We start from the raw sequence: 288,358 nt of genomic DNA on the forward strand, positions 1-288,358 counted from the left end.
CCCAGCCCTGTCCTGTGGAAACAGCCATACAAGCACGCAAGGGTGTTCTTGCAGTTTTATTTTTGATAGCAAAGTATTATAAAGATCCAAGTACCACCAACAGAGAAATATATAAACAAATTGTGGTACAGCCACAAAATGGAATAATAGTCATTACAAAAATGTACTGACTTGGAAACTGCCTACTAAAAATAGAGAAAGAAAAGTAAGTTACAGAATGGTCTTATAAGAAGAAAGGGGGAGCAAATAAATATCCTTTCTTCCTAAGGAAAAAAAAGAACCAAAAAACTCCTAAATTACACTTATGTGTATGTGTTTGTATAAACATAGAGAAAAGTCTGGAAGGATATGATTACCACTAGGGATAGGCTCGGAGGGAGAAGGAAACACTGTTTTCTTTATATTCTTCTGCATCGTTTGAATATATTTTAATAAGAATTTGTTGCTTTTTTTTCCATGTAACATTATTTTTTAATAAGATGGTACAAAGGTTAAAAAGAGCAAACTTTACTATTACTGTTGTTATTTGCAAAAAGAGCTCTCTGGCCGGAGGAATGCCAGAGCTCCACTTAGCAGGAACACTCTGGACACAGATGAACAAAATTGATTCCTTTTCCTGTGTGAGCTTAGCTGGGGAACGAGGCAACATGAATCCTGTGAGTGGAAAAACGGAGTCATCCTAGCCCGCCTGGCCTTTTACAGACGTGTGACCTGATGTTCTGCGAGGGACCTGACATTTCTCTAGACTGTATGGCAGTTCCAGACTGAAATACAACTTTCTGGCCCCCATTTCAGTGAACTTGGAACTTCCTCAAAATTCAAACCCCCTTTTCACAATTCATAATTTTCATGTGAGGAATAAAAATGTCTGTGTTTTGCTGCCTGATCCCACTTTAAATCTGAGGTCTTGTTTACGTCTTGAAACCCCAGCTCTTAAAAGGAAGGGACACTGGCAGAGAGAGAGTCCTAGGAAAGTAGCCAGGGTGGGGCGTGGAGTCTGGGGTCCTTGCTCTTCCATCAGGCTCACAGCACAAGGGCTGGATCAGGTGTGTGGAAGTTCTCTGTCTGTCCAGCACTTGAAGCTCTAAAAAGTGTCCCAGGTTTGCAAAGCTCTTCTGCAGCATCATCGCAACTGTCTCCTGCGATATGCACGGGGACCCAGTGGAGCGGTATCGACCGTAGTTTACAGATGAGAAAACTAAGACCTCGAGACACTAAAGTGATGAACCCCAAGCCATTCAGCAATTTGGTCGCAAAGTTTAGGACAGGGTCACATCTCCTTATTCTCCCATCTCCTTCAGCCAGAGTTTCATTTTTATCTCCTTTATATCTTCTATTTCCAAGGTAGATTTTGTTTGATTAAAAAAAGGTCTGCTGCTTCAGAAAGTTTGAAAGTCAATGATCCAGAATGATGCTTCCAAATTCCCAGCTGATACTAATGTTCAGCAGCCAGGAACGACAAATTGCAATTTCCAGGAATTCTTGAGAATTTCTGAAATCATAAATTATTATGCACTATTCATAACACTTATTTACATGCTTTTAAATAATGAGTGACCATAATAATAAACAGTGAATAATGTTCTGTGATAGAATGATGCTTAAAGTTTCAGAAGTTTTCAGTAAATAACATAGTTTTATAGTTTGTTATTATTATGAATCAATATATTATGCCAAGATTATTTCAATAACATGGAAAAATGATCTCAACCTAATACAAACATTGGATATAGAAAACGTTAAAAGGAAGGAAACATTAACCCCAAATAAATTCCAAACAAAATCACTTAAAATTGAAAGAGAATACCACAAATATTTGATATTTAAAAGTTATACTTTGATAAATGAACTTTAAAAAGACAAAGAATTAATTGCTCCAACTTTAAAAAGACAAGAATTAAAGATAATCTTGATCTTTGCTTTGTGACAGATATTCCAGACATAGAAAACTTTCATTTTGCATTGATGTTGGTTGAATTAAGAGTGCATCCCAAACATCTTCAAGTTGAGTGTTAGGGTGCATGTTGCTTCATAGAAGCTCATTTCCTTTTTTTATTATAATTTTTTTTTTTTGGGTCTGCTTGCCTCGGTCTTGATTTTGCCATTGAATTTAATATTGCCCTTGCTGGTGGCTACTGCCTGGACCTGATTGGAGACCCCTGTTTGGTAGTCCTTACTTTACTGAAAGTTGTGGAGATGGTGGGATGTGAAAATGAATAGTGAGCAAATAAATCCAGCTCTTGGGTTTAAAAAAAAAAAAAATTGCTCTTGCCAATTCAGATTTTAGAGCAGTTTCTGATTTCATGTTGGAGTGTTCTACAACAACAATCACATCTTTTTCTTTTGCATCTCTTCTGTTAAGTATTTACAAAGAACTGTAGCCTATGGTGAATACTCAAATATTTGGAAATGCCAACTACATTATTGGAAAGTTTTCATATAGTATTAATGTTCAGACCTGCTAGCAACGTTAATAGCACTACACAGAATCACTTGTTGAAATTGCCAATATAAGGACTTATTTTGCTTCCAAAGTTTGTTATTTTTTTCTGACACCACTCATAGGATTTGTATAAATATCCTATGTGTATGAACTTACTAATATTTATTTTAGTTGTAGAAATGACTTGCTGTTAGAAACAGACCAGGCCACAAGCACACACTTATAACCAGTGTGTGCTGGTAAACTGACTCCCTGGGGGCAGGGGGGGGGGGAAGTCATAATATGTAGCTTTTGTCAATTTCTGAGGGGAGATGTAAATATTCCCACTAGGGTCAATTTCAAGCTACTGACGTGATGTCACCGAGAGTCAGAAAGAGATGCTCGGAACTGGCTGCTCTCTCTCTCTCTCCTTTGTGAGCCAGCTCTACCACACCACAGGCAAGACCGATTAGATTGTGACCACATCTCTCCTTCCTGCTCCCATTCCATTCTGGAACTGTCGACCTTAATTTTCCAATACATGCTTTTGCGTTTTCTACTCTCGCTTTCGATTTGGTATTAGTGGATTCCTTTGAACTAGTGAGATCTCTATGTTGATCATTAAGTTTTAATTCTCACAGGGGAATAGTTTTCTCAGGTTTCTAGATTCCTCAACTTATTTTTATTAGGATTTGGGCTTTGGAAAAACATAACATTTCTGAGAAATGCTGGGAAGGAATTCCTGCAGAGAAACACTAATCCAGAAAATCTGAGTTAAAACATCCCATTTATTTGAATGATCATGATTCTACTGGCTATGTTTTCATTGGTCCCAATTTTGCCCACTGGTCATTGTCATTCATCTTATTTTAGGGCATTTTAGGTGTGGAATCCTATACAGTTTGGTGTTAAGTTTAGTGATTTTCCAGAGAGGCTGACCACCAGGATTGATTAGTAATCACTTGACCTCTATCTGATCTTGTACACGTGGCACAAGTTAGTTGTCAACATAGCTGGTTGTCTCCAACCTGTTTTCTTCTTCATTCTTTTTTTTTTTTTTTAAATATTTATTCATTAATTTGGCTGCGCTCGGTCTTTGTTGCGGCATGCAGGAGATCTTCGCTGTGGCTTGCAGGATCTTTGCTGCGGCATACGGGACCCTTTTTTAGTTGTGGCATGCGGACTCTTAGTTGAGTCATGTGGGATCTAGTTCCCTGACCAGGAATAGAATCTGGGCCGCCTGCGTTGGGAGCGTGGAGTCTTAGCCACTGGACCACCAGGGAAGTCCCCCCCCTTCATACTTATTCTTAGCACAAAAACAACACAGCCTCCCTTGGAGCTAGGAGTGGCCAACAAAGTGAGGTGCAACGTCTGGGAAATGTCCTTAAATAGGGAGGGCGTACTATTCTTTTCTTTTAATCACTCACAGCTAAAATGAATTAAACGGCAGACTAACCCATCTGTTCCTATGGAAAGCACAGACCACTAGGAAGAAACTTAGAAAGGTCAGTAACGGAGTATGATCGATGAAAGAACTCAGCATTATTCAGTGACTCGGGAGGCCTGGGGGAGGAGATTTGACCTAGACGTGCAAATGATATAATTTGTAATGTAGGAGACTGTAGCCCCCTGGGTGCCTCCTGCCTGTCTGCCAAGGTTGACGAGTAAGTAAAATTTTTTTTAATAGATCTTTACTGGAGTATAATTGCTTCACAATACTGTGTTATTTACTGTTGCACAACAAAGCGAATCAGCCGTAAGCATACACATGTCCCCTCCTTCTTGAGCCTCCCTCCCACCCTCCCTATCCCACCCCTCTAGGTCATCTCAAAGCACAGAGCTGATCTTCCTGTGCTACGCTGCTGCTTCCTACCAGCCAACTATTTACTGCTCTGAGTTGGTTAGCCTGGGGAAAGAAGTTTTCAGATTTCTAATCCTTCACGGGATCTTTTCAGGAATGTCTGTAATCTTAACTTTGTAGCAACCAGACTCCTGGAAGGCATAGAATGTACTTTATTGCTCCGCCAGCTGAGAGTATAAGTACTGGCTGAAGGAACAAGGGGATTCAGCCTAGGGAAGAGATCATGAGAGGTGAGCGCTGGGGATCTGAGAGCCACTTTCATACGTCAAAATAAAAAAGAATTTAGGCTTCTTCATGGAGACTCCCCAGGCCAAAATCAGGACCCATGCGTAGAGGCTGCCAATTTTACCCTTACTTAAAGAGAAACCTATCTAGCAGAGCTGGAAGGAGGTAGCGGAGGCGGGCACCTCTCCACTGCTGGGAGCACTTAAGCCGAGGACACTCTATTGTAGAAAGAATTTATCAATTAAGCACCAGTTCCCAATTACCAGGCTATACATTGGTACCTGTCCATAAAGATTTCCAGGTCTCATTTTCCTATTGAAGAAAGAAAAGACAATGTGGAACATTTTTTTTTTTTTAATAATCATGAATCTCAATGCTTTTTAAAAATATTTATTTATTTATTTATTTATTTATGGCTGTGTTAGGTCTTCGTTTCTGTGCGAGGGCTTTCTCTAGTTGCGGCAAGTGGGGGCCACTCTTCATCACGGTGCGCGGGCCTCTCACTATCGCGGCCTCTCCTGTTGCGGAGCACAGGCTCCAGACGCGCAGGCTCAGTAATTGTGGCTCACGGGCCCAGCTGCTCCGCGGCATGTGGGATCTTCCCAGACCAGGGCTCGAACCCGTGTCCCCTCCATTGGCAGGCAGATTCTCAACCACTGCGCCACCAGGGAAGCCCCCTGGAACATTTTTTATAAAGCTAAATATTTGATATTTGAAGTACATTTCCTTTGTTCTGAGATTATGTTCTATTTATTGTTAGATAGTAGGTGGTATTTGTTATTGTTGTTGTTTAACATCCTAACTCAACAAAATAAAATCTCGACAACTCCATGTAAGTCTCCATTAAAAATAAATTATATCTCTGTGAAATCTGGAAATCTGGTAAACCGCAAGGTGGATGAAACGACACCCAGGCTCTCTCGGACTTGACCTTTCAAGGAGCTGTAGTTTATGTTAGTGGCCACTAGATGCCACTCTTGTTTAGTTACAGCTGCTAGATAATTTCATGGGGCAACTAGAGATGCCAGAAATGGGATCCACTTGCTTTACAGTAAATTAAACTTTATTAACAAAGTATTCATTTTTTCCATATATAGCTACTTTTTAATAAACACTGATTTTTTTATTAGTGTTTGAAAACAAAATTAATTTTCAAAGTTCAATTCTTAAAATTGAAATGATTACTTTCTTAAATGCTTTCTTTGAATAAAAGTGTCCAATAGTCTCAGAAATTTAGTGTACCTACAATAAACTGTTTCCCTTGATCAAAAGCCTTCTGTGAGCATCTCAACTGGCTGATGACTTTATTCACGAGAGCAGGGTCTATGTCCTGTCCATTTTACAGAGCACACAGCATCTAGCACGATGTCATATTAATGTAATGATAATAATCTCCATTTGTCTGGTGGTTTACACTTTACGAAGCCCTTATAGTTTATTCCCTCTCAATGGCAGTTCAAGTTGCAGAGAAGGACCTTTTCTTTGTTCTTCTTTGTTATAAGCCAAAGTGAATCTAATGCACATTCTTCACAGTGAAAGCTTTCTTCCTCCCTCACTCATTCATTCATTCAACAAACATTTATTGAGCACTGTTATGTGTTAAGCACTATACTGTGCCCTGTGCTGGGCACCATGTGTTAGTAATAAACACAGCAGATGAAGCCCCTTCCCCCATGGAGTGGACATTCACATGGGGAGACAGTCAGTAAACAAATTAAGAGATTACTTGTCAGGTGGTAATGAGTGTTATGGGGAAGAATAAAGTAGTAGGGGGAGGGAAAGCAATGGCAGGGTGTCCATCTTAGGTAGATGAGAAGCTGTGCTTCATGCAGAGGCCTGAGTGATGTGACAGAGAGCGAAGTTTGGCAATCTGGACAAAGCACATTCCAGATTTTGTGGCAGAAAGGAGCTTGGGAGTTTGGTGTCAAGTAAGGAGCTTGGGAGGACGTCAGTGTGGCTGGAGGGAAGGGAAGGAGGGGCGAGTGGTGGGAGATGAGGCTGCAGAGGTGGACAGGACATGGATTGTGTGGGAATTGGGATTTATTTTCCCAGTGCGACAGGATGCCATGGGTGGGTTTTGAGCTGGGGAGGAACATGCTCTGAAACATGAAGAATGGGAAGCACGTGCACCTGCTGAGTAGGCTCAATTTGTATATATTTTGAAGGAGGCAGACAGGACTCCCTGATACACTGGATGGAGAGGGTGAGGGAAAGAAGAGTCAAGGAAGATCCATAGGTTTTCAGCCTGAGCAACCAGGTGGGTGGTGATGCCCCATTTACTTATATGGGAAAAATTGGGGAAGGAGCAAGTTGGAAGATGGGCATTGAGAAACTGAGAATTCTATTTTGGACTTATTAAATTTGAGGATTCTACTGTACATCCAAGTAGAGATGTTGAGCAGGCAGGTGTTATTCTAGTCTGGACTTTGGAGGATGGGTTGGGGCTGGCAAAGTTGCTCTGAGATCCATTCTTGTGGACCTCTGCTACCTGGGCAATTTGGGTACAATAGGAGCTATTTAACTTATTCTAATGGCACCTGGGAATTTAGCACGATCCAATATCTTCACTGAATTTCAACTGGAATATTTAGTAAGTTTTACACCTACTGAAGCTGTCAGACATAAGACCAATATGTTTCAAAACATACAAAGTGGGCTTCCCTGGTGGCACAGTGGTTAAGAATCCTCCTGCCAGTGCAGGGGACATGGGTTCGAGCTCTGGTCTGGGAAGATCCCACATGCCGCGGAGCAACTAAGCCTGTGCACCACAACTACTGAGACTGTGCTCTAGAGCCTGCGAGCCACAACTACTGAGCCTGCGTGCCACAACTGCTGAAGCCCATGCTCCGAAACAAGAGAAGCCACCGCAATGAGAAGCCCGTGCACTGCAACAAAGAGCAGCCCCCACTCGCCGCTACTAGAGAAAGCCCGCGTGCAGCAACGAAGACCCAACGCAGCCACAAAAAAAAAAAAAAAAAAGAAATACAAAGCATATTTTGAAAAGTTAAAGATTACACTTTTCTGTTAAATTTACTTAACTAATTTAGCAGTTACTTTGCTTCTGAATGACAGTTGTACCAACTGGAGAGGGCTTTCCTTTGAGCACCTCCTGCTGGTGAGAGCATCAGGGATCAGATGATACCTGTTGAACCAGCAATCCCCTTCTAGAACTCAGTCCTAAGGAAAGCATTAAAAAAAATGAATCAAGTCTTCTCAACAAAAATGTTCATCTCATCGTCATTTACAAGAGAAACACTGTAAACAAAGTGTCCACCAATAAGTGGCATACTCAGTAACTGTGGTGTAATAATGGAAATGGAAAATTATTCACACATCAAAAGATGTTAACAAAGGGTTTTTAGTAACATAGTAAGGCTGCTTATGATATAAAATTAGGTGAATCATAAGATATAAATGTGCACATACAATAATATTCTCAATCACATAAAAATGTGTATAAAAATGAACAATTAAAAAATTGTAATACATTAATTATACCACAATAAAACTACAAAAAAATTTTTAAAAATTAACAGAGGCAACTTATTTCAAACTTTTTAGAGCAGTTAACTCTAGGAGATCAAATTCCCTCTTATACTGCTTTGGTTTTGTCCAAACTTTCTACAATGGGCATGTGTTATTTTGTGCTCTGAAAAAAAAATCATCATTAGGATTGAAAATAATGAAAAAGAAATGGGAAAATGGAAGGAACTAGCTTTGGCCTGGGGATCAGGAGCTAAGGATTTGGGTCCAGAGTCCTGGCTCACCCTCTGAGCAGGGCAGACTCCCTTCTTTCTCTGAGCCTCAGGTTTCTCACCTGCAGAATGTGGATAGGAATCCAGCCTGTCTCTCTCTTGGAGTAGATGTGAAGATCTAGCAATGATGCCAGCAAAGGCGCTGATCCCAGAGGTAATTCAAAGTCTGGAATATGAGGTGTGCTCTCCAAAGCTCTAGGGACAATGTCCTGCCTTCCCACGAGTGCAGAGTTAGTGGGAGAAGGTAACTGAAGGGGGAGAAGGTTCACAAACACAGTGGCTCCTCTGGGTACCCTGTTCTGGGCCCCAAGGAAGAAGGTCTTCAGTGTCCACTGGATGTGAGCCTGATCCTAACTCATTCATGCCTTAGAGATTTGGTGGTTAAATGGGAGAGATCTCGGCAAGCATCTGATAATAATACTAATTTTATAGTTGTAGTTATTGAAAATTCCCAGTGTGTCAGGCACTGTGCTTGGTGCCTTTTACTAATTTTGTTCATCAGTTCTACCCAACAAATATTTACTGTGCACATTCTATGTGTCCTGTCTGTGCAGTTTGTGTTAACTCCATTTTTATGTGGCAGGATTTCCCCACTCCTTACCCCTTTATTAGGGCCCGTCACACACCGTCTCCCTTTTGGCATGAGTGAGACACACCACACCAAGGTGGGATAACAGGAGTTCACCTTTTTGTAGCACAAGTCGAAGCACAGAAAGAAACAGAGACTTTTGTGGCATAATAATACATACACGATATATTAAGGGTATATCAACTTATATGGTAGTCAAGAAACTTGCCTACATTTCCGTGGTTATTAAGTGATGGAGCTGGGAACGGAACCCAGGACTGTTTGTCTCTACAGCCTGTGCTCTTTATGACTGTGCTACTTCGCCTGTTTCTAGCCCATCCAGGGCGGAAGCTGTTCTCCCCGGCATCCTCTACTCAAGCTCTACCCTCTGGATACCTCCTGAGTCAGGGCATCCCATTGGAAGGTTTTTTTCCAGGATGAGCGGTAACTTCGATCCCCTCTTCCTGTCTCATGCCAGAGGAGCCTTCCCTGACCACTGCCACACTAGGCTAGGTTAGGCAGCCCATCCTGGGTTTCCAAAGTGTTCTGTACTCCTTCATGGTGAAACGGAGCAGGACCCTATGATACTCCCCCCACCCGCCCGCCATGTCCTCAGCCTGCCTTTTGTCTGTGGAAAAAATTTAGCCAAAGAATAAGTTTAATCAGAGAAGTGAGATAATGCAGAAACAGAGGAAAACAGTCAAAGGAGACCAAATAATAATAGTTTAGTCATTAAGCATAGTCAAGGACTTCTAGTTCCTCCTTAAGGGCTATAGATAATATTCTGAACCATATCCTGGGAGCTGTCTTATAGATACTGAAGCCCCCATCAGGAGGAAGAAGTTAACTATATGATGACCAGGCTGTAGCCATGACATAAGCTGCCACAATTCTAAGAATCGGCCTCAGAGAAATGGAAACAAACCGACAGTAGAACTGAAGATTAACTGTACCTAAAACAATCGAGATGACGCTGGTCAGATCACCGATGACCAACTTCAAGATGACTGTGAGAGCTGACTGTATTGTTTCTGCATGTAGCCCCCTCCCCTATCTATAAAAGCTCTTGCCCCCTGATTGTCAAGGGGGGAGTCGGCCTTTGGACAGGCGTCCGCCCTCCCCTCCGGTGGCCGGTCTCAAAAATAAAGCAACCTGTCCTTTCCTACCAACACTTGTCTCTCGAGAATTGGCTTTTGAGCAGCGAGCAGCCAGACCTGGGTTCGGTAACAATGGCACTCTCCGCACTTAGAACTCCTTCAACGTTCATTTTCTCCTCTTGGCTCTAGCTCCATGGAAGCAGGGTCTTCCTTGCTACATTCACTGCTGTGTTGCTTGTCACTCGGGCTGTTTGCCTGATGTGGAGGAGGTGGACCCTAGGCACGGCCAGGTCACTACATGAGGATGAGTTCCCTGGAGGGTTGGCATCCTGGAAGGCCCCAGTCAGAGGACCCATAGAGTCCTCAGCCCTAAGCCCGTGGTGCTTGCGTTGGATTAGAGACACATGTGGTGGGATGGGTACTTAGGGAACACTGCAAGAATTAGATTATTTCCATGGGCTTTGACATTTTAGAGGTAACCGAATATTGTCAGTTATCTTTCAGGGCAAGAGAAAATGAAAAACAGTGACTGCAAAAGCAGGAGATGTTTAATCTTGCGAGCAAACTTGCCATGTGGATCCTAGATAGTAATGGGATTTTCTTAGAATTGCTAAAGAATTGCTGCTTTATCATTTTATCTGTTTTCTGCTTTTGTTTTTTGTGGTAAAGCTCCTGGTATTTGGCCAAAGGGATTGGAATTACAGGTAATGACCCCTAGTATTCAAGATGACTATGGAAGAGCAGCTGGGTATGGGTGGTGGGTGCCCAGCACAGGGATTTCAGCCATATGGAACGGCTCTCACCTGACGTCTGTGGTCTGGTTCTTAGGGAAAGTGAGGACATAGGGCCTTACAGGAATTGTCATACTTACTGTCTGGGTAAAAGCCATCTCATGGCAAGGCTTGCTTTCTATGATAATTTTTATTTATTATTTGTATTTCTTTTTATTTTGTACATTCAAAGATAAAAGGAAATTTAAATTTGCTATCTGGGGAGACTAAGAGGATAGATTTTTTTTCCATCTTGAAAAGAACATGTGTTTATTCTTCAAGAATAAAAGTTAGTTTCTAATTCCCTTACTTATATTTTATTGCTATTTTCCGTTTTTATTTTTGCTATGCATTATGAAAGTCGCACTCTTTACTTACGAAACTAAATTGATATCATTTTTTACAGGGGTAAAGTATACACAACATAATATTTATGATTTTAAAGTGTACAGTTCAGTAGCGTTAAGTACCTTCACACTGTTGGGCAACCATCACCACCATCCATCTCCAGAACTGTTTGCCTCCTCCCAAACTGTAACTCTGTACCAGTTAAACGCTATCTTCCCATTCCTCCCATCCTCAGCGCACTGTTCTACTTTCTGTCTCTATGAATTTTAATACTCTAAGTACCTCACATAAGTGGAATCATACACTATTTGCCTTTTTTGACTGGCTTATTTCACTTAGAATGTCTTCAGGTGTCATCCATATTGTAGCATGTGTCAGAATATTCTTCCTTTTTAACAATAATATTCTGTTGAATGGATAATTTTTATTTTAAAAATTCGAGTATGGCAAACTTCAAACATACATAAAAGCACAAAGAATAGTATATTGTGCTCCTAGGTACCCATTATCCCAATGGAAGATTGTTTATTCCATTTATACTGCCACCCAGTCCACATCCTACCTTTGGAAGCTAATCCCAGAACTATCACTTAATCTGCAAACAGTCCAGGATGTATTTAAAAGATAAGAACTTTAATTAAAAATGTAACCACAATACCATTATCACAACACCCTGAAACACTGAACAATGATTCCCTAATATCATCAAATATCAAGTCATTATCCAAATTTCTATATAATTTAAAATGTTTTAGTTGATTATATTTTCTTATATTTGTAACTGGCCATTTCAAGCCTCTAAAGATCTGGTGGTAGTAGAAGGGGGTTAGTTCTAAATCAAGGTAAATGAGATTTGAACTAATCAGGCTCCAGGTAAACTTCATGTACAGGTACTTGAAAGAATCTTTTCCTGGCTTGTCTGTTCCAAAGGATGTTTGCTTTCTTCTAAAAGCTCCAAGAGTAGTGAAGCAATTGTGTCTTTGCAGTTGAGCACCCTCAAAGATTTAGCCTTTTAATTATTTGTGCTCTCTCATTTGGATTTGGCCTCTTATGCCCTTCCCTAGGGAAATTTAGTAGTTTCTAGTTTTGAGATAGGTAAGAGGATAGACTCTGGAATATACCTGGTGCGGTTAACTGCAACTTGAAATTGAAAAGGCTTATGAATGAAAAAGAAAAAGGAAATGAATGACGGATATTGGAGGATATTGTAAGACAGACTCAAGGATAAGGGTAAAATAAAGGGACTAGCAGATCAATTCCTGTTATAAATGGTTGGCAGTAGTATTCCCTGGGGGAAGGGACAACATAAAAGAGGAGACTCAAGGCAGGATTTTTAGCAACAATCCAAGGTACAACTTTCTTCTTCTTCTTCTTATTGTTTTATATTAAATTAGGGCTGCCAGATAAAACATAGGTTGCCGGTAAAGCTTCAATTTCAGATAAACAGTGAATAGTTTCTAAAGTATTATAAGTATGTCCCAAAGTGTCCTGGGTACTTTTGCCGTAAGCATTTTGCTGTAGATATCTTTGCCGCAGGCATTTTCACCACAATATTTTTGCTGCATCACTAATTGGCCGTAAGGCAATTCTGCCGTGAAAGAGAAAATAACGGGTTGACAGTTTTGCGTTTGACAGGTTGGTTAACTGGTTGAAATGTGTTAGCATTTCTTCCAGTTGGAGACATTATTGATGGCTTTATCGAGCTGACAGATGAGGATGGGATGATCTGCCCCCCAGAGTTGGCTTCCAATTTTGAAACACACTGGGGTGGAAGAGAAAGAGACCTCGGAGTGTCTTGAAGGCATACCGTTGAACCCACACTTCCCACAGAACTTTGGAACGTCTATCAATAGACATGTGACAATGTGCCAAGAACAAACAACTGTGTAGAAGCTTTCATTATGCAATACAAACCTCGGTCACAAACGTGCACTCTAGTTATTGGGAACTAACACCTCTCTTTTAAGTTTATTTTTATTTTTATTGAAGTACAGTTGATTTACAATGTTGTGTTAGTTTCTGGTGTACAGCAAAGTGATTCTGATATATATGTATATGTATATATATATATATATATTTTTTTTTCCATTATGGTTTATTACAGAATATTGAATATAGATCCCTGGGCTATACAGTAGAACCTTGTTATTTATCCATTCTGTATATAATAGTTTGCATCTGCTAACCCCAAACTTCCAATCCAACCCTCCCCGCAACCCATCCGCTTGGCAACCACAAGTCTGTTCTCTATCTGTGAGTCTGTTCCTGGGAACTGACACCTCTCTTTTTGGCCTGCTGCACCACTTGTGGGATCCTAGTTCCCTGACCAGGGATTGAACGCCCGGCCCTCGGCAGTGAGAGCATGCAGTCCTAACTGCTGGACCGCCGGGGAATTCCCGACAGCTCTCTTAACAAGGGAACAAATTTTAGCAAAAAAGAAAAAGTGTGATGCTGAACAAGGACAGGAATCAACAAAGCAAAAAAAAAAAAAAAAAAAGGGCGGGGGGAGGGCGTATAAAATACTATGAACGAGAGACTCAGAAGAGAAGTGCTTCGGTACAATGCACAAATAAAGTCAGTTATTTGTGCATTATTGCCATGAATCTATACACATTTTAAATGTATTCAAATGTTTTGTATTTTGCAATAAAGTCTGTTTAATTTTGTTATGCATTTCTCATGCTTCATTGTGTCCTTTTTAATGTTCGTTCCCCTTTTATTTTTCGTTCTTATCTTTTACGGCAAAATTGCCTTACGGCCAATTAGTGATGCGGGAAAACGCTTGCGGCAAAACGCTTGCGGCAAAGATGCCTCCGGCAAAGATGCTTCTGGCGAAAATACCTGACACGGTCCTGGGTACGTTGACATCTTTATACTAAAAAAAGTATTCGTTGCTTATTTGAAATTCAAATTGAATTGGCTATTCTGTATTTTTATTTGCTAAATCTGGTAACTTGGCCGTCAATGCGTAGGGACTCCACCTGTGAAACAGGGCTTTTGACCTTTAGGCCCCTTAGTTTTCTTAGAGGATGGTTGATGGTTGAATTTTCGTTTCTTTATTCAGTCTCCTTGTCCTGCATGTTCTACCTAACATCATAGCTTTTTATTAAAAAAAATTGACGTAGTTTACATTAGCACCAACAGAATATGAGTACTTATTTCTCTCTATCCTCATCAACATCTAAAGCTATTGTTAGTCTTTTAATTTCTGCTAATTTTCCGGACAAATGTTTGAGAATTGCTGGTTTAGAGCACTTCTTAAATGAGACGAACTTTTCTTTTGTGACGCCTAGTATCAAGGTTTTGGTTAAAAAGAATTTTAAATTTTATTCTATATTGTAAAGAATTTTACAATGGAATGTAATGACTTACAACAAGTTAGCTGTTTTTAAATTCCAACAGTGGATTTTCCAGCTGCTTCCAACAAAACTGATCTTTTCTGTGCATACTCAAGGCAACACTCAAGAATTTCAAATTAGCTTTAGCAAAATCAAATATTTATATTTAAAAAGAAAACATTTGAACTTAGAACTCGTTAAGATAAAAAAGTTAACAAGCTGAAGATGCCTTGTTATTTAATGCCACTAATGGCAACATCTAGGTCAGATAAGTTATAGTGATTTAAAACAGCATTCCCACTAGCTTTGTGTAACCATATTTGTAATTATTGCCATAAGTGATTTAAAAAGTCTCTTTAGTCTACATTTCCACAAAAAGCTCTTGAAAGAACAAATTCTGCTCAGTTGTTTTTCCCTTTGCTTAAAAAAAAAAAAAAAAAAGTGCCAGGAATCTCACCCCACCCTGCTGCTGGGTAAAAGTCAATCATTTATTATTCCTGGATCAAACACAAGCATTCATGTCTAGGAAAACATTTTGCAATGAATGGGATCTTGGTCTCTACTAAAAACAAAAAATGGCTAAAAAGAGACTTCAATTTATTTTCAAATTCTATGGCTAAATTCCTATAATTCCTAACTGGTGAAAATATTGGCAAGCTACTAGATTTTACTTAGGATCAGATTTACTTCTTTGGTGTCTGCCCAGAGGAGCTATTGAGAGCTACTTGTGGCTAGCTTTTAAGAGACCAAATGGACCTCGAATGGAATGAATATTGACACTAGTGTACAATGCACAAGGAGAAGCAGAAGAAAGAATTGAATACTTTTATTTTTTGAATAGCTAAGTATAACCAACTTTCACTTCAAAGTTTTAACATTTGGCAAACCAAAAAGGTTACTTCTCAAAATGACCAAACATAACTGAACCCTTTCTTTGCATTTTGATATTAAGCTGGGAGTTATATAGCTTATCAAAATTCTTATCTAATCAACTAATTCAGGCTCACCAAATACAATCACTGTCAATCCAGACATACTCAGTGGTCTTCCTTTCCTTAAGCCTAATCAGACCTAAAGCTAATTAATCCCCCCAAAATAATCAGTTCCCCTCAAAGTGATCAAATCCCTTCCCCCAAGCATTCCCAATCATCTAGTCAACCACTAGCCATGATCTAGCAATCATCCATTAAATAAATGTCATTGTGGCAGGGACTGATAATCTTTCAATATCCATTTTTCATTAACCCTTTCACTAATGGAAACCTCTAAATTTTAAGCATCCGGCTTCCTGGCTAGACACTATATTTCCCACCATCCTTTGCATCTGGGCATGTCCACGTGACTAAATCTGGCCAATGGGATTGAGTGGAAATGATGTTTTCAACTTCCAGGTCAAGTCCTTGAGAAAAAAACTGTCCACGCCTTCTCTGTCCCCCTTTCTTTCGGCTGGAATGTTTGAATTAAAGTGGTAAACCAGCTTTGATCAGTTGGATGAGGATAACAACATAGGGGAGAGTGGAGCAAAAAGAAAGAAGTGGGTCCCTGGATCACCTTGTAGAGCAGCATGACAGAAGTGCCAGTGAAGTCTCATGGTCATCCAGTCCAGATGCATGTAGGCCAAGGGCTGTTTCCTAACACCTACAGTCATGATGCGGTGTCCTTCTGTCCCACAGGTCAGATCTCAAGGTGTGGCCAACCACAGAGGGGTTTTGAAGGGCTCAGTACTTTCCAAGTCCTTGTCACTCAGATGCTGAAGCCTGTGATTAACCAGCAGAAAAAGAAGTTGGCCCCCAAGTACCCCTCTTGCAGTCTAGGAAGGTGAAGTCACCTAAGACTTCTGGTGAGAAGTCCTTGTGTTCCCTTAGAGGTGAGCATTGGTGAGAGACCAATGAGATACTTTAGAGTTATGGACTATTAAAACTAAATCTGGGTAGAGCAGAAGCCTTTAGCAAGACCTATGGGTCATACCTATAGACATTTAACATCTGTGGATGAGTCAAAATGTTATCAATTCTCAATATTTTCAAATGGATGGTGAACCAGCTTCAGACACCTCTTTGTGGTTCCTGCCGCCTCCTTGTATGCCCTTGAGTTTGGTGAAATTGGTTTAATTATATCATTAGGCCCAGCTGCCTCTTGAGACAGGATTTCCTGCCAGAACATTCAGTTGTGCACTTTGAGGACTGTTTACAAGAGTTGGTGAAGTTGAACAGTGAAGTGTTTCATTAGTGGGGGAATCAATTCCGCTCCAAAGTCATCTTTATGCTCTTATACTAGGAACATTATTAGAGAATCAGAGGGTACTCAGAGACATTTAGTTAGAGCACAGTATATGGAGAAGACAAACTTTGCATAGATTGTCTCCTTGGACAGAGATGAAGGTGAGGTTTATAAAAACAAAATCTGCAGATGATCTTTGTTTTTGGGTAAGTTCATTGGCTCCAAGGAAGGCAGTTTGTGCTTGAAAAGGGCTGACAGAGTTATGAGGAAAGACAATTCTTAGTTGTATGTGGGTTTTTCTGAGAAGCCTTATGATTTCAGCTGTAGTACGTTCGTCGTGTGTCCCTCTCTGTATCCTAGCAGCCGGTGTCCTTCCATTGGTACCTGCATGATTTTTCTCATTGGAATTTCCTTGGGGAATTAATAATATGGGAATTTCATGATGGTGCTTTTGGACCCAAGCTGAAACATAAACATATACATGTATGTCATGGCTGTTGATCCCTAGCTTACAGAAGGGGGCATGAAGCGAGCGTACTGCCTTTGTTATAGGACTGTGTGGATCATCTGGCTGTGTGTTTGATGTAGTACAACACGTGATGAGATCTTAGGCAGCCTAGATAATAGGATAGGGAATTGTGATAACTATTATCAATACATTTCATCTTCTCTGAGAAGCACAAAGTGAAGCTTTACTGTCATACTTGCTGGGAACATGTCCCAAAAGATGAAAGACATTTTAATTATCTGGATCCAGTCAAAGAACCTGATTCCACATCCAAACATATTACTTATTATTTTAGATGTACACGACAAACCAGTATCCATAATCCAAATCACAATTATGCTGCCCAGCTCCATCTCTGATGAACCTGAATGAGAATTAAAGGTGAAGAATGTGTTGATCACTTGATGAAGAAATTCGTAATGCCACATTAGCTAAACTTGATGTGTATTGCCCATAGTTCAAAGTCTTATGATAGCTATCTTCTCATGAGCTAGCATCGTCCTGGCAATTGTGCGACCGGCTGGGAAACAGATACGTATGGAGATAAAATTTCTAAGAAACTATTTTGTCAACTCTTTTATTTTTTTCCCAGTGTAGCTGAGTAAGTTTCTATAGACAAGGGGCTTTCTGGGAGTGAGTGGCAGCTCTTACATTAAAAACAATATAATGCAGAATTAGAATTATGGAGGATTTTGTGGTAGAAACTGTTTATTGTTCCACAATATCTGGTCATCTCTTCTTTCAGAATCAAAGAATCCCCAATTTTTAACTAGGTCACATGTTTGCACAGAATTAAGGCTGTATTTCTCAGCATCTCCTGCAATTAACTACAGCCACGTGACTAAGGCGAATGGATTGCAAATAGAATTGTAGCATGACAGCTTCTAGAAACCTATCTTATAGGACAGCTGGCATATGCCCTTTGCTCCCTGTATTATTCAGGATTCTCCAGAGAAACAGAACCAACAGGAGATATTTATTTGTTTATTATGAGGAATTGGCTCACAAATTATGGAGCCTGGGAAGTCCCACAATCTGCTGTTTGCAGATCCTGGAGACTCAGTCTGAGTCCAAAGCCCTGAGAACCAGGGGAGCTGATGGTGTAAATCCCAGTCTGAGGCAGGATGAGATGGGCTATCCCACTGAATTCCTCCTTCCTCCACCTTCTGTTCTATTTAGGCCCTCAACATATTGAATGATGCCCACCCTCATTGGGAAGGGCAGTAAACTTTATCAAGTTCACAAATTCAAGTGCCAATCTCATTGGGAAACACTCTCACAGACACATCTAGAAACTGTTTAATTTGAGCATTCCGTGGTCAGTCAAGTTGACACATAAAATTAACGAGCACCCTCCCCTTCTTCTTTGTCATTCTTTCCATCCTACCACTTGTAATGTGGCATGAGAGCTGGAGCTCTAGCTGCCTTCTTGGACTATGAGGATAAGGACTACACCATTGTAATAAGAAAGCAGTAAACTAGAAGGAGGTAGAGTCTTTGAGGAACAGAGATTCCACAATATCCCTGGATTACCTACCCTGCACAGAGAAATGAGCTGCTATCTTGTGTAAGCATTACTAATGTGAGGCTCTGCTATATTTGATTAAACCTAATCCTCACTGATACAAAGCCTTATCTTTATGTTTACTTGATTCTTCATGGGCCTTAGTCAATGGGTCTCTAGCCATTTCCCCTCAGTGGTAAGAGGCCAAACCTTGGTTCTTAGGATAACAAACTCAACATGTTAAGAATAGGGACAGGTCCAGTGAATCTTAAGGACTTAAATTTTCCAGCTGCTTCAGTTGGTTCTGAAGATAATAGCCACGAGCTCTATGAGGCAATGTGACTACATTTTTACTCTTCAGAGAGCATTGCTAATGCAAAAAGTATACCTATCCTTTGCCTAAGGATGTCAATTCATTCCTGAAAACCTTGCTGCTAAGGGAAAAAAGTCAATAGATGGAAAAAATTTTCTAATGATTTTAATACGAAAAATTAGGATATGTTTCATCGTGACCCAAGATACCCTAAACAGTATTCACAGATAGAAGAATATATTAATTGAACAATGAAAACAAGTTTATGTAATAAACAGCAGTTAGAAAGTAAATAAATAGAGTTTATATGTAAAATGTAATATAATGAAGTTTACAGTACTTTCCAAGGGAAGAAGAAGGACTTGATAGTGGGTGGGGCTGGGGGGAGAAGGGATTCTTTGGAAAATGGAGTCTTCTTTCTGCCCTATTTTCTTCAACAATATTTCAGCATTTTGGGGGTTCGTGGTAATCTTGCATTCAAACTGCACTGCACTATAAATAAAATCTGCACTATAAATAAAATCATATCACAGAAAATATTTAAAAATAAATACACGAATGCTTCAAAACATGTAAAAAATAGTGCATGTGCACAGCGCACTGAAGAGTCACAGGAGGTACTGCCTCTTCATTCGTCTCGCTTGGCAATACATTTGGGTTCATCCCTATGTGGCAAACATCTCCTGTTTGTTCCATATGATATTTTCCAGCTAGAAACTGCTGTGCTGAGTAATAAGTTGGTGAGTATGTCTTTGCCTGAAACCAAAAGTCAAAAATCTTGTAGTATATGACATTGGGTGAGAACATTGTTATTCTGAAAAAAATTTTTTTAAATTTAAATTATTTTAAATTTTTTAAAATTTAAATTATTCCACTTTTCAGACAGTGACTCCTTTAAAAAATTAAAGGAGTCACTGTCTGAAAAGTGGAATAACCTTCAAAGCCGTAATGGCAGCAAGTCATTACTGACTGGTCATTATGTGGGGTACGTGTATGGCTGGGGAGGAGGGGTCAGGAAGAGGCAGCAACTCAAATCTCTTTACAGGGGTCTTACACTTGGTAACAGTGAGCTAAGTCCTTATGAGGTGTGGTAAGAATGCCAAACGGCAGGCAAAACTGCCACATCTAGCCTTTTTGCCAGGGCCCTAGGCCTAAAATCGCTCCTGTGTTTTCTTTCAGCCAGACTTGAGGGATGCAGGGTGTGTGTTCCCTCGTCTGGGAGAATGAACGGGATAGTTCACCTGTACCTGTTTGCTCGCCTCCCCATTTTCCTGAAATCTCTTGAACGCCGGCTGGGTATATGCTCGCTCTTTTCCGGCTCTGAGCCCCACCGGAAACCTCGGTAAGTGCTGCTGGAGCCAAAAGGCATGGGCTTTGGAGTCAGACGAAGTTGGATTCAAATCCTGGCGTTTCCTTCTCTGAACACTTTTAAGTCTTTCTTATTCACCTCCTCCCTCTTTTCCCCCCAGACCTTCCTCTGACCTTGCATTCTCCTCAAGTTGCATCGTATCAAGTTTTTTCTTCTCTAACTTCACTGTGTTACACGTGTTCAATCTGCCATCTTATCAGAAAGACTTTTTGTGCTGGACTCGACTCTCCTGGAGTGCTCTTGGCATGTTTTTGTTCCTCTGGCGGTTCGCTCGCATCAGGAGACTTGTTTCTCTAGGTTCTGTTTACTCCTCTGTCTGGCTGCTGGGTGCTCTGCTGCTGGTGCTCTTTAGGCAGCCGCATCCTGGGAGTGGGCCAGGCACTGTAGTCTGCCCGTGTGCGTTAGGGTGTGAGACACTGGCCGCTTGTGAGTCCTTTAATAGGCCCCAAGCTGCCAAGATGAGTAAAACCTGCATAATTCTCTACTCTGGGCCAGAGAGACAGACCCCTGGGCTCTTCCAGCGACCCTGACATGGAAGCAACAGCCGTGCCCCTCTGTGGTCCAGAAATTGCCCAACCAGACTCTCTTAGATACCACAGCGTTTCCTCTTTCTTGCCCCAACACGTGATGCTTGTCTCCAGGATCTCGTACAGAGGAGTAAAATTCCTGCACTACTTCCATCTTTTAGGACTCTCACATAGCCTCGGCATTGCCCACGGCTCTGAATCTCAGCAGCTGCCTGTTCTAGGAAAGTAGAGTAGCTGGATTGGGGTTGGGTTGTGACACATCATGGATTCTACAGAACAAACTGCTGTTTTCCCAGAATCCTCAGAGGATTCTCTAGTAGAATCTTTTAAGATTTTATTTTTTTATATTTTAATCTTTGACTCCTCTGGAATTGATCTTGGTATTTGGGGAGGGGTCTTATGGAACTGAGACCCAGAATAATGAGCCCTGAGAATGTGGAAAGAAACAGGACATTGGAACCAACTGATGTAAGAAGCAACTGCTGCTGCTCAAAGGCATTGTGGGGCAACAAGGACGGGAATATGGAGCAAACCAGAAGGAGGAAGTCCCTTTTTCCTCCTCCAGCCTTCCACTCTCCCTCTAGCGCCCCCTGTGGGCAGCACCTATAGGGAGCCAGCTGGCAAAGCAGAAATGTGGTTTGGGATCCCAGCCCAGCAACATAAAACTGAATAGTATAGAAGGATAGCTTTGGAGCTGAGAGGCAATAGCTTAATAATTAGCACGTATTAAATGACCATATATATTTGGGTCTATTTCTAGACTCTATTCTGTTCCAATGATCTATTTATTTCTTCACTAGTACCAAACTTAAAAGAAAAATTACTGTACTTTTGCATACATTTTGATATCTAGTAGGACTAATTTCCCATTGTTGGTCTTTTTCCAAATATTTCTGGCTGTTCTGACATGTTTTTCTATATGTATTATATTATATATAATATATAATTTATTTCTGTGTGAATTAGAGTTAGCTTGTTAGTGACTGGGATTGCATTGAATTTCTGTATTAATTTCAGGAACTTGAGAAGTTAACACTAGCAAGATTTCTTATCTGAGTTATATTTTTCAATTTATTCAATATTCCTTTGAATTCTTTCAATAGAGTATTATGCATTTATTCATGTAAGTATTGTGGATTCTTAACTTTATTCTTAGGTATTCCCCCCTCCAATTCATTGCTAATATAGACGAATTCTTTTTCCCCCATAATATTTCCTCCTGGATACTGTTTGTATGAAAAACTTGATTTTTGCTTGTTAATTTCATAACCAACTTCTTGAATTCTCCTATTTTTTAAAAAAATTTATTTGTTTACATTAAAAAATTTTTTGGCTGCATTGGGTCTTCGTTGCTGCGCACGGGTTTTCTCTAGTTGCGACGAGCGGGGGCTACTCTTCGTTGCGGTGCATGGGCTTCTCATTACGGTGGCTTCTCTTGTTGCAGAGCACAGGCTCAAGGTGCACAGGCTTCACTAGTCGTGGCTCGTGGGCTGTAGAGCTCAGGCTCAGCAGTTGTGGCGCACCGACTTAGTTGCTCTGCGGCATGTGGGATCTTCCCGGACCAGGGCTCTAACCCGTGTCCCCTGCATTGGCAGACAGATTCTTAACCATTGCGCCACCAGGGAAGTCCCGAATTCTCCTATTTTAGAAAAATTGCTTTTCAATCAATTTTCCTGTTTCATCGAGGTATAAAATTATTAGTATATGTTATCAATAATAATAAAATTATTCCCCACTTTCTTCTATTTTCACTCTATATTTCTTTCTGTTCTCTAATTAAATGGTTGGTATTTCCAGAACAGTGTTAAATTGTAATGGGTTTGATCTACTGATTCATCATTAAGCATGTTGCAGACTTTTAAAATTAGAGACATTTTAATTTTGTTAAAGAACACACCTGTTCCGATTTTATTAGAAGTTTTATAAAACTCAGAATTTGATTTGTTAAACTTTAAAAAATGACTTTGGGGGAGCTATTGAAATGGTTATTTTTTCCTCCTTTGACCTGTGAATGTGATGAATTATCCCAGTAGGTATCCTTAAAATTTTCCACCTTTACATTTTAAAAGTAAATCCACTTGGACATTATTTTAATGTATTGCTGAATTCTATTATATATGTATAATACCTATAATATATGTATATACACAGACACATACATTTGTGAGATGGGTCTCTGGTTTTCTCAGTTGTACCTTCTTTGTCATGTTTTTCATGTTTCAGTATCATTGTTATGCTGGCTTGGTTAAAGGAATCTGGAAGATATCTTTCTCACTGTATGCTCTGAAATAATTTAAACAGTATTAAAACCTTTTATTTAATAGCATTCACCTGTGAAACTCCCTGGGTCTAGAACATCTTCAGGTGGTCAATCTTTGACAATTTCTCAATTTCTTCTTAGGTAGTTGGTGTTTTAAGATTGTCTAAATCTTAAATGGTTAATTGGGTCCTTTATTTTTTCTTAGAATATAATTTTTCCCCAGATTCTCACATTTATTTCTGAGAGTAGAGCAAAAATATGCTTTTACGATGTTTAATTTTCTTGGCTACAGTGGCATGCATCATAATTGAGTTGGGTGGTCCATCCGGATTGGGGACCCCTGGGGGGTGGAGATGAAGGGCAGGCTGAGCAAGTGGAACCCGCCTCCCTCCACTGTCTCCCACCTCCATTCTGCCCCCAACCCTGCCCTGCTTCCGCCAAAGCAGATCCACTTTATATTTGAAGTTTCAGCTGAAAGATTTCATTGGGGATTTGGTCAGTAAAATAGAAGCCTGAAAAAGCACAGATCCAGAACTGTAAAGTTGAAATAATACATTTGTTTGAATAAGTATAATAACATGATAGTATTCCTGTCCCCCCAAAGAATTTATCCATTCTAGTCATTTTCATTTGGGGGATTTTAGGAATGAGTTCCTATATTGTATGATGTCATGTCAATACTTTTTCAGAAAGACTGATGACCTAAGTCAGTGAAAAATTTCCTCAGTCTGGTTGTCTCTTCTTGTTCCTGTTAATGCATCTTGTTCTTTTTAAAAGCGTCGGCTAGAAGAAAGGTGACTGACATTGAAAGGCAAGAAATGTGAAGCTGGAGTAGGGTTAGACATTGTTCCTAGAGAAAACAATTTATGTGATTTCTAATTTAACAGTTACATCAGGATCATGTAGTTTGTAATATAAAAGGATACAGCTGCCATTAGAGGAAAGGAAAGTAGAGGACAGCCTACTAAGAAGGTAGACTTGTTCTCGGTGTTTCTCAACGTCAGTCTGATCTCAGTTACCCTGGGGAAATAGAGTTAGCTTAGTAGTGTTATTATTCCCAAGGTATTTTCAGAAATATCACATCCTTTCTATTGCTGGAATGAACGAGATGATGCTTTAGACACAGTTTGGTACCTCCAGTTGGGTAATGTTGGGTGATTTTGGCACAGGAGGAAGGGCTGGGGCTGTTTGGGCTGGAGGGGAATAGCCTCGGGACGAACTATCTTTATATGTCAGAGGGAAAGGGATTAGGTGCATTTCATATAGAGGCACAAAGCTGAATTAGGACGGGAAGGTAGAGGCTACAGGAGGATATATTTTCGTATAATTCAAGGAAGAATTTGCTAGTAGGGCTGAATGAAACAGCTAGAATCTGGAAGTATTGAATTCTTCGTCACTGGAGGTATCCAAGCAGATGCTGGGTGACTGGCATCAGGGATACTGGAGAGGAACTCCATGCATCATGTAGCTCTGGTTGAACAAGAAGACCTCTGAAGCCTCATCTAAGGATGATGTTGCACGGCTCCACAAGTGTCTGAAGTTTGCATAAATTGCCACTAGATGTCACTCTTGTATGTTTGCAATAGCAAGATATTTTTTTTAATAGGTTTATTTTTTATTTATTTATTTTTGGCTGCATTGGGTCTTCATTGCTGCTCTTCATTGCTGCATTGGGTCTTCAAAGCTGCAGGCTTTCTCTAGTTGCAGCGAGCTGGGGTTACTCTTTGTTGCAGCGTGCGGGCTTCTCATTGCCGTGGCTTCTCTTGTTGCAAGCATAGGCTCTAGGTGCACTGGCTTCAGTAGTTGTGGCACGCGGGCTCAGTAGTTGTGGCTCGCGGGCTCTGGAGCGCAGGCTCAGTAGTTGTGGAGCACAGGCTTAGCTGCTCCATGGCATGTGAGATCTTCCCGGACCAGGGCTTGAACCCGTGTCCCCTGCATTGGCAGGCAGATTCTTAACCACTGCGCCACCAGGGAAGTCCTTTTTTTTTTTTTTTTTTGCTGGTGCAAAGTAGAAATCAGGAACATGACTGATTAACATAAGACAGTGAAATTTTATTAACAAAATGTGCATCCCTGTCTTATACAATTCGTTTTTAATAAATATAAGAAAACTTAAATATCACTTGAAGCAAAAATTTCCAAGATCTACTATATTCTCAAAATTGGATTCCTTTTCTAAATTCTCTTTTAGTTTTCCAATATTCTCAGAATTTAATATAACTTGCCATAAAACCGCTTCTGTTCATCCACTGCCATCTCGAATGTCTCATCCATCTTTTGTGTCTATTGTTCTAGATAGGAACTATATCTTGCTCTCTTCCACATGGCACATTAGCACTCTGCGGCACTCATAATAATACTTCTAGCAATATCGTATATTTCTATGCTGCTTACTATTTACAGAGGACTTATTTATAGTGTCTCATCTAATCCACGTAAAAAAAATAAAGTGGTTAGGTTTTTAAAATATGAAGAAATAAGCTGAGAGATGTTAAGCAACCTGCCCAAGGTCATAAGTAAGAAAATACTTCCCAGTTTTATTGTGCTAAACTATGGAGGCTCAGGAAATGCTACAGACTTTATGTCTCTTGGACATTTGCAGTGTACATTAGTATATTAAAGTCTCTGAGAATTCCTGGCAACTTTAACCCCCCACCCCAAAGTCTTCAAACATATGTAGCCACTATCTGTTTCTTTCTTTATCTATCTACCTGTCATCTATTTTTTTTTTCAGAATGTGAGTTATTATGTAACAGACTACTAGCTTTTCTATTGGGAATTGCTGTAAGTGATGAATATCAAATTCAAACCCTATACTCCTTCTTCAATTTAATTTGATTGACTAGCAGTGTTTCAAATGTACAGTGCATCAAGAAAAATATAGCTTCAATTTTCTCATAGATAAAAAAGAAATTTATTTAATCAAAATAGGTTATTCTCACCCAAAGTCTTTCTATGTGGCAAATTTTGTCTCTTCTGAGCATTTCAGGCAAACTCAATCTAACATACAGAAGTCCAAGATGAAAATGTCCACTTCCTCCTTGTTCCTTTGACTCTCCCTGTGATTCCAACAGGGGTGGCAAAGCTGCTGTGAGAGCCATCTTACCTCTCTGAACTAACTCTGCAGTTTAGGCACAACACGGGCCATTAGGCTTGCTCTAATGGTCCCTGTCTCCTTGGTTTTAGCATGTTATCAGAATGTCTTCATCATTCAATTAGAGGATTTATTGTCTGGCATCTGTTGAATGTCAGACATGTGGCCAAAACTCAGGAAATACACTCTGGAAAGTTAAACATTCCCTGAAAATGGACTTAAGGGGAAGAGATCATTCCAGTTAAGTTGACTTGGCTTTAGAATGGCAGCTGTAATGATTGAAGTCCTTTCTTCCATGGGGGTGAGAACCACAGAAGGCTTCTCCTACAACACTGACTGAAGGATTTCTGACTCACCAGTTTCCTCACAGCGGCCTTCACATCCTTGTTCCCCAGGCTGTAGATGATGGGGTTGAGCATGGGGGTCACCACCCCATAGAAGAGAGGGATGAGCTTGTCTGAAAGATCCTCTTTGTCTACCCCCAGGGGGTGCTTAGACTTGGGCTTCCCATACATGAAAAATAAGGTCCCATAGAATATTATCACCACAGTGAGGTGGGCAGAGCAGGTGGAGAAGGCCTTTTTCCTCCTCTCAGCTGAGGGGATCCTCAGGATGGTAGCAATGATGAAGACATAAGAGGCAGAGATGAACAGAACTGGGACCCCCTGGAAGATCACATTGGTCACGCCTATGCTGATCACATTGATGGAGATGCCAGCACAGGCCAACTTCAGGACAGCCAGGATCTCACAGGTGAAGTGGTTGATGATGTTGTCCCCACAGAGGGGCAGCAGAATTGCCAAGGATGTGTGTACCAGAGAAGCAGCACCACCAATAGCCCGGGAGCCGGCAGCCATGGGCACATAGGCAGCCTTGCTCATGACCGCAGGGTATCTAAGGGGGTTGCAAGTGGCCATGTAGTGGTCAAACGCCATCATGCTCAGGAGCACACACTCTGTCCCTGCCATGGCAAAGGAGAGGAACATCTGCACGGCACAGGTGGAGAAAGAGATGGTTTCCTGGGGGGCCAGGAAGCCATCCAGGACCAGAGGGACTGAGGAGGCTGTGTAGCAGATGTCCAGCAAGGAGAGGTTCCTCAGGAAGAAGTACATGGGCTTGTGTAGGCGGGAGTCAAGGATGGTCACCAGGATGAGGACCCCGTTGCCCAGCAGGGTCACCAGGTACATGGGCAGGATGAGCACAAAGAATGTTTTCTCCAGCCTTGGGTGGGCTGAGAGGCCCAGGAGAATGAACCCCACTGGGGGGAGGTCTGATTAGCTTTTTCCATGTGATATCCCCTCTGTCCTCAGCAAATTACAAAAGTAGCACATTAGGCTTTCTTGAAAAGAGTCCCAGGCATCTGGTATGCGGTCACTTCTGCTGCGTAATAGGAGAGCATATGTGTGTTAGAGAAAAACAACTGAAAGAGACAGCAGGGTGTCCTCAGCTCTTACACGAGAGAAGGTCAGAGTTGGAGCAGAGCTTACAACGGGCCAGCATTGGGCGAGGGCCTCAAGTAGTCTAGGTGTGTGAGGGGTTTTTCCGGAGTTGCTACATCCTCTCATTGCCCGTAAAAGCAACTGAGACCTCGAGAAGGAAGTGACCTGTCCGAGTCTTCTAAGTTGGTGACAGAGACAGGACTTGACCCCAGCGGACCTGATCCCCAGTCAAGGAGAGATTTTCCTCCACATTATGACTAGCGGCTGGAAAATCCTATGAATGATTTCTCTTTAAAGTAAATGTGTAGACATTTCATTTAATCTGAGTTTTCTTAGATTCTCAGGGAGGAAAATCCCCAAGCTGATCCAATTCTTAGAACCAGTAAATTTTAAAGCCTCTTTAAATTTTGACTACAAAACTTGTATAAAATGTCAATCCACTTCCAGACAGAGACAAGCCCAGGTAAAGACTCAACCATACTGAGGATGACTTCTCCAGTCTGCCTACCATAAATGACACAGACTTGATGTTGTCAGCATTGGAATCTGCCTGTTTTAATACAGATTGATAGCAATATATGGGGAGCTTCCTATATGGGGAGGAACTTTATGAAGTCAACACAGGATTGATTGGAGTGATTGAACACACACTATGGGCTGACAACTGTGCAGCTTACTAACCAGTTAACTCAGTGATCAATAACCATATGAACTACACATACCAGATAGTAGGCTGTACAGCATTAACTTCTAACCTCATCTCCCTGGAATATTGGTGAACTTCTTAGCCAGAGGTAACTAAGAAATGTTTTTCCTTTGTCCTTTTATGCTATATTTTATCCTTGTGTAATATTCTGGCTTTCTGACCCCATCCTTGGGTTCCGTACAAGCAACTAGCTTATAGGGAGACCTATATGCCTTTGTGTAGAGGATTTCTAGTCTCTTAGCTGCAATTGCTCAGACTCTAAATTCAGAATCCTCATTGATAATATTTCTCTAGCTCCTTCTTAATTGCAATGGGTGTGTGTGTAGGAGTGGGGGCATGGTGGAAGATGAGTGGTAAATATTAAGGAGCATCTACTCTGTGCCACATTCTTTGAAACACCCCAAGAAGAAGATACTGTCATTCAAGGTTTATAGATGAAGTAACCAAAGCTCGGAGGAGTGGAAGATTTTCTCTCTGGGGTTGAATGACAGATTGGGGTTGAATGATTTTCTCTCTGGGGTTGGATTGCAGGCTCCAATTCTGAGTTCTTTCCACCAAATAGTTGCCTTGATGTCTTGGTGCACAGATTTTTGAAAGCTCCTGTCTCTCCAATACCAGCTCTATATATTCTCTGATCCATCTCTTTGTTCAGCATGCCTTTGCTTCACTCATGGTGGAAGAGTTTATGTCAGATGTGTTGTCAGGCAGTTCAGCTCCTGCCCTGAATTGAATCCAGTGTTTCTCAACCTCAGCACTATTGGCATTTGGGGCTGGATAATTCTTTGTTGTGAGGGGCTGTCCTGTGCATTGTAGGATGTTTAGCAGCAACATCCCTGGCCTCCACCCACCAGTTGCTAGTAGCACCTACTCCCTGAGTTGTAAAAGCTAAAAATGTCTCCAGACATTGCTAAATGTTTCTGGGAGGAGAGGAGTGTGCAGAGTTGCACCCAGCAGAGAGCCATTGACCTAACCCAGGAGACGGCTCCCCCATTATGCAATCACGGGTTTCATTGTATTTCCTGTGCAAGCCTATTACCCTCCCCCCAGTCCCTCAGCACATGAGGATGTTTCTGTTTTCTCGAGGCAGGTCCACTGTGTGTGCCCCGCCATGAACTTCTGCCCCAACTTATCTCACATTCCTCCCAGTGTCTCTCCCAGCTCTTCCAGGAAATGAAAAGTAAACATTATGGTCAGTGTCACAAACAAAATTTGATAGTGACAAGGACATGCTGTGCTGGCAGAAGCCAAGGAAAGTGGCTTCTGTTAGAGAAGCCGTCATGTCCACTCCCAGCAGACAAATCTGTGCACACAGAAAGTCCTGCCCATGAACAATACGGTGTGGGCGTGAGTGATACACAGGATTTGACCTCCGTGAGAGCTGCATCCATGGAAATCTTAGTGCCTGTCACGTGGGAGATGCTGAATAAAAGTTGGTTCGATCAGGATGAACTGAACAGCTAGGAAGACCTTGCACACCGAGACCGGAGCTGTGGGACCCGCCCCTGCCCATGACATGGGTCTGCTCTGTGGCTTGAGCGAGTCCCTTCTCCTCCTGAGGTCTCAGTTTCCCCACGTGCATCCTGAGAAGGCTGAATCAGGTGCTTCCCTGGGCATCCCAGCTCTGTTGTGGACTATCCCGTGCTGGGAGCAGTCTTTGATAAAGGTGGCTGCCCACTCCTTCGGGTGTGGTGTGTGTGCATGTGTGCGTATGCGTGTGTGTGTGTGTGTGTGTGTGCGCGCGCGCGGGTGCGTATGCGTGTGCGTATGCGTGTGTGTGTGTGTGTGTGTGTGTGTGTGTGTGTGTAGGGGAGATAAAGTAGGGCTGTGTCAGGCTTTGGAGGGGACTCAGGATGGAAGAAAACAAAGAGCTCTGACTCATACAGCCCAGTGAGAGGAGGGAGAGGAGGCCAGCCGGGAGAGCAGGGAGAGGAACGGAAGCTTTCACCTTTGTGGGGCTGTACGTGCAGGTGTGGCTCCTTGGCTTGTCCCGAGGACCTGGCCTGGCTAGTGGTTCCACCACTACCTGTCTCTGGAGCCAGCAGGTAGCTGAGGAGTGGAGGCAGCTCAGGGTAGTCAAAAAGCCCCTTACATGTTCATACAGCCTTTCTGAGGAGCTCTTTGCCTAGAAAAAGTAAAAACCTGCATACCCATCACCTTAGCAATTCCACCTCTGGGAAATAATTCTACAGAATCAATGAGAGTAGAGGGCCAGTGTCTCACAGTAAAGGCTTTTACATAGCAATACTAGCAAGTGAAAATAGGAAACAAAATAACTGTCCACCAAGAAATGCCTAAGTAAATTATGCCACTTCCTATAATGGAACATAAATTATATCTATATATTTAATATATAATTAAAGTTATATTTGTGATTTTTTACACCATAATATTATTCCACTATAATGGTAAATGAAAAGGGAGAATACAAAATTTTACACACTGTTATGATCTCAATTAGGTAAACGATATGTGTGGATTAAAGTTACCGGAAGGAAATTATAGCAAAATCAGTAAGGGAGGGATTCCTCTTTGTACCTCTTCAGTATTACCCCATTTTCTATTAATACAATGGGCACAAGTTACTTGGTATTCATTCAGAGGGAAAAAATCTTAGTAATTATGAAAGGAAAGTGAGAAAAACAGAAAGAACTAGCCATAGACTGGAAACCAGATGGACCAGGCTCGGGTCTGCTGACCCTCTGACCCTGAGGAAGACCATTCTTCTGAGAAATCTCTGCAGGAGGGGGATGACGGGAATCCCATCTGCCTCCCTCCCTGGGTTCCTGTGAGGAGGGAGCAGCAAGGGCAGGGCAGGGGCTTGGAAAGTGGTGAGCCCTGGAGAGCGTGGTGGACTGCCTAGCGCTTCCTCTCAGCTGCTCCTCCCTGCTCCAGCATCAGCTGCGGGAAGGTTTCTCAGAGCAGAGGCAGGGGAGGGGAAAGTACATCTTTGGGAAATGCTCTGCAGAAGGCATGGCCAACTACCTCTGTCCGCGTCACAGCCCAGCTCTCCCCGCCTGTGGCCTGCTTGTGACCGCCTCTCTGAGTCTCCTGATCCCAGACACAGTTCTCAACCCCTCACTGCACCCCAGGACCAGACCCTCGATGCCAGGGAAAGACCCAGACACTCCCCTGCCTGACTTCCTTTACCTCTGAGACCCTCTTTCTTCTTTTTCCCCCTGAATCCTTATGGGAACTTTAGGCTCTGGTGGTTGTTTCTCTCACGTCCTTCCTCCCAGCTGTGTTGGCTGAGCCCTGGGTATCTCAGTTACAGACTCTTCCTGTACAGGACCTGTCATCCTTGTCTGAGGCTGAGGAATCCCAAGGGTCCATTTTCCCCAGCAGTGAAGGGAGTCCTGAAGCTGCAGCCGTGGACTCCTACAGGGACCCTGCTAGTCCCAGAAGCAATTTAAACTTTGGAATGTCGATTGTGCACAGAGTGCTGGGGCTTAGCATACTTGGGGGCTCCACATCCCCGCCGTCCGTTGCAGTTAGAGGCAGTGACTGGGACATGGCCAACTGGAGATGGAGAGGTGGGCACAGCAGATGCTGCCTTCCTCCTGAGCCTTCCCCAGGGTCTCAGAGAAGCCAGTGCTCGCTTTAGGGGCCAAGCACCTTGTCCCCAAGGTGAAGGCCTAGACACCCAGAATGGGGAGGCAGACAGATATCTAACAGCAGCAGCTGCTGCAGAATTAACTACATTCATTGAGCTCCCCCATGTTCCCGTCACTGTGACAAACACTTTACACACATTATGTAAGTTCAGTAAAATCCAACAATGCATGTATGTTAAGTATCTACTTCCAGTCTTCCCTGGGAGGTTGTATTTATTATCCCCCTATTTTTTTATTTGAGGGAACAGACTTTAAAAAGTTAAGTGATTTACCAAAGACCACATCTTGTAAACAGCAGAGCTGGGATTTCAATCTCAATACATCTAATTCTCTTTGTCATTATTGATATCACCATCATCATCATCATCATAATCATCGTGATTATCATCACTGTTATTTAGTAGGTATTACTTGTACTTGGAACAAAATTTATAAGGTATAGAAGGTATAATAAAATTAAGCCTCTGTCTCCAGTCACCCAGTTCTTCTCCCTCGAGGCAAACAATATTAGCAATTTCTTGTATGCTTTTTCTCCAGTGGTGTTCTATGCATAGTTAAGTAAGAAAGGCAAGATAGTAAGACATTGTGTATTTGTGCTAAATTTGTCTCCACAATAAAGTTAGCACAGATACACACTATCTTACTGTCTTGCTTTTCCTCACTTAGCAATATACCTTGGAGATCTATACCTTGAATAAAACATATGTAGTACTGCTTCATTCTTTTAAATGTCTGCATATATTCCATTGTAAATATAGATAATCATTTAATTAACCAGTCTGATATTGAAGGACATTTAGATTTTTCAGTCCTTTCCAATCTTATGCTATTACAATCAGTGCTACAACAAACATCCTTGCATATTTATAATTTAGCACATGTGGTAAAAATATATGTTTTATGTACATTTGTAATTTTTATGGATATTGCCAAATTTACAAGGTCTTATCAGTATATGAGAATGTCTGTTTTCACATACTCTGTCAACATAATATGTTGGTCTTGAGACTTTTTGGTCTTTGCCAAACTGATAGTTGAGAAGTGACATCTCATTGCAGTATTTAAAACTTTTGGTATTTAAAATGATTAAAAATGTGAAATATAGCACATATATGTAAATGCATATGAAAGTATATAAAACATATATTTTTAATTTAAAGAATAATAAAGCAATTGCCACCTAATTTAAGGAGTAGAACATTGCCACATTGTCAGCACCTTGAAATCTTCCTGGGTATTCCTTCCCACTCCCAGCTCTCTCTCTCTCTCCTCCCAGAGATAATCACACTCCCTACTTTTGTTATAATCATTTCCTTGCTTTTCTTGAATTTTATCACCTATGGATGCATCTTTAAACAATGTAGTTTAGGTTTTCCGCTTTCTGAACTCTAAAAATCAAATCACTTGTAGGTGTTCTTTTTGACTTGTTTCTTCATTCAATATTATGTTTGCGAGATTCATTCATATTTATAAGTGTAGCTAAACTCATTAGTTTGTATTGCTATATTCCATTATATGACCGTAGCACAGCTTATTTATACGTTCTATTTTGATGGATAATTGGGTTGCTTCCCAACTGAATGCTGCTATAACTATTTTATACTTTTCTCCTGGTACACACATGTCTTCCCAATTGTCCTAGTTGTGTTTATAGCCCATCCTTTCTCCACCAGTCTGCAGTACCATCTCTGTCATATATCAAGTCTCCCAACATAAATGGATCTGCTTCTGGGATCTCTATTCTTTTCCATTGGTTCATCTATTCCTGTGTCAATGCTATACTGCCCTAATAAATATTGCTTTATTGTGTGTTTTGATTTCTTGTAGGGTAAACCCCTTTATTCCCCCCCTCCAGTACTTCTAATACGTCATGCCTGTTCTTGGTCTTTTGTTCTTTCATATAAATTATTGAACCAGCTTCTTAAACTCTGGGGATTAAAAATTTGGGATTACACTGAATATATAGAGATCAATTTTGGGAGAATTAACATCTCTATAATACTGAATTTTCCTACCCATGAATGAGAAGTATTTCTCTCTTTAATATCATTCAAAACATTTTATAATTTATAATTGTATGCATAAAAGTCTTGGAGCTGTTTTACTAGGTTTACCCCTGTATGGTGGTATTTATATCTTAATATATAAATATCTATATTTATATTTCTCAATATCTTTAAAAATATTTCATAATCTGCTGCTGGAATATAGAAATGCAATTGGGTTTTTTAAAACATTGATTTTGTCTAGGAATCTTGCTCAACTCTCTTTTAAATACTTATATCTCTAAATTATTTTAGATTTCCTATATAGTAGGTAATAATAATATCTGTGAATGATGACAGTTTCTTTTTCTTCCTTCAAAAATGTTAGATTTGTAGTCTTTTTTTCTTGGCCTGCCTCACTGGCTGGGGCTTCCAGTTCAGTGCTGAAAGTTTTTATCATGAATGAGTGTTGTTTTTTCAAAAGCTTCTTCTGTTTCACTTGATATAATCATGTGATTTTTTTCCTATTTAGCCTGTCAATATGGTAGATGCATTGACTGATCTTTGAATATTGAACCAGCCTTGTATTCCTGGGAGGAGGGGATTCTCCTTACTGCTGGGTGGGGAGTGGGAATTTCAGCTCCCTACTAGGGCTCTGCTGATTCCCTTCTGCCTGGCAGAGGCAGGAGTGCCTAGTACTACTCCCACGGCCTCCACTGACACTGTGGGAAGGGGTGGCCTCATTAGCACAGGCACAAGTCCTGACCCTCCTTTAGGCCCCCTCTGATACCACCCAAGTGGGAAGGAGAGGAGCTTCCCACGTGGTCTCCACTGACACTGTGGGTTGGCGTGGGGACTTGTTACTGCCCAGCAGATATAAACATCCCACCTCCCTATCCAGCCTCCTCTGATACCACATTGACAGGGTAGTGGTTGGGTTGCCTTGTCATAGCCTGGTTAGAATGGAAGTCTAGGCTGTCTGCTCAGCCTTTGCTGGTGGGGTGAGGGTGCTGTTTTTTTTTTTTTTTTCCTGAGCTGTCTGGCTGGAGTAGAGTGGTTATTGTCAAGACATTGAATTTTTAAAAATTAATTAATTTATTTATTTTTGGCTGTGTTAGGTCTTTGTTGCTGCGTGTGGGCTTTCTCTAGTTGTGGCGAGCGGCAAGTGGGGGCTACTCTTCGTTGCGGTGCACAGGTTCTAGGCATGAGGGCTTCAGTAGTTGTGGTGCATGGGCTCAGTAGTTATGGTGCATGGGCTTAGTTGCTCTGAGGCATGTGGGATCTTCCCGGACCAGGGCTCGAACCCATGTCCCCTGCATTGGCAGGCGGATTCTTAACCACTGAGCCACCAGGGAAGTCCCAGGACATTGAGTTTTATCAAACACTTTCTACATCTATTGAGATGATCATTTGGTTTTTCTTCTTTAATTTATTAATGTGGTAAATTTTTAATGTTCACCCTATCCGTGCTTTTTTGGGATGAATGCAACTTGCTCACAGTGTATTATCTTCTAAGTGTATTACTATATTTGTTTTATTGTAATTTAGCATTTTGGCATCAATGTTCAGGGAGAGTGCAGGCCTGAAAAGAGTTTATTCCTTCTGTTTTATTTGAAAAAGAGCCTGGAATTTGATCAAGACTAGTTTGCAGTTTTTTGTATCTCAATTGTGAATTATCTACCGTGTAATATAAATATAGGATTGCAGCTGGAGTATGCAGTGGTCAGCAAGAGAGGGTGACTTTGTAAAGATGCTTTTACTTTGGGCTTTGTAATTGTCAGGACTTTGTAAGTTTCTAGATAGAAAACTTACTCCAACCAGCATAATCCCAATACAAACTTTAATGCTCATACAACTGAGAAGTTTAAGGGTGGATTCAGTCTCAGGCACAGCTGGAATTAGGGACTCACCAATGTCATTAGGACTCTCTGTCCCTTCATCTGGTTCTTATCTCTACTTGTCTTTTCCTGGCTTCATTTTAAGCAGACTTTCTCACGTGCTAGGGAAGAGAGCTGTCAGCAGCCTAATCCACATTTTTCTATTTGAGTCTCCAGATAAGAACTGAGCCTTGGCCAACACCTTAGACTGCAGCCTTGCAGAGGACTTGCTTGAATTCCTAACTCACAGAAATGGCAGGATTATAAATGTGTATTGCCTGAAGCCACTAAGTGGTGATCTGCTATGCAGCATAGAAAGCTAATACAGGACCCCTTTCTTCTTGCTCCAGTTGAAATATGCTGGGGAATGGTTCTGATTAGTTTGACCTAGGTCACACGCTTTCCCTTAGACTGACTGCTGTGGCCAAGCGTTGGTGTAGTACAATTGGCAGCCCCACTAGAATCACATGATAAGAGTGAGAGGGCAGTTTCCTCCCCAAACAATAGATGCACAGTGAAGATGTAAGTGACCTCTGTGACGGCATCCTTAGGAACTCCAACAATACTGTGACTTACATGTGCTTCTAGCAGAGGTCGTAAATTGCAACCCATAGCCAAAAATGGCTGAGGAACAAATTTTGTTTGGTCCTCATAATACTTATACTGTTGAAGAATTATGGGAAGCACTCAACTCTGCAAACACCAGAGGTAAATGTGGCGCCTGCAGCAGAGGGAGCAGCTCTTTGCATTCCCTCCCCGCCCCCTTCCTGCATTCCTGCCTGGCAGCAGCTGGCTGGACCTGAGGAGGGAGAGGCAGTTAGCTCCTGCTTTCCCACCTGGTCCTTTCACCAGGACCTGGTCCTGGTCCTTTCCCACCTGGTTGTGTCCACAGGGGACACATTCCCTGTCCGGCATCTGAAATGCTCTGATTCCTTAAATGCTCTGATTCCTTAAATGCAGTTTGGGTGATTACATTCTAGACACGTTGTCTGTGATCATCTGTGATGTTTGATTAGGTCATATTTTGTGATAACCTTCATTAGATACTATACTCTCTTGAAGATTTTAGGGATCATCCTAAATTGAGAGAAACGGTCACCAGAAGTAATCAGGTAGAAATTAATTTGCACGTACGCAGAGCTCTGAAAGACTCCATTTGTCAGTGGTCTGGTTTAAACTCTGGTTATCTTCAAAACCAAGGGCTGGAGTAAAGACTGGTTTTCTTTGCTTCTGAGAACCTTTGATGAGTGAGCCTTTGTGTTTGCCTCCAAGCCCGGGGCTTGGACCTTTTCCCAACGAATAGGATGGACCTGCTGTAGGGATGGGAGAATGGATGGAGCATGGGTCATCCCAATCTGTTAGAAAGGGGGAAAAAGGCTTCGAATGAGGGCACTTGGAGGATACTCTAGACTGCCCTGAAGTTTACATTCAGGGCTTTTCCTCCCTCCAAAATGAAAACATCTTTTTAAAATATCTTCTGTTAATGCATGACCATTGTAAATATATGATGTACTCAAACTTCTTTATGTACTTTCCCTAGGTATTTTAAAGTTGTGACTGGTGTGAATTATATACAACCCCCCTACTGTACTTTCTTACTAGTTGTAGTAGTTTTGCACTTGATTAAACCTTTTTCCTCAGTAAACAACATCTGTTTACTTACTGAATAGTTTTCTTCTTTTCTATATTTTGTTCCTTATTTATTTTTCTGATCTGATTTAATTAGCTAGAATGATGCAGACATGGAGAGCAGAGGTCCTAATCCAGACATGCATTGTAGGCATGTCACTGGTATTCTGCCATCAAGTATGCTGTTTGCTGTTGTTCTGATACTTTCCATTCTTGCCAAGGATGGTTTCTTCTATTCAAGTCCACTACTTTAAAAAGTCAGAAATAGATGCTAGATTTTACCAAATGACTTCTCAACATTTGTGGATGGGATTACTTTTTCTTCTTTAATCTGTTAACAAAATGGTTGTAGTAATTGATCTCCTAATGTTCCTAATGTTAGAAACCTTGAAATTCCTAAAAAAAAGCCCACTGGGTAATGTGTATTATTTGTTTACTGTACAATGATTTAAATCTACTCAGGTTCAATAAATGAGTTTTTTCATTTGATGAACTTTCTTTGTTCTTTCATAATCCTCTGATTCTTTCAAAGAAAGAATTCTAATACTTGTCTACTGGTATTTACTCGTAAATTTTCAACAAGCATGTTAAGACTTTTGTTGCATTTCAGTATCAATGCAGTGGATTGTATTTATAAGAACCCCTTCCCACCATATCCTTTGTAAAATGAGGCCTTCAGTGGCCTTTGCTTCTCTTTCTCCATTTCCCAGCTTGATGAAGTCATCTAGAATTGTAACTGGAGCTCCATCATTGCTTTGTTGTCACTGTTAACCTCGACATGATTGCTAATAATTCCTTCATATATTCGTCTTTGCAAATTTGGTGTAAGAATTGACTAGACTTCATTGGTCTTATGCATTTCATCATTCTCCACTGTCTCTTCTATGGCATATCCATCACATCCTTTCATTTATTTATTTTTAACTGTTTGTTGGGAGAATGTTCTAAACAATTTTTTTTTCAGGAAGGGATTGCAAGGGTATGTGCTTTCTGTGTTTACACATGACAGCAAGTGTCTTTTTAACCCTCGTATCTGTGCAATGATGAGGGGTATGTAGAACTCGGGACTCACAGCCCATTTCCCTCAGAACTTAGTAAACCTTGTTCCACTGATGTCTACATTTAGGGCTGCAGAACAGCTGGCCAATGGCAATCAGATTCTCATTCCTTCTTAGGAAATATGCTTTTCTTCTGTGTAAAAGTCTATAGAACTATTTTGGTATATATAGGAATCAAAACTTATCCTTGAATAGTTATCCTAGGTAGGTGTGTCTTTTGCTACAATTCTTACCTGGTGATTGATGAACATTTTATGAACAAAATATCTAAAACTTCTATTCAGTGAAATGTGTTTTTTTCTCTTTAGTTATTATTTGTCTTTCGTCTGCTCTGTTTTCTCTTCATGATTTCCATGATGGATCCCCCTGGTCTATCTCCCATGCCTCTCATCTTTTCTCAAATAACTTAAATCTCTTTGTTTTTCTCTCTGAAGTCTAAGAGAGGAATTTAAGTTATTTTTAATTTTAAAGTTCATTTAAAAAAATTGTGCTATCTACTTTTAAATACTTTCTACTGAATTTTATTTGATCCAGTAAGTGGAATCTTTCCCCTAAGAAAAAGTTCTTATTTCCCAGTTATCTTTTGTCCTAGCTTCTTTTTTTATAGACTTCTCTTGTTTTATTGACTCACTACCCTCTTGAATTCTGCTGAGAAAACCACTGAGAATTTTCTTTAATGCTTTCACCATCTTCCTGCAATAACTCTTTTTCAGCAAAGGCTGATTGTTTCGATTGTTAGTTTCCTCTCTATTGGATTAAAAATTGATATCAACTGTCAGAGGTTTTCTATTCTGCTCATTCTTTAACTAGACTTCTAGATTAATTACTCTACGGAGCTGCCTTGGAATTCCTCACCAGTCATGTAGGTGATTCTTAGGTGTCTCCTCCTCCCTCTGAGCACCACCTCCTCTCCCTCTGACTACCGTGTGGCTTTGGGGTTTCTTAGGTAGGAAAGCAAGTGATGGTCACCCCTTGGCTGCACACTCGGTCAAGCCAGGTCAGGTGGTTAATAGAATTCATTTCATTCTCCTCCATACCTCTCAGTTTTGACATTACTCTGATGACCCTTGGAGGACAAAGATATCTAGGGAAAGAACCCAAGGATGAATAACATTTTCAAAAAAGGGAAAAGAAAATAGGCCTGAACCTTTGACCTTTGCGTCAGTTTCACCACACCTTACTCTCCTCTCTGCTCCAAAGATGTAAATGATTTTCTGGTGGGGGACTTGGTTAAGGACAAGAGAAAGAGGTTAATTTTGAAGACACAGGAAGATAATGATTCAAGAAACAGTTTTAAGAATTTAAATGACAATAAGGAGAAAGAGGCAATGAGAATAAGGATAAAAAAATTACTGTTATTTAATAATGGAGTAGGAAGAGTTGATAGGTGACATAAAAATAAGAACCCTTTCAAATATGTTCAAAGGGCGAGCCAAGGAGTAATTGAATTATGGTCCTACAGACTAGAGCTTTTCATGAGTTAAACAATATATCTTGAAGAGTTACTTTTCCTTGACATCAATTTGTTTAGTATGCATCACAGATATAGAGAACTGTAAGGCTTGATCAACAGGAATATACTTTTGGAGAATCGCCTATAGAATGAGGGGAAAATTCACATTAAATGCTTTCTGTTCACACAGAGCTCTTGGGTGTAATGAGATTCCGTGTAATTAGATTTACCTACGTAAACTTGCATGAAGTTAGCCCTTCATCTTATCCTCTGAGACCCTCAGGTGAGAGAAACCAGGGAACAGGAACCATCAGGACCCCTCCAGCATCACTGGGTGAAGCGTTTCCGAGTTACCAGGTTCCTCACAGCGGCCTTCACATCCTTGTTCCTCAGGCTGTAGATGATGGGGTTGAGCATGGGGGTCACCACTCCATAGAAGAGGGAGGTGAGCTTGTCTGCAAGGTCCTGTTTGTCTGCCCCCAGGGGGTCCTTGGATTTAGGCTTGCCATACATGAAGAGGATGGTCCTATAGAAGATAAGCACAACTGTGAGGTGGGCAGAGCAGGTGGAGAAGGTCTTTTTCCTCCCCTCAGCTGAGGGGATCCTCAGGATGGTAGCAATTATGAACACATAGGAGAAAAAGATGAACAGAACTGGGACCCCCAGGAAGATCACATTGGCCACCGCCATACTGATTATATTGATGGAGATGTCAGCACAGGCCAACTTCAGGATAGCCAGGATCTCACAGGTGAAGTGGTTGATGACATTGTCCCCGCAGAAAGGTAGTTGCATTGCTAGGGATGTCTGCATCATGACAGTGGTGCTTCCAGCTGCCCAGGAGCTGGCAGCCATGGGCACATAGGCAGCCTTGCTCATGACCTCAGGGTATCTCAGGGGGTTTCAGGTGGCCATATAGTGATCAAACGCCATCACGCCCAGAAGCACACGCTCCGTGGCCCCCATGGCAAAGGAGAGGAACATCTGCACAGCACAGGCTGAGAAGGGGATGGTTTTCCTGGGGGTCAGGAAGCTGTCAAGAATGAGGGGGACTGAGGAGGCTGTGTAGCAGATGTCCAGGAAGGAGAGGTTCCTCAGGAAGAAGTACATGGGCTTGTGTAGGTGGGAGTCAAGGATGGTCACCAGGATGAGGACCCCATTGCCCAGCAAGATCACCAGGTACATGGGCAGGATGAGCACAAAGAATGTTTTCTCCAGCCTTGGGTGGGCTGAGAGGCCCAGGAATATGAACCCCACCGGGAGGGGGAGGTCCAGTTAGACCTGTCCATGATGCCTCTGCTCTGTCACCTGTAGGAACTCAAAAAGCCAACTTCATGTTTCTCTGATGCCTAAAGTAGCCAGAAAATCAGTGAGGAAACTTGTCCTGCTGAGCAGCTAGACAACAGCTCTAGCAATCTGGGGGGTTCTTTGTGTTGTTCTAAGTAAAACAGAGAGAAATTGATCAAAATCTACTTTGTGATATTTGGCTGCCCATAGAGGTGTTTGACATGTCACCAGATTGGATTGAATTTTTCTAATCATAATCAAGATTGATATCACACATTTACTTCAAGTTATACCATGTGTGGCCAATTCATTTTAATCAATTTTGTGAGAAGTATTAACATTCCCTTTGTGTGATTTCCCCCGCTTTGGGGTATAAGACTGGTAGAAATAACTGATCTTCTTCATCCTCAACTCCTGACCATTCCTCTCCAAGCACTTTTCGATATTACCTTCCTCATCTTTCATAGTTCTCTCTCTTACAACCCCCAGGCCCCTGGGATATTCATTCCTTTATTCCTTCACTCACCTGCCAAATTCTGTGGAAGAATTTTCCCAAAGAGCTGGCCTTTGCCAACTACTCAATGCCTGGGAATCATTAAGTCCCTTTTCCTCTTTGGACATCTGGCTCCCTAATACTCACTCTGGAATGGATTATTTTTAAAGGTCTTCCATCCCAGGAACTAAGTGATCTCACAGATTTCTTGTTCTTGGACTTTCTGTCACACCACTAAGATGTCCTTTTCCTTCAAGTTCCCCACGTGCCACTTAATCACAAGGAATGAAGCCAGGAATGGGGCTGGGCCCTCAAAAGTTTACACATATATATATGTGTATATGTATATATATATATATATGTATATATATATATATACATATATATATATATACACATATATATATATGTATATATATTTTTTAAAGTGTTCTCTTACCTTTTTTGTAAATAGATCGATAAAATCACTTTTCTTCGGTCTGGGAATAGTCCAGAGGCCTAAAATAGCCAATCTGGTCTGAAAGTAGCAGCCAGAGGAGTTAGGCCTGAAATCGATGAAAGCTAAGTTTTCTTGTCTTTGTTCTGTGTTTCAGAAAAATCCACAAGGGACCATACATTGCATATATGAAGCCATTTAAATCCCACCCTGCTATTGGGAATACTCTAGTCCCTGAAGTGATTTAAAGTTTAGAAATTGAAGTGACAAAATTTAGGAACTTTATACATCTGAGATTATGTCCCCAAGATCCAATTATTCTGAAGTCCCTCCAGAAATACTTTCTTCCCCCTCCCTCCCTTTGTATCCATCCTGCTTAGCTACTGGAAGGTGTTAGAGAAGAAGGGTCATTCTGGTCCTGCCAGAATTAACATGAACCCCCAATCAATTAGAACTCTCAGCAGAGCCCACAATAGATCTGGGAGAATGTGAAACCCACTGCACAGGACAAATCCTTGTAGCACCCCTGGCATTTCAAATTCAGGATCTCAGGACTGGAAAGAAGCAAGTGACCTAGAAGTTTCCCTCTTGTCTGTGTCCCACTAAATAGATTCTGAGTGCCTACCATAAGCCAGGCTTTCACAGGGTATTGGGAGAGTCATAAATGAATCTGGTCCTGGCTCCTGCCATGAGAGTTTCACAGGTACCGCAGCTGTGGGCTGCTGTAAAAGGTCAGTTATAAAAAAGGTCAGGTGATCGCAGAAGTGATGTCCTTTTGCTTGAAGTCTTTCTTAAGTGCATGTGTTTTATCCTCTCCAGAGAATAAACTTTTTGTTGGGGTAGGTAAGGGACAGTCGACCAATGTCATGGAATGAGGGAGGGGGTATAGGAACTCTGTTTCTTATATGTTTTTTTGCCTAATCCTCCTTATTTTAGCAGCACCCCCCTTCATCCCTGGTCCCAGAGGGACCTGGTACAGCGAGTCCTCTGTGCTGTAGGTCTGGTTGTGTCTCAGCTCTCCTAGTTTCTGGCTTAGGATTTGACTCTATCAGATCTGCTGTGGAAATGGCCACTAGTCCATTCACTTTCCAGCCTTCAAAATGTTATCACTGTGATGTCTCCCTTCTTCTCCTTAACCTTGTTGATTTTGTCATTAAAAACAAAAATTAAACAAAAGAAAATCATATTACTGTAGTTTTTGTGGGTTTCAGGAAGGAGCAAAATCAGATGCATGTGTTCAGTCCTCCTTTATGCCTCAGTCCTGATCCCATACAGTTTCTAACACCCTCTATTATTTTCTTATTTATATTAGTCATTGTTTCTTGTCTGTTTCTCTCCTGATAGAATGTAAATAAGTTTCACAGAGACAGAGGTTTTGTTTTTTTTTTTCCTGCATTGTTCGCAGATGTATCCTATGTATAAAAACTGTACCTGGCTCACAGTAGGCACTCAATGAATAGTTGCTGAATGAATTAATAAATAAATTTGTGACCTACCCTTGTTTTCTCCTTTGCCCCATGTTAGCTCTTCTTTTTTATATTTTATTTTATCTCTATCCCATCTTTTTCATTTCTATTTTTTAATAAATTTATTTATTTTTATTTATTTATTATTTTTGGCTGTGTTGGGTCTTCATTGCTGCAGGCTTTCTCTAGTTGCGGCGAGCGGGGCTACTCTTCGTTGTGGTGCGCGGGCTTCTCTTGTTGCGGAGCACGGGCTCTAGAGCGCAGGCTTCAGTAGATGCGGCATGTGGGCTCAGTAGTTGTGGCTCGTGAGCTCTAGTGCAGAGGCTCAGTAGTTGTGGCACACGGGCTTAGTTGCTTCACAGCACGTGAGATCTTCCCGGAGCAGGGTTTGAACCCGTGTCCCCTGCGTTGGCAGGCAGATTCTTAACCACTGCGCCACCAGAGAAGCCCTTTAATTTCTGTTTTTATAAGCATTTTATAATGTACATAACATATTTGTACATAACATCTATACGTTTATAAATGAATAAACAAACATACAGTGTAAATTGTAAGAAAACATGACTTTAAAACCTAGGAGACCATTGACCCTAGGTACCTAGCTTCTGGCTGCGGCTACATCCTTTTAAATAGTCAGCAAACCTCTGTTAAACACTGGAAACCTCTATCTTGAACAGAGCAGCACTGCAGAATTCAGGGCTTTTGGCCTCATTCAGAGGAGATCTGCCAGCTTCCTTCTTGTCTGCACCAAATGCCTTTTTTTGCCAGACGCCACCCGTGGTGAACAGGGGCAGGTGACTGCCCTCACCAAGATTCTGGAAAGTCACCCCTGAGCTGTAAGATGCCTTAAGGGTCTGGTTTGGAGTCTTTCTTTCCTCCTTTGGGTTTCTCCCTGAACTCTTCCCCAGCCCGTCACCCCCCACCCCCAGGTACTCTACTCATGAGTTCGGGTCTCCTGTGGAAAGCTCAGGGGTAAATGGAAGAGAAGGGCCCACATCGTTGCCTCAGCTGTTATAACTGGCCCCAGTTACTGCCAGGAACATGGGGATCAGGATACATATCACAGGGACAACTTGACTCACTTCTGCTCTTTACAAGAGCTGTGCCCATGTTAGCTCTTGACATAACTTTAAGGCCTCTCCCTACTTTTCTATGAGGAGAAAGTACTATGAGGAGGTGGTACGTGGGGGAAGAAATCAATGAGGTTAAGTAAAAATTCTGTGGATCTTAATTTGAATTGTACATATGTATTTTCTTTGCACGGAAAAGGCCTGGAAACTATGACAAACTCAATAGCACCCATAGCACCCAGATTGTGGTTTTTAAATACCAAAAGGAAACAAAAGCTCCTTAGAGAAAATGGTTGTTTCCAGGTCTGGAGAGGAACTGTACATGTTGAGCCTGGAACATCTAGATAGAACCAGAAAGCAAAGAAGCCATCAAAGATACTAGGATCCTGTCAAAAGGTCTCAGGAGCCGTGAGTTCATCACTACACTGAAACAAAAACCTCTCAAGTATCTAGATGTAATCACCAATTTATAGGAAACACAGGGACAGATACTACAGGACTGTAATCAGCAAAATGCAGACTATGGTAACATGGTACTGTGATTTATAAGAAATACATATTTGTTCATTCAGATGACCAAAATATTTTTATCATGTATATTTGGTCTTCGTCCACAGTTCCTGGCTCACAGCTGCCAAACCTGTCACAGCTCTTAAAGTCCTTGGAATTTCCTGAGTGATAAGAGCAGTGGGAGCAACTTTCGTCATAGTATTTGGTCTTTTATCCTCAGTTCCTGAAAAACACTTTAGAGCCATAAGGTGAAGTGGGTGTCTTGTTATTCATAACAAGCCCATTTCAGCCACAACCAGGTTTATGTTAACTAGGTGAGTTTTAGAAAGCACCTAAGATTGGAGTCAGTTGCCAGGGGAACCAACCCTGAATAGAGAGTTGGAACTTTCAGTCTCACCCCCTGATTTCCAGGAAGGGGAGAAGGGCTGGAGGTCGAATTAATCACTGGTGGCCAGTGATTTAATCAATTATGCCTTTGTAACGCTGTCTCCATAAAAACCCTAAAGGACATGGTTTGGAGAGCTTCTGGGTTGGTGAACATGTGGAGACGTGGAGGAGTGGTGTGTTCTGGGAGGGCATGGAAGCTCCGCGCCCTTTACCCATCCCTTGCTCTGGGCACTCTCCATCTGTCTGTCCCTGAATTATATCCTCTTATAATAAACCAGTGATTTAGTAAGTAAAAGGTTTCTCTGAGGTCTGTGAACCTATCTAGTAAATTAATCAAACCCAGGTTGGGGGTCGTTGGAATCTCTAATCTACAGCTGGTCAGTCAGAAGCACAAGTGACAACCTGGACTTGTAACTAATGTCTGAGTAGGGGAGGGGTGAGGGGAGAGAGCAGTCTTGCAGGACTGAGCCCTTAACCTGTGGAATCTGATGCTATCTCCTGGTAGATAGTGTCAGAATTGAGTTAAATTGTAGGACACTCAGCTGGTGTCTGGGCATTGCTTGGTGGGATGTGGGGAATCCCCAGTCTACACCCACACATTGAAATTGGTACCAGAACTCTTAGGTAAACTCTACAGTTTCCCTAGTGGGAAACTATTCCTTCCCCAAAAATGTAACTTAAAAAGGAGGGGGAAATAAAAGACTAATTATAATATATAGTCTTATTTATATTCTAGTTCAAATAAACAAACTGAGATCAAGCATATATAAGACATTTGGGGAAATATAAATGCTGGATAATTGATGATATCGATGAATTACTTTTGAGTTTTCGGTATAATAATAGTGTTGTCGAATCTAAGTTCGTGTGCCTGACACACAGTGAGGCCAAACAAACTGAACTGTCGGAGTTTGGAGCAGAGAAAGGTATATTAGTTGAGGAGATGCCAACCTGGAAGATGGGAGACCTAGCTTGTCTCAACTCCATCTTGCTGGCTGGCCAGGGTTCAAGGTTGCAGACTACCTGGCACCATCTCATCACTCAGTGTGTCACTGGTGATTGTGATTGATCTATGTGTTCCTGCAAAGCAAACTAGTAAATCATGGTCTTGTGATCACTTCTTTCTAGGAGAGAGCAAAAACAGTGGTTGAGGCATTTTATTATTTACTTAGAGCCTTCATGATGGTTCAGAAGTTTCAGTTCTTGATTGACCCTCCTGGTGTCATCAATGTTAAGTCCGCTTGGGGCCAGCTGGTTGCAGCCACAGGACATTATCTCAACAGTTTGGGGTCATAAATCAAGGCATAAGGTTAAGCTAACAATCATGGAAAAGATTATGTTGGGCTTGCTTTTCCTTGTTTCTGCCTTCCCTCACGTCCCTAGTTAGTAACTGTTTGAATCTGCTCTTCGGAACTCAGGGAAGGTCTATGAGGCTAAGGCCTTTTAAAATTTATTTTTTTAATTTATTATTTGGCTGCGTTGGGTCTTCATTGCTGCCCGCGGGCTTTCTCTAGTTGTGACGAGCGAGGGCTGCTCTTTGTTGTGGTGCGTGGGCTTATCGCGGTGGCTTCTCTTGTTGCGGAGCATGGGCTCTAGGCGTGTGGGCTTCAGTAGTTGTGGCACGCGGGCTCAGTAGCTGTGGCTCGCGGGCTCTAGAGTGCAGGCTCAGTAGTTGTGGTGCACGGACTTAGTTGCTCTGTGGCGTGTGGGGTCTTCCCAGACCAGGGATCGAACCTGTGTCCCCTGCATTGGCAGGTGGATTCTTAACCACTGCGCCACTAGGGAAGTCCCTAAAGCCTTTTTATACAAACAGGAAACTGGGGACACGGAAAAACTTTTTTGTACCCAGGAGGGCCTTGCAGGGTCCTGCTTGGTTTCAGTGTAATTTATTTATATTTTACAAGAGTACTAATTTTTACAGATAAATACTGAAATATTAAAGGATGAAATGCTATGATCACCTAGGATTTGTTTCAAAATAATCCAGGAGAGGGAGAAATAATCCATGGGGGTATGGATGAACAAGATTGACCACGAACAGATCATTGTTAGTTAGCCATTTTATTATTCTCTTTATTTTTCTATAGGTTTAGATTTTCCCACAAAATGAAAGAAAAAAAGACTTCTCCAAGTCTTAGCTAATGTATTGCAGCCTCTATTTCTGTTTTCATGGTTCTGTTTGTGTCTTTGATTTGTCATCTCTCTCTGCAGATCAGCTTTCTCTTTCTTGCAAGGGACATGTCCACATCAGACCTGGATTTATGTGGTCAAGAGCCCTATGCCAACTAACAGGGGTCTCTATATCCAAATTCCAAATTCCTTGGAGAAAAAATATTATTAGCCCAGTTTTGGTCAAGAGTCCAGTCATCTGTGGCCAGAGGGGCATGACTGTCCTCTCATCAGGTGCTAAAGGAGGAGACATTTCACTGTCAACAGGGCTTTCTAGCTAGGATGCCACAGGCTCCAGATATGCCAAGCTCAGTGTCCCCAGGGGGTCACTAAGCAGAACATGTAGTGACCTAAGTCCCCAGGTGACTTGCCTTCAGCCATGAGTAGACTCATCCACTTAACCCAGGATGCATACAAATTCCATTATTTTCTGTGTTTCATAGCAAGAAAAAGATAGCAAAACACTGAACTAGAGAGGTAGGCAGGGTGTGGTGGTAGGAAGATGTCAGAGAAGTTATATACAGTATAAAACAAACTTCAAGGTTATAACCATGATAAAGAGAGGAGCTGGAATCTAACCAAGGTCTGGTTCCAGAGCTTCTGATGCTAACACAACTATTCTACATGATTTTTGCTAAGTATCACCAATGTCCAAGATTCTGAAAAGAGGGCACGTGTTACTTGAGCATTGGACTTTGCATGGTGTCACAGTTTGGTTTTGCCAGGAAGCAAACTCTGAGACAGAGATTGGAGTGCAAGAGGTTTATTAAGGAGTACTCTTGGGATCAGTACTGGTGGAAGGGAGGATAAGGACGGAGGATTGGGCAGAGGGGGAAGTTGGGCTGTGATGCAGTCTCAACAAAGGCCTCAGTCAACCCCATGGGGGACTCTGGTACTGGGATGGCCCTTCAGAGTTGTCCCTAGTCGGGGCAAGGCATTTATATCCCTTCGCCAATCAGTCATTGGGTATGGGCTGCCTTGGGGAAAGGAGCATGACCTTGGGTGAGTCAGCTCCCTTCAGCTAAGAGCCCCCTTATCTAATTCCCAAAGATGACTGACAGCTGAAGCCTGTCTGCCAGCCGCTCTTTCAGCAACTGGGGAACACCTCCTTTGGTCCTTTAGAAAGAGTTGGGTAGGAACTAGGCACAGTTCTCTAAGCCAAAACTAGTGAAATAAAGTATGTTGAAAAGGAACTTTGCTCTACAAGTACGTTTCATTTTTAAGTCAACTCTTGATTTATAAAGGTCAGAATTAATCCCAAGTTGATGTCCTCCTCCCTGTGGTGAGCTGAGAAGGGCGTAAGTGGGCTCTGTGCTCAATAGGGAAAGGCAAATCCACCCCCAGGGTGGGACAGATAATACTGGGGATGAAAGGGTGGGACAGGAACATGTCCTGCTCTTGCACAGCCCCAGAGACTGTTGAAGAAGCCACGTGGGCAGTGACCGTGCCTGAGTTTCTGCCAGGAATGGGCAGGAGAGCGCTGTGGGGACCAAGAGAGTGGCTGGACATGTCTCAGGCAGGAGGAACCCAGGGCACCCAAGCAAGGCAGGCTGAGAGCATTTGTTTTCACTAGAAAGTTTTGATTCTCAGGGAAAACGGGATATCCGACTGCCTTGAGAAAAAAGAGGCAGTTTCTCTCCCTTACGATATCTTTGCCCCCTTTTGTGTCACTGCTGACTGAGATCCTCACACATTTTACCTCTGGACCTCTTGTCAGGTACACGTGAACTGGCTCTGCCTTTCAATTTTATCACCCCAGTTCTCCACAGCACAGCCACCTTGCTCCATCTTCTGCGGTCACGTTTCACCGTCCTGACTCCAGCTTCCCTCAGATCACTGTGGTGCCCCTGCCCTGCTCTCCCCATAGATCCATCCTTTAACTCTCCAAACTACAGGACCAGACTGTGTACTTAAGACTTACCGAGGGGGCTTCCCTGGTGGCGCAGTGGTTAAGAATCTGCCTACCAATGCAAGGGACACAGGTTTGAGCCCTGGTCCGGGAAGATCCCACATGCCGCGGAGCAACTAAGCCCATGCGCCACAACTACTGAGCCTGCGCTCTAGAGCCTGTGCTCTGCAACAGGAGAAGCCACCGCAATGAGAAGCCCGTGCACCACAACAAAGAGTAGCCCCCACTCGCCGCAACTAGAGAAAGCCCGCACACAGCAACGAAGACCCAACACAGCCAATAAATAAATTAATTAATTAAGAAAAAAGAAAAAAAGACTTACCGAGGGCAGGAAAAGAAAGCTTAAAACCACATTCCAGGCTAAGACCCTCCACACACATGTTACAGGATCCACCTTACTTGCCCTCAGAGGAAATGCCCTACCTAGAATCTACACAATCCCAACTCCTCTGAGTCTCAGGGAAAGGAAGAAGACTGACTTCATTCTTATCTCCAGCCTCAGCCTTGCTTCCAAGAAAAATAAAAAGACGTGCCATTTCATCTACAAGGAAGACTATCTTTTATACTGCTGTGTCATGAAGTTTTGCCCCACACTGTCTCCACAGTGCCTCCTTTGAGAGCAGGATTTTGAATCTTTCTGCGGCACCAAGGCAAACTAAGCTGTTTTTCTCAAAGTGAAGGAGCAACCTGCTCACAAAGGTGAATTCAGACTTGCCCAATAGAGAAGCGGGAAAATCACTAATTGTTCTCTCAGCAGCATTCCACTTCCATCCCCTCACGTCACACTCCCATCAGGTTTTAGGTTTCATTGTTTTTAAAAATTAAGTCCAGTAACAGCTAAAATTTTCCATTATATGTGTAATTCAGTTTTCTGGTAATCACTCTACATGTATCTTCTTTGGGAGGCACATTCTTCTGAGATTCATGGGTGAAAGCAGCCAAGAGACACAGAACTCCAGGGGCATCTGTCCTCCAAACACCACCGGGTGAAGTGTTGCCGACTTACCAGGTTCCTCATGGTGGCCTTCACATCCTTGTTCCTCAGGCTGTAGATGATGGGGTTGAACATGGGGGTCACCACCCCATAGAAGAGGGAAGTGAGCTTGTCTGCAAGGTCCTGTTTGTCTGCCCCCAGTGGGTCCTTGGATTTGGGCTTCCCATACATGAAGAGGATGGTCCCATAGAAGATGACCACAACTGTGAGGTGGGCAGAGCAGGTGGAGAAGGCCTTTTTCTTCCCCTCAGCTGAGGGGATCCTCAGGATGGTGGTGAGGATGAAGATGTAGGAGACAAAATGAACAGAACTGGGACCCCAGGAAGATCACATTGGTCACCCCCATACTGATCACATCATTGGAGATGTCAGCACAGGCCAACTTCAGGATAGCCAGGATCTCACAGGTGAAGTGGTTGATGACATTGTCCCCACAGAAGGGCAGCCTCATTGCAAGGGATGTTTGAACCATGGAGGCAGCACTTCCAGCGGCCCAGGAGCTGGCAGCCATGGGCACATAGACAGCCTTGCTCATGACCACAGGGTACCTCAGGGGGTTGCAGATGGCCATATAGCGATCAAACGCCATCATGCCCAGAAGCACACGCTCTGTGGCCCCCATGGCAAAGGAGAGGAACATCTGCACAGCACAGGCTGAGAAGGGGATGGTTTTCCTGGGGGTCAGGAAGCTGTCAAGAATGAGGGGGACTGAGGAGGCTGTGTAGCAGATGTCCAGGAAGGAGAGGTTCCCCAGGAAAAAGTACATGGGCTTGTGTAGGCGGGAGTCCAGGGTGGTCACCAGGATGAGGACCCCGTTGCCCAGCAGGATCACCAGGTACATGAGCAGGATGAGCACAAAGAATGTTTTCTCCAGCTTTGGGTGGGCTGAGAGGCCCAGGAGAATGAACTCTGTCACAGAGGCTGTCTGGTTGGCACTTTCCATGGTCTGTCTCGTCTTTCAACTGAATAAAATATTCATTGATCCAAACTCAACATCCTTTGTCTCATGTAGGTCCAGGGCATCTGGTCTGGAGTTCCAGTCTGGCTGAGTGATTGAAAAACCGTTGGGAAAGTCCACAGTCTCTATTTGTTTCCAAGAAAAAGGAGAAATAAAATTAGAAATTACTTTGGGGTCATAGAATATCAAATTTACAATGTTTAAAGTGATGATTCTGATTATTTAATGCATTCGATCAGAGACAAGATACATAACATATTCATTTTAGTGGTTCTATGTCCTATATGGCAGTTCATCTCATTAAACTAGGCCAGAAAAGTGACTTTAAGTTTGCTCTGTGTTCTCCCACTTTGTGCTAGGTACTAGGGAAATCATTAGTTGTGAATACTCACTCTGTTTCTCCAGATCATTTTCACAGAAAACATACTCCTGTTGTTCCCAAGATCTCTTTTCTCATGAGCAATGCTAGCTCCAGGGCTTTCCATTCATCTGTCTGTCCAGCCACCTGTCTTGTCCGTTTGTCCATCCATCCATCCCTCCATCCCTCCATCCCTCCATCCCTCCATCCATCCATCCATCCATCCCTCCATCAATCTATTTGTCTGTGTCTGAATATCCATCCATCCATCCATCCCTCCATCAATCTATTTGTCTGTGTCTGAATATCCATCCATCCGTCCATCAAAACACTTGTTGATCACCCAGTATATGGGTGTGAGAATTCCTATGAGGAACAAGGGTGACCTGTGGCCCAGGCTTAAATGGGCACACAACCTGTCAGGGAGGGGAAGCAGAAGGATTCAGGAGAGGCCAGAACATCCAAAATGACATGCACTGTGTTGATAGAACAGGGGTCACGAAATGCTTCTTAAGTGATGTAGAATCTAGCTGGGCTTTTAAGGACAAAAGGACACTGGACATGGAGGGATACCTTGGGGAGGTCTCCAAGGTAATTTTGTGATCTGGAAATGCTGGCATGTTCCTAATAGTTTGAATCTGATGTTTTATGAAGATAGACAGAGGACTGTCTCCATAAATCCACAGTGGGTCACAGCTTCTGGAAATCTAGTTCTCTTAGATAACTAAAAGCAGTGCTTTTTTCTTTTTTTTTCAGTCTTGAATATATTTGACATAAAACATGTAAATTTAAGGTGTACAATGTGTTACTTTGATACATTTACATATTGTAATATGATTGCTATTGTGATATTTATTATATTACATAATTATGGTACAATATTGCTGTCTATATTCATTGAACTGTGGATTAGATCACTGGGTTATTTACTACTTGTCGCAAGTTTGTACCCTTAAACAACGTCTATTTTATGTTATGTTATTTTATTTTTTTGTTATCATTCCCTCCTGGTGAATGTCCGCACAGGAATCAGTGGACATTAATAGTCCTTGAACCTTTGGCTAAGCTTCTAGGTATGTTACACAGACTTATATCGTGATTATGCTTCCCCAAATAATCTAGTCCAACTCTGTCTGCCATTGTAGATCTTTTTCTACACCACAGTGATGCATGGCTTTTCAGTTTCAGCTTGATTTCCTCTAATGATGAAGAGCCCACTACATTCCCAAACAACCTACTCCATATTTGCAGAGCTCTAGAGTATTAGAAAATTCTTTTTCGTATTGAGCCCAGCAGGCAGTTTTCTAAGTTTTTCTTGTTCATATGATGGTGGTCAGCTTCCTTCAAGAATTGCATTGAATTTGTGCAAATACACCAGGTCTGTAACCACAGAGATTTGGGCCGCATTCTAACCTGCTGTGTAGACTTCAGTACTGCTTCCCTCTCTTAGACCCTCAGGTTACCCTATTCTATGTTGGGGTTGGAAGAGATCAATGATATTCAAACTCTTTAAGAAAGAAAACTCTTGTTTTCTTAAATTCAGACTCCCCCCACCCCCCCAAGGATAAAGCAGAGCTGCTGTTGCTGAAGTGGTCAAGGAGGGCTCAGAAAGTCTGGGCTGCTCAGCCCATGAGGCCCCCCAGAGGCCAGACCACAGGGATACGCAGCTCCCGGAGACTCTCTTTTCATTGTAGTCAATGTAAATGGCACCTCTGTAACATAACAACAGTACAACTCCAGCCATTTCCATGGCTACAATGTGAATGGTGCTCCCTGGAGTTGTACAAGAAGAGGCTCTGAAACTGTGGGATCATCTCATCCTGGGGGTATCTTTGAAGTTAGAGGAATCCATGAAATAAGACAAAGTTTCACAGGCTTCTTGCCATCTAGGTTTTTCTGAACAAGGGGTTTTGCATGGCCCTCAATCTTTGAAATTGTTTCATTTTCTCCCTTCTCAAGCGCCAACCCCTTTGAAAAATCAAGTCAGAAGCTGGAAATGTCCCTGGGCCAATAGAAGGTTGAGGATTACTCTTATAAGAACTCTCACTTACCTTTTTCAGGAACCTACTGAGAAAGGGTCCCTATGGCCTGGGAACAGTACATGGGCCAGAAATATCAACACTAGTTTGACAGGCCCAGGCTGAGTTGTCCGCCTCTGATTTGAAGAAGGGGTGAAAGCCAGTTCCTCCCACTCTTAGTTCTGTGTTTTAGGCAAAATCTCTAAAGGAACAACCAGTCCATGTAGAAGGCAATTTGAAATCAGTACTGCAGTTGGGACTATTGTGTTCCCTGAAGTGATTAAAGGTTTGGAAATGGAATCATACAAAGTCAGGAAGATTTTTATGCTTCTGGGACAATGTTCCCAAGATCCAATTATGCTGAAAGCACTCCAGGAAAACTTCCTTTTCTCCTTCCTTTGTTCCTGCTGTAACTTTCCACTCTTAGGCCACTGAAGGATATCAGGGGAAGCATTTCCATTTGCTGCTTGAACTTCTACGAACTTCAAAATGCTTAAACTTCTTGAAAATAGCAGTTGGGGAGATAAAAATTATTTAGGAACACTCTGTGTTCATAGCATTGTGGAACCAGCAGGGTTCCTGGCCACGTAGGCATCTCCTCCCCTCCACTGGGTGACCCAGGGTGTGTGTTCTCTCTCTCTCTCTTCCCCCTGCCTCCCTCACCCTCTCTCTCCCCCACCAGCCTGCCCTCCACTCTGAACAATCTCCGTGCTACAAACATGTCATGTGTGCTAGGCCTTGTGCCAGGTACCAAAGGGTAGGGGTGAGTGGGGGACACGATGGCAGAAGTGAGTCTTTGCCTTCAGAGAAATGTCCAGCAGAGTGGGAACATCCAGAGACTGAGGCAAGGCTGAGAATGTCACAAAGCTGTCCAGGGGGCTGGTCACGGGAGGAGTGGGCAGAACTAGCCCAGGGTGACAATAACAGGGATGGAGGAGAGAGTGACCCTGGGAGACGTTTAGGAGGAAGAAATGATAGAATTTAGAGATAGATCTGGGGTGGGACATGCAGGAGACAGGAAAATGAACAATGGCTAAATTCCCAGATCTTGTGAACGGGAAGGAAGACCTGGAGGAAGGTAGAAGGAGAGCCTGTCTGGGCTGGTGGAGGTAGGGTGGCTACAGGGTTGTCTCTGACATTTCTGTGTACAGTTTCTCTACATCTTTGTGCCCAGCTCCAGGCTGGTTACTAGAAATAGAGATATGACTGAGAGATAGTTTCTGTGATTGAGGGAGTTTATGGCCAGTTTGATTTGTTGTATTTGAGATAATGGTGAGGTATTAATATTAATATGGGTTGCCATTAATTTACAACTGTTTTCTTAATCTTATCTAATGCTCCCCAAGCCCCATGAAGGAGGTACGAGGGATACTTGGATGTGAGTGGGTGGAAGGACCCTCCTTCGCTGGGCTGTAGTGACTCGTATTCGGGATGTCTAGCATCTTTGACCTCTGCTCTCTAAATGCCAGGAGCCTCCCCCTCCTTCACGCTTGGGCTTCCTCAAGGGTTAGGGGATGTCTTGGGGTTCATGGGGGACGGTGGCACAGTCAGGCCTCATGGTTGAACAGGCATTGGACTGTCAGTCAGGATCTGAGTGGCTCCTGCTGGTCCCTCTGTGGCAGAACTCTCTGTCCCCCACCTCCAGGGGCGACTGCCCAGGGTCCACCATGTTAGAGACTCAGCCACCCTGGCCTTGCTCCTCCTCCTCCAGCTGGGGCTAATTACCCCCTACCCTTCTCCCTGTGACTCAGCTTCAGCTCCCACAGGCCAGGCCTCTCCTCACTACCCGCTTTCTTTGTGTTACTCTGGTTTCTCCTTCCTGTCCTTCCTTCCTTACACCAGCTGCTGACTCTGTCCTGGTGTTTTGAGTTCAAGCTCCTGAGAGACAGAACTAAGGGGTTTGGTTAGTCATCATCCAGTATCGGCCACCAGACAGCCCATATGCTGACTGCCCCTGGGACAGGGGTCCACTGGTCAGTCAGGTGAGTCCTGTGGCCAGGGCGCCTCGTGGTACAGAGCATGGAAACAATGGAAACTGAGGAGCAGTCTCCTCCTCAGGAGACTGTGATGCTTCCTGGAATGAAGCAGCGAATCGGGCAAATATTGTTTAGACAATCCAGCGTTCAGACATGAGAAATTATACACTTACTTCCCCCCTGAGTGCTTGCTGCATGAGTGGGCTCCCCTCCATGAAGGCGCAGTGCTTTGGCCCCTCTCCCTTCCACCTCTTCCCTTCTCTCTCTTCAGGGAAGTTCTGTCTCTCTGACCTTTATAGCACCTGATTCCAGCCCTGGTATTATCTCAAAATGGTGGTGGTTCTTTTCCACCTTTACAGAGAATGTGCTGTTACTCATGACTCCCAACAGCATCTCAAAGTGTTTTGAGCAGGGATCTGGTTACAGACCTTATGAACTTTGCGGGGTGTCACGTCCACATTTGTCCTTAGAAAGCCACAATCAACAGATGCCTCCCAGGAAATGAGGGGGTTGGTGGAGTTCAGACTACCCCTTTGGTCCAATTATCTATGGCAAACTCACATTTACACACATACACACAAACGCACTGTAGAAAGGAGATTTCTGACACACAAAGCTTTGTCTTGGCCGATTAAAACCCAGTATCCCCTTGGCTGGTCTGTCCAAGTCTTCCCTAGACAATGAGGAATAATGAGGAGAAGCATTTTCTGCAATACCTCAAATTTCAGTGCCCCGAGACCCTACACACTGAGTAAGAAGCCTAACCCTGGGCTACTCAGTGTGACAAACAGAGGGCAGTGTCGGCATCACCTGGGAACTTGTTAATGCAGATTCCTGGGCCTTTCCCAGGACCTACTAAATCAATCTCTGTGGGTGGGGCCCAGCAACCTGTGCATGCACCTATATGTGTGTGCGTGTGTGCCTATGTGTTTCTAGTCTGTGTTTTAACAATTCCTCTAGGTGATTCTGATGCATGCTACTGTCTGAGAAGCACTGGTCTACCTAGACTTTTCCTAGGATTGGGGTCCCAGTTATTCCTTTTAAGGAATCCAAGAGGAAGGAGGGTGTTTCTTATGCAGGATCAGAACAGCTGCCTGTAATTCCTCTGCTCTGGAGACAACTGCTTTTCCAGTCCTTGCTTGTCCCTAACTCCTGACTTCTGACCCTTGACTGTCCACACCCCTGCTGACCTCCTCTGGATCACTGGTCTCTGGGGCCTTACCCTCTCCTCTACCAGCAGCGAACCTCGTTCCTATCCTCAGAATCCACTTGCTCAGAGGGTTCTCACGACAGAGTGGGTGGGTCCCTCGTGGCCCAGAGGTCAAGGAAACCATGTAGATATTATGAATTGCATTTCAGGGGGCCCCCAACAATCTTGCATGGCAGTACAGTTAGACTTGTATCTACAGACAGCAGAGCAGTGCTAGCATCTCCAGGGTTCCAGCCACTCTCCCTAAGTGCTGGATAAGTTGATGAGTCTCCAGCTCAGACATCTCCCCCATCTCTAGCTGAAAGTTCCTCAAACACACTGTACTCCAAAATGAATTCATCTTCTCCCCAAAAACCAACAACTCGGTTGATATTCTCTACTCTGGTGGTGTCACCATCATCCACCCATCATTTCAGCTAGAAATATTGATTCTATCCTCTTTCCCGCCTGCTATATCCAACCAAAATCTACTATTGTATTTTGTACTTACCAAACCTTTCTTGAATCTCCCCATCTTCACCCCTCAATCACTCCCCAGTCAATGTTCTTATCTTTGTTTGCCTGAAGTGTTTCCCTGTCTCTTTAGACCTTGTCCTCCTGCCCCCAGTCTCGCCTCGACATTGTGCCCAGAAGGATCAACCTAAGATGCAAATTTCATCATGTCGGACATTTACTTAAAATTTCTAAGTGCCTTCTCATCCCTTACAGCAGAAAGTCCTAACTCCTTAGGATGTCCCAAAAGATCAGCTTGGGTCCAGCCCTGCCTTCCTCCCCATCAGCAGCCCCTTTGTGCTCCAGCAACACTGCACTGCTGGTCACTCCTCACTCCTGGGGCTCTTTCTCATTTCTGTGTCTTTGGTTATGCAGCCCCCTCTGCCTGGGATAATTACCCACTCCCCTTCATTGGGCAGATTGACATTCCTCCATTCCAGTGGTGTGCTGGTGAATATTTAACAACTGCCATCTCCAAGTCAAAAAAAAGCCCTGATCTGGAGCATTTGATGATTTCTGTGATATAAACACTCCCAGGATGGCCCATTTCAAGCTACCAACAAAGTCACTGAATCGGAGTTGGGAAGAGACGTGCACAATTGCGAGCCAGCGCCAGCACACCACGGACCTTGGGTCACCTCCTCCAGGAGGTCTGGCCCCTGCCTCCTCTGGGCTGCCACATCAGCGTGGGCATTCTCCCTGGCCTGCACTTCCTTCCTTGTTTGGTAGTTTTCTTTTCACATTCCTGTCTCTAGACCATGGTTCTCGGCACATTTCTGCCTTCTATGTAGTACACACTTAATAATCGTTTGCTGGATAAAGGAGGGTACCCATTTTCTGGACCCATCCCTGTTCTGGGTCACATTCTGTCCGTGACTACCGTAAGGTCTAGGAGCACGCATGCAGATGATAGGTCACTGAAAGGACAGTGACTTAGATGGATGCCAAGTGAGGATTCAGGAAGAACATGGCAGGTTACTTCAAGGGCCCTAATCCAACAAGTTGAAAATCCAGAGGAGAATATAAGATATTCACTCAGACCCCTAAAAACCACTGCATAAGCACATACTTGGGGTAATGAGGCTTAACAACAGCACAGGAGAAAAGACTTGGCGTCTGAGTGAGTCATGTTCTGACCAGCAGGCTGCTGGACTCTGTTAATGGGATTATGATGTTCAGAGAGAAGGAAGGGAGGGAGGGAAAGAAGGAGGGAGGGAGAAAGGAAGCAGGCAGTAAACTTCCTCCAGTACCTTCAACATAATTGGATCTTGGAGATGTAATCCCAGAAAGATACAAAGTTTCTAAACTGAGTCAACTCACTTTCCAAACTTTAAATGACTTCAGGGACTAAAATGGTCCCGAAGAACAGACTGGAATTTAAATGATCTTCTAAGGGTGATGGCCAGTCCTTTGGAGATTGCGCCCTGAACACAGGAGACAGGTGGAGGGCAGAGGACTGGCTGGACCCTTCACCTGTCACACATTCCGAACCCTCACCCTGATGTTTCCCAGCTGGTATTGCTATTTCTGATATGTGACCTCTTCCCAACTCTTAGGAAGCAGATCCTTCTTGCTCACCATGTCTCTGATAAAGGTAAGCACAGGATTTGATCACACCAAAAGTTTCGTTAGTGCGGCTGCATTTCAGCCGTCAGACTTGATTGTAATGGAATGGAGTTGAAAAGGGGAGGTGGGAAGCCCTTTCATTGATATGATGTTATTCTCACAGAGTCAAATAGACCCATCAAACTGCAAATGTCTCTGAGGTCCTCTGCCCTCACCCCACTTTGTGCCGACGGGAAAGGTCTTGCCTGGGACCCCGCAGTCCTAACCTTCTCACACAGTTGTCTCTTCTTGATTGAGACTGGTGTGTGGGGTGGTGCTGTTTCTTCTTTTGTAGTTGAGAATCCAAAGTCCAGCGATAATAATGAGCCACGATTCTGGATCTCGTGATGATGACATGGAGTGAATATCTTCTTCACAGGATCCAGGTTTTGGAGAGAGGTTGGAGAGCTGGCTGACGTAGAGTGAAACCCCAGCCTGGGACTGATCTACTACCCCAGAACACACATCCACCTAGCAGTGTGGCACGTGAGCCATCCTCAAGCTGGGGGCTGTTCTCAGTGCTGACCAACCTTTGTAGTCAGTTCCTGGCTGGTACATTTGCCCGTGTGAGAGATATATCTGTTTTAAGGCCCTGGGAGGAAAAGGGAGATGGACTCTTGTTTATCTTCATGCTGAAGCCAAGCTATTTCTAGACACTTGGAGGACTGTCTGTGGAAGAGGGATTAATGTTGCAAAGGAGCAGATTTTGGCTCAGTATCAAAGGGGAACTACTTCAAAGTGCAGTGAGCCTTGCCAGGAAGTACAGCACCCCACATCATTCAAGGAGCCAAATGCAGGCCAGAGGACTGTGAGGAACGCAGCGAGGGGCTTTCCACATTGGAAAGGGAGCAGATTGCGAAACAGATCCCAAGGCCTGTTGTCAGTAGCATCAGAGCGATCGTTTGGGTTGATAAGGATGAGGATGATATAATCACTTGTGTGTGTGACTATTTGCATGACTATTTCCACTACTAGATTTTGAGCTCTTTGAGGTTATGGGCTGTGACTGTCTTTGCTGTGATCCCAGCACCTAGAATTATGCCTTGCTTAGCACAGATGCTCAATAAATATGTCAACCTGAATTGAATTATTGTGGCACTGACTTGGTCACAACTACAATGCTGAGCACCGCCAGAGGAGTGTCTCAGAGCTCCCCAGGCAGGAAGTGCCCCCATATAATTGAGGCAGGGGCTGGATGACTGAGAGCACTTGAAGAGATGGAGATCTGGGAAGTTCATGAATATTTTCGATACGGAGCAAATAAAACCAAATGCCCAACATCCTCAGTGTCACCTACAGTTTTTCACTGGTCCAGAATAAATCCTAGTTTGGGGAGCTCTTAGAAGTCTGAGGAGAGATTCAAGCTTCCCAGAAAGAAGGCCTGACTGAGCAGGACTCAGGGCTCTGTGAACCGTCTTAGGAAGAAGTCAGTGCCTCTGGTGAGGCAGATGGAGAATGAAGAAAAGAGGGACATTCAGTCAAACTCTCCTTCAACTTGGCCACAGTGCACAAGAGGCTCACTTGTACCCCAAATGTACAAAAGGATCAACTGGAGGTTAAGACCTTGGCACTGTGTCTGGGTTAATTCTCTCAACAGGCAACACCAGGGCAGAGGAACTACAGGCTCCCACCTCCCCCTAAGAGAAGAGGCTGATTTTCTTTTTTTTCCTGTTGGTTTTCATTTATGTTGTCTTGTCTCCTGTGTGCCTTATTCTTTTTCAATGTGTGCTGGATGTTGTATTTGTAAAATTACTTGTAGACATGATTTAGAGACGGGGTGGTACTGCCTTCCTTCAAGGTAGATTTATGTTTGCTTCTGTTAGGTATTTGGGAGCATCAAAAATTTGGGACCACCTCAATCCAATTTCAGGGCTTGATTTGAAGCTGAGCTACAGCACCTGTAAATGCCTGTTTCTTTCTGATTCACTCATTCCTATGGTGCTGCCCTTTGGGTTCCCTACCAAAGGGAGGCGGTTTAGTTAGGAGCCCTTCACAGTGGGCCTTGCACTTCAAAACCTGTTCCCACCTCCAGGAGGCTATGCGTAGTGCCTCTTGGCCTCTCAGTGGCCACCTCCAGAAGCTGCAAATGCCCTAGTTGAAACATAGCCTCAAATGCTAGATTTACTTCTCTGAATTCCTTTTTTCCCCCAGAGTTATGACCCTATGATTCTTTGTTGTCTTACTTACCTCACCAGTGCTTTACACAGATGTTTTAAATCATTTGCCCAGTTTTCTGTGCTCTAGAGCCTGCGAGCCACAACTACTGAGCCCATGTGCCACAACTACTGAAGCCCGCGCACCTAGAGCCCATGCTTCGCAACAAGAGAAGCCACTGCAATGAGAAGCCCACTCACCGCCACAAAGAGTAACCCCCACTCGCTGCAACCAGAGGAAGCCTGTGTGCAGCAACGAAGACCCAAGGCAGCCAAAAATAAATAAAAATAAATTAATTTATTTATTAAAAAAAATCATTTGCCCAGTTTTTAAAATTGTCACCTGCAGATGAGTTAATCCAAATTAACTCTTCATTCTTACTGAAAACAAGTTAAATACTGATCTCTACTATATTTTTTCTAGAACCCCTTAGACATGACAGAATTGTCAGAGCTATTCTCCAGTTGCTCAGCAGGGTGAAGATTTTTGCCCTGCTTCCCAGGTACTTTTGGAGTCAGAGAGTGCTGAGATTGACCTCAGAGACTTCCTTCAGGTGACAGATCAGAGGCACCATGGACAGGTCCAATCAGACCTCCCCCCTGGTGGGGTTCGTTCTCCTGGGCCTCTCAGCCCACCCAAGGCTGGAGAAAACATTCTTTGTGTTCATCCTGTCCATGTACCTGGTGACACTGCTGGGCAACGGGGTCCTCATCCTGGTGACCACCCTTGACTCCCGCCTACACAAGCCCATGTACTTCTTCCTGAGGAACCTCTCCTTCCTGGACATCTGCTACACAGCCTCCTCCGTCCCCCTCATCCTTGACAGCTTCCTGACCCCCAGGAAAACCGTCTCTTACTCAGCATGTTTTGGGCAAATGTTTCTCTCCTTTGCCATGGGAGCCACAGAGTGTGTGCTTCTGGGCATGATGGCGTTTGATCGCCATGTGGCCATCTGCAACCCCCTGAGGTACCCCATGGTCATGAGCAAGGCTGCCTACGTGCCCATGGCTGCTGGCTCCTGGGCAGCTGGTATCACCAACTCTGTAGTTCAGACATCCCAGGCTGTAAGGCTGCCCTTCTGTGGGGACAATGTCATCAACCACTTCACCTGTGAGATCCTGGCTATCCTGAAGTTGACCTGTGCTGACATCTCCATCAATATAATCAGTATGGTGGTGGCCAATGTGATCTTCCTGGGCATCCCAGTTCTGTTCATCTTTTTCTCCTATGTGTTCATCATTGCTACCATCCTGAGGATCCCCTCAGCAGAGGGGAGGGAAAAGGCCTTCTCCACCTGCTCTGCCCATCTCACAGTTGTGCTTTTCTCCTATGGGACCATCCTCTTCATGTATGGGAAGCCCAAATCCAAGGACTCCCTGGGGGCAGACAAACAGGACCTTGCAGACAAGCTCACCTCCCTCTTCTATGGCGTGGTGACCCCCATGCTCAACCCCATCATCTACAACCTGAGGAACAAGGATGTGAAGGCCTCTGTGAGGGACCTGGTTCATGAGAAACGCCTAACTGAGTGACTGTCACAGATTCTCAGACTGCCAGAGTGCAAGGACTCCAAACTCCTCATTATCCTCGTGGGGGAATGGTAACCCAGGGAGGTCCTTAGGTTGTCGGTGGTAAGAGCCTTTTCATTTCTGGTGCTGCTGATTAGTTTGTTGGCTTCACCCAGAACGATACTGTATCATATCATAGCTTATTTTGCTGCCTAAAGCTGAAATCCTCTGATACCAGAATTTGATGAATACCCATAAAAAAGTTATAAATATAGTCAAAAGAGACAAACAGAAATTTTGGTGGTACTGAGACTTTGGAGTATTTTGTTTTTCTCTGTGTAGAACTGTTACCAAAAGTGGGGTCCAGCTACTTGCTGCTCAAAAGCCAATAAAGAGGCAAAGTTAGTGGAAAGGAAAGATTGCTTTATTTTGGAGGCCGGCAACTGGGGTTGGGGGTGGGTGGCAGACTCCTGTTCGAAGGCCGATTCCCCCTCCACTGACAATCAGTGGGCAAGAGCTTTTATAGGCAGAGGGAAGGGCTACATGCTGAAACAGCACAGTCAGCTCTGACAGTAGTCTTGAAATTGGTCATGCGGTGGTCTGATCAGTGTCATCTTGATTGTTTTAAGTGCAGTTAGTCTTCAGTTCCAGGGTCAGTTTGTTGCCATTTCTTTTGAGGCCAGTTCAGGGAATTGTGGCAGCTTATGTCATGGCTACAGTCTGGTCATCATGTAGTTAACTTCTTCCACCTGGTGGAGGTTTTAGTATCTACAAGACAGCTCCCAGGACATGGCTCAGAATATTATCTATAGCTCTTGAGGAGGAACTAGAGGCCCTTGACTTTAGTGACTAAACTACTATTTTGTCCTTTGCTTCTGCATTTTTTCATTTCTCTGATTAAATTTATTTTTTGACTAAAGATTTTTTTAATAGACAAAAGGCAGGTGGAGGACATGGGGGAAGGACCATAGGGTCCTGCTCCGTTTCAGAACTGTTGCTTCCCCTATTCTGCTTTGGTCTCATCCCAGAGACCTTGGCTTCATCTGATAAATTGGAAAATGACAACTGCCTCAATGTACAATAGTGCTTATTAGCACCATGGCAGGCATTCCTCTCGTATGTTAGCACTAGACATAGTGAGGCTTATCTTGAGCTGCCGCTTTGTTTTGATCTGATGGACACTAAGAATATTGGCATGTACCATGTTCTCCTCTTTGTTGTCACTGCAGGGAAGTCAGAGGCAAGTGTGCCACTCCGCCGCAGCAGAAGTAGAGTGCCGCAGGACAGGGGGCCTACAGCTCCTACACTAGTGTCCAAGCAACCCACATGGCTCATGGATGCCAGTTACACCCAGCACACGCTCCATGAGTATGCCCACACTGAGATGAAACCCCAGAAAGACTGTGGGAAAGCAAATGCAGAAATGTTCTCAACCCTACAGCTAATGAGAGCAGCAGTGATGGTCACCCCTTACCTTCTGTGGCACAGGCAAGATGGGCTGTGAGGCCAGTGCTGCTCCCAGAGCTCTATGTCCATGATTTTCTCCCAAGCTCAAGGAACATATTGAAATAGAAGTGGGATTTACTGTATTATAGTGACGATTTTTAATCCACTTTACATTTTTAAAAGTCAGCGATTGCCAAATTTTGGTCCTTTGACTTTTGTGAGTATGTAACACGTTGTTTCCTCTTTCTTTCCTCCCTCTTCCCTCCTGTCCCTTAAACCAGATCCAGATCCTTGTCTCAGATATGTTTTTGTAGGTGGAAGTACAGTGGAACCATATGGGGGATGGTCCAGAGAACTAAAACAGAATGCCAGAGCTGGCATTCATCGGTTCCCTTCACTTTCTTAAAAGCCTAAGCCCATTAAAGAAACTCATTTAGATGTCCTGAAGCGGAAGGGAAAGATCATCTGTGAGATGAAGGAGGAGAGATTCCTAGAGGCGGGGAGGTGTGGAGGTGTGGAGGTTGGCAGATCCTACTCTGGGTGGGACTCATCCCTACACTAAGGCAGTGTCCTGGGGTCTCGGAGAGAGTGGCTGCTTAATGCTCGCATGGAGGACAGCCAACGCCAAGCTTTTCGAAGATGTCGGTCTCCCCTCACCAGTGCCTGCCTTACTGCCTTAGTGGGGGGTGGCCTCTGGATTTTTCCAGGGTGGTGGGTTCTTTGATCTCCCCTCAGAAGCCCTTTCTAACATTCACACTCCCTGAACCTTCTCATTTCTTCCTCCACACGCTGCCAAGGCGGTGCCAGCCTCCTCACCTCATTTAATGTGGACCACTGTCACATCCCAGCTTCATGAACCCATTGTCCTGCACGTTAGGACAGCTCCGGCATTCTTGCTGAGTCTTCAGTCCTGAGTCAAGGAGAGCTTGTCCACATCAAGACGCTGTCCCCATGTAGCCAGTGTGCCCACACCCTGCTCTCCACTCCAGCACCCTCCAGGTCCACTCCCACACAGATTCCCCAGGTCCTAGCATCCTTTTGCGGAGTCGCTGTTTCCTCTCAGAGCAGGAACTGTACTGAGGGGAGTCCAGGCTTTATCTTGAGAAGAGTATCTGCCTCAGATGAGATCCCTGCACGATCTCCAGGCAAGCAGAGGCTGCTCTGTGGCAGCACCAGGGAGGGGACTCAGGGGCTGATTCTGTGGGTCTGGAGGGTTCAGAGGAATCTGAGGGCTCTAGATTCTCAGGAGCATCCACCCAGATACCCTGATCCCAGGATGCAGGGTCCCACTCTTTCCCTGTCAAGGCCCCAACTTTAGCATTGGAAACCTGGCAAGGCTGCACAGTCTCCTTTGTAGCTCTGCCATTTTTACAGTCAAGTCCTGGCCCTGCCTTGTAGCACAATCTGCCTTGTGGGTGCAGGAGATGAGAATCTCTTTAAAAATTGCCATGGATGCCTTCTGGCTTTCATAGCACGTTCTGTGTTTACACTTAGCTTACCTGAGCCTATTTTTCTTTCTTTAAGTCTTATAAGGTAGTAAACAAAAGAGGGTCAATTTTACCACCGTTAAAAATACCTCATATTATCAAAGTACTAGAGCTACTGAATAACTCATGCGTCCCCTTCAACCTGTAAAACATTTCAGCCCCCTGCAGGTGAATGTCTTAATGAGTATGATGCTACAACAGGCCAGGGGTTATCGCCACTTCACTTACCAACAGAAATGAGGTCCTTGTTGCCGTCTGAGTGGTGAGGGCATGTTTTCTAGGGCTACTCCTGGTAGCAGTTGTGTTCCCCCCAAAGCAGAGCCTGAGGCAAGGACTTGGGAGCAGGCAGTTTATTTTGGAGGTGATCTCAGGAAGCTGGCATGAGGGAACAGGAGGAGTGAGATGTGAAAGGAGGAAAAGCCAATACAGGGGCGCATGAGTAAGGTGGCTGCTGTGCGCAATAGGGGATCAGTTCTGCTGGAGGGACCCAAAGAGCATGAACAATGCCTCTCAGAATTGTCTACGTGAAGGATGGGAGGCTGGTGACTTTATCCCCAGCTACCTTCCCCTACTGGTTGATAGTTCCTCCAAGGTTGTGTCAGTTTTCTATTGATGTGTAGCAAATCACCACAATTTAGCAGCTTAAATCAATGCCCATTTATTAGCTCACAGTTCTGTATGTCGGAAATCCAGCATGGCATGACTCGGTTCTTAGGGTATCAAATGGCTGAAATCAAAGTGTCAGCTGGAGTAAGTTCTCATCTGGAGGCTCTGAGGGAAAGTCCACTTTCAAGCTCATTTATGTTGCAAAATTCAGTTTTTTGCAGCTACAGTACTGAGGTCCCCATTTCCTTGCTACGTGGCTCCTTCCATCTTCATGTCAGTAATGGTGCATCAAATCCTTTCAGTGCTTTGAATCTCTGACTTCCATTTCTGTCACTAGCTAGAGAAAAACTCTCTGCTTTTAAAGGATTCATGATTAGGTCAGGCCCACCTGGATAATCGCCCTATGTTAAGGCCAACTGTGTCATGTAGTATAACCCAATCATGGGAGTAAAAGCCGTCATTTTTACAGTCCTGGGGATTATGCAGGGTGTATACACCAGGGGGAGAGAAAACTTGGGGGCAGCTTAGAATCCTGCCTACCACAGTTGTAACCCCCTGTTCTTCTGGACTACACACAGGTGGCTTCCATAGCATTGGAGAAGGCCTGGGGCAGAGAAGCAGAAAGATGGATGGTGTTTGAGGTGGGATCCTGTTAGCTCAAGGTGAGTCTAACATGCACAAACTGTCCACCTGAAATCATAGGTGGACTGAGAGATTGGGAAGTGAGATACCGTAGCATTTGCTAATTATGGATAGATCTGTAGAGCCAAGCTCATGTCACATCTTAGAGATGTCATAGAGCCTGCCCTGTCCACATTTCCTCTAAAGGGATCTGTTCCAGCTTCAGCCCCGTGACACTACCAGTTATCCTGCAGCTGCAGTTCACTGGACCAGAGCAACTGATCCAAGAGGAGGTAACCTATAAATTTGAGGGTAATATATCTGAAGCAAAAGGACAAACTGGGCTAATTAGATTGATCTTTGGGGAACTTGGAATTGGGAAACAGGGAGACTACATCAGTTTAGTGAGACTCAAATCAGAAAGAACCCACCAAAGATTCCGTGAGGTAAGGTTAATGTTATAGCAGTGGGGTGGGAAGAAAAAGCTCTGAGTTAGCAGATGAAGCCCATTAGAAAAGAGGGAAAAAAGAAACATATGTAGAAAGTGTCAGGACTTCCCTGGTGGTCCATTGGTTGAGACTCTGCGCTCCCAATGCAGGGGGCCTGGGTTCGATCCCTGGTCAGGGAGTGAGGTCTCACATGCAACTAAAGATCCCACATGCTGCAACTAAGACCCAACGCAGCCAAATTAATTAATTAAAAAAAAAGAAAGCGTCTGTCTCATTAATAGAGGAGATTCAGAAGGTGAACCTGTGAATTCTGTTTCTGGGTTTCCTGGAGCTGCCTGCTATCAAGAATACTCTCCATCTCTACAATCCTTTCACTTTTCCCTGTTAAGAATCTTGTTCTTTGATTTATATGATTCCATAATTGCCCCAAATGCATCTTTATTTAGAACCACTGCAGCAATGAAAATTTCCCTGAGCTAGCCTGAGCAGGTCTTGGTTTCTTATAACCAAAAGAGCAAAACTAAGCTAGATCAGGATGAGAGTTATTGAGAGCCAGTTGCTCACAACCAGTCCTGGCCCTAGTTTAGAAACCAGGAGGCTTCTTGGGGAACCCCAGTGGGGAAACCAGGGCTGACCTGTTTGGTCCCAATTAATGCTGGTTCAGTGTGCCCTTGAGAGTTAATTTAGAGTTAACTTTTTTCCCCTATATTTTGGCCATGCCACGCAGCATGCAGGATCTTAGTTCCCCAACCAGGGATCGAACCCGTGCCCCCTGCAGTGGAAGCATGGTGTCTTAATCACTGGACTGCCAGGGAATTCCCTGAGGACCCTGAGGAGATCCTAGGTATTACCTAGGAGGAGATCCTAGGTATTACGAGGAGGAGGAGGAGAGAATGGGGGGGTCCATTAACCATCCCAAGTAAATTACTACAACAGCTGCTTCTATCACACTCTCAGTATGGCAGGTGGCTGTTCAAAGAAGGTAGATATGAGACAGGTTTGGCCTCTGTCAGACCACAGAGGCCACCATAGACTAGGTTGATTCATTTGCCCTTCTTTGTTCCAGTAGAGGAAGTCCCATCCCAGACTACACAGCCAAGAGTACCACTGCCTTTTAGTTCTGCCTCTAGCACTGTATACTAGTGCAGTGACCTTGGCAAGCTCCTTTTCCTATCTGGGCTTCAGTTGTTTTATCTATAAACTGGGAGATATTGCCGTGACTCTGATACTAGAAAACATAAACTCTAGGTTCAAGCATGTTCAGAAAGAAACAATGTCCAATGCTGTTTGTGCAAAAACAAACGGGCACCTTTTATACAACCAGTCTAGATCAGAAGGGCCTGGGCATGTCTGAAGGCAGAAGGGAATAAAGGCAGCTGATGATATAAATGGAGGGAGCAACCTTGGGAGCGGTTGACATGGGTCAGGATAGGAACAGGGGATGTGTAAATAGAAAAATGGAGGTTCTATGGCTCTCCTCACCCCGAAGATGTTTACTTCTGGAGATCTAATGGTTTGGATGGCCCAGTCACAAATAAACTCTAAACAAATCTATCCCACTTCTGTAGAGCTCCTGTTAGTGCAGGGTGCTGAAAGAAAGCTGGGAAGAATCCATCTCAGTTCCTGCCCTCGAAGGGCTGGAAAGAGGGACAGACACACAAGCACATCCCCGAATAACCAGCACATAGCAGGCAGCCTGTCAGATGTCCTTGTAAGTGGCAGAGTGAAAAAAGAATGCAGCAAAAAAGAAGTTAACTCCTCTTAGACATACATGAGTACAACCAGAGAAAAATGCAACTAGAAACTGATCCTCAGGAAGGCTTCAAGGAAGAAAGAGTGTTTGAGCTGGCATGAGATTAGTGTCCTCAGAAGAGGCAACAGAGAGCTCTCTATCTTTCTGCCATGTGAGGACATGGCAAGAAGATGTCTGCAAGCCAAGAAGAGAGCTCTTACCAAAACCTGAACATGTTGGCACCCTGATCTCAAAATTCCAGCCTCCAAAACAGAAAGAAAATAAATTTATGTTGTTCAAGTTTAAAAAAGAAAAAAAGAGTATTTGAACTGGACTTAGAAGGATGCGAAGAACCACAGCAAGTGCTTCATAAACATCCACCTCACTCTGGGTGATCAGCATCTGATGTTTCATTGGCTCTGGGGCAATGAGGAGGCCTCAGATGAATCACTGCCAAAAGCAGTCTATGGGTCATTAAGCACCTTGTTCTGTGTCCACTTGTGTAAGCCTGGGATGGTGAGAACCCCCAGCGTGACCCATCAGGTCAAAGGATGAGGCGCCCCCGTACACAATCTGTTTGCATGATGCCTGCCTTATTTTATTACCCTCTGTCTCACTTATAATACATGGTACACTCAAAACAATATTTTAACTGATTATAAAACAGTAAATCACATGGATTATATTACTTAATGTTAGTAAAGAGCAAGAAAATAGAAAAACTCAGTTTTTGGTTTTCTGAATATATACAAGTATTTTTTTAAGTACACCAAATAAAATTGAGCCTAACCAAAATGTCACATTTTATTATTATTAATGCTATGACAGCTATTTCAATACAGATAAGAAATATACTACAATCTTAGATAAATAGAAATAGTTAGCATTGTTTTTATGTCCTAAGAGAAATGAGTATATGATTATAAGATGAAACAGGAAGAAAAGCCATAGAAGTTGACCAAAAAATGTTTGCAGGTACCTTTTAAATCTTTTAGAGCAGAAGCAAGAAGAACTACAGCCCTGCAGCCTGTGGAACAAAAACCACATTCACAGAAAGATAGACAAGATGAAAAGGCAGAGGGCTATACACCAGATGAAGGAACAAGATAAAACCCCAGAAAAACAACTAAATGAAGTGGAGATAGGCAACCTTCCAGAAAAAGAATTCAGAATAATGATAGTGAAGATGACCCAGGATCTCGGAAAAAGAATGGAGGCAAAGATCGAGAAGATGCAAGAAATGTTTAACAAAGACCTAGAAGAATTGAAGAACAAACAAACAGAGATGAACAATACAATAACTGAAATGAAAAATACACTAGAAGTAATCAATAGCAGAATAACTGAAGCAGAAGAACGGATAAGTGACCTGGAAGACAGAATGGTGGAATTCACTGCTGCGGAACAGAAAAAAGAATGAAAAGAAATGAAGACAGCCTAAGAGACATCTGGGACAACATTAAACACAACAACATTCGCATTATAGGGGTCCCAGAAGGAGAAGAGAGAGAGAAAGGACCCAAGAAAATATTTGAAGGGATTATAGTCAAAAACTTCCCTAACATGGGAAAGGAAATAGCCACCCAGGTCCAGGAAACACAGAGAGTTCCAGGCAGGATAAACCCAGGAGAAACATGCCAAGACACATAGTAATCAAATTGACAAAAATTAAAGACAAAAATTATTGAAAGCAGCAAGGGAAAAACAACAAATAACATACAAGGGAACTCCCATAAGGTTAACAGCTGATTTCTCAGCAGAAACTCTACAAGCCAGAAGGGAGTGGCATGATATATTTAAAGAGATGAAAGGGAAGAACCTACAACCAAGATTACTCTACCTGGCAAGGATCTCATTCAGATTCAATGGAGAAATCAAAAGCTTTACAGACAAGCAAAAGCTAAGAGAATTCGGCACCGCCAAACCAGCTCTACAACAAATGCTAAAGGAGCTTCTGTAAGTGGGAAACACAAGAAAAGAAAAGGACCTACAAAAACAAACCCATAACAATTAAGAAAATGGTCATAGATACATACATATCGATAATTACCTTAAACATGAATGCATAAAATGCTCCAACCAAAAGACACAGGCTTGCTGAATGGATACAAAAACAAGACCCATATATATGCTGTCTACAAGAGACCCACTTCAGACCTAGGGACACATATAGACTGAAAGTGAGGGGATGGAAAAAGATACTCCATGCAAACGGAAATCAAAAGAAAGCTGGAGTAGCAATACTCATATCAGGTAAAATAGACTTTAAAATAAAGAATGTTACAAGAGACAAGGAAGGACACTACATAATGATCAAGGGATCAATCCAAGAAGATATAACAATTATAAATATATATAATATTATAAATATATATGGTGCACCATAGGAGCACCTCAATACATAAGGCAACTGCTAACAGCTATAAAAGAGGAAATTGACAGTAACACAGTAATAGTGGGGGACTTTAACACCTCACTTACACCAATGGACAGACCATCCAAACAGAAAATTAATAAGGAAACACAAGCTTTAAATGACACAATAGACCAGATAGATTTAATTGATATTTATAGGACATTCCATCCAAAAACAGTAGATTACACTTTCTTCTCAAGTGTGCACGGAACATTCTCCAGGATAGATCACATCTTGGGTCACAAATCAAGCCTCAGTAAATTTAAGAAAATTGAAATCATATCAAGCATCTTTTCTGACCACAATGCTATGAGATTAGAAATCAATTACAGGGAAAAAAACGTAAAAAACACTAACACATGGAGGCTAAACAATTCATTACTAAATAACCAAGAGCTCACTGAAGAAATCAAAGAGGAAATAAAAAAATACGTAGAGACAAATGACAGTGAAAACACGACGATCCAAAACCTATGGGATGCAGCAAAAGCAGTTCTAAGTGGGAAGTTTATAGCAATACAAGACTACCTCAAGAAACAAGAAAAATCTCAAATAAACAATCTAACCTTACACATAAAGGAACTAGAGAAAGAAGAACAAACAAAACCCAAAGTTAGTAGAAGGAAAGAAATCATAAAGATCAGAGCAGAAATAAATGAAATAGAAACAAAGAAAACAGTAGCAAAGATCAATGAAACTAAAAGCTGGTTCTTTGAGAAGATAAACAAAATTGATAAACCGTTAGCCAGACTCATCAAGAAAAAGAGGGAGAGGACTCAAATCAATAAAATTAGAAATGAAAAAGAAGTTACAACAGACACTGCAGAAATACAAAGTATCCTAAGAGATTACTACAAGCAACTCTATGCCAATAAAATGGACAACTGGGAAGAAATGGACAAATTCTTAGAAAGGTGTAACGTTCCAAGACTGAACCAGGAAGAACTAGAAAATATGAACAGACAAATCACAAGTAATGAAATTGAAACTGTGATTAAAAATCTTCCAACAAACAAAAGTCCAGGACCAGATGGCTTCACAGGTGAATTCTATCAAACATTTAGAGAAGAGCTAGCACCCATCCTTCTCAAACTCTTCCAAAAAATTGCAGAGGAAGGGACACTCCCAAACTCATTCTATGAGGCCACCATCACCCTGATACCAAAACCAGACAAAGATACTACAAAAAAAGAAAATTACAGACCAATATCACTGATGAATATAGATGCAAAAATCCTCAACAAAATACTAGCAAACAGAATCCAACAACACATTAAAAGGATCATATACCATGATCAAGTGGGATTTATCCCAGGGACACAACGATTCTTCAATATATGCAAATCAATCAATGTGATACACCATATTAACAAATTGAAGAATAAAAACCATATGATCATCTCAATAGATTCAGAAAAAAGCTTTTGACAAAATTCCACACCCGTTTATGGTAAAAACTCTCCAGAAAGTGGGCATAGAGGGAACCTACCTCAGCATAATAAAGGCCATATATGACAAACCCACAGCAAACATCATTCTCAATGGTGAAAAACTGAAAACATTTCCTCTAAGATCAGGAACAAGACAAGGATGTCCACCCTTGCCACTATTACTAAACATAGTTTTGGAAGTCCTAGCTTTGGCAATCAGAGAAGAAAAAGAAATAAAAGGAATACAAATTGGAAAAGAAGAAGTAAAACTGTCACTGTTTGCAGATGACATGGTACTATACATAGACAATCCTAGAGATGCCACCAGAAAACTACTAGAGCTAATCAATAAATTTGGTAAAGTTTCAGGATACAAAATTAACGCACATAACTAATAAGAACCTGATATATAAAAAAATAAAATTCAAAAATTCAAAAAAACCCCAAAACTAATGCACAGAAATCTCTTGCATTCATATACACTAATGATGAAAAATCTGAAAGAGAAATTAAGGAAACACTCCCATTTACCATTGCAACAAAAAGAATAAAATACCTAGGAATAAACCTACCTAGGGAGACGAAAGACCTGTATGCAGAAAACTATAAGACACTGATGAAAGAAATTAAAGATGATACCAACAGATGGAGAGATATACCATGTTCTTGGATTGGAAGAATCAATATTGTGAAAATGACTATACTACCCAAAGCAATCTACAGATCCAATGCAATCCCTATCAAATTACCAATGGCATTTTTTACAGAGCTAGAATAAAAAATCTTAAAATTCATATGGAGACACAAAAGACCCCGAAGAGCTAAAGCAGTCTTGAGGGAAAAAAACGGATCTGGAGGAATCAGACTCCCTGACTTCAGACTATACTACAAAGCTACAGTAATCAAGACAATATGGTAGTGGCACAAAAACAGAAATATAGATCAATGGAACAGGATAGAAAGCCCAGAGATAAACCCACGCACCTATGGGCAACTAATCTATGACAGAGGATGCAAGAATATACAATGGAGAGAAGACAGTCTCTTCAATAAGTGGTGCTGAGAAAACTGGACAGCTACATGTAAAAGAATGAAATTAGAATACTCCCTAACACCATACACAAAAATAAACTCAAAATGGATTACAGACCTAAATGTAAGACTGGACACTATAAAACTCTTAGAGGAAAACATAGGAAGAACACTCTTTCACATAAATCACCAGAAGATTTTTTTGATCCACCTCCTAGAGTAATGGAAATAAAAACAAAAATAAACAAATGGGACCTAATGAAACTTAAAAGCTTTTGCACAGCAAAGGAAACCATAAACAAGACGAAAAGACAACCCTCAGAATGGGAGAAAATATTCGCAAATGAATCAACAGACAATGGATTAATCTCCAAAATATATAAACAGCTCATGCAGCTCAATATTAAAGAAACAAACAACCCAATCAAAAAATGGGCAGAAGACCTAAATAAACGTTTCTCCAAAGAAGAAATACAGATGGCCAAGAAGCACATGAAAAGCTGCTCAGCATCACTAATCATTAGAGAAATGCAAATTAAAACTACAATGAGGTATCACCTCACACCAGTTAGAATGGGCATCATGAGAAAATCTACAAACAGTAAATGCTGGAGAGGGTGTGGAGAAAAGGGAACCCTCTTGCACTGTTGGTGGGAATGTAAATTGATACAGCCACTATGGAGAACAGTATGGAAGTTCCTTAAAAAACTAAAAATAGAATTACCGTATGACCGAGCAATCCCACTACTGGTCATATACCCAGAGAAAACCATAGTTCAAAAAGACACATGCATCCCAATGTTCATTGCAGCACTATTTACAATAGCCAGGTCATGGAAGCAACCTAAGTGTCCATCGACAGATGAATGGATAAAGAAGATGTGGCACATATATACAAAGGAATATTACTCAGCCATAAAAAGAAACGAAATTGAGTTATTTGTAGTGAGGTGGATGGCCCTAGAGACTGTCATACAGAGTGAAGTAAGTCAGAAAGAGAAAAACAAATACCGTATACTAACGCATATATGTGGAATCTAGAAAAATGGTACAGATGAACCGGTTTGCAGGGCAGAAATAGAGATACAGATGTAGAGAACAAACATATGGACACCAAGGGGGGAAAGTGGTGGGGGTGGTGGTGGTGTGTTGAATTGGGAGGTTGAAATTGACATATATACACTAATATGTATAAAATGGATAGCTAATAAGAACCTGCTGTATAAAAAAATAAAATAAATCTTTTATTTTCAGCACTTTGGAATCCAGCTGTTATTAAATTCTGTGAAAAATCAACTTTGCTTTCCCATACACACTAATTTTCAAAAGAGGGGTAGTAGAAATGAAAACTATATAAAGTCTACATATTTGGAACTTATTTGAGTTGAAAAAAAAATAGAAGTTTGGAATCCATGTTATCTACTAATGTAATTGTACCATCTACAATATCTGAAAAAATTATCTTATTGAAAATGGTATCTCTTTTAAGAATGATGTATGTATGTGTGTGCATGTATATGTCTCTGTGTGAAGTTGTATTACATAACTGGAATGGAAAAAGATTAATAACAATGCCTTGATTTATGGCTGCCCCATTTAAGCTTTCTCCCATAGTTTACTAACATAACTCAGTTATTTCCTTCACACAGACCTTTATTCCAATCAGTCATTTCCCACATTTTTTGACTTCCTACTGTAAAAAGAATACATGAACAAAACAAAATCTTTAACAACCGCATCTGATGAAACAGTGTGCAAAAATGCTTTCAGATATTTTCTTTCTACAAAAACAGCCCATGGCATCACAATGCATATTAATCACTATTATAACTGAGGAAAAGATTTTAAATTGCCCTTTTTAAAAAAGATTTTTAAATGAATTTTTAAATTGAGGTACAGTTGATTTATAATATTATATAATTTTCAGGTGTAAAACATAGTAATTCACAATTTTTAAAGGTTATACTCCATTTATAGTTATTATAAAATATTGGCCATATTCCCTGTACTGTACAATATATCTTCGTAGCTTATTTTATACATAGTAGTTGTACCTCTTAGTCCCCTACCTCTATATTGCTCCTCCCCTTCCCTCTCCCCACTGGTAACCACTAGTTTGTTCTCTGTATCTGTGAGTCTGTTTCTTTTTTGCTCTATTTACTAGTTTGTTTTATTTTTTAAATTCTACATATAACATACAGTATTTATCTTCCTCTGTCTGACTTATTTCACTGAGCATAATACCCTCCAAGTCCATCCATGTTGTTGCAGATGGCAAAATTTCATTCTTTTTTATGGCTGAGTAGTATTCTATTGTATATATATACCACATCTTCTTTATCCATTCATTCGTTTGTTTGTTTGTTTTTTGAAGTATAGTTGATTTACAGTGTTGTGCCAGTCTCTGCTGTACAGCAACATTCATCTGTTGATGGACACTTAGGTTGCTTCCATATCTTGGCTATTGTAAATAATGCTGCTATGAACATTGGTGTGCATATATCTTTTCGAATTAGTGTTTTCATTTTCTTCAGATGTATACCCAGGAGTGGAATTGCTGGATTATATGATAGTTCTGTTTTTAACTTTTTAGGGAACCTCCATACTATTTTCCACAGTGGCTGCACCAATTTATGTCCCTACCAACAGTGTACAAGTGTCCCTTTTCTTCACATTCTCACTGACATTTGTGATTTGTGATCTTTTTGATGATAGCCATTCTGACAAGTGTGAAGTGATATCTCATTGTGGTTTTGATTTGCAATTCTCCAGTGATTAGTGATGTTGAGCATCTTTTCATGTGCCTGTTGGCCATCTTAAAGTCTTCTTTGGAAAAACGACTATTCAGGTCTTCTGCTCATTTTTTAATCTTGGTTTGTTTGGGGTTTTTTTTGATGTTGGGTTGTATGAGCTGCTTATATTTTTTGGATATTAATCCCTTATCAGTCATATTATTTGCAAATATTTTCTCCCATTCAGTAGGTTGTCTTTTCATTCTGTCAGTGGCTTCCTTTGCTGTGCAAAAGCTTTTAAGTTTAACTAGGTCCCATTTGTTTAGTTTTGCTTTTGTTTCCTTTGCCTTAGGAGACAGATCCAAATATATATTGCTACAATTTATGTCAAAGGGTGTTCTGCTTGTGTTTTGTTCTAGGAGTTTTATGGTTTCCAGTCTTACATTTAGGTTTTTAATCCATTTTGAGTTTATTTTTGTATATAGTGTGAGAAAATGTTCTAATTTCATTATTTTAATGTAGCTGTGCAGTTTTCCCAGCACCACTATTGAAGACACTATCTTCTCTCCATTGTATATTCTTGCCTCCTTTGTCATAGATTAATGGACCATAAATGCATGAGTTTATTTCTAGGCTCTGAATTCTGTTCCATTAATCTATGTGTCTGTTTTTGTTCCAGTACTGTACGGTTTTAATTACTGTAGCTTTGTAGTATAGTCTGAAGTCAGGGAGTGTGATACTTCTAGCTCTGTTCTTTCTCAAGATTGTTTTGTCTATTCAGGGTCTTTTGTGTTTCCATGCAAATTTTAAAATTATTTGTTCTAGTTCTGTGAAGAATGCCATTGGTATTTTGATAGGGATTGCACTGAATTTGTAGATTCAATTCAAAATATTTCCTCTAATATCAGGAACAAGACAAGGATGCTCACTCTTGCCACTTTTATTCAACATAGTGTTGGAAGTCCTAGTCACAGCAACCAGATAAAAAAAAGAAATAAAAGGAATCCAAATTGGAAGGGAAGAATAAAACTGGGAAGAATGATACTATACATAAAAAATTCTAAAGACACTACCAAAAAACTACTAGAGCTCATCAGTGAATTCAGTAAAGTTGCATGATATAAAATTAATGTACAGAAATCTGTTGCATTTCTATACACTAACAATGAACTATCAGAAAGAGAAATTAAGGAAACAGTTCCACTTACAATTACATCAAAAAGAATAAAATACCTAGGAATAAACTTACCTAAGGAAGTAAAAGACCTGTATTCAGAAAACTATAAGACACTGATGAAAGAAATTGAAGATGACACAAACAGATGGAAAGATATACTGTGTTCATGGATTAGAAGAATTAATATTGTTAAAATAACCATACTACTGACATTATCCCACTGAAAGAAAATCTGTGTTGATCGTTTTTGATTTTGCCTTTATGGGGGTAAACTCATGACAGATTGACATTTAAAAATCTGAGAAAAAACACCCATACTACCTGAGACAGTCTACAATTCAGTATATTGCCCTTTAAAAAAGAAACAGTACATTTGTGCAACCCTTGGCTAAGTAATCTGAGGATATTTTAATCCAGCTCTGATTAGTTGAAGAATACAAGACCACTATCATAAGCACATCAGTTTTAGCTGTCAGAATAAGGTGTCTCTGATGAGAAGCCATTGTTGTCACCTGTTTTTCTTCACCCAGCCAACTCCAGCCCCCTTCTTCCAGTTACATAAACATTGTTATATAGAGGCCAACCGTCATATTCCATCCTTCATTCTAGATTCATCATCCGTCTTGTTTGCACTCACAATCCCAGCTCTACCTTTTCTTCAGCTCTACTTCACAGTCGATGGGTGTGATCCCTGTTCCTGGGTTCCACATTCAATGCAGAATCCACATAGTTCACATCACAGTCATAGGTTCATTCATCTTTTCCTTTGGTCTTTCCCATTCAGTAAGCTCTCGTACTAATACTTTGTCTGAATTTATCACTTACACCATGAAGTTTTAGAAGTACGTGCTGGGAAGAGCATCCAAGTTCCTTATACTATTCTTTTTTTTTTAATTTTTATTTATTTAGTTATTTATTTATTTTTGGCTGTGTTGGGTCTTCGTTTCTGTGCAAGGGCTTTCTCTAGTTGTGGCAAGTGGGGGCCACTCTTCATCGCGGTGTGTGGGCCTCTCACTATCGCGGCCTCTCTTGTTGCGGAGCACAGGCTCCAGTCGCGCAGGCTCAGTAGCTGTGGCTCACGGGCCCAGTTGCTCCGTGGCATGTGGTATCCTCCCAGACCAGGGCTCGAACCCATGTTCCCTGCATTGGCAGGCAGATTCTCAACCACTGCGCCACCAGGGAAGCCCCTTTATACTATTCTTGAGTTAACCAAAATACTTGGTTTCTAGTGTTGTTGGAGATCAGTTATTGCCCAATACAACCAATATCCTCCCACACATCTTTTAGCACTGCTTTTGCTACATGCCATAAGTTTTGGTATATTGTGTTTTGTTTTCGTTTGTCTTGAGGTATTTTCTAAGTTCCTTTTTTATTTCTTCTTTGACCCAATGGTTGTTCACGAGTGTGTTGTTTTATTTCCACATATTTGAATTTTCCAGTTTTATTTCTGCTATTGATTTCTAGTTTCATTTGATTGTAGTCAGAAAGGATGCTTGGCATAATTTCATTCTTCTTAAATTTGTTAAGACTTGTTTTGTGACCTAAGATGTGATCTGTTCTGGAGAAAGTTCCAGGTATACCTGAAAAGAATGTATATTTTGCTACTTTTGGGTGGAAGTACTGTATTGATAAAAGTTACGGAGGCCGAGAAGTCCCACAGTCTGCTATCTGCATGCTAGAGAACCAGGAAAGCCAAGGTATAATTCAGTCAGAGTCTGAAGGCCCGAGGACAAGGAGCTGTGGTGTCTGAGTAGAGAGGTTGATGTTCCAACTTAAGAAGAGTGATACTTGACTTTTAACTCACCTTTCTCAATACAGAGGGTGAGTGCCCTAAAGACTGAGCCAGTGTGCTACTCCTCTACATGTGGATGCCTCCCACTCCATCCTGAAAAAGTAATGTCCACAGAGACAGTCTCTCATGGAGTGCCTCAGGGCTCTGTATCCATTCCTGTCCTGTGTTGTGCTCCTGTCAGTGACTCAGATGAGGAATTGAGCATGCACAGAGGACAGGAAGCTGAAAGGACAGTAACTTACTAGAGGCGGAGTGAGGATCCAGAAGGAACACAGCATGTTGCTTCAAGGAGCCTAACCACTCTGCAGATGAGTAGCCATCCTGAAATCAAACTCTAACTCTCCTCCCAAAACCACTGCAAAGTCCAGCCTGGGGATGATGGAGCTGCTGCTGCAGCTGAGGGAAAAGGACCTGGGGGCTGAGTGAGCTACAGGATGACTGACCAGCAGGCTCTGGGCTCTGGGTGATGTCTTCATAGGAATACGTTGACTGAAGAAAGGAGAGGAGGACATGGAAAGGAGGGAGGGAGGCAGCAAGAAGAAAACCTCCTCCGGGGCCTTCAGTATCAATGGATTTGGGGATATTATCCCAGAACAATACACAGTTGTTTTTTTTTTAATAAATTTATTTATTTGATTTATTTATTTTTGGCTGTGTTGGGTCTTTGTTGCTGTGCACAGACTTTCTCTAGTTGTGGTGAGCTGGGGCTACTCTTTGTTGCGGTGTGCAGGCTTCTCATTGCGGTAGCTTCTCTTCTTGCGGAGCACAGGCTCTAGGTGCGCGGGCTTTAGTAGTTGTGGCACGCGGCTCAGTAGTTGTGGCTCGTGGGCTCTAGAGCACAGGCTCAGTAGTTGTGGTGCATGGGCTTGGTTGCTCCGTGACATGTGGGATCTTCTCGGACCAGGGCTCAAACCTGTGTCCCTTGCATTGGCAGGCAGATTCTTAACCACTGCACCACCAGGGAAGTCCCAATACACAGTTTCTAAACTGAGTACAACTCGCTTTCCAAACTTTAATGACTTTAGGGACAAAACTGGTCCCCAAAAGGAAACTGAGACTCAAATTACCTTCTATAGGCAATGGCAAGTTCTTTGGAGATCATTCCTGGAGCACCAAGGCAAGTGGAGTGGGGAGACCTGGACCTTCATCCATCACAGGGACTGAGCATCTCCCCCCTCTTCCTGCTTTAGACCCAGTGTGGCTATTTCTGATACGTGACCTGTTCCCAACCCTTAGAAGAGTGATCACTCTTTCACATCATGTTTCTGATAAAGGCAAGTGAAGGTTTTGGTAAAAGGACTCTGAGATTTTCATTAGCACAAGCTCATTTCTAAGAATAGATCTGATTGTTCAGTGGAATAGGGCTCAAAATGGGGGAAAAGAGGTGATTTCAGTGGTATGGCAAGTGCTGAATGCAGCACAGCCCCTCATGGTGGGACATAATATCCTGAAAGACATCTAAAAATTATTCAGGAATTATGCACAGTTCCTCTCAACTACATGACATTTTTTTTGGATGCTATAAGAATAGCAACGTTGATTCTCTATCATCTTATTGCCAAAACCAACTGATTTCTGAATATCTGGAGGGCATGGGGGAAGAACTAACTTTGCTTGAGGACTGCAGAAGGCAGAGCCAGGTGGAAATTGCAGGGAGGCAGATTTCCTATCTATAGGATTGATACTTTAAAATGTAATAAACCTCCTCAGCAACCAGAGAGCCTGTTTTACTCAGGTATTCCAGCTGAGGCCAGAGGACCATGGTCAAGGAAGTAGTGGGCCTGCATGCTTTGGGGGTGGGGGTGCGGTGGTTGGCCTGGGTCGACCCTCAGGCCTCTCCCACGCCTGGATCTACAGTTGTCTGTCAGCATAATGAAAGCCAGAACTGAAGGATGGCCAAGAAGGTGTGTTTTAGGAAGCCCTGCATAAGCAGGTGGCATCCACCCCATGACTGTTTCTATGACTATTTTTGCACGTCTGCTGAAAGAAAATATTTTGGAAAATCTTTCCAAACATGAATTACTTCCAAATCAATTAATTGGGCTTAAGTGATGCCAAAGGGAAGCATTCTTTATTCTTAGGGAGGGAGAGGTTGGAACCATGATTCCAGTCATGAATAAACCAAATGGTTTCCTTCCTCCAGTGGAAGAGGAGCTGCTCAAGGAGATTCATGACATCCAACCCCTGGATCGGAGAGGGACTCTGACCTCGGAGTTATGGGGCCCCATACAGAGTTCCTGCAGACACCACCTGTGTGGGGAAGAGGTCAGGAGTGATGGGCATTCAGTCATCTAGCCTGACCTTTGCATTTAGGGGCAGAGGGGATAACACGGCTGGTAATAGGGCCTCAGAAAAACCCAAGGAGGGTGAGGATGGCTTGTCCTCAAAACCTGTCAGTGGACATTGCTTATTCTGGGGAAGTCTTTTGATCAGGCAAATGTCCAGGAAGAAATCGTGCAAGTCTCTAAAGAATGCTTTTCATTTGTTTGTCTGTTGATTGTCTGTTTTCAAAAGGTCGTGACAGCAGAATGGAATACCTGGGAATACAAAGTTAGGATAGTGTTGTCAGCCTTGGCTGGACATTGAAACCATCTGGGGAGCTTTAAAAAGTCCTGATGCCTGGATTCCATCACAGACATTTGGATTTACTTGGCCCAGCGTGTAACCTAGGAAAAGAGGAGAATTAAGGGAACCATTATCTTTAGATCTCTGATGAGCTGTTATGGGGCAGAAAGGGGTGACATGCTCTGTGTGTCCCCAGAGAGCAGGACTAGGACTAAAACTAGGAAAATATAAAGAGACTTGACCCAAGAGACAAATTTTTCAGATGATAAAAGATGTATAAAGCTAGAATTGGTTTCCTAAAAAGGTGATGAGATCTTCATTGGTGGATGGGATCAAGCAAACACTGGATAGTAGCAGCTTGGATGTAAAAAGGAAAATTCAGGGAGACTAGATGTTTGGAGGTCCCTTTTCCAAGGCTGAAGTCTTTAAAGTCAGGGATGAGGCATTAGCCTGACTTCAGTGGCAGTGGTATGAGAAGCTACCCAGGGAACTGGAGCTCTCTGGAGGCTGAGATGGTGGCTGTTAATGCAGTCTGGCTTCCCAGGGCATCAGTGCAGACTGGCCAGGACAGCACTACAGCCAGGGGGATGATAAGTGCCTTAGAATGCAACCATACTCCACAACACAGCTGCCCAAGCCCAGCCCTCAGCCTCCTTCAAGGACCTGATTGGATGTCACCTTCCCCAGGTGGCCTTCCTGTCCATCCTGCCCTTCCAAAGTGACCTATCAGTGCCCCCTCCATGGAACTGTAGTCTATTCTGGAGCCAATGCATCCTTCCCTGAAAGGCTGTGGATTTTCTGTCATGTGTGAGTGAGTCATGTTGGCTGATGAATGGAGAGAGGAAGACAGGATGGCGTAAACGGACAGATGAGAGGATGGCCTGGGGCCTGGGCTGTCTATTACAGGAGGATAAGGGGAAGGTCAGAAGATGTTTCTGTGAGGGTAACATGAAGAGAAGAAAGCCTGCCAAGAGCTGTAGATTCAGGGCTGATCATTTCACCAGCCCTGGGCACCAAGGGAGAAAAACATGAAGTGAATCTCATCTCACTTTTCTGACCAAGATTTAACAAGATAACAAGATTTAACAAGATAAGTCCATCATCCAGCATATACCAGTAGAAATGAATATGTCTGATCAGGTAAATTAAATCACCACAGGGGCATCTCGAATGTCTCTCGCACAGAGAGTGGCTTAAGATGTCAAAGTAGATTCTTTTCTAGTCCCCTGAATTTTACTGAGAATCACAGAGAGACCATCCATTGTTAAAGCTGTTTTCCTTTTGCTCAGCAGAGAGGGCGTTCCTCACTAGCAAGCCAGCAACTGCAGAGTCAGAGGATGCTGAGGTTGACCTGAGTTCCTGCAGGTGACAGAGCAGATGCACCATGGCCAGGTCCAATTGGACCTTCCCCCTGGTGAGGTTCATTCTCCTGGGCCTCTCAGCCCACCCAAGGCTGGAGAAAATGTTCTTTGTGCTCATCTTGCTCATGTACCTGGTGATCCTGCTGGGCAGCGGGGTCCTCATCCTGGTGACCATCCTTGACTCCCGCCTACACAAGCCCATGTACTTCTTCCTGAGGAACCTCTCCTTCCTGGACATCTGCTACACAGCCTCCTCAGTCCCCCTCATCCTGGATAGCTTCCTGACCCCCAGGAAAACCATCTCCTTCTCAGCTTGTTTTGGGCAGATGTTCCTCTCCTTTGCCATGGGAACCATGGAGTATGTGCTCCTGAGCATGATGGCGTTTGATCGCTCCGTGGCCATCTGCAACCCCCTGAGGTACTCTGTGGTCATGAGCAAGGCTGCCTATTTGCCCATGGCCAGCTCCTGGGCAGCTGGTATCATCAACACTGTGGTCCAAACATCCCTTGCAATACGACTGCCCCTCTGTGGGGACAACATCATCAACCACTTCACCTGTGAGATCCTGGCTGTCCTGAAGTTGGCCTGTGCTGACATCTCCATCAGTGTGACCATTCTGAGGACAACAATTATTATCTTCCTGGGCATCCCAGTTCTGTTCATCTTTTTCTCCTATGTGTTCGTCATTGCTACCATCCTGAGGATCCCCTCAGCTGAGGGGAGGGAAAAGGCCTTCTCCACCTGCTCTGCCCACCTCACAGTTGTGGTCATATTCTATGGGACCATTGTCTTTATGTATGCCAAGCCCAAGTCTAAGGACCCACTGGGGACAGATAAACAGGACCTTTCAGGCAAGCTCATCTCCCTCTTCTATGGGGTGGTGACTCCCATGCTCAACCCCATCATCTACAGCCTAAGGAACAAAGATGTAAAGGCTGCTGTGAAGAACTTTGTGTGTCAGAAACACCTGAGTAATGTTGCATTGTGTATCTAGAAAAATAGTATAGATGATCTTATTTGCAAAGCAGAAATAGAGACACAGATGTACAGAACAAACGTATGGATACCAAGGGGGAAAGGGGGGAAGGTGGGATGAATTGGGCGATTGGGATTGACATATATACACTATTGATACCATGTATAAAATAGATAACTAATGAGAACCTACTGTATAGCTCAGGGAACTCTATTCAGTGCTCTGTGGTGACCTAAATGGGAAAGAAACCCAAAAAAGAGTGGCTATATGTATATGTATATAGCTGATTCACTTTGCCGTACAGTAGAAACTAACAGTGTAAAGCAACTATACTCCAATAAAAATTAATTTTTTAAAAAAGAAATTTAAATTAAAAAAAAAAAAAGGAACACCTATCTGAGTGACTGTCATGGAATTCCACACTGCCAGAACACATGATCTCCAAACTCCTCAGTGTCCTCCTGGGGAAGTGGGAGCCCAGTGTAGAGAAGGGAGTCTCCCAAGGTTCATGTTGTGGACCATGTGAGTAAGACTAAAAAGTAAACTGGCCCTCCTCCCCTTGTTACATAGGCAATGGAATCTTCTAAGAATCTAGAAGGAAAGAGCTTCACATTTCTAGAAATGCTGGCTAGTTGTTGGCTTTGTGCATAACCATGGTGATGTCACATCATAGCTACTTTATGCCAATGAAATCTAAGATCCTCCGCAACCAGAAGCTGACTCTTTGTTCTTATAACTGAAAAAACAAAACTAAATAGATTGGGATGAAAGTTCATTGAAGAGTCAGTGGCTCATAGCTGGTCCTGGCCATAGACTCAGGGACCATCAAGATTCCCAGGGGGACTGTCTGGGGACCATGGCTTGTCCTGTTTGTTCCCAATTAAATCTGATGCTTTGTTCCCCTGGGGGTTAAGTCCAGAACCCTAAGTATTGGGAAAAGCCCATTAACATTCCAAATTATTGTATTATTACAACAGCTGCTTCTAGTACTCCCAGAGAAAACAAGATAGCTGTTCAAAGAGCAGCTGGGTGAGAGAGGACAGGGAAGGGGATAAGCAGGCCACCCAGGTCAGCATAGACTGGGGCTGAACCATCCTGCCCTGTCCATCTAGAGGTGCTCTCAGCCCAGGCCAGGCAGCCAGAAACCGGCCTTCCAATTCCACTTCCAACACCATTTGCCACTGTTGAGCGCTTGGCGAAGTGTCTTTCCCTCTCTGGACCTTAAGTCCTTTGTCTGTAAAATAAGAGCTTATGGCCCATCCCTCTCACTAGACAATGCGTGTAAAAACACCTGGGGAAAGCCCAGAGAGGAGTAGTTCATGGCTCACACCCCACAAACTGCCGCTCATTGATTAGGGATCTCCTCTGGGCTCTCTCCCCATCCTTCGCAGATCAAGAGCAATGGCTCCAAATTTCTAAGGCCACTTAGGGCACTATTGGAAGGAGACTTGGGTGGGCTGATTGTGGCTCTGGATACCTGTGCCTGCTGCAAACCCGCCATCTGGTGGACATTCTGCAAGCTCCTGAGATCAGTGCTTCTGGAACTTTAACGTGCTCCTGATTCACCTGGGGATGTTGTGAAAATGCCAGTTTGGATTCACTGAGTCTGAGGTGAGGTTGGAGATTCTGCATCTCTGACAAGTTCCCAGGTGATGCCTATGCTGCTGCCCTTCGGACCACACTTTGAGTAGCAGGCTCTGCAAGATGTGCGACTAGGGCCAAGGGTCTGAAGGGAGAGTCAGGGAAGCAACTCCTGTGTGTGCCAAGTCCTCCAGCATCGGCAACCGAGGCTGCTCTCTGCACTCTGGGGGCAGCAGTTCGCCCTGTGACCTCTCTGCTCTTACAGGTCTAAGAAGAATTTTTGGTTTATCAGTTTGTTCAGCTTTTCACTTGTTAGTACAGAGTGGTGTCTTCCAAGCTTCTTCCATGCTAGACCAGAAACCAACCGTTCCCACTTCAAATAGCTCTAAAAGTGCAGTCAAGTGCAAGTGCAAATAGATAAAACAATGTTGTCAAGTGCAAAATTAGAGGCATAAATATAGCAGAGAAAGAAACGGATGTCAAATTTTGCAGAAAACAAAATTGTATTTCTAAAAATTAACCAGAAAAATATTATCAGTAATATGAGTTCAGAAAAGCTAAGGAGACAGAAATAACTTCTCAAAAAGCAATTGTATTCCTACATACCATCAGTATAGAACAAAAAAACAAAACAAAACAGAAATAATATCCTATTTGCAGTAGTAACAGGTACCAAATAATTGGGAAAAAACATAATTCCAGACATGACAGACTGTGTCAAGGAAAAAATGATGCGTGTTGTCAGAGTATAAAGGAAGGCGGAGTGATTGACCAGGGGCTTGAGAGTATAAATACAAAACAATGGCCTTAATTTCTAAGGGGGAAGCTCTCAAATTGTAACAAATAGAACTTCTTTCATATGCATATTCCTGGTCTCTACCCCTCCCCCCCAACAATGATTCAAATTTCACTGTGTCTGCGGTAAGGCCAATAGGAAACCTGGGCTTAGAAACAAAGTTATTTAGTGTTTTAAATTCCCCAGAAGCCAGGACTTCCTTGGTGGTCCAGTGGGTAAGACTCCGTGTTACAACGCAGGGGGCCTGGGTTTGGTTAGGGGAACTAGATCCCACATGCATGCCACAACTAAAATGTCCGCATGCTGCAACTAAAGATCCCAAGTGCCGCAACGATGATCACACATGCTGCAACTAAGACCCGGCGCAGCCAAAATAAACAAACAATAAATAAATTCCCCAGAAAACTGTACCGAACTACATAAATTGCTAGTGAAGAATAATTGAACGGGACTTCCCTGGTGGCGCAGTGGTTAAGAACCTGCCTGCCAATGCAGGGCACTTGGGTTCGAGCCCTGGTCTGGGAAGATCCCACATGCTGTGGAGCAACTAAGCCTGCGTGCCACAACTACTGAGCCTGCACTCTAGAGCCCGTGAGCCACAACTACTGAGCCCACGCACCGCAACTACTGAAGCCCACGTGCCTAGAGCCTGTGCTCCGCAACAAGAGAAGCCACCGCAACGAGAAGCCTATGCACCGCAACGGAGAGTAGCCCCTGCTCACCGCAACTAGAGAAAGACCGCGTGCAGGAACGAAGACCCAATGCAGCGATAAATAAATAAATAAATAAATAAATAAATAAATAAATAAATAAATAAAGTTAATTGTTAAAAAAAAAGAATAATTGAACAATACAAGGATCTTTTGAAAGTAATGATGTTAGAGTCTTCCTGCCAGATTTGAACTTATTACAAAGTAACAATTACTGAACGATACACCACTGGCTATTTTTAAGTTTTGCAAAATCAGTGGTTATCAGAGATACCAGAAAATTAATTCCAACTATAGAATTTAATACATATATGTCAGGTCAAAATTAATAGCATGAAGAAGGAACCACTTTTTAATAAATAGTGGGACAGCAGCAACATTCAATTGAATGAAGGTTTGCCTTTAATCCATACATCACACCACACGCTACCATAAACTTAGGATGGATTAGAATTAAACATAAGACACCATCATGATCACACAAAACAAAAAGAGAACAGAATGACATATTTATTCCAGCTGGGGAAGAGGGCATGATTCACTATTCTGGAAGAGAAAGAGGGTTATCAGAATTAAAATAGACATATTCAAACATACATCGTACAAAACTCTTGAATAATATGGTCTGATCATACAAGAATCAAACTTCTCCCAAATGGAGGTTTGTTGGGTTCTGCAAGTATTTGATTTGAGTTTCTTTTATATATATGTATATATATTCTAAATGACTTTTAATATGTAGTAAGACCATGGACACATGCAAACTTACGTTTTGATTTTTGGCACACAAGAGGCCGCTACCACAATAGCATGTGTATTGTTGAGTTGACTCCTTTGCATAGACCTCAGAATAAATCTTTTCCTGCCATCTCTTCATATTTATTTTATCTTCTTTAAATGTGTCCTTGATTAGAAAAAGTGTAATTCTGCAGTGATCTTTTCCCTAATCCAAGCCTACGCTCAACTGCTCATTTATAATTGTACCAGGGAGTACAAATGTGCACTGTTCCCAATTAAGTGTTAGGCAAGGCTCAGAAGCATCTGCTTGGTACATGTTCTCATCATGGTGTCATAGCCAATTGCACAATAACAAGGAAACATGTAACTGGTCACACAGTAATAATGTCTCATTGTAAATAGTATTGGGATTAACCATACATTTGGGGTGTTACTTCCCTGACTACATTTATGATAAGGAACTTGAGCAGTTATCCAAACTTATTAGTAAATCAATATTTTTTCTTATTTTTAATGTCTAACGGGCATTTAAAAAATCAATACAGTTTGTTTTTTAGAGCAGTTTTAGGTTCACAGCAAAACTGAGCAGGAAGTACAGAGTTCCCATATACCCAGTCCCCCCACACACACAACCTCTCCGACTATCAACATCCAGCAGCAGAATGGTATCTTTGTTACAATCAGTGAATCTACATTGACACATCATCACCCAGAGTTCATAGTTTAGAGTTCACTCTTAGTGTACATTCTGTGGATTTGGACAAATGTGTAATGACATGTATCCAGCATTATAGTTTTGTACAGAATGCTTTAACTGCTCTGAAAATCCTCTGTGCTCTGCCTCTCCATCCCTCCCACCCCCTCTAACCCCTGGCAACCCCTAATCTGTTTACTGTCTCCATAATTTTGCCTTTTCCAGAATGTCACAGAGTTGGAATCATTTAGTATGTAGGCTTTTCAGATTGGCTTCTTTCACTTAGTAACATGCTTTTAAGTTTCCTCCATGTCTTTTTGTGGTTTGATAGCTCATTTCTTTTTATTGCTGAATAATCTTCCATTGTATGGATGTACCACAGTTTATGTAACCACTTACCTATTAAAGGACATCTTGGTTGCTTCCAAGTTTTGTTAGTTATGAACAAAGCTGCTATAAATATCCGTGTGCAGGTTTTGGTATGGACATGAGTGTTCATGAGTCAATATTGAAATTAAAATCTCTCAGTACTTCTTTTTCAAGGTACCATCTTAATTTGAACAAAGAGTAGTCTGAGATTGCAAGGTGGGCTAGTTCAAAAAACATGACCCTTTGCAAACTACTCATCTGTATCAATCAGGATTTTCTCTTATAGCAGGCAACCAAAACAAAATACAGAAATGGAAGCCAAGACTGATGTGACTGCAGTTATCATACATAATTCCAGATTTCAAGTTTTTGTGTTCATCAAAGTCTCATTATCTTTGAAGTCTCATTTATTATCTTTGAACCAGTTATTTATTATTAATTATTATAAATTTGAACTTAGAAAATAAATGTAGAACTAAAACACAGCTTTTTTCTATTTTGTATGGCAGAACTCTGTAAGATTTTGTTGGAAAAAGGATTCCACTGCTAAAAAATAAAAATAATATTTTTTAAGTTTGAAAATTACTGAAATAAGCAGGCAAGGAAAGTAGAGAATGGGGACAACTTCATACTCACAAGCTCATATCTTTAGAGGGCTCACTGGAGGCTGGCAGGATATTGTACCAGTATCACAGACTAAGGTCACAATGCTAAATTTTATAACGTGTTGGTGTTGGATGCCTTGGCATTAGGGCTTCTCTCCCTCCTGTGAGATCTCAATATAGGGGCCAACGGGGCTTTCAGATACACCGATTCTGCTCCAAGTCATGGGATCCTTTGTTCTCCAAGGCCATATTCACAGTTAGTAAATTAACAGAGAACATGATAGCACTTAGAAAATGTTTGCTCTGGCTGGGCAGTTGCTTCCAAGCGACAATTTCTAGAAGGGCTGCACAAATCTTTGATGGACAGCTACTTGTCTCTGCAAGCCCCCTTCCTGCTGAATGACTAAAACTTAATCTCAGTCAATTCAGTAGGATCTCAGCTTAGTCAAGGCCTCTCCCGAACCGCCCCCCGAGTTTTGAGAGGAAAATACAGAGTCAAACCCACCAACTGGGACTGAGGAAGAAGGCAGGACATCTGGTCCTCAGTTGTCATCATCAATCCCTGTTGACACCTGCATTCTCACCTGGTGTCCAGTGTATAGACCATGCAAATGCCAACTACAGCCTTCTCATTCTGATCTTGAGGCCTCTTCAGGCTCTCAGCTTTCTCAGCTCCTGCCTTGCCCCTCTCAAAGGGCATAGAAAACACTCAGCTCCTCTTCTGTGTCACTTTAGGTGGGGAGCGAGGAACAGTACATACCTGCAGCCATTTCTCCTCTACACTCCCATCATGCTCAGTGCAGGGGAACTTCATGAGGTGTGTCACTTCCCTGAGCTCCATGGGAAACGAGGCTCAGATCCCCTCTTATCTCATATTCTCAAGCCTTTCTGGGGTTCTGTGTCCCAGCCCACAGTAGCCTCCCTTCTCCAGTGGCTCGCCTCCTCCCCCATCACAGGGAGTCAAGTTGTTGGGGACTGATGGGGGTGGAGGTACTGTATTGACTGACCACGGTATTCTTACAAGTCCATTGTTCAGACAAATACTTTACGCCCTCAGCCTTTTGGGCTAGGTTCTGATATCTCAAAAGCTTTTACTCTTGAAACCACTGTCTCTGGGAATTTCAGATGTCTTGTTTTTAAAACCAAAAAGCTAGGAATTATCATCTTTGTCTACTTTTCTACTCTAATAATCATCCCTGAGGAAATGAATGCCTTGCTCTCATGTCTAGTTTTAGTAAAGAAATTACTGGGAATATACTTAAAATATATTAATATTTCAAAAAATTGGCCCACCATATATATATATGTGTGTGTGTGTGTGTGTATACATATATATGTGTGTGTGTATACATATATATATATATATAAGACTTTATATATAAAGTCTTAAAGAATTCAAAATGGACCTATTCCTTATCAAGATAGGTCAATTTGTGATAAGAAAATGTGTTTAGGCTAAATAAACCCAGAAAAATTATTTCCATTAAAGATTAACTTCAGGAATTTACTGTGCATAAATTCCAAAAACCAATGTATGGGGTCCTAGTTAATTAAAATCAGCAAAACTTGCCATGTTCTTAATAAAAATGTTTCTCTTCCTCTAGATACTAGAGAGAAGGAGCTACATAAAGGAATGAAGAGCATTAGAAATGCTTAACATGTGGGTAAATATAAAACACATTGTCGGGACTTCCCTGGTGGTGCAGTGGTTAAGAATCCACCTGCCAATGCAGGGGACACGGGTTTGAGCCCTGGTCTGGGAAGATCCCACATGCCGTGGAGCAACTAAGCCCAAGAGCCACAACTACTGAGCCCGCATGCTGCAACTACTGAAACCCGCGCACCTAGAGCCTGTGCTCTGCAACGAGAAGCCACTGCAATGAGAAGCCTATGCACCACAACGAAGAGTAGCCCCCGCTCGCCACAACTAGAGAGAGCTCGCGCACAGCAACAAAGACCCAACGCAGCCAATAAATAAATAAGTTTAAAACACATTGTTTCTCATTTTATAATCTCTTATTTAAATAATTGACTATTTAAAGCAAAATAATAACAGTGTGTGGAAGCAAAATGTATGATAACATTAACACAAAAGATGGGAGGGGAAAATGGAAGTATACTGGTGTCACGTTCTTACATTTGACATGAAGTGATTATTATTTGAAGGTGGAGTGTAATAAGTTAAACTGTATACTATAAACCCCAGCGTACCTACTGAAAAATAAAGAAAAGAAGTAGAGCTGATAAGCCAATAGAGGAGATAAAATGAAATCATAAAAACAACACTCCAAACGCTTTATTATTCTAAAAGAAGGTAGGAAAAGTGGAAAAAAGAAAAAAAGAACAAATGGAGAAAATAGAGAACAAATTGCAAGATAGATTTAAACTCACCCATATCAATAGTTGTATTAAATCAAAAGGATCTAAACATTCCAATTAAAAGACAAATTGTCAGATTAAATTAAAAAGAAAAAAAGCAACCAACTATATGATTTCTACAGGAAACTTACTTTAAATATAAAGAAACAACTTAAAAGTAAAATGATGGGGAAATTATACTACACAAAGATGAATCAACAGATTTGATGGGGTTTATTTATCTAAAATACAGAAAGATGTTTTTGAGCTCAGGACAAAATCATTGGTCAGAAACATTTTTTTAAAGTGCCATTTTAAAGATGACCTCTAAGCATTAACCTTTGTTTAGAATGAAAGATAATTACACCAGCACTGTACAATAGAACTATGTAAATGCCAGAGTGAACCACATATGTAATTTTAAGTTTTCTAAAAGGCACATTAAAAAAGTAAAAAGAATAATGGTGGCTACATGTTGTTATACGTTTGTCCAAACCCACAGAATGTGTTACCACCAAGAATGAACCCTAAGGTAAACTATGGACTTTGGGTGATAATGATGTGTCAATGCAGGTTGATCAGTTGCAACAAACCTACCACTGTGGTGTGGGATGTTGATAGTGGAGGAGCCTGTGCGTATGTTGTTATGTTGAGAAAGGGGGTATATGGGAAATCTCTGTACCTTCTGCTTACGTTTTCTGTGAACCTAAAACTGCTCTAAAAAATAAAGCCTATGTAAAACAAAAACAAGTCAAAAAAAAAAAGGTGAAATTAATGTTAGTAACATTTTACATTCTTGTTTTCATACTGAGTCTTCCAAATCTGGTTCCAGCACATGTCAACTTGGACTTGCCACATCTCAAGTACTCAACAGCCACATATGGCTAGTGGCTACCATATTAGTGCAACTCTAGGATTTTCGACTCTTCTCTCCTGGGGAGGAGTGGGGAGTAAGGTGGGATGAAGTGGTAAAGGTGACTGGGTCTAAATGCTGAGAACCTCTGACACCACGTCGAATAACTGTACATCATTCTATCTTATAAGTAAAGAGGCGGCCTCTCAGAGAAGCAAGAGAATTGTTGCCACAGCAAATGTTTTAGAAAGATTATTGTAACTTATTCATGTTTTCCTTTTGTAAACCTAAAAGAGAGGGAATAGAGAGAGACCTAAAAGACATACAAACCAACTTCAGTATATGGACATTGGTTGGAACTTGAAAAACTGTAAAAGGAAATTATGAGACAATAACGAAAATGTAAACTTACTGGACATTTAACATTAGGTATTTTAAAATGTAACTGTGGTTATGTTTTTTTAAAAAGGAAGGGGAACGGAAAAAGTTATTAACATAACTCACGAACGGAAAAGAGAGGGAGAGGAGGAGGGAGAGAGGGACGGGTGGAAAACGCTTTGATAGCAAGTGAATCCTCTCAAACATACCCCACAGGAGCTGTGGGGATAAGGGGTGGAGTGGGGACCCACCTCCAAATTGTCTCTTAAAAGTCTAAACCCAACCTGACATTCAAGGCTCTCCATATTTAGATACACAAGCATTCCTCTCCCCACATTTTCCTGATAGGAATAGGTACCTAGAACATCAAAGACATTGAGGCTACACGTGCCAAAGAGCTTTGGTGGCGAATTCGTGCCTCGGGCCCTTGTCAGGGGACCGTGTCCGCGGCAGATTCCCTCCAATTTCAGGAGTTGTCCCGGGTGGCACGCCTTCTTCGGGTGTGAGGCAGCGTCTGGCAGAAAGGATATTAAGACCATTGAAGGTACGCGAAAGGGACAAGTCCCTTTGGTTCAGCCTTGGCTTATGCCCCAGTTCTCAGGCGAACTTGCAGTGTGACCTGGACCAGATGGTCTCTTCTCTGAGCCTCAGTGACCACATCTGCAAACCTTGGGAGGTCCAGGCGTTCCAAGGGCGGTTCCAGCTCTGACATCCTCCGACTCCACTCTTGGAGAACGCTGACTGCGGTACTCCGCGGCAGAAGCCGACACACAGCTGGGCCTTAACAAAGAGCCCGGGTCTCGGGCAGGTTCCCGCCCCCAGCAGGTTTTGGAAAGTCTGTGCGGCCGAGGGGCGGGGCTTCAGCGCGCCGCAGCCAATCACCAAGGGCCCAGGCCGCCGGGGCGGGGCCTCCGCGAGCTGCGGCGGCGGGCAGGCTGGGTCCGAGCATCCCGCGGCTCCGGACCCCCGGCCCGGACATGGCGACCGTCCGGGCCTCCCCGCGAGGCGCGCTACTGCTTCTCCTGGCCGTGGCGGGGGTCGCGGAGGTGGCAGGGGGCCTGGACCCGGGCAGTGCGGGTGAGTAACTGCTGGAGCAGCGGTTCGGGGCGGTCCGGAGCGGCCGCCTCAGCGCTCCAAGATGGCGCGGGGCAGGGGGCGGGGGTGCCGGCGACCCCCAGACCCGGCCCAAGTCTGGTGACCCAGGGTCCGGAGGTCCCAGCAGGCTGCAGGAGGAGCTGAGGCGGGCCGAGCAGGACCCCTCTCCACGCTCGCTCTCCCTGCCCCGATCTGCTGAACTGGGAGCGGTGACCCGGGTTCGAGGCCTTATTCTGTCACCCACCGAGCAGGGGCCCCCAGCTCAGCCCTTATCCCCTCACCCGGCTCGGGTCTCTGTCCGAAGAGGGTGAAATGCCTTTGCCCAGGATCGTCGCGAGGGTTGGATGGGATTTCTGAGGTGCCGCCGCCTTACCCCCGCCCTGGCCAGTTATTGTTGCTTGTTCCTTGACCCGCGGTTCAGAAAGGCCGACCTCGGGCAGCAAGCATTGATGGGCCCTGCAGCCTGCCTGACTTCTGAAGTCTCAGAAGAGAGTAGATCCAAGCCTCCTAAATCCGATTCTGCTGCCGTTCGCTGTGGGTATGCTGTGTGTCCAAGACAGCGCTGGGCTCTGGCAGGAGACAGATTAAAAATCAGTAAACTGTCTCTTTGGGGGCTGACTGGCTTGAGGAAAGTTTTGTTCTTGCTCTAGAGGAATTAGACCACGAGTGGATAGCAAGCTGTTCAGTGCTTATTGAGTGTCTCTCACGTGCTGGGCTTTTAGGAGTTGTTGCCATCTCCTGCTTTCCAGCAGCCCTGGCTAGGAGGTGGGGTGCAACAAGACATGAGCAGCTCGAATTCAAGGCAGAAGGGTCCAGAGGAGATGAAGGGCTGTGAGTGCACAGAGGGAGAGAGATGATGGATGATGTCCACCTAGGGTAGGAAGAAAATTGAGTGATGCCCCAACTGCACTAGATATTAAAAGATGGCTGGGATTTGTACATGCAAAAGTGGTGGAGAAGTGCATTGCTTACAGGGAGACACACCTAGAAAGAGCAAAATCAGTCTCAAGGTTATAAGGTAGCTTACAATGTTAAAAGTTTTTTTGTTTTTTGTTTTTTTTTTCAGTCAAGAGTATTTAAAGAAGGGAGAGGATTGTCAGGAACCTGGGGTTAGATAGTTAATTATAATTGGATTCTAACAAGCTGTCAATTAGACAAATCAAAGGAGAGAGAGAGACAGAATGCTGTGTATTCGTGGCTAAAGCAGCTTACCTTTCTGGGTCCCATTTTTCTCATTAAGTTAAAGAAATTGAACTAAAGCACTTTCAAAGTTATGGTTCATTAGAAAATTAGTCGTCCATTCTTATTCTACAACTAGTCAATTCTGTGGGAGATAGTAGGGTAGAATATAGTTAAGAATATTTGAACAAATTAGTTAGCTTTAGTCTCTTTGTGCTTTAATATCCACATTTATTGTATACAGAAATTCTCATAGATTTTATTGTGAGAATTGAGGTAATACATGTATAGCATTTAGAATAGCATATAGTAAGCACTGAAATGTTAGCTCTTAAGGTTGGGAAACACTGTACACTGTACCCCTCTCTTATAAATTCACAAACACGTTAGATTCATAATAATTCACAAGGATTCCTGTGGTAAAGAAACTTGTTGCTGGGAGAATAGAGAAATGGGGAACTGACTGCTGATGGGTATGCGGTTTCTTTTAGGGTGATGAAAATGTTCAGAATTGGAAAGTGGTGAGCACAGTTCTGTAAATGTACTAAAAACAACTGAATTGTGCCTTTAAAAGGATGAATTTTGTGGTATATGATTGTTAAAAGATAAACTGAGGCATATTAAAATGTTAAGAGTTTATTTGAGCAAAAATTGATTTGAATTGGGCAGTGCCAAATGGGAAGTAACAGGAGCTAGCGGAAGGACTCTTATGGAAGAGGTGGAAACAAAGCAAGGAAATATTCGATTGGTTATAGCTTGAGCAGGTGCCTTATTTGGGAAAGTCCAGGTGGCTGTTTGTGATTGATTGTCCTTAGGGTTCTGATTTCTTAACCTTGGGGCACTATAGGCTTAGGTTTTGGTTTGCTTAGGTAGGCTACTGAGGCATTGAAGCCGCCTCAGTCTAATGGCCTCCTTGTTTTATTAATTTAACATGATTTATATCTCAATAAAATTATTATGCAAAGAAAGAAAGAAACTTGTTTGCTTAAAGAACTCTTTTTTTCTTCATAACACCTAAAGCACACTTTAGAAAATTCTGGGCTAGATGATTTCTAAAGGCCCTACCAGTTCAAAAAGTCCATGACAATATAGAGTTTGCATTGTTTAGTAAGAAGAAAAATTCCAAGTTTGATGTAAAAGTGAGATTTGTTCCTTTTACTAAATTCTTAGGCATATATTGCCTGGTTCCTTACATAAAAGACATTGAGTAATACAATGGACAAAGGCTTCCACTGTGGATTTGTATAAACTGTGGAAAACGTTCTTCAATCCTAAACAAAAATTAAGAACACAGTATTAAATTGTATTTCATTGAAGGCCTGACTTGTATTCCTGCTCAGACAGTCTTCTTTCCCATCTCCTTACCCCATCCAAAGTCGGGTACTCCTGTCTCCTCTGGTATAAAGCGTTTCACAAGTCTCATCTGTTCTGACTTGCAGATTTTTGTTCCTGTTGGGGGAGAGGGGGTGAGGGAAGGAATCATTTGACTTGCTCAATTATTATTATCTCCTGTGAAGTTTGGCCACACCCTCCTCATTGGAGTAATGCCACACTTCCTATCCTGTGTACTTTCTGGTCTCCTCAACACCCCCAGCTCTCCTCCCCAGCACCTCTGGTGTTCCCTTTGGAGGATGGGATGGAACCCTATGCTGCAGTCTCAGGATCTGTGTGTCATGGCACCTGATAGTAGCTCTGTTTCTATTTAAGATATTTTCTAATAGTACAAAAGAGAGAAAGATGTAACATTAAGGGCTAGGTTTCAATAAGTTGACATTTAAGAAATTATGTAATAGTCAGCCTAGAATCCTGAAAAAGAATGTAATGAATTTTAAGTTAGAAAAAGCAACCGCCTATCTGGAGGAATGTAATAAGAAGCAGATTCTCTTCCCTAAGAACTATCTTGGCCCACACTGTACAAAGAGCTAGAATTGGTGATAGACCAGATATGACAGTTTGGTGTGCTACTAAAAGTTCCTATCTTATATCCATAGATTTAAACAGTCTTTCATTAATCCATAGATTTAAACAGTCTTTCATTAATCATACTTTTCACCATATGCCACTTCTGGAAGAAAGTGGGACAATATCAAGGAGGTGGTTTTTATATATTATAAAATTATTAGAATTTTAAAAGAGCAAAACAGATACTACAGGGGTTTGTTTATTCAAAAAATATTTGCATGCTTACTATATGTCAGGCACTGTTCTAGGTGCAGGGTTGCTGCTCTCAAGGGGCTTACATTCTAGCAGAGGGGAGACAGACAATAAACAGTTAAATAAAATGATTTCTGGTAGGGATAAATACGCTGTGAAGGAAACACATAGATGGTAGCGTAGAGCAACAGTCCCCAGTCTTTTCGGCACCAGGGACCGGTTTCGTGGAAGACAGTTTTTCCGCGGGGTGGGGGGAGGGGGTAGGGGGATGGTTCGGGTGGTAATGCTAGCAGTGGGGAGCAGCAGTTGAAGCTTCACTCACTCGCGCTCCACTCACCTCCTGCTGTGCGGCCCGGTTCCTAACAGGCCACGGGCCACCAGTCCATGGCCAGGGGTTGGGGACCCCTGGCGTAGAGGGGAGTGGTTCTTAACATAGTGATGACAAGAATGGCTTCTTTGAGAAGGTAAGGTTCTGAACTGAAATCTGAAGACCGAAGGTGCTGTCCTTAGAAAAGACCGGGGTGGAGACCAGGAAGTACATAGGCCCTAAGGCAGGAAAGAACAGAAGGTCAATATGGTTGCAACATAGTGGGCAGGAGAGTAAACCAGGGCTAGATGGTGCTGGGCCTTGCAAAAAGCCACGTAAGGACTGTGGATTTTATTCTATATACAAATAAAAACCAATGGACTTTTAAGTAAGAGATAAGTGCTTTGATTTCTATTTTAGATCACGCGGGCTGCTGAATGAAAAAAAGTGATCGTAATAGGGTAAGAGTAAAAGCAGAGCTACTAGAAGCCCATTTAGTAGTCGAAGCAGGAGATAATGTCTTACAGTAGAGAGTAGAGTGGTGGTGGAGATAGAAGAGGAGAGATTCAAGATATATTGCTGTTGGATTGGATGTGGGAAGTGAGGGAAGGAGGCAGTAAAGATTATTTATAGATTTTTACCTTGAGCAACTTAGTGAAAAATAATGCTATTTACTGAGGTTGAGAAGATGGGGAGGAGCAAGTTGGAGGGTTGGCAGGTGAGTCAGGAAGAGAATCAAAATTTCCGTTTTTGTATGCGTTTAAGATGGATATTAGGAATAACTCCCCTTGGTCCATTGCTTTCTAAACTTAATTTCATGCCTGTAAGTATTCCATTCAGCAAATATTTGTTAAGGGGTTAATAGTGCCAGACACTGTGATAGGCACTAGGTATATAATGTGGTAAGCAAAAACAGACATGGTCTCTGCTTTCATGGGGTTTAAGGTTTATTGAGAACATCAGACATTAAATATCACCAAAAAGTGTATAATATCTACACTGCTAATATTTATGTGGTTATATTAGTACATATCCATTTATATTCTAAATCTGAATATATTTGAGGAAAAATGTGATTTAGTCAAGTAATGGATGCTGTAGAGCACATAGATTACATGAAGAAGACGTCAAGAAAAGTATAAGTATTAAGAGAAACATTTTGACCATGGACTATACCATTGGGAGCCAGACATTAATACTTTCAGATCCCTTGTTTTACACATGGGTGTCCTATGGCATAGAATGGGGAAGGGAATTATCTGAGAGTACTGGCTATTAGCATCTGCAGGGAGGATCTGAGGAGTCATTTGCTTTAGTTGTTTCATAATGATGAATGATAATGTGTTAAGGCTCTTTTGACCCCCAAAAGAACAGAAACCAGGGTTGCTCAGGATTAGGGAGCTAGTTATATAGCATCTAACAGGGAACACATGGAAATCCAAGCATAGGAAATTGAGCACAGCACAACCTCAGGGACTGCTGTGGGAACTGGAAAGCTGCCAGCAACCAAGACTACTTTTAGAGACAGTCTCTCTCTCTACCTCTCATAGAGTCTCTCTGTACATCTCTTGCATTTCCCACTCTCCACCAACCAGCTTCCTCCTTTTACTCATGGTTTCTGCACACCATAAAACTTCCTCAGCCCCAGCTCATCTTGACCTTATAGATGCAGAGCCCACCACCAACTGGCTGTATACCTCTGTGCCTGTGCATATGATTGGGTCCAGCTTATCTTTTGACCTGGGTCAAAAACTCATATGATGTTTGCTAAATCATGGCTTGGTCACCGTGTGAAATATGGTATGGCAGTGGTATAGTGGGAGAAATAAACTTTTTGTACTTTTTTTCCTGATTAAAAAGGCATTGTATAAATAGGAAATTATTACTTATTAACCAATGAATAAATAAAATTTTTCGAGCTGAGCACTGTGCTAAATGGGTACAAGAAGTTTCCGTTCAATCTGGAGATACCATTAGTACACACATGAAATTATTAGAGTTAAGTGTTAAAGCTTCCAGTTCTGACTGGAATAGTAGGACATTAAATAACCAAAAAACCAACATGGCCTGGAGTTGTTGGAGAAGAAAGGCTTACTAAGAGTTGAGTTGGGATTTCAGCCTTGAAAGATGTTTAGGATTTATGTCAGCAGGAAAGAGGGCACTAAGCATTTCAGGCAGAAGGCTGTGTTCATGGTAAATGTAGGCTTTCCTTGTTAAAAAGTAATAGAAGATCAGGGAAGGGGAGGTAAGAAGACGACTTGGAAAATTTAGAACTGGAATAGCAGGAAGCCATTGTAGGCCCTTAGATTAGAAGAGTGACATCATGAAAGGTCTATTTAAAAAATTAATCTGGCACTCACTGATAATAGAAGAGAATAAGCATAATTGGCTGTTGTAGCAGTGCAGTATGAGGCAAGCAATGGAGAAGGATATCCATCTGTCTAGATAAATAAAGCGGTATGACAAGATGTTAGCAGTGTTGAATCCAGGTGGTGGGTATATAAGTAATCATTTTATTGTTTGGCTCTTCCTTGGCTGATGATATATTTTATGTATATACACAGATATATATATATCATTAAAGGGATAAATGTGACAATTGTAAGAATGCATTTATAAGTTAAAGTTGCAGTTGTCATTTAAATGTTTTTAAAGTGATTGTCAATTTCCAGGCTGTTTTAGAAATAAAAATTTGATTAAAAGTAAGATGAGATTTTTAAAATTGGCGTATGATTTTTATTTGAAATGACTGTTTTCCGCTATCAGCTTGGATTTAGTTTTTTCCCCTTCAATAGTGCAGGATATATATATTTTGTTCTAGTAATTCTCTAGGAATACGTTAATTAGAAGGAATCTTTATTTTCTTTAGAAAAGAAAACAGGACTGGCTTTTCATTAACCAAATTGAATTACAGCTTTTGGGAGGCTTCTGTGGCAAAATCTCTTTTAACTTCAAAAATCCTATAATTCTGTGAATATTTTAGCTTTAGATTAGGGTGTGTATTTGTTTTTAAATGCTGGTTGGTCTTAGAAGTTGCATTTTTCCCTTGTGGCTGGAGCATGTGCTTCCTGCTTACTTGCCTATCTTTAGTAGACATGTGGTCCAAACCAACAGACAAACCTTGATGTTTCTAATTATTGGATGATTCTACTCACATATTTCTAGGTTACATTAATACCTTCTTAAACCCAATATACATGGCCTTTAGTAAGCAGTTTTTGGTTTTTATTAATTTTATAATTACAGACTTTTGGAATAAGAATGCAAAATATGACGCTCTTCCTTATGTCTCTAGTAAGGATAACACCTGTGCTGTTTATTTTCATCCTGTCAATATCAAGTGTTATTTTGAACTAATTTACCTTTATCTGTTCAGTTCCATTTTATGAAAATAACCAGAGTTTTAAACTATTCTTGAAGAACTAGAAATTAGGTTAGAATCAAATTATAAAAACAAAACATTTCTAGAATTCACTGTCTTCTCTTGTATAAAACATTAGGCTTTGGAGAGTTTTTTTGCACTCTAATAGTTCAATGACCCAATTAATCCATTTTAAAAGCTCTAAAAAAGACAAAGACCTTTAATTGCCACATTAATTGCGTTTGAATCCTTTGCCCTCATTCTTAATGAAGGCATATGACTAGATGTCTATTTGTAGATATTTATTTCTTAAAAAATATGCAGTGTTTAAGATTCTAGTAAGTTTTTGTTGTTTCAAAGAAAGAAAAATGTGTACTAATATAACGATGACTAAGGTTAAAAATAAAGTGTGGAAAATGTGATGGAGTGTAGGTCCCCTAGCCTGTTCTAGGAGGGTGGCAGTCCTCTCAAGGGAGGAAATGTACTATTACAGAGGAATGCTTGGTTGGGAGGGGGAAGGGCATTATTACCAGAAGACTTCAGGCTGCTCTCTTTAATCCCATTTTGTCAGAAATTTCAGAAGGCTTTTGGAAAGACTAGAAGGGAATATGTCAAAATGTCAACACACATTCTGGCAGGACAGTGGGAATATTAGGTCATTTTTCTTCTTATTTTCCAAATTTTGGGGTTTCTTAATGAAAAAATGAATTATTTTAAAATTTTAACTTTGGTGGCCACTCTACTATAAATTTGACCTTCACCATTAAATAGGAAAAAAACAGGCCTTTATATTTTTAATAAAACCTTTCATTGTTATTGGAGTTTTAATTATGACATGTTTTATGTTTCTGTTCTAAATAGACCTTTGCTCCAAGAAACTTTTTTCCAAAAATCCTTAGGCCCAAGTCAGACTCTTGTCTGCCTGACTGTTTACTTTTTGCTAAGCCTGTGCTTATTGGGACCATATGTTATCCTGAGCTATCTTTGCTCTTGATCAGCTGGATTTTCTGCCCTCGTGTGACCTTTGTGTTGGGGGACAGTAGAAAGTGGCAACAACTTGAGCACTTCAAAAGAGCACATCAGTATCACACAGGAGACTCCCCCCCTTTTTTTCCTGCCTGTCCTCTCCATTCTAATGAGGCTGGGGACATAACAGAATCTTAGAAGAGGGGATCGGCATGGTGTGGCATGGCAGGGGAGAAGGGGTGTTGTGAGAAAGTCTCATGAGTGATTGGGCCCTCCCTCGAATTAGTAGCTTCTAAGAAAGTAACTACAGCCTATAAACAAGGAATTTTTTAAATTTCTGAAACTTAATGGAATTTCTATATGTTTTTCAGAATTTTAAAGTCAAATGTTTAGAACTTTAAGACAGCTTTTCCCACATAGTATTAGAAAGCCAGCCCCACAATAGTCTTTTATGAAACTAAACTATAGTGGTATAATATCACTATGTATCACAGTAATATCATACACCCTGTCATTGTTTTATGGATTAACAGTGATCGGTTTTGAACTTAAAGGATTGTTGGTAAGAGCTAAAGAGGACCTTTTTTATTCATTCATTTCTCCCCAATACTAATCCTACCTTCAATCAAAAAAGCTCTGCTTTCACGTATACTGAAATTGTATAGATTTCATTTAAAGAGATTATGTTGCATATATATGTATAAAACCATTGTATTTGATCTACCTGCCTGAAATATAATATTATTACGTCCTTGTCTCTTTTGACTTAGCAGTCTAAACAGGCACTGATCAATGTAGTTGTATCTTTTTTTTCCAGTCAACATCACTCTAGAATAGTAACATGCCCCCCTGCTGATTATCTCTATCACCAATTTATTAATTTCTCTGGGCCCATAATGCTGCTTGGCAAATTTTTCCTTTTCTCTGATATTTCTCAAATTGGCATTCTGAAATGTTAATACGTGGCATGAAAAAAAGTATTCTGTGCTCTGAGAAATCTGTCTACTTAGATCCCTTTTTAGGAGATTAATGATGCATATTAACATATTAAAACCTTCATAAAATCCTACAGAAAAGAATTCTCTTTAATTTTTTAATCCTTTGTTTCCCAATGTATTTGAACATGAAACATTTTCTCTTGAGGGATAGATATTAACAATTCATGAAACAGTGTTTCATAGAACAGAAGTTTGAGAAACATTTATAGTTGCCTCCTTTATTCTCTACAATGGCTGTTCCAGACCTCTACAACCTCACCTCAAGCCCAACACCATCTCAATCCTTTTTGTTTTCAGACCTAATCTCTACTTCACTGAGATAATGGAGGCTTACGTGTAACATGTCCAAAACAAAATTCACTATCTTTTTATCATTTAACCTTACATTATAGGTATAATAATAGAATATAGTCCATAGGGTAATTGTGAGGGTTGAATGAGATAATACATAAAGCAAGCAGTAAAATTCTGGCATGTAGAAAGTACACAGTACCTAGTAGTTATTATTATTAAATGACAGTCTCCCCTATTAGATTGTAAGCTTCTTGAAGGCAAAAACCATGTTCTGCAACACAGAACCGTCCTTGACTTGAAATAGGTACTCAGCAAAAGTTTGTTGAGTTAAAATGGATAGTAATAGTAATAATTGTTGAATAAATGGTTTGTGTAACCATCTGGCTTAGCTTAATCATCATGTTTATTTAACAATAGGCAACATCAGGTGTTTATTTTTTCTCCCTAGGTGCACTGTGTTGTAATCATTCAAAGGATAACCAAATGTGCCGTGATGTATGTGAGCAGGTAAGCTTACATAATAATTGTAGAAGATATTATTTAGTATAATTGTTTTGGAGAAATCTGCTGGGCAGCACTTAAAACAAGTGTTCAGAGTTCACATCACCAATGATGGAACAAATTAACGTGTGTCTGCTGACATGATGGAGCACAGTATCTTAAGTAGGATTCTTGCCCAAAATACATAACCTAAATCATGAGGAAACAATAGGGCAAACCCAGATTGAGGGATATTCCTCAAAACAACTGCCTGTACCCTTCAGAGGTATCAGTGTTATAAAAACAAAGGCTAAGAAGCTTCTAGATTAAAGGAAACTAAAGAGACAACTAAATGCTAGTGCATAATCCTGGATTGGGTCCTGGAATTAAAAAAAAGATTGCTATAGAGGACATGATTGAGATAAATTGGTGAAATTTAAATATGAACTGTAGGGACTTCCCTGGCGGCACAGTGGTTAAGAATCCACCTGCCAATGCAGGGGACACGCGTTCAAGCCCTGGTCCGGGAAGATCCCACATGTCATGGAGCAGCTAAGCCCGTGCGCCACAACTACTGAGCCTGCACTCTAGAGCCTGTGAGCCACAACTGCTGAGCCTGTGCGCCACAACTACTGAAGCCTGCGCGCCTAGAGCTCGTGCTCCGCAACAAAGGGAAGCCACCGCAACAAGAAGCCTGCGCACCGCAATGAAGAGTAGCCCCTGCTCACCGCAACTAGAGAAAGCCCGCACGCAGCAATGAAGACCCAGCACAGGCATAAATACATACATACATACATACATACATACATACATACATACATACATACATACATACATACTGTAATAATATTGTACCAGTGCTATGATCTGAATTTGATGATTATATTGTGGTTAGCTAGGACGGTGTCCTTGTTCTTACGAGATATGTGCTGGGATTTAGGAATGATCATGTCTGTAATGAATTCTAAATGTTTCATCAAAGTAATAGTAATAATGTGTATATGTAGAGAAAGTTAAAGCAAATGTTGCAAATGTTAGTAATGGGTGAATCTAGATGAAGGCTATGTTGGTGTTCATTGTACTATTTTGGAAACTTTTCTGTGGTTTTGAATTTTTCTGCTTGAGCCTTTTTAGGCAGGTTCCACTGAGACAGTAGCTGTTTGTGTCTTACCTTTCTTTCATCATCTTGATTGTGTAGTTCTAGTCTTACCACTTGAGAATTAACGACCTCAGTCATCTTTTGAGGAGTTTTCAAGTAATAACCTGGATTTTGTTACTTCTTAAAAATGAGAGCACTACCTAACTGGGATTAAAACTTCTCTCAAACAGTATTATGAATTTAGAAAGATTTTGCAAGATACTCTAAGTATAAAACAAGACAGCTCATCTAAATAGCTGCTAGAGAATTCATGTCAAAACACTATAGCAGATTAGGTTTTCTACAAGTTTACTGCCAGAACGATAGCTTTTGAAAGCAAAAATGGCCTCTTGATGGTGTCACCATAAGGGAGCTTTTAAAGTAGCTCTTCTACTTTTGGAAGCACTGCTTTCCTGACTTTTTGCTTTGTTTCCTCTTGTTTTTTCCACTAAGGTTCCATAGGGTAAATGATTTTTATGAGGCACCTGGAACAGGCAAGGTCTAATTTCTTTAAATATGAAGTGCTAGAAATTCTATAATTTAGCATATTAAGTGAATACTGTAGTCATCCTAATAAAAAAAAACATTCTTCCCTGACCAAGTTCTTAACTAATTGAGAAATAAGGCAAAGGAGTAAGGCAGGTAAAACCCCAAATATTACTTTTATCACTAGTTACACAGATGCTGAATGTAGCATTTATCTCCAGGTAAACACTAAACTACAGAATTAGACTTACTCCCAGAGGAGGAGAGGTAAGGGTTGGGTTATATATGTTCACTTTCCCCTGCCAAACTCAGCAGTCAGATGAGTCAGTCATCGCAATCACGGGAGAAGTGAGAGAGGCCAGGGTGCTAAAATTGCTAGAGCTCACTGAAAATGAAAGGAATTACCAGGAGTGAGGAATCATTATTTCTTCAACCAGTAGGAAATGAAGAAAGGGTGGCGTTCTGCTGATATTTAGGTTTTGAGTTGGAGTGAATACTAGTGCCCTTGATGGCTGTGGAAAGTTAGGAAAAAGATGGTGGGGGGATGAGTTGCTGAATTATCAGTGAAAACCACTATGTGAAGACAGTTGGAGATTTGGAGTTAAAACTTTTAGAATTTGAATTTAGATAAGAAGTCAGGACTGATGTTTTATAATAGCACAATAAGGTGTCAGATGCCATATAATTCAAGAAGTTTGAGATCTGAGAAAAGTCCCTCAGTTTTAAAAAGAGGACTTTTAGAGGAGATATTCTAGAACAGGGACTTTTGTTTGCTTTGTTTGTGCTGAATCCCCCAGTGCTTAGAATCAAAACTCTGCCTTTTCCAATTCCACTACAAATGTGATGTGCTTCCTCCTTCCCTCCTTCTCTCCCTCCCTCCCTTCTTTCCTTTCTTCCTGACTTTTTTTAATTCTTTCTTGCCTTTCGTCGTTGTCTTTTCCCCTTTCTTTTTCTTTTCCTTCTTCTTTTTAATCTTTTCATGATGGGAATTTTCAAATATATACAAAAGTAAAGAGAAATACAATAAACTCCCATATTCAGCTTTCTCATTGTTAAGTCAAGGCCAGTTGTGTTTCATTTACAGTCCCATCTACTCCTCCCCCCGGCGCATTATATTGAGGCAAATTTATATTGAAACAAATCCCAGTTGTCATATCATTTGCTCCATAAATTTTCAGTCTGTATCTATAAATTATAAGTATTTGTTTAAAAAATAACCATATTACCATTACCACTTCTTTAAAAATGTAATACTCAAATATCTAGTTATTTTTCAAATTTATTAACTGTTTAATAAGTTTCATTTTATAAGTTTGAATCAGGACCCAAGTGAGATATAAGCATTGCAGTTGTTTTTTAAATATCTTTTAATATGCGTTTCTCCTTGCAGTTTGTTTAATGGATAAATCTGGTCATTTATCCTGTGGAGTTTCCCACAGTCTGAATCATGCTGTTTGTAACCCTATGGTATCATTTAATGTGTTCCTCTTTCCTCTGTATTTCTGTAATTGGTAGGTAGATTTAAGAGCAGAGCTGTCCAATAGAATTTTCTTCAGTGATCAAAGTATTTCATATCTGTATGATCCAATAGGGAAACTGCTAGCTCTGTGTGCACAGTAAACACTTGAAATATGCTTCAAGAGACTGAGGAACTGAATTTTAAATTTTATTTCATTTTCACTGATTTAAGTTTAAATTTAAATAGCCACGCATGGCTGGCAGCTACCTTATGGAGTAGATCCAGAGGCTTGATCAGATTCAGGTTAGGTTTTGTTTTTGTTTTGTTTGGCAAGTCTTACTCATAAATAGTATTGTGTCTGGTTGTCTCTTTGTAATGTTAGCAGTCATTGTTAATAATTGCCTCAATGCATTAATTCACTAGGAGTTGCAAAATGGTGATATTCTAGCTCTCTTCATTTATTAATTATAGTTTGTGGTTTGGGAGAAAAATGGCTGTTAAAACTAACTGGAGATAAATCCTTTTTCATTGTCGTTAGCATTCATAGACTTTACAATCTTGACTATTTGCAGGTAATAATATATGTAATGATTTAAATTTACAGAGACATTAAATTGTAATTGCATTAATTAAAGTTGTATTTGGAAGTGAGCCAACTAGCCTGTTGAGTGAACTTGTCAACCCCTCAGCAGCTTTATTTAAAAGATGGCTTTGTCTCTATTTTATGGAATTCTGTGGAGAAGTTTTTGCTACAATGCTATTCACACAGTTGTTCTTCACCAATATAAAGGGTATGGCATAGTCTATTTTTCATTGTGGTCAGTTGACTAAAAGCAGTTTGTAGGACAGTTTAGAATAAATTTATTGTTTTTTCTTCCTTTTCTGTTTTTTTTTCTCCCCTATACCCTAACAGGTTAACAGCCTGGTTTTCTCCATTTTTGAGCATTAGACTTGCCGTATTTAGATTTTGTTGATTATTTGCCAAGCTAACCAACCTTTCAAGAAATATTGCCTCAACTTAATTTAGATCTTTCCAAAGGTTTTCCGTATATAAAGGGAAATTGGAAAATATTCTAGACAATTCATATACCTAGAGGACAATAAGTTTACCTCTTCTATTTTCTTGTTGAAAAAAATGCCACAAAACTTTTTTTTTTTTTTTTTTGTCAAATAGATATTCTCCTCGAAAAGTGAATCCCGACTAAAACATCTGTTGCAGCGAGCCCCAGATTATTGCCCTGAAACAATGGTAGGTCTTATTTAACTTAACTATGGAAGCTTTTGTCTAATGAAGCACTCTAATGAGTTACTTTAGATTTAGCAAATTTTTCAGTGTGATTGGGGTTTGTGGTCAAATAAAATGTTAGATTTAACTAGGTACTTTAAAAAGATCTTCACACAAATTGCTAGATAGAATATTGTTTTTCATCTTTCATTGTTTATTTTATACCTATGTTGTAGGTATATGATATATTCCAGTCTTTAAATTTCATTATAATAGTTTATCTGGAATTGGGAATTTTACTTATTATCATATTTTGACAATTTTATGAAAACCATAATAACTAAGTCTTACATATATTTTGATTTTTAAAAAGTTGGATTTGGGGTAAGGGAAAATGTGTGATTTCTCATTACTTCTGTCTTCCCATTTTCTGGTATATTATAGATACATTGCATTCCTGTCTGAATCATGTAACTTAAAATGCCTCTAATGCGTGGGTCATCCTCAGCGTTTGGGATACTCATGAGCCAGGCTAAGAAAGTCTGAGCTGGCATGAGGGAGCCTCCTTAGATAAGGTAGCTTGGGTTAAATGGGGGGAAGGTTGATGATCAAACAGTTCTGACTGACATATTTTCCTTTAGTCACTCAACAGGCACTTTTATCTCTGTGCTTGGAAACAGTTATCCCAGTAAGCATCCTGAGTAACCATATTTGTCCTTAGTACTCTCAGATGGGAAGATGGGAAAACAGCAAGTATTTTTACACCTCAGTTCTATTTTTTCTTCCCTGAATAGCTGGTTGATACTCATATAGTTCTAGATCATTGATTGTATAGACACAAACATAATCAAATTAGCTATATATAATTTCTGTAGAAACTTTCATATTTAGGAACTGGTTATCTACATAAAAGTCTTTTGGTGATTACAATTTTAGGTTGAAATTTGGAGTTGTATGAATTCATCTTTGCCAGGTAAGCAATAGAAGTGCAACATTTAGCACTTTATTTTTTAAAACTTATTTTGTGATTGTAAAATCTGTGTCATAGTCCTGTAACCTAATGTTTACCCTTGAATTTCTATCCTCTCCTTCCTGTAGGCACCCAAATTTTCAAATGTATAATTAATTCTCATTCACTCAGTCCTTAATGGTACTCTTGTCTCCACTTCTACCATTCTATTGAAACTGGTCTTTGAAAGATCACCAGGATCTCTTGGTTCCTAGATCTTATGGCTTTTTCTCAGTACTTATTCTCTTTGACTTCCCTGTGACACTTGATATGATTGACCACTCCCTTCTTGTGACTTTACCTTGGCCTTGTGACTTTGCCCTCTCTTATCCCCACCTCCCCCACACACCGTTCCCCCCATAACTACCACAGTTATTTCTGTGTGTGGTCCTCTTCCCTTCTCTCTCCACATTCACCCTGGTACCCACATTCCTTCCCAGAACTGTTATCTAATCAGCTCTGGGAAGATAACTTTCAAGTCCAAGTCATTGTTCATGACCTCTAGACGTCTTTACCTGGATCTATGCATCCAGGTGGCATCTGAAGTGCCAATTCAAAACCACACTCACCTTATAACTGCTTTCTCTTGTGAATGACACTCTAGACTGGAATCCCTCAAGTCATTATCTCTGATTGCTTTTTCTTTTTAGCTCATTGACTCTCTTCTTGTAAAATCTTGCGTCTATCCTCACCATTTCTAGTTCAAGCCTTTATGATTACACCTTTGGGGTAGATTATTGCAATAACCTTGTAACTGGTGTTTCAATACACCATAGGTGTCCTCCCCACCCCCTTCAAAAAAAATCCCTCCGGGGATATCCACTTCCATTAGAATAAAGGCCAAACTCCCTAGCCTGGCGTTCATGGTCTCCTAGGATTAAAGCTCATTTTCCAGTCCTGGTTAAAGCCAGTGCCTTGAAAAAAAGGGAGTATATCTTATGTTTCTCTGAATTCTAAAGGCTCTCACACTGTTTGAAGTTTTCATTTCAAACAAATTGTACTATTTGCTTCCTAGAATTGCCCACGTCCTTGCTTGTTCTCCCAGTTATCCCTCTCCCTGGTGTCTGCAATTATATATATGTGTGTATTGTTCCTATCAAACTGTAATCTCCGTAAAGGGTTAAATCATATATTTTATCTATCTCATAGCCCACAAAATACCTAATAGAGTGCCTTGTACATAATAGGGGTTCAGTGAATGTAAATGCTTGTTGAATAATTTAATATTTTCTAAGAGACACTGGATATGTGAAAACAGCAGTAAAATGCTTTATGGTATAAAAGTTCACAGAGTTTATGACCTACATTGATTCCATTCAAAATTCTTTCTAGAATATGAGTGATTCTGAATAGCAAGCAGCAAAGATTGAGAGGAAACTATACTAGGCAATGGGACTAGATGGGAGTCTGTTGCCCTTTATACCATTAAAACATGTAGGGTTACAGAAGCTTATGATATGCAGGATTTTTAGCCAGTTTTAACAATTGGGATGGTTTATGATTATATTTTGAGAGCTTTGTCTGTCCATGGGCCTTTTGTTTGCTTTTGTTTGGTTTGTTTTTTAGCAGAATACTTCTATTTGTTATATTAGGTCTTAGTTTCGTGTAGAGAACTATGTTACATATTGCCTTGAATCCCTGACATTTTTTAAAAATGGAAATAATAATCTAATGTACATGTGGATTTGCAGATCTATGTATTATATGGAAGCAGCATAAAGCATTTCTTAAAAGAGATAAGAAGGAATTTGCAGCATTCCTACAAGTGAATCTTTTCTTTTTTCATAATTATTACTTATATCTCCTAATTTTATCCTAGGAGTTATTCATTGACATTTATGATTGCAAAAAGGGATCTGAAAATTGCATTAGAACACTGTGTAATTTTATCACCTTTTGGTATCACTGTAATTTGGTTGGAGAAATAGAGCTATGCATAAATTGAACCAAAATAGTCATTTTGCCCCACAATAAAGTATACCCATCAAAGTCAGTCATGGCTCACAGGAGGTGTTCCTGTCTGTTTACTAAGTATCAGTTTTTAAACAGCATCATGTGTTTTATGCTATTCTAGGTATTTAATAATTTGAATGTTGGAATACAATAATACTCATGCCCATTTTTGTTTGTTGGCTTATTAAGTTAAATGGAATCCTTTCCTCTTCTGGTTCATAGTCCAAAGGTGAAGAAAGCCTCTCATTGCTTTCCTTAGCCTGTATATCCTCTAGAGATTCTGTTTACCTAAGAGTGAGAATGAGCTAAAGAGAGTTTAGGGTGGGCAGGGAGAAGAGGGAAAAAAACAAAGGACTTGGTAATTATGCTGTGAGGGACCCTGAGAAGACTGATAGCATTGAGAGTAAGGGTGGGAGGAGGGGCTTCATACTTTTGAGACCCTGCTATCTAAGCTAGCTTTCTTATGGACACCTGCTTTGACTTGTAGTGGTATCCATGAACCAGTTTGGCACTCTATTTGTGTTTGTCACTACTTATGACCAAAACATTTGAACATTTTGTTTTTAAGGTGTGTTTAAGAAGTCTGATGGCTGGGTTGGCTTAGGCTGCTGTGAACTGGCTATTACCTTGGAGTGTCGACAGGCATGCAAGCAGGTAACACTTGGCAATCAGGCTTTTAAGCAGCGTGGAGTAGAGTTTCAGTTTTGGCTGTGTCTTGGACCTAGCCTACCTCATATCTTTGGAGAGGTGACCCATAAAAGCTGCAAATTTAGCATTTCTTACATGGACCATTTCCTTTTAGACATGCTGCTTTTTCAGTTTTGGCTGCTGCATGTAAGACCCTCAGCCTTCTCTTATTCTTTCTTAACTTCTCTCTGCCACACAAAGAAAGAATATTATAGGAATCAAGGCCTTTTGTATTCTGCCTATGGTCATGCTTAGTCAATGCTGAATGACTCCAAATGGTCTTGTAAATTTCAGGCATGCTTGGATGAGAGCAGTTGACACAGTTGGCTTATTTTGCTTTCATCTTCCCTCTGTCTTTCATCATGGGTTTACTCTGAGTATGTTCTTTTATACCTTCTCTGCTCCTAAGGTGAGCGTGACTCCTACAGTGAATTATGACTTCTCTTTGATTTGATATATCTCAGGTCCAATTCAAGTTAGGCCCCTGAGCTCTTCCTCACTGTGTATATTTTCATAGTGGCTCCTCAGAGTGCTGTGGAAAACCTGGTCTCCTGGCTCCTCATACTCCAAATGGTGGGAGTATGGAAAACTGGGAAATTTAAGTGTCCCTAAAACTAAACTGGAAAGCCTTCTCTTATTTTCTCCTTCTAGTGACTGGTCTCTAGACAGGAGTATATGAGACATGCTGATGCCTTTGCTTTCATACAGACCACTGAGCCACACTCTTTGGGCAGCACATAGCCTAGCTATCTGCTATTCTCCTCCAGGCATTGAGATGAAACTGAGTTGTAGAGGATTTGAGCTATAGTACATCTAGTGGGCCACAGAATAGTTGCCAGTCCATTCTGCTTCTTGCTTTCCCTGTCCTCATCAGCTGGTCTATTCAGAATTGCATGAGCTTAGGTGATAGAACAGGAGGAAATAGAACAAGGAACTGGAGTCCATGGCTTTGGAACTACGTCTCTAAATGAGGATTATCATCATGTGGAAGAACAGCCACCCCTCAGCAGATTTGTTTTGGCTTGTTTTTTATAGAAAGTGTATACTTAAATGTAGTAAATAACCTTCTGTTTTTCTGTGTGTCAGTTTCCTCATCTGTAGAAGGAATAATATCTTCTACATAAACTTGTTAAGAAAATTACATAAAAATAACTTATTAATTGCCTGGCATTGCCTTTCCCTCTTTAGCTGTCTCCTCTGTTATATATGGATCTTGGCTCATATGGGAACTTAAAACATGAAGGGTTAAAGAAAAAGCAAACTATAAATGCCCTAGCAAAGCTTCACAAGAAAATTCACTGCAGCAGAGCTTCAGAGCTTCACAAGAAAATTTGCTACAGAATGGAATTCAGCTTAAAAAAAAGTCCTCTGTTTACAGTTCCTTCAAAGTTATCTAGTTTCTGAAATAACAAAAGGACTGTGTCATTATGTGAGATAAAAGCCATAAAAGTTAGAGTGAAATTCTAGCATATCTGGAGCTAATGTTTGTTTAATGTGGATTAAATAAATTAATGCAGAAATTTGTTATTTTTTAGGCATCTTCAAAAAATGATATTTCCAGAGTTTGCAGAAAAGAATATGAGGTATGCATTTTATTTAACAAATTTGGATAGATTAATTAGATGTTATCAGAATTGATAAAATCGCTCAAATTTTAAAAATGAATTCATTGTTAAATAAATTGCCTTTTACTTTACAGAAAATATGGCCTTGAGAAAAATGTGATTTACCTTTTTTAGAAATGTTATAACTTTAATTAACTTGTTGAAATTAAATGTTAATTTGAAAGAAATGCCTAAATCACATATACAGAGGATTTAACCTATAATGTTTTCATAATAAAGCAACTGGTTGTATCCAAGGTTGTAAAATAGTTTTCCTTAGGTTCCATATCCTCTTTTGCCCCTTTTCCTATACCTTGATCCATCCAGGTATCCACCTTTATCAACTACCTCTAATTGGAAGAAACAAAATCACATTGCTAGTGTGAGTAGCTTCAGACTTTCCTAGCATCTTACATTTGCGGGGGAAAGGTACATACCAAATTACAAAGGCTGTATTAAATCTGAAGGACTCTTGTCTTCCAATGGTGGTGTTTCATGCACTGTGGTATCTAGATTGGGCGTGGGGGGGGACACAGGTTGAGGAGGGGCAGAGGTAGAGGAGGTATTTCACACCAGGCAAATATGTACAAAAGATTGTCCCTAATGTGATAAAGCTCCTCACTGGGACTACTTTGTTCAGTTCCTAGAACTTCATTGTTAAGTATGATAATATTATTATTTTTTATAGTGTAAGACCGTGTAATTAAGCATACTTAAGCACATATGCCTCATTCATCATTTGTATGTATAAACATTGGGATTCCTATTGCTTTTAATAGTCTGTATTCTCTTGGAGAAGAAAGATAGACCAACTCTCTTAACTGCTTCTAGATTATAGTTCTGATTTTTTTTTTCTTTTCTCAAAGCCTGTAATTATATCTCTTGATTAATATTTTGGAATTGGAAAAATCTTATTTATCTTTTGTTCCTTTGTACTATTGCTAAGTTATATCTGTTTCTCTGAAGACAAATTTCCAAATTAACTGCAACTCTTCTCTGTTCTTATTGAAAAGAGCCTTTCTACAAAGAAGTAAAAGATCTTTCTTTTTTTTCTTCTCTCTCTACCTTTGAAATAACTAGTTTTAGTTTCTCTTGAACAGAGTGGCTAACTGTGAAAATTCCTTCTTTTCTCCCACATGATGTCTGACACTGTCCATCTCCTGTAGCCTGTCCTCCATTATTTTAGTGTGCTTCCTTCTCTTGTCTGGATTTCTGCATTGCCCTAGGAAGTCTGCCAGTATGTGTTGATGAAGGACGGGACAGGAAAGGTAAGAGAGATAAACACTGTCCTATGAGAGAAATACTAAGAGTAGTTTACCTTTTCCAGTCTATCCTCCCCTATTTGGCCTAGAATTAAGCAACTATCTTCCAAAAATATACATGCCAAGAAGGTTCTTTCGCATATATATAAACGTAAAATATATATATGTAAAGTATACATGTGTTTTATATATATGTGTGTGTTTTATATATATATAAAACTGACTGTACAAATTATTCAAGATAATTCAAGATTCAATTTGATTTTTTATATGTTATTTAGAAATAAAAAGAGAGGCAAGAGCACTTTAACACAGAAAGAAGTTTCTGCATTATAAGCCCCAAATAACAGTCACTCTCACTGAATTGTTAAAGTCTTGTCTAGACACAATGGCTATTTGTTATAAAGTGAATTGGGTAACATTGGTGTAGTGCAACCTATTTTAACTGGATTAGTTGCTTATTAACATTAGAATAATTTATAAAACTAGGCTTTTGGTACCTTTTCCTTAACCCTGGAGTGGTCCCTGGAAGTGAACTTCCAGATGTGTAAGCTATTCCTTTAGGCTTACAACTTTAGGGGTTAACATTTACCCTGAAGGATGGTGTTGTGTAGTTTGACTAGAGATTCAGAGAATGAGCGGTTATATTTGAAGGAGCTAATGTTTATCTTTACTGATAAGCTGCTGCAGAATCCCCTTTGAGGGGATTTCCTGAGAAATTTACTTACATGAATAAAGTTTAAAATTTTTATGCCATCTAAGATTGTTTTGTTCCAACCAAGCTAAGATAAACTAGTAAAATGTAAAGCATTTTTATGTCTGATTTTATAGTATCTGGTTTCTTTTTTATGCAAATCAACAAATATTTATTGAATAGTGAGAGGCAGTTTTATTATATTAGAAAGAAAACAAACTTTCGGGAATTCCCTGGTGGTCCAGTGGTTAGGACTCCGTGCTTCCACTGCAGGGGGCATGGGTTCGTTTCCTGGTCGGGGAGCTAAGATCCCTCATAGCTGCACAGCGTGGCCAAAAATAAATAAATAAAATAAAATTATCTTAAAAAAAGAAAGAAAACAAACTTTGGAGTCAGACCTAGGTTAGAATTATGGTTAAGCTACATATAGCTCAACTTCAAATACTAAAGAATTATACCTGAGTCAAGATAGTTAAAATATGTACTGAACGTGCAAGAACTCAAGGAAATTGGAAAGCAGACTGAGCATGTTGGGAGTTAACAGGGAAAACTTTGCAAAAGAGAGGCCTGAAAGGATTGGTATAATTTGGGTTAGAGGACTGGATCAACAGCATGTTAGCAAAAATGCACATGACTGAGGTAGGGGGTAAAAACGAAGATAGGCCTATTTTGGGCTGAGAATCTGCTTGGATAGGCAAAGTGGGACCAGATCCTGGAAAAATGATATTTTGGGGCTCAGCCCATTATTAAGTAGAGGGAGATGATAAAGATTCTGTGATAGGAGACCAACATAACAAATGAAAGTCCAATATTTTAGAAAGCTTCAAGTCTTAGGTATGTGCAGGCTAAGTTTTAGATCCCCCAAATTCCTCTAACTTAGCTAAAAACAAATAAGGCCCACAACTAGGATGATAGCAATAGAATTGAGTATTTGGGAATAAATCAGAGATTTGAAGGTAGAGTCCATCATTCAGGATTTGTTATAAAGGATTGAATATAGGAGATGATGTTCAGGGAAATATAAAAAACAATTAGTGAATTGGGAGATAGGACTAAAGAAGTTATATGGAAAAGCAGCGCAGGATAGGCTGAAAGAGAGTTTAAGGGACATGGAGGATAGAGGAAGTATTCTAATTGGAATACTCAAAGAAGAAGAAAGAATATGGGACAGAGGCAGTGTTTAAAGAAGCCCAAGAAATCCCCAGCAGAATTTTTTTTTTAAAGCCATACGTTACAGATATACCTCATAGCCACAGGTCTTAAAAGCAGTCAGGAAAAAAGACATTGTCTTCAAAGGAGGTCAACAGCTGATTTTTCAGTAGCAACAGAGGAAGCCAGGAACAGTGGAATGATACCTAAACTATTCTGAGAGAAAACAACTATCATATCCAGCAGAAATATTTTTCAAGAAAGAAGGCAAAATTAAGGTATTTCCAGACGACAAAAACAGAGAATTGCCAGTACTGGACCCTTGCTAGAAATCCTTCTTTAACGGAAGTTCTAAAATATCTATAATTATTTGAGATGCAAAGGAAAATAAGAACAATAAAAATACAAAGTGACTAAGTTAAAACACACACAGGTTGTATAAAACAGTAATAATTTATTATTGAGTTTAAAAAAAGAAAGAAAATACACAGCAAAGATAGCATATACATTGGGAAGGGATTTTAAAGAAATTGAAGTATATTGTTAGGTCTTTTTAAGTGTAAAAACCCGTATCTCAGAGGTAGTTAGGAATACCAGACTAAAGATGAGGAGAGATCATGCCCAAAGTCAACCATGAAGTAACCCTTGAACGTTGAGCGTGAAAGAAAGCTCTGTGAAAGAAAAAATATAGAAAAAAATAGAAAGCTGATTTTGAAAATCGTTTTTAGGGAACGGAAAGAGGAGGAGCCATATACTGATCTGACATTCAATGAGAATATTAGATTGAGATATTCCAAGAAAAAGAGAAATTCTTATTAGTGAAAGTGTTCAAAGCAAAGATTTACTGGATAAATACATTGTGGAGGGGATTTCTGCAATGGACACGAGATTTGGCTGTTCTCCCATCTTTGCAGTTCTCTTATTCTGACTCATACCTATGAAAGAGTACTTCCTTCAGAAATTGAGAATACTTCTTTCAGAATCACACACATTTGGTTAGAGCTATCAAAATCAACCAGTGGCTTGATAACTCCATCACAGACGTGTTCAAGTGTCACGGGCATGCTTGATTCTAGGTTAGCCATGCGTTTTCACAGGCTTGGTCTTGGCCCATCTAGAAGTATTTATCAGGCCACATGCGCTCATGGATGTATGATACTAGACCAGGGATGATATTTAAAATATTAAACAACTGGAATGACAGGCACCAACAATCAGAACAAATGCTGGATATAAACTAGAGCCATACTAGTTTAGCCATACTAGGGCAAATTGGCAGATTAGAACTAAAGTAAAAACTTAATCATGTTTTCCATGAGGTGTGAGACATCTAGTGTAATACTTTTTGCATAGTCTTTGTCTACAGCTGGCTGAAAACATTTTCTTCTAGCCACCAAGACAGTGGTTAAAAACAAAAATTGGTTGTTGATAGTGATTTTCTTGAATGTCAGAATAGACATCAAGATGATATGAGGCTGGTGTATTTCCAGAGACCTGGCAGTGTCTGTAACATGATGAGACAAATTTTAGTTTCAGGTTCATAAACCCATTTCATACCTTTATGTCACACCTTACCTGCCATTCTCTAACATAATGGCCAAAAATATATATACCTTTCCATTTGCTGCATGAGCCACTGAAATACAGTGTTGCAAATTTGTCATCACACTTTTGTGCTTTTACTCTTTTGTTCCTTCTTTCACAGATCCTTCTCTACGCTTTTCTTTATATTGTTTTCAGAAATGTGATTTTCAATTCTCTCCTTTCTTCCTAGCTTTCTTCAGTCCAGTTATTTGATGTTATTTCATTAAGGAAGTTGAGAAACTATGAAGGAAAGTCAGTAGGAGATATTTTTGTGAGGATTTGCTTTTTTTTTTTTTTTTTTTTTTTTTAAGCTTAAGCCATTTAAGTTTTAAACTAAACTGTTGCTAAAGAAAACTAAAATAATGTTCTGTCCTGGGGCTCTGGTTCTCTGAGAATGCTGAGATAAAATTAAGACTCTGAGGATATTAAAAAGAGGCTCTAAGAACCACAAAAACAAAGATGGTCAGCCTTGTGAGTGCCAGGCTCAGTTCTGTCAGCACTGTCCTATCAACACACAGCTAAATGCATAAGAGAAGAGTGCAGGTATGTGTTAAATTTTATTTTTTGAATATTCACATGTTCAAAATTCAAAACAGTATACAATAAAAAGTCTCCTTCCTACCTCTTATACCACAGCCACCCGGTTCCTAAGGTCACCAGAGATATTTTATGCACATAAAAGTAAATATGTATATATAGTCCTCTTCTACCCTTCTGTACACAAATGGTAGCTTACCACACACTTTGTGGTACCCGTGGATGCCAGTGTTTGGTGCATATTTATGTATGTCTATATGGGCCGTCCAGTGTATCCTCAGGAAATGTCGCAATAAAATGCTCTGTTTTAAAGATTTCTATGTTTTAATTTTATTTTGTTCCTTTTCTCTCAAATTAACCTTGATTCTAGATTTACTACCAGAAGCATAAAGGAAAAGGGATGAAAAAAATAGCCCTAAAAATTTAGACCTAGGAGGGCAGGGATGTAGGACCAGCAGGATTCTCTGGACAGCTAGAGGCCTTCTGTGCCTCGGTATGATTGGATCTGTGCCGCAGTAGTTCCAGGAATAGAGTAGACCTTCTTACATGGCAGATGACAGCCTAGGCTCTGGAAGTTGGCTTGGGGATTTTAGCAAAAAGAATCATGTGGTACTTTGCCTCAGCAGAGCCTTCAGCACCTAAATGTAAAGCTTCTTTTAGTTAGTACCAAGGAAACTCTGAGAATTGTCAGAATATGGTAAGTAGAAGACTGTGAATGGGAGGCTTTGTAAATGGTAAAATGCTATACAGGTATGTTGTATCAGAGTAGATTTGAGCCGTTACCTGCAGCTGATGAGCTCCAAAAAGAGCGAAACCTATTAGGTCCTGCAGTACTGGCTTAAGATAATATAAAACCTTGATTATGTTCCATTTGTATGTTGTTTTGTTTTGTCATATTTTGTGCTGGGGAAGGGAATAGCTCCCATTTAGTCTCCTTGAGCTAGTGTATTTCCTCTGCAGTCCATTCTTCTTATAAGTCACCTGAATGAGATCATCCCAAAAGGGAAATCTGATCAAGTCTGATTAGATTGTGACCTGGTCTAATCCAAATGGCCAGGTTTTTCTCCCTAGGCAATCTCATCTACTCCCATAGCTTTAATTGCCCCAATATGATGACAACTCCAGAATCTTCTTTGCTAACCTCTTTTTCTCCTGAATCACTGCTGGATATGTGTTCTTTCGATGCTCAACTGACATTTCAAATCAGCCAAACTGACTGTTAACCTTCCCTACCTCTCCTTCCCTCTACCCTACTGCTACACAACACCACACATACACACATCTCCAAACAAAAACTTATCATTTTTCTTGCATTTCTTGCTTGGTTGTTTAAGTACAGTCCTCCCAGACACATAAACTAAAAGCCTAAGAGGTATTGTCTACTCTTTCTTCTTTCTCACCACCTCCCACAAAACAAAACAAAACAAAAAATAAAACCAAAAAACTGGCTATCAAGCTCTAAAGATTTGCCTCTGAAATATGTCTTAAATTGGTCTCCTTTCCAGATCCTCAGTTACTGCCTACCTCAGGCCTTTATACCACTTTGGGGGACAACTACAATAGCTGCCCAACTAGCTTTCCTGTCTCTAATTTCTCCTTTTATTTACTATCTCCACTTCTCCTAGGGTGACCTCTTTAAAGACCAAATATGGTCGTATCACTCCCTTCCTTGAAACTCTTCAGTGGCTCACCTGTAAGATACAGTTCATGTTCCTCAGCCTGGTGTACTTAAGCTTTTCTCGATCTAGCCCCTGACTCTTCCCTCCTTGACGCTTCAGCAGCTTACTGCTTATAACTTCTCAGATTGACCATGTGTTGTATTTGTTAGTTGTAGTTGTACCACCTGTTGCCCTCCTGGAATTCCTGTTTCCTGAATCCATCCTATCATCCCCATCCATTAGTAGGCTGGAGCCAGCTCCTACCAGCTAGGGAGAACTGGTTGTTAAATATTCAGGAATTTGGCAAGCCAGTTTTTAACTTGAAAAGCAGGTGTGATGGGGGTATTTATACCACACATATCAGCAAATATTACAAATCAGAACTCCCCTTCACCCCCACCCCACCCCAGCATGCCACAACCCCTACTGAAATTCTGGCTTAGATGGTTCCTCTTTAAAACCTTTCCTGCTCAGCCCTCTACCCTCACACACACAAAATTAGTTGCTATTTATAAACACTTGACATGCTTTATTATAGCATTGGTCACCATGTAGTGTAACTCTTTGTTTTCAAGTCACTTTTTAATGCTAAAGTCTTGAGTTCCTAGGACAGAGTCCATGTCTCAATTATCTTTGCATGTCATTCATTCATTCCTTCAACATTCATTGAGTTGATACACTTAATATGTATCAGGCACTGTTCTCAGAGTACAAAGATGGAAGGATTTAGCCACTGTCTGTAAGAAGTTCATAGCCTAGTCCATGGGAAGAGAGAAATTCAAATAGTCCATTACAATACAGTGAGACAAGTACGTTGCTAGAAGTCTGTGCAAGACACGTTGAAGCCTGGAGGAAAAAACCCTTCCCAGGGTAATGGGGAAGTCTTCACAGAGCAGGTAAGACTTAAAGGATGAACAAAAATTTGTTGCCTGTAAATAGGTGCTACAGTTAGTATTTTTATAGATAGAATTTTTTAATAGAAAATTTTCCCACTCTGGACAGTACACAAGTTTCTTTGTTTCAGAGTAAATAGCCGTTTTATGTGAAAACCCTGTGTAAATGTCTATGAATCAGGCATTCTTTGAATGAGCAGAGAAAGCACTGAATACTGTATCTGTAATCACAATGTTGTGTAGCAAACCATCCCAAAACTCCATAGCCTAGAATTATTATTATTTAATAATAATTTAGTATTTCTCATGCATTTAGCAGGCCTAGCTGCTTCTGGCTGGGCTCACTTGTGCATCTGCAGTCAGCTGGCAAGTCAGCCAGGGTCTGGCTGGTTTAGGATGCCCTTGGCTAAGTCAGCTCAGCTCTCCTCCATGTGTCTCTCCCAGCCTTCTAGCAGGCTAGCTCAGGCAGGTTCCCATGGTGGTGGCAGGGGCCCAAGAAAAGAAGTGGAAACATGCAAGTATATGTGCAGGTCTCTACTTACCTCATGCTTGCTACTGTCCACTTAACTAAAGCAAATCACATGACTAAGTCCAGAGTTAGTGTGAGAGAAATAGATACAGGGAAATGTAAAAAATTGGGGCCATTGCTGCAGTCAATCTGCCACAAATACATACTCTGTGTAAGCTGTCTTCTAGACCTTATGTTACTCTGCAGGTGTTACTTGCCAGTGAATTTGCTTCCAGCTGGTTGGATGCTCTGGGTGATAATGAGCAAACTTCTCTGAGCAGTCTGGACCTATTAATCTTATCTCAGTTTTGGGTTTCATTTTTATCCCACTATTGAAATGACATTTATTATTTGGGAGGCTGAAGAGTCATTTGTTTAGTGATATCCATGTCCTATTAAACTCCTTTACATATTCTAGTCACTTAGATTTTTTTTACTAAAAAGCCATGGTGTCCACAAGGAGAAAATATCTTGTGGAGGTTTAAAAAACATGTTTTTAAAGGTCAGTTATTGGGGAATTCCCTGGTGGTCCAGTGGTTAGGACTCGGTGCTTTCACTGCCATGACCTGGGTTCAATCCCTGGTCGGGGAACTAAGATCCTGCAAGCTGCATGGCGTGGCCAAAAAAAGAAAAAAATAAAGGTCAATTATTTAATCTCTCCAACTTAGCATTTAATAAGCTAGATTCTTCATGCAAAACTTCAAACTGGGAGAACTCTCAGTCCATCTGTGAAAAGCAAACAGATTTTATTTATTGAGACCTTAGGAACAAAGCAGCCCCTTTACTTTTAACTAGTAGCCTTGGGAATAGGAAACATTAATAACAGTTCATAGAATGTACTCTTTTGGGTCTTTGTCCAGAAGTGACTAAAATATCCAAGATTCAAACCTGGTTTTGTTTGTTTTTAATAAGATTCATGTGAAATGTTTGTTTCATTTTCGTTATCCTCATCATTGGTGAGAAAGGGAAGCTGGAGGGACCAGTAGTAGTAGAAGGGCAGTGGACAGAGAAAGTATTGAGACAAGTGGACAAATGGAGAAATGCTAGAAGGGGTCACAAGTGGAAAAGTGAGTGGCCAGGTCAGAAAATAAATCTGCAGAGCCAACTTCTGAGCAAGAGGTTAGAGCCGCAGTCTACCTCGCAGATGGACCCCAATGGCTCTTCTCCCCAGAAGGAAGGTCAGTGTGGCATAAAGGATCACATAGGGTTCCCTTGACTTTGATTTCACTCTGTATCTGAGTTTTTCTGCTAGGTGTGCCCACAGGTGGGAGGGCTTATTGCAGTTCTCAAAAACCATTTTAGGTAGGGCAGGGAACTGGCTAATGAAAGCAGCTGCCTGAGGAAAGATTTCATGATCAAAAATTTTTAAGGGAAATAATAATACTTCAAGAAAATGATTTTTTTTCACAATTTAAGATGTTGATTTAAAAAATAGACTTAAAATAGGTTACTCTATGGACATAAATTCAACCTTGCATTGGCTGCATTCAGAATAATAATCCAAAGTCTTCTCACAGGATAGTGTCATGCGAGAGCACTGGCAGAGCAATCTGGGTTCTAGCCCCACCTTTGCCCTTTGCTTACTGTGTACATCTCTCTATCCAGCTGTATAGTGAAGGCTTTGGGACTTGAAGATCTCTTGCTGTCAACGCTCACATACTGACTTGTTCTTTGGGTCTCTGAGGTTTTCGTAGATCCTAACCTCAGTTACACTGTAATTTTGATCTCTTCTAGAGTAAGATGAGTGGGGTGAGGGAGCTGCTATATGGAGTCACATTGGGTATAATATTGGTGGCAGAAGGTCAAAAGAGGCTCGGTATAAACCCAACTGAGTATAAACCCTCAGTTACTGCCCACTTTTGCCACTAGATGGCGATTAGACATTTGAAAGACTTAAGAATTGACTAGCTAAGACCCTGATGGACCATCTTAAGAAATGAAGAGACTGTCGGCCAGGGCTGTAACTCATGTGTGTCTTAAGCCCTGTCAAACTAGTCAGCAGTAGTTTTAGCAGTGAAAAGGTAGAGTTACCTATAGTTTATACCTTAGGTAGAGTTACCTAAGGTTAAGAATCTTTTATCAAAGAGGGGGATATGATAAAATCATGATGCGTGTAAAGTAAGCAACAGAGAATTGATGAATTCATCAAATACCAGTATACTTGAGTGAAGGATCATTCTTTTTTAAATTTAATTTAATTTCATTTTTTACTGAAGTATAATTGAATTACAATGTTGTGTTACTGCTGTACAGCAAAGTGACTCAGCTATACATATATGTACATTCTTTTTCATATTCTTTTCCATTATGGTTTATCACAGGATATTGAATATAGTTCCCTGTGCTATACAGTAGAACCTTGTTGTTTATCAATTCTGTATATACCAGTTTTCATGGTATATATACCATGCAACCCCAAACTCCCAATCCAACCCTCTCCCACCCACCTCCCCTTTGGCAACCGCCAGTCTGTTCTCTATAAGGACCATACTTTGAAACCTTAAAACTGGTAAAGATAAAGAAAGAGATGTAAAAATGGTATTAACACTAGAGGTGCTGCCATGTGGAAATATAAAAGTTTTTAGTTCAACAAGTTAGAGTAACTCTATGCATGAAAGGTCTATCAGTGAACATTAAGGGAAACGAGAAATGCTTAGGGAACATCTCTGAACTCTGGATGTGACATAAAGAGAGACAGCTGAGCCCTTCTATATCAGCGGTTAGCAAACTTTTTCTGTGAAGGGTCAGGAAGCAAATATTTTAGGCTTACCGGCCAGTTTAGGCTTACTATCTACTCAACTCTACCATTATAGTGTGAGATAACTGTATACAATATGTAAATGAATGGGTGTGACTGTGTTCCAATAAAACTTTACTTACAAAAACAGGCAGCAGGCAAGATTTGGCCTGGGTGCCATAGTTTGCCAAACCATTTGTGGGTGAAAGCTAGGGTCCATAAGTAGTTCTCCTTTCTAGGCCTCAGACTCTGGCTTCTTCTGTCAAATGAGTTGGATTAGCTGATCTCCGACATTTTTCAGATTTTGTGTCCTTTAGTACCTCTCTCTGAAGCTAAGTGATCCACAAGGCTGACCCAGAGTGATATTTCTTTTTATTTTTAAGATCAAATTAAAAAAAAAAATCAAGCTTGAACAAATTTGTAAGTTTCTAGAGCAGGATTTCTCAACCTTGACACTATTGACATTTGGGGCCGGATAATCCTTTGTTGTAGGGGAGCTGTCTCATGCCTTGTAGGATGTTTAACAGTATCTCTAGACTCCTCTACCTACTAGATGTCAGTTCAGTAGAACACCCCAACCCCCCCGTGTTATGACAACCAAGAATGTCTCCAGACATTGCCAGATGCCCCCTGGGAAGCAAGATTACCTCCACTTGAAAACCACAGCTCTAGAAACTTTAAGAGTAACTGGAAGAATAACAAAAATGGAAATCAGGGTGTGTAACCCAGGACGGCCACCAAGGTAATATACATACTTCTTTAGGAACAAGACCAAAAAAGCCAAAACCAAGAGGAACCAAGAGGAACAAGAGGAACAACCAGCATATTAGAAAGAGAATGGCAGGGAATTCCCTGGCGGTCCAGTGGTCAAGACTCCGTGCTTTCACTGCTGAGGGCCCGGGTTCCACCAGGGAACTAGGATCCCACAAGCCTCTCAGCTCAGCCAAAAAAAGCAAAGCAAACAAAAAAAAGAGAAGGGCAATGAGAATTTTATTCACCCAGTTAAGAGGGGCTGGAAAATTGGTAGCAGATGACTTTTTTTTTTTTTTTCTTTTTTTTGGCTGCACCAGGTCTTAGTTGCCACGTGTGGGATCTTTAGTTGCTTGCAGCATGAGGGCTCTTTTAGTTGCGTCATGCGGGATCTAGTTCCCTGACCAGTGATCGAACCTGGACCCCCTGCATTGGGAGCTTGGAGTCTTAACCATTGGACCACCAAGGAAGTCCTGGTAGCAGATGACTTTTTAATGTTGATTTAGATCATTTTATTGAAAGTGTTCCTGAAACCATTGAACCAAAATAGAGGGCTACCTATAATGGGTAGCTGAAAAGTCAAACTAAAACAAAGAAACATGGATGAAGAGAAATATAAAAAAGACCACTATTAAAGAATACCAAGAATATTTACTCTTCACTATTTTATATTTATTGAGATCTCTAACAGAAAGAATTCATACTGGGTGAATTCATTAGCCCTTTTCTGTGGGTCCTGGGTATTTTGTTTTGCTTTGGATAAATCAAGTGTGGTTTATTCCTACAGTAGAATATTATTTAGTAGAGAAAATGCAGTACAGCTTCACACAACTACATAGATGGATCCTTGAAGCTAGGTTTTAAATGTCAGTAAAGCTGATCCTTTAATAAGTCTAGATCATGTAGCCAGCTTGGAAGTTAGTTGCAAATAAAAGCCAAAATCATCTCTATTCATTAATAAGGGTGTACTTGTTTTCCATCTACCTTTTATTTATGCCCATATTCTTTTAAGAATTTATTCTCTTCCAAGTGTGATATTAATCATAGTCTACAAGCCCTGATTATCCAAATAGCTTTGTACAAGGAATTTTTTGTTTGTCTTGTTTTGTTTATTTTCCTTACAATGACTTTAACACAGTGTGATATTTTCCGAACAGTGATCTAAGAGATCTAAAAACATTAATTCTAGTCTCAGAGTCTACTTTTAACTTGCTCTGTGACCTGGGGCAGTCTCTCCCCTGCTAAGGAAATGGTTTCTTTATCTGTAATATGGTAGAGAGATTCCCCAACTCTGGCCCCAGGATGGCTACATAAGAATCATCTTTGAGGCCTTGTTTAAAATTTAGATTTCTGTGCTTCATTCCCAAATTCCAATTCTGTAGTCTAGGGTAAGGCCTAGGAAGCCCAGGTGTTCTAGTGCATGGCCAGGTTTGAGAACAATTAGAGGTGATCTCTAAGGTCCTTTCAACTCTAAAATGCAGTGGTTATATGAAATATGTATTTCCCTAAATAACCTTTATTATATTATTTTCTGAAAGCTTTTTTATGTTCTACAAGAAATAATTGAGATTACTACATTGTACTTTCCCCACATATGCACATTGGTACAGCTTTACATAAACTTGGTTTGCTATAATGTGGTCAGCTTATGGCTTGGGTGATAATCTTGATCCCCAAAATGTATTAGAAGATGGTTTCTCTTTTCACCAGAATGCTATATCATAGTTTCTTTGTTTTTAATCTTGGATTTAGAGAAGGATTAAATAGTTTGATATCCTGATTTCTGTATAACTATAAAAGTGGAATAAAATTAGAAATTCTATGTGGTTGTTAATTTCTGTTTGTTTTCCTTTAATTTACAGAATGCTCTTTTCAGTTGCATTAGCAGAAATGAAAGTAAGTATATTGTTGATGGTTATACAAGCAATCCAAAGAGCAAAACACAGTTTACAGAATATGATTTAGCTGTTATAAATATTGCCAAAACTCTGACATTATAACTTAGGCTGTTACTAAACCGTCTGAAGGAATGTGCACAGCAGGATTCTGATAGGCTCTTTCCTCTGGAGTGTTTGGGCCATTCATGAATTCGAACAATTCCCATGTCCTAATTACAGATTTACAAAGCAGATATCAGTGCTGGGTGTTTTAGAGGAAGATCATGCCCCACTTGGATAAACAGGAAGTTGAGCACTCCCATGTGATATAAACAGAAGTTGAACACTCCCACGTAATACAGCGCAATATAATTGCAGCGCTTGCTGAGGGCTGCCTCTCAGTTCATTCAGCAGATATTCACTGACTGCTTGCTCTGTGCAGGGCAGATGCACACCTGTGGGGGACACAACCTGTACACAAAGAACTCTGGGACACGGTGGGTATGGGATAGAGTTACTGATAAGGTGCCGAGGGAGTTCAGAGGAAGGAGGGATCACATCTTGCAGGGGCGCTTAGAGGTGACTTCATGGAGTTGGTAGCTGAACTGGGCCTTGAAGGATGGACATGATGTGAGCAGTAGAGATTGGAGGAAGGGCATTCCAGCTGAAGGGAACAGCGAGAGCAGTTGGAGATGGGGAAACAGGTGTGAGGAGCAAAGAGTTGTTAGGTGAGCTTGGCAGTGGGGTGTATTAAAGTATAAGAAACATTAGCTGTCTGTACTTTATCTTCTACTCTTTCTAACTGGGGTTTAGTTCAAGATTTTCCAGATAGTCTTTAGCACATAATCCTATATCCTCCCACACTGTGAGGAAGCCAGCCTAATTGGGGCATCAGAAGACAGGCATCTTTGTCCTATTCTCACTTGTCTCCTCTGTCCTCAGCATCCCTCACCCCTGCCCCCAGTTTTAGCTTCATTGAGGTTGACAATGATAAATGTAGCCATTAATGATTGTTCTTTGTGATTAAAATGAACAATTCAGCAATGAACAATGTAAGTTTGTTAGTAATTTCAAATCAAAAACTTAGCTGGCACAATAGGTATGAAACAGTTTCCTTGTCCAGGAAAGAGGCTTGTCTTGCTATCAGTTTAGTCCTACTTTAGTTCATTTGTGTATGATTTTATCATTATCATTATTTCTGGAAGTCGCCTGAGTTCCCTGCTCATTCCTTGGTCTGTGGAATCCACCAGAAACCTGATTCTGGTTCCTCTATAACCATCCCTACTTATTATCAGAGGTTTCCTACCTGCCATTTTCTTAACCTTTTCCGGCCATACCTCTACCCTTTTGGCTCCCTTCAGCCTCCCACAGACCCCTTAGCCTCTCCTATGAGGACCTCTTGCTCTTCATTATAAATCCCACATCTGCACCCCCAGCCACTCATCCTGCTCTTCCCAGATACCTTAAATAGTCCACCTTGATTTTTAAAAACACGTACTACAGAATCATTTATTCCAAATGTGGGTTTTGTTTTTCAGTGTTGAAGCAAGTCAGTCATATCAGTTATGAGGTGAGGACTTTCAATTTAGGCATAGTCTTGGAGATTTTCAAACAGTATAGAACTTTTGGGATTTTGTTTCAAGATAGACAGTTATATAATTTGCAAATTTATGAAGTGGGGTCCTGATATCCCTTAGTTTTTACTGGTCCTATTTTATAAATGTGAGGTATTTGGGGTTTTGTTTTATTTTGATTTGTTTGATTTGTTTTGCTTTGGTTTGCTTTGTTTATGAATCTCCACAGATCTAACGTGGAAAGAAGCTGTTCCAGTGGTTCTCAACATGGGTGCTATTAGCATTTTGGGAAACAGTTTCGATTGTATGAGACTTTCCTGTACGTTGCGCAGCATTTAACAGCCCTGACCCCCATGTGCTAAATGCCAGCAGTCATCCTTAAGTCATCATGAAAACCAGAAACACTTCCACATGCATCCAAATTCTCCCAGGGGCTGGTACTGCTCCTGCTGAGAACCACTGCACTATAGACTATAAGTTGACAAATAATGACTTTCTCAGACCAGTGAGCACCTGAATGTCCCTATGGCCATGCTTATAGTAGTGCTGACTTTAACTACGTGTCTTCTGTGGCATGGTTTTATTTCTGAAATTCAAAAAGACACATATTGTTCCATCATTATTATGATGATTTAATGTTAGCAAATAGCTGATTTCATTTCAATGTAATCTCCTTTTTTTTTCCCCTAGTGGGCTCAGTTTGTTGCAGTTATGCAGGCCATCACACAAACTGCCGAGAATACTGTCAAGCCATTTTTCGAACAGACTCTTCTCCTGGTCCTTCTCAGATCAAAGCAGTGGAAAATTATTGTGCCTCTATTAGTCCACAATTAATACACTGTGTAAACAATTATACCCAATCTTATCCAATGAGGAACCCAACAGATAGTAAGTAAAAGCCACATATTCCTCTCATTTCAATCTATGGTAAAATAATTTGTAAAAAAAAAGAAGTAAATTCTTGAAGATATCTACAGTCTGGGTCATTTGGGAAATACCAGGCTTCCTTTGGTCTTTAGATTTGGCAGACTGGACATTATCATCACAGCTAAAAGATGCCGAGAAAGACAGTGCTGTCAAGGGTATGAAGAAACAGGCACTCTCTATTTTGAAGTGGGAAAATTCACTGGTATGGATATTTTAAGAGGGAAAATTGGGTTATGACCATGAGAATTTCAAATAATCATACCTTTTAATCTAGCAATTCCATTTCTCAGAAATTATCCTTCACAAAAACTCACAAATTTTCAAAAATACATCTACACATATAAAGGATGTTTACTACAACATTGCTGGTATAGAGAAAAATTAAAAATGACCTAAACATCCACCAATAGGATATTGATTAAAGTTGATTAAATAAATTATGTATCTCTATAATAACAACATTATACAATCAACATACTGGAAAATGTATTATGTAAATCAATGAAGTTAGAACACTCCCTCACACAATACACAAAAATAAACTCAAAATGGCTTAAAGACTTAATTATAAGACATGATACCATAAAACTCCTAGAAGAGAACATAGGAGAAACATTCTCTGACATAAATTTTAGCAATATATTCTTAGGTCAGTCTTCCAAGGCAAAAGAAATAGAAGCAAAATAAACAAATGAGACCTACTCAAACTTATAAGCTTTTGCACAGCAAAAGAAACCATAAACAAAATGAAAAGACAACCTATGGCCTGGGAGAAAGTATTTATAAACAACGCGACCAACAAGCGCTTAATTTCCAAAATATACAAACAGCTTATACAACTCAATATCAAAAAAATAAACAACGCAATCAAAAAATGGACAGAAGACCTAAATAGACATTTCTCCAAAGAAGACATACAGATGACCAGGAGGCACATGAAAAGATGCTCAATATCACTAATTGTTAGAGAAATGCAAATCAAAACTACAATGAGAGAGAGGGCAGACAGCAGAAGCAAGAAGAACTACAATCCTGCAGCCTGTGGAACGAAAACCACATTCACAGAAACATAGGCAAGATGAAAAGACAGAGGGCTATGTACCAGATGAAAGAACAAGATAAAACCCCAGAAAAACAACTAAATGAAGTGGAGATAGGCAACCTTCCAGAAAAAGAATTCAGAATAATGATATTGAAGGTGATCCAGGACCTCGGAAGAAGAATGGAGGCAAAGATCGAGAAGATGCAAGAAATGTTTAACAAAGATCTAGAAGAATTAAAGAACAAACAAACAGAGATGAACAACACAATAACTGAAATGAAAAATACACTAAAAGGAATCAATAGCAGAATAACTGAGGCAGAAGAACAGATAAGTGACTTGGAAGACAGAATGGTGGGATTCACAGCTGCAGAACAGAATAAAGAAAAAAGAATGAAAAGAAATGAAGGCAGCCTAAGAGACCTCTGGGACAACATTAAACGCAACAACATTCGCATTATAGGGGTCCCAGAAGGAGAAGAGAGAGAGAAAGGACCCGATAAAATATTTGAAGAGATTATAGTCGAAAACTTCCCTAACATGGGAAAGGAAATAGCCACCCAAGTCCAGTAAGTGCAGAGAGTCCCATACAGGATAAACCCAAGGAGAAACACACCGAGACACATAGTAATCAAAGTGGCAAAAATTAAAGACAAAGAAAAATTATTGAAAGCAGCAAGGGAAAAATGACAAATAACCTACAAGGGAACTCCCATAAGGTTAACAGCTGATTTCTCAGCAGAAACTCTACAAGCCAGAAGGGAGTGGCATGATATACTTAAAGTGATGAAATGGAAGAACCTACAACCAAGATTACTCTACCCGGCACAGATCTCATTCAGATTTGATGGAAAAATCAAAAGCTTTACAGACAAGCAAAAGCTAAGAGAATACAGCACCACCAAACCAGCTCTACAACAAATGCAAAAGGAACTTCTCTAAGTGAGAAACACAAGAGAAGAAAAGGACCAACAAAAACAAACCCATAACAGTTGAGAAAATGGTCATAGGAACATACATATCGATAATTACCTTAAACGTGAATGGATAAAATGCTCCAACCAAAAGACACAGGCTTGCTGAATGGATACAAAAACAAGACCCATATATATGCTGTCTACAAGAGACGCACTTCAGACCTAGGGACACATATAGACTGAAAGTGAGGGGATGGAAAAAGATATTCCATGCAAATGGAAATCAAAAGAAAGCTGGAGTAGCAATACTCATATCAGATAAAATAGACTTTAAAATAAAGAATGTTACAAGAGACAAGGAAGGACACTACATAATGATCAAGGGATCAATCCAAGAAGAAGATATAACAATTATAAATATATATAATATTATAAATATATATGGTGCACCATAGGAGCACCTCAATACATAAGGCAACTGCTAACAGCTATAAAAGAGGAAATTGACAGTAACACAATAATAGTGGGGGACTTTAACACCTCACTTACACCAATGGACAGACCATCCAAACAGAAAATTAATAAGGAAACACAAGCTTTAAATGACACAATAGACCAGATAGATTTAATTGATATTTATAGGACATTCCATCCAAAAACAGCAGATTACACTTTCTTCTCAAGTGTGCATGGAACATTCTCCAGGATGGATCACATCTTGGGTCACAAATCAAGCCTCAGTAAATTTAAGAAAATTGAAATCATATCAAGCATCTTTTCTGACCACAATGCTATGAGATTAGAAATGAATTACAGGGAAAAAAACGTAAAAAACACTAACACATGGAGGCTAAACAATACGTTACTAAATAACCAAGAGATCACTGAAGAAATCAAAGAGGAAATCAAAAAATACCTAGAGCGCTTCCCTGGTGGCACAGTGGTTAAGAATCCGCCTGCCAATGCAGGGGACACGGGTTCGAGCCCTAGTCTGGGAAGATCCCACATGTCACGGAACAACTAAGTCCGTGTACCACAACTACTGAGCCTGCGCTCTAGAGCCCGCGCTCCGCAACAAGAGAAGCCACTGCAATGAGAAGCCAGTGCACCACAGCAAAGAGTAGCCCCCGCTCACTTCAACTAGAGAAAAGCCCGGGTGCAGCAACAAAGACCCAGTGCAGCCAAAAATAAAATTAATTAATTAAAAAAAAACATTTAAAAATATACCTAGAGACAAATGACAGTGAAAACATGACAATCCAAAACTTATGGGATGCAGCAAAAGCAGTTCTAAGCGGGAAGGTTATAGCAATACAAGACTACCTCAAGAAACAAGAAAAATCTCAAATAAACAATCTAACCTTACACCTAAAGGAACTAGAGAAAGAAGAACAAATAAAACCCAAAGTTAGTAGAAGTAAAGAAATAAAGATCAGAGCAGAAATAAATGAAATAGAAACAAAGAAAACAGTAGCAAAGATCAATAAAACTAAAAGCTGGTTCTTTGAGAAGATAAACAAAATTGATAAACCATTAGCCAGACTCATCAAGAAAAAGAGGGAGAGGACTCAAATCAATAAAATTAGAAATGAAAAAGGAGAAGTTACAACAGACACCGCAGAAATACAAAACATCCTAAGAGACTACTACAACCAACTCTATGCCAATAAAATGTACAACCTGGAAGAAATGGACAAATTCTTAGAAAAGTATAGCATTCCAAGACTGAACCAGGAAGAAATAGAAAATATGAACAGACAAATCACAAGTAATGAAATTGAAACTGTGATTAAAAATCTTCCAACAAACAAAAGTCCAGGACCAGATGGCTTCACAGGTGAATTCTTTCAAACATTTAGAGAAGAGCTAACACCCATCCTTCTCAAACTCTTCCAAAAAATTGCAGAGGAAGGGACACTCCCAAACTCATTCTATGAGGCCACCATCACCCTGATACCAAAACCAGACAAAGATACTACAAAAAAAGAAAATTACAGACCAATATCACTGATGAATATAGATGCAAAAATCCTCAACAAAATACTAGCAAACAGAATCCAACAACACATTAAAAGGATCATATACCATGATCAAGTGGGATTTATCCCAGGGACGCAAAGGTTCTTCAATATATGCACATCAATCAGTGTGATACACCATATTAATAAATTGAAGAATAAAAACCATATGATCATCTCAATAGATGCAGAAAAAAGCTTTTGACAAAATTCCACACCCGTTTATGATAAAAACTCTCCAGAAAGTGGGCATAGAGGGAACCTACCTCAACATAATAAAGGCCATATATGACAAACCCACAGCAAACATCATTCTCAATGGTGAAAAACTGAAAACATTTCCTCTAAGATCAGGAACGAGACAAGGATGTCCACTCTTACCACTATTAAACAACATAGTTTTGGAAGTCCTAGCCACGGCAATCAGAGAAGAAAAAGAAATAAAAGGAATACAAATTGGAAAAGAAGAAGTAAAACTGTCACTGTTCGCAGTATCATTTGGCATGATACTATACACAGAGAATCCTAAAGATGCCACCAGAAAACTACTAGAGCTAATCAGTGAATTTGGTAAAGTTTCAGGATACAAAATTAGTGCACATAACTAGTAAGAACCTGATATATTAAAAAATAAATAAAATAAAATTCTAAAATTCAAAAAACCCCAAAATTAATGCAAAGAAATCTCTTGCATTTGTATACACTAATGATGAAAAATCTGAAAGATAAATTAAGGAAACACTCCCATTTACCATTGCAACAAAAAGAATAAAATACCTAGGAATAAACCTACCTTGGGAGACAAAAGACCTGTATGCAGAAAACTATAAGACACTGATGAAAGAAATTAAAGATGATACCAACAGATGGATAGATATACCATGTTCTTGGATTGGAAGAATCAATATTGTGAAAATGACTATACTACCCAAAGCAATCTACAGATTCAATGCAATCCCTATCAAATTACCAATGGCATTTTTTACAGAACTAGAACAAAAAATCTTAAAATTTGTATGGAGACACAAAAGACCCCGAATAGCCAAAGCAGTCTTGAGGGAAAAAAACGGATCGGGAGGAATCAGACTCCCTGACTTCAGACTATACTACATAGCTACAGTAATCAAGACAATATGGTACTGACACAAAAACAGAAACATAGATCAATGGAACAGGATAGAAAGCCCAGAGATAAACCCACGCACCTGTGGTCAACTAATCTATGACAAAGGAGGTAAGGATATACAATGGAGAAAAGACAGTCTCTTCAATAAGTGGTGCTGGGAAAACTGGACAGCTACACGTGAAAGAATGAAATTAGAACACTCCCTGTTTTTGTGTATTAGAATACACAAAAATAAACTCAAAATGGATTCGAGACCTAAATGTAAGACCGGGCACTATAAAGCTCTTAGAGGAAAACATAGGAAGAACACTCTTTGACATAAATCACAGGAAGATCTTTTTTGATCCACCTCCTAGAGTAATGGAAATAAAAACAAAAATAAACAAATGGGACCTAATGAAACTTCAAAGCTTTTGCACAAAGGAAACTACAAACAAGATGAAAAGAGAACTCTCAGAGTGGGAGAAAATATTTGCAAACAAATCAACGGACAAAGGATTAATCTCCAAAATATATAAACAGCTCATGCAGCTCAATATTAAAAAAAAACCCAATCCAAAAATGGGCAGAAGACCTAAATAGACATTTCTCCAAAGAAGACATAAAGATGGCAAGGAAGCACATGAAAAGCTGCTCAACATCACTAATTATTAGAGAAATGCAAATCAAAACTATAATGAGGTATCACCTCACACCAGTTAGAATGGGCATCATCAGAAAATCTACAAACAACAAATGCTGGAGAGGGTGTGGAGAAAAGAGAACCTTCTTGCACTGTTGGTGGGAATGTAAGTTGATACAGCCACTATGGAGAACAGTATGGAGGTTCCTTAAAAAACTAAAAATAGAATTACCATATGACCCAGCAATCCCACTACTGGTCATATACGCAGAGAAAACCATAATTCAAAAAGACACATGCACCCCAATGTTCATTGCAGCACTATTTACAATAACCAGGTCATGGAAGCAACCTAAATGCCCATCGACAGATGAATGGATAAAGAAGTTGTGGTACATATATACAATGGAATATTACTCAGCCATAAAAAGGAATGAAATTGGGTCATTTGTAGAGACATGGATGGATCTAGAGACTGTCATACAGAGTGAAGTAAGTCAGAAAGAGAAAAATATCGTATATTAACACATGTATGTGGAACCTAGCGAAATGGTACAGAAGAACTGGTTTGCAGGGCAGAAATAGAGACACAGGTGTAGAGAACAAATGTATGGACACCAAGGGTGGAAAGCGGCGGGGGATGGGGGAGTAGTGTGATGAATTGGGAGATTAGGATTGACATACATACACTATTATGTATAAAATGGATAACTAGTAAGAACCTGCTGTATAAAGAAAGAAAATTCAAAAATAAATTTTAAAAATAAATTAAAAAAAAACCTACAATGGGGGCTTCCCTGGTGGCGCAGTGGTTGAGAATCCGCCTGCCAATGCAGGGGACACGGGTTCGAGCCCTGGTCTGGGAAGATCCTGCATGCCGCAGAGCAACTGGGCCCGTGAGCCACAACTACTGAGCCTGCGCATCTGGAGCCTGTGCTCCGCAACAAGAGAGGCCGCGATAGTGACAGGCCCGTGGACCGCGATGAAGAGTGGCCCCCACTTGCCACAACTAGAGAAAGCCCTCGCACAGAAGCAAAGACCCAACACAGCCAAAAATAAATAAATTAATTAATTAATTTAAAAAAAAACCTACAATGAGAGAAGAAAAAGAACTACACCTCACACTAGTCAAAATGGCTGTCATCAAAAAGTAAATAAATAAATGCTGAAGAGGGTGTGGAGAAAAGGGAACCCACCGACACTGTTGGTGGGAATGTAAATTGGTACAGCCACTATGGAGAACAGTATGGAGGTTTCTTAAAAAACTACAAACAAAGTTACCATATGATCCAGCAATCCCACTCTTGGGTATATTTCTGCAAAAGATGAAAACTCTAATTTAAAAAGATACATGCACCCCAATGTTCATAGCAGCACTGTTTACAATAACCAAGGCATGGGGCTTCCCTGGTGGCACAGTGGTTAAGAATCTGCCTGACAATGCAGGGGACACAGGTTCGAGTCCTTGTCCGGGAAGATCCCACATGCCGCAGAGCAACTAAGCCCGTGTGCCACAACTACTGAGCCTGCACTCTAGAGCCCACGAGCCACAACTGCTGAAGCCCGCGTGGCACAACTACTGAAGCCCCCGCACCTAGAGCCCGTGCTCCACAACAAGAGAAGCCACCACAATGAGAAGTCCGTGTACCGCAACGAAGAGTAGCCCCTGCTCGCCGCAACTAGAGAAAGCCCACGCGCAGCAACGAAGACCCAATGCAGCCAAAAATAATTAAATAAGATTTATTTTTAAAAAAAAATAGCCAAGGCATGGAAACAACCCAAGTGTTCATCAACAGATGAATGGATAAAGACCATGTGACACACACACACACACACACACACACACACACACACACACACACACACAATGGAATATATTACTCAGCCATAAAAAAGAATGAAATAATACCATTTGCAGTAACATGGATGGAGCTGGAGATTATCATACTAAGTGAAGTAAGTCAGACAAAGACAAATACTATATGATATCACTAATATGTGGAATCCAAAAAATAATACAAATGAGCTTTTTACAAAACAGATAGACTCACAGACATAGAAAACAAACTTATGGTTACCAGAGGGGAAGGGGGGTGGGGTGAGGGATAAATTAGAAGTATGGATTAAGGTGTACACTACCATATACAAAATAGGTAAACAACAAGGATTTACTGTATAGCGCAGGGAGCTATATTGACTATCTTGTAATAACATATTATGGAAAAGAATAAAAAAAACCAACATATATATGTATAACCGAATTACTTTTCTGTGCGCGTGAAACTAACACAATATTGTAAATCAACTATACTTCAATACAAAAAAAAAAAAAAGATGTATGTTTACAGAAGTCCAAGATGTAATAAGCAAAAAAAAGCAAGTTTCAGAACTAAATGTATATAGTAAGGTACATTTTTAGTTATATACCTATTTGTTCCACATTATATGGATGTGTAATGTTTGAATTTTACCAATGAAATTTATTACTTTTATAATAAAAACATCAATATAAATGAAATCCTGATACTTTTAAAAAATTAGGGCCTCCTAATGAACTTGCACCTTATGGGGTCTTCAAAATCTCAGCTTTGGAAAGCCCATAATCCACTTTCTTCATTTAGAGGTGATCAGACTTTAAGAACTGACTAATTAAGCAAAACTGGCAAGAGACTTGTAAGACTCAGAAGCCAGATGCCAATGTTTTGATTTACACTGGGATACTGAAAGACTTGTTTTTGTAAACTCAAAAGCAGTGCTATGGGCCTTGTTTGGCCAGAATCTAAAGCAGAACTCTAAGGCTTAGGACATTTGTGTGGTTGTGTGATGAAAATCAGAGGGTGAAGCATTTGCCATAATAACTTTCATTCATTTTAAAGGCAGATCTGTCTTCACTGACATTTAGGCTATAGAGAGGTGCTGCTGAAGCAACGTTGATAGATAGCAGCTCAAAAAAAAAAAAAAAAGGCAGAAAAATGTTTTAAGGGTAGAACAACCATCTCAAATGTCTGTGCTAATACACAGGAAATCCGGAAAAGAAAGCTACAGACAGATAACAGATATGCCTGAATAAGCTTCTTAAGAAGTCAGACTCCTAAGAAAACTACTTCAAAGAAGCCCTCTGAATCCTATAGACTGGTTGAAAGTGTTCTCTTGCTTTCTGATTTTTTATAGAAAAGTAAAGGCAGAAGCAAACTGATATCTTGTCAGAGTTTGTAATTGTATTATTTAAATTACTACTTAGATTAATTAATTTGCACAGATTTGTAAAAGCTTTATATCCCAGAATGTAATGAAATAACAGTATTTGTGGTTATTGCTATTAAAATTATCATCTTTCTCATTATGTCAAGAACATAATCCCTTTTATGTAGCTGTTTCTAACATGAAATAATTCCAGTTTGATCTACAATACCCTTTCCAAGAACATAAAATGCCTTGCATGTAAGGACGTCTTAGGTGTAAGAGGACCTTTCATTTATCTAGGACTAGTGCTGGAGATCCCATGATTGAGCACAGTGGTGAATCTGGTAATAAATACCTAGTCTACCTTTAGCTTTTCACTTATTTGCTATATTGCAAAGTAATGGAGAGAGAATTTGGTAGGCTCAGTATCCTGGAGAAATTGACATGACTCAAAGTAATAACAGGTTCCAGTACACCACTGGGTCCTTCTGTCTGAGCAATGCATGACATAAAACCAGCTAATTAAGCCACTTATATTCTGAAAATGTAGGTTTATATTGCTGTGACAGAGCTGAAGATCATGCTTGCCAAAATGCCTGCAAGAGAATTCTGATGTCTAAGAAAACAGAAATGGAGATTGTTGATGGCCTCATCGAGGGTTGTAAGACCCAGCCTTTGCCTCAGGATCCACTTTGGCAGTGTTTTCTTGAAAGCTCACAATCTGTTCACCCTGGAGTCACTGTACACCCTCCTCCCTCTACAGGCCTTGATGGCGCTAAATTGCACTGTTGTTCTAAAGCAAACACTTCAACATGTAGGTCAGTACCTCATTTTCCTTTATTAAAAACAGTAGAAAATAACATTTTAATTAATGAATTTAAGTCTAGCAAATGTGTGTTATATTCTTGCACTGTGTAGTCTTAAGAGTCTAGAAGATATAAAATCATTCTTTCATCCAGCAGATATTTATTGAGCATCATGTATATATAGAACATTGTTTTTGTACATTGAACTAAAAGCACTGTGTTTTGGGGTGTGGAGGTTTAGCATTGGCAGGGCAATAAATATTTAAAGATGATGCAATATGAATTCTACCCTCGAGGTTATCGTCAAGTAAGCTTACAATTTAGGAGATGTTTTGACCAGACATCTAAGGGATATTCTTTTTGTTAAATTGTGAAACTTTGAACTTAATCAACTTTTTGCATATGTTGGTGAATAACCTGGGCTGGCACTTATATCCAAAGTTAGACAGCAGTGTATTGGCATTCATTTGGATGATACACTTAGGGATAAAAAATTGATAATACTATTTGTGTAGGATGGAGGAAACACAATCTAGAGATAAGAATAAATGGAGATAAGGTAATGGTTTAACACAGGTGAAACAGAAGTTTGCTTTATTAGAGATATTTTGGGTGAAAAGGTACCACATATTACTAGAATATCCTGAAATGAATATGACATACAAGGAGTAAAACGATCTTCCTGTGGTTTCTAAATTGGATGGACTTTAGCAAAAAATTGTGCCTAGAATAGCTCATCAGACTTTATCAAAGATATGAAAAAATCTGGAAAATATCCAAAGAAAATTAACAGAAGGGCTAAAAGAGAAGTTAAGTTGGCCCTATAATTCAGGAAATTGGGTTGCTGATAGGAATTAAGAAATGTACATATGGGAGGGATGCTGAGTACTTCTCTGAATGTCTACAAAAGAGTTTATGCCCTGTAGTCACTGGAGATAGGACTGGCTGTGTCATCCCAGAAGAATTTCAGTAAGAAACATGGCATCTCTTACCTTGATGTAAGGTTTTATGGTATACTGAATGCTTTCACTTTCATCTTGTTTCATCCTCATGAAACCTTACAAGATGACTGGTATCATCTTATGACTGACGTCAATTTGTATAATTCTTGTATGTGTACAGAAAACTAACTCTGAGATGTTAAACAATCTGTCCAAGGTCATACAGAAAGTTAGGACTAAAGAAGGGACTGATTTCCAGATCAAGGTACCTAATGGATCTTTTTTTTTTTTTTTAATGGCTGCGTTGGGTCTTCATTGCTGCGTGCAGGCTTTCTCTAGTTGTGGCGAGCAGGGCTACTCTTTGTTGTGGTGCACGGGCTCTCATTGCTGTGGCTTCTCTTGTTGCGGAGCACAGGCTCTAGGCACAGAGGCTCAGTAGTTGTGGCACGTGAGCTCAGTAGTTGTGGCTCATGGGCTCTAGAGCACAGGCTCAGTAGTTGTGGCGCACAGGCTTAGTTGCACCGCAGCATGTGGGATCTTCCTGGACCAGGGCTCAAACCTGTGTCCCCTGCATTGGCAGGCAGATTCTTAACCACTGCACCTCCAGCAAAGTCCCTACCTAATGGATCTTGATATCAGCTTTCTCATCCCCATGATGTGTAAGCTCAATTGAGAGCAGGGACTTTGTCTCTTTTATTCAACACTGCATATCCAGTGCCTTCAACAGGGCCTCACACAAAACAGGCACTCAATAAATGCTGGTGGAATGAATGAGCAAACTTATAAAAGTAAAGATACCCTCCTCATAGGGGTAATTATGAGAGTCAAAATGTGACAGGGGTGGAGAATTTTTACTTGTGACTTTGCATATTCCGGTAGTATTAAAATTTTATGTGTTACTTTTTTTTTACACTTTTATTACATTTATAAATGTTAAAAATTAAACTAATGAATATAATGTGTGAAAGCACTTTGGAAATGATACTGATGTTATTTTAGCTATATACATGCACTGAAGTTGCTTTATAATCATCGAGTACTGAAATAAAAATGCATACATACTACAATAGTGTATATATATATAGTATATATTGCTATATACAATAGTTTATAGCAGCTTTGGAATTCATAAAGCCTTTACATGTAGGCTATCTTGGTATATCTTAAGGAATATAAGTGGCTTGGGGATACTTTTTCAGGGAGAATCCAGTGAACCCTAAGTCTATAATGCTTCTTAAAAGGAGTCTGAGGATCATGTCACAGTTTTGCCTCCTGTGATTGAAGCATAAATATAGTGGACTATATCTTTGTGGAGACAAAACCATATGCTTTATCTTACTTCAAGTAAAGGTAAAAGAGAGATCAGAAATATAAAGGGGAATAATTGTGCCAAGAATAAGGATGTACAGATACTATAATTAAACATTAAATTTAGCACTGAGCTTTCTAGAAACCATAGCAAAAAGGAAAGAGATGGATAATAAAAGAAAGCTAACTTTTTCATATAAAAGATTACTTTTTCAGGCTCTAAATTCTAGAAGATAGATCTTAGTCTTTTGGTTTTTGTACTTTTTTTTCGTTTATGTTCCAAAGTACAGTTCATAGAGTTCAAGTTTTATGCAAATCAAATATTTATTCATTTGGCTCATCTGTAAGTTTCTTCATTTGTTCTTTTGTTTCAGGGAACTGTGCACTAAACTTTATAGCATGAGCTGGGGCAATACACAGAGTTGGCAAGAGTTTGATCGCTTTTGTGAATATAATCCAGTGGAAGTGTCCATGTTGACCTGTTTAGCAGATGTTCGGGAACCTTGCCAGTTGGGCTGTAGAAATCTTACTTACTGTACTAATTTTAACAACAGGTAGGAGCAAGTTACTATACATGGAATAGAAGTATTTTATCATTAATTGCCTTGTTTTTAAATAAGTGAAAAGATCATTTTACTCTGATTTTGTTCCTGCTAAGTTAAAAGGAAGTAGTATACCTTTATCATTTCATCTTTAAATGCTGTATTCTATCTTGTAAATCACCCCTGGGAAAGGAAGCACTGTAACAAAGTCCCTTCTAATCTCGAGATACTTCAAACTTCTAGAATTCAAAGAGTCTCCTCTTCAGTCTACCATTCTTCCCCTCTCCCTTCTGCTGCACCACCAGTGGAAATAATTCACTGCAGAATAAAACACTGTGAGCAATTTGTTCATCCAAATGTCCTCTTACGGACAATTTGTTTTGAAGGACCTTCAGATTGGTTGAAGTTCCCACTCAGTGAGTCCCCTATTTCATACAAAAACTTTCTTTACAGAAGCAATTTGAATAGGTGTTTCCCTGAGATATCAATTATGGTATGAAAAATAAGGGCCAAGAACTGAATTAATGGCTGAAGAAGCAATGAATAAAACAAAAAGGGCATTCAGAAGCATAGAGAATGCCATATAAGAGAAGCCAGAGAGGGAGAGTTTCTAAAGAAAAGGGGACTGGCTGGTTTTATGAGCTGCAGCCCAGAGATCAAGAACACAGAAAGGAAGAGAATCATTCAGTTGAGGCAGAAGGAAGTTCAGAGGATACTCACCTCAAGCTAACACACATCTGATCCTCTTAAAAGTATTCAGATTATTATTTTGAGTAAGAAAATTGAGATATCTTTACAACTAGTGTTAGCCAATAAGGACCTGGCTTAGAGGTTGAGCAAAGTTGAAGTCTATGAAATGTTTCAAGTTAAATTTGCACATAGTTCTAGCTTCTGGTAATGGTGAAGCAGTTTGTATCAGACTACCACTCCTGTCAGTACCAATTATGAGCTCTGCACAAAATATAAAAACACAATTGTTTTGAAGGCATTTGAGAGTGACCAAAAGCAGGAGGAGGTACATCTCATTAAAGATAGAAACCACACTGAGTGGGGGCCACATTTATCCAGTTTTTTCTTCATGGGCACTCTCAGTCCCCTGGCATGGCATATAGAATTCAAGCAAGAAGCAGCAGTCTTGGGCTGAGGAGTTAAGAGATCACAGTTTGGGGCTGCCAGAGTGGCTGGATATGAAATTGGAAAATCCCAGAAAGGAGGGAACCACAAAAGGAGATGCCCCAACAATCTGCATACAAGCTCCCCTTAAATCCTTGAATTTAACAAAGTCACAGGGTACAAGTTTAACATACAAAAGCCAATTGTATTTCTGTATATTAGCAACAAACAGTTAGAAAATGAAATTTATAAAAAAAAATTTACACATTGCATCAAAAATATGAAATACTTAGAGGTAAATCTAACAAAAGATGTGCAAGAACTCTACACTAGGAACCAGAAAACTTTGCAGAGAGAAATTAAATGGAGAGAAGTACCATGTTCATGGATTAGAAGACTCAATATTGTTAAGATGTTAATTCTCCTGAAACCAATCTCTAGATTCAGTGCAATCTCAATCAAAATCCCAACCAGCTTTTTAAAAAACAAAGTGCCAGACTAATTCTAAAATTCATATGAAAAGACAAATAACCTAGAATAGCTAAAACAATTTTTTTAAGGAATGAATTTGGAGAACTTACAGTACATGATTTCAAGACTTATTATAAAGCAATAGAAATTAAGTCAATGTAGCAATTCCCTGGTGGTCCAGTGGTTAGGACTCTGTGCTTTCACTGCCGAGGGCCCAGGTTCAGTCCCTGGTCAGGGAACCTAAGATCCCGCAAGACGTGTGGCACAGCCAAAAAAGAATAATAATAAATTATATAATAATAAATAAATAAATAAAATTTAATTTTAAAAAGAAATTAAATCAATGTAATATTGGCATAAATTTAGACAAATAGATCAATGACAAAATAGAGAGGCAAGAATAGACCCACACATATAAATTGATTTTCAACAAAGGCAGCAAGGCAATTCAGTGCAAAAAGAAACATCTTTTCAACAAACGATGCTGGAACAACTGAATATCTGTATGAAAAAAAAAAAACCTTAACCTCCATCTCACACCATCCATAAAAATTAATTCAAGATGGGTCGTAGAACTAAATATAAAAGCTAAAAATAAAAGCTTCTAGAAAAAAAAATAGGAGACTATGTTGATAGCCTTGATATAGCCAGAGATTTTGTAGGCAGGACACAAAATACACTAATTATAAAAGAAAAAAATGAGTGAACTAGAGTTCAACAGTAAACATTTTTGTTCACCAAAAGACACCATTTAAAATTTGAAAAGATAAGCCACAGTCTGAGAAAAAATATTCAATATATTACACATGTACACACACACAATCACACACACGTGCATTTGACAGAGGTCCTGTATCCAGAATATATAAATAACTCCCACAGCCTCATAATAAAAAGTCAAACAACCCAATTAAAAAATGGGCAAAAAATTTTCAAGGACACTTCATCAAAGAAGACATCAAAAGAGCCACTTAGTATATGAAAAAGTGTATTACCATTAGTCATGCAAAATGCAAATAAAAACCCCAATGAGATGCCTCCTCATACCAAGTAGTTAAAATTAGAAGACTGACAAGCATGTAAACCAACTAGAAGTTTCATACATTGCTGGTGAGAGTGTAAAATGGTATGATGGTACCACTTTGGAAAACAGTTTGGCAGTTTCTTAATAAGTTATGACCCAAAAATGCCATTCATAGCCAGGGGAAAGAGACATGAAAACGAGAAACAACCTTAATGTCTATAAGACAGTGAATGAATAAACCAGCATTTCTCAAAGTGTGGTCTGTGGTCCCCAAAACCCCTTGAGATCAAAACTATTTTTATAATAATACTAAGATGTTATTTGCCTATTTCACTCACATTCTCAAAAGAGTGAAGAGTGAAGTTTTCCAGCTGCTTTAAGACATGATACAGCAACAGATTGAATGCAGGAGCAGATATGAAAATGCAGCTGTCGTCTATAAAGCCAGACATTAAATAGATTTTCAAAACTATAAAACAGATCTACCCTTCTCACTAATTTGTGCTTTAACATGTAATGGGCTTATTATCATTTTAAATGAATTAATAAGTACTTTAAAAATCTCTCAGTTTTGATTTACGATGTGATGGGTAGGGGTGGATATAACCCACATAAACAAAAACTTTTTGAGAACTTAATAATTTCAAGAATGTAAATGAGTCCTGAGATCAAAAAGTTTGGGAACCACTGAGATAAACAAATTGTGGTACATTTATTAATGGAATACTACTGAACAATAAAAAGAACAATTTATATGTACAACAACATAAGTAAATCTCAAGAAGATTATTTAGCTAAAGACACTAGACCCAAAAGAATACATATAGTATGATTCCATTTATATGAAGTTCTACAACAGGCAGAATTAATCTATGGTGATCTAAGCTCAAATGGTGGTGGCCTCTGGGGTGCAGTCAGCAGGGAGGGCATTGACTGGACAGGGACACAAAGGAACTTTCTGACGTGATGGAAATGCTTCTTTGTTGATTTGGATATGCCTGTGTGAATGTACATGTTTGTCAAATCACATCAAACTAACCATAAAATCTGTAAATTTTATTTTTATAAATAATACCTCAATTTTTAAAACTTGGACTTCAATATTTATTTTGTGAAATGAAAGAAATGGTATAGTTGGAGATGATAGTCCTGTCCACAGTGTTTTAAAGTTTTTAACTGCCTCACAAAAATCCATATTATGAAGAAAAATTGCAATTAGAGTCTTAACGCTAGTGTCTATGTCTACATTGAATCTTCATATATTCAAAGCTGACAATCTTTGATGGGTTGTATGTACTTTCTTCTTTAAAAAAAAATCAGATTTTCCTGATGCATTAGCATGTCAAGATTTTACATATTGTTTCTCTGTAGAAAGTAATTGCCTCTTGATTCCTTCTGGCCTTTTGTCTCTTCAGGCCAACAGAACTTTTCAGGAGTTGCAATGCTCAGTCAGATCAAGGAGCCATGAATGACATGAAGCTGTGGGAGAAAGGAAGCATAAAGATGCCATTTATCAACATACCTGTTCTTGACATTAAAAAGTGCCAGCCAGAAATGTGGAAAGCAATAGCTTGTTCACTGCAGATTAAACCTTGTCATAGTAAATCCCGGGGAAGTATTATTTGCAAGTAAGTTTCTTTCATCATAATGACTCTCTGGTTTTGGTTCAGACCCTTCATGATCTCTACCCACAGCCTATCTTTAGTTTTCTTTCCCACCACTTCCTTTTGCCCATCACCCCCGCATGTCAAATGCTTTCCCACTTTTCCTCCTCTGCTGAAAATACTCTTCCATCTCCACTCGCCCACCGCTTGTCCTTCTTAACCCCTCTCAAATACCAGTCATTCCTATGGAATCTTCCCAGATTTCTCCAGCTGATAGTAATTTATCCCTACTACAAATTTCTGTAGACCTTTATTTGTACTTCTCTAACAGAACTTAGTTCAAGAAACTGTGTATCTTCAATGCACAATTCTATTTGTATATTTTAATTTGTGTACTTGTTTTATATTCTGTTAGACTTTGCTCTCCTTGAGGAGTTTATTCTTCTTTGTACCTCTCTTTTCTTATCTCCTCTCTCCTCTTTTTCTCCTCTTCAGGGATTAGCATAATCCTAATATGCAATAGGTATTCCAAAAATGTTTGATGAGTGAAAGACTTAGTAAATATACTCATTAGGGCCTGTTCCTGAAACATTTTATGAATGGTTTGCTTAAGATCTAGGATAAAGTACAAGGACCTACTGTATAGCACAAGGAACTATACTCAGTATTTTGTAATAACCTATAAGGGAGAAGAATCTGAAAAAGAATATATATATAAAGAAAAAGAATATATATATATATATATATATATAACTGAATCACTTTGCTATACCTGAAACTAACACATTATAAATAAAACTATACTCCAATAAAAAATAAAATTTAAAAAAAGTAAATAGGAAGACAAAAAAAAAAGGATCTAAGATAAAGATGAAAGCTGCTATGGTGGGTGAAACCAAAAGCATTAACTACATAGTAATCTGTGTCAGCTGCTCTTCAAGCATCTTTTTTTCCAAAACCAAGGTAATATCCAGCCCCTAAGGTAATGGTATGTGACTCAGTGCTGCTGGGCACTTGATGACTGACTGCAGATTATTTCAACCTTGAATAGGGTCCAGATCTGTTCTCTGACATGAGTTTAGGGTGGCCTGAGTAGGGGAGAGATGAGGGGTAACTACTGGGTGACAAGCAAGAGGCAACAAGTGGGAAATTTATAAACTCTTAGCACAGAAATTTTATAGATGTCAAATCCCTATTGAAGACAGAAAATTTTAAAGTAGTGGATTTTCCAGTTGTTACAGGCCAAACACCTTAATGTTGATAACAAAGCAGATTTTTAAAAAGAGAACGGCAGGAAGGGAGTGATAGAAGAAGAAAGGAAGAAGCAAGCATGCATAAAGTCCTGAGACAATGTATGATTTTGCAAAGAGCAAATCAGATTAGCCTAGGTTCATTTCCTTTCAAAGACAGTGAAAAGCCACACTGATGGTAGTAACAGTAATTATGAGTGTAAAATCTGAGCAAGGCCTTTGATCTCAGGTTGGAGAAAGTTAGGCATGCTTTGATGTGGTAATACATTACTTACTCCTCAACCTAATAAGGTCTGCCATCACTCCTGTTCTCTTTTGTCATACTTACACCTATAAAGTGTGAAACATTGTTGAGTTATGAAAACTGAAACAGAATTGATATTGGCTAGACAACGTGAGGCAGTTCCTCAAACCCTAAATTTGTGTGTGTATTCCTTTTCAAGATCAGATTGTGTGGAGATTCTGAAGAAATGTGGGGACCAGAACAAATTCCCTGAAGACCACACAGCTGAAAGTATTTGTGAGCTTCTATCACCTACAGATGACCTGGAGAACTGTATACCTTTGGATACATATCTCAGTAAGTACTTTGTTTTTTTTAATTTCAAAGGCTTCTCCCTTCTGTCTCTGCCCTTGATGTTTGCTTTGGATGAGCATCCTTCTGTTGAGAACATGCGGTTTAATGATACTACCTCAACTGCAGACTCTTATTTGCTTGGCCTCTTTGGCCCAGGAAAGAATTGTCATCTTTCTCTCTTTTCTTTTTTTAATTTTTATTGGAGTCTAGTTGATTTACAACGTTGTGTTAGCTTCAGATGTACAGCAAAGTGAATCAGTTATACATATACATATATACACTCTTTTTTAGATTCTTTTCCCATATAGGACATTACAGAGTATTGAGTAGAGTTCCCTGTGCTTTACAGTAGGTCCTTATTAGTTATCTATTTTATATATAGTAGTGTGTATATGTCAATCCCCCCCATCTTAAAATACGTACACAGAAGCAATTATTATATCAGTCTGAGGAGGTAGTGAACTGTTATCAATCAGGAATTCTAAGTGGTGACTCAGGGGCCAGCATACTCAGATAACCAGCTCTTTATCATTGCCGTCTCCTTGCCATGATTTGACCAAGAAGTGGAATTTCCCCTAGGGAGTCTTCAGCTTTCTGTCATCAGAATATCAGTGGACCTGAGCCAGGTGTTGGCTTGGACTTACCCACCAAATAGGGGGTAAGGAATGATGGTCTGGGTTAGTACATGAAAAATGGAATTTTTCTGTGCCAAATACTCCTACCAAGAGCTAGAAGAATAAGTTGGTATCTCCTTGAAGGATTCTGGAGCTAAGCTTCCTGGCAGGAGGTGACTATGTGTGGTGGAAACCAGGGAGTAACAAGTAGAACTCATACACACCATGTAGTTAGGGTAAGGGAAGTGTTTAGGCTGCCACCAGGGGGCATTAGTGCCTTGAGCTAGCTGGAAAGGCAGTGAATTCAGCTCCTGCTAGCTTTGTTTTCCTGTGTTAGATAGGATTAAGTTCAACTGCAAATAACAGAACAGATAGAAGCAAAAGAAAGCCCAGAAGTAAATAGTCCAGGGCTGTTATAGTGGCTCCATCATCAGGAACCCAGGCTCCTTTTTCTTTCTCCACCATCCTTAGTGCTTGGTTTCCATCATCAAGGTTACTTCATGTATTTATCATCACAACATGACTACTGTAATTCTAGCCACCATATCCTAGTGTAAGGGAAAACCACCCCTAATTGCAAGGGAAACTGGGAGAGATGTTTTTATCTGTGGGTCCATTGCCATCCTGCTATATATAGCAGAAAATATAGCAGAAAATATCTGCTATATTTTCTCAAGACAAACAAACTGTGTCCCTTAGCCTTAGTGACCAGTATAGAAAAAAAGAGAGCATTAGACTAGAATCATAGGCAGATCACTTCTTTGAGTCTCAGCTTCCCTATTTATAAAATGATTGGGCTGGATGAGATAAACTCCAAGAGCCCTCTACCTCTTTTAGCATTAGAGGCCTAAAATCAAGTAGGCAAAATGAATGTATTCACAATCCTGGATGCTATTAGAGCAGTCAAATATATGTGTAGAAGGAAACTATTTCAGTGGGAGGAAACTTAAAGAAATGCTTTTGTTTAAATTTCAATACTCTTTTTAAATATCACACATATAGTTGGCCCTGCATATCCACAGGTTCTGCATTTGCAGATTGAAAATATTCGGAAAAGAAAAATTCCAGAAGGTTCCAAAAGGCAAAACTTGAATTTGCTGTATACCTGGCAACCATTTACATAGCATTTACATTTTATTTACAACTATTTACATAGTATTTACATTGTATTAGGTATTATAAATAATCTAGAGATGGACTTCCCTAGTGGTGCAGTGGTTAAGAATCCGCCTGCCAATTCAGGGATCACAGGTTCGAGCCCTGGTCCGGGAAGATCCCACATGCCATGGAGCAACTAAGCCCGTGCACCACAACTACTGAGCCTGCACTCTAGAGCCCGCGAGCCACAACTACTGAAGCCCGTGTGCCTAGGGCCCGTGCTCCACAACAAGAGAAGCCACCGCAATGAGAAGCCCGTGCACCACAACGAAGAGTAGCCCCCGCTCACCGCAACTAGAGAAAGCCCGTGCGCAGCAACGAAGACCTAACACAATAGGTGTTAAAATAAATAAATAAATAAATAAAATTAAAATAAATAAATAATCTAGAGATGATTTAAACTATACAAGAGAGAGTACTTAGGTTATATGCAAATACTATGTATGCCATTTTATATAAAGGACTTGAGCATCCTCAGATTTTGGTGTTCATGGGGGTCCTGGAACCAATCCCCCACAGATACTGAGGGATGACTGTATATTAAATGAGATTCTTCCTTGGTCATTGTTTAACAAGTTAAGAAATATAATCATGGTATAGGGTCCATCTTACCATAATAAATTATCATCATTTATGGTGAAATGTGCTAAATTATCCCTCTTAGACATAAGCTATTTGACTACCTTATTCAAAATATACCTGTTACTTTCCATCCCCTTACACTGCTTATCATTTATTGTTATCTGACTTTTTATTTACATACATACATACACACACACACACACACACACACACACACACACACAGTGTCTATTTATTGTCTATTTCCTGACCAGAACGTAAACTCTATGTCAGAGGTTTGTCTGTTTTGTTCACTACTGTATCTCTAGTACCTAGAACCTTGCCAGGTGTATTGTAGGCACCCAATAACATTTATTTATAACAAATGAATGAATGTACGTTTATGCTAAATGCACAAATGATCAAGGAATCTGAGTATTTTAATAGCTTACTAGAATCAGTCCTCATGAGCTGTCCATTTGTTCCAGATGTCATTAACTCAGACAGTTTACAGACCTCTGTTACTCTTTTGGGTTGGTTAAACTGATCTGTTTTTGTTTTTTCAGGACCAAGTACTTTAGGTAACATTGTAGAAGAGGTAACTCATCCCTGTAACCCAAATCCTTGCCCCGCTAATGAGCTCTGTGAGGTAAACCGGAAAGGGTGTCCGTCTGGTGATCCCTGCCTTCCATACTCTTGTGTTCAAGGTAAGAGGTAGATGGGTGGGGTGTGGGGTGGGTATGAGTACGTGCCTCTGCTGTTTCTTCACAGGAGTTATCTTTGGAATGAGATTATTTTCTAAATTATGTTTTTCTATAATGTTCAAGGTTTTTCCAACATGTATTATTTATGTAAGCAGAAAAAGACAAAGACAAATGTAATTTTCGATAGTCATTTTGATTGTAACCTAATTTCAATCCAAACCCAGACTCTCATAACGAGTCGCAGGGTTCTTGACAACAAAAGAAGAAAGACCCTTGGGCCAGCTTTTTGTACTTTGTCTTCTATGCTATAATGTTTGAGAAGATGTACTGCACATTGTTCGTGTTTTTTCTTTTCTTTCCTTTAAAACATGGAGAAATAGCATTCTCAATCGGATGTGTAATTATCTTCATAAATTTAATGTTGTGCTGAAATGCATATGATTTTAAGGCTGAAAAATTTTTATCCCATAGAATTCTTATGGTCTTTATCTCTCTGTGGGTCCCTTTAGAATATAGTTGCTTTCTTATATCTACTTCCCAATTGAATATGTTTCTTTATCATGTTAGAATCAACATTTTTAAACATGTGTGAAGTAAAAAGGAACAAAAGATTAAATAAGCATGATGTCTCAAAGGACCATGTATAATATTTGTGTAATGCTATAATATATCAGCTATAGCATCATAATAAATCTTGTTAAATTTGGAAACAAATGGGTTTTCCTTAAGTCCAATCAAGTATTCAACTTTTCTTTGAATTTAAGATGTACTTGTTTTCCATCACTAAAAGTTTTCTGACCAAGATTATTCTAAAACTAGTCAGTCGCCATACTCCATTTTAAAAATATCTGTGATTCCAACTACTGAGCCTGCGCGTCTGGAGCCTGTGCTCCACAACAAGAGAGGCCACGATAGTGAGAGGCCCATGCACCACGATGAAGAGTGGCCCCCACTTGCCACAACTAGAGAAAGCCCTCGCACAGAAATGAAGACCCAACACAGCCAAAAATAAATTAAAAAAAAAAAAAAGAAGATGTGAGCTATATATATATATATATATATAATGGAATACTACTCAGCCATAAAAAAGAATGAAATAATGCCATCTGCAACAACATGGATAGACCTAGAGATTATCACACTAAGCGAAGTAAATCAGAAAGAGAAAGACAAATATCATATGATAGCACTTATATGTGGAATCTAAAATATGACACAAATGAACACATCTATGAAACAGAAATAGACTCACAGACATAAGAGAACAGACTTGTGGTTGCCAAGGGGGAGGGAGGAGTTGTGGGGGAAAGGATTGGGATTTTGGGATTAGTAGATGCCAACTAGTATATATAGGATGGATAAACAACAAGGTTCTACTGTAGAGCATAGGGAACTATATTCAATATCTTGTGATAAACCATAATGGAAAAGAATATGAAAAGGAATATATATAACTGAATCACTTTGTTGTACAGCAGAAATTAACAGAACATTGTACATCACTATACTTCAATAAAATTAATAAAAAATACAGTAACAATTTTAAAAAAACTGATTTTAACATATATTTGATAAGCCTAAAGAAATAAAAAACTACATATCTTATAGCATTTTTGTACAGAACTATTGCTATCTTTGAGGTACATGTCCTTTAATCACCACCAACTCACAGAATATGGAATTTTTGTTTGAGAGGATATGTTTTTGGCCAGTGAACCAAAGCAGTTCCTTAGTTTAGTGAAAGTTCTATTACATAATCTTTAGTGGCCACACAGTACCTATAAGACTTGTGTGAAGTGTATCTAATGTCATAAAACAATATCAGAGAACAATACCAGCTCTCTCAGCTAATTTTGTCTATACAGGTTGCAAATTGGGAGAAGCATCTGATTTTATTGTCCGTCAAGGGACACTGATCCAAGTGCCATCATCTGCAGGGGAAGTTGGTTGTTATAAAATTTGCTCATGTGGGCAAAGTGGACTCTTAGAAAACTGTATAGAGATGCACTGTATAGACCTTCAGAAGTCTTGTATTGTTGGAGGAAAAAGAAAAAGTGAGTCTTGAACTGTTTTTGTTTTTTGTTTTTAACATGAGATTAGTTATATTAATTTTGTAGGGAGAACATTGGATGGGTTCTCACCAGAAAGTAAAGTCTACAAAGCAGATATTCCAGGGAAGTATTTTTCAACTATACAGAACATGAGGACTTCTAAGGAACCCTCTTAGAAGCCTCATCAAGAAGGGACTAACAGCTAATAATAACTAACACTTGAACTCTTAACTGTGTGCCAAGCACTATGCTAAGTCTTGGCCTGTGTTATCTCCTTAAATCCTCCCAGTTGCTCTTTGATACGGGTGCTATTGTAAGGAAGCTGATGGTAAGAGAGGTCACCCAACTAGTAAGTGACCAAAGCAGAATTCAGTCCCGGGCCTATTCGACTCCAAAGCCCTTGCCCTCAACAGGCAAGGACACAGGTCTACCCCTCCCCACCCCTTCCTCAACAGTCTCTCTCCCCTCTGCCCCTTTCCCAGAAGTAAAACTCAGAGTTTGACGTCATGCAAAGCAAACTGGGGGATGGAAACGACACTGTTGATCCGTGGTTGCGAGAGAGCACATTAAAAGGTGCCCCGCTTTATCGCCTTCTCTAAAAGTCTAAGAGTCTTGCTTTCTCACTGTTTCCTTAACCATCTTTTGCTTATAGCCCTAATAACTGTTCTTATCAATATATAACCTCAAAAATTGTGAAAAAATACCACTTTTGAGAATGTGCTCCCCACTACACGTGCTCATTCTGCTATCCTTACCTCTACGTCCATCCCCCTAGCCATCAACCAGAGTAGTTCAGCTTGTATATGCCTCTTGTTTTACTCTTCTGTGTGAGATTTTATTTTAAGAAGAGTACTCTTGGCTAAAAAGGGCTTGCAAATTTCTGCTTAGACCAGCAAGTCAGGTATTCATTGCTTAGTCCATATTCTAAAATGTAATGTATGTACCTTGAATCACAGAAAACATCTGAAGATAGACAAGTTCATTCCTTCCCTAAGCTTTCACTGATTAAATGCCTATTCTATACAAAAGAACATACTAGTGCCTTGTGGAGCTGAAACTGGGATGAGGGATTGAGGTCATGCTTTGCATGCTAAGATGGGAGAGAATTTGAGCCACCAAAAGGAGCAGACCAAATGTATGTACTTTAAGGAGCTAGTCATTTCTGCCAGGGCATCAGGAGAGTCTTCAACCCAAAGATGGCATCAGGGCTGGTCCTGGAAAGATGAGTTAAGTTCCAGAAGGAGGAAAGGAACGAGCACTTGAGGCAAAAGAGGTAGCCAGAAACATTCTCAGAGAATAAGGTGCAGTCTGGTGAGATGAGCACATTAGGGGTTTTGAGGGATATGGTGGGAGGTAAATACAAAAATGTAAGTATTACAAATTTAACTCCCTAGTTTGTGTATTCAGAAGTCATCTTTCAAGAATTTCTATTTTAGAGCTCTTTAAACTATTAAATTTTTTAATTTATGATTTATTTATAAATGCATGACATAGATCAACATTTTATTTCTCTTTCTCTCAGGTCATGGAACTTCCTTTAATATTGACTGCAATATCTGTTCTTGTTTTGCTGGCAATTTGGTGTGTTCTACCCGCCTGTGTCTCAGTGAGCACAGCTCAGAAGATGACCGTCGTACCTTCACAGGTAACCATGGTCACCCAGAAGCTGCCCTCATCCCTTTGTACTCATGTTCCCTTCAAGGCAGCTTCTCTGGTCTTGCCTTAACTGCAAATTTTCACAGTAAAATTAATACATAACCTGAGAGCAAGGTACTTTCCTCTCTGGATCTGTTGCCTCCTCTAAAAATTGAAGGCATTAAACTAAGTGGTTTCTTAGGGTCCTTTTGGAGTTCCATGAGTCAAAAAGAACAGGGCCAGTGATTGGGATGGTTTTAGTTAAATGTAATTTTTCTACCTGCTAAAATAACCATTTATCCCTACCATTATGGTCTAAAGTGTCCATATATTTTCTAAATTTGCTTCTGTTTTAATGTTTTTTTTACCACCTTCTTTCTTGTCCTACCTTGTCTTACTGAATTCATATAGGTAGGGACCCCTATAAACAAAGCTATAGGTAGAAAAAGTAAAGAGTGTTTCTCCCAATCTAGTATATAAAATCTAGAAGTTAGATGTGTCAAGTCTTGCTTGGGAGATTTCTGGAATGTTGAAGGGTGATAACAAAAGCAAGACAAAGACAAAGGTTGTAAACACCTTACATAGATTCCTTCCATTCATATCTCATTAGGGATGGGGAAAAACAGGAAAGTAACTCAGGAAATTATTGTAATTTTGAAACTTAAGAATTTTTGTGAACAGTCGGTCAAGAATACGACTTTCTTGACTTTCCTTTGCTTTATGCTGCTGGTATTATGCTCACACCAGCTGCAATAAGTGAAAAGCCTAGCTCGATGGGATGCTCTTTTCTTGAGAAGAAGCTACGGTTGTCAACAGCAACAGCACAGTGGCTGGTATCTGCTGGTGTCTGCTTTTTCCCAAATCTGAAATACCTTCGGTTCTGGGTGAAGAGGAATCAGGTAGCTTCCCTTACTCCATTTCTTGCTGCTGCAGCAGCAGCTTGATTCTCCTTCCATGGAGTTGGTATTACACATGGAGTGGGGTAGGAAGAGAACAGAATAGGGTTTTACCAACCTTGTATCCCCAGCCCATTGGAAATAAAAAGGAGATCAGAAATAAGAAGTGAACGGCAGACTGATGAGGAAGTAGAGGCAGGACTAGCTCCACGCCATCCTCTATCCACCCTAATGAGTACCAGCCTTTGCTGCTTTATTCTGTTGTTGTTGTCCTTTATTTTTATCCTTTGTCTGCTTGGTCTGATGAGGACAATTCATTCTACTTAGAGAAACAGTTAAAATGATGTGGGGATGAAAAATGAACTAAGGATTTACACAGAAGTCTTCTATTTATTTACTTACATCTAAGTGTTTTTGGAAGTTGAACTTTACAACTAGCAGGACGCTTTTTCCCTGTAGTGTGTAGCCCCTCATGTCCTGGGATAAATTACATTAATGACTATTTAGCTAGCAGACTCTAAGGAGATTTTACTGGCCACAAGGTATACCACATTTTGGGGGACTCAGAGAGTGCCCCAGTCCACACAGGACTCAGAAGGAGATGTTCATAAAAATTCTTAAGTCTCAAGTTACAATAATTTCCCAAGTTACTACCTTCTTGTTCTTCCCCCTCCCTAAGGAGATGGAAGGAACCTATGTGAGGCATTTACAACCTTCATTATTTGTCTTGGTTTTGATATTATCCTTTAACATTCTAGAAATCCCCTAAGCCAGAATCAAACATCTAAATTTCAGATTTTATATACCAGACTGAGAGAAACATTCTTTACTTTTCCTACCCATAGCTCTGTTCGTCTCTACCCCTGGAATCAAGATCTGGAGGCCCTCAATTAGCTGGCAATAAATGGAACAAAGGACACTCGTTATGCAGACAAATGGCTTTTCAGAACCTTGGCACCTTTAAAAACACTGTCAGAGATTGGAAGGATTTTTTTTCTGACTTATTAAAATTCTATTTTAACCTGAGACCTCTGCGTGCTTGTTAGTGGTTTGCCTTAATTAGGAAACATGAGGGGAAGGGGACCATACAAATGCACACTGTTGAGGCACTCTCCTCCCTTCAGGTCTGCCCTGTAACTGTGCAGATCAGTTTGTCCCTGTGTGTGGGCAGAATGGACGCACTTACCCCAGCGCCTGCATTGCTCGCTGTGTGGGCCTCCAAGACCATCAGTTTGAGTTTGGATCATGCATCTCAAAGGATCCATGTACTCCTAACCCCTGCCCAAAAAACCAAAGGTAAGTCAAATGCCTCCTTATCTTTTTCAACTGAAGGTCACCACTTACTCTATACCAGACAGTGAAAATACAAAGATGAATTAAGGTGGTCTCTGCCCTGAAAAGTTGGAGTCTAGAGGGAAAGATCCAGGTAAAGCTGCTTGGTAACATGCTTTGATTGGGGGCCCAGAAGTTGAGCAGTTTACACAGCCTGGGGGAACCTGGGAAAGCCTCTAGAGCATGTGATAGTCGGCTGGAAAAACGAGGAGGAGACTGACAGCAAGGTTTACGGTGGAGGAAAGGTGGTGCTGGTGAAGGCAGAGAGAGTAACAGGAGCAAAGATCTTGGCTGCTGGAAACGAGTAGAGAGCGTGGTGTATGCCGGGAGCTAGAGCAGTTCTGTAAGACTGGAACAAAGTGTGAGGCGAGGAGAGGTGGCAGCTGAGACAAGAGAGGCAGATGCATTCTTGTTACTAGCTACCTATGCCTGATGGCAAGAGGAAACATTCTACTTAAAACCTACCTCCATTGTAGGGATGGGACATGAGAAATCTCTGGAAGCACAACTTCAGTATTTTATGAAGTTGTTTAGGGGCTCCTTTCTCTGCAGTTTCCTCAGGAGCTCAGAGTGCAGTTGACCTCGCCTTAATGACGGATTTCTGCCTGTGGTGGCTGCAGGGTGAGGGTCCTGATGATTCACTTAGGTTTCAAGCTTCTAGAACTGGAGTGTTCACCGACTACCTCAGAGAGCTGAGCAGGACATGTCCCAGTGCCACAGTCCTTGCCTTATGAAGGTTTTGTGGAGAATAAGCAATTGCTTCTCCATCCTGAAAATCCTGGTGCAGCATGAAGGGAGGGAAAGATTTTCTCGTGTGTTAAATTTATTTTAACAAACTTAGATTTTCTTTTAGCAAAGAGAGTTGGTCACCCATCTAGCAAAGTTTACATCATGAAAACTAAGCCCAAAGAGTTGCTATGGAAGGAAGACAGGGTGCTATACATAAGGAAACATGATAAAGAAATAAGTCAAAAGGATAATATAGTTGTGTTGGGAGGTAGAATTGAGGGTTGTTTTGGTATTTGTTTGTTTCCCTCTATTTGCTAAACTTTCTGAATACGGTTGGCTTGCTTTTATAATAAAACAATAAAATCTCAAAGTGGAAAGGGCTGGCTGGGTATAATACAAAATAAATATAAAAGAAAAGTTTGAAAAATGCAGCTACATGAAAATGAAAATTTTCTGCATGGTAACAAACAAATGACAAACTGAGAAGAATCTCAGAGAAAGGGCTGATGTCCTTACAATATAAAGAACCCCTACAAATCAATATGTAAAAGATGAACAACCTAGTATAAAAATGGGCAAAGATCAATAACCAATAGAAAATGGACCAAGGACGTAAACATAGGAGAAGAAGTACAGATGGTTCTTAAACACTTGAAAAGATGCTTATATTAGCTGGGGGGGAGTAACTCTAGCTACTGTATACAAACTCCCAAATATCAGTGCTTTAACATAGTAGAAGTTCAAATACAGTCCATTTGGGTGTTCAGCAGGTGGCTTTCTACATGTGATTCAGAGACTTAGGATCCTTCCATCTAGCAACTCTGCTCCTACAGCCTCTAGTCCTCCTCTGTCCAGCAGACAAGAGAAGGGAGATGATGGAGGTTGCTCTTGAGAAGCTTTTATAGGCCAGGTTAAAAATTCATCTCTACTTCCAGCCACATTCCATTGTCTAGAACTTAGTCATTCGGCCAGAACTACTGCCAGGGAGGCTGGGAAATGTAATCTAGATGTATGCCCAGGAAGAAAATTAAATGAATTTGATGAATGATCATCTAGCCAATCTACCACAATGCTTAACCTTTCTCATATTAAGAGAAATGTAAATTAAAGTAAAACTACAATTGTGTACCATTTTCTGTCTACCAGATTGGTAAAGGTAAAAAGTTTGATGACAAAATGTAGGGAAGTAGGCACTCCCATACAAGAGGGTTTTGGGGTGAAGATTGGTACATCCTCTTTGGAGGGCAATTTGTCCAAGGCTACCAAAATTTTAAATGCACATACTTTTTGAGTCAGCATATATAAATGCTTATTCTTATATAAAATATCTCTGGAAGAATAAATAAGAAATTGATAATAATGGTTGCCTCTGGGGAAGGGAATTAGGTGGCTGGGACACAAGGAGTAGGAAGGAGATTTACTTTTCACTATATATGATTTTGTGTCTTTTCACTTTCTACATGGGCTTGTATTATCTGTTCAAAAACTAATTGTTTAAAAAATAAGAAGTTGAGAATAAATAAATAAAGTTGTAGTCATTCATCAAATATCTACGGATATACCAGGCATCTTTCTAAACACTAGGACACAATAGTAAGCAAGACAAAGTCCCTGCCCTGATCGTGTTTATTTTAATTTACCCACCAGAGTCTCAGCCTTTCCTATTGATCCTCTTATTTTTGTACGTTCAAATTGGTAATGTTTTTCCTTCCAAAATTACCAAATTTCTCCTGATATTCTTTGTTCTCATTCCTTCAATGTTAATAGATAGTGAAGTTCTAAATATTCTTCTTTTTCTTTATTTCTCTTCAAATGTCTTAAATTTCTGTAAAATTATTACTACATGCATTCTAATTTCTTTCTTCTAGTTTTATTGAGATAGAATTGACATATAGCACTGTATAAGTTTAAGATGTATAGCACAATTATTTGACTTACATACATCATGAAATGATTACCACAATACGTTTAGTGAATATTCATCATCTTATATATATACAAAATTAAAGAAATAGAAAAAAAAATTTTTTTCCTTGTGCTAAGAACTCTCAGGATTTATTCTCTTAACTTTCATATATAGCATTCAGCAGTATTAATTACATTTATCATATTGTACATTACATCTCTATATTATAACTAGAAGTTTGTATCTTTTGACTACCTTCATCTAATTCTCTCTCCCCTCACCCTTTGCCTCTGGTAACCACAAATCTGATCTTTTCCTATGAGTTTGTTTGTTTGTTTTGAAGTATAATTGACCTACAACTCTGTGTTAGTTCCTGGTATACAACATAGTGACTCAGTATTTCTATACATTTTGAAATAATAGTTTAGTTACTGTCTTTCATCATACAAGGATATTATTGTACGTAGTTATCGACTGTATTCCCCATACTGTACATTTAATAGCTGTGATTCCTTTATTGTGCAACTGGAAGTTTGTACCTCTTAATCTCCCACACCAATTTCTCTCCTCTCCCCACTCTCCTCCCCTCTGGCAACCACCAGTTGGTTCTCTGTATCTATGACTCTGTTTCTTTTGTTATGTTTGTTAATTTGTTTTGTTTTTTAGGCTCCACATATAAGTGAAATCATACAGTATTTGTCTTTCTCTGTCTGACTTATTTCACTTAGCATAATACCCTCTAGGTCCATCCATGTTGTCGCAAGATTTCGTTCTTTTTTTATGGCTGAGTAATATTCCATTGTGTGTGTGTGTGTGTGTGTGTGTGTGTGTGTGTGTGTGCACTCACACACACATGAAGTTTCCCTTTTCTCCACATCCTCACCAAGACTTATTTGTTGTCTTTTGGATAATAGCCATTCTGACAGGTGTGAGATGATATTTCATTGTGATTTGATTTACATTTCCCTGATAATTAGTGATGTTGAGCATCTTTTCATGTGCCTGTTGGCCATCTTTATGTCTTCTTGGGAAAATGTCTATTCAGATCCTCAGCCCATTTTTTGATTGGGTGTTTGTTTTTTTTGATGTTGAGTTGTATGAGTTCTTTGTATATTTAGGATATTAACCCCTTATCAGATATATTGTTTGCAAATATCTTCTCCCATTCAGCAGGCGGCCTTTTGATTTTGTTGATGGTTTTCTCTGCTGTGCAAAAGCTTTTTAGTTTGATGTAGTCACATTTGTTTATTTTTGCTTTTGTTTCCCTTGCCTGAGGAGACATATCTAAAAAATATTACTAAGACTAATATCAAAGAGCATACTGCCTGTTTTCTTCTAGAAGTTTTATGGTTTCAGGTTTTACATTTAAGTCTTCAATCCATTTTGAATCTATTTTTGTGTATGGTGTGAGAAAGTAGTCCAATTTGATTCTTTTACATGTAGTTGTCCAGTTTTCCCAACACCATTTATTAAAGAGGCTGTCTTTTCCCCATTGTGTATTCTTGCCTCCTTTGTCATAGATTAATTGCCCATATAAGAATGGGTTTCTTCGTGGACTTTCTATTCTGTTCCATTGATCTATGTGTCTGTTTTTGTGCTAGCACCATACTGTTTTGATGACTGTGTGTAATATAGTTTGAAATCAGGGAGAGTGATACCTCCAGCTATGTTTTTCTTTCTCAAGATTGTTTTGGCTATTCAGGGTCTTTTGTGTTTCCTTACAAATTTTAGAATTATTTGTTCTAGTTCCATGAAAAATGCTATTGGTATTGTTATAGGGATTGCATTGAATCTGTAGATTGCCTTGAGTAACATGGCCATTTTAACAATATTAGTTTTTCTAATCCATGAGCATGGCATATCTTTCCATCTTTATGTGTCGTCTTCAGTTTATTTCATCAGCGTCTTATAGTTTTCCAAGTACAGGTCTTTTACTTCCTAAGTTAAATTTTTTCCTAAATATTTTATTCTTTTTGATGTGATTGTAAATGGGATTGTTTTCTTAATTTCTCTTTACATGCATCCTAATTTTAAATCCCATCAGAAGAGGCAACCACATTAGTAGTAGTAATGGTGGTGGTGGTGATTTCAGTGCAGGAAGCTTATCTCTAAAAAGAATAGAAGTAATTTCCTTTGAAATTATATGATGCTAGCTAATATATTCTTCTCCTTTTACTTTATAGATTAATATTTGTGTATCCTATTATTTCAAATACCCAGTAAAAGCTAAACATTTTCATAGATCTTATCTTGTTATAGAAAATTATAAATACCCTTTATAGAAATGAGGGGGGCAAAAAGAGTCTAAAGAAGAAAAGAACCATCCTCCCTAACCCCTCTGAAGAAGTTCAGAGATTGAGAATGGAGCAAGGTTCAGGTATTACTGGGAAAACCCAGCTTCAGGGGGTGGCATTCTCTCAGTGATTCACTACCAGCCAGCATCAGGTCCTCAGCCTTGTAAGCACAGAAACCTGAAATTTTCAGCACATACTGTGAAGCCTTCTCTTAAGATAGACTCATATTAGCCAAGCTGATAATTAAGCCTCTGAAAATGCTTCATTTATTACTAACGAGAAGGCCTCCAGCCTTGGGCCCCAGCCCATTTGATGGCTTCATATCATGCCTCTTCCACCCTGAGCATACTTTGCTCCTGCTCTCGGTGTCCCCTGCCCTCTCCCCCAGCACCACAGGGTCTCAGGCATCACACCTTTGCTCTGCTGCTCCCTCAGCCTGGCAGGCCTTCATCCTCCTGGTTCTACCTCCTCCCGGTGCTTTCTCCAGGCTCCCCAATCAGAATGACTCATTCCCACGATCATTTGGTGTGTGATTTTCTACCTGATAGCCTGCTTTACATGCACGCTCGACTCCCCACTCTCCATAAGCTCTTGGGCACAGGGACTGTTTCTGATTGCTCTCTTACTTTCTCCTCAGCCTCCTGTGCCCTGTCAGTGCTTTCTTTACCGGCCCCACCATGGTCCCTTACGACATTGGCTCATGGTGCTGCGTTTGTGTTTTTCAGATGCATACCCAAACCACAAGTCTGCCTGACAACTTTTGATAAATTTGGATGTAGCCAATATGAGTGTTTGCCAAGACAGCTCACCTGTGACCAGGTCCGAGATCCTGTTTGTGATACAAACCACATGGAGCACAGCAATCTCTGCACTTTGTACCAGAGAGGGAAAAGCCTCTTATACAAAGGCCCGTGCCAGGTACCACTGTTTACCTGACAAACCCAAGTACACTGAGCATGAAATCAGCTTATGATCTTTTACACATGAATCAGCAGTGAGACCCCTTCAGGGTCTGCTGTGAATCCCGTCAAATCTAGAGCACTCAGTCCTCCACCAAAAATGAGCCATCCCGAGGCTGGCTTTTCCTCCTAACACTGAAGGGCCCCCTTGCTCATGTGTGAACCTTTGCACATCTAGTGTACAGAGCAAGAAGAGAGAGGCTTCTTGCCGCCAACCATTAGGAAAAGAATTTAAAGTCTCACACCCCCTTGCATTAGTCAGCAGCATCTTCACTTCCCCTAGTTCTGCGGGCCCTCGTTAGAAAACAGCCCAGGAAGAATGCCAGGTAAAACAACGAAGAAAAGAGCTCTTTCCCCACTCTTCCCACTGAAGTCCCACCTGAGGTATGAAAAGTGACTGCAAATTTCTCTGAAACTTAATGTTGTCTTACATCAGTTTATCTTTCAGTCTTTGAGGGTCATGAAATCTGTATTCATGTTAAAAATAACCCCAAGGACAACCCCACTGAGGCCTCCCACAGTAGCACTGATCTGTGTGCTGGGCCCTCTGCCTGGGGGAAGCCCAGCCTTGGGCCAGCATCCCCTGCCCACAGCTGGCTGACACCAGACATTCTGGCTGCTCATTTCCTGGTCTTCATTGTCGGAAAATCCCTTCAGCTCATCTCCCTGGGCTTGTTTCCCCTCAGAGATCATGTTCCAAGTGCACTGATACCTTTACTCTGAATTCCCAGTCTTCTCTTCCTGTTGTTCCCTGTTCCTGGCTTCAAGTTTTCTCTTCCATGTTCCTAACCTACCTCATGGATCCAGTCTGTCTGCTCTCCTGATCTCTCCACTCTTCCCTCTCCTTATCCTGAACCCAGCGTGAAATGATAAGGCCTCTGAATTTGCATGAAGATTGGTCTTGTTTTCTTCTAACAGGTTCTTCTGGAATAATGGAAGTCTGGAGGGAGGGAGGATTTTTATCTCATATCAGTTCACAGAGAACAAGTACCCAAGTCGAGTACCCAAGTCCCGGAGAGGCTGAGAAAAGTAATCTCTTCAATTCATCTTGGGACAGCCCTATTGCCCCCAGCCCCACCCCATGTTTAGCAACCTCAGGAGCTTACTTCAGAGGGTCCAAGAATTTATACTGTCTTTTTTCCTTCCTGAAAATAAGGAGACCTACTCTGCACTCTTGGTTAGGAAAAGTGCACCACAGAGGTTTACAGGCTAAGTGTGCTTTCTTGCCCTCAGGCCTTCTGCAGAGCCCCAGAGCCCATCTGCGGGCACAACGGGGAGACCTACAGTAGCGTGTGTGCTGCCTACTCGGACCGGGTGGCGGTCGATTACTATGGGCCCTGCCAGGCCGTCGGGGTCCTCTCCGAGCACAGTTCTGTCACTGAGTGTGCTGCTGTGAAGTGTCCTTCGCTCTCAGCGACCGAATGCAAGCCCATCATCCCACCCGGTAGGCTGGCGGTATTGGGGGTGGGGCAGGGGTGGAATTGGGAGGATTTGCATATCTGTCTCCAGAGAGTGAGTCACTGAGAAGAGAGATGACTAGTGTGTTTAAACTTTCCAGAAAGTCTTGACTCCAGCTGATGCTGATTAGATGCATTACTCTGGGCCAACCTTAAAAAGCTGTGGATCTGCCTTAGACATCATCTGGTCTGGTGATTTTAAAACAATGTGGAAAACTTTTTTCAATCCTGCCTTAAACACCAATAGATAAACAGCAATATATAATTGCTAGAGGGCTTCCCTGGTGGCGCAGTGGTTGAGAATCTGCCTGCCAATGCAGGGGACACGGGTTCGAGCCCTGGTCTGGGAAGATCCCACATGCCGTAGAGCAGCTAGGCCCATGAGCCACAATTACTGAGCCTGCGCGTCTGGAGCCTGTGCTCCGCAACAAGAGAGGCCGTGATAGTGACAGGCCCGCGCATCGCGATGAAGAGTGGCCCCCACTTGCCGCAACTGGAGAAAGCCCTCGCACAGAAACAAAGACCCAGCACAGCCATATATAAATAAATAAATAAATAAATAAATATAATTGCTAGAATTATGGTTATTAGTTCAAATGCGTAGTGTTTGCATATTATAAAGTTAATGAATAAGGAATTGGTCACTAATGAATGAATAATTGAAGTAGTTTTGATGAACACAAACATTTGAAATTGAGAAAAACAGAAGATAGTTGTTGTCTTAGATTGGCCTTAGCATCTAATTTAATTGTTTTGGTTGCATATAATCAAGAAAGTCTTGTTTCGTACAGGCTATTATAAGCGGTGACAGTTTTCAAACAGCTTACCTTACAGTCTCATACTCTTCAGTTAAACAGAGGTGTCAGAAGAGACTTTATCCCAAGTCTGCACAGAACAGATTAATCTGGAGTCCAACAAGTTCATTCCTCTGTCCATGAACTCAGCAAATGTTTCTTGAGCTTCCGCTATGTCCTAAACACCTTCTAGGCACTGGGGACACAGCAGTGAGCAGAACAAAGCCTCTTTCCTCCTGGAGACCACGGTCTGACATTTTATTATGGTTTAACGGTTTAAAATAATTTTTAAAATTAAATTTGAATTAAACACTCATGGAACCCCTGAAACCCTTGCTCCTGTGTTTCGCAGACAGGAGACACTTGCCCAGGATCACACAGTGAGTTCTGAGCAGGGCAGGGTCTAGGCCCTGCCTGTCTTGAAAGGCCAGCTCTCCCTGTGCTGTATTAAACCACAGCTGCCCCGCCTGAGAAGTAGCACAGGAGGAAAGCAGGGATGGAGGAAGGATTTCGGTAAATGTATAGATTATAAGACTCCAGGTTGGTCAGGGAACATATCTAAAAGTGCAGTCATCAGGAAGGACTGCTGTGACTTTCCCAGCACAAAATGAAGGGCTGGTCATTTCACCAACTATTATGAATTCTCTTTGTTTCTAATTCTGAACACACATAAAATGGTTTCTGTTATACAGGTGCTTGTTGCCCATTATGTGCTGGGATGTTAAGAGTTTTATTTGACAAAGAAAAACTGGATACTATTGCTAAGGTACGTTGCTTTATGTGCCATGTACTGTTGAAACCTTATCGATAAACCTGTCAGTAATCGTACAGACAGAATGGGTCATGACATTTATAGATGAAGAAACTAATTTGCACAGGAGCAACTTGCCCAAGGCCGTATAGTAGCTCACAACCAGGAGAACTGGGGTTTGAACTCAAGGTGTCTGGCTGCGTCCTGTGCTGCTTCCCTCTACAGCCTGGCTGTGTGGTGACCTTGCTCTGCAATCCGTCAGCCCGGGCCTTTCTCAGAAAAGGTCTCCTGCCAGCATAGCGGAGGCAGACCAGGCAGCCAGGGACTGGTCACGCCCAGTTGGTCTCAAGGTTGCCAGCCCTCACATGGTCCCCATGCTGCCGGGGGCTGCGTCCAGAACCGGCCACATTCCTCTGATGGTTTTGCCTCTTGCCCTTTGCTGTATCATCACTTTTTCTGCTTGCTGTTATAGAGACTCGTCTCTAGAAATGTAGCAGCCAACACCTGCCACTACCTAGAAAATTATGCCCATTTATATGAAAACACCTGTATTTTTACAGGAAGGCTTTAATTCTTTTCCTGTGGCGTCCAACTCAGAACTGTCCCTTAAAAAAGTGCTCCTGGTGAGTGTGTTTATCTCAGCCAGAAAACTCAGCAGTCAGAAAAAAAAAAAAAAAGCCCATTGGAATGGGCTCTGTGGATATTTTAGAATTCAGCCAACAAGGCCCTGTTGGGGCCCCGCACTTAGGGGTTCCTTGGTTAAAAGAGCCTCTATGGCTTAGGCAAGGTGGCAAGGCAGCTTAGGCAGTACTAAGGAATTCTTCTTTTTCTCGGGTAATGAATTTTTTTCTCTCTCTAGGTGGCAAACAAAAAGCCAATAACAGTTCTGGAAATACTTGAGAAGATCCGCATGCACGTGTCTGTCCCGCAGTGTGACGTGTTTGGATACTTCAGCATCGAGTCAGAAATCGTGATCCTGATCATTCCTGTGGATCATCATCCAAAAGCTTTGCAGGTGGGGTTCAGCACATGTTGTGCAGCCGTCCTGTTACTTTCAAGTTTGGAGGACCTGGGAGGGGGCGAGGGCAGGAGGAAGGAAAGCATGGCAGTCTCTGAGGGACGGAGCTGCACCAGGTTAGCAGCGGCCAACAGAACGCAAAGGAGTGGGAGAGGGGAGAGGTTGAGATGCTGTGACTCAGAGCGTGCAGAGATGGAAGGCATCTGCTCATCGTCCAGACGAGGAGGCGGCTGAGGCCCAGGGAAGGCAGGGACTGACACAGGTCACGCAGTAACAAAGCCGGAACCGACTCCTGTCTCCCGAGGGCTGTGCTCCCACTGGGGAGGAGGAGCCCCCCAGCGCTGGTCTTATGGGCCGGCTCACAATCTAGAGGTGAACTTCACTCAGGAGGCCCAAGTTTCAGCATCAACATAGTAAGGGCTCCAGTGAAGGGGGTGAATACAGCCGTTTATAAACTGCCACAATTAGGAAGCTCATTAAGTCTAATTGCTTTCCTCCTGATGTGTGGGTGGGCATTGAAAGGCCACTCCCTGTGACTATGTTTAAGCATGAAAAGATAACTTCTAAGCGTGGAGAAGGGGTGAACAGGATTGTGGGAAAAGAAAGGGCAGTGGCAGTGTGGGTCATGGCTTTTTTCATTTGATTTCCATTGATGCAGTTATTTTTTGTGTAATAAATTAAGACTATTAAAATGTTACTTTGGGTAAGAAAAGAAGGACAAAGAGAAAGCGTATTCCTGGTGTTGGGATATTTGTGGAATTTGTCTGACTTGACCTTTTCATGGATTCTGTGATTTTATATTAAAAGAATCTGATTATCCTCTCTCAGATTGAGGCTTGCAATAAGGAAGCAGAGAAGATCGAATCCCTTATCAACTCCGACAGCCCTACTCTGGCGGCCCACGTCCCTCTGTCCGCCCTCATCATTTCTCAGGTGCAGGTCTCCAGCAGCGTGCTTTCTGCTGCTGCCAGGGCCCAGCCTCCCTGCCACTCCCACCTCTTCCTCCTCAGCCTGGGTCTCGCCTTGCACAGGGTCTGGACACACAACTGACTGCCCGTGAAAAGTGCAAATTATTCCTCGATCTAATCTTTCTACTTTGGAAAAGACGTACAGGACTGCTGGTTTATAGTTGAATAGTGGCCAAGTCAAAGCACTTGTCACCTCTAACCTCTATGCACCACACAGTATTTTTGTTAATCACCAGTGTTAGTAAGGGTTTTGTTTTGTTTCTACAAATGTTACAATACATTCTTCCAAATACTAATGAAAAGAGGATGTCTCCTTCTGGCAGATCACTGCCTTACAATTTACATTTTGCTCATTAGATGGGTCCCCCACTCTAAAACAAATTCTATATCATTGGTAAATGAGATGATCACATTTTAGAAAGATAACTCACTTTACTATGGGCTTCGTATCACAAAAACTTCATTTCCAAGTTCTTTTTAGTATTAAAGTGCCCCTAGAGTGTGTGTGTTTGTTTACAGATATTCCCTACTCTGTCTAGAAGTGAGGGGTCACAGCAAAGAGCCACTGCTATTAGAGTATGAAATAAAGATAAGGCATCTTTGGAATTATCATATAAATCATCATGCAAATTTAATTTACAGAAATCTAATTCAGGAATCCATTTAATGTGGTAAGCAAAAGCAAGCTAAGTAAATGGCACTCATATAATATATTGTAAGTGACAGTCTCAGTGGTTCCTAATGTGTGTCTGTGACTTTTGTGAAAGGGAGAAGTCATATCCCATCAAAGCGACTTGTATTATGCATTTTTATATTAACCAGATGTATATTCTTTGGTATCATCCAAGTTAAATTTAGAGTTTTTAAAAATCGACCTTTAAACCAATTGCTGCTACTTATGTAATTGCCAAAAAGTGAAATAATTAGTAGTTCATGTAAATAATACATGATTTTTCTATTTTATTATGAAGAAGGTGAATAGCCATATTTGTAAAATGACAATCATGTGTGTTAACCCAGTACTTTCCGTTCATGAAGACACATTTGCTTTTTGTGATATGCACAGTGTAGATAAGTGTTCTGTTTGACTTTCTTTTTTGATATAGAATTATAAAGAATTGTGGTTTATATATTTAAAAGTGTCAATCTAAGTTTGAAAATGTTTGCATGTTGTCTAAGAAATTGAATACTTTGAATGTGTTTCACAGTTTGAAATAAGCTATTCAGTGTAATACTTCTTGTTTATATGCACCTAAACTTAGATTTTACATGAAGTGTTTTTTTCAGTGTTATATGTACCTTCTGAAAAATATAGGGATATGCATATTATACCAAAATGTTGTTTAAAAGTGGGCACTTAAAGCTTTCAAAATTTCTCAGTGGTGATGTAGCATGTTTGTTGCAATTGCTTTTTCTATATAAATGTCTTCAATGCAATATACTGGAAAGCTTTTCTATTTTAATAAAATAATTTTATATGATTATGTGTATTTCCAAGCAATGTGCACATTTTAAATGAAACCACTGATCATTCTTGGGCAAGCTATGTCCTTTGCTTTGGAATAAGAAGTTATGGGAGTGTTATTACTCCAAACCTGGGAAAGCGGAGCAGCTGGAACAGAGCTGGTCAGAGCAGACCCAGGCGTGACCAGAGGCCAGGCTGTGGCAGAAAGTCAAGTACAAAGACTCCAGCTTTAGGTCTTCAGGACCGAGAGAGCTTCAGGTCCTCCAAGACCAGGAACAGACTAGGGAGTTCTACTCCCCACTGCCTCGGCCCAATATTCCAGCCCCAGGATATGTCCTGGGAAAAAGAGAACTGATCAGCCGGTCTGAAAGGTTCTGTCAGTCAGTGGAGGCTAAAGCCCCAAGCCTCCATCTTGCTCCCATCACATGTCTGCTGTAGGTCAGTTGCGCTTCTTCTCTATACTGTCTTCACTTCTGGACCCACCCAGTGTCCTCACAAAGAGAAGAAGGAGACGAAGAAAACCACAACTGGCCCTTAGGTCTCTGCTCAGAAGCGACACTGTCGTTTCTGCCTACGTCTTACCAGCCCAAGCAAGTCACTCCCGAGTTCAAAAGGTAGGGATGCATCGTCTTCTGGTGTGTGTGTGTATGTGTGTGTGTGTTGGCGGGAGGCAGTAGGGAAGGAGTTGGGGGCGGGACCATGAGTATTGTGAACAATGATACAGTATACTGCAGAGGCCCTTTCTCATCAGGATAGGACAATAGCCAGGACTGACTAAATTTCTTATTAAAAAAGCAGTAGAATGAGAGTGGTGCTTGGGTTTGGGGGAGGGGGAATATCAAGGGAGGAAAAGATCTAAAGGTTGGTCCTGCCCTGAGGACACAATCACACAATCATGAGAACTCTGACGATAGATAGTCACTGGCCAAACAAGCCCAGTGCTGGTCAGTTCAGGAGACGGTGCTCCCCACTGGCCAGTGTCTGTGGTGATCACAGCCAGGCTGCCTCATGGACAGGGTGCCAGTGGCTTCCTGGCCTTGAAGCAGGACAGAGCCCCTGCTGGTTGGCTCTGCCCTAGTGTGTCAGGCAGGCTAATAGAGGCCCTGTGGGAGACAGCGGGGCTGTGGGAGAGAGAGAAATGAGGCCCATGCGCCCCTGTAATTCTGCCAGGACCTAGTAGCGGGGGGGCCTGGAAGTCCAGGAGAAAACGGTTCTGCAGGATGGGGACAATTTAGCAGGTGAGGTAACTGCATGAAAAGGGGACTCCAGAGAAAGATTCAGAGGCTCCTATGGCCATGGGTGATGAGGCCAAGGCACTAGGAAACAGATGAGATGGCCCCCTATCCAGCCTACAGGAAGTAACTGGACAGGAATGGACCCTAGGAGAGTCATAGGCCTGGCCTGGGTCACATGCTCACCTCTGTGGCAGAGAAGGAAAATCAGGAGAGCTTCAGCCCCACCTAAACCAGATGGAATGGATTTCTCACAGGAAACAGCTCAGTTCCTAGAAGAAAGCTTCTGCTAGATGTGTCCTCTGGGCTGTGTGCATCTCTCACAGGCCATTAGCCCCCAAACCAGTTCAGCCTGGGAGCACACAGCTATGCCTCGCCCTCAGGCCGGGTGCACACCTGGAGCTGTCAAACCGTCAGCCACCAGAACCCAGGAACAACCAACAGGGTCCCTGTGAGACCGACCTATTGAAAAATGGAATTATCCAAAGTGATTGATAATAAAGTAATTGTTATCCACAGAGCAAAAGTGCCAACCAAAAGGAGAGACTGTGATGAGTGCAGAAATTTTAAATCAGTGCATAAAGAAGCAAGCCAACTTGGGGAAGATTTTGTTTGCCTCCTGGATGCCTCGCTCCAGAGCAAGCTCTATCAGGGAGCTTCCCAAGGGCTCTGGGACAGAGGACCCGGGCTTAAGACTTGATTGTCACTGGATGACACTAAATTGTTAGTCTCTCCTAAGTCATTTTTCTGTAAACCAGGGACAGCAAATGCATGTCATTCATGCCACCAAATCGTCATTTGATGTCCATGGTAAAGTGATCAGGGCTCCGTCATGGTCTCCTGGTGGTTGTCTCCGCTTCAAGCCGAGCTTCAAGCACAGCGTTCTGAGCGAGAAAAAAAGGGGACGAGAGTCGTGGTGCCTTCTTTTCCTGCCAGCACCTCTTATGAGTAAGAAAAAACATCTCTCAGAAATCCCTCAACAGTTGTCCCTTGTATTTCCTTCAGGATCAGGTAATATTCCCAACCCTAGTCAGTTGGCCAAGGGGAGCAGGATAGCCGTAGCTGGCTAGTCAGGGGTTGTACACACTGCTGCCCCAACCAAGTCGAGGTGCAGGAGGACAAGAGTAAGATGGTCAGGGCCGCCAACAGCATTCGCCTTAAGATAAAGCCAGTTTTTTGCAGTCTCAACTTGTTAGAGTATAAATATGAAAAGTTTTGTTTTTCCAGTAATTGCCTCCAGCTGTTCTAGGTGGACCCCTATTTCTAACTAGGTAGCAGAACCCCATAAGAACAACTCTCTGATTTCATAACTTTAGTGCTTTCCTCCAGTTACTTAAACAGCCTCACTTCATTTCTCAGGCCTCTGTCCTGGTTATTTTAAATCTTCAATCCCATATCCAATGCGAAGGCCTCTTCCACCTCCTCTGGCCTAGATGCTTGCTTAGAGTAGGGGGCGTGGCAGGGATGGTCTTTTTGCAGCCAACAGAGGCAAGGCTTACTTCTCAGTGCGTCGGTGAGCTTGTCCTGGTGTCCCTAGTGGCATCAGTCACAGACATTAGGATGTCTTCAGTACAAACTGTGGGACATTAGTTTCTAGTAAGAAAACTTGTCAACCAAGAGCTGAGTGGTCTTGCCCTCAGCTATGGTTTGCCTGTACAAGACAGGAATAGGTAACCTTATTGTACAATGTGTCATGGGAAGTGTGAGGAGGGGGAGAGAAAATCTAATAAGGAGCAGACAGAAGTCTTCCCAGGGCGCTTGATTTGAGCTGGGCCTGGTAGAAATAGGGATGCTTTGCCAGATTGCTTTGAGGTGCGGCATTCTAAGTAGAAGGTACGGCTTAAGCAAAGATACAGAAGCAGGAGAGTCTGGGTTCATCCCAGTCGTAGCGCAGTGGAGCTGACAACTTGGGGAGGGGTGGTGAGGGGAGGTATAAGGCAGGTCATGTGTGCAGCCTTGAATGCCAGACCAGAATGGCACCCAAAGCCTCTGGCCTTGCCTTCCCAGCTATACTGGCTGACTGGATAGCTCCGGTGTATGTAGGACTGTGGCCGTCCAACTTCAGTGTCCAGAGAGACCCTCAAGATCACCCACTGATCTTGTTATGGGGCTGTGCTCCCTTCCCCTCTGTCCTGTGAACATCCTGGACTCTACTGAGGAAACATTAACTGAGCCTGGCTGGGTGCCAGGCTTCCCCTCGGCCTGGTACCCTCCCTCAGGGTTCAGCCTGGGTCTGTTTCAGCTCCACCTTGGGAAGAAAGTTAAACCCGCCAACAACACTGATAGTCTTGACACAAAATCCATAGAAGACATTTTATTTTCCTTCATTTGATTGAATGGTTTTCCTCTAGCCCTGGCTGATGGGAGTCGAACCCATACATTCCCACAGAGGGAACTGTATTTCTCAAAGGGACCAGAGGCCCTGCTCCTCTCGCCCTCCCTCCCAGCTGCGTGTGAGCTTTGCCAGGCGAGGGAAGGGGAACGCTGAGGGATCATTCCTAAGGAAATTCCTTTCCCCAGTCCAGCAATCTTGGAGCTGGGGAGCGGACATCCATTTTGTAGACAGAGGGCAGTAGACTCAGAAAGCAATATTAGCCCAGGGTCACACTGCGAGTCAGGGCAGAGCCAAGCCTGAGGCCAGGTCTGGGCTTTCCCTGGCACAAGGCAGCCGGGCAGGATTTGTGTTCTCAGGGATGGAGCCAGCCATGCAGGAGAGCTCCGTGAAGGTGGACACCAGGAGTGGCCCGAGTGAACTAGGTTCAGCAGCAGGTCAGGCTGATAAGGCAGGCACCTGAGTGGAGTCTGACAGGTCCAAGGAGCAACAGGGATCATAAAAGTAACAGACACAGCTCTCCTGCCCTTTCTGTGGCAGAAAACGGTACACAGAGAGGGCACGTGCTGAGTCTAAGATCTGGTTAGGTTCTCAGGAAGTTAGGCTGGCGGGGGTAAGGGTGAGGCAGGAAGCCTTCACATGGGGAAGCGTGTTAACACCCCTGCCCCCAGCTCCACCCACTCTTTCATTTTTCCTAAATGAAATTCTATTGTTTTCTTAATGTAAAAAATAACCTGTGTGCATTCCCCCAAATACCTGGAAATATAAACAAAGGAAAAAGTCACCCTCAATGCACCTTCCTTCCCCTGCCTCTACCAATGAGTGCAGAATCCTTCTAGAGCTGTCTCTGTACCTAGTTGGGGCAGGGTCCTTCCTCTGTGTGCGTGGGAGCACAGGTGGTTACCTCAGGACCATGGTTTCATATCTGGGACGTTGCCTGCTGGTTGGCACTTCCCTGCCTGCTGGTTCGCAGGTGGAAGCTGCATCTCGGCCAGAACCTCGCCAGGTCATCAGCTGTCCTATTCCTGAAGCCTGCCTCACTGTTTCCCTGGACAATCTCCCTCTGACCTCTGCTGGAGATGTGAACCGCAGTTTTACTAAGGAGTCATGGAGGCATTTATGTTGGTCAAGACCCAGCAGGAAAACAGGTGGCCCACCCAAATCAGGATAATTTGCGGAAGGCTTAATAAAGGGACTATTTACAAAGGTGTGAGCAGGATGTAAGAAACCACAGGAAGAGTGCAGGGCATGAGCTATGACATGGGGCTGTTAGCACCCCTTGGCCCAAATCAGTGAGGTGGTTACCAGAACCCAAGGAGAGTGCTGCATGGAGGAGGCGTCCTGCCCCTCCCTCAGGTCTCCTCCCATTGCTGAACCCTGTCAGAAGCCAGAGGACAAGGGAGCCTGCTGCAACTATACAGGTCAGCCTTCCCAGCAGAGAGCAGGGCGCGGAGTCAATTTAGGGAAGGAAGTGGAGCAAAAGAAGACACCAGCACAACAGACCAGGGCAATGCCAAGTAAGAGGACGGGAGATGTGACAGCATCTGCCCCCTCATTCCAGTGCACCCCCCTCTTGATTTAAACTTTTGGAGGGGTCCCGCTGAGCACGCCTACCTTCCTGACCTCACTCAGCCTCCGCAGTTCCTCTCTATCCTCCTCTCATAGCCCTTCTTCATGCCCACATTTCCCAGACTCTCTCCCCAGCTCCCCACCCCTCCACGACCTAGAAAGGATCCAGGCCCTCTGCCCCTTCCTGAGTCACACAAACGCACTCCCAGCCTGTAGCACTTCAGGCAGGAGCAGAGTTACGGGCTGCGCTTGTTCAGGCTATGGCAGAACACTTCCCCTCCCAAGCAGAGGACCAGGCTTCAGGATCCAGCTCACCTTCCCCATCAGCAAGGAGCTGCCCAAGAGCAAGTACCCTCCTCAACGTGAGTATTCATTTTCTTCCTAAAGCAGCCCAGGCTGTCGCATGTAAAGGGACAAAATCCTCATAATAAAATGAATTTGATCATGTGTCTAGTGAAATAAGTCTATACTTGGGTGCTTTTAAAATGGGTTGCTGGCTTTCTGGGGTCTCTATTATAACAGCACTAATCCCATTCATGAGGACTCTACCTTCATGACCTAATCACCTCCCAAAGGCCCCATCTCCAAATTCCAGCATATTGGGGGATTAGGTTTCAACATATGAATATCAGCAGGACACAAACATTGTCTACAGCAATACAGTTATCAGTAAGAAGGGATTTTCCTTGAAGTCCCTTTATTTTCAAATCAAAGAGGTATCAAGTGATAAGTCACGGGGACTTCCCTGGTGGTCCAGTGGTTAAGAATCCACCTTCCAATTCAGAGGACACGGGTTTGATCCCTGGTTGGGGAACTAAGATCCCACATGCCACGGGGCAACTAAGCCAAAACTAAAGAAGCCCGTGTGCCGCAGCTAGAGAAGCCTGCGTACTGCAATGAAGAGCCTGTATACCGCAATGAAGAAAAGACCCAGTGCAGACCCAAAAAAAAAAAAAAGTAATAAGTCGCTACCTATAGACACTTTTCTCAGCCCTTTGATGGTGAAGCTTCTCTCTTTACTGGTTTCCAAGCTCTGGGCAGAGAGTCGGGTGTGTCCCCTCTCTTAAGAAGGGGATACAGTAAGAGACTCATCTAGAGTTTGGCTCCATTGATATGCTGTGGCGACTGCTTCTCTCCCTTCCACCTTCTTACCTTCCTTTGCTTATCCAAGTTTGACAGCAATGCCATCTAACTACAGCTTTTCTTTCCATCTGGAACACTGAGAGATAAACTTGGTCTGTATGTTAACAGGAATACATACTACAAATCAGCAAAATGTAAAATCTAGCAAACACTCCATGCTTGGTTATATCTTACATCTATTATCTCATGGAACTAGTACAGCTTAAGCCTTGTGTATCATGCTCTTCTACTGATGGTTCCCACTGGAAGAATTATCATGTGAAAAATGACCAAGAAGGTTCCTAGACCATTTTCTCAAGATTGTCCAAGGATTCCTTTCACACAAGCATAGTGGTCAAGTGTTTTAAATGAATTACCTCATGCAATTCTCACAACCTCTCTCTGAGATAAATAGTATTATTAATATCATTTACAGTTGATGCAATTAAGGCTTGAGGAGATTAAATAATTTCTCCAAGGTCACATGGCTGGTAAGTAGCAGAGTAAGGATATTTTGAACTTAGGTCTAATTCAAAGCTATACTCATATTTATTATACTGTGTATTTTCCTCTAAGTACAGCTTTGGCTGCATCCCATATATTTTCTAACAACAATAACAAAGAGAGCCTAACCCAATAACATAAGGAGATTTTCTGCCAAGGTTTTTCTTTCCCCCACTTTTCTAGTTGCCATGGCCTTCTACCCATTGAACTATTACAATGAATTTTTTATTCCAAATAACTCTGCAGATCAAGACCCAAAGGCTGAAGGGCTTAAAGCATTATACATATCTTAAACCATAGTTTAGGGAAGAATTCATAAGAATATAAGACTTTAGACACTGAGAAGGGCTGAATCATGGAGTGCAGCACACTCTGGGGAAGCATTTAGGACAGAAACAAAATTTCCCTTTCTGAAAAGGGAGATATGGTAGACATCTTCTGGGTTTTGGCTGCTCAGCATGTGGAGAAGTTTCTGTATGAGTTTAAAAGATCTTGTATCTAACTATGGAAGCTGAAGGGGGGCAGACATTCCTCTGTTCTCTTTCTGAAAGCTTGTGTGAAGGCATGTGACTCATGCTTAGCCAAACAGGTGCTCCTGCCCAAGAATCTGAGTCTGGAAGAGTTGACCCAGAGGTGTAGAGAGGGGCCAGGAAAGGTTCTGGATTGCTTGAATATTTATCCCCAAGAGACTAAAATAGATATGACTGAGTTTCTGTCAATATGCAAGTTTAAGTTTTCTACCATCAGCAGAATTTGGACTAGATCTATACAGAGAAAAAGTTACCTTATTACATATCTAAATTGGGACTGTGAAATATTACACACACAAAAATAAGTGATTTTTAAAGAGTGCTTTTAAGTAGCATCTCATTTAATTAAAAAAATCCTCTAAGATAGGTATTACTGTCTTCTTTTCAAGCACCTGGATCATATCAGTCAGTGGGCAGCAGAGCCAGAACATGGATTTGGGCCACATGACTTCAAGTCCATGCCCCAGGCTCTTAACTGAGTATTCTAATTGCCATTCATCTCTGAACACCTGTTTTGACTTCACCTTTCAGTGCTCTAGGAGGGATTTTTAAAATTTTCTAAATAGTTCAAAATTTTTCAGTTAATCTTTTGTTAAATTTTAGTGTTATTATATTGTGTTCAGAAAATTTAACTGAACAGTTTTTACTTTCGGGAATTTATCATGGTTTACTTTAAGGCCTAATATTTGGTCAACCTTGCATTTGTTCCATAGAAATTTGAAAATAATGTTATCAAATAGAAATGGTCTTAACACAAATTAAAAGACAGATATTGTCAGACTGGATAAAAAGAAAGACCCAACTACATCTTGTCAACTACAAGCTAGACATTTTTTTTTTTTTTTTTTTTACTTTATTTATTTATTTTATTTTATTTTTGGCTGTGTTGGGTCTTCGGTTCGTGCGAGGGCTTTCTCTAGTTGCGGCAAGCGGGGGCCACTCTTCATCGCGGTGCGCGGGCCTTTCACTATCGCAGCCCCTCCCGTTGCGGGGCACAGGCTCCAGACGCGCAGGCTCAGCAGTTGTGGCTCACGGGCCCAGCTGCTCCGTGGCACGTGGGATCTTCCCAGACCAGGGCTCGAACTCGTGTCCCCTGCATTAGCAGGCAAATTCTCAACCACTGCGCCACCAGGGAAGCCCCCAAGTTAGCCATTTTTAATGTAAAGAAAGAGCTGTGTTAAAAGTTAAAGAATGGAGTGGTGGTAAACATTTCTACAGTGCTTAATATTGTCAAGAACTGTTCTAAGTACTTCACATATATTAGATTTAGTGTGAACAATGTTGCAATAAAGCAAAAAGTATACAGTTTTTGCCTATGTGTGCAAATTTTGTCTTTTGTATGCCAGTCAATATATACAACCTTCCAAATAAGTCAATATCAAGTTTTATGCCAATAAGGCTATAATTCTATAAAACACAAAAGCAAAATGGTGTTTTGCTATGTAAAACAGTAGTCTTCTGGGTTGCTGAAAGAAGGAAGAAAAAGTTAAAGGATGCAAATTAAATGAACCTACTAACACTAATTAAAAGAAAGCTAGAACGATTATATTGATATTAGACAAAGTAGAGATTTCACAGGAAGGAGTATTGCCAGAGATAGCATCCTTGCATAATGACAAAGGAGTCAGTTTATCAAAATGATACATGAATTGTCAATATTTATGCTCCTTATTTGGAGCATTACCTTTTTATTTAAAGGTTCAAAGTACACGAAGCAAAACTGATTAGAATATAGAGGAGAAACAGACAAATTTACAATTATAGCTGAAACTTTCAACATCTCTCAATATTTGATAGAACAAGTAGACAAAAAATCAGTAAAGATATAAAAGACTTGAACAACACTATAATCAACTTTATCTAATTAGCATTTGTGGAATATTCTACCCAATAACAACAGAACACATAATCTTTTCAAGGGTACACAGAATATTTACCAAGATCACATTCTGGGCCATAAAACAACTCTCAGTAAGTGTAATAAAAGATTGAAATCATTAAACAATATTGTTTCCCAAATATTTAGAAACTAAATAGCATTTTTTTTTTTTTTGGCTGTGTTGGGTCTTTGTTGCTGTGCGCGGGCTTTCTCTAGTTGTGGCGAGCGGGGGCTACTCTTCATTGTGGTGCGTGGGCTTCTCTTGTGGAGCGTGGGCTCTAGGCGTGTGGGCAGCACGCGGGCTCAGTAGTTGTGGGACATGGGCCTTGCTGCTCCGCAGCATGGTCTGGGATCTTCCCGGACCAGGGATCGAACCCGTGTCCCCTGCATTGACAGGCGAATTATTAACCACTGCACCACCAGGGAAGTCCCTAAATAACATTTTTAAATAACCCATAAGTCACAGGGAATAAGTCACGAGGGAAGTCAGAAATTATTTTGAACTGAATGAAAATGAAAACACAACATATCAAATTTGGTGACATGCAGCTAAAGACAGTCTTAGAGGGAAATTTATAGCACTAAATGCTTATGTTAGAAAAGAAGAAAGGTTTACTCAGACTTCCCTGGTGGTGTGGTGGTTAAGAATCCACCTGCCAATGCAGGGGACACGGGTTCGAACCTTGGTCCAGGAAGATCCCACATGCCGTGGAGCAACTAAGCCTGTGCACCACAATTACTGAGCCTGTGCTCTAGAGCCCTCAAGCCACAACTACTGAGCCTGTGTGCCACAACTACTGAAGCCTGCACGCCTAGAGCCTGTGCTCCACAACAAAGATAAGCCACCGCAATGAGAAGCCCATGTACCTCAATGAAGAGTAGGCCCTGCTTGCCACAACTAGAGAAAGCCTGCAGGCAGCAACAAAGACCCAAGGCAGACAAAAATTAATTAATTAACTATTTTAGAAAAAGAAGAAAGGCTTAAAATTAGTGACCTCAGCTTGCACCTTAAGAAACTGGAAAAAGAAGAACAAATTAAACCCAAAGTAAGTGTGTGTGTATATATATATATATATATATACACACATATATATTTATAAAGAGAAATCAATGAAATTGTAAATGGGAAAACAATAGTGAAAATCAGTTAACCCAAAAGCTGTTTTTCTGAGATCAATAGTACAGTTGATTCTCATTATTTGCAGTAATTATGCTTTATAAAGTTGCCGGGAACACTGAATTAGAGAATACTGAACCATTGCTCCTAGAGACAGTACAGGGTTAGGTTCCTGTGAGCTTCTAGTCACATTTTTTTTGTCCGACAATCAATAATAACCCTGATTTATGTGTGTCTCTGTTTAAAGACATTCTATTTAATATATATTGTTGATTCATCAACATTGGACTCATGGCCAACAGCACTATACCTCATGCCTGAAAGAAACTTATCTAATGTACATTTTCTTCTTAAGGCACACCACAGCCTTCTTGCACTTAGGAACACTAAACAGCACTTCAGCACTTCACTTGGGGGTCATTTTAAGGAGGAAAATCACCACCACCACCACCACCACCAAGAAAAAGTTACCAAAGCTCACTCAAGAAGAAATAGATCATCTGAAAAGTTCTATATCCATTAATAAAGCTGAATTTATCATTTAAACTGCCCCCCCAAAAAAGGACCTCCATGCCTAGATGGCTTCATTGATGATTTGCAGCAAATATTTAAGAAATAATACTAATTCTATACAAACTTCCAGAAAACAGGAGAACCCTTTCCAACTTACTTTATAAGGCCAGCATTACCCTGATACCCAAGTCTGAAAAAGACATTACAAGAATAGAAAACTAACTATAGATCAACATTCTACAAAACATATCTGAGAGGGATTAAAGAAGATATAAATAAACAGAAAGATATACCATGCTGGTAGATCAGCAAACTCAATATTGTTAAGAGGTAACAGTTCTTCCCAAGTTTATCTATAAATTCAAGGCAATCCCAATCAAAATCTCAGCAGGCTATTTTTAGTTGTTTTGTTTTAAAGTAATTGACAAGCTGATTTTTTAATTTACATGGAAATAAAAAGGACTTAAAAGGAACAAAACAACCTTGAAAAGAAAAAACGGGTAGATTTACACTATCTGATTTCAAGACATTATAAAGCTCTAGTAATCTAGACAGTGGGGTCTTAGTAAAAATAGGTATATAGATCAATGGAATAGAATAGAGAGCCCATATATATATATATGGCCAGTTGGGAAAGAATAATCTTTTCAAGAAATTCTATTGGAGCAATTTGATATTTATATGCCAAATAAGAAAACAAAGAGAGAGACATAGAGAGAGAGAACTACAACCCTGACTTCACACCATACACCATAATCAAAATGAATGTAAGAGCTAAAACTGTAAAACTTCTAGAAGAAATATAGAAACTTTTCATGATCTTGGAGTAGGTAAGGAGTTCTTAAATAGGACATAAAACAAACAAAAAATAACTTGGGTCAAACACTCTTTCCATCTGACTTTTGTTGCCATATCTCTTTTCTCTGGGGCCAGCTAGGCAGTGACTCCCCTTCCAACCAGCCCAGGGCCCTTGGTAGGGGTCAACTTTGGCACTGACATAACTCCATTCAGCACACTGTCCCTTCCCCGTGCCTGCTGCTAAAGCCAGCTCTAAAGCCCACAGCATCCCACCCTGCACAGACTCCAAAGATGCCACTACTTAGGATTCTGTCCCCCACCCACTCTCAGGCTCTCACCTCTAGCCCTCAACTCTATACAAGGAGATGTGAGTGAAACTTGGTCCCCACATGGGCTTCCAGCTGTGCGCAGTGAGTGGCTCCACTGTGCTCAGCTATCTCAGCCCGTGCACCGCCTTGAAGTTTTGTTTACAATGGAAACTGCCTTCTAGAGATTCTAGAAGTGACATGGAATTCTTCCTACTGGGTTCATTTGGTCATTTCAATGGGGATCTGTTGGCAACATGGGAGAGGAATTGAACAGAGGGAATTAGACCCCCACCTAGCACCAGAAGTCTCTTTGGATTTAGAGTGGGCAGCAACTTGGTCCCCTCTGATGCTGTTTGAAAGTATGAAACTACAGTAAATGTATTTGCCTGACATAGGGGAGGGAGTAAAGACGGCAGTGCCCAGCCTTGCTGTTGCCCTACTGGACATCTGAAGCCCTTGGTGTTAAAAAGTCTACCCTTATAGGGACTTCGCTGGTGGCGCAGTGGTTAAGAATCTACCTGCCAATGTAGGGGACATGGGTTCGAGTCCTGGTCTGGGAAGATCCCACACGCTGCGGAGCAGCTAAGCCCGTGCACCACAACTACTGAGCCTGCACGCCGCAACTACTGAAGCCTGAGCGCCTAGAGCCCGTGCTCCGCAATGAGAAGCCCGTGCATCGCAACGAAGAGTAGCCCCCCGCTCGGCACAACTAGAGAAAGCCCGTGCGCAGCAACGAAGACCCAACGCAGCCAAACAAAAAAGAAAAAAAAAAAAAGTCTACCCTTAAAATAAGCAAGTCAGAAAAAATAAATAAATAAATAAGCAAGTCAGTTCACTTCAGTGCCCACTTATTGAAAGGTCTTAAAATTAGCTCCCTTCAATTAGGGTTTACTGAGCCCCTTCCCCAAAAAGGAGTTACTCTGCGGAATCTCACACAGGTGCCCCAGGCTATGTCTTTATTCCCCACTCTTCTCACACGGGGTGGGGCTGTGACTGAGACCAAGTCTCCCCAGTGCCAGGTGTGTACTGACCACTGCCCCAAGGCCAGAAAAGGTCAGGACCTCTGGAAGTTGAAGGGACCCATACGCCCTGAGGGAAGGGTAGTACTTGAACCGGCAGAGATGGGCCAGCAGCCCAGGCTGACGGAACAGCCTGAGGAAGGCAAGGAGGCGAGGAATCTCAGAACATGTTTGGGGAATATCAGAAAGTCTACTTTGGGGAATTCCCTGGCGGTCCAGTGGTTAGGACTCAGCGCTTTCGCTGCCAGGCCGGGCTGGATCCCTGGTCTGGGAACTAAGATCCCGCAAGCCGCTTGGCGAGCCCTCCCAACCCCGCAAAAAAGTCTAGTTTGACTTCAGGGGTGGGGGATTTGGCTTGGTGTGACAGGCAACGAGGGACAAGAGGACAGGTCAGAGCGGGGCTGCAGGAGCCTCCCCGGGACGGCCACGCAGGAGGGTTGGGGAGCGCGCATCTCCCACCTGGACTCGCACCACAGGGTGTGTGCTGGGGAGAGGACGGAAACGCCCTTCGGAGCCCGGGGTCCCTGCGGAGGGGAAGGCGGCATGCTTGCGGCCTTAGGGGTTTGTGGGGGTCAGGCCGCGGCGGGAAGAGCACCGACCCCTGGTGACGCGGGTCGGAACCGACCCTCACACCTCGACTGTGAGTCCCGCGGTCCCCGCAGCGCAGCAGTTGCTGAACATCTACCAGGAACAGGGCGAGAGGCCTGGGCTTCCCTCTGCATCCCCATTCAGTGTCCCAAGAGGCACAGGTATCCAGGAGGCCCAGAGCTCCCCGTCCGCACTTGGAGAGCCCTGAGCGGTCGCTGGGGTCCCCACGCGGGGCAAGTTCTCGGGAGCAGGGCGAGAAGGCGCGCGGAGCGCCGGGCGCGCGGTGCCTCCTCCAGGAAGCCGGCGGGGTGGCCCCAGGCGCCTCCTCCTGCAGCTGCCGCTGCCTTATAAGGCGGGGGCCGGGCCGCGCCGGGGGTGGGGCTGCGGCCGCCCGGCCTCCTCCTCGGCTCTCGGAGCTGCGCGGGGCCGGCAGGGAGCGCAGCGGGAGCCGAGGAGCGCGCGGAGCCTGCCATGGGCAAATCAGGTGAGCCCGCCGGGCCAGCCGGGCCGGGGTGCGGGGATGGCTCGGAGCCCCAGGCTCCGGGGTTTCACTGTCACTCTTCCCGCGGTGGGCTGGATCCCCGGGGAGCGGGTCGACAGCCTCCGCCGGGGCGACACGGCTCCGGCCGCGCTCCGGGACCACTGGGTGCGGGATGGAGGGGCTCGGGACGCGGGCAATTTCCGGGGCAGCCAGGAAGCCGGGGTGGCCGTCGGGCCCTCGGGAGAGAGGGAGGAAGGCGAGACCGAGGGAGGGTCCTCCTGTCTGCGAGCCAGAGATTGCGTCAGGGAGGGCTTCCAGGCGCTGATGGGATTAGCGCTCAGCGTCCGGCCAAGGCGTGGCTTTTGCTTTGTTTCAGGACAGAGTTAGAGTTGGAAAAAGCCACAGAACTGTGACAGCATCTCTTCCTGCAAAACAGCTTGCCCCGACCAACCCTCCGAAAGACAGCTCTGAGCATCCTTTTCTTCTGTCGTTGTCCCTCTTCCTTTAAGCGCCCCTCCACCCCTACCCCGTGCCAGACTCAGTCAGGCTACACACGGCTGCCAACAACGGCTTCCCCTTTCTCTCTGACCTGTCGCGGCCCATCCTCACCACGGTGGCTGTCCCGGTGAAGTCCCGTCACTCCCTAACACCTTCCATCCCATTGTCTGCAGGTGAAAGAGTACACATTCTTCAGCCCCACGGTGGGGCCCTCTGGGAGTTGATCATCGCCCGTTTCCTCCCCCTGCACTCAGCTATGCTCTGGGCATAGTTCTTCCCCTGGGTTCCCTTTCCCAGAGCTCACCACCACCACCAGCACTCCACCTCTCCCACTTCTGTGAAGTTGAAAATCCTCCCCATCTTTCTCGGCTCAACTCCTGTGCTGGGAGCCCACCCCGATTTCCCCACCTGGTGTCTTCTTTGTTGCAGCCCTCCCAGCAGTCAGGTTGGGACACTACCCAGGCAAAGACCTGTTTCCCACAGACTCCTCACTTTGGGCAGCCAGGAACCATGTCTATCTCAGCATAGTTCCTGCCTCACAGGAGGCTTTTTAATGAACAGCTTTTGAACAGAGTTCAAAAGTCCTGCTTCATGGGAAGTTGAGATTGTCAGCCTCAGATGGGTAAGGCTGGGTCTCTTCTTGAATCTGTCCTCAAGATCTGGACTTATGAGGTACCAGTGTTGGGAGTAAGTAGCTTTCTCTGGCATTGGTCCTAACTTGCCCTTATCTGTAGTTACAGGTCTGGCTTTCAGCCCCGACTCTGCTAATCACTTGCTGTGTGATCTCGATCAAAGCCCTTTCCTTCTCTGTGCCTCAGTTTCCTCATCTATACAAGGAGGATGGCCTATATCATCCCCAGGGTCTTTTACAGTATGGAAAGGTGACATGCAGTTAAAGAAGAATGTGATAGGTGGCGGATGTGGGGAGAGGAGGGCGGGGACATGAGCATGGCAGATGTGAGAGGGCACTTTGAGATCCCTACTTGGGAAATCAGTTCCTTTCTCTATAGGTTAGGAGAAAATCCACAAATTCTCTAAAGCTACATTTTAATCAGTTGTTTCTGGCTTCTTCCCTAAGAAACAGTTTTCCAGAACTGCTGGGTGCCTATCTTCTATTTGTTCATTCATCCCTCTCCCCCTCTCTCCCTCCCTCCATCCTTCCTTCCCTCCCTCTCATCCTTCCATTCCACCATCTATCAGCTCTGTACCAAGCTGTGGACCCAGTGCTGCGGAGGGCATGGCCCCTGCCCTCAGGAGTGTTCATGTGGATTACGAAATGCACCATAAAGTGGATTGGGGGGATAGACAGGCACCACATGGCTCCAGTAAGAGGTGTAAAGTGATCTAAGCCACAGACAGGTACAGGTGAAGAGCAGTGGGAGCTCAGGGGAGGGGGAAATCTCTGCCCAAGCATCCAATGAAGGCTCCTGGAAGAGGTGGTCAGACCCCAGAGTGTCTTGGAACTTTGGACTTTTTCCGATGGGACCTGGGGGGACCATTGAAAAGCATCGATCTAAAAGCCAAAGGACTAGAGCTGTTCCAGGGTGGAGGGTGGATCAGATGGGAAGAGGGTGGAGGTGGGAGAGGCTGCTGCAGTTACTCAGGCAAGAGATGACAGAGACGTCTAAGGGACTGGAGAGGAAGCAGGGATGGATTTTCAAGATGGTAGCCTCGAGCAGACTTGGTGACTAACTTGTTGTGAATAAGAAGGAAAGGTTAGCGGTATGAATCTGGGTGCAGGAAGGTGATGACACCTTCTAGGACTGGAGTTGCCGAGTTGAGCAGGATGGTGGTGGAAGACAGGTTAGAGGTGGTTCAGGCAGTTTCCACCCCCCTTCCCATGCCCACCCTCCACATATACCCAGGGACCTTCCAGAATGCTGGCCCTTAGCCACATGTATTTTATTTGTCTCCCTGCCCCCCCAAAAGACTCTGAGCCCCCTGGATAGTATCTGGCTCCCCTAAGGGTCCCCAAGAGAAAATGACTTTTCTGGGTGACACGGGCCCAACCTTGATCTTCCAGGCCACCAGCCTGAGGCTGTCTGTGCCCAAAAGACAGGTGGCATCACAGACGTGTATCCATACAGGGGCTTTTTGTGGTTCCACAAAGACCTTCATAAGGAGCCTGCCTCTTCTGGGCCTCAGTTTCCTCATCACTGCCTAGGAGCCCATCTCTTTTTAATCTTCAACCTCAGATATACCCCAGAGTTGTTGGGGTAGCGGGCATTGCTGGAAAAGTGTCACATAACCAAAACAGCTTAAATTCCAGAAGTCACTTGGCCCAGTGTTCAGAGACTTCCAGGTCCGGCCGCTGGCCCTGGTCTCCCTGCTGGGCTTCAGTCTGCAGCTGAGCAGAGAAAGGCAATGGCCTGGGGCTCAGTGGAAGCCTCTAATATAGTCCCTAATAATAGTGATCACCAATTATTCTGCTCCTGCTGTGTGCCAGGCTTGGAGCTGGGTATTTCATATGTTACTAATTTTCGTAACAGCACTGTGAGGCAGTTGTTAGCAGCTGAATAGATTTAAAGAGGTTGAGTACTTCGCCCAAGCTCACACCCTGACCAATAAGTGGACAAACTGGGATTTGTACCCAGCTCTCTGACTTCCCAGCTGGGCGCTGTCCCCTCTACCACAATGACCACTTGTCATCCTGTTTCTCAGCCTGGACTCTGGCCCTTAGGGACATCCACACACCCTCCTGACGCACATCTCCCAGCTCCAGAGGTTATCAGAGCAGAAAGACCTTCAGGGACCAACTAATCCAGGAATTTTCTACTGAGCAGGGCCCTCACACCTCTGCAGGGGGAGGCCATGTGGCCAGGTCAGTCCCAGCAGTACCGTTTTCATCTGTTGATTCCAAAGAAAGGTTCAAAGAAAGGGTTTCCCTGCTTTGAAGCTATTTTGAAAACCACAGATGTCATCCTGCCTTCTCACACAGGTGGGGAAGCAGGGCCCCGGCACTGGGCAGGGACTTGCCCAGTGCTGGTGGGCAGGCCTGAGTGGTGGCAGGCAGGGCTGGAGAGGGGACCGCCTGTCTGCTGGTGGGAACAAGCGCTCTCCCTGCCCTGGCTCCTTCAGCCCTTCAGTGACTATTGCCCATCACAAAGGGGCAGCCGATACACTGGGACATCCTTGTCATTCTTGCTTAGGGAAAGGAAGATGTATGTAAGGTGAAAAGTGTGTGAGATGCGGGGCAAGGGAGGGACATTCTTAGATCTGGCTCTAATGTGGACTCACTGTGTGACCTCGGGCAATTCACATGTCCTCCTAAAGACCAAAGTTTCCTCCTCTGTAATGAGAAGAATCCTGTCCTCAGGCTTACCCAGTGATGGTGTGAGATTCTCATTCATTTGTTCTTGTGCTCACTTACTCAGTAAATATCTTAGCTCAGAGGTACTGAAAGAGGTCATCAAAGGCCAAGTTAAATACCAGCAGCCCTGCTCCTGTTAAAATCAGGGAAGGGATCTGATGGGGGCAGTTTCCCCCAAGGCCAGGAGGCTAAAGGCTCCTCTGCCCAACAGTAATGATAATGATTATAGCTGACATTTAGTTGAACTATAGTTGTTCACTTTGCTCCAGATCTGTTCTAAAGCATTTATGAAGATTAATTTATTTAATTCTCACAACAACCCTGTGAGGTGAATACTGTTATCCCCATTTTTTATATGGAGTCCATGAGGCACAGAGTGATTAAGCAACTTGTCCAAGGTCCCACAGCTAGTAAAAGGCAGAGCTGGGATTTGCCTCTTGAATTTCCTGGAACCCAAGCTGAAAAGAGCTACTCATCTGGAACTCATTGCTTTTTTGTTTGTTTGTTTGTTTTTTGAATTTTATTTTATTTATTTTTTATACAGAGGTTCTTATTAGTTATCTATTTTATACATATTAGTGTATATATGTTTGTTTTTTTAATCAACTTTTTATTCTTTCTTCCTGATAAACTAGCAAAACCAGCTTTGCCCCAAAGGCTTTCTAGCCTCTTGCCAGGGGACCAAACAAAACCAGCTTTGCCCCAAAGGCTTTCTAGCCTCTAGCCAGGGGACCAAAGGGGCCTGTCCATAATTCCTGCCTTGGCCCCTGACGGTCCTGGGCCTCTCTGGTGGGGAGTCTGGAGAGGGCTGAGAAATGAGTCAGCTGGGCTCTGGGAGGCCTCCGAAGAGAATGGATGCTGAGGGAGGAGCCCATCCCAGCCACCAGCTGCGAGGGAGGAGGGGCACGGACCTCCTTAGAGCCTTTATTCAACAGTTAGAAGCTCTGCCCTAAAGAACCTTCAGGAGCCCCCAGTCCAGCCCCACCCAAGACGCCTGCACCCTCCACGCAGCAGAGACCGCCCTGGCCTGCCGCCTTCCCTCAGCCACAGGAGCCAGGCCCAGGCAGCCCCTTCCACCTTTCAACAGCTCTGGCCTTAAGCCCCAGGTCTGCCCCCTGGAGCTTCTACTCCACAGCCCCTGATTTTCCTCTAGGGCCCCTCACGCCAGTCTGTCTATAAAGGCCTTGGCACAGAGGAGGCTCTTGAGAAATCTTAGTTCTTTTCTCCTCTTCCTTCTTCCTCTTCTTTCCCCTCAGAGATTTGAAGGCGGCTGCCAACCCCACTGGGCTGATCCTCCTCCTGGGTCTGGTGGCCCTCTCTTTCTCTTCTCAATGATTTCCTCTGTCTCGTGACCCTTGGGGTGGGGTGGGGTTAAGGGCAGGGTTTCTCTCCTCGTGGGCCTACCTCTGGACCAGTTGTGGGAATGTGGACAGGTTACTTCCTTCTTGAGCCTCAGTTTCCTCATCCAAAAAATGGGTACAGTAGTGGAAGCTCCCACAATGGTGGTGAGAAGTAAATCAGATCTTGCACAGGCCTGGCACCTAGAATGGTTGGCCATCGAGCAGAAGAAAGGTCCTCCTTCATTCCAGGCTGGTACCCTGAGGCTGTGTGACCTCTGAGCCTCAGTTTACCCTCCCACAAAATGAGGGCATAATCCCTCCCTTCCCCTCCCCCCCAACCATGGGGTGGCTCTGAGGGCTCTCCCTGCCTGATGCAGGGATTGGTGGGTTTTCTTTGACTCCTTTTTTCCTTATGTTTATCTGCTCTCAGGTTTTTCTAAAAAAGTGAGGCGTGCCTCTTTCTGGGTGTGGTCATCAGTGGTATCTTGCCTCCCTGAGGCTGCGGTTCTGCTCACAGGGGCCACCTGGACTGGGACTGGCTGCCGTGTTGGGAGGGGACTCGTGAGTCAGCCAGGGGTGTGGTCATGGGGCCCCCAGGCCTCCCAGCCAGGCGCAGGGAGAGAGGGCACCCCTCCTGACCCCTCCCTAGGAACCCTGGCCCAGGGCACTGGCTCTGCTGGAGACAATGACTGGCTTCAGCTTCTGGGCCACGAACTTAGATTGGGCACAGGAACTTTCACTTTTGTTTCACTACTTCCCACATTCTGGGAGTGCAGTGACCTAGTTTTTGGCAGCCTTATGTCCCCTCTGCCAAGGAGACTGCAGGGCCTGAGCACTCCAGAGTCCAGTGTATCCTCACCTCAGCACTCAGAGCTGTCTTTAAACGGGCTTCACCTTAGCGACCCACCCATTCCCCTTATCTCCACCTCCTCCTCACAGCCCCGGGATACACCAGATCCCTTCCACACTGGCCCTTTCTGCGCTTTTGTCTCCTCATCACCTCCTCCAGGGAGCCTTCCCTGATACATCTGTGGTCACCATTGCCCATGCCACTCAGTCCCATGCATCTCCCGTAGTGTCCCACCGTGGCCTGCCTGGGACATAGGAGCTGGAAGGGACATTAGTATGGGCCTGGCCAGGTCTGTCACTCAGATAGAGACCTTCTGCCGCTTTGTGTGTATCCACATCTGCCCTTGCATGGACACATACACTTACCTTGATCACTCCTTAGACAAGCTATGAACTCCTGGAAGTTTGGGGTCAGTCGGTCATCTTGCCTCCTCTCACTCCTACCCTGATGGGACCTTATGGGATCTCAGGGTTGGAAGGGACTTAAAGGTCATCTGACTGGGTCTCCAGTGCCTGAATCCCTCTGAGAGGCATCACCTGCTTGTTTGCCCCCAGTGCTGGAGAGCTCACTACCTTGCAAGGTAGCCTTTTCAGTCTTCAGAAAGCTTTCATGGAGAGAAAGATCTTTCTTAGGCTGAGCTGAAATCTGTCATCCTGGCTTTTCCACCCACTGGCCCCAGCTCTGCCCTGTGGTGCCCCAGAATTCAGCAGGGCCCTCTACGGTGTCTTCCAAAGTCTGATCTTCTCCTGTACTTGCAACCATCCCTTATAAGACCACATATCCAGCCCCTCCTTCACCTCATCACCATCTCTGAACACACTTCAGATTCTCACTGCCTCTAATGCAAGGTGGGGGCTGGGCTGGGTGAAGCATTCCAGCTGGACACTGGCTTGTGCAACGCATCGCCCTGGAGCCCGTGGGTTTCTGGCCGCCATGCCACCCAGCTGACTCCTTAAGTGTTGTCAGCGAGGCCTCAGTGTGGTTCCCATGAGTTGCTGTGGCTCCCGCCACTTGCACCTGAGATATTCTTTAAAAGCCTGTGACTCCATTATCCAAGGAACATGCTAAACCCACAATCTTTTTTTTTAATTGTGGTAAAAAACACATGACATAGAATTTACCATCTTAACCATTTTTTAGTGTAGTGTAAAGTATATTCACATTGTTGTAAAACAGATCTCCAGAACTTTTCCATCTTGTAGATCTGAAACTCTATACCCATTAGACAGCACCTTCCCTTTTCCCCCCTCCCTCCAATAAACCCGAAATCCTTGTCTTTTGTACCAACAAGGGCTTGGCCGGCCTCTTGGCCACAGAGGCCTGAGACTTCAGGTGGAAGCTCCACCCTCTGCCTTGTGCCCAGTTACCATCACCAGGGTTTTCACCCACATGCCTTTGTCACAGCATCTCCCCATCTCTGCCTGTCAACCCAGATCTCCCAGATCCTGGCATTCAGCACCCCTCTCCCACCCCTGTCCCTGTCCCACTCCACATTACTGTGACTGGACCTCACTGGACTGCCCTGCCGGGCCCTGGAATGTTTGAGGTCAGGACCACTCGCTGTCCAATATCTCGGAAACCCCTAAAGCTCAGCCACCACTGGCATAGCCTGCAGTTTCCTTCCCTCTCCTGGGTCGGCATCTAGCCCAAAGCTCCGGAGGGCAAGCCCTGGGTCTTCTTCCCTCACATCCCCTCAGAGGCCCAGTGGGATTCTATCTGAAGGCCCAGGAGACCTGGGGGATCTGGCTGAGGGAGGGGAAGAGGACCTCTGCTGGTTCATCTTCACGGCCTCTGGGGGAAAAGACAGCAGAGGAGGAGAAAGGTGGCTGGTGAAGGTGACCTGGGCCAGTGGACGGAGGGGTGCTTCTTTCATCCTCCGGTTTACACCCTCCCTGCCCATGGCCAGGCCTCATGGGCAGGCTCCCTCCAGAGGGGACTAGCTCAGTGTTATAGACCCTCTGTGGCCATCGCTCATAACTCACCCAGCTCACACCCCCGTTTCCATGGTGGGGGGGTGGGGGGAGGGGGAGGGGGGACTCCCAGATTCCTAAGGCTGCAATCTGTGCCTTCACAATCTTAGCCTGGCCAGCTCCTGTCCAGACATCTGTGGGGCCTCAAATCAGGGGTCACCTTCCTGATCCCCCAGACCATGTTAGGCTGCTTTTCTCTGAGTTCCTCTTGACCTGTGCTCACCTGCACCTTGGCCATACCACACTGTTGGCTAGTGTCTGTTTACAAGGCTGTCTCCCTTCTGTGTGTGAGCCCTTTGAGGGCAGGACATGGCTGATTTGTCTCTGGACCCCCAGCATACAATATGTGACCTCGCACAGAGGAGGCACTCAGAGAGCAGATGAACAGAGGGATGGGTTGGATTGGATGGATGATGGATGGGTGCTTGGACGCTGATGCTTAGATCATGAATCAATAGGTGGATGGATGAGTGGTGGAGAGATGGATGGAGGATGTGGGATGGATGGGGTTCCATTTCAGATCCGAATTGAAGTGACCTCTGTCCACTACTGACCTGGCCTACCCTTGGCTTCACCACTTCTTGGCCTTGCTCTTTCTGAGGTTGTGACCCAGTTGGACACAGGCTCCACCTCTTCCCTCACCTGCAAGCCTGAGCCCAGCTGATCCCACCCCACCACCGCGTTCTTTCCCACACTCTCCCCTCTCTCCACTTCCCAGTGCTGTCCTACCCTGGTTGGTCCTCTTCTCTTCATCTGTCCCTCTCTCTCGGGACAGTGCAGGCACCCCTCCACCCCAGCCAGGCCTGTTCTCTCTGGGCTCCCACCTCCAGCCCTTCCCAGTACCCCCCACCATGCACTGTAGGTCCGCTCTGAGATACTGTCTCCTTCAAACATTTTCTTGCAGAAGTCCTGCTGCTTCCTTTCCAGCCTCCCACCATCTGCTCTGCACCTCCAGCCCATCCCCCACTCAGCAGCCAGCAGGGTCTTCCAGAAACACAGCTCTCCTCAGCTCACTTCCCCGCCCCCATTCAGTCACTTCCCATTGCCTTGGATAAAGATCCAAAGGCCTAACATGCCCCATGGGGCCCTGCGTAGTCCAGGGGGCATCAATGTGCAGAGACTGGGGCAGCAGCCTGGGCACGTGGCCTGAGGTTTGAGCTGGGCTTCGCTCTGAAGCCCGCTGGCGTACTTTCCGTGGCTCTTTTCTCAACGCTGAGACAGTCTCCATCTTGAAATCATTGCAGCTTCCAAGCAGTTTAATGACGAGGTCCTGAAGGCCCACAATGAGTACCGGAAGCAGCATGGCGTCGCCCCGCTGAAGCTCTGCAAGAAGCTCAACCGGGAGGCTCAGCAGTGAGTCCCCCCAGGGCCCCGGGCAACTCGGGCCCTTCCCGGTGCTGCCACTGCTGCAGTCCCAGATGGGCTCTGGAAGGCAGGAGGGACGTGGGTTGGGGGGCAAATACAGCCAGACTTGAATAACCACTCTGCCACTTACCCAGGCAGGTCCCCTTGTTCCTCTGAGCCTCGGTTTGCTGCTCTGTAAAATGGGACTGGAGTGGGGGCTTAGACAAGATGCAGGTGTGATGCTCCTGATTGCCTCGGCGAGCCCAGGGCAGGGAAGGAAGCTCAGCCACACCAGGTTAGGGCTCCTACTCTGGGGGCTTCCCTGGGCTGTACTTGCTCTAAGGAAGCACCGTGGGCTCCGGCAGGTATTCAGAGGCCCTGGCCAGCACGAGGATCCTCAAGCACAGCCCGGAGTCCAGTCGTGGCCAGTGCGGGGAGAACCTGGCGTGGGCATCCTACGATCAGACAGGTGAGTCGTTTCTCGGCTCCCCTCCTCCTGCCTGAGCCGGGCCTAGGACATCCAGCGTGCAGGCCCCTTCGGGCCCCAGCGCCCCCCGTGGTGTCGTCGCCGTGATGCAGCCACAGGCCCAGAAAGGGAAGAGAACCCCAGAGCTGTCTGTCTGCTCCCAGGAGCTGACTGCAGCTCACCACAAGGTCTCCGATGGCCAGCTCAGGGCCAGGCCTGTGCTGGCTGCCAGGGACACAGAGATGACTCAGACTGCCCGGCCCCACCCCCTTTCCAGAAGAGCTCCCAGCAGAGGAGTGAGGGCGGGGAGACAGACCGTTTCTGTGCTGAGTCTCAGCCTGACCCTGCGGGCCCTGAAGCATCCCCAGCCTCAGAAAGATTTTACGTTCCTCACGTTCTTCTGAAAATATTTACAGTGCTTGTGTATTAACTTTCTTCACGAGAAAAATGCAATAGAGCTTTCTTCCGTGCTGGAAAAAGTAATCATAATGGGAAAGACAATTCCTCATCCAAGGTCACAGCCTGGAATGGTGATCCCACCGCACTGACCAAACATTCTTGAGCTTCCTGGCTCTGACAAGGCTGTCGTGGCTTTTTAGGAAAAATGCTGGAGAGAGCTACCTCGTGCTCTGAAGCTTTCTCCAAACTCCCGCGGGAGAATGACTGCTCCTTCCCCGGCCTCACATTCCTGGGAGTTCCCTGGGGAGGCCCTGGGAGTCCTCTTGGTTTCCCTGGGGCAGAGTCCCTCCAGGAGAAGTGTGCGCTTGCTGCCCGGGAAAGCAGGAGCCTGAGGCCTGCGGCCCCTCCCCAGGCTCAGGCTGTGGGCCTTGGCGGGGAGAAGGGAGAGGGGTGGGAAAGAGCCAGCAGGAGACATGGCTCCTCCTCGCACTGGCTCCCTGTAGAGCTTTGAGCAAATCTGCTACGTTCCCTGGCCCCAGTTTCCCCATCTCTACAGAGAGGGGTTGGGTAGGACATCTCTAGGGCAGGGGTTCCCCACCCTGGCTACACACTGGGATCTTTTGTGGAGCTTTCAAAAAATACTAGTGCCTGGATCTCTCGTCCCGAGACACTGATACAGTCCGTCTGTGGCAGGCCCCAGGCATCAGTAATTTTGAACAGTTCCCCAGCTGCGGCCACTATGCAGCCACTGTTCTCGAAGGACTTGCTCCTCAAAGTGTGGCCCACAGATGAGCAGCAGCACCTGGGAACTTGTTAGCAATGCGGACTCAGGGCTCCACCCTAGATCTTCCAGAGTCAGAATCTGCATTTTAACAAGAGCCCCAGGTGATTTGTGCACTCATTCAAGTTCAAGACTTACTGCTCTGAGGTCCCAGGCTCCCAGCTCTCTGGCCCTGAGATGAGCCGCTCCCAGGGAGATGCTGTGGCCAGTGGATGCTCCAGGGGAGTACCCTTCTGCCTGCAGTGGAGACCTTGACCCACCGGCCCAATTACATTTCCTCCTGTGGGTGTTTCAGGAGCCAGACTTGGGGTGGGATGAGGGTGTGGTCTCCCGGAAACTCAGAGCATCATTAGAAGCCCTTGGAGTACGTTGCATTCAACCCGATTGTACAGAACGGGGCAGGCCTTGCCCAGGATTACACAGTGAATTAGTGTCAGGGCAGGGACACAGATGCTGGTCCCCTGACCTCAGGCCAGGGCTCCTCCCAACCCCTAACAAGGCCCTCCCTTCAGCCTGGATGTGCTCATGGGCAGGAGTCCCCATGTCAGCTCGTTGGTGCTTTATGAGATGTCTAACTGTGGGATGGGTGCTTTGGGGTTAATGGGAGAAGATGGAAGGAATAGGGAGTCGGTTGATTTTGCTGCTGAGTTTTAAACTGTCTTTTCCATACAGGAAAGGAGGTGGCTGATAGATGGTACAGTGAAATCAAGAACTACAACTTTCAGCAGCCTGGCTTCACCTCCGGGACAGGTGAGTGACATGGTCACACCAGTGACCTGGCCCTGGGCTGGGTTGCAGTTTGGGTCTGACTTCAGAGAGGAACTAACCCTCTGAAAATCAATCATTTCTCTCCTGTTTCACCTCTTCCATATTTCTCTGGTTGGACTTTGCCCAGAGGGCAAAACCCTCTTTCCCCAACACCTCTCCCAACACACACACACACACACACACACACACACACACACACACACACACACACACACATCCCCCCATCCAAGAGCACCCAAGCTGCCGATTCCTGCCCCACCAGCTCAAGGCTCTTCACCTGACTGGAGTGTGATATAAGGAGGCTGTGGATGTCAAAGGCCGCTGAGTGTTTCTTTCCAGGAGTGACGCCTCAGCGCTTTGAACCCGTCATGCCACTTCTGCTCCTGTTCCCCTCCAATCTAGCCTGCTCCCCAGCAGCCAGAATGTTCTAAGACCCTTTCTGCCCATGCTGCTCTCCTGATTAAGCTGCCAGGGGCTTCCTGGGGCCATCAAGAAGAGGGCCAAGCTGCTGGCTCTCCTCCTGGTCTTAACTCCCTCCTCCCCCCACATCCTTCCTCTCTGTCCCTCACTCCTCACAACCTCCCAGGCATTCTCCCTTCACCTTTATACTCGAGTTTGTCGTTCAGGCGAGCTTGGAATGCAGAAAGCTTGGATCTAGTCTCAGCTCTGACACTATTAGTTGTGTGAACTCGGGTCAACTCCCTGTTCTTCCCTGTCCCCAAGGGAGAGGGACAAGGTGGAGGCCTCTATGGGCCGTTCTGAGAGCCGGTATTTAGATGCAGGGAACCGGCCACGGGACCATCAGCCTTTGCCATAGGCCTCCCCGGTGAGCAGTAAATGGTTAGCTTACTAAAGCCCCGGTCAGCCGCTCCAAGCTCTGGGCTCCCCGCTGCCCCTCGGCAGGAATCACCAGGCTCCTGTCTTTCCTCAGAACCAACTCACATCCACCCAGGGCCCAGGATGGGTTGGAAGGGGCTGTGGATTTCTCTGACCGGAAGGCACCAGGGAAACTGAAAAGGGGGTTCTCTGTCCACCCCCCCATTCCTCTACCCCACCCCATCTCACCCATGGGTGGAGCCACTTATGGCTTCTTACCCTCTGGAGGATTCTTCAGAAGCAGGAAGTGACATGTTCTCAGAGCCAGTCACTGTTTCCTGTGGCCTGTGCTCACCCCTTTGGGCAGGGGTTCTTGCAGCCGTGTGGGGAGAGGTAGAAGCGTCTGCCCTGCGGGGCAGGACAAGGAGGCCACTGTCAGGCCCTGAGTGAGAACTGCTGGTTCTGTGGCAATTAGATTTGAGAGGTGAGGGAGGGAACGGTGACAACCTGCCACCAGTGATTAAGGACATGTAGGCAGAACCTGCTCTTCTTTTCATAAAGATCAGTGACCAGAAGACGTTTTATTTCACAGCGTCTGGATCTCCTTTTCCGTTGAGCAAGATTCTTGAGCAATCAGACATGTGTCAGAGCAAGTGATTGGCGTTGCTCGTGTGTGCACGCCACTTGACAGTAAAAAGCATCTCCGCCTTCATGGCCACGTAACCCTGCTACACCGTTTGAAGGTGGGGCTTTATTCCACCCATTTGCAGAAGAGAAACTGAGGCCCAGAAAAGGGAAGAGACTTCTGTTTACCTTCTATCCTCTATCTGATGCTTTTTCCATGGCCCCTGCTCCAAGGTGGGAATCTCTCAAGTGTCAGAGCTGGAGATGGGACTCAACTTTCCGTGATCACTGACCCCCTGTGATCCTGTCTGTTGCCCCACATCTCCCAGCCCTAAAGAGGAAAACCCCAGAGCCTCCAGCCCCTATGCCATCCCAGGTGCCAGTGGACAATGCCTGGGGTCACACACAGCCTGATCCTCAGACGGGAGCACAGCTTTGGGTGGTGATATAAGCAGGGCTCGCAAGACCCTTAAAGATGCTCAGGCCCATCCCCCATGAGTCAGCCTCCCCCAGAGCTGCTTCTCGCTGCACCATGGTTCAGGGGTTCCCTGACCTGAGTCCATGTTGTAGGTGAAAAGGCCTTTGAAATATCCTATAATCTGTCCCAACCTCACCCCACCTGGGTCAAAGTCTTGTGATGAAGGACACTGTTCTGTGCTTTGTGCTGAGCGGAGAAAAATAGCTTCTTGCAGTCCCTTTATGTTTTCTTCTAATGAGTAGGCCTTGTTTATTCTGAATAAATAATACTTTTATATGACATGAAATTTGCAAGCTGTATAAGGTGGAAAGTCTTCCTTCTGTCCCTGGCCTCCAGCGCTTTCCCTCCCAACCAGTAATACCAGTTTCTTGTGCATCATTCTAGAGATGTTGTGAACCAGCAGTTGCATAAATGCTCTCTTTTCCCTTTTTTATACCCTGGTGTCAGATAGATGATCTGTTTTGCACTTGCTTTGTTCACACAGCAGGTTGGCAGAGATTGTTCCATATCAATACAGAAAGAGATTTCTCTTTCTTATGCATTATTCTCTTGCAAGGATGTACTGTAACTTATTCAACTTGTTTTTCAAATGCATATTCTAGGAAGTTTGGGTCCATAGCAGGAAAGAGGATGTGATCCCTTTAGGAAAAAAAAAGAAAAAGGAAGCTGTTAGTAGTTTAGGGTTAGAAACCAATGTGTATCTGATGGTTGCTAAGGAAGTTGTGTCCTTTAATTCATCTCTAAATACCCAGGCTTAATTATCTCTGTGCAGACAGAAACTCTCCAGTCAGAAGAAAGATTACTTAGTCTCATCTGTTTGGAATAGGCTTCCATGGGCATTCACACTGCTGGTGCGCATGTGGTGTCTGTAATTATTTTCTTGGCAACCAGTGGATAAATGGCAGCTCTTCCTTGTCTGGGTGACAGAGAGAGTGGGTGGGTCAGTGGCCAAAGCATGTGGTCTCTTGGAGAAAAGGCTTGTATGAAAAAGGGCATGAGCCTTAATGAAAAGACAGTCTAAGGGACTTCTCTGGCAGTCCGGTGGTTAAGACTCCATGCTTCCAATGCAGGGGGCTTGGGTTCAGTCCCTGGTTGGGGAAGTAAGATCCCACATGTCTCATGGTGTGGCCAAATTAAAAAAAAAAAAAAAAAAGAAAAGAAGAAGAAGAAAAGACAAGACAGTCTATAGAAGCAGTGACACCTGGCAAAGCTGCTGACAGCCTGGAGATGGGAAAGAGATGTGACTCAAAAGTGTAAGGACCAAGGGTGAATTGGAAAGTAGTGTTTCTTCTTTTCTGAGGTGAGAATCAAAGTGTATTGAGCAGCAGTTAACATGAGCTTAAGGATAAGTGGTCAGGATGCATACTTGTACTTAGTGTTTGTTTTCTTTTAATTCTTGCTTTGATTGTATCACATCAACCCTACTGATGAGTGTTTATGTTTGCTTATTTTCATAAAGAATTTAGTAACCTCAAATCTTTTAGGGATGTAGGCAAAGAAATAAACTATACCTAAATTTCAAAATTATAAAAATGGAGTTCATTTATAGGGGGAAAAAAACCACAATTTAATTAATGAAAGTTTATTTAGTCCTTACCAAATACAAGACACAATGGGAAATATCAACTCTGTCTCTTCCCTGAATGGAAGAGTGTGGGTACCAGCCTGTCTCTTTCCTTCCTTCCTTTCTTCCTTTCTTTCTCTTTCTTTCTTTCTTTCTTTCTTTTGTGGTGAAATACACTTAACATAAATTTACCATTTTAACCATTTTTAAGCATACAGTTCAGTGGGATTAAGTACATTCATGTCGTTGTGCACTCATCACCACCATCCATCTGCTGAACTTTTTCATCATCCCAAATTGAAACTCTAAACCCATTAAACAATAACTCTTATCCTTTCCTACCACCCCCAGCCCAAGCCTTGGTAACTACTATTCTACTTTCTGTCTCCATGAATTTGACTATTCTACCTATATAGGTAAGAATCCTACAATATTTATCCTTTTGTGTCTGGCTTATTTCACTTAGCATAATACCCTCAAGGTTCATCCATGTTGTAGCATATGTCGGAATTTTATTTCTTTTTTAAAGTTGAATAATATTCCATTGTGTATACATACAACATTTTGTTTATCCATTCATCGATCGACAGGCAGTTGTTTTCTTTCCCCCTTTTGGCTGTTGTCAATAATATTGCCATGAACACTGGTGTACAAATATTTGAGTTCTGCTTTCAGTTCTTTTGGGTGTATGCCTAGAAGTGGAATTACCGGATTATATGGTAATTCTGTATTTAATTATTTTAGGAACTGCCATACTGTCTCCCACAGTGGCTGCACCATCTTACATTCCCATCAGCAAAACAAAAGGGTTCCAATTTCTCCCCATCCTCACCAACATTTGTTATTTGGTTTTGTTTTTAAAATAATTTCCATCTTAATAGGTGTAAAGCGGTTGCCCTCTTTCTTTCCCAACCAGCCACTGGAAGCTTAGCTACTCTGATCACAATTTTCCTCCTTCCCTCTGTCTCTTACTTTCTTCATCAGATATTAATTGGGCATCTACTATGTGCCAAGCCCAGTGGTCAATAAGACAGATATGGTTCCTGCCCTCAAAGAGGAAACATAATCTCTTCGGGGTTGTTTTCGAAAATGAATGCCATTCTGTGACATGGCAGTAAATATCCCATTGACCTGTCAAAGGATCTCTATGAGAAAGGTGCGAAGGATGAACTCCCAATCTCTACTCCCAGGAGACGAGAATTTATGGTCATTGAGCAAAGAGTATGTTACAGCATCAGCTCTTTGACCCCAAAGCAGGAGGGGAGTTAGAAGCTAAGCTATGTTAGCAGTTTGAAAATACCAGTGAGTGAGGGGCAGGCAGCCTGAACAGTGGGAGAATGATGCTGGGAAGCCTTGGCAAGCCACAGAAGCACCTGGAGGGACAGGCAGTAGCTTGAGAAGGAACTGGGCTATTTGGCTCAGAGCAGAGGGAACTGAAGGAGGCTCTAACTTGTCAAGGTCTCAAAGAGCTCTCAAAACGTAGAAAGCCTGCACTTCCAGTGGTGGCAGAACTCAGTCCAAGATGGTTCTTCCATATGCCTTTCATTCATTCACTCATTCATTCCATTCATTCATTCAACCAAGGTTTATTTTACATTTTCCATGTGTCAGGCTGTGCCAGGGCACTGCGTGTACTTTGATGAATAAACCAATTTGGTTCCTGCCCATGTGGGGCTCATGGCCTAGTAAAGGGGCCAAACAATTAGCAAAATATCAAATATATCATTGCAAATGGTAAGAATGCTACGAGGGGGAAAATGGTGCAATAAGACTCTCTGGGGAGGGAGGTGTTCAGGAAATAAGAGTGATTGTGAAAGGCCTCTCTGAAAAAGTGACATTTGGGCTGAGACCTAAGGGACAAGAAAACGCTGGTCATCAGAAGAGCGTTGCATACAGTGGCCAGTGTGTGCAAGGGCTTTATAGTCGGAAATAACCGGATGTGTTCAGGGAATGGAAAGGAGGCCACTGGGGCAAAGCGTTCACTCTCGTTTTAGGTACGACTAGAAACAATGGAAGGATTTTTAAGCAGAGAAGTAAACAGATATGACTTATGTCTCAAAATGATCACTCTGGCTATGTCAGTGGAAAGTGAATTGCGGAGGCAAGGGTGGATGCTGGAGAGCCGGGCGAAGGCTGTTGCAGTGGTCCCAGTGAGAGAAGTTTGCGCTTGAGACCACAGTTTGGGGAGTGGACGGACTAGAGATGTATTTTGGAGTTAGATTCTTCAGGATTGAATGGTGGGTTGTTGTGGGGAAATGAGCGGGAGGGAGGAATACAGAGCCACCCTGAGGATTTTGTGCACAGAGGTGCCAGTCATGGAAATGGGAGGGACCAAAATCAAGAGTGAGCTTTGGGCAGGTTAAATTTGAGATGCCTGTGAGTCATCCAAGTGGAAATGTCAAGTAAGTAGTTGTGTTTGGAACACAGAGGAGAGATTTGGGCTGGAGAAAGAAATTTGGGAGCCAAGGAAAGATGAAATTGCCTAAAGAGTGCAAAAAGAAAAGATAAGAGAGCCCAGGATTGAGCCTTGGGAAATGCGGGTCCTCCAATATTCACAAGTGAGATGGAAGAGGAGGAGGAAGAGGCAGTGACATGGGAGGAATGCCAAGAGAGGAAACCAAAAGAGGAGAGTCCTTTGAAAAGCGAAAGAGTCGACTCCATTAATGTTCCTGAGATGTCAAGTAAGATGAAGACAAAAGGTGACCATTGGGAAGGAACATGGAGATCATTGGTGACCTTGAAGAGTACAGTTGGGGGGAGGGGTGGAAGCAGGTGCCAGGTAGGGTGGCATCCTAATTGTTGGGGTCTCTGGGCTTTGCCATGATCGCTGGGAGACCATGAAACCTTTGGGCATCTGAGAGTGAGATGAGTAGGGTCTTTGTGGCTGACTGAGAGGACCTGATGCATTAGAAAATCGGTCAGTGTTTTGTGTCTCCTTCCTCTGATTGGTGGCTGAAGATCAAGCCTCTAACAGCATGGCAAGATGGCACAGGGGTTCAAGAGTCCCTTGAAACATCATTCTCCAGGCTTTGCTAACTAATCTGTTTCCCTCTCCCCATGACTGTTCCCCTACAGGACATTTCACTGCCATGGTATGGAAGAATACAAAGAAGATGGGAGTGGGGAAGGCATCTGCAAATGATGGGTCCTCCTTCGTGGTGGCTAGATACTTCCCAGCAGGGAATGTCGTCAACCAGGGCTTCTTTGAAGAAAATGTCCTGCCTCCAAAGAAGTAATTTGTCCAATGTAACGGGAAGGTGGCAGACTTAAGAACTTGGATTTGAAGTGCCTAGAACAACAAAAACTCAGCTGTGTGTCTGTCCCTGTGGGTGTATGTGCTTGCTTGTGTGATGCTATGGGTCCCTTGAGCACACACTCGGTTTTACGGTTCTGCATGAATTCATTCTTACCAAAGAAATGAGCATATGAAGCCTTTACCTTGATGGTTCCCTAGACTGCAATTATTTGGACTTTGGGGGGGGGGGGGAATCAATTTTTAAACTTTAAAAAATTTTTTTAAGCAAACTCCTTTTGTACCTTTCTTACTTATAATATCCATCCCTGGACTTTCTGTATTCCAAATGTTTGTGATGCTGAGAAAATGAAGTTCATTTTATGTGACCTTCATGCATTGTAATCTACTTTTGGTAGATATTTAAGAATATTAAACCCTCATTAAATGTGACACAAGATACAGCTTTAAACACATAAATATAAAGCAGCTTCCATCGGAAACACGGGGTAGGCAGGGGCTCCATTTCACAGAATTACTGAGCTTTCTCAGTTGTAAGCCATGATGTCATCTGCACGCCTCCTGGAATTCTCTAGTGGGATTGCCAAAGAACAAATGGAGAAAAAAGCTTTACTTCCTTGCATTTTTCTACCTTCCACCGCCCCTTGCCCACCCACCACCCTCCCTTTTTTCTTAAAATCCTCTGGCATTTCAGAGTTCAATATGCCCCCCAGCACCACCTTGGTTTCTAGGGAGCTGGGCTAGGCCTGCGACTCACCCATCCCCCACTCGGCCTGGTGGCCCAGGGCCTGTTCTGGGAGAAAGCCCCTCACACTGCCTGGGCTCTTGGCCAAGCAGCCTTGGAGGATGAAGTCAGTGAGCGTGGGGGTGAGGGTGAGCTCACTCAGGGCCCCCAGAGGAAGCCCTCCAGCCTCTGCCCTCCCCCTAACACACAGGGTGGGAGCCCGGGGCGTGTTCCTGGCAGCTGTGCCTGCAGCTGTGCTGTTACTCCCTCCAGGAATGTGTGACAGGCCCAAGTGTTCCAGGGAGATATCTCCCATGCGGGGGCTTAGAGTCGCTAATTTAGTTCCGTGTTTTGCCTCAAACTACACAAAGTCCTCTTGAATAACGACTTCACGTGGTCCATGTGGGAGGGACCAACCCAGGCGCCAAGCTGTGTGTCCTTGAAACCGTGGCATCTCCAGGTGGTGAGATAGGCAGGGCTGGGGGTCTGTGCAGGCCAGTCTTTGAAGGTCTCTGTTGCACTGTGAACACAGGCTCATGCTGGGCCCTTCATTTCACCCAGGGATATTGACTAAGACAACAATAAAATCTTTTTTGTTTGTGTAATATCTTACTCCCATGTGATTCATGCCCGATTCTTTATCAGTGACTAAGGTAATCCATAACTCTGAGTTCCCATCTTAGGTAACTCAAGATTCTGAATACCTCCAACCTCTCCCCTGTAGACTGTGCTCCTTAGGTGGCTATGTTTTGAATCACGTGACCTACCATCACACAGCTGACTGGACTAGAGTGGACATGTGATCCAAGGGCAGCCAATCCCTAGGCTGGCCATGCACTGGGAATTGGAGCCAAGAAATATGGAGAGAATTTACCAGTGGAACTGAAAAAATAAGGATGCCACGAGTTTGAATTAAGGCCATGGCAAGCCAAAGCTATATGCAAGCCCTGTTATGAGTTGGAAATATATAGAAGTGAGAAAGCCAGTTGTTAGAGGTATAAAGCAGGTGGAAATACGGAAAGACTCTTCTTGACCTTTCTAGTTCCAGGCCAAATCTGTATCTTTAAAACGTACCCTTCATTTTCTTCAGGGCTTCCCAACAAGTTGATATATCAACTGATGGTCCCCAGAAGATTAGAATATTAGAGGCCCCTCCCTTCGGGAGTTTCCAGGAACAGAAAATGCTGAGCTGGGCAGGAAGCTGAGGATGGATGGAGTAGAGAGACCCAGCTGAGGGCCTTGAGCTGAGGTCCTATTCTGGCCACACCTGGGCAGCTACCACGAACAACACAAACTCAATGACCAGTCACTGAACTTTCTGGGGCTCCTAGGGATACACTCTGCCCAATACACACATACATAACCAGGTGGTGGACACTGGCAGGCTGCCAGCCGCTTTAGGCTGGAGTCTGTTTCCTCAGTTGGCTGGAGTAAGGGACAAGCTGACCAGGGGAGATTTCCAGGCTGAAGACAAGCCAGACCACAAAACTGGCTGAGCGGGTGGGCACAAATCTAACTTCTTTAATGGATTTCTTAAAGATGGCAACTCCCACAAGTTCAACAGGAGCAGAAGACAAGCCAGATTGCCGGCTCTCCTTTACAGCCAGAGGGCAGAGGAAGGAGTTGGAAACCCTGGCTCCCAGCCCTAGCTCTGTGAACTGAGTTAGACGAGCCCCTTCCCGCCTCTGGGCCCCAATCTGTCCAGCTGTACAAGGTCTGGCACATGGAGTTAAGTCTAGTGGATGCTCTCAGGTCTCCATGACAGCCCATAAGCCCAACTTTCTTAACTGGGAGGAAGCATCTGATGAAAGACCTCCCCTCCATGGTGTTCTGGGACCTGAAACAAAAGCAGAGGGGCATGGCCACCTCCTCCACCATAGTGGGTGTGCGGGCAAAGGAGTGGTGAAGCACCAGGGCCTGACCCTGGGTGGGCAGGCCTGGAAGCCAATGGGAGTGACAGGTCTCTGACAGCAGCACCAAGAGACCTCATCCTCCTCCGCCTGAGTCATCGCTGCCTCTCGCCTCCCCTCTCCAGAGATCAGAGTTGGAGAAGCAATTAGAGCTCAATTATCCTCACACGGAGAGAACGGACCAGGTGGAACTCACCTCAGCCACACAGCCAGTCTGTGGAGGGGCTGAAAGCCAAGCTTTGTTCCTTTGGGGAAAACAGAAAGTCTTAGTCCTGTGCAGACTGAGTGCCTCTAACCCTGAAGACATCAAGGTGAACAAATTCAGCATTAAAAGGTAGGTACTTTAAAATAATTTTCAAATTAAGAAAAAGCCAGGTCTGGAATGAAAGGATGAGGGAGAGACAGTGAATAATAGTGAGAACTTGACTACTCCAGGGAGGGAAAGACCTGGCAGGCTCACATTCCCCAGGCTGCAATGACAGTTTTCCTAGTAGGGACGCTAAGGACGGCCTGAGGGTCAGGAGTGGGGCTCAGGGCCCAGGCTGGAGATCAAGGACGCGGCCCGAGGCCAGGTCCTCTCTGCACGACCTCGCCAAGGCCGCCAGGGTCTGCGTGTTGAGCCGCTTCCGGGGAGCCCCCAAAGGCTGGTCCGGGTGGGGCCCGCAGGAGCCTGCCCTCCTCCGTGGGAGGTTCCGGCTGGTCCTTATCCCCTCCTGGGTACAGCCGCGCCTCGGGAACTCCGAGGGACCCACGCCCGCTCAGAGGCGGGGAGTGCAGTGGACGTGCGAGCCCGCCGAGCCCGCGAGCAGCCCACCCCGCGGGGCGCCGAGGGGGACGCCCGGGGTCTGGATGGCTCCTCTCTGGCCGCCGGGCCCTGCGCCCTCAGTCTGGAGCTCAATACCCCCTTCTGGAAAATGGGCACAGTTATGTTTTGTGTTGATCGTAGGAGGCCCGGCTACAGGGAGGAGGGGGTGAGGGGCGGTGCGCCGCTCCCAGGCGGGAGATGACCCTCTAGCGCCACCGCGTGGCCGAGGGAGCGCATGGAGCCCGGCCGGAAGGGATGGCGATTGCAGACTTCCCAACCACCGCGAACTGAGAACCACCACAAGGGTTTCCGAAGGGAGCAGCAAGCCAGGAACGCCGGAGCTTGGCGAACTGGTGTAATATTAAAGTAATGGCGGCTAGCAACTATTGAAGGTTTGTTACGAGGCAAACACTGTGCTTAACACTTTCTAGTCCTTTTCTCTTGTAAACTCGTATTAATCTTTTTTTTTAAAAATTAATTAATTAATTAATTTTTGGCTGCGTTGGGTCTTCGTTGCTGTGCGCGGGCTTTCTCTAGTGGTGAGCGGGGTGGGGGGGGGCTACTTTTCGTTGCGGTGCGCGGGCTTCTTATTGCGGTGGCTTCTCTTGCTGCGCAGCACGGGCTCTAGGGTGCGCAGGCTCAGTAGTTGTGGCGCATGGGCTTCGTTGCTCCGCGGCATGTGGGATCCTCCAGGACCAGGTCTCGAACCCGTGTCCCCTGCACTGGCAGACGGACCCTCAACCACTGCGCCACCAGGGAAGCCCACTTATTAATCTTTGAAGCGGGTACTATTATTATTCCCATCTCACAGAGGAGGAAACTGAGGTTTAGAGAGAAGTCCACACTTGATGAAGAGAGCAGACCCATCACAACCCCCAACATTTTACAAGCTAGAGACTTGGAAATGTGGAGAGAATGTCCCAGTTTTCGGTGGAACTGAAATAATCAGGGCTTTGAAGGCCCTCTCATCCCCCAGTACGCAGCTTACTCCTGTGTCCCTGCTCCTGGGAGTGGCCTCCACCTTTCCCTCTATTTTATAAAGAATGGTATCTGTAACCACAAAGGTCAGAAGCCAAAGGACAGAGCTTTTCTTCTGTGATATCCAGGAGCCTTGGCAGAGAAATGTACTTTGGGGCTTGAGAATCAGAGACAGAGGAAAGCTGAGTAGTTACGAGCATCCTGGAAGGGTGGGGAAAATCCTACATTACAGAAGGCCTGGGTTCCAGGCCCTGCTCTGCTTCCAACTGGCTATGTGATCTTGGGCAAGTCCCTTCTCTTCTCTGGGCCTCAGTTTCCCTCCTGTACAATGTACATTCTTCTAGATGATCTAATAATCCCTTTCCTTCCCCCCACCCCCAGCCTTCCTAACCCTCTTCACACCACCCCTGCCCAAACTGGCTCTGACATTCCAGAAGCAGCCCTGAACTGAGGTTGAAGGTCTCAGGTGGGAGTTGCGACCCATCTCTGAGTTTCCTCCTGAGTTCTGGGCCCTGGCACTAGGCCCTGGCAGGGCACCTGGCCTTGGCAGCTCAGGGCCATCAGAGGGGAGAAAAGCCCTGTGCCTCTGAGAAAGGCCTCTGGGGGGCCTGCATTGTGATGACCTCATCCACTCTGTGACATCATCCTCTCTCCCACCCCCACTCCTCCCTGATCAACTGCTCTGCAAACAACCATCAGTCTGAATCCCAAAGGCCTGAGAAAGTCTGTTCTCCAGTACCTGCTGCTGATCTTCTGCCTCAGCCAGCAAGAAGCACCATGAAATTGGAATTCACCGAGAAAAACTACAACAGCTTCGTGCTGCAGAACCTGAACAAACAGAGAAAACGCAAAGAGTACTGGGACATGGCCCTGACTGTGGACCACCATGTCTTCTTTGCACATCGCAATGTGCTGGCTGCGGTCTCTCCACTGGTGAAGAGTCTCATCTCCAACCACGACATGAAGACCACTGATGAGCTCTTTATCACCATTGACCCCAACTACCTGAGTCCGACCACGGTGGACCAGCTCCTGGACTACTTCTACAGCGGAAGGGTGGTAATCTCAGAGCAGAATGTGGAAGAGCTGCTTCGTGGGGCCCAGTATTTCAACACACCACGCCTTCGAATTCACTGCAATGACTTCCTGATTAAGTCCATCCGCCGTGCCAACTGCTTGCGCTACCTCTTCTTGGCTGAGTTGTTTGAGCTCAAAGAGGTATCGGACTTGGCCTACTCTGGCATTCGCGACAACTTCCACTACTGGGCCAGTCCTGAGGCCTCCATGCACTTCATGCGCTGTCCACCTGTCATCTTCGGCCGCCTGCTCCGAGATGAAAACTTGCATGTGCTCAACGAGGACCAGGCTCTCAATGCCCTCATCAATTGGGTATACTTCCGGAAGGATGAGCGGGAGAAGTATTTCAAGAAGTTCTTTAATTACATCAATCTTAATGCTGTCTCCAACAAGACACTGATGTATGCCAGCAACAAGCTGATGGGCGTGGAGAACAGCTCAGCCCACTCAACCCTGATTGAGAGTGTCCTTGTGGACCGCAAGCAGGAGAGGCCAACCAGCCTGCTGAGCTACCAGCGGAAAGGGGCCCTGCTTGATTCGGTGGTCATCCTAGGTGGCCAAAAGGCCCACGGCAAGTTCAACGATGGAGTGTTTGCTTATATCATTCAGGAGAACCTGTGGTTGAAGCTCTCAGAGATGCCCTATCGGGCAGCAGCACTTAGTGCCACCTCTGCTGGTCGCTACATCTACATCTCTGGTGGTACCACTGAGCAGATTTCAGGGCTGAAGACGGCTTGGCGGTATGACATGGATGACAACTCCTGGACCAAGTTGCCCGACCTGCCAATTGGGCTTGTCTTCCACACCATGGTGACCTGCGGGGGGACAGTGTACTCAGTGGGTGGGAGCATTGCCCCAAGGAGGTATGTCTCTAACATCTATCGCTATGATGAGCGCAAGGAGGCCTGGTGCCTGGCAGGGAAGATGAGCATCCCTATGGACGGCACAGCCGTGATCACCAAGGGTGACCGGAACCTGTACATTGTCACTGGGCGGTGCTTGGTTAAGGGCTACATCTCCCGGGTCGGGGTGGTGGACTGCTTTGACACCAACACTGGGGACGTGGTCCAGTGTATCACCTTCCCCATTGAGTTCAACCACCGGCCTCTGCTCTCTTTTCATCAGGACAACATCCTCTGTGTGTACAGCCACCGGCAGAGCGTGGAAATCAACCTGCAGAAGATAAAGGCCAACAAGACGACTACCTCAGTGCCTCTCTTGCCCAACAACTGCCCCTTGGATGTGTCCCATGCTATATGCTCCATTGGAGACAACAAGGTGTTTGTATGTGGAGGTGTCGCCACAACCAGTGATGTCCAGACAAAGGACTACACCATCAATCCAAACGCCTACATGCTGGACCAAAACGCAGGCGAGTGGAAGACCCTGGCCCCCCCACCAGAGGCACTGGACTGCCCTGCCTGCTGTCTAGCCAAGCTGCCTTGCAAGATTCTTCAAAGGATTTAAACGGCTTTTTAAGTGGGAGAATAAGTAAATGCATTATTATTCACAATTTAATGAGAGAGAGAAAGAGAAGAAGATGGCCTGTTGGTTCCTTCTTAGTCTTTGTTTGGCCGTAAAGGTGGAGATGCTGGGCTACAGCTACCCCCAGTGGGGGGAAATTCACGGCCACTCTGTCACTGGAGGGATCCAAGCTGAGGCTGGAAGAGTCCCTGATGTGTGGGATCAAGACATCTCCTGGGTAGTGGCTCCCAGTGGGTGGAAATTCAGGGCTACTCCGTCACTGGAGAGATCCAAGCAGAGACTGGAAGGGAATCCCTGGTGGGTGAGATTGAGGCATCTCCCAGGCACTGGCCAAGGTGATGTCTGGAAGGCCCCCTATTCTATACCCCTGTAGTCACCTTGCGGGCATCTGCTAGACTGACAGTTAAAGCATTTACTTAGAGTTGTGAAGCCTCAGACTCCTCCAACACTCATTTCCCTTGAGTCTGCCTAGGAAGGCAGGGGAGGGCCAATCTCAGGTCTGGGAGAGGAGCCTCCTGGGCTGGGGAGGGGGAAGACAGTGTGAGCCAGGCTCAGGGATGCGGGCAAAGGGAGTGGGGTTGGGATGGGAGGGGAGGCAGGGTTACTTGGCTGTTGTGCTTGGCCATGCAGCTATGGTGTGTTTGTGTCTCATTTGTGGGAAAGTTGGGGGTTTACTTACAATTGTTTCCAGTAAGCAAGGTTCATTGGGAACTTTCTCCAGGAATACAAGTTCTGAGGAGCTGGGGGTGGAAGAGAGGCGAGTAATGGGAGAGAAAAAGGAAACTGCATCTCTGTTGGAGAGAAGATTGGCGATAAGGCGAGATGACGGGATGAGAGACAGGATAGTGTTGCAGTTAGGGGTCTGGACACTGGGGACAGATGGCCTGGTTCAAATACCAGTTCCATTACTTACTGGGTAATCCTGGGAAAGCTGTTGACATCTCTGTGCCTTAGTTCCCTTATCTGTAAAAGGGGGACAATAAGAGCACCTACCTCACAGGGTGATGTGATGTGCAAAATGCCTAGGACAGTCCTTGGCATATATTAAAGTGCTGTAGGAGTACTTTTTGAAAAGAAAAAAAAGAGGAGTGAGGCAAGGGTCTAGGTTCTTGGGTCCTTATATTAAGTTAGGTTCCATAAAATGTTCTTTGAGACTCCCTACCTCAAAGTCTTAGTGAGCTCTCCTCAATTCTAACTCCCTCTTCCCTTTCATTCGTGTACTTGCATATAATCCTCAACAGTTTAGAAGAAACTGACTCACGTCCTCGAACACTATATATAATCCTCATTCACCCATTCACTCGTTCATTCATGAATGTACTTGTCCACTCATCAATTCACACACACACACACACACCAGTCACTGAGGCCTCTCTGCAGGTCCCTGTGCCAGTGTGTATTACACTTACAGCATGGCTCATGTTAGACTAACTACATACATAAAGCCCCGCAAAGCTAGTGGCTACTGTATTATACAGTGCAGGACACTTTACATATCCTCATGGTTCAAATCTGCTCCATCCCCTGCCTTTTCCCACTCAGTCCTGCTTCACCTGCTTAGCGGCATCTTCCTGACTTCCCTGACAGGTGGCCTCCCTCTTCAAAGCCTACCCCTCTGCCCAAGTCTTACTTTCCTCCTTGCAGGCCAGGACCTTGGATGTCACAGCTGATGCGCTCTCCCCTGGAACTTCTCCCACGTTTCTCACTTCTCCAATCCTGGGCAGCCCCCGACTCTGCTCACCTCATTGCGTCCCCCAGCTGGAAGAACAGGGTCTTACAGACCCACGCAGCTAAACCCAGCTGCCCCATCAGCACCCCACCAGGCTTGGCTGACCCCAGAGTCACCTCTTATGACATCGGATGCCATTCCCTAGTGCTGATTCTCCAACCTTCTCTGGTGTCCTGGGGCCCGGCCCTTCCTTTCTCTTTCTTCTCAGCCACTTACCTCTCATTCTGCCACCAGAACTCCAAAGAAATAGAGGTCAAATTACCTAGCACCATAAACGATCCCTTATCCCCCAGAGCTTCTGCTGCTTTTCTGCACCTCAGAGGAAAAGGTGTCCTTCCATGATTCAAAGCTGACCCCTCCCTGTCTCTCTTTTTTTTTTATATACATTTATTTATTTTATTTTTTATTTATTTATTTTTGGCTGCATTGGGTCTTCGTTGCTGCACTCGGGCTTTCTCTAGTCGCGGCAAACGGGGGCTACTCTTTGTTGTGGTGCGCAGGCTTCTCATTGCGGTGGCTTCTCTTGTTGTGGAGCACGGGCTCTAGGCACGCGGGCTTCAGTAGTTGTGGCACATGGGCTCAGTAGTTGTGTCTCGTGGGCTCTACAGCGCAGGCTCAGTAGTTGGGGCACACGGGCTTAACTGCTCCATGGCATGTGGGATCTTCCCGGACCAGGGCTTGAACCCGTGTCCCCTGCATTGACAGGCAGATTCTTATACCACTGCGCCACCAGGGAAGCCCCCCTCCCTGTCTCTTCATTCTGTGACCTCACAACTTTTCAGGCTCCCCAGTGCCCGTCTCTCTCCACATCCGCTTCCTGATGTCTTCTCTTCATCCCATAAAGGTTCTCCTATCAAGGTTCTTCTATCCTGAAAACAAACCCTCCTCAGTTCTGAGGTCCGCCTCTTGCTATCTGTGCATATCTCTCCTCAGCTGAGCTTCCTAAATGTTGCTTCTGCTCTCTGGCTCCAGATCAATCTCTAACCCACTCAGTCTGGCTTCTGTTCCCACCATGCCACCAAACTGTCTACTGATGACACTGTCCTCTGTCTTTTTCTCAGCATTCTTTCTATTCCTTGCAGTACTGGACAGTATTGGGCACTCCCACCTGCAGCAGAATCACTAGAGTGCTTGCTAAAATGGGAGATTTTTAGCATAGTGGGATTATAATTTGATATATTAACCAATGTGGCCTTTCCTTCCTCCTTCCCACATTAAAATTAAACCATGAGGCTGAAGCATCAGGGTTTATCACCTTGAGGAGGCTGACACAGCTGAATGTAGGAATCAGAGTCCAATTCTTTTGTTGCTAGGGGAACTTTAGCAATTCATAGCAGAGATTATGGTCTTGAAAGACATGACTTTTGTACTACAATCCAGGTCTTCAAACTGGGGTACATGAAGTCTTTCCAAGGGAAATTCAGACATTCATAGTTTTAAGGGAATCAGTTTCCAGATCCTCAACTTTTTCCTAAAATTGATCTGAGAATACACCTGTGGTGGAGATTTCATTCTAGCTCCCTTTTCCCATCTTCCCTTTCAAAATTATCTGTCAAACATTTTACACACACACACACACAGAGCAAACTTTAACCATCCCAAATCTTCCCAGGATGCACTGCCCCGGATGCCACGTAAGGGTATAAACTGGTGTCAGTGAAGTGTCGGCGAAGACTCCTTTCATCAAGACACCAATATCCAAAGAAGAGTTTGTTGTATTTATCTGGCTTTTCTAGACAGTGTTTCTGCCAAGGTGTGAAATCTGGTGTTAGAAACTGGGGTATTTTGGTCCAAGTTGGTTTTTTCAGAAATGTTAAATAGCACAATGGTATGATGACATATTTTTAAAAGCTTTATTGAGGTGTAATTCACATACTACAATTCACCCATTTAAAGTATAGAATTCAATGGCTTTTATATATTTACAGAGTTGTACAATCATTGCCACAATCAATTTTAGAACATTTTCATCGCTCCAAAAAGAAACCTTGTACCCCTTACCTATAACACTCCAACCCCCTCATTTTCCCAGCCCTAGGCCACCACTAATCTACTTTCTGTCTCTATGGATTAGCCCATTCTAGACATTTCATATAAAATATGACCTTTTTTCTAGCTCTCACTTAGCATAATGTTTTCAAGGTTCATCCATGTTGTGGCATGTGTCAGTACTTCATTCCTTCTTACAGCTGAATACTATTCCATTGTGAGGTTATACCACATTTTATGTATCCGTTTATCAGTTAGTTGATGGACATTTGGGTTGTTTCCACTTCTTGGCTATAATGAATAGTGCTCTATGAACATTTGTGTACAAGGTTTTGTGTTCACATATGTTTTCATTTCTCTTGGGTATATACATAGGAATAGAATTTTTAGATCAAATTTTAACTCTATGTTTAACCATTTGTGGAACTGCCAGACTGTTTCCCAGAGGAGCTGCATCATTTTACATTCCCACCTACCATCTATGAGGGTTCTAACTTTTCTGCACCCTCACCAACACTTCTTATTATCTGTCTTCCCAAATATAGTCATCCTAGTGGGAGAATGTAACATCTCATTGTGGTTTTGATTTGTATTGCCCTGATGCCTAATGATGCTGGATATCTTTTCAGGGGCTTTTTTTTTTTTTAATTAATTTATTATTTATTTATTATTTTATTTTTGGCTGTGTTGGGTCTTTTTTTCTGTGCGAGGGCTTTCTCTAGTTGCGGCAAGCGGGGGCCACTCTTCATCGCGATGCGTGGGCCTCTCACTATCGCGGCCTCTCTTGTTGCGGAGCACAGGCTCCAGACGCGCAGGCTCAGCAGTTGTGGCTCACGGGCCTAGTCGCTCCGCGGCATGTGGGATCCTCCCAGACCAGGGCTCGAACCCGTGTCCCCTGCATTGGCAGGCAGATTCTCAACCACTGCGCCACCAGGGAAGCCTCAGGGTCTTATTTTTGATTACAGTTGTTTAATAACCTTGCCTCTTCTGTGCTCAACTGTTAGCAGAGAAAGTATTACTCTTGAGGAAGAGTTCTGTGAAGACAAAACAAAGATAGCATGGCTCAGAAACATGACAGTTGTAGTGCATTATTTCATTCAGGCCACAGAATCATGACAAGTCTCTATGCCTTCCTACCTAGCCATCTATCTTAGAATATTTAAGATTTTTTAAAGTATGTTAGAAAATATCCACTACCAAGCATGTCCTCTCTGCATTTTCACCATTCTCAGTAATAAGAAAGCACTCCCATTCTCCTGGGTCTATTTGCATATTTGGTACCATTTAAAGGATGACATAAAAAGTTCCACATTTATTTTCTTTTTTTTTTAATCTTTTAAAAAATTTATTATTTAATTTATTTATTTTTGGCTGCGTTGGGTCTTCGTTGCTGCGTGCGGGGTTCTCATTGCGGTGGCTTCTCTTGTTGCAGGGCGGGCTCTAGGCACGTGGGCTTCAGTAGTTGCGGCGCATGGGCTCAATAGTTGTGCCTCGTGGGCTCTACAGTGCAAGCTCTGTAGTTGTGGCACACAGGCTTAGTTGCTCCGTGGCATGTGGGATCTTTCCCGGACCAGGGCTCGAACCCATGTCCCCTGCATTGGCAGGCAGATTCTTAACCACTGCACCACCAGGGAAGTCCCCCACATTTACTTTCAAAAGAACAGTGTTATATCTTTGAGCAAAAGTAAATATATCAACTGTAAGTTAGAACGCTTATTGGGAATTCCTTGGCACTCCAGTGGTTAGGACTCCGCCCTTTCACTGCTGAGGGCCTGGGTTCAATCCCTGGTCGGTGAACTGAGATCCCTCAAGTGCACAGCATGGCCAAAAAAATTAAAATTAAAAAAATCAAAACAAAATTTGGGACTTCCCTGGTGGTCCAGTGGTTAAGACTCTGTGCTTCCACTGCTGGCGGCGCGTCTCTGATCCCTGGTCGGGAAACTAAGATCCCACATGCCGTGCAGTGCGGCCAAAAACAATTTTTTTAAATTTTATTATTAGAATGCTTTATTCAGACTTGTAAGAAACATTTAAAACCTTTTTTATTAGGGATATAACACACATAGAAAAGTGACAATACATAATTGTATAGCTTAACGAATTATTGTAAATATTGTAAATATCCATGTAACCACTACTGAGTTCAAGAAATAGAATGTTGCCAATACGTCAAAAGTCTCCTATGTGGCCCCCTTCCTGATTATATCCCTTCTCTCCCCTCTGACCTTTATGATAATGCCTTCCTTGCTTTTCTATATAGTTTACCATCTAAGTAAGCATTTCTAATACACAGATTAGTTTAGCCTGTCCTTGAACTTTACATAAGAGAATTGTACAGTGTGAATTATTTTGTGTCTGGCTTCTTTCAGTCAAATTGTTTTCACAGTTGATCCATGTTGTTGTATGTAGGTGTAGTTCTTCCCATCCCTCTTCTATATAGTTTTCTGTCATATGAATGTATCCTTTCATTTATCCAGTCTCCTGTTGATGGACATCTGGGTTGTTTCCTGTTTGGACAATTACAGGCAATGCTATTCTTGTGAATGTATCTTGGTGCACGTGTACTCAAGTTTATCTGGGACATATACCTAGCAGTGGAATTGCTGTCTTCATTTCTAGATAATGCCAAACTATTTTGCAAAGTGATTGTGCCAATTTACATTGCCATCAGCAGTACATGAGAAGTCCTGTTGTTTCTACATGCTTGCCAGTACTTGGTATTGTCCGACTTTTATTATCGCCGATCAGATTATGAAGTATTATCTCCATGCAGTTTTAATTTGCATTCTCTTGATTGATAATTATGGGTTAAGCACCTTTTAATGTTTACTGGACATTTGGATTTCCTCTTTTGTGAAATCTTTGCTTTTTTCTATTTGGTTGACTATTTTCTCTTTTTGACTTGTTGGAATTCTTAATATAGACTGGATATGAGTCCTTTACAAGTTTCAAATGTGGTAAATATCTTCTTCCACTCTGTGGCTTGCCCTTTCACTCATAATGGTATATTTTAATTTTAGTTAGTCTGATTTGTCTTTTTGTTTTTGGTTACTGCTCGTGATACTTGAGGAAACCATTCTCTACCCAGAGGACACGAATATCCCATATGGATATATAATTGTCCCAGTACCAATTTTCCCACTTCTCTGCAGTGCCGACATGCTTATGAGCTCTCTTATTCCATTAGTCTATCCGTCTGACCTTATGCCAGTACCACAGCCTCCATTTCTATAGCTTTAACATATCCTATACAGTTTAGAATTCATTTGTCAAGATCAATTTGGATTTTGGTTGTGATTGCAATGAATTTACAGATCAATTTAGGAAAATTTCATATATTTAGATTATCAGTTTTTAAAATTCACGGAGGTGGTATGTTTCCATTTTGGGGAGTCTTCTTTAATTCCTCTTAAAGTTTTATACTTTGTAGAGGTCTTACACAACTTTTGTTAGATTTATTCCTAGGTATTTGATGTTTTAAAATTAACAAGTGTTATTAAAATATATATAGTTATGTATATTATATATAATATTCTTTTAAAAATATGTAGTATTCTTTTAAAAATTCATTTCCTCTTTTTATAGTTAGTCTATAGAAATACAGTTGATTTCTGTATATTCATTATGTATTTAGCAGATTGTAGGAGATGTTTAGATATTCTAGATGTGAGCCCTTTATCAGTTGTACATGTGGTAAATATCTTCTCTCCACTCAATATGAATCACAGCTCTAAATGTAAAATGTAAAACTACAAAACTTCTGGAAGAAAACATGGACAAAATCTTTGTAATTGGGGGTTAAGCAAAGATTTCTTAAATACGACACCAAAAGCATGATCCGTTTAAAAATTGGTAAATTGGACCTCATCAAAATGAAAAACTTTTGCTCTGGGAAAGGCGCTGTTAAGGGGATGAAAAGACAAGCCGCATATTGAAGAAAATATTTGCACATCACCTATCTGACAAAGGACTTGTATCCAGAATATAGAAAGAATTTGTAATAATTTATTTGGAGATATTTCCATAGTTTCCATATACACAATTATATCATGTATAAATAATGACTTGTTTTTTTTTAAGGAAGTTCCCTCTATTCCAAGTTGCTAAAAGCTTTTATTGTGATAGATGTTGAATTATCAAATATTTTTCTGAATCTATTGAAATGAGCATGTTTTTTCCTTGTTTTAGGACAATTCACTTTTATTAATTTGTCAATGTAAAACCATCCATCCATTCCTGGGATAAACCTAACTTGCTTATGACATATTACATATATATTTTTATATAAAATACAATATACATTTATATAATTATTAGCCTCAGTAATTATATAATTTCTTTAAAATATTACCGGATTCCATCCACTATATATTCACTCAGGTTTTTATTTGTAAAGTTCTCATATGGAGCTATTGTAAACGGTATTTTCAATTTTTTAGTTTCTAATAATACACTGCTAGTACTATATAGAAATACAATTGATTTTTGTGTGTCGACCATATACCTTGCAACTTTGCTAAACTCACTTATTTTAGGAGTTTATTGGGTAGATTTCTTGAAATTTTCTATGTAGACAATCATGTCATCTACAAATAGGGACAAATTTATTTCTTCCTCTCTAATCTGTATGCCTTTTATGTCTTTTTCTTGTCTTGCTGTGCTGGCTAGGACTTCCAGTACAATGTTGAATAGGAATGATGAGTGGGAACATCTTTGACTTATCCCTGATCCTAGGGGGAGAGCATTCAGTCTTTCACCATTAAATAGGTTTTTCATAGATGTCCTTTATCAGGCTGAGGAAGTTCTGCTCCATTCCTAGTTTGCTGAGATTTTATAATATATATATTATACATATATATTATATATATATAATATATATATTATATATATATAATTTATTAAAATGTTTTTACTAGCTATAGGAATATTCAGTTCTATTTCTCCTCGTGTTATTTTTTTTTTTAATTAATTAATTTATTTATTTATGGCTGTGTTGGGTCTTCATTTCTGTTTGAAGGCTTTCTGTAGTTGTGGCAAGCGGGGGCCACACTTCATCACGGTGCACGGGCCTCTCACTATCACGGCCTCTCTTGTTGCGGAGCACAGGCTCCAGACGCGCAGGCTCAGTAGTTGTGGCTCACGGGCCCAGTTGCTCCGCGGCATGTGGGATCTTCCCAGACCAGGGCTCGAACCCGTGTCTCCTGCATTGGCAGGCAGATTCTCAACCACTGCGCCACCAGGGAAGCCCTCGTGTTATTTTTAAGTTGTATTTTCTAGGAATTTCTCTATTTCATTTACATTTTCAAATTTATTAACATACAATTGTCTGTATATACTTTTATGATCTTTATAATCTCTTTAGATTCTTCAGTGATCCTATTTTTATTCCTGATTTTGAATTTTTTAAAAACTTTTATCAGTCTCACATAGGTGCCTTTATGACTTTGGATAGTCAGTAGTTTCTTAGATATTACCAAAAACATAAATGACCATCATAAAAATTAAAAACTTTTGTGCCTCAAAGGACACCATCAAGAAAGTGAAAAGACACAAATGGAAAAAATATTTGAAAAGCACATATATGACAAGGAACTTGTATTAGAATATATAAGGAAGTCTTACAACTCAGTAATAAAAGGGAAAAAAAGCAATTTAAAGATGGGCAAAGGATCTGAATACATTTCCTCAAAGAAGATACACACATAGCTAACATGCACATGAAAAGATGCTCAATATCATTAGCCATCAGTGAAATGCAAATCACAACCACAATGAGATGCCACTTCATACCCACTAGGATGGTTATAATAATTTTTTTTTTTTAATTTTTGGCTGTGTTGGGTCTTTGTTGCTGTGCGCAGGCTTTCTGTAGTTGTAGCAAGCGGGGGGGCTACTCTTTGTTGCAGTGCGCGGGCTTCTCATTGCAGTGGCTTCTCTTGTTGTGGAGCATGGGCTGTAGAGCACACGGGCTTCAGTAGATGTGGCACGTGGGCTCAGTAGTTGTGGCTCACAGGCTTAGATGCTCCGCAGTATGTGGGATCTTCCTGGACCAGGGCTTGAACCTGTGTCCCCTGCATTGGCAGGCGGATTCTTAACCACTGCGCCACCAGGGAAGCCTAGGTTATAATAATTTTTTAAAAAAACAGATATGAAATATTAGTGAGAATGTGGAAAAACTGGAACCCTCAAACAATGTTGGTAGGAATGTAAAATAGTACAACCACTTTGGAAAACAGTCTAGCAATTTCTCAAATGATTAAACATGCAGTTACCATATGACCCAGTAACATATATACTGGGTATACATACCCATTAATTTCATTCCTAGGTATGCATACTCAAGATAAATAAAAACGTATATGCACACAAAAACTTGTACGTGAATGTTCATAGCGGTATCATACATAATAGTTAAAAAGTTGAAATAACCCAAATGCTCGACTCATAAATAAATAAATGTAGAATATCCATATAGTGGAATATTATTAAGCCATAAAAAGGAATGAAGTACTCACACATGGTACAACATGGATGAACCTTGAAAACATTATGCTAAATGAAAGAAGCCAGTCACAAAAGACCACATGTTGTATAATTCCATTTTTATGAAATGTCCACAATAGGCAACTCTACAGAGACAGAAAATAGAAAATTAGTTGTTGCCTAGAGCTGGGGGATTTGAGAGTACTGAGAAGTAGAGACTGAAAGTACAAAGTTTCTTTTGGGGGTAATAAAAAGGTTCTAAAATTGATAGTGGTGATAGATGCACAATTCTGTGACTATACTAAAAGCCACTGAATTGTATACTTTAAATGGGTGAATTGTATGGTATGTGAATTTTACCTCAATAAAGTTATTAAAAAGATACCATGCCTCTGTCTCGGTCATTCTTTCTTTCTTGGATTGCTCACTCTGGAGGATGTCAACTTCTGTGTCATGAGCAAGCTTTTGGAGAGGCCCATGTGGCAAGGAACTGAGACTTCCTGACAACAGCCATGTGAGACAACCTCATGGGAGATGCCCCTCAGATTCCTGACTCTCAAAAACTATGTGAAATAATAAATGTTTGTTATTTTAAGGTACTAAATTCTAATTACACAACAATAGATAATACAAGCCCATCAAGATTTTTAAGACATGATGTTCTAATAAAATTTTACTTTTTCTATTTAGTAATATTTAGTAATTATAAAATTTTCTGGTATATTTTGTTGCTTTGGTTAAATGTATACTACTAATAATGATGTCAATGCAAAACAAAATTTTAACATTCAGAGCCTTATTATGGTCATAGGATATTTTAAACAGTTAATTATATTACATATTTTTGTTACCAAGAAGTATGATAGGGGCAAGTGTTGGAATGGTAGTATGTGTTCATGGAGCAAAAGTAAGAATCTGAAATTTAATATTAATGAAAAGCTTTATCATTTTTTAATGGATTATGGTATCAAATCACTATGGTATTTAGATGCTACCAGATACATTTAAAAGAGCAATGCAATGATTTTATTTGAAAGGATCACTATTACAAGATATGAGAAATTATATCCCTTGCAACTAATTAAGTTATGAAAAAAATTAGATGTCAATTTAAAAACGCACAAGAGGCATGTAGATTTTAACAGTTCCTTTAGGGAGCGTTTCTTTTTTTTTCTTTTTATCTTGCTTGGAGTTCATGGTGATTCTCTTAAATCTGTGGTTTGATTTCCTTTACCAATTTTGGGAAATTCTTAGCCATTTTCTCTTCCAACATTGCTCCATTCTTTCTCTATTCTCCTTGCTAAAATTTTTTTTAAATTAATTAATTTTTGGCTGTGTTGGGTCTTCATTGCTGCGTGTGGGCTTTCTCTAGTTGTGGTGAGCGGGGGGGCTACTCTTTGTTGTGGTGCATAGGATTCTCATTGTGGTGGCTTCTCCTGTTGTGGAGCATGGGCTCTAGGCGTGCAGGCTTCAGTGGGTGTGGCATGCGGGCTCAGTAGTTGTGGCTCACAGGCTCTAGAGCGCAGGCTCAGTAGTTGTGGCGTACAGGCTTTGTTGCTCCGCGGCATGTGGGATCTTCCCGGACGAGGGCTCAAACCCGTGTCCCCTGCGTTGGCAGGCAGATTCTTAACCACTGAGCCACCAGGGAAGTCCTCTCCTTGCTAAAATTACATTATAAAACCTGTCCCTCATATCCCATGTTTTTTATGCTCTTTTCTGTGGTTTTCATCCTTTTGATTCTGTTTCAGCTTGGATATTTTTCTGCTCTGTCTTCTGGTTCACTAATTCTCTTTTCAGCTATGTCTAATCCACTATTAAACCTATCCATTGAACTCTTAATATCAGATACTGTAAATTTTAGTTCTCAAAATTTTAAACTGCTGAAATTCTCATTATTTTAATTCCTTGAAGTCTTTAATCATAGCTAGTTTAAAGTCTAGGTCTGATAACTCCATTATCTGAATCCTCTGGAATTTCTATCATATGCCTGTCCTTGAAAATATTTCTGAACATGTTTTGTCTTTTCATGCTTATTTATTTTTGGATGAAATTTTTTTCTGTTAGAGAGAATTTACTCTTGCTTTTGGCAGGCAGCTCTAAGGTAAGGGCACTAGAAAGCCTGGATCACTTTAATTCAATCAAGGCCTTTTCCCCCTTTATTCCTAGTAGGTAGCCCTTTGGGGTCCCAACAAAAAGCCTGGTACATTTATCAGGGCCCCTTCTTCTTGGTAGGCCCTCAACTATTTTCTTCTCCCAGCCTTGTTTATTGAAAACGCTACTCAGCTTCTCAGCCTCTGCTTTTACAACTAACAGTCTCCTTGAGGGGAAAAATGGCTCCAAATGTTAGGCTCACTTTTCTTGGCTTCCCTCCCCTTCTAGAACTTTGGCCCACAATTCCTCACTGCTTTGGTAGTCCTCTGATGCCTTCAAAGATTTTTAAAACTTTTTGCCCAGATCTTCTAGTTGTTTTCAGCAGAACAGTTGGCCCAAAACAACTTGCTCACCATTGCTGGAATTAGATCTTCCTCTCTCCTGAACTTCAGACTTAGATTTCCAATATCCCGTGGAATGTCTCCTGAATATCCCACAGGTCCCTCGTGCTCAGTATGTCCACACTGAACTCTTCATTTGTCTCATCTCCTCCCATTCCACACAACCGGCTTTTCCTGTTGTGGCTATTTCTGTTCGTGGTTTCACAAGCTATAAAAGTTATCTGTGAATCTCCTCTCTCTCTCTGTGCCTCCTCTCTCTGCTATTACTTACCAAGTATTATACTATGTATATTACCTCCATTATTTTCCTTCCACCTGAGCCCACTGCTCTGTTTCCTAGAATATCATACTTGGCCCCCTGCATCTCCCTCCTGAACCACTGCAGCAGTCTTTCCTAACTGTCCTCCCTGCTTTCAGAACCCTCTGCCATGCTAACTGCCTGAGCTGCCAGAAGATTCTTCCAGAACAGGGTTCTGACCAAGTCATTGGCCAGGTAATGTCCATCAAAGGCTCCCCACAGCTTCTTCAAATTTAGTAATAATCCTCACCTGGGCTCTCAAGTCCTCCATGATTTGACTCCAACACACTTTCTTCAGCTGTATCCATTTACTTTCCTGATCTTCCATCACGTAGCCAAATCACTTCCCAGAGCACAGCCTGCCTTTCTTCCTCTCCCTCATATATATCTCACAACCCTTCTCCTTTGAGATCCATCTCAAATGCCACTCCATTCCAGCAACAAATATTTATTGAACACCTGCTATGTGCCAGGTATAATGCTAGACCCTAAGAATACAAAGATAAGTAAGGCATACATGGCCCCTGCCCTCACCTAAAGGTCTAGTGGGAGAGATAGACACTGCACTTATCTCCCATATGAAACTTTTCTAGGACTTCTCAACCAAATGTGACTCGCCTCCCTTCCATCCTTTCAGTTCTTTGCTTGCTCACCACTGCCCTCTCCACACTCCTACCATATCACCATCTGCACCTATCTTAGAGTAATTTGTATGCATTTCTTACCACCCTTCTTCTGGATCAGATACTTTTTGGCTTTAGAGAGTGGGGTCTGAGTCTTAACCCCTCAACCAAGACCCATCAGACGTCACTGTGTGGCCCTTGGTCCGGCTCTGGCAGAGTGCTGAGGAAAGATCCTGCACAGTCCAATCTCTGCCTCTCCCTAGAACCAAGGGTTCTTCCCAGCTGTGTCACCCAGTACTTCCCTCTCCCCATCTCTCCCACTCCAGGCCAGGAGCTCCCCTCCTTGTGTATACTTCTAACTACCTTCTGGATATCACCTAAATCTTCTTCTCTGTCTCTTGGCAATTACTGGAACTCCCCCAGAGAGCATAAATTAGTGGCTTTGGTGATTTCAGGTATGATTTATGATCTCATCCTTTCCCCCTGCAACTCTCCCAGTCCCTACATCTTGTGGTAGGTAGGGACTTCCCATCAGTGCTCCCTGGATCATCCAACTCCACATCACTGCCCTGCCCAGACCTTCATCATGCCATTCCTCAACTTCTTTCCCACAGCCTCTGTTCCCATCCATCCTGCACACAGGGATCAGATTAACCACCTAAGCAGCACTTTGATCAAAGCATTCCTTTTTCTGGAACCTTCCATAATTTCCTATTGCTAATAAGCCTCCTTAGCATGGACTGCATTCAAGACCCCAGCATATGTCTCCAGATTTACCTTCAATTGTTCCTCTACTTAACCCCTTCAGGCCCAGCCAAACTGATTTACTCTCTGTCCCCCAAACATGCCAAGCTATGAAACCTTGCACAACTGTAACATTAGGCCACCAGGAGTAACTCTTCTAAACCTTACCCAAATATCATAACTGAACTCCAAGCCACCTCCCCTGTGAAGTCATCCCTAAACACCGCAGCTGATTTCCTCAATTTTGAGTGAATAAACACTTGCTGATTTTGCATGATGAGAGGTGGTGCCCCCTCTAGCAAGTGACTCTCAGGACAGCTTCCCCAGAGTTACGCACTTGCCCCCGAGAGAATGCTGTCTGTCCCTCAGCTACTACTGCTGTGAGCAACCAAAAGTTGTCTTCCTTGGGCCCTCTCAGGGTAGTCCCTGTCCCTTATCCTCCTAACAGGGGCAGGATATATTGTTTCAAAGAGAAGAGGAATGTGAAACTACTTCATGCATTGTTGCCAATTTCTGTTAGGGATGAGCCCATTTATGTTAGGGATGAGCATTAAAACAAAAAGAGGGGGGAAACTGAGTCAGGTGCAGGCCCTAATATTTTAAATTTGTTAAATGATTTTCTTCAAAACTTTCCTACACTTCATACTTTAAACGACTTTAAAGGTAAATACATGCTTTAAGGAAGCAATTACCCTTTTGTGTCAACAAAGATTAGTGTATATTTTTAGGAACCACTTTCTTGTCCCTTGCTGACTATTTCTGGAGGCAACTTTGACCTCTGGCTGGTTCTTTTGGTTTGTTTCTGTTTTCGACTTTTTAGAGTAGTGGTGTTAAAGGAGAAAGGTCCTTCTTTTGGCCAGTGGATAAGCCCCTCCTCAATATGAGCACGAGAAACTGGAATCACTGGATTATCCTCCCTAGGGTGTAGACAAAATTAACTAGCCATGTTATTAACATGTCCCTGATTTAAAAGAAATACTGACAGCACTGTTTTCTAAGCAAGTTCCTGCTGTCCTTAGGTGGGAAGGGTGTGCACATATAAGATGTTGTGGCTAGTACCATTCGGGATTGCCCAGGAGACCTGGGTTTCCTCTTGGCCACTGACTCCCTGTGGGACTGACCCCTCATGGGGGCCTCAGCTTCCCTACGAACCCGATGATCCTTAAGGAATTTTTCAGCCCTAGAAACTTCTGTCTAGCTCTGAAAAGAGTACTGGCTGCAAAAGGGCTTTGTATAAGGGGATATATTCGCCTTTTTATAACAATACTATAGGGGAGAAACGTCAGAGTGGATTTGAATTGATTACATTTAAGTCAGGCGGCTCTAGGGGAGAAAACAACCCAGACTGGGTCAATGGGTTAACAAATAAAAATTTTTTTAGAAAGCCAGTACACAGCCGTAAAAGGAGTCAGTTTTCCCAGTAATCCTGGGAGGGACATAGTGCAGGATTCTTGTTCCCATTTTACAACTGAGGAAACTGAGATTCAGAAAGCCTAAGTGGCTTGACTCTTCTGCAATCAGCCAATCATCGCCGCCCTAACTTCACCTCACTTCCCGGTTCAGCACGAGAGTCCTCTGTGAGGTGGCGGTCCCGGGTCTGTCCAGCCCCAAAGGCGGGTCAGGCAAAGCTGCTTTAAGTCACGCACCACTTCCGCCTGCCGGGGGCCGGCCGGGCTCAGCACCCTCCACGCAGGTGCTTCCCGAGTCACGAGCCTCACTCGGGGGTCCAACCCTCCTCCGGCTGATTGGTTAGCTCTTGAACCACTTCTGTCCTCTGATTGGTTATTACCTTTTCGGCTCTCCAACACCGCCTAGACCGACCGGATATTGGGGCAGGGTTTCCGCTTCCGTCTTCTCCCTCCTCCCGCTTGATATCAGTCGCCACCACAGCGGCCGCTGCCGGGCGCGGAGTCGGCTGGTGTGTCTCTCAGCGTCGGTGTCCGTGCTGTTGAACTGCCCGCCATGGCTGAGTTAGATCCGTTCGGCGCCCACGCTAGCGGTCCCGCGCTGGGGAACGGAGTGGCCGGCGAAGAGGACCCTGCCGCGGCCTTTTTGGCGCAGCAGGAGAGCGAGATTGCGGGCATCGAGAACGACGAGGCCTTCGCTATCCTGGACGGCGGCGCCCCCGGGCCCCAGCCACACGGCGAGCCGCCGGGGTGTCCGGGTGAGTGTGGGCGCGTTCGGGGCGGGAGCACTTGTACGGAAACGGCCCGGAGCGGGTCTGAGAGCTCTGTGTAACTCTTGCACCTCGCTGAGCGGGAGGTTAAGGAGGAATGCAAAAAGGAAACGGGACCCCGGCTCAGTCATGCAGAAACGCAGGCTCGGCAAGTCTGGTCCGTTCTGTGAGTGTGTTTGAGCGCTCCCGGGCACGGGCGGGGGATAAAGTCAAGAAAATAGGATGACAAGCTGAGGATCCCGAAGAAGCCCGTTCAATGCAGGGATCTTTCATTGAGCACTTGCTGTGCCTTGAGCCTGGCCTCAGAGGCACAACCGCATTGGCGCACTTTGGCCAGACTTACAGGCCAGTCTGAGCCTAACACAGACCAGTTAGTAGGAAGGAAGGCCAGGAAAAAAAAAAAAAAAAGAATCGTGGTATCGTTTTCGAGACAGAAACGAAAATGGCAATGCAGTTCAGTATTTCAGCACTTAAGGTGTACAGAATGTTGGGTGAGGGGGAGGAAAGGAGGAGTGAATAGGGAACGCGAGAAAGACGGTCTAGCCCTGGAGAAACTCTGGCCAAAGAGGGCAAGAGTTTTACCGCTTGTGGAACGTATCACGGCTAGGACTTCCGGAGCTCTCCTTCCTCTGGGAACAGCTTTGGTAGGCAGTGTTGCCTAAGCAGAACCTGAGATTAGCCTGGATCGGTCTTCCAGGAGGTGAAGGGAAAAAGTAGTGTGGCCTTTCCCCAGCCAAGCTCCAGCAAACAAGAGAAAGCGAGCACGTGGCAGGCTGCCAGTCTGACTTCTGAATGCCTTACCTGTGTGCAGTGCTTCGAATTGTGGCGGTAGGAGGAAAGGATGAGTCGAAGAGACCTTTTTAATCGTATAGGGAAGTAGGAAATGAGCTAGAAGAAACGGGAGGCGGCTTTTCATTTCTTTAAAAAACGTTCCAACTAAGGGAGAATAAGGTACAGGTGGGACAGATAGGGGTGTTTATGCTACCCTAAATTCAGACCTTACGGGGCCAGGCAGGTAACATAAATGAGAGAAACGTGCGGGCTGTGAGTAATAAGGAGTATTGGAGACTGCGGCTTTGGTGCACTAGAGTAGTGAGTGGTCTTGGTAAAACCGTTCAGACTCTGAAATCTCAGTCTTCAGCCAAGCAGAACCTGTTTGGGGAGTGGGGGTGGGGAGACTGCTAGTTTGCAGCCTGAATTTTTATACTGCATCATGCTGCCTCCTGAGCAAATCAGTTCCCCAATAAGAATTTACAGGAGAATGGGTAGTATACCTGAAAATGCAATTTATAGCAAGCAGGTTGGGCTGAACTAGGCTGTGGCTGGAAAATGAATTTGGCTTTAGGTGATTAGGGTTTCTTTGTTGTTGTCGGGAGGTCGTCAACATTTGCCTGAGAATCGTAATATTTTTAGATCCTTCGTTTATCTCCCTCATTGAATAGAAGGAGAAAACTGAGTCCTGCAGAGAAACGACTTGCTTAAGAAAAAAGGGCAAGTTAATAATAGCTGAGCGCCAAGTCCCCCCACCTTAGACTGTGCCATAGTCTATTGCAGTTGTTTAAGCAGGGGTGGCGTGGGATAAGAGATTGTCATTTCTGAAAGGCAGTTGTGGCTGCCCTGGGGAGGACAGTTGGGGGTATCAGGACTCATAGAAGACTGTCCTGATTGAAGGACGGTGTTGACTCTTGCTCACTGTTGTATCCCTGGTGCCTAGCAGGGTGTCTGGCACACAATAGATAAAAAGGAATGTGCAAAAATGTCAGGTACAGGGGTCCTGTATAGAACCAGCAGATCTTGTTGATGGGAGGGGTAAAAGGGAAAGAATAGAGCTGGACACACAGATCCCTTGTGCATCAAGCTTTCAGCAAAGGGAAGGAAGGGATGATTGCTGACTTAGTTCCTAGGAAGGACTTTCTTAGTGAACTAAGCATTTAGTGACTTAAAGCCAGATCTCTGACAGTGTAGTTGAGGTTGGTAATAGTGCAGTGGTCAGCACTTCCTTTGAGGATTAGAGCACTAGTTGGACACTTTATCTTCTTTCTTTTTCTCTTTTCTTCTCTCTCTCTAGGGGTTAAGATTCTGTGCTGTCCTAGACTGCTTGAATGTGAGTTTAGCTTTGTGGTCTCAGACAACTTACATAACCATCGCTGCCACTGCCCTGCCTCAGTTTTCTTCTCTGTAAAAGGTGCGGATACACACCACACAGGATTGCTAGGATTATATTGGAGAGCACCTGTAAAGTGCTTACACACAGAAGCTGGTATGTTATGACTACACACAGTCCCTGCCTATTATTCCTTGGGAGTGAGGTGAGAAAGGTGTTACAAAGCCTGTAGGCTTTGGGGTGTACTGAAGACACAGATTTTCGGAGGGAGCTCTGTATCTGATGTGTTACCGTACAGAGATATATAGGCAGGAGGCACTAACAGAGATTGAGGAGAGAGGAACATACCTAAACTCCCCCAGCCTTGGGGAAAACTCCCATGGAGGAGGGGCTAGGCCTGAGCCTTGGATGACGCCCTCAGCTGTTAGGACATCAGTTCTTAGGACATCCGGAGAAGAACATTAGCTTAGAGGTGGGAGGTAACCAGCTGAGTGAAGTGGCTCGGGGATACTGAGTAAGAACAAATGGTCAGGAAAGAGGCAGCCCGAGTCTAGAGCCGAGGAAAAGCCCTCAATCGTGAGGGCTGAGGATGGAGGAGGATAAGAGAGGCGATTAAGGAGCTACCGAGAGAGTATGGCAGTGAGGCACTCATCGAAGGAAGAGAGGTACATAAAGGAAAGCTTTCTGGAGGTGGAGAGTAATTTTCTTGGTAGCAGTGGTGGAGGGAAGTTCGGGGAAATTGCATGCATGATACTTAGTGATACTGCACATTGGCTGTGTCCCGGGTTCTCTGTGTACTTTCAGATCCATGCAGTAACTCTGCAGGCAGAGTGGTAGTGTCATCCTGTTTCAGGTGAGAACTGATGGTTGTGGAAGTTAAGCAGTGTTCCTAAAGTGGCCAGCTAATTCATGATTCCACAGGAATTCAGACCCAGGTCTGCTTGACTTCCATTGCTTGGGGAACATGGGAAGTTGAAGGTGAGTTTGGGATAAAGAGTCTTTCATCTCTGGAAACTTATTCTGGCCCTTGTTTCTGTCTGGAGTTCTAGAGATGCCCTAGAAAGTTTCCTTCTGGAGCATTAAGTTGGTTAGCTTAGTTGTCCTAATAAATCAAGGCCCTGGGTGGCCTGCCTTCTGCATGTTTCTATAGCAACAGATGATCCTTTGATTTGAGGCAGTTGAATGTCAGTACAGTAGTACAGTAACTAATAAAAGCTCAAAGCACTTGCCAGTGAGTCTGGTTGAGTCTTCATACCTAAAGGATGGGCAACATGTGACTTAGAAAGAGCTATGGGATGAGAATTGCTTCTGATGTTGTGTCTGGAGTAGTGACCAAGGTCTCTCCTACTGACAGTGGCCCTGGGTCGAAATAAATATTAACTGGATAGTTGGTGTGTTAGTTGTAATATATTAACCAGAACGTAGGCCTGGCCAGACTAGCCATTGTAGGCCCGAAGATTTAAAATTATCTCACTTTTTTTAATAGTATTTACTTACTTATTTATGGCTGCATTGGGTCTTCGTTGCTGCGCATGAGCTTTGTCTAGTTGTGGAGAGCAGGGGCTACTCTTTGTTATGGTGCGCGGGCTTCTCATCGTGGTGGCTTCTCTTGTTGTAGAGCACGGGCTCTAGGCGTGTGGGCTTCAGCAGTTGTGGCTCTCGGGCTCTAGAGCGCAGGCTCAGTAGTTGTGGTGCATGGGGTTAGTTGCTCTGCAGCATGTGGGATCTTCCCGGACCAGGGCTCGAACCCGTGTCCCGTATCTCACTTTTTAAATTTTACTCAAAAAAAAAAAATAAATTCCAGGTGGATTAAAGAGAGGCTTTTTTTTTTTTTTTAAGTACCAGAAGAAAAGTTGAATATTTATCTTAGAGTAGGAAAGGCCTTCATCATAAATGCAGACAGAGAAATCATAAAGGAAAAAAAAACTGATAGTGTCTCATACAAGTTAAGTAGTTCTAGGCATTAACTATTGTAAACCATACAAAAAGATAATGGGGAAAATATTTGCAATGTGAGAAAACAAATAATACAGAAAGAATACTTAGAGATCAAAAGATAGCAGAAAAATGGGCAAAACTCAGGCAGTTCAGTAAAGAAGAAAATCAAATGTCAGGTGATTACCTCACAGAAGATTGGCACAACAAAGCCACCTTAAGGGTTTTTTTCCTGATAATCAGATTAGCAAAAATTTTAAAACACGTTAAAACTCAGTCTCTAGTATCAATGAAGGTCTGAAAAATGGGGCACTCGTGGTGATGGTGGAAATACAAATGGTGGACCAAAGGGGGCAAATGGCTGGTGTTTAGAGGTCTTTAGAATATATATTCTGTGATCCATCAGTTCTATGTCAAGAAATTTATTGCTGAGGAAGGATTGAATATGCCCCCTGCAAATACTTTTATTAGTTTTTTGCTAAATTTACATTTCCAAAACTTGATAGAATACTTTAAAAATGATAGGGATTGGTGACACAGAAACAGCTTAAAGTAGAAAAAAGCCACTGACAAAAACTACAAGAAACTCATTTTTGTACTTTCATAAATAAAGCATAGGAGTAAAACAAGTAAGGAAATTAAGAAAAGTACGAGAAATATGTTGAAATGATTGATAAATAACCAGCAAGTGAAACATGGATCAGAGCTGTGGTGGGTTGGTAAGTGCTTAGATCCTGTGGTTTGTCTTCATGCCTCAGGTTATCAGATGATCCTTCCTCTGACTTCTTGCTTACCCAGGTATTGCACCACTTTTTATGCTGATTATCTCATGATACATGCATTTAATGTTTTTCTTATATATCTTAAACATAAAAAATAAATTTAAGAGTGAAAATACTGTCATTAGTTATCTGCCCCTTCAAGAACACCTTACTTACCTCTCAAGGAACCAACCCTACATGTATTTTAAGGTCGTTTGTGAAGTGCTGATACGTACAGATGTTGTGAGGATTAAACTTAATGTATAGAAAGTGTTTAACATTGTGCCTGGCACATTGGAAGCAGTAAGTAGTAGGTGTTTTCATACTAAAAAAGTTGAGAATTTAATGATAGAGATGAATGGATTACTAAAAAGCATTTGTTACAGGAGTTGTTTTGCTGGAAGAAATTTTATGTATATGCATTAGATAAAGTAAAAAAATAGAAACCAGTAGACTGAGTAATGAAATTATGTGGTATTTTCTTCTCTCTCCATTTTCCTTTTTTTTAAAACAATGTTTTGGTATCAGGGAGACATGCTGGGGAAATGAAAGTTTTCAGTACTCCCAAAGCTAAGAGGAGGGTAATTGGGAGAAGCAAGAGAACGAGGCTGATTTGGAAAATAGGCGGTTCAAGTTGGGTTTAATTAGTTAGGAACCAAGAAAACTGGAGGAGTGGTTTGATGAAATCTTTGCCTGTTCAAAGGAAAGAATGTGGCTGAGAGCGCCCTGCCTCTGGCTTCTAGGAAAACCTCTGATGTTTCTGAGGGCCTTGTGATGGTGACCCACACTAGCTGCTCTGCATTCCTTTTACTACTTGGGTTCTTGTATCTTTTAGGTTCATCTCTTTTCTCCTCTTCCCTCTCCCATCCCATGCAATAACATGGTCATCATAGTTTGAAAACAATTGGACAAAATACTGGAAGTCCTACATAGTAGGCAGTAAATACGGGTCAACCAACAGATAGAGAATACATAGAATATGTAGGTGGACGCTGCATTTTTGTGGTGCCTGTATTGAAGCTTTCAAGGGGAGGCAGAGCAGCCACTCCAAAGGGCTGGTGTGCGGCCTGGGACAGGCTGTCCCAGTGACGGCTGTTGGGTCAGGGCATGGGTTAGAAACACATGCTTATTGGGCCAGTCAGGTAACTGAATTAGTGACACACAGAAGGGGTTAAAAAAAAAAAAAAATGAGGCTAGTGGGGACTGGCACATTGTCCAGAGCATGCTGCACGTAAAGGCTGCCTTCATTTAAGGAATGCAGGCCCAGTATTGCCAGATCTTCTGTCTGCACACCCCCCCACACACACTGGGAATCCTGATTTTGTGAAATTTCCTGATTTAGTGCTTTGTATTTTAAATAAAATATGTTCAGCCTGTGGACCACCATCTTGTACTGTATGGATTGATAATCTCTGGGTCTTAACTTAGACATTTTTCGTATTTCTGAGATGGACTTTCTCATTTAGCTCATGAACAATTAATTGTGCCAATAAGATCAGATTGTATACAATCTGAGTTTTTGTAACTTGCATCCTTGAAAACACTAATTTAATTTGGTATGCCCAAATCTTACTGTTCTGGACTAATTCCAAGTAGACTAGAGGAATTAGCAAGAAGTCTCAACTGTAGACCCTCAGGTGCCAAACCTATTCTAGCCAAAGGATGGAGAGTCCTGACCCCCAAGAAAGCACCTTGGTTTAAATATGAAGCTGCATATCTCTGCTCGCTGTGAAGGATTCCGGGCCACCCTTATCCTTTGCCTTCTCTAGAACTTTCATAAACTGTTGCTCTGTGAGGCACTTCTGCCGGACTTCTAAGTGTTATCTCTAAGCCAGAAGACAATTATCAAAAGCTTTTGGACAGATTTGTCCACGTTTTGGTGAAGTCATTTGTGTAAGCACATCTTGATTTCATTAAATAGAAAGTTGTCCATTCTTCTATCTGGTACCTAGCACAGGGATAGTATTTAGTAACTTAGAGTACTTACAGCAATGTGTCATACTCTATAACCCTTTGGCCCAGCATATGACCAGCCCTGATTGACAGATTGAAATCTTATGTCTTGCAGATGCTGTTGATGGAATCATGAATGGCGAATACTACCAGGTACAGAGTACTCTGATTATGTTGCATGATAGTGTTGAGAGTCTTCCTTTCCTGTGATTTGAATTGACTGACCTGGAAAGGACCCCACTCCTTTGACGTCCCTGGATGTATTAGTAACTGGTATGTTACCTGCCAAAGTGGAAGGATTTGAAGAGAGGTGGCATTGATAGAGTAGTCTTTTAAAATGTGATTGACCTGGCCCTAGTGTTACCAACTTTATTCTCAAGAAATGACCCTTCATGATGATGGCAGTGCTGGTGGCAGTGGCAGTGGCGGCTAATTTAAACACTGTGCCATGTAGTGTCAAGCACTGTTTATACTGAATTTTCTTTAATTCTCACAACAATCTGAGGGACCTGAACTATTGTTATTCGCATTTACAGATGAATAAACTGAGGCACACAGAGGTTAAACCAGGAGTCTAAAAGTAACAAAGGTAGTATGTGGTGGGGCCAGCATTGGAACCTTTTAGCTTTTAGATTGTCTTGAGGGTGGGGGGTGGCTGGTATTTGTGATGGCTACCATTATTTTCCCTCTGTATCACTGAGTTTTTGGTCACCAGCCCAACTTGCATTGGCTTAAATAGAATTCACTAGCTCATATAATTGAAAGAACTCTGAGATAGGCTAGGGGTCCTCGGACCTGGATTCCGACTCAGTTCCTCTAGGACTCTGGTTCTGCCAGCTGAGTGTGCGGTTTTATACTCTTTCACGGTGGCAGAATGGCTACAGCACTTCGAGGTCTCACATGTGCATGTCATACTATCTAGAACAACTTGGAGGTTTCTCCCAACCACTCAACAAAAGTCCTATGTTTCCCTCTTGACCAGATGGAAGTAATCACTGTAGCCTGGGGAAATAGCGTGGAGCTTTGCTTCTGCCTGGGTTTCTGCCCACCCTTCAACCAGTTAACTGTCAGGAAGGATGAGATTAGTCTAATTGGTTTAAGCCAAAGGTGGACTAACTTTTGCTGTAAAGGACCAGATAGTAAACATTTTAAGCTTTGTGGGTCATAAGGTCTCTGTCAGCCTATTCTGTTGCTGTAACATGAAAGCGTCTGTAGACAGTATGTAAATGAATGGGCACAGCTCTGTTCCAGTAAAATTTAATTACAAAAACAGGTGGCCGAGCCTGGCTATAGTTTCCAATCCCTGGTTTAGAGCTTGGTCTTTAGAGTGAGATGGAATGGGGTTCAGTCCTGGCTTTATCCCTTACTAGCTGTGAATTTGGACATGTCATTTCTCTGCACCTCAGTTTAATCCCCTGACTGTTGACATGGGAATAAAAATTTGACTTGCAAGGTGTTTGGGAGATAAAGCTTTTATGTGGCTGAAACATGGAAAGTGCTAACAAGTTAGTTACTAATAAATACTACTGTAAATAATTTTCTTTACATCTTTGTTTATAGTCTGGTTAAGTTAAGCTGGTAATATTCCCTCCCTAGTTCAGTAGGTGAAATAATTCTATAAAGATTAGATTCTATTTGAATCTTTATCAATTTATTAGCTCCCAAATCTTAAACACTGTAAAGAACCTGTGTGTCTCCCTCCCCTCCCCATACGCTGTGACTCACATTGGCCTGCCTTTTTATTTTCTTTGGTGTGACTGTAGTAACTATACATTTTCTTTCGGACTCTCTTTTTCCTAGAATTCACTATATTTTGATTAGGTGGTATTAAGTGTACTTTTCCCTGTATTGTATAATAACATTCAGAAGTGTCAGGTTCTAGGCCTATGCCGTGCTGTGTATTTACCTTTGTTACTTTGAAGATACCACAATCTCTGTGTCAAGTAAGGAAACTAAAACTGATCACACTGTTTCCTAGTAAGTCCATTACTCACTTCCCCAGCTTTCCTATCTCCCACTCATGTCCCATTTATTAACAGGATAAGAACTACTCAGGCTCCCTTGTGGATTGCAAGGATTGAGTGCATAATGTTGAAAGCTCCCTATTGGCACGTAAGGTGGTGGTGTTGCTTGGAAGGTAATCCTTTACATTTACCACAGCCATCAGTGTTGCACATAACCAGCGGTTCTAACTTGGGTGAAGCGCATTTCTGGGAGGAGGTTTTGGTACTGATAGAGCACAACTGTGTTTTGTGTTAAGGAGAGTAATGGGCCAACAGACAGTTATGCAGCTATTTCACAAGTGGATCGATTGCAGTCAGAGCCTGAAAGTATCCGTAAATGGAGAGAAGAGCAAACGGAACGCTTGGAAGCCCTTGGTAAGGAATCCCTTTCTGTCTTTGGGTGTCTGTTTTCAGTGGAATAGTTGACTTTGACTCTACTTTTATCCCTTTTTAACATGAATTTAGCCATAATGTCCTTGTACAGTTTCGGGGAAGGTATCTTTCCCAACAAGGTCACAAGGCCACCACATGGAGATGCTTAATCACAGGCCGCTGTGTGGGGATTCGGGCAGCCCGGAGAGCCACAGTGCATCTCTCCTCTCAGGAAGGGCAGAGTGGTGCTGTGGAAAGAGCCTTGGACTTGGAGTGAAAGACTGGGCTCCAGGCCCAGCTGTAACTTACCAGCTGTGGGCACTTGGTTGCTCAAACCTTACAGAGCCTGTTTCTTCATCTGTGAAGTAAGATCAGTGTTATCAGCCCCAAGGGTAGTCTGAGATGGTATTTATGAGAGTGCTTTATAAACCTGAAGGTGTTATATCCATGTGAGGGACTGCACAGTCCATTTACCATTTGAAGGCTGAATTTAAAGTAATGCTTGAGAGGAAAATGTGAAGGATGTTAGGTAATATGTACGATTTGGTTTTCTTACCCTAATATCCCTGTAAGTTTTTACTTTTTATGGGTGAGGATCATAGGAAGAGTAAGTTTTTGAATCACCACGGCCAGAAGTGGTAGAGTCAGAGTTTCAGCTTAAGTCTGCTCTGCTTCAGAATCCACACCCATCCCTTCAGCTGCATTGCATTTAGTGTACGCCATCTCGAGGGGCAGGCCGAGCATGACGAGCCTGAGAATCAGTGCCAGCCAGCCTGGCCTTTGCTGAAGCGCCTTCTCCATGGAGTGTCAGCTGTTGGTCAAGATCGGGAGAGACTTGGTATCTGTACATGTGGGTTGGAAAGGTGTGGCAGAGGCGGTGGGGGGGGTGTTATCCACAGGGTATTCTTTTCTCAATTTTTTATTAAAATTTCAGACACAGAATAGAGTAAAACAAACATGTGTGCCCCTTCCTCCAGATTCAGTAATGAACATTTTGCCATATTGGGTTGTCTTTGTATAAATGAGGCATGTATGTGTATGTTTTATACACTCACATGTGCATACATTTATATGTGTATTGTGAATATACACATAATTTTTTTTTCTGATCCACTTTAAGATATAGACACCACCACATACATCGTACCTAAATATTTTATTGTACATCTAGAAGTAGCAACATGCTTCTATGTTACCACAGTGTCAGCATTATTATTCCTTCTTGGGAATCGCTGAACTAGTGAAAACATGACTCAGATGGTGTAGAAATAGGAAAGGACACCTAGAAATAGGAAAGGAATTGACCCAGATAATACAGCCAATTAGTGTCTCTCCAGCCCAGTTTCTGTGGCTTTCAGAACAGAGGGCACACTTATGTTTAACCTTTACAGCAGTATCCGATAGTAGTTTCTTTGATGACGGAAATGTTCTATATCTGTGCTGTTCTGTATGGTAGCCACTAACTGCATGTGGCTATTATGACTGAGGAACTGAGTTTTAAATTTTATTTAATTTTAATAAATTTAAATAGCCACATGAGGCTAGTAGCCACTGTACTGGATAGTGCAGCTTTAGAAAGATGAAGATAGGTCTTCATGGTGCAGACAGCCTTGGTCCTTGCTTGTTCTTCTTTGAGCATCTCTTCTGAGTAGACTTTGAGGCAAGACTTAGCAGGTATTAGTACTATTAGAGTCTTTTTCATGATGCAGAACCCAGCTTTATCTTTTCTCTTTCCCCAAAGTTTAGCAAAGTTGTCTTCTCCATGCAGAAGCATACACTTTGGTGTCTGGAAAAATTTCATTTTCTTTTTCAATTATCAAATTGGGCTCTTTGGGAATATTCCATGAAGTGCTGTTTTCTTAACTCATGTTGCCTTCCTGAGGGAAGTCAAACATTTGGCCTCGTATTCCAGTAGAATCGAATTAAACTGGTCCATGAATTAGGTGTTTCTGCAGGTTCACCTTTTTCCCTTGCAAGAACTGTGAGAAAGTGCAAGATGCTAAAAATAGAGAAGCAATGTCCATGGTTTTAAGCTTAGCTGTGTGCTACGTTTTCCAATAATTTTCTGTGAACAGTAATGCGTATGGCCAGAGAAGACAGCTGTCAATGTACCCTGCTGTCTAAGAGGATTTTTCACCCTCTCCTCTCCCTTCTCCCTCCCAGATTCAGAGATGCTGTATTACAGCTTGGATCTTTGTTCCATCAAGCTGAGCATTTAAGAATTCTAAATTCTTGTTGCCAGTGTCACTTCATAAATTTATAAAAGCAAGAAGACGATTTAAAGGAACTATTTTATGCAGTAAAATGATCATTAGACTATACAGAAAGAAAATACTCTCCAATCAAAAAGTAATTCTTTGGAAGTAATTTCACAACTCTTGAAAAGGAGACCTTATTCTTTAAAGTTTTTTCAGTTTCTTGTCCACAGGGCACCGTCGGCCCACAGCATCTCTCCCTGCATCACAGCACCCTCCATTCCACATACACTTAATGCCATGGACAGACACACATCACAAGTTTACTGTGTATACTTGAGTCAGTGGAAAATTTGAGCGAAATAATTCTCCTCCTGAGCCAATAGGTCACCTTCTGATAAGTTAGGTAACAGGGTAAAAAGTTCTTTATAATCTGAAACTTTGGGGGAGTTTCTAGCTGCTACTAGGTTATTTCTAGTAGTTAAAAAGTCTTCTGCAGGTTGTTACTACAAGACCTTTCTTGCAAAGGCCCTAAAATTGCCCCTGAATGCTTACTTTCTTCCCTTCAAGAAGTTGTTTGCTTTGTACTTTGCTCCTCAAGGACACTCATTACAGGTTGGGCTCTGGCTCTGCACTGTCCAGACTCTGGTCTGGATCACTGATGCCCATCTGCTGGTCACATCTGTGACTGTTGCTGGGCCTGCCTCCCTTTCCGTCCCTCATCCCTCTCTTTGGAGGCAGCACAGTGAAGTAAGAATGTGTGAGCTTTAGAGTCAGACCTGGGTGTGAATCTTGGCTCTGCCACTTATTATAACCTTTGGGAACGTTACTCAAACTTGCCGAGCTGTAGCTTTTCTCACTGCTGAATATGGGACTAGTTTACCTTCTTGGGATTGTTGTAAAGGTTAAATGAGATGTCTGTAAAACACCTTCCAGAGAGGACATCCTTAAGAATGTGCTTAACGTTTAGGTATTAGCGTGACTTCCGGTGTCAACTGTGGCAAAAGTATGACCTGTATTTCCTTCTCTCTACGGTAATTTACTGACATGTTTCTTTAGCTCAGTATCTTAGGGAAACTCGTATTTAGTCCTGAGAAACTTCGTGGGTGAGAATCCAGTCTGGCACACCTGCTAGGTGTGCATTTTCTCTCTCACCTAGAACCTTTTGGATAGCTGTTAATGACGACCCTCACCTCTCCCCCCACAGTTCTCTGCATTGGAGTTTCTCCTTTAGTTCTGCCCTAGACTCGCTCTGTGGCCTAAGCAGGAGTAGATATTTTGTGCTCCCCTCAATTCCATCTATACCCTACTGTTTCCTGGTTCTGGAATCATGTCTACCTCTGATAATTTTTCTCATAGCTCCCTGCTTCATAGATGTGCATCTACCATTAATTGTCCAACCTGTGTGGAATATAGTTTGTGAGGAGATTTTATTAAAAGATTATCTAATATGAATAGTCCACCCTGAACTGGCAGCATCATTAAAGAATCACCTGTAATTGCTTTTTCCCCAGTTGGTGTCCCAAAAGCCTTTTTTAAAATTAAAAGTCAGTATTTCCATCTCTCCCCCACCTCAAAAAAACCCCCAAACTAGTGATCCACTAACGTGTAGGTGGACTGGGATAAATGGTGGTGAAACACTTTGAATAGAATTGCTGAGCTCGAGAGCTGGACATACAATCAGGGAAAAGAGAATTTTATCTTTCCTCCCGACTGTTCTCCCTCCAACACACACATGCGCCCGCACACAGCATGAGATTAATAAGCCCAAATACACGGTGAAGCGGACTTCAATTTGCATTTCACCTCATTCGTATTGTCTTTCTTTTCCTTCCCTTCAAAGATGCCAATTCTCGGAAGCAGGAAGCAGAGTGGAAAGAAAAAGCAATAAAGGAGCTGGATGAGTGGTATGCGAGGCAGGACGAGCAGCTACAGAAGACGAAAGCGAACAACAGGTCAGTCTGCACTGCTTCTAGAACAGCTCGTTTGTCAAGACAAAATCAGGTCTGTTTCCACCAGCCAGTGTAGGTTTTCAGCTGCCGCGTCTTTTAGTGTGAAATGTCTTTGCAGGTTTTCAAAAATATACTTTTGAAACATAAGGGTTACGAGTCTCTTGGATCTTGTGAGAGTAATTCAGCCTGTTTTTTCACCACACTAGTTGTAGTGAGTCTAGCTCTGCATCTGAGAGTTTGGTTAGTATGCACTGCCTGTAATGGTATGATTCTGCAGAAGGAAGTGTCATCTCACGGGATCAAGTGCACATGTAAAAATGTAACCCTGGAATGAAAGGCCACTTTCATGACTATTCCAGGATCTCAGTACTTTGGAGGTGATTATAGACTCAGTCATGTCGCATCCCCTACCTCTGAGGGCTGCTCCCCAAAGGGTCCAGTAGCAGGGATGTGTGTTTTGTCATTAGGTGGCCAAGATTTTCCAACACAGTGACTTCAGAATTAAGGGTTCTCTGGGTGCTTATTATCTGTGTCTAAGAAAATCATGAGTTGACTTTTTAAAAATGCTCTTTTCAGAATTTACTCACTTACTGAAGGTTAAGTAGTTGTAGGAAGTAAAGGGTGTCATTCTCCTTCACCACCGACCAGCAGCTGTGGTCTTTAAATGCTCCGTGCTCGGAGTCCACTTGGAAGCAGCTCAGAAAGAGAGATGGGGGCAGCACTGCTTGCCTGGGCGCAGGCCGGTGGGCTTGCTTCCCCTGCCAGACTGGAGACTCTGAACTGGCTTTCACTTCATAGTCACTCCACCCACTTCAGTGTAAAAGATAGGTTAGACTCGGCCTGGGGCTATTTGTAATTTTCATGGTAAAGAGCCTTGGGTCCTTGTTCTCAGAGGCAGGAGTGGGTTTAAGTACCCTTGTCTTTGGCAGCTCTTAAGTGGAAATCTGCCAGAAGAGAGGGAGCTGACCTCTTTGCCGGATAGTTTCTGCCATCGTGGGGCGGCTACGGCAGAGCAGGTGGACTGTTTGTGCAGCAGCCTTCAACTACCTGTCTCCTGTTGCCCGTTCTTGGTTCTGTCACTGCCTCGGGTGCCAGGCTCGAGCCTCTGTCCTGGCCACCTTCCTGTGGGGCATGCGTGCCTGTCAGGTTCCATTTGAAGTTTTATGACAAGTGTGGTGGGTCTGCCCTCTGGTCGGGGTTGTGTTGCTGAGGGTAGTAGCGTTAGCCCGGGGCTTCTGCTGTGAGATTGTGGTCAGTTTGAAGTGCTGACAGGTCCAGGCTCCTTTATCCTGTGCTCATTCAGGATGATTTCCCCCAGATGGAAGTTCAGATTTGCCTCAGGCCGTGAATCTGCTCTAAGTACTTGGTAAAACCAGGCTGACCCTCCATGTGTGGAGTCCCCTTCCTGCCTTGCCTGAGGACTGCTGCTTTCAGGCCCCTCTCAATAGGTGGAAGGGCCAGCTGAGTTTTTGTGTGTGGTTTCCCTTTTGTTCTGGGGCTGTAGCCTCGATGGGGCTGTGCTGTCCTGTCACCAACAGCTCCTTCCTCTCGGGCTAGCTGCAAAGGAGCAAAAGCCTGACAGCAAGCTTTTGTTGTCTTAGTAATGCTTTGAACAGGAGTCATTAAACCTTTATTCTCTCCCAGTAGAGGCAAGCACAAGTTGAAATTGACTAGGTTTAGCCCTTTGTGTAAACTAAAAGGATTATGGGTTTACAAGCTGGCCTGCCTTTCCTTTCCCTCCCACTCATTGTGCCCACAAACTACTCTGTTTTCCTGCTGACTTATTTGGAGTTACAATCAGGCTGTTCTTTTTGCTTTCTTTAAATTTCCACAAAACACCTCCTATGTATAAACCAAAATGGGAGAGAAGCAAGGGTATGTGTGAGTTTAAAAATAAAATTACTAGAATTTCCCTGCAAATAAATATGGGAGCTTAGGTTAATGACCAGGCATGATTGTCCTTAAAAGGTCCCTCCCACTCCTGTGCCCCAAACCCACTGGACAAAGGAGAGGGTAAGACTCATTGAGGGAGGTTCCCTGCCCACCCATGCTGGATGAGGGGGGCTGGCTGGGCCCAGGGATTCAGCCTGTCCCCTGCTTTGTGAACTTGTCCACCCAGCTTGCCCCCCTTTCCTTCTTGTCCCAGAGTTGCCATTTTGGTCCATCCCCGTGTGAGAGTGAAGGGGGGATGAAGTTCTGGCCTCTGGGCTGTACGTTGTCAAAGCAGTCGAGTCTGGCAGGGACTGAGCGGACTGACGGTTGTGTTCAGGGACACACAGTACGCCAGAGCCAGGACCCTTGTCTGCTGGTCTTCTCACTGCTTGCCTCCAGCTCCTCTTTTTTCAAAGGTGGGCATTTTGAAATGGACCATCTATGTTCCCAGGATACTGGCAGTTGGTCCCAGCTAGTCAGTGTGGGGAAGCAGTAGTCGGATAATCCAAGATTAAGCTGGCTTTGGGCCCTAGCGTTCCTGGCGTCTGGCAGCGTTTGTGCCCAGTGGTGTTTACTGAGGCTGGCAGGAAGGAGGCGTGGCTTCCCGAGTGCACACCAGCTGGGGAGCAGCAGTAACTTACAGTGAAAAGAGCCAGGCCGCCTTGGTTGTGAGTTCTGCCACCCCTGTTGCTACTTGCTGCCAAACAGGTTGCTTCTTCTCGAGGCCTCCCTTCCCTATCACGTCATCTGTAAAGTGCGGGGAGAACACTCAGCGTCCTAGGTTGTTTGGGGTTGAGGATGGAATGGACACACAATGTCTGTCAGAGGGCTCAGCCCATAAGTGGGTACCTAGGAACTGCTCATCGTTGCTGGGGTAAGGCCTGGGGATGAAGCTGGCAGCGCTCTGGAGAATCCCACGGGGAGGGCCGGTAGGAAGCCTCACCTGCTGGAGTGTCCGGTGCTCGGTTAGGATGGAGCCTTGGGAGCAGCTCCCCAGAGCACAGTCGTGCCTCTATTGTGGATTTGAGATGTTTCTGCTTCTCAATGTTCTCTCTTTTTTCCTGCCTGCTTGCCTGCCTTTTGGACCTCTTGCTGTCTAGGGTGGCAGATGAAGCTTTCTACAAACAACCCTTCGCTGACGTGATTGGTTATGTGTATGTTGCAAAACTAATTCCTTTTCTTGTCTTGATTGTTCCTACTTTTTGTTTATAGTTAATGCTCCTTTTATGTCACAAGTTGCTTTGCTTTTAAAATTATTTCAAACTGGCACTGTGGGGGCTGCCTAAGAGTTGATAAGCTGGGGGAATGTTCCATTGATTGTCTCACAGAACCACGACTCCCTGCAACTCTGGTTGCCATTTTTCATTTTGGGGTTTGGAGGGAAGGAAGCTAACTCACTTTCAAAACGTGAGTCATTCGTGATCTCGTCTGGGAAGGCTTTGGGACTGGGGAGGGCGCTGACCTCTTGTTGCTGCTGCCACTGCTGCCTCCCTGCCCCAGGTGGGAAGGGGGAGTGTCCCCACCTGGGGAGGGGGAAGAAGCCCTGGGTTAGGAGCCAGTGCCGGCAGCATTTTCTACACTGGGTTCCTTTGAAGAATGTGAGGTTAGGGCAGAAGAGTCAGCAGAGGGGGCAGTCTCCCGTGGGGTCCGTAATTGTTTCTCTGTGGTCTCATACCAGAAATTGTTGTTTCGTGGCCAGCTTCTGATGCCCTGTCCCCCACTCTGGCATAAAGAGACCCCCCCAGCTCTGAGGTTGAGATAGCCAGAGCTGTCTGATACAGGCCACTGTGGCTTTTCCTCCTAAAGAAAACTGCAACTTCTCTGGAAAAGTGTTGTTTTGTTTTGGTTTAAGGATTCCTGTTATCAAAGCAGTATTGCTGAATCGCTTGTTTCCTCCTCAAAAATCCAAAAAAAGGACTAGCCTTTTGATGTAAGGGAGATGAGGGTGGAATGAAGGAAGTGAGGAACTTGTGGGAAGAGTAGACAACAGGCTGAGGTCTGTAGAGCCTCTTAGGGCGCGTGACCTTGAGCCCTTCATCCCGTTAGGAGATAGAGCTGGGTTTCCTGGGCCCGTGGGTGCATTTGCAATGAGACTTGTGAAATGCTGGACTTACAGGTGGTGTTGGATTTACTTTTTGCACATTCTCTCTGGAGTAGAAAATGGAGACTGGAAAAGTCAAGTCTGGGTTTGCTGGGCAGCAGGTGGCCCAACAAAGCCAGCCGCACGTCCCCAAGAGTACAGAGTGGCAAGGGCATGTCTAGCTTACTGACCATCTGCATTGAGCTCATTCTCATTTTCTGTATCTGACCTAAAGTTTTTCTTGTTTCTTTTCTTCTCTTCACCTTTAAGCACAAACATAAACCATCCTTGCTACAGCCTAGAACAGTTAAGTAAACCTTTCTCACTGCCCCTGTGTGTGCCATGAAGTCGCAGTGTTGTAGTGGCTCTGGGCTTCAGCGGTGTTTGCCACAGCCATCCTTGTGAGAGTGCTACCCCTCTGTCCCCACAGACCAGTCATCTCCATTGCTTTCGCTTTGCCCGTGATGCCTGTTGGGAGTAGATGAAGTAGTGTGTCTTCCCTCCTCTTAGCATTGTCCTTTTAGGCTGTAGCTCCTACAAGTTAGTTCCCAACTGGGGATGGGCTGACCTTGGTGTGAAAAAATGTTGGAGCAGCATCCTACCAAAAAGCAATTCACACTGATTGGCTCTCGGCCATTGGGTGCCCACTCCTGCCAGAGTGCCCTGAGAAGCCCATGGTACCTGGCTGGAGGGAAAATGGCAAACTTTTGGCTGAACTGGAGAATGTTGTAACAAACCCCTTCCAGAATGGCTTTAGTCTCTAGTGCCTGCTAGCATGGGAGCTTTGTCTTGAATTCCTTTTGATCTGCCCTATTTCTCTCCAGCCTTAGGAATAAATCCAGAGGCTACTGTGCAGTGACCTGTGGGCTTCTTTGGAGGTCTCTAAATTTACTTGAAACTCAGTACAGCCCAACATAAACTGCTGTTCAAGTTCTTGGCCAGCCTGCTGCTTTGCCCTTGCTAATGAAGGCGGTGAGTAGCTGGCTAAGGACTGGCTTTTTAAATTCTCTGTATGAACAGAGAGAGTGAGCCCTGAACCAAACAAACACCTGTATTCCAACATTTTACACAGCAGTCCGGGCACCCTGTGCCTAGGAAAGCTGGCCATGTGTCTGCTCCCGAGTCTGACCTGGGCCAGGGGCTGTTATTCTTTGGAAAACCACAATGCCATTAAGTCAGGCATAAAGAGGCAGTTGCTTCCATAACAGGGCAGCTGCCAGGTAGCTAACAGGGATTCTACATTAAACCAACATCTTTTGTTGTTGCTTCCAGGGCAGCAGAAGAAGCCTTTGTAAATGACATTGAAGAGTCGTCCCCAGGCACTGAGTGGGAGCGGGTGGCCCGGCTGTGTGACTTTAACCCCAAGTCCAGCAAGCAGGCCAAAGATGTCTCCCGCATGCGTTCTGTCCTCATCTCCCTCAAGCAGGCCCCCCTGGTGCACTGAAGAGCCACCCTGTGGAAACACTACATCTGCAATATCTTAATCCTACTCAGTGAAGCTCTTCACGGTAATTGGATTAATTATGTTGAGTTCTTTTGGACCAAACCTTTTGTCTTTAGAGTTGATCATTGTTTGTGATTGCATGTTTCCTTCAACTGTGTTGTCCCTGGCATTCAAAGAGGAGGGGAGGCGGCGGAGGAAGGGAGGGAAGGCTCCCAATGGCAGCCTCAACCTATGCTTTTGTGCATTATTCTGAGAATAAATTTCTGTTTCAGACAATAAACAAACATGAAGCTTCATTATTGACCACAAGATGTGCTGCAGTTGGGAGTGAGGTTGGTGAGGAATTTCCTTTTATCCTTTCTAGGGCTGAGGCACAGCCACTGGGTGCCAACCCCTGCCTTGAACTAAAATAGCTCTGAGTTTCTATTGTCTATAGTAGGAGTCTGTGAAAGTTTCCATTTGAAAAGGGAGTTCTTTGGCTAAAAGTTAACCCCTCATTGCCCACCAAAGGTAGAGCTTTGAATCCCCACACCACCCTAGACATTTTCTCCCAGGTGGCTCTTTTTTGTCACTGTCCCTTACTGTAGGATCTTGGATAGTATATTTCAGCAGGGGTCTCTCTGGGAAATAAAGCTAGTGAGACCCTTACTCTTTTGGATTCAGCCAGTAAACCTGAGTCAGGATGGCATGAATGTGGCTGGCCCCATTAACTCTGAATCCCTGTAGCACACATTTGGATCTGTGCCATCCTTAGCACTTTTCTAATATTTATTTCTATTGTCAAGTCCTTCATCTAGACCTTGCTGGCCAGTACAATAGCCACAGGTGGCTATTTAAATCAATCAGAATTAAAAATACAATTCTAGCCCCTAGATCCATTTCATATGCTCTGTGGCCACATGTAGTTAGGTAGCATTCGGATTGCACAGGACAGATTATAGAACATTTACGTTATCACGGAATGTTCTGGACCACACTGATCCACACAACAGGTGCCTGTAGGAGACCGTTCCATTCAGGCATCAACACATTCATTATTTGCTCTCAGAACCTGTCAGAACCTGTCACATTTTAGGTGATGGCTCGAGTGACTGATAAAGCCATATTTCAGAAATCTGCTACTAATGGTTACCTGTTACTAGTCCAAGTTGGAGATTGATGTAAACACCTGTAATGCCACACTCAGGAGGTGGAGCTGGGTTAGGTCTTGCCATTGCCGAGAAGGAAAGTCCACCATCTCTCCTATGGTAATTATGTCTGGAAGGGAGAGGAACATTTACTTTTCTGCCTACTTTCCCCTCTCCAAGCTTCTTAGTTGGGCATTCCTTGATCTGGCCCACATTTCTGGCCTCTCTGCTATTCCTCCCCTTTAGCCACCTCCACTTGTAATCAAGCAATCACTTGCTGTTGTTCACCAACCATTAGTTGCTTCTGGGCCTTGCTAATGCCCTTGAAAGTGTTGAAATCTGGTTTAAGAAGTAGCTGAAAGGCCACCTCCGTAATGCCTTTCCTTTCCCCTGAGCTCCCATGGCCCTCTACGTGCAACAGCTTACCTTTTGATATTGTCTTGGTTGGTGTTATCTGGACTTGTCTTGCCTCCCACACAGGATGGGCTTCTTGAGGGTGGATGTGGCAGTTAATCAGACGTCAGTGAAGTCTGACTTTCTCGAAATCAAGAGGTGACTGGATAATATGACAAAAGTAATGCTATATGCATCCAAGGTTAGGTTGTAAAAGGCAATACAGCTTACGGCTGGTTTGTTGGAACACAGAAGCTGGTAGTCCTTGAGCCACCATGTAAAAAGCTCTACAATCCTGAAGCCACCATGCTATGAGGAAGCCCAAATCAGCCCACGTGGAGAGACCTGGAAACTACAAGCAAAGAGAGATGCATGGCCAGCCCTATTCCAACCTATTCCAGCTCCAGCCACTGTCTAACTGCAAGTGCATCTGATGCCCTAAGTCAGAATTGCCAAGTAGAGCCTTTCCAAAATTCCTGACCCACAGAAACCATGAGAGAAAATGATTACCGTTTAAGCCTCTTAAGTTTTGAGGTGGTTTGTTACATAGCAGTAGTAGCTTTGGATTGTTTCTAATGCCTACATTACTCACATGGGGCTTCATAAAAAAGGAAGGAGTTGGCTCAGAAACTCAGTGAGTGCTCAATATTTAGTTTCAAACCTCTTTCTTGGGACCACTTTGCTTTTTATGTCAAATTTTAAATGGATTCAACATAGTATTGGAAGTCCTAGCCAGAGCACTTAGGCAAGAAAAGAATAAAAGGCATCCACGTTGGAAAGGAAGCAATAAAACTGTCACTATTTGCAGATGACATGATTTTATATATAAAAAACCCTAAAGACTCCACCAAAAAATTGTTACTAATAAATGAATTATGTTGTAGCATACAAAATTAGTATACAGAAATTTGCTGCATTTCTGTACACTAATAACAAACTATTAGAGAAATTAACAATCCCGTTTACAATTACATCAAAAAGAATAAAATACCTAGGAACAAATATAACCAAGGAGGTGAAAAAACTGTACACTGACAACTGTCAGACACCGATGAAAGAAACTAAAGACAGACACCAAGCTCATGGACTGGAAAAATTAATATTGTTAAAATGTCCATACTATCCAAAGCAATCTACAGGTTCAATGTAGTACCTATCAAAATCTCAATGGCATTTTTCACAAAAATAGAACAATCCAAAATCAGTATGGAAACACAAAAGACCCTGAATAGCCAAAGCAATCTCAAGAAAGAACAAAGCTGGAAGCATCACTCTGATTTCAAACCATATTACAAAGCTATAGTAAAACAGTCTGGTATTGGCATAAAAACAGACACATAGATCAATGAAACAGAATAGAGAGCCCAAAAATAAACCCCTGCGTATATGGTCAGTTAATTTATGACAAAAGAGCCAAGAGTATACAATCAGGAAAGACAGTCACTTCATAAATGGTGTTGGGAAAACTGGACCATTATCTTACACCATACACAAAAATTAACTCAAAATGGATTAAAGACTTGACTATAAGGCCTGAAACCATAAAAATCCTAGAAGAAAACACAGGCAGTAAGCTCCCTGACATCAGTCTTGTGATGATTTTTTTGGATTTGATGCCAAAAGCAAAGGCAACAAGAGCAGAAATAACTGGGACTACATCAAACTAAAAAGCTCTGCACAGCAAAAGAAACCATCGACAAAACGAAAAGACAACCTACTAAAAGGGAGAAAATATTTGCAAATCATACATACAGTGAGGGGTTCATATCCAAAATATGTGAAGAATTCATACAACTCAATAGCATAAAAACAATCCAATTTAAAAATAAGAGGATTTGAATAGACATTTATCCAAAGAAGCCAAACAGCTGGCCAATGGGTAAATGAAAAGGTGCTCAACATCACTAATCATCAGGGAAAATGAAAATCAAAACCACAATGAGATACCACCTCACATTTCTTAGAATAGCTGTTATCAAAAACACAACAAGTGTTGGAGAGGAGGTGGAGAAAGGGAACCCTTGTGCACTGCCGGTGGGAATGTAAACTGGTGCAGCCACTATGGAAAACAGTATGGAGGTTCCTCAAAAAATTATAATGGAACTCCCATATCCAGCAATTCCAGTTCTGGGTATTTATCTGAAGAAAACAAAAACATTAACTCAAAAAGATACATGCACTCTTACATGCAGCATTATTTACATAGCCAAGGTAATGGAAACAACCTAAGTGTCCATCAACAGATGAATGGATAAATAAAATGTGGTGTAAATATATATGACAGAATAGTATTCAGCCATTAGAAAAAAAATGAAATCTTGCCATTTGTGAAACATGGCTAGACCTTGAGGGCATTATGCTAAGTGAAATAAATCAGACCGAGAAAGACAAATAACGTATGATCTCACTGATACGCAGAATGTTAAAAAAACAAAAAACCAAGCTCATAGGCAGAGAACAGATTGGTGGTTGCCACAGGTGGGGGGTTGGGAGGTGGGGAGTGGGTGAAGAGGGTCAAAAGGTACAAACTTGTAGTTATAAGTCATGGGGATGTAATGTACAGCATGGCGACTATAGTTGATAATACTATATGGCATATTTGAAAGTTGCTATGAAAGTAGATCTTAAAAGTTCTCATCACAAGGGAAAAAAACCCTTAACTATGTATTGTGATGATATTAGCTAGACAGTGTGGTGATCATTTTGCAATATATGTATTTTAAAGTTATATAACAATGCTTTCTGTTAACAAAGTTTTTTGGTGGGGTGGTTGTTAAATCAATTATTAAATGCCTTAAAGAAGTTATATGACCTTCAGAAAGTAAGGAGCACAACAGATCTCTTTTGGGAAGGGGAATGCTTTTAGCTAATGAGTTAATTAAGAACAAAACAAAATACAAAAGTGGCAGGATTTCCACAAGGAAATACATTTATTTTTTTAGAATTTGGCTCAGAACAGTAACATAAAAATATTTACATTAAAATAAATTAAGATGTGATCATTTATCTATATGTAATAATTATGTTGGAATATATTAGCCTTTCCGTGAATTTAATAAAAACTAAGATTTGGTTTTAGATTCAATACCATCCTTCCAAATATTTGGTATGAAACTTGGTAGCAGTGCAACTGTCTGGTGTATACAGTGGTTGTAGGTTTTGTCAAAGAACAGCTGATGCCCCTTCACGGTATACCGACCCGCCCCAGACACTGATGGCCAAGCCAACTAGCTTCCTTTCCAGGAATCAGCTAGGACCTGGAGATTATTTCAGAGCTGACAGAGTTCTAAGAATCAGCCAACCTATCTTTTCACATTAACCCACCAGGAAGGAAGTAATTCAAATGCAAACTTGATTCCTTCATTTTATATGTGAACACTGAAATAATGTTGTAGAAACCTTCAGGTTTTCCTAAAATAATAAACAATCTGAAAAACATGTGCATGTCCTTTTTTAGGTCATCTAAAAGTACCCATAAAAACCTGTCACTAGGCCAAATACTGTACTGACAAAATTTCCACAGCATACAGGAATATTTTATTAAATTCACCACTGAGAGATAGTGTCAAAGATGAATCGATTCATTTGGTAATGAGATATTCTTGTGAAAGCTCTTGGTAGCCTGGAATAAATTAGAATATATTTGCACTTTGGAAGTTTTTGATATGAAGAGAGGTTTGTGTGGCTTAGCAGAAAAAACACAGAGGGACCTGGGTCAAACCCTGTCTTTAAGACTCATTAGCCACGCGGCTTTAGGCACACCACTTAAGACTTAGTTTGGGGTTCTATAAAATGGGAATTAAAACACCTACCTTACTGGTTGTGAGAATTTAGAATAATGCATATGAAGCACCAAGTTCAGAGCCTGGCACACAGTAGGCACTTAATAAATGGTGGCTATCAGTATCTCTTCCAGGTTGAAATTAATAGCAAGAACCTTGGCCTTTGTTATCTTGACACCAATGCGAGCGTGGAATCTTATTTAGCCAGAATCCAGATTCACAGATGTGGGCTCTAGGTATGACACACAACAAACACTGCCTTAATCAACACTCCAGGGTCATATTCAACATAGTATGAAACGCTATTGAAGGAAGAGGTGTCTGCTTGTCAGTAGCAACGATCCTTCTGGGATGGTTAATCTTTCAGAGGCTGTAAGTCCTAGTGGCTTCTCAGCTAGCCTTAAGAAGATAAGGACAAGGTCACTAAGGCCACTGTAATTCAGATCCCTGATCTAAAGTTGCTCAAGATTCTGAGAGAGTAATAGCAAATAACATCTTTCAACAAGTAACGTTTGGGGGTGAGAGATATATACACCTGATGTCCTTATCGTGGCCATGGTTTCATAGGTATATATATGTCAAAACTTAACCAAATTGTGCACTTTAAAAAATACCTCAATAAAACTGCTTTTGAAAGGTTTACTTAAGCCCTTCATGGTGAGATTTCCTTCTCTTCCCTGACTGGATCCCTTTCTGTGTTCTGAACTTAGGGTCAGAGGAGGCAGGATTAATAATCCAAACTCCAGTATCAAGGTCACACCCCAAGCAAGGCCTGCAGGTCTAAGTGGTACTCTAATAAGCAGTCATAAGGCTTCCTCGGCTGCTACTGTAGCTCCTTTTGGCACAGAAGATTGTGACAAGGTTTGAGCTGAAATGACCCCACAAGGAGCAGCATCTACAAAAACAGGGAAAAGTGACTTTGGAAGAGGAGACTAAAAGCAGAAACTGCCAAAGTTGCCTGCCAAATAAATTGAAATACCAAATTTGCCTTTTAAGAAATGCTCATCTAGAAGACAACCTGATTCCACCAAGGAGCTCTTGAATCTCGGTCCACGTCCACTCTTTGGAGAACTAGTAGATCCTGCGAGTCGTGTAGTCCAGAACCATGCTGGCGGCGCCGAGCAGGGCGGGTTCCACCAAATCTGAAACCACCACGTCCACATCCTGAACCGAGGACAAGGCTTGCTGGCGGATGACGTCTTTGACAGTGTGGATATAGTGACTGGCTAGGACTCCAGAGAGGATCACAAGGGAAGGATTCATAGTGTGGAGGATGTTCACAACCCCAAGACCCAATGCTGTTCCAGCTACAGGAAAACAAAAATTAAAAACAAGTTTTCAGGGAGAGAGCCAAATCCAAAGTCAAAGAGGAAGGTGGAAAAGAGCACCAGCCAGGAATAGTTCGTTCACACTACCTCATGGAAACAGTACTTTTAAAGCTGTTTATATGATTTATCCTTAATATGAAAAGATGATTATGTGATACTTGGAAATGAAAAGAGCTGGGTATAAAACTGTACATATACTATACTATATGATCTCAACTATGTAAAAAAAAAAATAGACTGGAAGGAAATGTTAATAGTTGATATCTGAACAGTAAAACTAAAAGATACTTTTTCTTACTCTCCTGTATTTCTCTAAATTTCCAGAAAATGAACAAGTAGTTTTTTCATAGTTGTAAAACAAAACAAAAACCTGTTTAAAAAGGCAATGCTGCCAAATACCTTGAATGCAGTAAGCAGGAAAATTACCTCTGCACTGGTCCTGAGGGCTGGGCATTTGCCGGAGCCCTGGGCCGTCTGAGGGCTCACCGCCCCCGTGGCAGAGCTGCCCAGACCCGCGTGCTCACCTGTTCTCAAGATGCTCTGGGCCTTTGCATTGCCAAGTTTCGCAGCTTGGATGAGATGGAGTGCGCCCACAGCTTCGTCTTTTGGCACTGACATCCCTTCCACCAAGAGCTGGTCTTCTGTTTGAGCAGAGGTGAGAAGGAGAAGCAGTCATTCATGAGCTGCGGAAGGCCAAGCTCATAATTATGCCTGTGGGCGGCAAGCCCCCAAGTGGGAAGATGATAATCCCTTTTCACATTTGCAAAGCTTTTTATCATTCGTAAATATCCATATACATTTGCCAGAGGGCTTTGCTGCCTGCTTATACATCATCCAGAGCTTCTCTAACTGGAAATCCTCAACTCTGGCCAGAGCCTCCTTCACTTCCCCCTTCCATATTAAACAGTCTTGAAGTGTGTTTTTCCCCCAAATTACCAGAACTCCTCTGCATTCATCTCCTTCCTTATCTATCCCAGATGCAAGGCTGCATTATTTGCCAGTGACCCACAGTGGCAGGAAGGCGCAGCACCTCAGAAACGGACAGACCTGGGTTCAGCTGTCAGCTCTACCACCACTGGCTGCACTACCCTGCCCATGTCGTGTCACCTCCACGTGTTTCTCTTCCAAGACTGGGGTAATGATACCTACCCTAGCAGGATTCCTTTAGGGATTAAATGAGAAAATGGACTTAAGTACTCAAGTGCTGGCCAGAGTAAATGCTAAATGAACAGTAGATATTTCTGTAGTTATCTATAGTCCTTGACTTTCTGCCCCTCACACTGCCAGCCACCAACCCAGATCAGACTCCTTCCTCATCTGCTATTACTTGGGCTCTGATGGGAGAAAATCCCAACCAAGCAGACAGTTACCTAGACACCAAGTGGTGGTCTCCTATCTTCCAGGGGCCCTCACAGCTGCTCTGGCCACTCTCTCCCATTCCCGTTCATTGCCCTTCTCAGCCTTCATCTCCTCAGACCGTCTATCCCGCTCCCGCTACCGAGAGATTTCCCCATTTCTGACCACTCAGATAAAGGACGCCTCCAGGCAGAACTCCCTTACTCTTCTGCCCCTGCTTATAAACAGGCCTGTGTTCGCACATCCCACGTCCCGCTGCTCTCCCTCTCGCCCCTCCACCAGGGCTTTGCAGCTCATCTCTTCCGCCCTCCCCAGGGGCCTTTTGTAAGGGCTCCTCCACCCTTCCTCTCCTGCGTTCTCAACCCTCACTTCTGCTCTTACTCAGGGTAGTTAGGCTTCTGCTCCCACTTGACAGAACTTCTTTAAGATACGCATTTACCCCCATGGGGGCAAAAACTGGTTCTCGTGGGCAAAAAAATTCTTACTCTTTATACAGACAGTAACAAACAACAACAGATAAACAGTGTATCTGTGGTATTAAAGTTTCATGGGGTTGAATGATTAGGAAAAAATGTCTAAACATTTAGGCTCCTCAGTGGGGGTGATGATAAAAATGAGACTGAAAAATAAACACTGTTTTCAGGGCTTCAAATGATGTCCTTCCTCACGGTCAAAGCCAATGAACTTTCTCGTTTCCTCTTACTCAGCACTTGACACTACCCACTACTCTCCCTGAAACACTCCCTTTTTGGTTCCTGTGACTTTACCCTTTCCTGGTTTTCCTCCGTGCCCTCAAGTGCTGACATTTCACAGGGTTCCACCCTCGACTCTCATCTCACTCCAAGTCTCATTCACAGGTTTAATGGCCACCTCAATGCCCATGATTCCAAATCCCGACCTCCAGTCCTGTCCCCTCTCCTGAGCATCAGACCCCTGCAGCCAGCTGCCTCCTGCGCAGTCCCACCTGCATGTCCCACTGGTTCCCAACCGTCAGCTCTGCCAAGCCCTGTTCCTCCTCTCATGTCCCCACCCCCAAAGTTGTCCACCCAGAAAACTGGAAGTCACTCTAGAACTGTCCCCCTTAAAGCCAGCCTCCATTCAACTCCCATTTTCCCGCTAGGAAAAAAAAGTGTGGTGAAGAATCTAAAATTTGGATCTATGTCTTTTCCCTAAAATTTTTCAGTGGTTTTTCCATTAGCTGCTGGTCCTGGCTTACCTCTTGCTGCACTATACCCTGCCTTGCCCTTATGCACCAACACCACTGTTTCCTATGCTTGAAAATGCTCCATGGCTCATCCAAACTTGCCTCAATAATTCTATTTACCCTCTTGACTCTCAACTCCCAGGACAGCACCCTAACGCTCCCTTCCCTATATGGAGAGGGCGGGGAGGGAACACTGGTGTCCTTCCTATATGCATCTATGTTCCTTGGCCATCGTTCTCATTGCACTTGGCACACCATGTTGTAATGATACTAAACGACTCCCTCTTGCATTAGACTAGAAACCATCCTGACATTTATAACATGTCCAGAAATAGGTGTAATTCAAATAAACCTCTCAGAGTTGAAAAATTGTAATATGTTCATCCATTTAATTCTCCATTAAAATCTGTATTAAGTACCCAACCTGTGCTAGGGGCTGAGAAGGCAAAAATGAAAGACATCTCCCCTGCTATCCTGGAGCTCAAGACCCCGGCCCTCCCAGTGCTGGAGAGGAAGGGTATTATTAATACGGGTCAGGACCAAGGAGACTTTGAGCTGCAGTATGTGGAGCCCTGATTTTCCTCTAGGGAGTGAAAAGGTTAAAAGTTCTGGCGTCAGCGTTCAGCTCTCTTTGGAATAATTACTCTGAAGTACTTGTCTACCATTTGGCTATTTAATTCCTCAGGTGAAAGAAACCGACCATCATGTAGCTTTTTTGCTTCCCTCTGCAAGGCCATTCCAGAGGCATACGCTTCAATACACCCATGGCTTCCACAGGAACAGTCAGGCCCATCCAGGGACACCACAATGTGGCCAAGCTCCGCAGCGCAGAAGGAGCTGCCATGGATCAGTTCATGCTGATGGATGATCCCCCCGCCAATTCCTATAGTGAGAGACGACAATCACTGAAGTGGCTCTGCACCTGAAACAGAAAACTGTGCTATGGCAATGCCTCCTCTGTTTAGCAAAGCTTTGGAATGTGAGGTTCTATATGGTGCCTACTTTCCTAGATAGCTGAAACTTACTAAGTACCAAAGCTTTACCTGGAATCATTTTGTATGGAAATATTTTTAGCTGATCCTCCAATGCCCTGTGTTGCATCTGCTTGGCTCACTATGATTTCAACTTGGTTCTCACCAAGGCCTTCTCCAACACTCAAGTAAGAGCCTAGCAGCCATGCAAGCACAGTTGCCCAGAAGCAACTGTCAACCAAGGAGAGACAGGAGCCAGCAGATTAAGTGGACAACTCTGGGTAGTATTCTGCAGGCTTTCTGGGAGATTCTGGTAGATTTCAGCCCCCACTGTCCTCAAGGCAACTTTGATAATACATCCTCTAATGGCTCTCCTACTCTGTTCCATTCTTCCCACTCCCTCACTCCTGCTTCTCAGAATCACCTCCAAAATAAAATACCCACACTGAACTCCTTGTCTCAGGCTCTGCTGTGGGAGAAACCCAAGATAAGACAATCTTTCTGAAAGGTTTCATACACCACCTGCTTTCTTAAACAGAGAATATGAAACATGGTTTTGCCTCTTCGTAATGCCACCATGTCTAAAAATCTGTGATTCAATAATTACGAATTTCGATGACTATTTTTTGTTATGGAGTTGAGGAGTTAGTAAGGGGTAAAGGGCATTTTGCTTTAATAGGGTCTGCATTTTAGAGTTGTCCTGCCATCTCTTACTTCTTATGGCACCTACTCATCAACCCTCACTCCTCTAATTTGCAGGTTATTACTGCTCTGAACTAGGAAATGATATCCAAGCTTGCTAAAACTGTGTCCGAGACTAAGAGAAGTGCATGAGCTCAGCATTAGGGAGGTAGTATAATGTGGAGTTTAAGAGCACACACGGTTTTATACATATCTGGACAGCGCAGGGAACTCCACTTCGCTGTACAGTAGAAACTAACACAACATTGTAAAACAGCTATACCCCAATTAAAAAAAAAAAAAAAAAGAGCACGCATGGTTTGAAGTTAGGCATATGTGGGACCAAGTGCTGCCTCGAACACTGACTAGCTGAGCCCGTCTTCTCATTTAAACAACAAATTGGGATATCAGCAAAAGTGGCAGAGTAGGGAACTCCAAAAGCCCATCCCTCCACTAAAGCAATGAACAAACTGGCAAAAACTGTCAGAATCGAGTTTTTTGGAACTCTGGAAACTAACCAAAACTTTACAACAACGAGGGGAATAATTAATCAAGAAAAAAACGGCTGAATCTTAGTAAGAGATTTCTGGCATTTTCTGGTCCCATCACGCCCACCCCTCACGCCCCAGCTTGGCGATGGCCTAGAATAATAGCCTACATTCCCAGTACAGATGGCAGTACTGGAGAGAGCAGAATGAACCTTCTTCTCAAAAAACTGTGGTGGTTTGTTTTGACCTGCTTGGTGGCTCCCGGAGGACCAGCTCAAAGGGCTTGCCTTTATCTCACCTACCCCAGAACTTTCCCAGGGCTGAGGGGGCTATCCAGGGGGCACTCATCAAAAACATTTAAAGGCAAAATATAGTTATTAGTCTCTACTGCCTAGGGCAATGGACAACAGTTGTGACAAACAATATACTAACCAAAGAGAGTAGGAGGAAATCCTGGGGCATGAGCAATGAGAAGCTTTGGGGAATAAGAGCTTTGACTAGCTCGGACAATTCCTGGGAATTTAGAAGGCCACATGCATGCACAGGGCCGGGCACACGCTCAGAAAAGACCTGGGCGGGCCCTCAGCTCTCACCTTCAGGCTCTACTCAAGCAGGAAGTGAAGGTGAAAGCTGACTTGTAAACTGCCTGGCTGAGTGGTAAAGGCACGTGCCCCAACACACACCCTAGCTCCTGAAGCAGCCGTCTCTACTCCTCTTACCTGTGCCTGTGATAAGTGTCACAAAGTTTTCAAGGCCCTTTCCTTGGCCGAATTTCCTTTCTGCCAGGGCAGCACAGTTGCCGTCATTGTCTACCCATACGGGGAGATGCAAAGTGTCAGACAGGGGGGTCCTGAGATCCACAGAGTTCCACTCTTGAATCAGTTTGGTTGAATGCAGCACAATTCCTTCCCGAGGATTTACACGGCCACCTGTGGAAATGCCTGAGCTCCACCACAAACACAAGGAAAATGATTCTGATGAGCAATCTCAGAAAAGTGTGCCGACTTTCTGGGCTTGGAACACAAATTAATTCACCCAAGATCTCCTAAAACATACATTACCAAGGACTGCAAGGAAATGTAAGGCAGTTCTGAGCTAAATCTGTGGCTCCCCATAGATTGACAGTTCCATCAATGCTTCCCTCACAATGTTTGTTGGGGTCCCAGGAAGGCCCCATGCTTGGGGCCCACAGACAGGACCTGGAGCCATCTACACACAGGGCAGACAGTGACCTGATGTTCCATCATGCATCAGAACTCAGCAAACTTTGTACATTAAAATGAACGTTGCTTAGGTATGTAATTTACAATCTCACCTACTCCCAAAATTCTGCAGTTCAGTTTTACAGCTTCTGCTGCAGCTTCTACACACATCTGTAGGATTAAATTAATCCTCTCTTCATAGGTTTTAGGATTGAACTGAGTATACTTCTTAACTATTTCACCCTAAAAGAGAAAAAACAGATCTGTCTCATGGTCTCAGCTAAGGAGCATACAGTGAATGTTTGACCTTTTTCATGATAAATCAGACATTACTCTAGGACAGTACTGCAGAGTCAGATGACTGCTGGGGAAGGGATCCACTGTCTGGCTTGGGCCAGCCCTGGGATACACTCAAGTAGTTTCCTGGGAAGACAACCTAGCATATGGCCGTTGAAGCAATGACAACTCCACAGCCAACCAGATGGGCCCTCTCTTAAACATAAGGTGAATGTTGGCTAATCTGAATCGTCATTAAAAGGTCATTTTTAACTCTTTCAGGTTGACAAAATTTCCTTGTTTAAATACTGAAGCAACTAAATAAATATCCTAAGTCGTTAAGCTTTAATCATCTGCCATAACTGAAGTCAATAATGGTATGGAACCATGATGTTTAAATTACTGTGCTTGGTGATATGTTTTAATACCAATCAGGGACCGTCCCTCCTAATTATTCTTGTTTTTAAATTTCTTTGCTCTTCTCACTTGTATATTATTTTAAGTAAATTTCAGAATAATGCTGTTAAACTTTAAAAAACCTCACTGAAATATTGACTAGAATTACGTTAAACTCATAATTCAATTTGGAAAGTGCTGACATTTAAAAAAATACTCAGCACTCCTAACCAGGATATTTTTCAAGCCTTAATATTTTATAGTGAAGTTTTTAGATTTTCTTTTTATAGATCACATAGTTTTCTGGTTTAGGAAACCAGAAAACTTTATTTTATAAGTTCTGTTTTTGTTCTAAATAGGATCTCTTTTTCCATTCTTCTGTTATTAATGGATTTTTATCCATTTACAAGGGTTAAAGCTGTCACTAATGACTGTCATTAAAAATAAACCTAGTTGTGCTTCTCCGCCTTCACTGTGCATCAGAACCACCTGGGCAGCTTTGAAGAAATATTGATGCCTAGTCCCTACCCCCCGAGACTGGCATCTAACTAGTCTGGGGTGGGAGCCAGGCATCCATATATTTTTTAAAGCTTCCAGGTAACACTAATGTGCAATCAGGGTTGATAAATACCTACAGAAAAACTCAAATCTTTACCTACAATTTCATATAAGTAAAAAGTTATTGATATTTATATATTTATCATAATATCTAGCCATTTTACTCAATTGTGTTATTAATTCTACAAGCTTGTTGGTTTATTCATATTGTCTATAAATAGTATTTTTTGTTTTACCCTGTCCACAATTGCCATTTTTGCTATTCGTTCCTTGCTTTATTCCCTTCCTAACTTTGAGAATTATGTTAAATGTTGCAGAAAACATCCTTCTTTTCCACTTGATTTTAATAGGAATGCCTCTAGAAATGCCACTACAGAGGGTGTTCGCCATTGATATGGAATATATCATCTTTATGTTAAGAAAATATTTTTCTATTAATACTTTTTAAAGAGTATTTAAAAAGGAGGCCTTTGTCTTCACTAGATAAAATTATGTTTTGTTTTGCTTTTCTTTATTTGATCTAAACAACTCTGTGTTTAAAATCCTCTGTATTTCTCATGGATTCCTGAAATTTCACACATCTACAATGCTTCAAACAAAGATTTTTCTGTTAGGTTTATTCTTCCTTGTTAAGTCATCAGAGATCATTTTAACATGGACAGTTTGGTGTTTTATAAAGGCTCTGTCAACACTGTGGTGATGGTTTGGTTAAGAGATTGAAGGTATGCTGTACGCAACTAAAATCATGATCTAGAGGAGAAGCAATTCCCCTCACCATTTGCAGACACCCTCCCCTGGGTAGTGAGAGTAATCAACATACTCCATGCTCCAAGCTGTTACCAAGTATAGAATTTCAGGTCTCCTGGGTGGCAGATGCTCTCTCTGATGCCTAATGGGTCTCCCATTGTCAACTCAAGTCTACTAACTTGGATTCCCTGAGAACTTTACTTCTTTAAAATGTTAGTGATTAGTAAAATAGTGAGACACACATTGTAATGGAACCAAAAGTCAATACTGTGGGCAAATGATTACAAGCTCTTGTGTATGTTTCCAGTCCTACCTTCCAACCACACTTTTTAAAAATCAACTACTCATATGGGATATAAAGTTAAGACCTTAGGAGTTATTTTACCTTCATGCTGACTATTGCAACTCGGAGGTTCGTCCCACCAAGATCAACAGCCAAGGCACTCAGAGTTTCAAGAATATGGTCAATATCTTGGGAGATGTTATCCTTCACAGGAGGAAAACAGAATTTCTTTTGTAGTGGCTCTTGAAGATCAATAGATTTGAGAAACTTCAAAATCCTCGGAACAGCATTTCCATCCCCATATATCTTTGAACTGCAATGTCCAAAGAGTCAATTAAATTGTTTCTCTTGTACATATTAAATTATACTGAGGACATAGTATTATTGGAATCTGAAATTTCGGGTAATAAATAGTTTGGGCTTCTTCTTTTAAAATAACAACATCTGGGTCTCTTCAGCAACACTGTTAACTAAATACCTTCATATTATCAATAGAATATCTAAAACCATTGTTGATTGAAATACAACTGTTTCCTGCCTGAGATATCATTAACAAATTGCCTGAATTGCCTGTAAGATCAAAGAAAAATTATCTTTGTTAAGCCAATTTCAGAATATATCATAGTTTGGGACAGTAAAAAAATTTTTTTTTGCTTTTTTGGTTTTCATCTTTACTTCTGTAGGGAAAAAATTATTTTCAGAAAAAAAGATTCAAATAAAGGAAAATCTGATTAATTTGAAACAGGATAGTCTAAATTAAAATGCTGAACTATACTATTTTTAAAGAAAATCGTTACATTACTTTCTAATACTTATAGAAATTCAAAATAGGCTAAAGCAGTAGTTCCTAGCAGAAGTGCTATATTAATTAACTGAGACAAATAAATTATTCTCCACTGGAACCCTTGGTAGAGTAATAGGGGGTATATTAGCAAGCCCTGTCTCACCAGCAGATAGGGACCTCTAAGGATGTAGAATGAGAGCACCATTAGGATGACTAAACAGCTTGAAAATGGTGCTCAGAGAAGCTCCTGTTTTAAATCACTTTAAAAGTATACACTCACCAAGGGTACTGTTTACCAAACTGAAGGTGCAGCGCTTGCAATATTTTGTCTTGGGTATCAGCATCCCGGACATGAAGGACATTCTCCCCTAGGTAAATCCAGTGCCGTATGGTGATTCGGAAGTGGGAGAAGCAAAAGAATATAGAAATGAGCAGTGTGTCGTGCTCATAAGTAGCCCTGAAACCCAGAAGGCTTCGAACAAGTCTTCTATTAGAGAGACGAACTTTTCTACTTTGTACCTTTTAAAGCACTCTCAGCAAGATCTCCATATATCAGATACTTAAGGGCCGTAGGTTCCTTTATTCCCAAAGAGAATAAATCAAGCTCTTGTTTATTGGAATAAATAAGGTAATTAATCCAGTATCCACTTGCCACTCATCTATTCATCCAGCATGTCCACTCTTTCCATCTGCCCTGCCTTCCATCTACTCAGCCAGTTGTGGGATCAGTTGGTCAGGCCAGGTTGCCAGTTAGTCAACTGGCCAGTCAGCTGTTGATGCAGTCACTTCCTTTCCATACATTTTCTGACCAATTTGAGGGAGTAAATACAGTGACAATGACATGTTTTTTCAACAGACTTGGCTATGAAGAGGAGAAAAGCAGAAGGGTGGTGGCTGGGGAGAGGTTGTGTTGTATTGTTTTGTTTTGAAGATACCAGAGACTTAGGCATGTTTAAATGCTGAGGAGGCTAAAGATACATGGAAGAGAAACGTCCTTGAGAAGGGAAGAGGGGTGGGGATTTAGAACACAGGCAGAAGGCTGAGCAGTGGACAGGCAGGGGTGACCCCACACCCTCCAATGTAAAGAAGGTAAGAAGAAAAGGATGGAGGGGCACGTGTTTGTGTTAAGTGTGGTGGCAGAAAGGACAGACTGCCATTTTTTTTTTTTAAGAGAAATCTTTTTTTTAAAAATAAATTTATTTATTTTTGGCTGCATTGGGTCTTCGTTGCTACACACGGGCTTTCTCTAGTTGCGGTGAGCGGGGGCTACTCTTTGTTGCGGTGCGCGGGCTTCTCATTGTGGTGGCTTCTCTTGTTGTGGAGCACGGGCTCTAGGCGTGCAGGCTTCAGCAGTTGTGGCATGCAGGCTCAGTAGTTGTGGCATACAGGCTCAGTAGTTGTGGCTCGCAGGCTCTAGAGCGCAGGCTCAGTAGTTGTGGTACACGGGCTTAGTTGCTCCGCGGCATGTGGGATCTTCCCATACCAGGGATCGAACCCGTGTCCCCTGCCTTGGCAGGCGGATTCTTAACCACTGCACCACCAGGGAAGTCCCAGGACAGACTGCTTTTGATAGAAGACCCTGGTACCAAATCCAATGTTCACATCTTATTTGAACTCTTAGCATCATTCAACACCACCTCCTTGAAACCCTTTCTTTTCTGGACTTTAATAATATCACACTCCTGGTTTTCTGGCAGTTCCTTTTCAGTCTTCCCTCCTGGTCCTTCCCTCCTCATCAGAAGGGCTCCAGAGTTTGGTCCTAGGCTCCATTCTCTTCCCTATTTACATGTTCCCCCTGGGTAATCTCATTTCATCCCTTGGTATTAAATACCATTTCTGGCAGAGTGCGTCATTATCCTCAATATCCTTTGTACAGTAGCAGAATTTTTAGCTTGGCATCTAATCACCCAGCTAAAGGGTATATGTATTCTTCAGCTACTCTTGCAGCTGGATGTGGCCATGTGACGACATTCTGATAGGATGTATGAAGAAATACTTGCAACTTCCAAGTTGTGCTTTTAGAGGGAAGGACATCTTCCCCTCTCCTCCTTTCCCAGTGGCTAAAATGTGCACTTGACAGCAAGAGCTGGAGCAACCATCAAGAAGATAGATGGAGGCTAAGTCTCTGATGACTTACCAGTGAGAAACAAAGAAAATCTAACTTATTTGAGGCACTATTATTTTGGGTCTCTCTGTTACAGCAGCTGAACTGATATCCTAACTAAACACCATCTATACGCCATCACTCTCAAATTTGTGTCTTCAACTTCAACTCTCCCTGGAACAACATAGCTGCCAACCTGCCATCTCCACTCATATCTAATAGGCATCTCAAACTTAACATGGCCATTAGAGAACTCTTCATTCTACCCGCTCCCAAATTATTCCTTCCTCAGGGTCTTCCATATCAGGAAAGAATACTCCCACTACTCAGACCAAAAGTGTAAGAGTTATTGTTGATTCCCTTCTTCATTTTACTGGGCACAGGAAAACGAAAGACTAGCATTCATATAACACATTCAGTCACGTTCTCTCTTAAACACAGCCATCAAAGACCGTAATTAACTAAGAAACTCTTAGCTCTGATGTTACAAAGACAATAAAAGATTTGGTAATCATTGTATGCTACCTATAGGTTTCAGGCTACAATTGGTCATTAACCTCATTCACTCACTTATTGATAAACACATATGCCGGCACTGATACGTGCATACTTTATAATAACTCATACAAATGTATTAAGCTTAGTCAGTTGAAATATAAGCAAAGGTAAATACCTGTTTCTCTTCCAATCTGACGTGTTCCTAGGTTGATCACAGGTGTTCCAAAAGCTCCAACCTCTCGTACCCCACAGCTGCTGTTCCCAATCATACAACCAGCATGGGCAACCAGCTGTATAAACTGGTCAAATGGGACATGTTTAACTGCACGAAAATTGGGATGATGCTCAATGCCCTTCTTCCGCATCACTCGAACCATCTCTTTGCTCCCTGTGAAAATGAAAAGAACCAACTGTTAAATGGTTTACGAGATAAAGGAACAATTTTCAGTGGCAAGTATAGCCCCACTTAAAGAAATATCCCCTATAAAAACTCATAACAGTTATTAGGGAAATAGTCATTTTAATTACTGATCTTTTCATGAATGATGAACATCCAAAACATCCGGTCAGCCCTCTGTTTCAACTCATCTAGAAACGTCAAACAGCAGCAGTGGGTCTCTTCAAACAGCACTCCACAAAGCAAATACTAACACCCCAGTAAAAGCTTTTACCTTACCAATTAAGAGGCTCAAGACAGGCCAACAGTCTCTATCTCTTAAGCCAGGAGTTCCTAAATGGAAAGGTCTCGGGCTCCACATACCAAGCTGATCAGAGGGCCTCTGCCTCAGCTATGCGCACATCTACATTAACGACGGCTCAAGGGGACAGCAAGCACTCCCACTTACGTGGACTGAACAAGCTCTAAGCAAATACAGATAGATTCTGATACTGTGGCTGATATTTTACTTTAAATGCATGACTTTTTTTGGAAAAGTTACGGATGTATGAGGGGGAGACGATATTCAATGCCCCTCTGCTTGCCTCTCTACTCACCCTTTCCTAGTGGCTGTGACCAAGGCGGGCAAGGCGGCTAATCTGATCAGTTACAAGGCAGGACGACGACCACACCATGTCCACTGGTGTGCAGGAGCCGTGAATTTAACAGAAGCTGGGCATGCATGTGTTCTCCTTTTAACTTTCTCCATGGCAGGGTAGGCAACAGACTCAGGGGCTAACTCCTTAGAGCAGGCCCGGCCACTTCTCTCCTGCCAGAACATGCCAGTCATTGCACGCCAGAAGCTGCTACTATTCCAAGATTCAGATTTGGGTTCAATTGAAGGCTTCTCTTTGGCCCTATATCTAAATGACAGTCACTAAACCTGCTTTCCAGAAAACTCTACATTAGGGAATGGGGCACTAAGTCAGATAATGAGAAAGTGATGCCTTGATTCTTATTTCCCTCTTGTTCCTTCTGTATATTTTATCAAAAACCCTGTGAAAAGGAGAGGCGAGTGGCAGACATGATTTAGGCATTCCTGGGACCCTTTCCTTTCATAGGGGTAAAAAAATCTCAAATTCTAAAGTATATACAATAAGGAAGGTATATTACAAACAATATCACTGACAATGAATACTGAACAAGAGATATAATTACATTATAAATATTTATGCAAAAATTTAAAGGATTAGAAAAGAATAAATATTAAGGTTTTTGAAATATTGATACATAACCTGGATGAAATCTGGGTTGGGGGTCTTAAAGTTTTTTTCCTACTAACACCCTACTTTGTTCCCCCTAACGGAAAAGATTATTCAAGACACACTAAGGGAAGGATTCTTTCAGTGTAAGATGGTGACATTTTGGCACTGCAGAGAAGGGATCCTGCCTCCTTTACCAAAAAATGCCTAAGAGCTCAGCAATGAGTGGTATCAGCTAATAATAACCAGTATCTGAAAATCCCTCAGTATCAGGCCCTGCTCTGGCATTTCCCATTTATATATCCCTACCATTAACCTAAGGTCTTACCTGCACTTGTTCCATCCACCAGTAGGTGATCAATCAGGTTAGGCTTAAGGATCAACTGGTTGGGAACTAGAGATCTAAATTGCTTAAGCTCAAGATTAAATTAAGGTATAGCTAACATAAATAAGAGAACAAGAAATAAAAATAATGGCTATTTTACTGCAGTCAGTAGGATCATTACTTTCCTAGAGACACTCTTTCAGCTTCTAAGGTTTATATCTCTTGGCTATTGCATTTTTTTTTTAACATCTTTATTGGAGTATAATTGCTTTACAATGTGTATTAGTTTCTGCTTTATAACAAATCAGCTATACATATACATATATCCCCATATCTCCTCCCTCTTGTGTCTCCCTCCCTAGAGTCTGTCATACAGAGTGAAGTAAGTCAGAAAGAGAAAAACAAATACCGTATGCTAACACATATATATGCAATCTAAAAAAAAAAAAATGGTTTTGGCTATTGCATTTTCTCGTTGATGGAAACTGGAGGGAAGAGACTAAACATGAAACTAGAATGGAGATTTGAGGGTTTTTTTTAAGTATTTCTTTCTTTCCTATTAAGTTTCTACTAGACTTGACAATAATATCGCAAACTCCTCAATCTACTGCAAAATCGGTGATCCTTTGAAAATCAGAATGCATTTCAGAATAGAATGGCCTTCAATGATAAGATAAGCAAGATAGGAAAGTCGGTCAAAAGAAGACATAATAGAAACATAAAACTGGAAAGGTAGGTGGCATACTTTCATTTTCAAGTTCAATTACCTGCATCAATATTTGGAAACAGAACTAGGGTCCGCTTGTTAAATGAGATAAGTGCATCCAATGTTAATTCAAACATTTTTATGGAATGCTTAATGTCCGTGGTCACAGGGTGCTGTAGTGCAACAATGTAATCTTTAGATTTTACATCATCACCTGTTTAAAGAAAATCAAACCACATTGCTTCATTAGTTAAGAATCTTAAAGGAGGAAGAAGCAAATTCTAAAAAGCAAAACCCCAAAGTCTATGTTTTAAAATTCTAAGGAAAAAAACAATTTGTCACATTCTAAGCAGGGCATCCAAATTCGGATCAAAGGATAAGAACTTACAGCAACAAGTCCAAGGATTCCTCAGGGAACTTAACGTTTTACAAAGGTGCTTGCTACCACAAACAAAATATATAATTTTAAATAGTAGACACTAGACTTCATTGTTTTAAAATTCAAAATATTTCAAAGCGTTAGAAAAATGTGACTCTTCCCAATTTCTAACTAGTGTTTCTAATGAATTATCAGCAATATTAATGAGTAATAATGTGTTGCAAATCAGGGCATTTAGAGATTGATTGAGCATGAAATAAATTTCGTATAATGCATAGGCATTTCCCCACTATCGCCCACCAGATTCAACAAACCACCAGTGTTTCTAACTCTGTTCAACGGACTAGAAAGGCTTCACTCATCCCCAGGCTGGGATCCCAAGGACAGTTCCTCAGCAAAAATGTAAAGTGTAAAAGATTTGGTTGGACAGTGCCATGCCAAATAACACAAAGAATTCTGCAACAGGGCCTATATTATCCCATAAAACTGAAGATGAGCTCTATTCACTTATTTTTTTGTTTGTTTTGTTGTTTTTTTCTACTCACTTATTTTTAATGAAAGAATATATTTCTTTGTGATATTAATTTTAATGATCAACTTTATCATGAACTATGTTTATCATTAATCCAAATTCAATCAGTAGCAGTTACTTTTTATAATTTAATGGTAACAGAAATTTTTTACTAAGAATCTTCAGTAGTATTTGATTTAAAAGACTACAAGCTCCAAAATTTTATTTTAAAAAATGACTGGTCCCATATCACGTTCTAAACTGGGGGTGGGGTGGGGATATAATTACTAAATTTTTGTACAAAGTAGTAAAAAAGAACAGTGAAAAAGAAAACACAGAGCGATGAGCTGGAGCTACCCATCCCTGGCAATAATATATTTTGTGCAAAGCCTGCACCTGGTCCTCGATGTATGACTTCTGACATTTATCTGCCTTTGTCTCCAGAACTCAGCAGCTTCAGCCCTTCCACACAACCCTTTCCATTATGGTACCATTACTTGGTTTTGGGTCAAAAAGTTCTATATTTACTGTGGTATTTCTTTCAGTATTAGGAATGTAACATGTCTTTTTAAATTTGCTAATATTTTTATTAGGACTGTTATTTATTAATGTTCTGGTTACAAAGCTGCATGTTCTGAGTGGCTTACCCAATACTATTTTTCTTATAAGCAGAAGGATAATGTCAGAAATTGCAGGTTGAGAAGCAGGTACAGGCTTTGCACAAAAGGTATTATTGCCAGGGACAGGTGGCTTTGGCTCAATGTCTTTTCCCCCACAACTGGTTTAAAAAAAAAAAATCTAGTTTTTGCTATTTCGTCATTCTTCTTTTCACAAACAAACTGCTTAAAAGGTTCCAAAGAGAACCTTAAGCCCTACAAGTACAATTTTGCTGTATTCTGCTTTATAAGGGTTATTTTCTATTCATTACAAGTTTTTCAGAAATACAAAGTTTTTCAGAAGACATAGTGAGCTAACACTATAATCAGAACAGAATGCAAGAATGTTTACGTAGAAGCATGCAGAAAGGGGAGACTGAAGAGACAGAAGCCTGTTCCATCAGCATTATCTTGACAGGTTCCCTGGTAGCTACGAATCTGTCCAAGGATAAGAAATATATAGACTGGATTAACTTATATAGTAGAAAAACCCAATTTATTTCCTGTTCTAATGTAATCTGGATTTAAAATATACACAATCACTTTGATTACACAATCACCCAATCAATTTACTATTAATTTCATTATTCAACAGATCTACCTCTTCACAGAGGAAAGTCCTAAATACCTAAATAGACGATTAGTCCTGATTGGCCCTCTAAATAGTACTCTCACTATAAATTAACTAATTGACATTGTTTGTAAACCTATTTTCTTTGCCTCTGATTAGCAAAAAGTAATTTCCAGGAATCTAGATCATTGATCATTGAAGATTTCAGACCTTAAGGCTTACTTACAGAGGTAACAATCTCTAATGGTACAACTATGACTTCTGCTTTTTAATAATAATCATAATCCCTTATAACTGCTTTCAACATTCATTATCTTATCTGAGTATTCCAACAAACCCATAAGAAAGGCATTAAAATTAAACATAACAATTTTTTTCATTGTGCGAAAAAGCAAAATAAAGGAAAAAAAAACACTTAATTCTACTAACCAGAAGTGAATATTATAAATGACTTGATGCACATACTTCCGACCTTTCTACGTTACTGTTTTTATAAAAATGTATCATTATACATATAATTTTATAGCCTGCTTTTTTTTCCTTTTTGATATATCAGGATCAGTCCCTGTAACTAATATTCACCTATAACATTATATTTAATGGATTAAAAGCATTCCATTGTATAAAAGTAGCACAGATTTAAAAAATTCAATCCACTAAGTCTATTTTATAGAAAAGGTGAGTCTCAGAGAGGTGAAGTCATACCATAGGGTGAGATCTATGAACTAAAAACCTTGGCCTTCTGATTGCTAATGGAACATTCTATCCACAGTAGTTTCCAAAGGATTGAAGCATACCCAAACTTTCGGACAAAAGCAACCATTAGACTGAATGAAGTCTGATACATACCTAACCACATCCGAATGATGCTCATGTAGTCTTTGTTCTTGGCGGAGAGAAGTTTGTCATAGGAAGGGCAGCCTGCCAACAAGATGCGATCATGGTCCTCACACATGGAAATCAGGTGTTGCTCTGCACTTCGGGTGCAGCACACATGATAATGAGCCAGTTTCGTTATAGCGTGTCTGATAGAGTCATCAATGGTCCCACTGACTTCCCCCCCTTCAATGTGAAGGATTCGGATGTTCATCAAGGCAGCAGACGTAGCCAGAGCCAGGGCATCAAACCTGTCTCCATGAACAATCATGATATCAGGCTTCAGGCGGTTAAGAACATCTGGTAGCTTCACAAGGGCCAGGCCCACTGACTCCACCATAGCTGCCTCATCTTCCCCTCTGACAATTGTGTGTAGTCTGGTGTTAATGTCAAAGTCATCTTGTTCAATCATGCGATATGTGTTTCTAAAGCAGGAGAGAAAAATGTGAGAGCATGTTCTTAAGTATAGGGCTATAAAAACATCAACATTAACCCTGAAGGGAGAAATATTTCACAAAATTTCCTTGTTAAAATAAACTGAAGTGTAACTTACACACAAAAATAAAAGCACAGACCATAAATATACAGATCACTTGATTAATTTTTCTACACAAACACCCCTCTAGCCACCACCCAGATCAACACATCCCGCACCTGGGAGGTCTCACTTGTGCCCCCTTCAGTGAGCACCTGGAGGGAGAAACATCGGAGGGAGAATGTTTTTATCAGGAAAAAAGAGAGTAAATTTTACAGTGGTCACAACTTTTTCTTTCTTTTTTAAAATATATATATATTTTTAAAAAGAAATATGCTACTTAATAGAAAAAAATTACTTATAAAAGCAGAGCTCATTAAAAAAAAATAGTATGGAACCAGGATACCTGACATGTCACTATAATATAAATTTCTGAATGATGGAAATTATCTCCTGAATTCTCTTTGTATGTTACCATTAATGCAGCATAATTCTGACTGGGGTGAAAATGTAGGTTTTTAAATTGGCTGTGAAATGCAGTTTCAGGTCTGTTTCATGCTTCAGTAACAACAGCAATTCTCAATGCCTTAAAGTTTCCTGCCTGTTATGACTAGATTTTAAAAGATCTGACTTTTTTTTCTAAATATATAGTACATTTATTATTTAAAAATTGGAAAATACAGAAAATTATCATGCATAAACCTACCACTCAGCAATATCAGTATTACCATTTTGATTTCTTTCTAGCCATTTTATGCATAATATTTTAACATGGTTGAGAACACATCATAGTACAATTCTGTAATCTAGTTAGTCTATTTAACACTATATTTTCTCAGATCATGAAGGATTCTTTACATACATCATACTGATGGCTTAGTAGTCATTTTATAGATTCCTTTGGATTTTCCTACAAAAGCTATGATGTCGTCTGTAAATAAAGACAATCTTGTGCCTTTATTTATATTTCTTGTTTCATTGCACTGGCTATTACATCCAGTACACAGAGAAGTGGTGAAAGTGGATGTCCTTACCTTGTTACCAATCTTTGGAGAAAAGCACAAATTTTATGTTAGCTATAGGTTTTTCACAGGTGGTCTTTATCAGACTGAGGAATTTCCTTTCTATTCCAAGTTTGCTAAAGGTTTTACCATAACTAGTTGTTGCATTTTGTCAAATGCTTTTTTAATATCTATTGAGATGATTGTGTTGGTTCTTGCCCCCCTCCCCCGCCTTTTTCCTTAATTGGGGTATAGCTGTTTTACAATGTTGTGTTAGTTTCTACTGTACAGGGAAGTGAAGTAGAGTTCCCTGTGCTATAGAGCAGGTTCTCATTAGTTATCTATTTTATACATATTAGTGTATATATGTCAATCCCAATATCCCAATTCATCCCACCCCCCCTTCCCCACTTGGTGGCCATAAGTTTGTTCTCTACATCTGTGTCTCTATTTCTGCCTTGCAAACCGGTTCATCTGTACCATCTGATTTTCCCCTTTACTCTGTTAATACGTGAATCACACTAATTGATTTTCGAATGTTAAATCAATCTTGAATTCCTGAGATAAACCCACTTGGTTATGACATATTATCTGTTTTTGTATATTGCTTGATATGATTTGCTAATTTTTTGTTTAAAATTTTTATGTCTATAATTCGTGAGGGATACTGATCTGAATTTTCTTATAATGTCTTTCTCAGGTTTTGATATCAGGATTATGCTGACCTTATTAAATAATCTAGGAACACAAATCAAGCCTCAGTAAATTTAAGAAAATTGAAATAATATCAAGCATCTCTTCTGACCACAATGCTATGAGATTAGAAATGAATTACAGGGAAAGAAACACAAACACACAGAGACTAAACAATACGTTGCTAAATAACTAAGAGATCACTGAAGAAATCAAAGAGGAAATAAAAAAATACCTAGAGACAAATGACAATGAAAACACGACGATCCAAAACCTATGGGATGCAGCAAAAGCAGTTCTAAGAGGGAAGTTTATAGCTATACAAGTCTACCTAAAGAAACAAGAAAAATCTCCAGTAAACAATCTAACCTTACACCTAAAGCAACTAGAGAAAGAAGAACAAACAAAACCCAAAGTTAGCAGAAGGAAAGAAATCCTAAAGATCAGAGCAGAAATAAATGAAATAGAAACAAAGAAAACAATAGCAAAGATCAATAAAACTAAAAGCTGGTTCTTTGAGAAGATAAACAAAATTGATAAACCATTAGCCAGACTCATCAAGAAAAAGAGGGAGAGGACTCAAATCAATAAAATTAGAAATGAAAAAGGAGAAGTTACAGCAGACACCGCAGAAATACAAAGCATCCTAAGAGACTACTACAAGCAACTCTATGCCAATAAAATGGACAACCTGGAAGAAATGGACAAATTCCTAGAAAGGTATAACCTTCCAAGACTGAACCAGGAAGAAACAGAAAATATGAACAGACCAATCACAAGTGATGAAATTGAAACTGTGATTAAAAATCTTCCAACAAACAAGTCCAGGACCAGATGGCTGCACAGGTGAATTCTATCAAACATTTAGAGAAGCGCTAATACCCATCCTTCTCAAACTCTTCCAAAAAACTGCAGAGGAAGGAACACTCCCAAACTCATTCTATGAAGCCACCATCACCCTGATACCAAAACCAGACAAAGATACTACAAAAAAAGAAAATTACAGACCAATATCACTGATGAATATAGATGCAAAAATCCTCAACAAAATACTAGCAAACAGAATCCAACAACACATTAAAAGGATCATACACCACGATCAAGTGGGATTTATCCCAGGGATGCAAGGATTCTTCAATATACGCAAATCAATCAATGTGATACACCATATTAACGAAGAATAAAAACCATATGATCATCTCAATAGATGCAGAAAAAGCTTTTGACAAAATTCAACACCCGTTTATGATAAAAACTCTCCAGAAAGTGGGCATAGAGGGAACCTACCTCAACATAATAAAGGCTATATACTACAAACCCACAGCAAACATCATTCTCAACGGTGAAAAACTGAAAGCATTTCCTCTAAGATCAGGAACAAGACAAGGATGTCCACTCTCACCACTATTATTCAACATAGTTTTGGAAGTCCTAGCCACGGCAATCAGAGAAGAAAAAGAAATAAAAGGAATACAAATTGGAAAAGAAGAAGTAAAACTGTCACAGTTTGCAGATGACATGATACTATACATAGAGAATCCTAAAAATGCCACCAGAAAACTACTAGAGCTAATCAATGAATTTGGTAAAGTTGCAGGATACAAAGTTAATGCACAGAAATCTCTTGCATTCCTATACACTAATGATGAAAAATCTGAAAGAGAAATTATGGAAACACTCCCATTTACCACTGCAACAAAAAGAATAAAATACCTAGGAATAAACCTACCTAGGGAGACAAAAGACCTGTATGCAGAAAACTATAAGACACTGATGAAAGAAATTAAAGATGATACCAACAGATGGAGAGATATACCATGTTCTTGGACTGGAAGAATCAATACTGTGAAAATGACTATGCTACCCAAAGCAATCTACAGATTCAATGCAATCCCTATCAAGTTACCAATGGCATTTTTTACGGAACTAGAACAAATCATCTTAAAATTTGTATGGAGACACAAAAGACCCCGAATAGCCAAAGCAATCTTGAGGGAAAAAAACAGAGCTGGAGGAATCAGACTCCCTGACTTCAGACTATACTACAAAGCTACAGTAATCAAGACAATATGGTACTGGCACAAAAACAGAAACATAGATCAATGGAACAAGATAGAAAGCCCAGAGATAAACCCACACACCTATGGTCAACTAATCTATGACAAAGGAGGCAAAGATATACAATGGAGAAAAGACAGTCTCTTCAATAAGTGGTGCTGGGAAAACTGGACAGCTACATGTAAAAGAATGAAATTTGAATACTCCCTAACACCATACACAAAAATAAACTCAAAATGGATTCGAGACCTAAATGTAAGACTGGACCCTATAAAACTCTTAGAGGAAAACATAGGAAAAACACTCTTTGACATAAATCACAGCAAGATCTTTTTTGATCCACCTCTTAGAGTAATGGAAATAAAAACAAAAATAAACAAATGGGACCTAATGAAACTTCAAAGCTTTTGCACAGCAAAGGAAACCATAAACAAGACGAAAAGACAACCCTCAGAATGGGAGAAAATATTTGCAAACGAATCAACGGACAAAGGATTAATCTCCAAAATATATAAATAGCTCATTCAGCTCAATATTAAAGAAACAAACAACCCAATCCAAAAATGGGCAGAAGACCTAAATAGACATTTCTCCAAAGAAGACATACAGATGGCCAAGAAGCACATGAAAAGATGCTCAACATCACTAATTATTAGAGAAATGCAAATCAAAACTACAATCAGGTATCACCTCACACCAGTTAGAATGGGCATCATCAGAAAATCTACAAACAACAAATGCTGGAGAGGGTGTGGAGAAAAGGGAACCCTCTTGCACTGTTGGTGGGAATGTAAATTGACACAGCCACTATGGAGAACAATATGGAGGTTCCTTAAAAAACTAAAAATAGAATTACCATACGATCCAGCAATCCCACTACTGGGCATATACCCAGAGAAAACCGTAATTCAAAAAGACACATGCACCCCAATGTTCGTTGCAGCACTATTTACAATAGCCAGGTCATGGAAGCAGCCTAAATGCCCATCGACAGACGAATGGATAAAGAAGTTGTGGTACATATATACAATGGGATATTACTCAGCCATAAAAAGGAACGAAATTGAGTCATTTGTTGAGACGTGGATGGATCTAGAGACTGTCATACAGAGTGAAGTAAGTCAGAAAGAGAAAAACAAATATCGTATATTAATGCATATATGTGGAACCTAGAAAAATGGTACAGATGAACCGGTTTGCAGGGCAGAAGTTGAGACACAGATGTAGAGAACAAACGTATGGACACCAAGGGGGGAAAACTGCGGTGGGGTGGGGATGGTGGTGTGCTGAATTGGGCGATTGGTATTGACATGTATACAGTGATGTGTATAAAATTGATGACTGATTAAAAAAAAAAGAAAAAAAAATTTTTATGTCTATAATTCATGAGGGATACTGATCTGAATTTTCTTATAATGTCTTTCTCAGGTTTTGATATCAGGATTATGCTGACCTTATTAAATAATCTAGGAAGTCCCATGGCTCCTCTATTTTCTGAAAAAGTTTATATAGGATCTTAAAAGTTTGATAGAATTCAAAAGTGCAGCCAACTTTGTAGGAAGTTATTTTTATAGGAAGTGTTTGATAATGAATTCAATTTCTTTAATATAGAGCTATTGAGATTTTCTATTTTTTTCTGTCAATTTTGGTAAGTGGTGTTTTTCAAGGAGTTTGTCCATTTCATCTAAATTGACTGTCAAATTTACTGGCCTAATATTCTCCTTTTATTCTTTTAATGGCTGTAAGGTCAAGATGATATCCTCTTTGTTATCCTATATTGGTAAATGCTGTGTTCCCTTTTTCTTGTTCTGCAGGAGCTTGTCAATTTTATTATTTTAAAGAAATAACTTGCCTCGATTAATTTTCTCTACTGTTTAATCTACTCTTATATTTCATTGATTTCCACTCTATTGTTCCTCCCTTCTACTTACTTTGGGCTTAATTTTCTTTTTCCTGTTTACTAAAGTGGAAATGGATCCTTGACTCTAAATTTCTCTTTTTTCACGTAAGTATTTAAAGCTATAAATTTCCCCATAAGCACTGCTTAATCTACACCCACAAATTTTGATATACTGTAATATTTTTAATTTAAATTTATTTATTTATTTATTTATTTTTGACTGCATTGGGTCTTCATTGCTGCGTGCAGGCTTTCTCTAGCTGTGGTGAGCAGGGGCTACTCTTTGTTGCGGTGCGCAGGCTTCTCACTGCAGTGGCTTCTCTTGTTGCGGAGCAGGGGCTCTCGGTGCACGGACTTCAGTAGTTGTGGCTCGCAGGCTCTAGAGCGCAGGATCAGTAGTTGTGGTGCACAGGCTTAGTTGCTCCGCAGCACATGGCATCTTCCCCGACCAGGGCTCGAACCCGTGTCCCCTGCATTGGCAGGTGGATTCTTAACCACTGCACCACCAGGAAAGTCTGATATACTGCAATATTTATTATCCAGTTCAAAACATTTTCTAATTTCCCTTAGGATTTCTTGTTTGACCCCTGAGCTTAAAACTCAACAATAAAAAACCCGATTTAAAAATGGGCTAAAGGGCTTCCCCGGTGGCACAGCGGTTAAGAATCCGCCTGCCAATGCAGGGGACATGGGTTCGAGCCCTGGTCCGGGGAGATCCCACGTGCCGTGGAGCAACGAAGCCCGTGCGCCACAACTACTGAGCCTGCACTCTAGAGCCCGCGAGCCACAACTACTGAGCCTGAGCGCCACAACAACTGAAGCCTGTGCACCTAGAGCCCATGCTCTGCAACAAGAGAAGCCACTGCTATGAGAAGGCTGCGCACCACAACGAAGAGTAGCTCCCGCTCGCCGCAACTAGAGAAAGCCCACACGCAGCAACAAAGACCCAACACAGCTAAAAATGAAAAAAAAATAAATTTATTTAAAAATAAATAAATAAAAATGGGCTAAAGACCTTTACACCTCACCAAAGATGATATAAAGATAGCAAATAAGCATATGAAAAGATACTCCACATTATATGTCATCAAGGAAATGCGAATTAAAACAACGAGATACTGCTACACACCTATTAGAATGGCCAAAATCCAGCAACACTGACAACACTAAATGCTGGCAAGGATGTGGAGCAACAGGAACTCTCATTCACTGTTGTGGGGAATACAAAATGATACAGCCACTTTGGAAGACAGTTTGGCAGTTTATTGCAAAAGTAAACATGCTCTTACCATACGATCTAGCAATCATGCTCCTTGGTTTACCTAAACGAGCGGAAAACTTATGTCACACAAAAATCTGCAAAACGAATGTTTATAGCAGCTTTATTCATAATTGCCAAAACTTGGAAGCAACCAAAATATCCTTCAGTAAGGGAATGGAGAAATAAACTATCATACATCCACACAATGGAATATCATTCAGTGAAAAAAAGAAATGACTATCAAGCTATGAAAATACATGAAGGAAACTGAAATGCGTATTACTAAATGAAAGAAGCAAATCTGAAGAGGCTACATAATATGATTCCAACTATATGACATTCTGGAAAAGGCAAAAATCTATGGAAATGGTGAAAACATCACTGATTGCCAGGAGACTGTTGGGGGTAAGGGATGAATAGGTAGAGGAGAAGACTTGGGGGGCAGTGAAATGACTCTGTGTGATACTATAATGGTAGATACATGTCATTATACATTTGTCCAAACCCAGAGAACTTACACCACCAAGCTGAACCCTAATGTAAACTATGGACTTTGGGTGGTAACAGTGTGTCAGTGGAGGTTCATCAATTATAAAAAACGTACCACTGAAGTGTGGTAGGGGATGTTGATAACGGGGACGCTATGCATGTATGGGGAAGAGAGGTATATGGGAAACTTCTGTACCTTCTGCTCAATTTTGCTGTTAGAGCTAAAACTGTTCTAAAAAATAAGGTCTATTTTTTAAAGACATTCTTTCTTTTATATATATGCATATATTTTACCATTTCTAGTCACTCCTTCCTGTAGATCTAAGTTCCCAACAGGTATCATTTCTCTTCAGTTTGAAGAATCTGCCTTAGCATTTTTTTGTAGTATATACCTGATGGTGATAATTTGCTTAGCTTTTCTCTTCAACTTTAGTTTTGAAAGATATTTTCACAGATAAAAAATTCTAGGTTAACAGGAGGTTTTTTTTCCCCCTTTGAGCACATTAAAGATGCTCCATTGTCTTCTGGCCTCCACTGTCAGACAGTGAGTTAGTTATCATTCATATCATTGTTCCCCTGTAAGAAATGTAATTTTTGTCTTGTTGCTTTCAAGATTTTCTTGTTTTCAGCAAATTGACTATGCTATTGTATACAGGTAGTTTTCTTTGTATTTATCTGTTAGGGGTTGTTGACCTTTCTGGATCTGTACATCAATGTTTTTTTTGTTTGTTTGTTTGTTTTACCAAATTTGGAAACCTCTGGCCAGTATTTCTTCTAAGATTGCAACATAGCTTTAATTCTGAGACTGTCCTGCCTACAGAATGTTCATACCTAACTGTTTGAATCAGGAACCAGAATCAGAATCCCCTTGAAATAGCATCTAAAAAAACAAAACACTATGTCCCATAACACCAAATATACTTGAAGAATTTGCTAAGCCCTGAATTAAACTGAAATATTGAGTTTATTTTTAATCTAAGTTCTGTATTAAACATGTATTAAACAAACATGTTTTAAGTATTTAGTTTGAACTGCTGCCAAACTTGAACATTTTCAAAAACTATGGGACTGTAACAAAACTAGGCCACCGATATAGTCTCTAAATGAAATTAGACTTGATCCAGTGCATTTGTCTTAAGTCCCCAAACTGAACCTCTTCACAGCAGTAGGGGCTGTCATGGTACCCACACCACCACAACCAATCTTCTCATTAATCTTTACTGATAGTACCTCTCCTCCTCCTCTTAAATAACCTTGTCTCTAATTTGGAAGCATCATTCTTAGATGAAAATCAGTTGAATGATCTATCAGTTGTTGTTTTCTGATTATTTCTTTTCTTTGTGCTGTTGCATATTAAAAGTATAAAGAAATATGATTAGCAGTTCTCAAACTTCACCTCTCCAATAGCAGAATGAATCATCCCTGAGGGATTTAAGTTTTCTCCTCAGCTTTTACATTTGGGATGGTCCCCCTACCATGTCTCTTCCTGCAGAAAAATGCTCAGACAGCTGCATAAAGAGTGCCAACTATCTGCTGTCTTGAGATACAAAAGTTATGCACAATTGTGCTGGAGATACTTATTCTGTTAGAGTCAACTAGACTTAAAAATTACTCAATTCCTCCCGAGAAGATACTCCCACCTCCACAATTAATTAGCATGTTTGGCAGTCTGATTCTAAGTTTTTCACCTTAATTTGTTTTTATTTTCACTTCCTATCCAGAGCAACTTCCTTTAGTTATTAGAATATTAATCCTTCTGAGTCTACGACAGTCATTTTTAACCCTCTCTAAATGAGAACCTAGTTGGGATGGGAAAGTCTTCACAATGCAGTGAGCACCAGTTGAGCATACAGTGCAGGGCACTCTATCTGTGTTAAATATTGTGTGTTGAGGAGAGAGAGAAAGAAGAGAGAGAAAGAAGGTTATTTACTTACAGACACAGAAAAGAAAGTACAGCAGATTTTTGCATGCATGACTTTAAAATTCTCAAGCATTCCTGAAATACCAAGTCATGGAGTCATGAAGTCATGCGCAATTTTGCTAAGCATGAATTTGAATCCCACCTATTTGACATTAACCTTAATAGGCGAGCAAGTCACTTAGCTAATGATTAAGCCAATCTTTCAGACCAACATACAGCATTATTTCCATCATTTTCTTCATGTTTCTGTGGGGGAAATACCATAGAGCAAGGTCTCTCAATGTCAGCAGTATTGACATTTTAGGCCAGACAGATCTGTGTCGTGGAGGGCTGACCCGTGAACTGTAGGATGTTTAGAAACATCCCTAGCCTCTTAAAAAAAATGTGCTGAGATCGGATCAAACTGGAGGAGTAGGATGTGGAGCTCACCTTCTCCCACAAATATGCGATTGGCCAAAAAGTTCATTCGGGTTTTTCCGTAACATCTTGTGGAATATGTTACGGAAAATATATATCAAAATGTTTAAATCAAAATATATCTACATGTGGAACGATTCTCACAGAACATCTACTGAATGCTGGCAGAAGACCTCAGACTTCCAAAAGGGCAAGAAAATCTCCACGTAACTGGGAAGGACAAAAGAAAAAAGAAAAATAAAGAGAGAAAGGAATCAGGATGGGACCTGCACCACTGGGAAGGACCAGTGAAAAAAGAAAGGTTTCTGCACACTGGGAGGTCCCCTCACTGGCGGGGAGATCAGCTGGGATGGGAGGGGGACTTCAGAGCCTCAGAAGAGAGCGCAGCAACCGGTCTGTGGAGGGTAGAGTGGAGAGAGACCTGCACCGAAGGTCGTGCTGCTGCCCGACATTCCCCAGCCTGAGACGCTCGTTCGCCGGGGCGGGTGGGGGCTGGGAGCTGAGGCTCGGGCTTCAGAGGTCAGACCCTGGGGAGAGGACTGGGGTTGGCTGCGTGGAGACAGCCTGTGGGGGCTAGGGTGTGCTATGGGAGAAGGCCTGGGCCCGCCAGAGAGGCAGGGTGCCATTGCTGGGTGGCACACAAGAAGAGGGGTGGGACCGCCATAGGAGCTTCTTTCTCTGCTCACACACTAGCCAGTGGCAGGGCACTGCCTACATGACCCCCAGGGGTAGGCGAGAGCCACCACTGCCATCTGGGACTCTAGAGGCAGGCACGGACCGCTGCTGCTGCTGAGGGTCCTATGAGCAGGCACCGGTCACTGCCCCCACCTTCCTGGGAGCGTGCGTGGCCTGCTGCCACTGCTGCCAAGAATCCCTCGACCGGGTGCCATCCACTGTCCCCACCTTCCCAGGAGCACACACGGGCCATACACCTGCACACCCCCTATCAAGGGGCTAACAGTGAGCACATGCTGAGGAAAGAGATGGCAAGCATCCAAACTAAAAAAAGCCCTCGTGCCAAAAAAATATTAAATCCACACAAGCTATGCAGGGATGCTCCCACATATAAATAGCCCTCCAAGACTAGGGTAGATAATTTTTCACCTAAACTCACAGAGTAAAAGAAATATAAGCAAAATGAAGAAGGAGAGAAAGCACTCCCAGTTAAAAGACCAAGAGTATTCCCCTGAAAGAACAAACACTGAAACAGACCTCTTCAGTCTAACAGACACCAAGTTCAAAAAGGAGGTAATGAAAATACTGAAGGAATTAAGAAAGGCTATCACAAAAAGGCAGAGTACTGTAAAAAGGAGCTAAAAACTATAAGGTGGAGCCAAGAAAAATTAGAAAATTCATTTGCCGAGATGAAAGCTAAGCTAAAAGCAAAGAATAGCAGGATGAATAATGCAGAAGAAAGAGTAAGTGATTTGGAAGATAGAATAATGGAAATTACCCAATCAAAACAGCAGACAGAAAGCCAAAAAAAAAAAAAAATGAAAGTAATATAAGAGACCTATGGGATAGTATAAAGCATGCCAATCTATGCATAATAGGAATTCCAGAAGAAGAAGAAAGAGAAAAGGGGATTGAAAATGTAGTTGAAGAAATTATGGCTGAAAACTTCCCAAACCTAAAGAAGGAAACAGATATCCAGATACCGGAAGCACAGAGGGTCCCAAACAAGATAACCCAAACAGAGCTACACCAAGAAAGACATATCATAATAAAAATGGCAAAAGTTAAAGAGAGGATTCTAAAGGCAGCAAGAGAAAAACAAAGAGTTAATTACAAGGGAACCCTCATAAAGCTATCAGCTAATTTATCTACAGAAACACTGCAGGCCAGGAGGGAGTGGCAAAATACATTCAAAGTCTTGAAAGGGAAAAATGTGCAACCTAGAATACTCTACCCAGAAAGATTATCATTTAGAATAGGAGGAGAAATAAAGAATTTCTCAGGCAAGCAAAAACTAAAAGAATACAGCAATATTAAACCTATCCTAAAAGGAATATTGAAAAGTCTTCTCTAAACAGAAAAGAAGCAAGAAGATATAGGAAGAAGGAAATCACAGTAGGAAAGTAAATCACTTAAGCCAATATACAGATTTTTTTAAAAAAAGCCTATTTGTGAAAGCAACGATAAACACCAGGAACGGCAAAAGGATAAACATAAAGTTGTAAAAAAGGAAATCAAAATCACAAAATGTGGGGAAGGAGAGTAAGAAAATGTAGATTTTTTTTTCTTTAGAATGTGTTTGAGCCTATACGACTATCAGTCTAAAGCAAGCAAATATAGGAAGGGGTTAATTTAAGATACTTGAAAAACAGGGCAACCACAAATCAAAAACATACAACAGATTCACAAAAACCAAAAAGAAGAAAACACAAGCATAAAATAAAAGGAAATCATCAAACCACTAAAGGAAAAAGAAAGGAACAAAGAAGAAACATAGAATCAACTGGAAAACAAGGTTTAAAATGGCAATGAATACATATGTATGAATAATTACCTTAGATGTCAATGGACTGAATGCTCCAATCGAAAGACACAGAGTGGCAGACTGGATTAAAAAACAAGGGACAACAATACACTGCCTACAAGAGACCCACCTTAGGGCAAAGGACACACATAGATTGAAAGTGAGGGGATGGAAAAAGATGTTTCATGCAAACGGAAATGACAAGAAAGCAGGAGTTGTAATACTCATATCAGACAAAACAGACTTTAAAACAAAGGCCATCAAGAAAGATAAAGAAGGACACTATATAATGATAAAAGGATCAATACAAGAAGAGGATTTTTACACTTGTCAACATATATGCACCTAATATAGAAGCACCCAAATACATAAAACAACTACTAACAGACATAAAGGAAGAAATTGATGGGAATACAATAATAGTAGGAGACTTTAACACCCCACTCACATCAATGCACAGAAAATCAATAAGGCAACAGAGATCCTAAATGCTACAATAGAACAAGTTTGACTTAATTGATATTTTCAGGACATTGTTTACATCCAAAAAACCCAGAATACACATTCTTTTCAAGCGCACGTGGAACACTCTCTAGGACTGACCACATACTAGGGCACAAAACTCACCTCAACAAATTTAAGAGTACAGAAATTATTTCAAGCATCTTCTCTGACTACAATGGCATGAAACTAGAAATCAACCACAGGAAAAGAAATGAGAAAAAAACAATTACATGGAGACTAAACAACATGCTACTAAAAAACCAATGGGCCAATGAGGAAATCAAAGCAGAAATTTAAAAATACCTTGAGACAAATGACAATGAAAACACAACCATACAAAATTTACGGGATGAACTGGGAGTTTGGGGTTAGTAGATGCAAACAATGACATTTAGAATGGACATGCCACAGCAACTAAGCCCGTGCACCACAACTACTGAGCCTGCGCTCTACAGCCCATGAGCCACAACTACTGAGCTTGCATGCCACAACTACTGAAGCCCGCACGCCTAAAGCCCGTGCTCCACAACAAGAGAAGCCCGCACACCACAACGAAGAGTAGCCCCTGCTCGCCGCAACTAGAGAAGCCCCGCACGCAGCAATGAAGACCCAACACATCCATAAATAAATAAATAAATAAATAAATAAATAAATAAATAAATAAATAAATAAATAAAAACAAAATTCAAGATACAAAAGCTTGTACAGTGAAAAGGCTACTTCTCACTTTTGTTTTACCAGTTATCCAGTTCTTCTCCCCAGAAGCAACCAATTTCTTGTGCTAGAATGCACTGTAGACATACATTTCCATTAAGTACTAGTTAAGTTTCCATTTCAACAGTCTCACCTGACAAATACTACCTTCCCCACTTAATTACTGTGGTAGGCAGATAAGAAACCTACCAAAATCTCCTTGAAAGTCTCTCCCCCACTAGTCTTCTGCCAAACTTTTCTCACAGAAGTAAAAGAACACACTTAGACTTTCCCCTCAGGCTCTAGCTAAAATTTCTCCTTTACTTTGTCCTATCTCTGTTCAATAACGTAAGAAAACCCAAGTGGATTTTCTTAGATAGCCAGAATTCATTTCACATTTTAAAAATCTATGAACTTTTGAGCTCTCCATAAGTTTCTTCTCTTGTCTTTAAAAGTTATTTTCTTAGAGCAAATTGCTAAACTGGTTTTTGGGGGCAGGTTTTTATTTGTTTTTGCTGTCATTATCTTATTGTTAAAGGACATTTAAAAAGACAATTTTACCTTAACACAAGCTTCTTTCATATTTAATACTTTGGAGGCTGCATTAATGTTTTCATGCCATAAGGGTGCACTAAATGCCACTTTATTACATATAACAAAATGAATGTTCATCTTTGGTTTATACATCTGCTCCCTCAAAGATTTCCCAAGTTTCATTTTTCATATTTAGAGTATGATCGATAACAAACCTAATGTCACCAAAATAAGAATTAATGGTAATGGTATTATAAAATTCTACTTTATCTTGTGGATCAATTAGATTTTAAAAATCTTGTTCCATATCTACTACTTGATATGCAGTTTTAATATAGGATTAGCATTAGAACTCACAAAACAGATTACATAGAATCACATTATAGTCACACAACATATATTTATAAATGACATTTCCGGATGTAATAGCAAATAAAAGTAATAATAATAATAGCTATAATTTACCAACCATCTAATAGGCAGCATCCCTGTATAGATACTTTATGTCACTATCTCCATTCTTCACAATAACCTACAACACAAGTTTTCACTCCGTTTTATAACTGAGGAACCTGAGGCTCAGAGATGCTAGGCAACTTCTCCAAGGCCACCTAAAAACTAAGTGGTAGAATTGGGATTTGAAGCCAAGTCCACACAGCTCCAAGACCGAAGGTCTCACCAGTACATCATGTTGCAATGAAGAATATCGTAAGAAAATGCTTTCATCTTACCCATAGTCATCTATCAGGTGAGAGCCAAGTACCACCACGTCAAGTTCAAAGAACTCAGGTTCCATTTTAATGCCAAACATGATTGGGGCGAGTTTAGAATAATCAGCACGGTTGCAAGTAGCAACACAAACCCGAAGCTTTCGGTTATTCTCCTTCTTCTCCATGACTTGTTTTTTTCTTTTTGAGAGGTTCTTAAAATAGAGTTCCTGAAGTCGCAAAAATAAAAATTAATATCCTATGATAAACCATAATGCAAAAGAATATGAAAAAGAATGTATATATATGTATAAATGAGTCACTTTGCTGTACAGCAGTAATTAACACAACATTGTAGTTCAACTATACTTCAGTAAAAAATAAATTTTAAAAAGACATTATAAACACAAAAAATAAAAATTCTTTATAATCAGAATGATAGGTCCTAGATATAAACGTAAAATTTTGCAGTCTTAAGTCCTTAAGCACCGTTTAGTATAGTGATTCTTAACTTTTTTCCACCCCCCTTCTGTGTGACACACCCAACTGGTATATCAAGTTATGAAATTCCAGCAGACCAACTATGACTCCACCCTTTTCTCTTACACTTAAGAAAGCATGCTGGAATGCAATTTAAAAAGAGTTTAATATAAATCAACTCTCATTGAAAAGGCAAGCAAACATCAGCTCTTTATTATTAATTAAAAATTACTTGCCATTCCTCACAATTGATCCAAACATACCAGACTAGAGCGAAAGTTTGGTTGAGAACCACTGATCTAGTTCAACTTCCCCACTTACAGAAAGAGAAAAACACAAGTCTTAAGAGAGGAAATTACTTCCCCAAGATTCAAGATCACACCTGTAAGGAATGTGAGCTATTCACCCTCACGCTACACACTATATACAAAGCACTGTGATTAGTGCTGAGGAAAAGATGAGTTAAGATGAAACAAAAACCCCTACCTTCAAGGCCTCATTAGCATCCATAGCCAGTACCTACACACTTGACAACTCCAAATACCTACCAGCTATCTCCTGTCCCATAGGCACGTCAAAGTCACTGTCCCAAACTGAACTCACTTTCTTTTCCAAACCTGTTCCTCCTTCCTTATTCTCTAACTCTGTTATGAACTTCCACTCATCCAAATGCCTTGACATCCTTGTCTTCTCTGCTCCTCACCCTGTACCTCCTCAGTCCTGTCAATTCAACCTCCTGAATGAATCTTTCAAATCTATCTCCTCTCCATCCCCACCCACCAGAACATCCCCCAGTCCAATCCCTGATCTTAGGTCAGAACTATTCTAACAGCTGTCAAAGAGGTTTGCCCGTCTCTAGTCTTGCCCTGCCTCCCAAAAACTTTCAGGGTGATCTTTCCAAAGTTTATAAATCTGATTACACTGCTAAACAGGATATACCACCTATGGATAAATTCCAAATTGCTGATCTGGACTTAGTTCATCCTTCCAACCATTTGTCCCCTTACAACTAACTATCCTTACTCTGAACCAAAGCCATGCCAAAGTGCCTGCAGTTCAACCTGTGGGTCTCCATATCTCTGTGCCTTTCTAGATGCAAGCTCCTCTACCTAAAACTTCCTTTCCCTCTTGCCTGGATTCTTCCTCATCCTTTAGAACTAAGGCTAAGTGTCATCTCTTCTGGAAAGCCTTCGCATAAACCTCAGTTCCTCCTTACTCCACCCCTCTTCGTGGCTGCCTCCCTCTCAGCAGTGTGGCCCCATCATACACACATATACTATTCCTCAACTCCTTTGCCCACCCATCCCCCCACCATTCTATACCCTCCTTTCAAAAAGTAAAAACCAGGGGCAAGGGATAAGAGCTATGTTTCAAGGAGCTTTTTAAACTTCCTTATATCAATGTAAAATTTCACTTCATGGACTGATCTCAATGCTTATGTCTCTTGAAGTGTATCAATATTCAGAATTTGCAATCAGGAATCCAGAGAAGCTTGAGTAAAGATGCCAATAAAAGGGGAGCTGCCTTTTCAATCAGGGTAGACTCTGAAACTCAGTGGAAATCTCGTCAGTAGCCTTCTGCTATTGATATCTCATCTCTCATAGGCTAGAACTTCTATAATCACAAATTGCCCATCATTAGGCCCATTCAGAATTTATAATCTCCAGTAAGAGCTAATTCCACCCAATGGAAAGCATTTGTAAAATAGTGAAGTGAGCATTCGTCAAGCGAGTTGTATTTGTGAGATCTAAGCACTACCTAACCAAAGAGACAAAAATATTTTTCCAAAAACGGTTGTCCTAAGTGTTCTTGTACATAAACCTTTTTCCACTCATCATTAAATTTGAGCTGAATAAATTGTTGGTGATATTTAATTTGCTGGGTGAGGCAAAGCAAATCATTTATGGTTGATAAATTTGTATTTATTTTAAGAGAATAGTAAACTTTCCATTGGGCAATTCTAAAATGTTAGTATTTACCAAGTAACTCAAAGGTTATTATACCAAAACTGAAAGTAAGGTAGCCATATACACAAACTATGAAAAATAAAACAATGTTACTAAGGCCAAAACTTTTTTAAGGAAGAAAGTTAAATCTCAGGGGGAAAAAAATGGTAAAAATCCTTTGTTAAGGGGAGAATTCTTTTTTAAAAATAATTTTTTATTTAACTAACTTATTTTTTTTGATTAGGTAGTACATTCACATGGTTTAAAATTGAAAAGGCACAAGAGGCTATAGAGCAAAAAGTCTTCCCATCTGTGTTCCCAGACATGTAGTTCTTCTCCCTGGATGGTTAGAATTACTAGTTTCTTATCTATCCTTCTGCAGATAAACTATGCATATACAAATAAATATACATTTCTTCACACATATAAATACAAATATATTTTATAAATACATAGAGTGTGTATCATGCAGTTAGTAACATATGCTACACTGTTGTTGCATACCTTGTTTTTTTAACTGCTCTTATGTTTCTGAATTAAGTGGTAAAATGGGAAAGTTCAAAGGCATTAGAAATATCAAACATAAAAGTGCAATTTTGAAAATTGCTGGCCATCAACTTTTCAAATATATGTAGGGTTATGAGAGCCCTGGAAGTAAAAATGACCAATGTCACAAACACTTATTGAGAATTGACTCTGTGCAGAGCACTGTAAAGAAAACTGAGAGGGACTTCCCTGGCAGTCCAGTGGTTAAGACTCCACGCTTCCAATGCAGGGGGCGTGGGTTTGATCCCTGCTCGGGGAACCAAGATCCCACGTGCCACATGGCATGGCCAAAACAAAACAAAACAAAAACTGAGAGACAGAGCTGAGAAAGACCTCACCTCTGATTTTTAGGAACTTACAATCTAGTACATGACACCTGGCCACATAATAGATCTTCACCAGTTCACTTTCCCAAACAGAAGCACCAGGAACAAAATTAACAAATTTTCTTTCTCCGCCTAGTGTACATTATTATTTGTTCTGTATAAAATGTCATGCCCAAGGATCCATTTTTATACTAAGAACTGTGACCAAAGTCTCCATGACCAGTATGGAATGAATAAATGTGACATAATGGACTTAAACTATAACAGGAGGATTTAAGTTGCATAAAGTGCAATGTAAAACAAGATAAAACTAGTTTCTTTACACAATGGAATCCTAGTCAGCAATGAAAACAAATGGACTATGTCTAAGTGTGTCAATATTGATAAACCTCAAAAACATAACATTAGAGGAAAACAAAATTCTAAAAAGTTAGATAAAAAGGGCCATTTTTTAAAATATGTAAAACATTACTGTATGTTGTTTATTAATCTGTAGTAAAATTACACAGCAACTCAGGAAAGTAGTTACGTCTGAAGGAGAAGGGAAGGGAAAGGAAAAGAGGGCCTAAAGGATTTTTGTTGTCTATGTAAACATTTATAAAAAAACATAAGTAGAGGTCTGAAACTAACATGGTAACATGTTAATATGTCTTCAATCTTGATGATTGGTAGAGTGTCGTACTGTTCTGTCCTTTTCAGCATATTTGAAGTATTTTATTAAAAACAAGAAATCTCTTAAATGGACACTGAAGATGCACTGTCCACAGTCCTTAAACCCTAAAGCTCAGAAAGCAGGTGGATTGGATATTTACATCCATTTCACTCAATTCCGTAATAGTTAGTAACCAGAGGCACTAAAACCAGAAAAATACCTGAAAAATACACCTTCACCTTGAACTCACTGGCAATCTCTGAGAAACCTGCATTCTTTCAACTCAAGACTGACCATTACAAATACTGACAAAAGGTGAGTGACCCTGTCCAGAAAAATAAATACTGTTGTCCCACTCAACTATGGAAAAAGACAAACACTTTGCTCAAACAGTCTCTGAGCAGAGGAAACCATCAAAGTAAACAACTGCCAAGCACTGTGTTAAGAGCTTTACAAGCATTAACTCACATCATCCTCACAGCCCTATCTTATTAGCCCGATTTCACAAACGGGCAC

The 288,358-nt window shown here is 42.0% G+C and overlaps 9 protein-coding genes and 1 long non-coding RNA gene across 24 annotated transcripts in view; 5 read left to right on the forward strand and 5 right to left on the reverse strand.

Annotated features, from left to right (window-relative positions):
• The first annotated feature begins 7,859 nt into the window (after nt 1–7,859).
• Nucleotides 7,860–87,913, forward strand: LOC309632795 (uncharacterized protein). Its single transcript, XM_082400632.1, has 4 exons — nt 7,860–13,902; nt 20,109–20,271; nt 61,505–62,957; nt 83,800–87,913. Exons 3-4 carry the CDS (start codon nt 62,002–62,004, stop codon nt 84,776–84,778), a joined length of 1,935 nt encoding a protein of 644 aa, XP_082256758.1. The 5' UTR covers nt 7,860–13,902; nt 20,109–20,271; nt 61,505–62,001; the 3' UTR covers nt 84,779–87,913.
• Nucleotides 20,284–27,470, reverse strand: LOC309633476 (olfactory receptor 2S2-like). The gene is given in 2 exon segments (XM_082402353.1): nt 20,284–27,440; nt 27,443–27,470. Coding segments are annotated over 2 exon segments (1,029 nt in total). The 5' UTR covers nt 27,468–27,470; the 3' UTR covers nt 20,284–26,436.
• On the reverse strand, nt 40,250–43,777 carry LOC309633479 (olfactory receptor 13C7-like). The gene is given in 3 exon segments (XM_082402356.1): nt 40,250–40,840; nt 40,844–41,194; nt 41,197–43,777. Coding segments are annotated over 3 exon segments (957 nt in total). The 5' UTR covers nt 41,227–43,777; the 3' UTR covers nt 40,250–40,264.
• On the reverse strand, nt 46,824–52,169 carry LOC309633477 (olfactory receptor 13C7-like). Its single transcript, XM_082402354.1, is given in 2 exon segments — nt 46,824–50,974; nt 50,976–52,169. Coding segments are annotated over 2 exon segments (1,014 nt in total). The 5' UTR covers nt 51,602–52,169; the 3' UTR covers nt 46,824–50,586.
• Nucleotides 87,914–94,724: 6,811 nt separating the features above from the next.
• Nucleotides 94,725–170,239, forward strand: RECK (reversion inducing cysteine rich protein with kazal motifs). 4 transcript variants are annotated; one of them, XM_082402319.1, is made up of 22 exons: nt 94,725–94,919; nt 104,645–104,703; nt 108,934–109,008; nt 109,921–109,957; nt 112,515–112,600; nt 114,169–114,216; nt 115,464–115,505; nt 127,872–127,905; nt 130,151–130,348; nt 139,846–140,113; nt 142,725–142,904; nt 146,916–147,128; nt 148,798–148,934; nt 151,831–151,971; nt 153,834–154,022; nt 155,542–155,664; nt 157,675–157,846; nt 163,537–163,729; nt 165,004–165,214; nt 166,714–166,787; nt 167,632–167,787; nt 168,619–170,239. In XM_082402319.1, exons 1-22 carry the CDS (start codon nt 94,820–94,822, stop codon nt 168,838–168,840), a joined length of 2,958 nt encoding a protein of 985 aa, XP_082258445.1. In that variant the 5' UTR covers nt 94,725–94,819; the 3' UTR covers nt 168,841–170,239. The 4 variants fall into 4 exon arrangements, with proteins under 4 accessions (XP_082258445.1, XP_082258442.1, XP_082258444.1 ...); XM_082402316.1 differs by lacking the exon at nt 115,464–115,505 and having other exon boundaries at nt 94,726–94,919; XM_082402317.1 differs by lacking the exons at nt 94,725–94,919; nt 104,645–104,703; nt 108,934–109,008; nt 109,921–109,957; nt 112,515–112,600 and having other exon boundaries at nt 114,201–114,216; nt 115,404–115,505.
• A 13,863-nt stretch (nt 170,240–184,102) lies between these two features.
• GLIPR2 (GLI pathogenesis related 2) lies at nt 184,103–204,012 on the forward strand. The gene is made up of 5 exons (XM_082402368.1): nt 184,103–184,218; nt 193,428–193,536; nt 193,893–193,996; nt 195,846–195,923; nt 202,499–204,012. Exons 1-5 carry the CDS (start codon nt 184,206–184,208, stop codon nt 202,657–202,659), a joined length of 465 nt encoding a protein of 154 aa, XP_082258494.1. The 5' UTR covers nt 184,103–184,205; the 3' UTR covers nt 202,660–204,012.
• A 2,191-nt stretch (nt 204,013–206,203) lies between these two features.
• On the forward strand, nt 206,204–218,324 carry CCIN (calicin). Its single transcript, XM_082402349.1, has 2 exons — nt 206,204–206,507; nt 207,793–218,324. Exon 2 carries the CDS (start codon nt 207,871–207,873, stop codon nt 209,635–209,637), a length of 1,767 nt encoding a protein of 588 aa, XP_082258475.1. The 5' UTR covers nt 206,204–206,507; nt 207,793–207,870; the 3' UTR covers nt 209,638–218,324.
• Nucleotides 218,325–218,953: 629 nt separating this feature from the next.
• LOC309633489 lies at nt 218,954–222,889 on the reverse strand. Its single transcript, XR_014247564.1, has 2 exons — nt 219,889–222,889; nt 218,954–219,489 (listed from the first exon to the last, which is right to left on the reverse strand). It is a non-coding gene; the product is annotated as an uncharacterized lncRNA (long non-coding RNA).
• A 2,969-nt stretch (nt 222,890–225,858) lies between these two features.
• CLTA (clathrin light chain A) lies at nt 225,859–245,204 on the forward strand. 6 transcript variants are annotated; one of them, XR_014247560.1, is made up of 8 exons: nt 225,859–226,177; nt 233,058–233,095; nt 235,203–235,320; nt 239,356–239,467; nt 242,497–242,550; nt 243,747–243,782; nt 244,301–244,448; nt 244,749–244,885. XR_014247560.1 is itself a non-coding variant. In XM_082402365.1 (7 exons), the coding sequence occupies exons 1-7, from the start codon at nt 225,976–225,978 to the stop codon at nt 244,918–244,920; spliced, it is 732 nt and encodes a 243-aa protein (XP_082258491.1). In that variant the 5' UTR covers nt 225,861–225,975; the 3' UTR covers nt 244,921–245,204. The 6 variants fall into 6 exon arrangements, 3 of the variants coding, with proteins under 3 accessions (XP_082258491.1, XP_082258492.1, XP_082258493.1); XR_014247561.1 differs by lacking the exon at nt 242,497–242,550 and having other exon boundaries at nt 225,860–226,177; XM_082402365.1 differs by lacking the exon at nt 244,301–244,448 and having other exon boundaries at nt 225,861–226,177; nt 244,749–245,204.
• GNE (glucosamine (UDP-N-acetyl)-2-epimerase/N-acetylmannosamine kinase) overlaps nt 236,459–288,358 on the reverse strand; it is a 61,531-nt gene continuing 9,631 nt past the window's right edge. For 2 of the 7 annotated variants that reach the window (XM_082402336.1, XM_082402335.1), the window contains exons 2-11: nt 268,734–269,185; nt 265,829–265,981; nt 263,274–263,486; nt 260,777–260,864; nt 259,815–260,025; nt 257,566–257,695; nt 256,970–257,191; nt 254,807–254,993; nt 252,075–252,188; nt 249,348–251,529 (exon numbers count right to left, since the gene is read on the reverse strand). In XM_082402336.1, the coding sequence (XP_082258462.1) occupies nt 251,229–251,529; nt 252,075–252,188; nt 254,807–254,993; nt 256,970–257,191; nt 257,566–257,695; nt 259,815–260,025; nt 260,777–260,864; nt 263,274–263,486; nt 265,829–265,981; nt 268,734–269,172 (2,058 nt within the window). In that variant the 5' untranslated portion in view covers nt 269,173–269,185 and the 3' untranslated portion in view covers nt 249,348–251,228. The other 5 variants (XR_014247550.1, XR_014247551.1, XR_014247552.1 and 2 more) reach the window with 5 other exon arrangements.

Source organism: Balaenoptera borealis, assembly GCF_965194805.1.
Source record: "Balaenoptera borealis genome assembly, chromosome: 8".
Lineage (NCBI taxonomy): Eukaryota > Metazoa > Chordata > Mammalia > Artiodactyla > Balaenopteridae > Balaenoptera > Balaenoptera borealis.

What these genes read in the sequence shown, in the direction of transcription:
- LOC309632795 (XM_082400632.1), top strand. Translation starts at nt 62,002, where the DNA reads ATGGACAGGTCCAATCAGACCTCCCCCCTGGTGGGGTTCGTTCTCCTG. An exon ending in CATGAGAAACGCCTAACTGA is followed by an intron (nt 62,958 to 83,799) that starts GTGACTGTCACA and finishes GTGACAGAGCAG; the next exon opens with ATGCACCATGGCCAGGTCCA.
- GLIPR2 (XM_082402368.1), top strand. An exon ending in CTCAACCGGGAGGCTCAGCA is followed by an intron (nt 193,537 to 193,892) that starts GTGAGTCCCCCC and finishes GGGCTCCGGCAG; the next exon opens with GTATTCAGAGGCCCTGGCCA. An exon ending in TGGCTTCACCTCCGGGACAG is followed by an intron (nt 195,924 to 202,498) that starts GTGAGTGACATG and finishes GTTCCCCTACAG; the next exon opens with GACATTTCACTGCCATGGTA.
- CCIN (XM_082402349.1), top strand. Translation starts at nt 207,871, where the DNA reads ATGAAATTGGAATTCACCGAGAAAAACTACAACAGCTTCGTGCTGCAG.
- CLTA (XM_082402365.1), top strand. Translation starts at nt 225,976, where the DNA reads ATGGCTGAGTTAGATCCGTTCGGCGCCCACGCTAGCGGTCCCGCGCTG. An exon ending in GCTGACGTGATTGGTTATGT is followed by an intron (nt 242,551 to 243,746) that starts GTATGTTGCAAA and finishes TTCACCTTTAAG; the next exon opens with CACAAACATAAACCATCCTT. An exon ending in CCTTGCTACAGCCTAGAACA is followed by an intron (nt 243,783 to 244,748) that starts GTTAAGTAAACC and finishes TGTTGCTTCCAG; the next exon opens with GGCAGCAGAAGAAGCCTTTG.
- RECK (XM_082402319.1), top strand. Translation starts at nt 94,820, where the DNA reads ATGGCGACCGTCCGGGCCTCCCCGCGAGGCGCGCTACTGCTTCTCCTG. An exon ending in AATGAGGAACCCAACAGATA is followed by an intron (nt 130,349 to 139,845) that starts GTAAGTAAAAGC and finishes CTGAAAATGTAG; the next exon opens with GTTTATATTGCTGTGACAGA. An exon ending in ATCATCCAAAAGCTTTGCAG is followed by an intron (nt 167,788 to 168,618) that starts GTGGGGTTCAGC and finishes ATCCTCTCTCAG; the next exon opens with ATTGAGGCTTGCAATAAGGA.